Raw genomic sequence first — 288,358 nt, 5'->3', positions numbered from 1 at the left:
CTGGAAAGGATTTTTCCCCTATTTCAAGAAGCCTAAGAAAAGAGTTCTAACAATTCAATGTGTCCCTTTTAGCACAAAATCGATACCAAATAGATACAGTTAATATTATCTATCTTTTCCCTCTCCCTTTGCCTGATATCTGATAGAAATTTAATTTTCTGAAACAAACCAGTCATAAGCAAAATAAGAGAAGGTTGGCAAACAGACAAATGACAATAACAGCACAACAGCATCAACAACAAAAGCTAATGCTATCACCATATGAAGGAGAAAGTTAAAGCTACTTCCCTTAGAAAATATACAGACTAAAGAAAGAAGAGAGGACCTGAAAACTACATGTTTACAAGAGATCATCTGATGGTTGTGTGTACATTTATACACATAGCTACTGTATGTTAAAATAATTTTACAGTAGAAGAAGAAAGTAAGTCAAGAGTAAGAACGAGGGATAAAGTAACTCAATTTTAGAAAGCTTTATAAGAAAAAAGTTGATTTTAAAAAGGCATAAAGTACAAAACAAATACAATTTTGAGGGGAGGGAACAAAGAAACTGTACCAGACTATACTTAGTTTTACCATGGTTACCTTGGATTTAGCATACTTAATATCATACCTTTGATTCTCTAAATTCTCATCCTAATGCACAACTGACCATACCACTACATGTCTCAATCCCAGAAACAGCACCATCATCAAGATATCATCCAACCTGGAGAACACACTTATATTCAGACTCTGCTTGTATAAGTAGCAGAATCACATCACCTTCTATATGTCTTCTGCCGTGTGATTACCAATGTTATTGCCTTAGGCCCTCTTCATCTTCCTCTTGTAACTATGTTTCTCACCTAGTTTCCCCATATTTCATTTTGACTTTCATATTGCAATTAGAATGTATTTACAAATAAAATCTAATCAAATCAGTCTTCTAAAATCATTTGATTATACACCATCACATATAAGATAGTTGATAAGATAGTTTAAAATCACAGTTTATAATTCAACGATCTTTATGAATTAGCTTCTACCAATTTCTCTCTATATAACCATATACATAATTATTTATATACAATAATTGGCAGTATTATTTCCTGCTAAACCTTCATTCATTCCCTAAGCTCTTGTTACACTGAGCCACTTTCACTTCCCTTTCTTGTACCTCATTGGCTTTCATATATTGTTGAATTTACTGAAAATTCTTCAAATTACTTATGCACCTTCTTTCTCCATCTACTTCTTTATGTAGCTAGGCAGCTCATAGTCATCCTCAACACCTAGTTCAAGCATAATCTCCGGGAAGTCTTTCTTTACTGGCTTTGCCCTCCTCTGTCTTCCTATGTTCTCATACTACCTTTGAGCTATCTTATGCCACTTACTTTGAAAGTCTAAGTCAGACACTATTTACATTCATTTAAAAAAAAAACTGTTTTAGCTGTATAGTTTAATAAGTTGAGTTATTCTGCATTCTGGCTCAGCTCAGTTCAGTTCAGTCACTCAGTCATGTCCAACTCTTTGCAACTGCATGGACTGCAGCACTCCAGACCTCCCTATCCATCACCAACTCTCGGAGTTTATCCAAACTCATGTCCATTGAGTCAGTGATGCCAACTAATCATCTCATCCTCCATCGTCCCCTTCTCCCACCTTCAATCTTTCCCAGCATCAGGATCTTTTCATATGAGTCAGTTCTTCGCATCAGGTGGTCAAAGTATTGGAGTTTCAGCTCCAACATCAGTTCTTCCAATGAATATTCAGGACTAATTTCCTTTAGCATGGACTGGTTGGATCTCCTTGCAGTTCAAGGGACTCTAAAGAGTCTTCTCCAACACCATAGCTTTCTGCCATAACGGTGGTGAAATCTGCATATCTGAGGTTATTGATGTTTCTCCTGACAATCTTGATTCTAGCTTATGCTTCATCCAGGCCAGCGTTTCTCATGATGTACTCTGCATAGAAGTTAAATAAGCAGGGTGCCAATATACAGCCTTGACGTACTCCTTTCTTGATTTGGAACCAATCTGTTGTTCCATGTCCAGTTCTAAATGTTGCTTCTTGACATGCATACAGATTTCCCAGGAGGCAAGTAAGGTGGTCTGGCATTCCCGTCTCTTGAAGAATTTTACACAATTTGCTGTGATCCACACAGGCAAAGGTTTTGGCATAGTCAATAAAGCAGAGAAGTAGGGCTTCCCTGATAGCTCAGTTGGTAAAGAATCCACCTGTAATGCAGGAGACCCTGGTTTGATTCCTGGGTTGGGAAGATCTGCTGGAGAAGGGATAGGCTAACCACTCCAGTATTCTTGGGCTTCCCTTGTGGCTCAGCTAGTAAAGAATCCGCCTGCAATGTGGGAGACCTGGGTTTCATCCATAGGTTGGGAAGATCCCCTGGAGAAGGGAAAGGCTACTCACTCCAGTATTCTGGCCTGGAGAATTCCCTGAACTGTATAGTCCATGGGGTCACAAAGAGTTGGACACGACTGAATGACTTTCACTTTCACTTCACTAAAGCAGAAGTAGATGTTTTTCTGGAACTCTTTCGCTTTTTCTATGATCCAACAGATGTTGGCAATTTGATCTTTGATTCCTCTGAAGTGAAGTGAAGTAAAGTCGCTCAGTTGTGTCCGACTCTTTGCAACCCCATGGACAGTAGCCTACCAGGCTCCACCGTCCATGGGATTTTCCAGGCAAGAATACTGGAGTGGGTTGCCATTTCCTTCTCCAGGGGATCTTCCCTCCTCTACCTTTTCTAAATCTAGCTTGAACATCTGGAAGTTCATGGTTCATGTACTGTTGAAGTCTGGCTTGAAGAATTTTGAGCATTACTCTGCTAGTGTGTGAGATGAGAGCAACTGTGCAGTAGTTTGAGCATTCTTTGGCATTGCCCTTCTTTGGGATTGGAATGAAAACTGACCTTTTCCAGTCCTGTGGCCACTGCTGAGTTTTCCAAATTTGCTGGCATATTGACTGCAACACTTTCACAGCATCATCTTTTCAATATTTTAAATAGCTCAACTGGAATTCCATCACCTCCACTAGCTTTGTTCGCGGTAATGCTTCCTAAGGCCCACTTGACTTTGCATTCCAGGATGTCTGGCTCTGGGTGAGTGATCACACCATCATGGTTATCTGGGTCATGAAGATCTTTTTTGCACAGTTCTTCTGTGTATTCTTGCCACTTCTTAATAGCTTCTGCTTCTGTTAGGTCTATACTGCTTCTGTCCTTTATTGTGCCCATCTTTGCATGAAATGTTCCCGTGGTATCACTAATTTTCTTGAAGAGACCTCTAGTCTTTCCCATTCTATTGTTTTCCTCCATTTCTTTGCATTGATCACTTAGGAAGGCTTTTTTGTCTCTCTGTGCTATTCTTTGGAACTCTGCATTCAGATGCTTATATCTTTCCGTTTCTCCTTGCCTTTAGCTTCTCTTCTTTTCTCAGCTATTTGTAAGGCTTCCTCAGACAACCCATTTTGCCTTTTTGCTTTTAATTTCTGGCTAGTATATCTAAATTTCAGCCCTTCAAGTGAATGTATGGATATATCACTGTGGTTTTAGTTTACATTTCCCCAATGAATAATGACGCTGACAACCTTCTATGTTCCTACTTTTCAACTGCCCATCATCTCTGTTGAAGTGTCTGTTTAAAACATTTATTGTTTTGTTAAATTGTTTTGGTTTACTTTGTATTACTGAACTGTAAAATTATACAATATGAATACACATATATATATAATCTTGCAGCTCCATTATACATACATTTATGTGTATGTATTTTCATACATATATACACGTGTAGTATGTATGTGCATGTTTATATATGCATGTACAATATTCTGAATATTAGTATTTTTAATGCAACTTGTACTCCAGACTGTGGGTAGACTTCTCATTTTTAAAAACTGCCTTCTGAAAACAAGAAGTTTTAAATTTTGACCGAATTCAATTTTAACAAATGTTTTCATCATTCATACTTTTTGCTTCCTTTCTAAGAAATCTTTGTGTAACTCAGGTTTACAAATTTTATTCCCTATGTTTCCATCTAGAAATTTTGTAGTTTTATTTCTATGATACATTTAAGGTTCAACTTTATACACTGTGATATAAACTTCATTTTTATTTTAAATTATTAATTGTCCCATTTGTTGAAACACTATTCTTTCCCCCATCGAATTACCCTGAATCTTTGCTGAAAGTCATTAGGCCATATATCTGTGAGTGGCACGCGAGCATACTTCTGTTCCAGTTATATATTTGCATATTCTTCAACAAACAGCTTGCTCTTTTTAGTACTCTAGCATTACAGTAAATCTTGAAATGAGGTAGTGTCTTCCTACTTTTTCATTTTTAAAATTGTTTTGATCATTCTGTGTTCCTTGAATTTCCATATATATTTAATAGTTTCAGCTTGTCCATTTGCAGAAAATATAAACTTCTGAAATTTTGGCTGGGTTAAATTTCAACCTATAGATCAATTTAGAATGAAAATAATTTCTCTCAGCATATTTTGTAGGCTTCAGTGTACAAATATTGAACCTAGCTTTTTTCAAAAACAATATGCTTATATGTTATTGTTAATGATATATAATTTCAAGTGTACATTGTTTAAATATGGGAAAATAATTAAGTTCTGTATATTACTTTGAACCTGAGACTGATAATATTCTTTTATCAGATCTAATTGTTTTTACAAATATTGAGATTCCCCACACACAGAATAATGCCATCTGAAATGAAAACTATTTCTAATATATATAAATTTTATTTATTTACTTATTTGCAACTCATATAATATTTTCTATTTTAATATAAAGGATTGTATCCAACTCACCAGGCCAGGCTGATTTCTTAGTCACCATTGGACGACAAAGATCCATCTAGTCAGTTATGGTTTTTCCACTACTCATGTATGGATGTGAAAGTTGGACTATAAAGAAAGCTGAGTCCTAAAGAATTAATACTTTTGAAGTGGTGCTGGAGACGACTCTTAAGAGTCCCCTGGACTGCAAAGAGATCCAGCCAGTCAATTCCAAAGGCAATGGGTCCTAAATATTCATTGGAAGGCCTGATGCTGAAGCTGAAACTCTAATCCTTTGGCCACCTGATGTGAAGAACTAACTCGTTTGAAAAGACCCTGATGCTGGGAAAGATTGCAGGTGGGAGGAGAAGGGGACAACAGAGGATTAGATGGTTGGATGGTATTACCAACTCAACAGGCATGCATTTGAGTAAGCTCTGGGAGTTGGGGATAGACAGGGAGGCCTGGCGTCCTGCAGTCCATGAGGTCGCAAAAAGTCAGACACGACTGAGCGACTGAACTGAACTGATTACACAGAATAACTGAACATTCCTTCCTGAACAGTTCAGGCCAAGAGCACTACTGAATGATTCTGCCCTTCCCCAAGGTTAGATTTGGATTTAATAATTTGCTATTTCTGATAAATATATTCCAGTGGAACAAAGTCAGGGGTCCTCACCCTTAATAAATCCCTCTACCAGGCAGGTTCCATGCCGAGATGGCCAGCCTGTCGACAGCTGGGATTTCAGAAAGGGTAGCATGGACCACTTCAGTCCCTAAAGGTAAAATTCACCTGACCATGAGGAAGTACATCTGCTGCCGCATGGGATCCAGCTGCCCCTCAGCTCTTCTTGAGCCACTCTGACACCTCATGGTTCAGTTCCGCTCCAACTTCATGCAGATGAATGGCCATCTCGAAGAGATGAATGAATGGTTCTTGAGCTCTCTCGGCCCCGAACACATGAGCATAAGCGGCTGCTCCGCCTTGGCAGTCTCCTCTGCTCACTCAGGGCCAGGCTCACATGGGCAGTTCAGTCGCTGCGTCTCGAGGCATGCTGGGAAATGAAGTCTGTGTCACGTGACCATAGTCTGAGTGGCACATGACGTGCGGAGGGTTCCTGGGAATTACACCCTGACTCGTGAGGTCTTCAAACGCTCAGAACCAGAGGAATTCAGAGAAAAAGGTATTTCCTGGTGTTCGGATTATTTGATGCATCAATCTCCTGGATTGTTTAGTCCAACTTTTTAATTTCACATACAGCCCATTTATTGGATATATAATCACTGTGGGCCAGATCTAGTACTTGAGGTTGAGGAATAAAGATATTGCCTGTCCTGAGGTTTACAGACACTGGAGAACATAGACAGGCGTGCAGACAGTTACAATACTCTATGGGACTAAGCACTAGATGCTAAGCAAGGAAGTTCCTGGATTTAGGGGATGGGGAAAGTTTCCTCTAGGAGATATAAGGGAACAGATGGGAAGAAATCTGGAGAAACCCCTTTCCAGTCTGGCTTAGCCAGCCTGAAGCAGCAGCACGAGCAAGATCTGAGAGGAGAGAGAACTTTGAAGGAGTCATTGCTTCCAATGTGTTGGGTAGCATTTTCGTATGATTGAACCCCAAAGAGCAGAGATGATGGTCATGATGGGAAGCCAGTCACTGGACAGAAGTGAGGAAGAAGAGGCAGATGCCAAGGTCACATTGGGCCTCAGACATTGTGTTAAGCGGTTTTGTCTTTATCTTAGGAAGAGTGGGAAGCTGGTGATGATTTTAAGAAGGGATATCACAGGCAGTCCATTCTAAAGGAGATCAGTCATGGTGTTCTTTGGAAGGAATGATGGCTAAAGCTGAAACTCCAGTGCTTTGGCCACCTCATGTGAAGAGTTGACTCATTGGAAAAGACTCTGATGCTGGGAGGGACTGGGGGCAAGAGGAGAAGGGGGCGACAGAGGATGAGATGGCTGGATGGCATCACCGACTCGATGGACATGAGTTTGAGTGAACTCCGGGAGTTGGTGATGGACAGAGAGGCCTGGCGTGCTGCAATTCATGGAGTCGCAGAGTCGAACACGACTGAGTGACTGAATTGAACTGATCACAGGATTAGATTTTTCCAAGATGATACACACCTTTTTAACATATCTAGATTTTATTTAGGAGATGGCAGTGGCAACCCACTCCAGTGTTCTTGCCTGGAGAATCCCTGGGACGGGGGAGCCTGGTGGGCTGCCGTCTATGGGGTCGCTGAGGGTTGGACACGACTGAAGTGACTTAGCAGCAGCAGCAGATTTTATTTTATATATTCTTAAATATTTTGTAGACTTCTTCATATATTCTTTACTATTTCTCACAACTCATTTTTAAGTGGAGTAATACCCTCTACTCTTCACTAGACTCACCATTTTTACATTTATATGTATGTATATACCTATATATTATTTTATGTAACTACGTATTAGTAGACTTTATTTTTTAAAGTGGTTTTGGGTACACCCAAAAATTGAACAGAAAGTCTCCAGATGGCCTTTAATTTCCCACACCTACATGCTGTTATTCACATCTTGCATTAGTGTGATACCTTTGTTACAATTGATATGCATTGTGTTTCCTACAGTTTTAATGAATATCATGTTATGTATCCACCATTAGAATACAGAATAGTTCTGCTCTCCTAAAAACCCCTGTGTTCCACCTATTTATCCTCCTTTCCCTCCAAACCCTTGACACTTAATTTTCCCTATTGGCTCTCACTTTCCATACAGTGTTGAATAGAGCTGATGAGTGGACCTATTTTATTTCTGATCTTAGAGCTAAAGCATTCACCATTAATCATGAAATTATATATGATTTTGATGCTTGCCCTGAACAGATTTAGAAATTTCTGTCTGGTTCTAGTTTTATGGGAATTTTTTTTGTTATGAATGGATATTGGAGTTCATTAAATGCTTTCAATGTGTATTAAGATGATGTTTATTGATATGATCATATTTTTTCTCCTCTATTATTTTAATGTGATCAGTTACACTGATGCATTTTTAAATTAGCAAACTGCTCTTTTAGTTCTGCTAAGACTACAGCAGTCCTAATTTATTATTCTTTTTTATATTGCAGTGTTTTATTTGCTAAGTCTTTTGTTAAGCCTGTTTTTGTGTAAATTAGTGGTGGATATCAGTATTTAGGGTTTTTTTTCCCTTGAAATATCTTTGTTTGGTTTGGGCACCATAATTCTTGCCCCATAAAATGAGTTTGGATATGTTCCTTCCCTGTTGTTTTTCTAAAAGATTTAATGAAGGATTGCTATTTTTTCTTCCTTAAATATCTGATCGATTTGACCAATGATGCTTTCTAAAACCAGACTGCTCTTTGTAGAAAGGTTTTAAATTGCAAATATATTAAAGTGATATAGGGTTATTAAGATTTATTATATCCTCTAGCATCAAGTTTTAAATGTGTGCTTTCAAGGAATTTTTGTAATTCACATAAGATGTCAAATTTATTTGCATATATTTATTTGATGTTATTAAGTTATGTAGCACTTGTGCTGATGACTCTTCTTTAATTCCTATTATTTGGTAATTTTGTCTTCTCTCTTTTTTATTTACTTTAATCAGTACAACCTGAGTGTTTTCTTTTTAATTTTGTAGATCATTTTAGAAAAACTGCTTTCAGTTTGAATGATTTTTCTCTGTATTCATTTCTTATTTTAATGATCTTTCTCTTTCTTATTTATTTTTTTTTCTGTTTACCTTAGTCTTACTGTTTGTTTTCCTAACTTTTTCAGAGGTAGACATCTCAACCATTGATTTTAGACTTTTTCTTCTATTTGATATAAACATTTAAACATATAAATATCTGTGTAAGAACTGTATTTATTATGAATGCAAATGTTGGTTCTTTTTTTTATTTTCATTTAGTTTGTAATATTTTATAATTTTTCTTATGCTATCCTCCTTGACATGTGGGTTATTGAGAAGTGTATTATTTAATGCTTGTAGTGATTATCTCACACATAGGATCTGTTTTTTGTTTTTCCATACTGGAAAGTCAATCTAGCTCAAGGTATTTCATCATGCAGAAGACGTTTTTAAATGACTTTCCAATGTTTGGAGTATTTGCCATAATTCTTTTGTGTACTATCCCTACCCTTTAGAAAGGAGCCAGAACATCAGTTTCTCAGCCTTTCTTACATCTAGAACAAAAACCTAGGTTTACTAGTCAGAGGCACCAGTGTATGACCTTGATTCAGAAGAAAGCTATCTGAAGAAGCAGATGCATGAAGAAATTGGTTTTTTCTAGTGATTTTGGTGACATAAAGCATTAACATAAAGCGTTCGAGGTGGAGTGGCTAGGGTTTTGATGTTTACGTTTCAGTTTCAGCAGTGTGGTTTTAGTGTTGTTTTAGATGGATGACCTCCGAATCTTATACTTTGCTCTTCCCTGCTCCCTGAGATTTTGAAAGATTGTTTTTAGGTAAATTGCTTTTCCATTTGAATTAATTAAGGTGGCTTCTGTTACTTTGAAAAGGAATTATGATGGACAAAGAGGTGATTATTTTTCTAAATAATTTGCAAGTAAATCAGCTTTTAATCAGAAATATGTAACACTTTTCCTGCACTTCAGGACAGATAAGAACAGTACTTGTACACAGAGCAATTTTTGAGTAAATATAAATGAATTGATGTACATTCATGTTAGTAAAATATATAGTTGTTCTTGAGATTGTCTTTGAGTATGATAAATTGTCCTACTAAGAAATCACAATTTGTATTACATAAAATATTTTTGCTACAAGGTATTTTATCCTCCAGACCCCTCATATTTTATCTTTATTATGTTATATTACAAATATTTATGAAAATAGGCTGGAATGATATGAAAGTCTGTAGACTGTCTCTGACAATCCATTTCAAATTGCTACCTTAAAAATTTCTGGACACGACTGAGCGACTTGACTTTCGCTTTTCACTTTCATGCTTTGGAGAAGGAAATGGCAACCCACTCCAGTGTTCTTGCCTGGAGAATCCCAGGGACGGGGGAGCCTGGTGGGCTGCTATCTGTGGGGTCGCACAGAGTCGGACACGACTGAAGCGACTTAGCAGCAGCAGCAGCGGTGCCTAATTTGCCTATTACTAGTATTACTATAGGAAAGAAAGAACAAAAAACTTTCCCTGACTAATGATTCCAAAGTGTGTTCACCCTTTACATCAACTCCGTGATGATGCGTGTGAACTTGTCAGTGAGTCGAATAATTTCCAGTTACAGATTCTTTAACTTTAATTTTCAGAATGGATATATTGAGGATTGGTTGACTTGACTATCTGAATCTGAAATTTCAGCACACTTATTCCATAGAACTGCTTTTCTGGAGGGACTGCTAGTTGTGTAGGGCACTGCTGGGTGTACAGCAGTAGGCACATGAGTGAAAACTGACTTGCACTGTATCTTCTGTTTGCTCCCTTACTTCTGTTTTACAACCCACTTGATATTGTTCTGTGCCCTAAAAGTGTGATCCTCAAGAGCTCTGCAGTTTGGAATACTTTGGTTGGTAAATGGGAGACACCAGGAGAAGATCAGTGCATGAAGGGAAGAGAGGTGGAGACAATTATCTACCAACTTCCTCCTTCTTGGTGTGTGGTTGACGGAGGATGAGTTTGGCTGTTGAAGGCTGCAACTTCTGTCTGGTGGTTCCACAACTAGATTTTTCTCTGTGAAAACGGCTCCCTGTTTTTGTCCCTTCAGATGTAAAAGCAGTATTATTTTACACTCCGGTTAACTCCAGGGTGCTTACCAAGGTATCCTTGTTATTTTTCTTTAACTCTGCCCCCAAATTTTGTAAATGGTCTTGTCTTTGAATTTATTTAATCACCACTTTTGAGTAGAAGATCTGTTTTTATGCTGATACAGTAATTAGACCAGGAATGATCCCAGGAATCAGGGCTTCCAAATGAGAATCTGGGAGTGGGTTTCTCATTTACTTAATAGCTACATGGATATCTTACTTCTGAGGAAAAAAATAAGAAAATGGTAATCCATGCTTTTCAGTGAAAGCATAGTTGCTCAAATTATTATTCGTCATGGAATTGAAAGATGGAATATAGTCAGTATCAACTCCATCAGCATACAACCAGTGCAATCATAATAAATCATATTATTTAATGCTAGGTAGTCACTGTGTTGACATTCTTAATAAATTTTGTCAGTGTTTGTAAATGAAGTTCCATGGATAAAACAGCACATGTCAAAGACTTGGAGTCTCGGCTCACACCCAGTCCCGCCTCCTTCTGCCTCTCTCTACCGTCATGTGACAGGTCTTGGCCACAAGCTCCTCCACCTCTGCCCAGTGACTGCTGTCCCAAGAGGGACCCCAGGTGCTGGCACAGGAAGGGCTGAGGTTTGTGTACCACTGTGTCATGAAACAGGACCCTGGATATGAGAGTCTGCATATGTACCACAACTTTCCCCATGCCTGAGCAAATGTAATACTTAATAACAAATAAAAATTCCATGACAGCTGAGAGAGAGAGATGTGGAAAACACAAAAAATTTTTTCTGGCTTTTTCATCAGAGCCCTGCATTTTTATCTTATTCTGCTCCCTACCAATTCTTGGGCTTCCCAGATGGCACTAGTGGTAAAGAATCCACCCACCAATGGAAGATATATAAGAGACGTGTGTTTGATCCCTGGGTCGGGAAGATCCCCTGGAGAAGGGATGACAACCCACTCCAGTATTCTTACCTGGAAAATCTCATGGACAGAGGAGCCTGGCAGCCTATAGTCCATAGCGTCACAGAGTCAGACACAACTGAAGCAATTTAGCATGCACAGCCCATGAATACATGGGATAGTGGGGAAGATAGATTTTTTTTTAATTTTTATTTTTACTTTATTTTACTTTACAATACTGTATTGGTTTTGGCATACATTGACATGAATCCTCCACGGGTGTACATGAGCTCCCAAGCATGAACCCCCCTCCCACCTCCCACCCCACATCATCCCTCCAGATCATCCCCGTGCACCAGCCCCAAGCATCCTGCATCCCGCATCGAACATAGACTGGCAATTCGTTTCTTACATGATAGTATACATGTTTCAATGCCATTCTCCCAAATCATCCCACCCTCTCCCTCTCCCTCAGAGTCCAAAAGTCCGCTCTACACATCTGTGTCTCTTTTGCTGTCTTGCATACAGGGTCATCCTTACCATCTTTCTAAATTCCATATATATGTGTTAATATACTGTATTGGTGTTTTTCTTTCTGGCTTACTTCACTCTGTATAATCGGCTCCAGTTTCATCCATCTCATTAGAACTGATTCAAATGTATTCTTTTTAACGGCTGAGTAATACTCCATTGTGTATATGTACCACAGCTTTCTTATCCATTCATCTGCTGATGGACATCTAGGTTGTTTCCATGTCCTGGCTATTATAAACAGTGCTGCGATGAACATTGGGGTACATGTATCTCTTTCTATTCTGGTTTCCTCGGTGTGTATGCCCAGCAGTGGGATTGCTGGGTCATAAGGCAGTTCTATTTGCAATTTTTTAAGGAATCTCCACACTGTTCTCCATAGTGGCTGTACTAGTTTGCATTCCCACAAGACAGCCTTCTGAATGGGAGAAGATAGATTTTAAAACAGAATAATAATTAGTTTGCCAATAAATGCAAATATTTCCTTTGGGAGGGAAAGACAAGAGAGGAATGTATGTGCAACATTCCAGCTGTTTGGAAGTCTGCTGGAAGGACTGTTTTCTGTGTCACAGTGTAGAGTATGGGAAAATATGGATGTATAAAATAGGTCCATTGCCTTTAAGGCAATGCCATTTATCTTCTCAACTACAACAGCACCTTTTAACTCATACACTTACATCCATATTGTTGTCAAGATATAGTTCCAAATCTTAGACACTGGTCTGCAAAGTCATAGTTGCTTGGCACCTGTCCACCATCCCAACACCATCAAATTGCCTAAGACACTGAACATGTTCATGAAAATAATGAGATTTCTATCTGCATCTTATCTGAGCTGGAATTTTTCTTCTTTATGTCTTTCAGTGTTGTATAAAATTCTCCATCAAAGTCATTTATTTTTAATCAATCGAAACAAAGTAAGAGAAGGAAAAAAATGCATATGCCAAAAGGAATGAGGTGAATTTTAGACATCATTTTCTATTCTTAACTTGTATTCTGAAATTTGGGGACTTAGCACTTTAATGCTTTAGTCTTTTCTTTTTACTTATTTTTAAATGAATATATTTTAAGTGTCACATGTTAGTAGAAATTGTTGTGATTCTAAAATAAATACTCCCTTTCTGGTGAATGGTTTTGAAGTTAAGAGCAGGGAAGTTTACCCAAACTGTTACTTAAAGTGTATATTAACCACATAAACCAAGGTTTCCACATTTAAACAGTTAAGAGATTCTTGGAAAATGTTTATCTTCCTTTATAGAAGCACCCCTTGTGTATGTATTGTAGAAAAAGTTGTGTGTGTGTGGATATAGAAAGAGACTTTCAGAGTTTATTCTACATTTAGTCAAATTAAACATGCTTTTTGAAGACTGAACCACATAAGCATGGTCTCGCCCCAAAGAGAAAACATGGTAATAAAAACATAAAACTTACCCATCTGACTGTTCAATCTTTATAGATTCTAGGAATGTAAAAGCATCTCTTTAATGCAAAAGTTATTAACAACATATTTACTTAGTATGGCATTTTTACAGTGTTCAAAGGCAAATTATAGATGAGTAAGGCTGAAAATAACTTGAAAGATGAACTGGTCCAACCTAGACTATGTCCAACAACACAGGAAATGACTCTACAGGTGGACATCACCAGATGGTCAATACCATCATCAGATTAATTATATTCCTTGCAGCTGAAGATGGAGCAGCTCTATACAGTCAGCAAATACAAGACCAGGAGCTGACTATGGCTCAGATCATGAACTCCTTATTGCAACATTCAGACTTAAATTGAAGAAAGTAGGGAAAACCACTAGACCATTCAGGTATGATCTAAATCAACTCCCTTACATTATACAGTGGAAGTGAGAAATAGATTCATGGGATTAGATCTGATAGACAGAGTGCCTGATGAACTATGGACAGAGGTTCATGACATTGTACAGGAGGCAGTAAACAAAAACATCCCCACCCAAGAAAAACAAATGCAAAAAGGCAAAATGGATGTCTGAGGAGGCCTTACAAACAGCTGAGAAAAGAGAAGCAAAAGGCAAAAGAGAAAAGGAAAGATAAACGCATTTGAATGCAGAGTTCCAAGGAACAGGACGGAGAGATAAAGCCTTCCTGAGTGATCACTGCAAAAAAATAGAGGAAAACAATAAAATGGGAAAGACTAGAGATCTCTTCAAGAAAATTAATGATACCAAGGAAACAGTGTATGCAAAAATGAGCAAAATAAAGAACAGAAACAGTATAGACCTAACAGAACCAGAAGATATTAAGAAGAGGTGGCAAGAATACATAGAAGAACTATACAAAAAAGATCTTCATAACTCAAATAACAGTGATGGTGTGCTCTCTCACCTAAAGCCAGACATTCTGGAATGTGAAGTCAAGTGGGCCTTAGGAAGCATCACTGTGAACAAAGCTAGTGGAGGTGATGGAATTCCAGTTGAGCTATTTCAGATCCTAAAAGATGATGCTGTTAAAGTGTAGCATTCAATATGCCAGCAAATTTGGCAAACTCACCGTGACCATAGGACTGGAAAATGTCAGTTTTCATTCCAATCCCAAAGAGGCAATGCCAAAGACTATTCAAACTACTGCACAATTGCACTCATCTCACATGCTACCAAAGTAATGCTCAAAGTTACACAAGCAAGGCTTCAACAGTACATGAACCAAGAACTTTGAGATATTCAATCTGGATTTAGAAAAGGCAGAGGAACCAGAGATCAAATTGCCAACATCCACTGGATCATAGAAAAAGCAAGAGAGTCCCAGAAAGACAGCCAGACTGCCCCAAAGCCTTTGACTGTGTGGATCACAACAAACTGTGAAAAATTCTGCAAGAGATGGGAATACCAGACCACCTTATCTGCTTCCTAAGAAATCTGTATGCAGGTCAAGAAGCAATAGTTAGAACAGGACATGGGAAAATGTACTGGTTCCAAATCAGGAAAGGAGTCTTTCAAGGCTGTATATTGTCACCTTGCTTATTTAATTTATATGCAGAGTACATCATGCGAAATGCCAGGCTGGATGAAACTCAAGCTGGAATCAAGATTGCCGGGAGAAATATCAGTAACCTCAGAAATGCAGACGACACCACCATTATGGCAGAAAGCAAAGAAGAACTAAAGAGCTTCTTGATGAAAGTGAAAGAGGAGAGTGAAAATGTTGGCTTAAAGCTCAACATTCAAAAAATGAAGACCATAGCATCTGGTCCCATCACTTCATGGCAAATAGATGGGGAAACATCTATTTTCTTGAGCTCCAAAATCACTACAGATGGTGACTGCAGCCAGAAGTTAAAAGGCGTTTGCTCCTTGGAAGAAAGCTATGACCAACCTGAACAGCATATTAAAAGCAGAGACATTACTTTGCCAACAAAGGTCCATCTATGTTTTTGCCAGTAGTCATGTATGGATGTGAGAGTTGGACTATAAAGAAAGCTGAACACCAAAGAACTGATGCTTTTGAACTGTGGTGTTGGAGAAGACTCCTGAGAATCCCTTGAACTGCAAGGAAATCCAGCCAGTCAATCCTTAAGGAAATCAGTCCTGAATATTCATTGGAAAGCCTGATGCTGAAGCTCCAATACTTTGGCCACCTGATGCAAAAAACTGATTCATTGGAAAAGACCCTGATGCTAGGAAAGACTGAGGAGGAGAAGGGGTCAACATGGTTGGATGGCATCACCAACTCGATGGACATGACTTTGAGCAAGCTCCAAGAATTGGTGATGGACAGGGAAGCCTAGTGTACTGCTGTCCGTGGGGTTGCAAAGATTTGGACACAACTGAGCAACTGAACTGAACTGAACCTAGACAATTCTGGAAAAATATCACAACTTTGATGGCCAAACACAATATATTTTCTTTTAATTTCCAGTCATTGGACATAGTTACATATTCATTCATTTATTTGCTTAATTATTCCCTGCTTTCTATAGGCTAAATATTGTTAAGAATCTATATCAATAAGGAAAGCAGACACACTCTCTGTACTTGTGAAGTGTACATTCTATGATGAGTCAATCCATTAAAGATAAGTATAATAATAAGTAAATTCCTTGGTATATTACAAGGTAATAGATGGGAAAAAGAAAAAGTAGAAGAGTAAGGATAATAGGTGCCAATATTAATTTTTAATATTTTCTTATTTTCACATTCAGAAATGTATATATATATTGTTTAACTGTTTACTTGATAAGGAGTTGCTTTAGTAGATAGAAAAATGTATTGTAACTTTTAAAGATCTTTCATTTATAGTTTAGAGATTATTCTTAACTGGTTTTATAAGAAGAGGTTGGCTTGGCTAAATGATCTCAGATTTTCTTACAAGTCTTAAATTTCAGTTCATATAAACCATAAGGTGGTAACCCCTCATTTATGCTGCTTTATGATTTGGGAACAAGATTTGTGAGACTTTGTGTCACAATAAATATGCAATTTGTGCAAATGGTTCTGTGATCTGAGTTCAGTACTGAGTTCTCCTTGTCTGTGTTGTTACCAAGCATTTTCCATTGTTTGTTGCTCTGCACATGTAGAGCAACACTCTCTGCCTAGAGTGCTTTCCTTAGGTTACCCTAGTCTGGCTCCTTTTCACAAGATTTCAAATCTAATGCAAATTTTTCAAAAAAGGCCTTTCAACACACTGTTTAAATCATCTACTCCACTCCAGCAGTTTCCATCGTATTAACTATTTTATTTTCTTTATGACACTAAAGTTAAATAATAATTTTTTATGATTTATTGCCCTCCTTTTCCACAATTTGATCTCCCTGAGAGCCCATCTCCTGTCTTTCTCTTTTCAGAGCTATAACCACAATCCCAGCAATGGGACAGTGGATACTAAGTGAAATATTTGTTGAATGAATTATGACCTTCCCTACTTGTCCACAGTTAAATCCAGAATGTATAAAGAACATTTCTCTTTAGTATTTTTACTGTAGTTAAATTATTAGTCCTACAGTAAATGTAGTTAAACAAGTTTAACTCTTGGTTCATATATAATACATTTTAGAAAGTCTAGTTTATTCTGGTAGTTAAAATAGTGGACTCTGGAGCTCAAATTTTAAATCTGATCTTGACAAATTTATCCAGTCTTTCTATGATCTTCAGTTCAGTCGCTCAGTCATGTCAGAGTCTTTGCAACCCCATGGACTACAGCATGCCAGGCTTCCCTGTCCATCACCAACTCCTGGAGTTTGCTCACACTCCCATCTATCAAGTCGGTGATGCCATCCAACCATCTCATCCTCTGTCTTCCCCCTCTTCTTCCACCTTCAATCTTTCCCAGCATAAGGGTCTTTTCCAATGAATCAGTTTTTTGCATCAGGTGGCCAAAGTATTGGAGCTTCAGCATCAGGCTTTCCAATGAATATTCAGGACTGATTTCCTTTAGGATGGACTGGTTGGATCTCCTTGCAGTCCAAGGGACTCTCAAGAGTCTTCTCCAACACCACAGTTCAAAAGCATCAATTCTTCAGTGCTCAGCTTTCTTTATAGTCCAACTCTCACATCCATACATGACTACTGGAAAAATCATAGCTTTGACTAGATGGACCTTTGTTGGCAAAGTAATGTCTCTGCTTTTTAATATGCTGTGCATGTTGATCATAGTTTTTCTTCCAAGAAGCAAGCGTCTTTAATTTCATGGCTGCAGTCACCACCTGCAGTGATTTTGGAGCCCCCAAAAATAAAGTCTTTCACTGATTCCATTGTTTCCTCATCTATTTGTCATGAAGTGATGGGACAGGATACCATGATCTTAGGCCCATTAAATTTATCTTTCTATGCCTCAGTATCCTTGTCTATAAAATCAGGATAATAATAGTCATGAGAGAGTGACTTTGTAAGGACACAATTCTTAGAATAATATACATAATATAAAATATGCATTCGATAATTATTATTGTTTTTTTTAATGTGTTTGTTTCGGTTCAGTTCAGTCGCTCAGTTTTGTCTGACTCTTTGCGACCCCATGAACCACAGTATACCAGGCCTCCCTATCCATCACCAACTCCCGCAGTCCATCCAAACCCATGTCCATTGAGTCAGTGATGCCATCCAACCATCTCATCCTCTGTCATCCCCTTCTCCTGCCTGCAATCTTTCCCAACATCAGGGTCTTTTCAAATGAGTCAGCTCTTCGCATCAGGTGGCCAAAGTATTGGAGTTTCAGCTTCAACATCAGTCCTTCCAATGAACACCCAGGACTGATCTCCTTTAGGATGTACTGGTTGGATCTCCTTGCAGTCCAAGGGACTCTCAAGAGTCTTCTCCAACACCACAGTTCAAAAGCATCAATTGTTCAGTACTCAGCTTTCTTTATAGTCCAACTAGGTGACTATATTGTCCAGCATTCCGGCTTTGCTTGTGCATATGAATAAAAGAGCACAAGAATTTAGCAGATACTGTGAGTCTGTGGCCAGAAACATAGGTGATAGCATTTTCAGCCAAGCCAGTTCTTCCCTTGATGGGTATCCATTTTCAGAAATCCATATAGATCGTTGAATTGCAGAAGGCAATGTGTACAAAGATGGGCCATCTCAAAGTTGATGAGTATGTAACTTCTGAAATCTGTATTTGTTGCAGATTGTCCGTGGCCTATGTCCTGCCTTGTCTTCTGATATTCCTCAGTCCTGTAATGTGTATGTGGGAATATTTCTTCATTGAAATGATTCCTCAGAGATTCATTGCCAAGCATGAGACTAAGATACATTCTGTAAATATACTTTCTCAGCTTTATTCTAGAGTTAACAAAAATGTTTTGGCTACCTGAGTAAATAGTTTGAGTCAAATCTGAGCACCCTTGAAGTATGATAATAACATCATAATTCTCCTGGCTTAGGCATTCTCTAAAGCTTATGTTAAATTGGTACTGCTTTGTGAAAGAGATATTCTTCATCACTTCTCAGTGCCTGTGAAAGATTCTTCTGGCTTCGGATGTCTCCATCAAATCTTCTCATAAAACTGGAGGTCAGACTCAATGGCATCATCCAAAGAGGGAAGCCAGAAATAAACTGCCTCAAAAGACCAATATTTTTCTTTAGAACTGAGAAAACAGAATATTTCATGAGGGAGGAAATGGCCTTGGGAATTGTTATTTAAGATTTTAAAATTGCAACAATATGTGTAGAAAGAATCACTTCCCATATCCTGTGTTAAATTTTCTAGTCTCTAAATTTAGTGTGATGATCATTTCATGATGCATGTAAGTCAAATCATTATGCTGTATACCTTAAACTTAATAAAAACTGGAAAAAAAAAGAGTAAATGGACTTCAGTTAATATTAAGGTATCAGTATTGGCTTACTAATTGTGAAAAATGTACCACAGTAATATAAGATCGTAACATTAGAGGAAACTGGGTGAAGGAAATATTGGAATTTGTATTATCTTTGCAACTTTTTCATAAATATAAAGCTATTCTAAAAAGTTTGTTTAGATATAAATAAATTTTTAAAAATAAAACATGTCTCTGAAATCTACAAATTGACAAGAGCTCTAGTTTCAACAGTGAGACAGTTTGTGTAGTGCAGGACTCAGAAAGAAAATAGCCCCACCCCTTATGCCTGTATTCTGATACTGGTGATTTATTCTGGAATCTTAATCATTGCTATGGACTTTTTTTGTCTAATTCTCTTCCCAAAAATAAACCTCACCAACCTAAACCATGTTTTCATTAATTACAGGTTACCTCTCTAGGTGATTTATCCATTTGTTATTAGACACATTTCTTACCTTGAAATAAACTGCTATATTTGTAGATTAGATATTTCATAAGGCTCTTGAATCCAGAATGTATAAAGAACTCTTAAAACTTAATGCTACAAAGATAATCCAGTTAAAAATGGACAAAGAATCTAAATAGATATTTCTCCAAGAAGATATACAGATAGTTCATAAGCAAATGAAAAAATGGTCAACATCATTGCTCGTTAGAAACATATGCATCAACACCATGAGATAACACTTGTACCACTAGGATGATTGAATTTCAAGTTTTTCAGATCTCAGTATTGCCACCTAAATAACATCTGAATTCATTCAGGTGACCTTTAACATCCTGTGTCATGTGTGCACAATTTAACTTCTCATTCCTGTGTTGTATATCCCCAGTCGTGGGTTTATCACCCTGTACTCCCCTGAAATACTTGCTATTTTTCCTGCCAGCCCTGCTACTTGTAGTGCTGCAACACCTCCATTTTTAACAAGCCCCCAGGCAGTGGTATTGTAGATCATCTATGAAGAACTGTCACCTAGCTGTCTTCTTACCTGTGAAATAGCTGTGAAAATGCTACCAAGTCCAAACTCATACTGCTTGCACACAACAGGCCAATAAATCGAGAGACAAATCTTTGTTGGGACAGAGAATCGTGACATTATTAAGAAAGCCCTCAGGCCTAGAAGATGGTGGACTACTATCCCAGAGAATCATCCTACGTGAGTTAGAATTCCAGCTTCTTTATATTTAAAGAGAATGCTTGGTTGTAAAGTTCTTGGTGTCAGAATCCTTTGTTCCTGCAGAAGTCCATGTAGGTCAGGTCATGATGTTACTGTAACCTCCAAGACAGATGTTATTCTCTGTTCTGCAACTTTTTTTTTTTTTGTATGAATGGGCAAGTAGTAAACCTTTAGGGTCACAGCCTTTAAAATGGGCTGTTCTGTATATTTCAGACTATAGGCCACATTCTTAACTTCTGACAAAAGCAATAACTTACAAAGGTTAAAGTAAAAGAAGCAGATCTGATCGAGATTTGTTCTTCCCTGTTATAAAGCTCCAGATTCCCAGGTGGCACACTGGTAAAGAATCTGCCTACCCGTGCAGGAGATGCAAAAGATGCGGGTTGGATCCCTGGGTCAAGAAGATTCTCTGGAGTAGAATATGGCAACCGACTCCAATATTCTTGCCTGGAAAATTCCATGGACAGAGGAGAACTGATGGGCTATAGTCCATGGGGTCGCAGGGTCAGACACCACTGAGCAACTAACACTTTCACTTTTTTCACATACATATGTTCTTTTTTTTAATTTATTTTTTTAATTTTACTTTACAATACTGTATTGGTTTTGCCATACATTGACATGAATCCGCCACGTGTGTACATGAGTTCCCAATCCTGAACCCCACCTCTACCTCTCTCCCCATATCATCTCTCTGGGTCATCCCAGTGCACCAGCCCCAAGCATCCTGTATCCTGTATCAAACCTAGACTGGCAGTACGTTTCTTACATGATAGTATACATGTTTCAGTGCTATTCTCCCAAATCATCCCACCCTCTTCCTCTCCCACAGAGTCCAAAAGTCTGTTCTATACGTCTGTGTTTTGGGGTTTTTTTTTTCCAACTGAGCATACATACTCACAAACATTACAGAAACTCTTACTTGGAAAAATAGAATGCTTGTCTCTCCAGATGCTTCCAACCTGTAAGTTATTCTTTTGTTTCCTGTCTCAATGTTTCATTCTGCTTAAAAAGAGAAGAAAAGGCACTTTTTTCTTCATACAATATCTACTCAAATTGTACTCAAATACCTTGCAAGTGTAGCATCCTTTATGCTTATCTGTTTGATTTATAAAGAACAAGGGAATTGCAGTAGTACTACCACTAATAAGAATTCTATATGGTAGCAGTGGAGCTGAAGTTGGAGTTAGTGGTTAAAACAACAGCTTACCTGTCTTTTGTTCTTGAAAATACAATATAGGGTGACTTCTTGGGATATATAACTTTACTCAAATAAACCATACCACACTTTGTTTGACAGTAAACTACAAAGAAGTTTAATGAGCATATAATGTCACATATTACTGATTCTGAAATCAGACTCTCATTGGGATTGAGAGATTGTTTGCTGTTACTTTGCTTTTTTGGAGTTTTAAAAACAGAAATCCTGGGTATCATTCTGCAGAGTTCTACACAGTATAGTTTCTACAGAGTACAGTTGATTGCAGTTTACTAATCTAGGCACTTAATAAATAACAGACATAAAACACCTCCTCGGGTTATCTATCAGCCAGTTTTGGGAAACTGTCTACAATATGGATCTCAGATCACTAGCTTCAAAATATCCCTGAAGTGTTTTCCTAAAGCTCTGTATCCTGTACTTGCTATATCAGAATCTCAAATGTGAAACCTAGGAATCTGTACAATAAACAGATTCTACTGTAGATTCATATGTATGTATAGGAGAACAAAATGTCTCTTTGACACGTAGATTATTTTGAGCTGAAAACAATTAAAATCCAAAGACTCACAAAGAAGTGTTGATCTCTCCTGTTAGCTACCCAAAGAATTTAGATGGAGGGCCTCTTACAGGAAAGGAATGATCACCATGGATAGCTAGAGTTTGAACTAGGTGTGGTTGACTAAGACCTAAGAAAGTGAAAGTGAAAGTCTCTACGTCTGACTCTTTGCGACCCCATGGACTATATAGTCCATGGGATTGTCACTGTTATTCAGCCCGTTCTCTGAACGGTTAGGAAATATGTTTGTTTGTTTGCTTTAATTATGAGTTCATAGTGACACTTGGAATTCTGATTCTAAACCACAGTCTTCTCCCTTTCCGATTTCATACTTGTATTTCCCCTTTTTCCCATAAGGAAATCTGGTGCTCGAAAACTTTTAATACATTTGTACCATTTGCTTAATGTTACAATATACAGTAGTTCAAGAGTCACTTTACAAGTACTATTACTACCAAAAAAAAAAAAAAACCCTGCTATTAAAATTCAAAATTTCTCTTAGTTTCCCTTAAAATATGTCTCATTGATCCATATATAGTCAGTACTACATTCAAAAGTTACCTAACTTGTTTTTCTTCTTTCCTCTGTATGCATGCCAGCATTTGTTAGCTCTTGTCTTTTTTTTGATGGTCATTCTAACATGCATGTGGTAATAATATCTCATTGTGGTTTTATTTATTTATTTATTTATTTACTTTACTTTACAATACTGTATTGGTTTTGCCATACATTGACATGAATCCACCACGGGTGTACATGAGTTCCCAAATTTTGTATTTCTCTAATGACTAGTGATGTTGAGCATTTTCTCATGTACCTCTTGGTTATTAGTGTATCTTCTTTGAAAAAATGTTTATTCAGGTCTTTTGCCCATTTTTTTAAAAATCAGGTAATTTGAGGGTTCGATATTGACTTGTAAGAGTTCTCCATGTATTTCCAGTAGTACACAGTGTTGGGGCTCCGGGAGAACTGCCCACAAATATAACACAATAGCATATTGATTACTTGGAATTTAAGTTACTTTAAAAATGGCCAGTGCAAGAGGAATACTGTAAACCTCCTTTCTGGCTCCATGAAAGCAGGAAATAAATCTCTCAGGTGAAAGATGCACTCCCTGCATCTGGAAGTGAAAGGATACCCTGATTGCCAGAGACAGGGAATTCAGGTTAGAGGCCTATTTGTGCAAATCTTGTCACTTCTTTAACTTACTGCCCCAAATCCAAACTCTGTTCAGATTCTTTACTAAGTGAGCCCCCCAAACCTAAGTTTTTATGTCCTGTCAATTCCTCACAACTTATTGCTTGTCTAAAATAAAACTATAAAAGCTGCCTGCTTTGGCCATTTTTTTGGTCCTATTTCTATGAGACCTGCATGCACATAAATAAAATTTATTTCTTTTTCTCCTGATAATCTGTCTTGTGTCAATTTTATTATGAGTGCAGCTGCAAGAACTCAAGAAGGGTAGAAGGAGGAATTTTATCCTCCCTGGCAATGGTTTGTAAATACTTTTTTCCTCCTGTTCTGTGGATTGTCTTTTCACTTTGTTGAGAGTTTCTTTCTCTGTGCAGAAGCTTTTTTAGTTTGATGTAGCCTCACTTTAAAAAAAATTTATTGCTTGTGCTTTAGGTGTGATTTCCAAAATAATTATTACCAAGACCCATGTAAGGAGATTTTTAATATTTTCTTGTAGGGGTTTCATGGTTTCAGGTCTTAGGTCTAAGTCTTTAATCCATTTTGAGTTAATTTTTGTGAGTGATATAAATTAGGAGTCAAGTTCTATTCTTTTACATGTGAATATCCAATTTTCCCAGCACCATTTATTGAAGAGACTATCTTTTCTCCATTGTGTATTCTCGGCTCCCTCAATGATTCTTGTTTCCTTTCTCACACAAAAGTTAGCATACCATATAAACTATTTTGCAATTTGCTTTTTCTATTCAATAGTATATATTAGAAATCACCCCAAATCAGTTACAGAGATTATCTTCATTCATTATGGTATCTGCATACAGAAACTGTAATTGTTAATGGATGTATCATAATTTATTTATTCAATTAGCATCCTATGTTTGGTAGGCTCTTATTCCCAATATTTTGTTATTAAAAATAATGCTGCAGTGAGAAAATCGATGCCTATATTTTTCAAATTCCTAACAATGAAACTTCAGAGTCAATTCTTAGAAGGATTGCTCTGTGTGTGTGTGTGTGTGTGTGTGTGTGTGTGTGTGTGTGTGCTCCGTTGCTCAGTCATTGTCTCTTTGCCACCCCATGGACTGTAGCCCGCCAAGTTCCGCTGTCCGTGGAATTTTCCAGGCAAGGACGAGTGAGTTGCCATTTCCCTTCTCCAGGGGATCTTCCTAACCTAGGAACTGTACTTGTGTCTCCTGCATTGGCAGGTAGATTCTTTACCTCTGAGCCACTAGGGAAGTCCATTGGCATTACGATGATTATGTAAGAAGCTGGACATCTTTTTATAAGGTTTAGAGCCATTTTGCATATCTGTTTTATGGACTGTCAGTTATAATATTACTCGTTTTTAAAATCATGTTTCTGATAATTTTTCTTTAAGTGGTATTAGTTCATTTTGTAGTAGGGAGATAATCTTGTCATCACTGGTAGTTTTTGGAAATGTTTCCTGTTTTCATTTATCTTTTTACTTTACAATGTCTTTTCACTTTATAAATGTATTTTAATATAGTTGAATTTATTATGCACTTCTTTTACTGATTTTGAATTTTCAAGCCATAATTGGAAAAGTTTGTTTTTCTCATCCTCAGATTATGATTAATGTATGTTTTTTTCTATTATATATATGAATTCTTTTGACTTTTTGTTTTGTTGTTTTTTGATCTCCAATCCCTTTTGACTTTATTCTTGTCTATTGTGCAAACTGTAAGTTCAGTTTTGTTTTGTTTTGTTTTCCAAATTTGTATCTAGTTGCCCACAACAAGTTATTAATATAAGTCATTTTTCCTCAGTGATTTGAGATGTTTTTATACCCTGGATTTTCTTCTGTACTTAAATATATTTCTGAACTTTCTCTTTTGTCATACTGATTTATCTATCCATGTGTCAGTAACAAGAGGAGGTAGTATTTATCCATTAGTGACTATTAGTCTTGCAAGTACTTCTGTTTATTTTTATCGCTCAATTATTGAGATAGAGGCTGTTGGAAATTCTAGGAAATAACATTTATAAAAACAGTTTTTTCAGCTGAAATTAGTCTCAATCTTTTTAAATTACCATTTCTGTCTGTACTATGTCAATTTTGAAGTTAGGAAAGACTTTTTGAAAGTCAGTTGTTTAATTTAGTTAACCTGAGTAACATGTAAGAAGGTGTGTTTATTAATGTAAGCTTAAACTTACAGGCTAGTCTCTTTGAAGCTACTTTTATTTTCTTCTCCAGTGAGAATGCTATTATTTGTGTCTCCAGTGTCATTGACTTTGATTTATTCTTTGATACATGTAACTCAAATGAATAATGAAAAATTTAGAGAATCTGCATAAGAATTGTGTCAAATGGTGTTTCAAGAGTGAAAGAAACACAGTTTCATTCAAATGGTCTTTTCACGTGCGTCTTTATTACTCATCAGACACAAACGTTCTGTCAGAATAGATTGTTTCTGTTAAGTTTGCATTAATTTACATTGCTCTAATAATTTTAAGAAAGTAGAACATCTAACATACTATGTTATTATTTCTTATTGTCTTTAAATTTCTGTTATGGTATTCAAAATAGCAGTAATATTACTTTAGGGAAAATATGATTCTGAAAACAGTTTACATTTGCTGAGTTCTCTGACATATGCTGTCATAGCAACTGTTTATCTGGCTTTTCCACACTGCACAGTGGTATGCTGACTGCAGTGATTGGTCTTGATATTTTTTATAACAATGTCTGTATGGTTTCTTTCAAAATAGAATTTTCTGAAGACAATGAAAAGGTTAATTACCAGTCATTTAATTCATACTATTAAAATGAGAATTACATATTCTCCTAGGCTGTTGACTTAAAACAAAGGTTGTCAAAGCATGACCAATAAACCAAATCTGCCCATCTGCCTTGTTTTCTAAATAAAGTTTTATTGAAACACAGCCATGCCATTTGTTTACTTACTCTCTGCACTGTGGTGGCAGAGGTGAATAGGTATGACAGAGGTCATATGACCCTCAAAACCTGAAATATTTACTATCAGGCCCTTCAGAAATAGTATTTGCTGATCCCTGATTTAGAAGATACCACATAAAGCAAATTGTAAAAAATACAAAGCAATATTTTATCATTTATCTATGCCACATATTATAGAGTGAATATTTGTGCCCTCCCAAAATCTATATGTTGAAATCCTACATCCCGAGGGTGATGATATTAGGACATGATTATTGTTTTTTAGTTGCTAAATCATGTCCAACTTTTGCGACCTCATGGACTATAGCCTGCCAGGCTCCTCTGTTCATGGGATTTCCCTGGCAAGAACACTGGAGTGGGTTGCCATTTCCATCTACAGGGGATCTTCCTGACTCAGGTATTAAACCCAAATCTCCTGCTTTGGGAAGGGGTTCCTTACCACTGAGCCACCAGGGAAGCTTTAGTCTCCTTATAAAAGAGATCTGCAGAGCACCCTGCACTTTGTGCCATGAGAAGATACAAAAAGTGATCAGTTTGCACATGGGGAGAGGGCTCTCTCACCTTTGCTGGTTTCTCTCGGGCTCACAATGGATTGAAGTTTGTTGGATAATAGCTTGAGCTAATAAGTCCAAAGTAGTCTCACATCTGCTAACAGACAGGTCCTGACTTTCATCCAGGAGACCTCAGTTCTCTGTATAATAGTATGGCTCCTTCCCCATACCTGGCTCAGTGTTCCAAGGGAACACTGCCTTTATAGGCAGAAACCACATGAAAGAGTGCACTGAGTATCTGTCAGTTCTGTTAGGCAGAAGTCAAACTTCATTCATCATTATAGTACTAGTAAGCATGGTTTTGTAGAACAGAACAACAAATAGGTAAACTTATGAACAACAAAGCAGAACTGAGAGAGAATAAGCTTAACCATGACCACTGTGATCTTTGAGGGCAAATCTCTGGAATGAGTTCATAACATTCCCTGCTATGTCCTGAGCTGCATGGAGAAGATCTGTGCCAAGAACTGCTTATTTGTTTGTTCTGTCTTGTTAGGTGTTGATTACCATTGACCATGATAGTGGATTAGACCAAATATGAAGAAAGGTGAAAATATAAGCCTCGTATAAGTGTGTATGCAATGTTAACATACAGTGTTAAGACAGTTCTTCTACAGGCTGCAAATTCATGAAGGAATTTCCAACTCCAGAACTATATTTACTCCGTGGAGTTCAGCTGTCTGTAAACAAATTTTAACATGCCAGACCCTAGACCTTCATAAGACTGCAATGTTTCCTTTCAGGCCAGTGACTTATGAGTGCCTGTAGTGTTTACTTGAAAGGTCTTATTAAGTTAGATTGTGCACTAAAGTAGCAATCATGTTGCTCTACTTCAGTCAATTTGAGTCAGAGAACATAAATATTTTTAAAGTAAAATATATTGCCGTACTCTGTTTATGACTGGGACACCTTGGATACATAAAAGATAAATGAACATAAGAAGGATAGAAAACAAGTCTAGAGAAATAAACTATATGTATAGACCAGATAGCCTTCATTTTAGAAAATGGCGAAGTTCAAACAAATGGCATTAACTTTTATGTCTGAAACCTTCAAATTTATAATTATTTTTAGTGTGAGAGTCAGTATTTCTCATATGGAGAGATTTTTAATAATCTTTATAAACATTAATTTAGTTGCCTTTATAAACAATGAAATTTGAGGTTAACACTGGAGGCTGGCAATACTGAGAATTCTTTTCTCAATGATGCATGTTCATGTTATGCTCATTTAAATGATTCTCCCTATACTTTCCAAATATCCACTTAACAGTGGGAAGATTTTAGCACAGAAAGATTGTTTACAAGGGAGTCATACGTAATCACTGAGCAAAACTAAGATTTAACAAAAGTCCCTCATAAACTTCATACTTCCTATGTCACATTTGAAACTCACGTTTAAAATGACACAAAGGTGAGAAAGTATTATTTATTTTTTTAATCATGATATTATTTTTGCTTAATAAGGACATATTTAGTACTAAGCATTCATAGTATAGAAACTCCATAATTCCTTTACTTACTTTGTCCTCACAATAGCAATTATAGGTAGTTCTTAATATTCCATTGTTCAGACAAATAAGCAAGTTAAACAAAGTGATGAACTTACCCAGGGTAAGTGATAGAGCCAGAATTCAAATCCAGACCTGCCCTACCACAAAACCCATGCTGTGTACACCCCACTGTGCAATCTCTGTAATCATGTGTACTATCATTGTAATCATGTTTACTAAGCATTGTATGTTATCCTAAATGAGGTGTTGATCTGATAGTTAGATGTTTTCACCTCTTTCTAAATATCATAGAATGACTAAGTGGCTAGTCAGAGGCCTGCTGGGCCATTTGTGGTCCCACTAGAAAAAGCGGACTTCTTCAAGCTGCTGAAACCTTTTGTCATTCCAGTTCCGTGGGTATTCTTTTATCTGGCATTGTTCCCTGATCAACTTTATATTATTGTAGAATGTAGCCCCACTAAAAGAGAAATGAGCTTTAAGTACAGATAAGCTTAGATCCCAGAACCAGCCTTTCCTAGTACTGTTATTTAGGCAGACTGTTCTCTGAGCTTTGGAGTCTTCATTTGCAAAATAAAGATAATAATTGCATCTAACTCAACTTACTGAGTTCTGGTGAGAAATAAAGGAGCATTATGTGTGGAATTTTGTCACCAAAAGTGATTACTCATAGCCATTTTATTGCTTTACCCTAGACATGTTAGATACTTAATTTACAATTTCTATTCTTTGTTAAATAACACTACTTTTTGTTCCCCTTGAGTCTTAACAGAATGGTTTGTACATGCCAGGCACTAAGCTGGTATCTGGATAGAGCAGTGGACAAGGGAGGAGGAAAAGAAAGGTGTAACAGGTAACTAGATATAGGAGAGGTTAAAAATATCTGAGGTTTCCCGTCTCAGTAACTGGGGGAAAAAATGAAACTCTTTAAAAGGAAAAGGGAAATTAGAAAAAGTAATGAAATCAGAAATGGCAACCTGCTCCAGTATTCTTGCCTGGAAAATTCCATGGACAGGGGAGCCTCACGGTCTACTGTCCATGGGATCACAAAGAGTTGGACATGACTGAGAGACTGAGCATGTGCGCACACACGCATACACACACACATATATACACACACTCTAAGGCAGAGGAGTAGTGTTACTCATGTTTAGGCTGAGAGCATGATTCTGGATGGGAATTGTCCTCACTGCATTTGGAGCATTAAGAATATAAATTGAACAAGATATTTTACCTAAAACTTCAATTTTAGAATTTGTTAGATTGAGTGACAATTAAAATCCAGAGGTCACTCTATAAAAAAAAAAAAATTGAAAGGTCAGGCACAGACCATGGGGCATGCTCTTGTTTACAAGAATAAGAACAAGAAGGAGAAGTGGTGAGGTGATGTGTTAATTAACTAGATAGGAGGAGTCTTCTCACAATGTATATGTGTTTTATTTGTATTTTATTTGTCAATTTTACCTCTCTGGATAGGCATAGACCTCTGAGGCATGCTCTTATTTACAGGTAGGAATCACAGGAATTTCTGCATACATTTGAGAGATATAAAACATGAGAGTAAGAAAGAATTTGCAAGAGCAGAGTCTAAGAGAAGCCAGTCAGATGCTGCAGTATGCTTCTTACTTGCTATATAACTTAGATCTCTGAACTCATTTATGCTTCTACAAAATGGGAATAGTATCACATCCTTTGAATGTGTGTGTTAAGAACTAAAACAGGTAAAGAAATGGGCAGGCAGGTGTTGTAGGTAGAATAAGAGTACTGGTGCTGGAGGGTGCAATTCTGTCTCTATCCCTCAATGACGCTCAACTCTAAAAAGTTGACAACCTCAACTACTCAGTGTCTGTTCTTTTTTTCTTTCAGTTTTATTGACATACAATTGACAAATAAAAATGTAAGGCATTTAAACTGTGTTAATACATTGTGGTGATTTGCTATATTGAATACATACTTTGTCAACAAAGGTCCATCTAGTCAAGGCTGTGGTTTTTCCAGTAGTCACATATGGATGTGAGAGTTGGACTGTAAAGAAAGCTGAGCGCCAAAGAATTGATGCTTTTGAACTGTGGTGTTGGAGAAGACTCTTGAGAGTCCCTTGGACTGCAAGGGGATCCAACCAGTCCATCCTAAAGGAGATCAGTCCTGGGTGTTCATTGGAAGGACTGATGTTGAAGCTGAAACTCCAATACTTTGGCCACCTGATGCAAAGAGCTGACTCATTTGAAAAGCCTCTGATGCTGGGAAAGATTGAGGACAGGAGGAGAAGGGGACGACAGAGGATGAGATGGTTGGATGGCATCACCGACTCAATGAGCATGAGTTTGGGTAGACTCCAGGAGTTGGTGATGGACAGGAAGGCCCAGCGTGCTGTGGTTCATGGGGTTGCAAAGAGTCAGACACGACTGAGCGACTGAAATGAACTGAACTGAACAATATGGGAAGACTCCTCCCATCTAGTTATTTAACTCATCTATCAGCTCACCACTTCTTCTCCTTGTTCTTATTCTTATTTGTCTTATTATTTTGGTGATAACATTTAAGTTCTAGTTTATTAGCATATTTCATTCATGCAATATAATACTATCAAATATAATACCATTTTATACATTATAGACTCAGATCTTACTTATCTTATGATTTCTACCCTGAGAATTTGTACTGTTTCACCAGCCTCTATTTCCCGTACCACCTGGGCCCTGAAAAACACTTTTCTACCCTCTATTTCTGTGACTTTGACTTTTTTTTTTATCTTTTTTTTTTACTTTTTTGAAGATTCTACATGTAAGTGATTTAATGAAGCATTTTTCTTTCTCTAACTAATTTCATTTAGCATAATGCTCTCAAAGTCTATCTATGTTGTCACAAATGGCAGGATTTTCTTCTTTCTCATGGCTGATTAGTGTTTCATGATATGTATTTTGAACAACATGGAGGTTAGGAACACTGACCTTCCACATATCAAAAATCTGCATATAACTTACACTCAGCCCTGTGTGTCTGTGGTTCCTCTGGATCCAAGGCTCCACATTCATGGTTTAAACCAACCTATGATCCATAGTACTGCAGCATTTATTATTGAAAGCAATCTGTGTATAAGTGGACCCTCAAAGTTGAAATGTTATTCAAGGGTCAGCTGCGTATTTATATGTTTATCATCCCCTCCTCTTTAGCCATTCATTCATTGATGGACACAGTCTGTTTCCATATCTTGCCTATCATGGATAATGGCCACATTGAACATGGGAGTATAACTATCTCTTTTATACCCTTTTAAAATTTCTTTTAAATATGCATATACCCAGAAATAGGGTTGCTGGATCATATGGTAGTTCTATTTTGAATATTTTTCACTTTTTGAATAACCTCTATAGTGTTTTGTATCATTGCTCCACCAGTTTATATTCTCATGAAAAGTGCACAGAGTATTCCCTCTTCTCCACATCTTTGCCAACACTTACCTCTCTATATAATTTTTTTCTTTTTGGTGACACCATTCTAACAGATGTAAAGTGACATTCCATTGTGGTTTTGATTTGCATATCCTGATAATTAGTAATGGTGTAGACCTTTCCATGTACCCATTAGCCATTTGCATGTCTTCTTGGAAAGATGTCTATTCAGTTCCTAATTTTTTAACCAGATTTTTTTTTCCTTTTTGCCAGTGAGTCCTGTGAGTTCTTCAAATATTTTGGACATTAATCTCTTATATTTATGATTTGCAAATATTTTCCTCATTCTTTAGGTTGCCTTTTCGTTCTTAGGTTGCTGTGATGAAGCTTTTTAGTTTAATGTAATCTCACTTACTTATTTGTGCTTGTTTGCCTTTGCTTTGGTGTCAGATCCGAAACAGCATCACTAAGACTGATGTAAAGACGCTTATTGTCTTTGTTTTCTTTTAGGAATTTTATGATCTTAAGTCTAATGTTCAAACCTAATCCATTTTGAATTGATTTTTTTTTTTTGTATGGAGTAAGACTGGGATACACTTGCATTCTGTTGCATGTGGCTGACCACTTTTCCCAACACCATTTATTTAAGGTAATATCCTTTACCAAAGTATAGTCTTGACTTTTTTTGTCATAAATTAGTCGACTATGTATGCATGGGTTTATTGCTGGGCTATCTGATTTTATAATTCTGATCATTTTGAAATTTTCCATGCATTTTTGAGTGATTCTTCTTCCAGATAATTTGTGTCATTATTATTATTGAAAATTATAATCATGATTCTCATATGGATATAAAATACACATGCATTAAGGTTTCATTTAATTCACTAAATTGTTTCATTGATCTATGTGTCTGTTTTTATGCCAGTATTATACTGTTTGGGGCTTCCCTGATAGCTCAGTTTTTAAAGCAATGCAGGAGACCCTGGTTTGATTACTGGGTCAGGAAGATCCACTGGAGAAGGGATAGGCTACCCACTCCAGTATTCTTGGGCTTCCCTTATGCCTCAGCTGATAAAGAATCTGCCTGCAATGCAGGACACCTGGATTCCATCCCTGGGTTTGGAAGATCCCCTGTAGAAGGGAAAGTCTATCCAATCCAGTATTCTGGCTTGGAGAATTCCATGGACTGTACAGTGGGGTCACAAAGAGTCAGACATAACTGAGCGACTTTCACTTTCACTATTATACTGTTTTGATTACTGTAGCTTTGTAGTTTGAAATAAGTAGTGTGATTTGTTCAGTTTTGCTTTTTTTTCTGATTGGTTTGGCCATTTTCTTTTCTGGTTCTGTGCAACTTTTAAGATTGCTTTTACTATGGAAAATGTCAAATAATTTGGATATGTTTTAATTTTGCAATGAACCTATGGATTGCTTTGAGAAGTGTGAACATTTTTAATGTTAAATCTCCTAATCCATGAGTATAGAATTTTTTTCATTTCTGTATGCCTTCTACAAATTCTTTTATTAATGTCTTATAGTTTTTTTCATGTACAGACATTTCATCTCTTTGGTTAAATTTATTGCTAGATATGTTATCGTTTTGCAATTATAAATGGATTTTTTTAATTGTTCCTTTCCGATTCTGTTTAGTGTATAGAAAAACAACTGATTTATATTTTACATCCTAAAAATTTACTAATAATTTTTAATTCTAATATTTTTTGGTGGAGTGTTTAAAGTTTTCTTTAAATAATATAATATCATCTGCAAACAGTGACAGCATTACTTTTCCCTTCCCTATCTGGACATCTTTTAGTTCATTTTCTTACCAAATTTGTCACCCTAGAACTTTCAATATTATGTTAAATAAAGTGAGTGAGAGTGGGAATACTTGCTTTGCTTGTGATCTTAAAGGTAAAGCTTTTAGATTGTCACCATTGAATATGATGTTAGCTGTAGGATTATCATATATAACATTTATCATTCTAAGTTTCATGCCCACTATATCCAGATTTTTGAGAGTTTTTAGTCATAAATTGTTGAATTTTCTCATATGCTTTTTCTATATCTATTGAGATGATCTTATGATTTATGTCCTCTATTTTGTTAATGTGATATATGTCATATTGATTGATTTGTGAGTGTTGAACCAGCATAACATGCCAGAGATAAATCCCACTTGGTCATGGTATATGACCCTCTTAATGTACTGTTGATTTGCTATTATTTTGTTGAAGATATTTGCATCTATGTTCATCATGAATATCGGCCTATAATTATCTTTTTTAGTAAGTGCTTGTCCAGTTTTGGCATCAGGATAATGCTGGCTTAATAAAATAAGTTTGGAAATGTTCCCTCCTCTTATATTTTTTAGAAGAGTTTGAGAATGGCTAGTATTAATTCTTTAAATACTTGGTAGAATTCACTGGTGAAGACATATGATACTGGATTTTTGTTTTTCTAGAAGCTTCTGGTTACTTTCCAGTTTTTTTTTTACTAATAATTGGTTTCTGCAGATTTTCAATTTCATCATGATTAAGTTTTGATATTTATGTTTCTAAGAATGTATGTGTTTCTTCTAGGTTTCTCAATTAGTTACTGTACCGTTGGCTATAGTAGATCTGTGCCTGGAAATGGAAATGCTGGAAAACAACTGGACAGCTTTTCTTAATATAATATTTTTCATTAATTCATTAATATATTTAAAGTTATGACTTGAGCAGTATATGATTGTAATAACTAAATGTTTTGTTTTATTAACACTTTTGAATTGTTTTTCTATCTTCAGTTCAGTTCAGTTCAGTCAGTCAGTCGTGTCTGACTCTTTGCGACCCCATGAATCACAGCACACCAGGCCTCCCTGTCCATCCCCAACTCCTGGAGTTTACTCAGACTCATGTCCATTTAATCAGTGATGCCATCCAGACATCTCATCCTCTGTCATCCCTTTTTCCTCTTGTCCCCAATCCCTCCCAGCATCAGGGTCTTTTCCAGTGAGTCAACTCTTCGCATGAGTTGGCTAAAGTATTGGAGTTTCAGCTTTAGCATCAGTCCTTCCAATGAACACCCAGGACTGATCTCCTTTAGGATGGACTGGTTAGATCTCCTTGCAGTCCAAGGGACTCTCAAGAGTCTTCTCCAACACCACAGTTCAAAAGCATCAATTCTTCGGCGCTCAGCTTTCTTCACAGTCCAACTCACACATCCATACATGACCACCAGGAAAACCCTAGCCTTGACTAGACGGACGTCTTTGCTTTTGAATATGCTATCTAGTTGGTCATAACTTTCCTTCTAAGGAGTAAACGTGTTTTAATTTAATGGCTGCAATCACCATCTGCAGTGATTTTGGAGCCCCCCCAAAATAAAGTCTGACACTATTTCCACTGTTTCCCCATCTATTTCCCTTGAAGTGATGGGACCAGATGCCATGATCTTCGTTTTCTGAATGTTGAGCTTTAAGCCAACTTTTTCACTCTCCTCTTTCACTTTCATCAAGAGGCTTTTTAGTTCCTCTTCACTTTCTGCCATAAAGATGGTGTCATCTGCATATCTGAGGTTATTGATATTTCTCCCAGCAATCTTGATTCCAGCTTGTGCTTCCTCCAGCCCAGTGTTTCTCATGATGTACTCTGCATAGAAGTTAAATAAGCAGGGTGACAATGTACAGCCTTGACATACTCCTTTTCCTATTTGGAACCAGTCTGTTGTTCCATGTCCAGTTCTAACTGTTGCTTCCTGACCTGCATACAGGTCCTTCCAATTTATATTCAGGGTTGATTTCCTTTAGAATGGACTGGTTTGACAAGTTTCAGTTCAGTTCAGTTCAGTTCAGTACTCAGTCATGTCCGACTCTTTGTGACCCCATGAATTGCAGCACGCCAGGCCTCCCTATTTTAACAACTGTCTTTTTTTTTTTTATTAAAAGTAATGATTCTCTTCATGAAAGCTCATTGAATTTAATATTTTTGCTCCTAATACACTCATAATGAAGAAATACTCAACAGCAAGTTTGAAAGAGCTGCTGCTGCTGCTGCCAAGTCACTTCAGTCGTGTCCGACCCCAGAGACGGCAGCCACCAGGCTCCCCTGTCCCTGGGATTCTCCAGGCAAGAATACTGGAGTGGCTTGCCATTTCCTTCTCCAATGCATGCATACATGCTAAGTCGCTTCAGTCGTGTCCAACTTTGTCGCTTCAGTCGTGTCCGACTCTGTGCAACTGATGGTGAAGCTAAAACTCCAATATTTTGGCCACTTGATGCAAAGAACTGAGACTTGAATGGCCACCATGGATTTTGGTACCTGAGGTCTTCCTGGAACCAATCCCCCATGGATACTGAGGGAGGATTGTGTATGACAAAGGACTATTATCCAAATGTACCAATACATCTTTTATACCAGAAGTTTACAGGTGATGTTTTTGTTGTTCAGTTGCTACGTCATGTCTGACTCTTTGCGACCCCATGATCTGCAGCACGACAGCTTCCCTGTCCTTCACTATCTCCTGGAGTTTGCTCAGATTCATGTATTGGATCTCCAGTGGGACAAACCACTAATTTAAGTGAAAACTGAGAAATCTGAAAGCTGGAAAACAAATCCATCTGTCCTTTCTTTAAGTGAAATGTGATGAACTGCTTAAAGCTTTTCACAAGGCAAGAATAACCTAGAAATATCAGAAAGGAGCTCTATTTTCTCTCTACTCTCAGCTCTTGTTTATTTGTCCCCACTGAACTGGGAAGTGTTTATTACTGAGGTAAATTTAAATTGTTCACTAAGACTAAATGTTGAGGTACTAGGAAATCCAATTCAGTATTCTCCAAAATGCCTAAAGCTATACTTATGGTCATCTCCAGAGAGGCATTTTTTAATATTAATTGAAACATGCACCAGAATCATGCTTTCAGGAAAAAAAATTCACAGGCTCCCCTGTCCCTGGGATTCTCCAGGCAAGAATACTGGAGTGGGTTGCCATTTCCATTTCCAGGGGATCTTCCTGACCCAGGGACTGAACATGGGTCTCCTGCATTTTCATTGCAGGAAGATTCTTTACTGTCTGAGCCACCAAGGAAGCCCTTTCATTAAGATTTCTTTATTCATCCAGCAATATATATCAAAGGCAGACATGGTACTGTGGACTCAGGTTACACATCAGACAGGACAGTCAATATCTTTACCCTCATCAGATTTGTAATCTAATAGGTTACACATAAATAAGTAAAATATGGTATATTAATCAGTATTAAGTGCAAAGAACACTAATATATAACAGGGAAGGAAGATATTTCGTGAGGGAGTAGGGATTGTAAATTTAAAGTTGTTGCTCTACAAGGTTTCAAGAAAAATGTGTGGAAGGAAGTGAAGGACAAAGTCATGTTATTGTCTGTATCAAAGCATTTCCAGGCAGAGGGAAAAGCAAGCATGAACATCCTGAGGCAAGGGAATGCCTAGTGAAGGAACTTCCATTTGGGTAGATACGGTAAGCCAAAGGGGAAAATCATGAATAGTACCAAGAAAATAATGTTGGCAAAGATAAAATAGGAATTTTTGTTTTTACTCTGAGATGAGAAGCCTTAGGAGGTTCTGAACATAGAAGTAATGTCATCTTATTTATTCTAACTACCTTACTCTGGTGTGTTGGGAATAGACTTGGGAGCAGGAATGGGTGTTGGAAGACAAATTAAGAGACTTATACAGTCAACACAGTGAGAACTGATTTACTTGGAAGAGGATGGGATACCATGTTCAGATTTTTTCCCATTAATTAGATTGTTTGTTTTCTTCTTGCTGAGCTTTAAGAGTTCTTGGTACATTTGGATAATAGTCCTTTATCATATACAATCCTCCCTCAGTATCCATGGGGGATTGGTTCCAGGAAGACCTCAGGTACCAAAATCCATGGTGGCCATTCAAGTCTCAAGTAGAATGGCATCAGTTCAGTTAAGTTCAGTCACTCAGTCATGTCCGACTCTTTGCGACCCCATGGACTGCATCACGCCAGGCTTCCTTGTACATCACCAACTCCCAGGGCTTACTCAAACTCATGTCCACTGAGTCAGTGATGCCATCCAACCATCTCAACCTCTGTCATCCCCCTCTTCTCCCACCTTCAATCCCTCCCAGCATCAAGGTCTTTGCAAATGAGTCAGTTCTTTACAACAGGTAGCCAAAGATTTGGAGTTTCAGCTTTAGCATCATTCCTTCCAATGAATATTCAGGACTGATTTCCTTAAGAATGGACTAGTTGGATCTCCTTGCAGTCCAAGGGACTCTCAAGAGTCTTCTCCAACACCACAGTTCAAAAGCATCAATTCTTCGGCGCTCAGCTTTCTTCACAGTCCAACTCACACATCCATACATGACCACCAGGAAAACCCTAGCCTTGACTAGACGGACGTCTTTGCTTTTGAATATGCTATCTAGTTGGTCATAACTTTCCTTCTAAGGAGTAAACGTGTTTTAATTTAATGGCTGCAATCACCATCTGCAGTGATTTTGGAGCCCCCCCAAAATAAAGTCTGACACTATTTCCACTGTTTCCCCATCTATTTCCCTTGAAGTGATGGGACCAGATGCCATGATCTTCGTTTTCTGAATGTTGAGCTTTAAGCCAACTTTTTCACTCTCCTCTTTCACTTTCATCAAGAGGCTTTTTAGTTCCTCTTCACTTTCTGCCATAAAGATGGTGTCATCTGCATATCTGAGGTTATTGATATTTCTCCCAGCAATCTTGATTCCAGCTTGTGCTTCCTCCAGCCCAGTGTTTCTCATGATGTACTCTGCATAGAAGTTAAATAAGCAGGGTGACAATGTACAGCCTTGACATACTCCTTTTCCTATTTGGAACCAGTCTGTTGTTCCATGTCCAGTTCTAACTGTTGCTTCCTGACCTGCATACAGGTCCTTCCAATTTATATTCAGGGTTGATTTCCTTTAGAATGGACTGGTTTGACAAGTTTCAGTTCAGTTCAGTTCAGTTCAGTACTCAGTCATGTCCGACTCTTTGTGACCCCATGAATTGCAGCACGCCAGGCCTCCCTATTTTAACAACTGTCTTTTTTTTTTTTATTAAAAGTAATGATTCTCTTCATGAAAGCTCATTGAATTTAATATTTTTGCTCCTAATACACTCATAATGAAGAAATACTCAACAGCAAGTTTGAAAGAGCTGCTGCTGCTGCTGCCAAGTCACTTCAGTCGTGTCCGACCCCAGAGACGGCAGCCACCAGGCTCCCCTGTCCCTGGGATTCTCCAGGCAAGAATACTGGAGTGGCTTGCCATTTCCTTCTCCAATGCATGCATACATGCTAAGTCGCTTCAGTCGTGTCCAACTTTGTCGCTTCAGTCGTGTCCGACTCTGTGCAACTGATGGTGAAGCTAAAACTCCAATATTTTGGCCACTTGATGCAAAGAACTGAGACTTGAATGGCCACCATGGATTTTGGTACCTGAGGTCTTCCTGGAACCAATCCCCCATGGATACTGAGGGAGGATTGTGTATGACAAAGGACTATTATCCAAATGTACCAATACATCTTTTATACCAGAAGTTTACAGGTGATGTTTTTGTTGTTCAGTTGCTACGTCATGTCTGACTCTTTGCGACCCCATGATCTGCAGCACGACAGCTTCCCTGTCCTTCACTATCTCCTGGAGTTTGCTCAGATTCATGTATTGGATCTCCAGTGGGACAAACCACTAATTTAAGTGAAAACTGAGAAATCTGAAAGCTGGAAAACAAATCCATCTGTCCTTTCTTTAAGTGAAATGTGATGAACTGCTTAAAGCTTTTCACAAGGCAAGAATAACCTAGAAATATCAGAAAGGAGCTCTATTTTCTCTCTACTCTCAGCTCTTGTTTATTTGTCCCCACTGAACTGGGAAGTGTTTATTACTGAGGTAAATTTAAATTGTTCACTAAGACTAAATGTTGAGGTACTAGGAAATCCAATTCAGTATTCTCCAAAATGCCTAAAGCTATACTTATGGTCATCTCCAGAGAGGCATTTTTTAATATTAATTGAAACATGCACCAGAATCATGCTTTCAGGAAAAAAAATTCACAGGCTCCCCTGTCCCTGGGATTCTCCAGGCAAGAATACTGGAGTGGGTTGCCATTTCCATTTCCAGGGGATCTTCCTGACCCAGGGACTGAACATGGGTCTCCTGCATTTTCATTGCAGGAAGATTCTTTACTGTCTGAGCCACCAAGGAAGCCCTTTCATTAAGATTTCTTTATTCATCCAGCAATATATATCAAAGGCAGACATGGTACTGTGGACTCAGGTTACACATCAGACAGGACAGTCAATATCTTTACCCTCATCAGATTTGTAATCTAATAGGTTACACATAAATAAGTAAAATATGGTATATTAATCAGTATTAAGTGCAAAGAACACTAATATATAACAGGGAAGGAAGATATTTCGTGAGGGAGTAGGGATTGTAAATTTAAAGTTGTTGCTCTACAAGGTTTCAAGAAAAATGTGTGGAAGGAAGTGAAGGACAAAGTCATGTTATTGTCTGTATCAAAGCATTTCCAGGCAGAGGGAAAAGCAAGCATGAACATCCTGAGGCAAGGGAATGCCTAGTGAAGGAACTTCCATTTGGGTAGATACGGTAAGCCAAAGGGGAAAATCATGAATAGTACCAAGAAAATAATGTTGGCAAAGATAAAATAGGAATTTTTGTTTTTACTCTGAGATGAGAAGCCTTAGGAGGTTCTGAACATAGAAGTAATGTCATCTTATTTATTCTAACTACCTTACTCTGGTGTGTTGGGAATAGACTTGGGAGCAGGAATGGGTGTTGGAAGACAAATTAAGAGACTTATACAGTCAACACAGTGAGAACTGATTTACTTGGAAGAGGATGGGATACCATGTTCAGATTTTTTCCCATTAATTAGATTGTTTGTTTTCTTCTTGCTGAGCTTTAAGAGTTCTTGGTACATTTGGATAATAGTCCTTTATCATATACAATCCTCCCTCAGTATCCATGGGGGATTGGTTCCAGGAAGACCTCAGGTACCAAAATCCATGGTGGCCATTCAAGTCTCAAGTAGAATGGCATCAGTTCAGTTAAGTTCAGTCACTCAGTCATGTCCGACTCTTTGCGACCCCATGGACTGCATCACGCCAGGCTTCCTTGTACATCACCAACTCCCAGGGCTTACTCAAACTCATGTCCACTGAGTCAGTGATGCCATCCAACCATCTCAACCTCTGTCATCCCCCTCTTCTCCCACCTTCAATCCCTCCCAGCATCAAGGTCTTTGCAAATGAGTCAGTTCTTTACAACAGGTAGCCAAAGATTTGGAGTTTCAGCTTTAGCATCATTCCTTCCAATGAATATTCAGGACTGATTTCCTTAAGAATGGACTAGTTGGATCTCCTTGCAGTCCAAGGGACTCTCAAGAGTCTTCTCCAACACCACAGTTCAAAAGCATCAATTCTTCGGCGCTCAGCTTTCTTCACAGTCCAACTCACACATCCATACATGACCACCAGGAAAACCCTAGCCTTGACTAGACGGACGTCTTTGCTTTTGAATATGCTATCTAGTTGGTCATAACTTTCCTTCTAAGGAGTAAACGTGTTTTAATTTAATGGCTGCAATCACCATCTGCAGTGATTTTGGAGCCCCCCCAAAATAAAGTCTGACACTATTTCCACTGTTTCCCCATCTATTTCCCTTGAAGTGATGGGACCAGATGCCATGATCTTCGTTTTCTGAATGTTGAGCTTTAAGCCAACTTTTTCACTCTCCTCTTTCACTTTCATCAAGAGGCTTTTTAGTTCCTCTTCACTTTCTGCCATAAAGATGGTGTCATCTGCATATCTGAGGTTATTGATATTTCTCCCAGCAATCTTGATTCCAGCTTGTGCTTCCTCCAGCCCAGTGTTTCTCATGATGTACTCTGCATAGAAGTTAAATAAGCAGGGTGACAATGTACAGCCTTGACATACTCCTTTTCCTATTTGGAACCAGTCTGTTGTTCCATGTCCAGTTCTAACTGTTGCTTCCTGACCTGCATACAGGTCCTTCCAATTTATATTCAGGGTTGATTTCCTTTAGAATGGACTGGTTTGACAAGTTTCAGTTCAGTTCAGTTCAGTTCAGTACTCAGTCATGTCCGACTCTTTGTGACCCCATGAATTGCAGCACGCCAGGCCTCCCTATTTTAACAACTGTCTTTTTTTTTTTTATTAAAAGTAATGATTCTCTTCATGAAAGCTCATTGAATTTAATATTTTTGCTCCTAATACACTCATAATGAAGAAATACTCAACAGCAAGTTTGAAAGAGCTGCTGCTGCTGCTGCCAAGTCACTTCAGTCGTGTCCGACCCCAGAGACGGCAGCCACCAGGCTCCCCTGTCCCTGGGATTCTCCAGGCAAGAATACTGGAGTGGCTTGCCATTTCCTTCTCCAATGCATGCATACATGCTAAGTCGCTTCAGTCGTGTCCAACTTTGTCGCTTCAGTCGTGTCCGACTCTGTGCAACTGATGGTGAAGCTAAAACTCCAATATTTTGGCCACTTGATGCAAAGAACTGAGACTTGAATGGCCACCATGGATTTTGGTACCTGAGGTCTTCCTGGAACCAATCCCCCATGGATACTGAGGGAGGATTGTGTATGACAAAGGACTATTATCCAAATGTACCAATACATCTTTTATACCAGAAGTTTACAGGTGATGTTTTTGTTGTTCAGTTGCTACGTCATGTCTGACTCTTTGCGACCCCATGATCTGCAGCACGACAGCTTCCCTGTCCTTCACTATCTCCTGGAGTTTGCTCAGATTCATGTATTGGATCTCCAGTGGGACAAACCACTAATTTAAGTGAAAACTGAGAAATCTGAAAGCTGGAAAACAAATCCATCTGTCCTTTCTTTAAGTGAAATGTGATGAACTGCTTAAAGCTTTTCACAAGGCAAGAATAACCTAGAAATATCAGAAAGGAGCTCTATTTTCTCTCTACTCTCAGCTCTTGTTTATTTGTCCCCACTGAACTGGGAAGTGTTTATTACTGAGGTAAATTTAAATTGTTCACTAAGACTAAATGTTGAGGTACTAGGAAATCCAATTCAGTATTCTCCAAAATGCCTAAAGCTATACTTATGGTCATCTCCAGAGAGGCATTTTTTAATATTAATTGAAACATGCACCAGAATCATGCTTTCAGGAAAAAAAATTCACAGGCTCCCCTGTCCCTGGGATTCTCCAGGCAAGAATACTGGAGTGGGTTGCCATTTCCATTTCCAGGGGATCTTCCTGACCCAGGGACTGAACATGGGTCTCCTGCATTTTCATTGCAGGAAGATTCTTTACTGTCTGAGCCACCAAGGAAGCCCTTTCATTAAGATTTCTTTATTCATCCAGCAATATATATCAAAGGCAGACATGGTACTGTGGACTCAGGTTACACATCAGACAGGACAGTCAATATCTTTACCCTCATCAGATTTGTAATCTAATAGGTTACACATAAATAAGTAAAATATGGTATATTAATCAGTATTAAGTGCAAAGAACACTAATATATAACAGGGAAGGAAGATATTTCGTGAGGGAGTAGGGATTGTAAATTTAAAGTTGTTGCTCTACAAGGTTTCAAGAAAAATGTGTGGAAGGAAGTGAAGGACAAAGTCATGTTATTGTCTGTATCAAAGCATTTCCAGGCAGAGGGAAAAGCAAGCATGAACATCCTGAGGCAAGGGAATGCCTAGTGAAGGAACTTCCATTTGGGTAGATACGGTAAGCCAAAGGGGAAAATCATGAATAGTACCAAGAAAATAATGTTGGCAAAGATAAAATAGGAATTTTTGTTTTTACTCTGAGATGAGAAGCCTTAGGAGGTTCTGAACATAGAAGTAATGTCATCTTATTTATTCTAACTACCTTACTCTGGTGTGTTGGGAATAGACTTGGGAGCAGGAATGGGTGTTGGAAGACAAATTAAGAGACTTATACAGTCAACACAGTGAGAACTGATTTACTTGGAAGAGGATGGGATACCATGTTCAGATTTTTTCCCATTAATTAGATTGTTTGTTTTCTTCTTGCTGAGCTTTAAGAGTTCTTGGTACATTTGGATAATAGTCCTTTATCATATACAATCCTCCCTCAGTATCCATGGGGGATTGGTTCCAGGAAGACCTCAGGTACCAAAATCCATGGTGGCCATTCAAGTCTCAAGTAGAATGGCATCAGTTCAGTTAAGTTCAGTCACTCAGTCATGTCCGACTCTTTGCGACCCCATGGACTGCATCACGCCAGGCTTCCTTGTACATCACCAACTCCCAGGGCTTACTCAAACTCATGTCCACTGAGTCAGTGATGCCATCCAACCATCTCAACCTCTGTCATCCCCCTCTTCTCCCACCTTCAATCCCTCCCAGCATCAAGGTCTTTGCAAATGAGTCAGTTCTTTACAACAGGTAGCCAAAGATTTGGAGTTTCAGCTTTAGCATCATTCCTTCCAATGAATATTCAGGACTGATTTCCTTAAGAATGGACTAGTTGGATCTCCTTGCAGTCCAAGGGACTCTCAAGAGTCTTCTCCAACACCACAGTTCAAAAGCATCAATTCTTTGGCACTCAGCTTTCTTTACAGTCCAAATCTCACATCCATACATGACTACTGGAAAAACCATAGCCTTGACTAGATGGACCTTTGTTGGCAAAGTAATGTCTTTACTTTTTCACATATCATCTAGGTTGGTGATAACTTTTTTTCCAAGAAGCAAGCGTCTTTTAATTTCATGGCTGCAGTCACCATCTGCAGTGATTTTGGAGCCCCCCAAAATAAAGTCTGTCACTGTTTCCACTGTTTCCCCATATATTTGCCATGAAGTGATGGGACCGGATGCCACGATCTTAGTTTTCTGAATGTTGAGCTTTAAGCCAACTTTTTCACTCTCCTCTTTCACTTTCATCAAGAGGCTCTTTAGTTCGTCTTCATTTTCTGCCATAAGGGTGGTGTCATCTGCATGTCTGAGGTTATTGATATTTCTCCCGGCAATCTTGGTTCTAGCTTGTGCTGCATCCAGTCCAGTGTTTCTCGTGATGTACTCTGGATATAACTTAAATAAGCAGAGTGACAATATACAGCCTTGATGTACTCCTTTTCATATTTGGAACCAGAGTGTTGTTCCACGTCCAGTTCTAACTGTTGCTTCCTGACCCACATACAGATTTCTCAGGAAGCAGGTCAGGTGGTCTGGTATTCTCATCTCTTGAAGAATTTTGCACAGTTGATTGTGATCCACACAGTCAAAGGCTTTGGCATAGTCAATAAAGCAGAAGTTGATGTTTTTCTGGAACTCTCTTGCTTTTTTGATGATCCAACAGATGTTGGCAATTTGATCTCTGGTTTCTCTGCCTTTTCTAAATCCAACTTGACCACCTGGAAGTTCACAGTTCACGTATTGCTGAAGCCTGGCTTGGAGACTTTTGAGCATTACTTTGCTAGCATGTGAGATGAATGCAATTGTGCGGTAGTTTGAGCATTCTTTGGCTTTGTCTTTCTTTGGGATTGGAATGAAAACTGACCTTTCCAGTCCTGTGGCCGCTGCTGAGTTTTCCAAATTTGCTGGCATATGGAGGCAGCACTTTCACAGCATCATCTTTTAGGACTTTGACTAGCTCAACTGGAATTCCATCACCTCCACTAGCTTTTTCGGCAATGATGTTTCCTAAGGCTCACTTGACTTCACATTCCAGGATGTTGGCTCTAGGTGAGTGATCACACTATAATGATCATCTGGGTTGTGAAGATCTTTTTTGTACAGTTCTTCTGTGTATTGTTGCCACCTCTGCTTAATATCTTCTGCTTCTGTCAGGTCCACAGCATTTCTGTCCTTTATTGTACCCATCTTTGCATAAAAATTTCCCTTGGTATCTCTAATTTTCTTGAAGAGAGCTCTCTTCTTTCCCACCCTATTGTTTTCCTCTATTTCTTTACATTGATCATTGAGGAAAGGGAGTATATCATGCAAAATGCAAGGCTGGATAAAGTTCAAGCTGGAATCAAGATTGCTGGAAGAAATATCAATAACCTCAGAAAATGTAGATGACACCATCCTAATGGCAGAAAGCAAAAAGGAAGTAAATAGCTTCTTGATGAAAGTGAAAGAGGAGAGTGAAAAGATGGCTTAAAACTCAACATTCAGAAAACGAAGATCATGGCATCTAGTCCCATCACTTCATGGCAAATAGATGGAGAAAAAAATGGAAACGTGTGACAGACTTTATTTTCTTGGTTTCCAGAAAAAAAAAAGCAAAGATATTACTTTGCCAACAAAGATCCGTCTAGTCAAAGCTATGGTTTTTCCAGTAGTCATGTATGGATGTGAGAGTTGCATATAAAGAAAGCTGAGCACCAAAGAATTGATGCTTTTGAACTGTGATGTTGGAGAAGACTATTGAGAGTCCCTTGGACAGCATGGAGATCAAACCAGTCAATCCTAAAGGAAGTCTACTCTGAATATTTATTGGAAGGACTGAAGCTGAAGCTCCAACATTTTGGCCACCTGACATGAAGAGCTGACTCATTGGAAAGACCCTGATGCTTTGAAAGATTGAAGGCAGGAGGAGAAGGGAATGCCCAAGGAGGAGAAGGTTGGATGGTATCACCTACTCAGTGGACATGATTTTTTAACAAGCTCCAGGAGATGGTGAAGGACAGGAAAGCCTGGCATGCTGTAGTCCATGGGATACAAAAAGTCTGACATGACTGAGCGACTGAACAACAACAGTTCTTTGATGCTCTGTTACTTTTTTCTTCAATCCTTTTTCCCTCTGTTCTTATATTTGGGAATATCTATGGGTATTTCTTCAAATTTACTAATTCTTTCTTCTCCCAGGTTGAATCTTTCATTTAGCATCACAAGTGAGATTTTCATTTACTATGTTATGCTTCAACTTCAATATTTTCCTTGTTTTTTTTTAAATAATGAAAACCTATATTTGTTGATTCACTATTGTTATGCTTTAATTCTTTGAACATATATATAATACCTTATTTGAAGCCTTTTAAATTAATTTTTATTGAAGTATAGTTGCTTTACCATGTTGCGTTATTTTCTACTGTACAGCATAATGAATCAACCATACATATTCATATGACCCCTTCTTTTGGACTTCCTTCCCATTCAGATCAACACAGTGCCTTAAGTAGAGTTCCCTGTATTGTATAATATATTCTCGATAGTTATCTATTTTATACATAATATCAGTAGTGTATATGTGTCAATCCCAGTTTCCCAACTTCTCCCACCACCCCCTTCCCCCTTGGTATCCATATATTTGTTCTCTTTGTCTTTGTCTCTCTTTCTGCTTTGCAGATAATTTCATCCGTATCATTTTTCTGGATTCCACATATATTCATTAATATACAATATTTGTTTTTCAGTTTCTGACCTTCTTCACTCTGTATGACACCCTAGGTCCATCCACTTCTCTACAGATGACCCATTTCCATTACTTTTTGTGGAAGAGTAATGTTCCATTATGTATGTGTATGTACCATGCCTTCCATACCTGTTCCTTTGTTGATGGACATTTAGATTGCTTCCATGTCCTGGAAGCAGCACTATCTAGAATATTTAGAATAGTGCTGCTATGAATTTCGGGCTACATATCTTTTTGAATTATGCTTTTTTGGTGGTTTATGCCCTGTAGTGTGGTTGCCGGGTCACATGGTAGTTCTAGTTTTAGTTTTTTAAGGAACCTCAATACTGTTTTCCATAGTGACTGTATCAGTTTAAACTCGTACCAACAGTGCATGGGAGTTCCCTTTTCTCCACACCCTCTTCAGCATTTACTGTTTGTAGATTTTTTATGATGATCATTCTGACCAGTATGAGGTGATGCCTCATTGTAGTTTTGATTTGCATTTCTCTAATAATTAGTGATATTGAGCATGCTTTAATATGCTTGTTGGCCATCTGTATGTCTTCTTTGAAGAAATGCTTATTTAGGTCTTTCACCTACTTTTTGATTGGGTTGTTTATTTTCTTGATATTGAGCTGCTTGAGCTATTTTTTTTATTTAAATTTATTTTAACTGGAGGCTAATTACTTTACAATATTGTATATTTTGGACATTGATCTTTTGTCAGTCCCTTTGTTTAAATTATTTTCTCCCATTCTGAGGGTTATCTTTCATCTTGTTTACGGTTTCCTTTGATGTACAAATGCACTTAATTAGGTCCTATTTTTTTTTTTTAATATTTCCGTAACTCTAGAAGGTGGGTCAAAAAAATACCTTGCTGTTATTTATGTCAAAGCATTTTCTGCCTGTGTTTTCCTCTAACAGTTTAAATGTCTGGAGTTATATTCAGGTCCTTAATTCATTTTGAGTTTATTGTTGTGAATGGTGTTAGAGAATGTTGTCATTTCATTATTCCACATGTGCGTGCATGCGTACCCAGTCATCTCTGACTCTTTGTGACCCTTTAGACTGTAGCCTGCCTACAGTCCATGGGATTTCCCAGGCAAGAATACTGGAGTGGGTTGCCATTTCCTTCTCTAGGGTGTCTTCCTGAACCAGAGATTGAACCTGCGTCTCCTGTGTCTCTTGCATTGCAGGAGGATTCTTTACTCACTGAACCATTGGGGAAGCCCTACTTTTTTACATGTAACTGTCCAGTTTTCCCAGCACCACTTATTGAAGAGTCTATCTTTTCTCCATAGCATATTCCTGTCTCCTTTGTCATGCATTAGTTGACCATAGGTGTGTAAGTTTATCTCTGGACATCTTATCCATTCTAAATGTAATAGTTTGCATCTGCCAATGCCAGATATCTTGAGGGATGCCATAGGGTTTTGCAGTCTGCCAAGGATATTACATAGCCCTCTTTCCTGTACCGTTATTCCTTTACCATTATTTTGGCACAGCTGATGCTAATATGGGAGGGAAAACTACCACATTTTACTTTGTATGTGCATCTAGCAACTCTTTCAGAGGCCCTTGACTCAGTGCTGTTTCCCATGGTATTTTGTGTGAAATAGTTTTATCTATGTAGCAGCTTTGGACTCCCTAAATTCCCTAGGCTGCTGTCCACATCTTGTCCTTGTGTACAACATTGAGAGGTTTTTCTAGGAGAGAGCCATGTCTGGGTGAGAGCAGTGTGAGAAGTCAGAATAAACTGTAACAACTTTTAGAATAAGGCTTTTCTTCAAGAAGCTGGCCTCTTTTTCCATCTTGAATAAGGAGCTAAAAAATTAAGATCTTCTGATGGCCTGAATCCTTAGATCAAAGAGAAGGATCTCCAAATCTGAGACTGTTAATTTTGGATGAGTGTGTTGGCCTGAGATGATAGTCTGTCAGTTGTGAGAGTACCCTGTTTTTACAGTGTGTGGCCAAACTCTCTGCAAATGGAAATGTTTGCAGACTGTTGGGCATGTTAGTTCTGTCCTGCTGTCTTTGTGGTTTTTGTCCTCCCACTATGGTCCAGGTCCCTAACCAGCACTGTGTCTTGTCATGTCAGCCCCATTGGCTGTCTTGTCGTACTCTGAGGTACCACTGCCTCTGCTGGATGAGTTTTATTTCCTTCAAAAAAAGGAGATAAAAATATTAGAATTGGAGTAGGCCTTTCTTTCTTCCTTTTCTTTTCCCTTTCCTTTCTAATTTTAAATTTCAAAATAATTTCAAACTTAAGAAAACCTAACAAAAAATATATTATGACATATGTTTATTCTTCCAGAATCATTTGAGATTAAGTTGAAGAGGAGGTGTCCTTTTATCACTATGTACTTCAATGTGTTTTCATTCTTCTTTTCACTTTTACTTTAAATATTAAGAGAAATGGATGGGTCCCAAATGTTTGTATATTATAAGGTATTGATTTAAGCAGTTATGGAGGCTGAGAAGTCCGATGATCTGCATCTACAAGGTGGAGACCCATGAATCCCAGTGGTGTAGTTTGAAGGCTAGACAGGCAAGGAGCTGGATTCTAGTTGAAGTCTGATGCTTGAGAACCAGGAGCAATGAGACCAGGAGAAGATCAATGTCCCAGGTGAACAGTCAAACAGCGAGCAGTCTTCCTCTACCTTTTTGTTCTTTTTAGGTTCTCAGTTAATTGAATGATGCCCACCCACACCAAGGAGAACCATCTGCTTTATCCAGTCCATCAGTTCAAATGCTGATCTCTTCTCGAAACACCCTCACAGATCTACACAGAAATAACATTTAACCAGATACTGAGCTTCCCAACTTGACTGAGACCCAGTCAAGTTGACCCAATAATGTTAACCATCACACTCTCTATCCCCACCTCCAGGTGAGGAGCTAACTGTGGGAGAGCTAAATGAGCTGCTATCTCCTATAATCTATTTGATTTTGGCTTTTAGATCAAGGGGTCAAGATTGATAAAGAACCGATGACTCTTAATGTTGGTTTATGAGAGGAAAGAAACAATTAAAAATGAACAGTAAAATCACAGAAGATTCTCCATTTTGTTCCTGAGAGGACAAGCACAGATTTCTTATGTGTAAGATAGAAGGAATGTTAGATCATGGTTTGGCCCACTGGTAGGCAGGCTTGATATTGACCCAAAGATTGTGTTTCCTCAGTTTGAGTGTGTGGTGGTAAATGGTTAGTCTGATGACTGCCTAACTCCTAACTGATATATGATGAAATGGTGTAAGAGGCTAGAAGCCACAGTTTTGCCATGTCATGCAGGCTTTGGATCACAACCCTTGTCAAGCTAGCCATTCTGTGGTTTTCCAGCCTCTTCTTTTGCGAAGCAATATCCTCCCTTGTTGGCAGTCATATTAATACAAGAATCAGAGCCCCTCTCATTCCTGTATGTTGACTACAAATAGAATAAGCAACAGGGGACTTCCAAACCTGCTATTGATGTCTTCCAATAAATCCTATGCTAAAGGTCTGGTCATCTGGCTTTGTTTGCTCCATATTATTCAGTTGTCTCAATGTGCTGACATTATTTATTAATTCTTCTCAACAAGCATTTGGGGTTTTTTTGCTGTTTGAGGCTGTGACAAGGAATGGTGCTAAGAATTGTGTTGTATATTTAGTGCCCCAAAGCACATGTTTACCTAGGAGACATTCTAGTTGTGAATTATTGGGCAGTAGGGCAAATATATCTTCAGATTTCTAAAATAATTCCTAAGAGTTTTCCAAAGAAGTTGTACCAGTTTAATCTGCCACCCATCTGGAAGTTCATATCCATTGCTCAACCTTTCTCAAATTGCTTAAACCTTGCTAACATTCAGTACTGTCAGACTATTTCATCATAACCGATCTGGTGTGTGTGTTGTATTTTATTGTGCTTTTTCTCTTTTGTGAAGTGAGTTCTCAATCTTTTCTTCACTTTATCTATTAAATATTTTTGTTGGAATTCATTGTATTCTAGATGGTTTTTTCTTATTTTGTCTTGTAAAATCTCTTTTGTGGCTTGTCTCTTTTAAGTGTTTTGAGATAATTGTAGCTTTTTATATCATGTAAGATATTTAAGAATACAAAGGGATACACCACATACTCTTTACATAGTTTCCTCAAGAGGTAACAACTTACAAAACTAGAGTAACAATATCATAGCCAGAACATTGACATTGATACAGTGACGATGCAGGACAATTCCGTAACTACAAGGATTTCTCATATTGCCCTTTGATAGTCATAACCACTTCTCTCGTGTCTCATCCCTCTTTATTTTACTTTCCTTCTTCCTGCTGCTCTTGGGTCTATTTTGCTCTTCTTTTGCTAGATTCTTGGGGGCTATATTATTGTTTTGAGACTTCCTCTTTACTAATTATATATTTACCACCATAAATCACATATGGCACTGTATATATGATATATACATATATCATATATTTAGTGCCTCTCATCACAGCCTTAGGTATGTCCCATCAATTGTATGCATTGTATTTTCACTTTCATTGAGTTCAGTGTATTTTTATGATTTTCCTTGAGACTTGCTCTTTGACCTATAGATTATTTTGAAGTGTGTGGTTTAGTTTCCAAACATTTGAATATTTTCATGTTATCTTTCTGTTATGATTACTATTTTGATTCCAGTGTATCATAGAACACATTGTGTGTGATTTAACTCCTTTTAAATTGCCAAGGTCTGTTTTAGGACTCAGAATATGGTCATACTTGCTTATGTTCTGGTAAGGATTTGAAATGAATGTATATACTGATGTTGTTGGGTGGAATGTTCTATAAATATCAATTAGACCTATTTGTTGCTGTTGTTGAACTCCTATAAATATTTGCTGATTGTCAATCTAATTGTCCTATCAATTTTTGAGAGTTTAGTGTTGAAGACTTAAACTATTGTGGACCCATCTATTTCACCTTTTAGTTCTATCAAATTTTCATTCACATATTTTGCAATTCTGTTGTCTGTTGCACACAAATTTAGAATAGCTATGTCTTCTTTGTGGACTGGCCCTTTATCATTATATAATGTCCTTCTGTGTTTCTAGTAATTATCTTTGGTCTGAAATATAATTTATCTGGTATGAATGTAGCCTCTTCTGCATTCCTTTGATTCATGCATAACCTTTCTATCCACTTACTTTCATCCTGACCATATTGTTATTTTTGAAGTGTGTTTCTTTTAGACAGCATATATTTGGCTATTCCATACTTTATACCAGGGAGGTCATACAAAATCAGGTGAAGTGTCCTGATTTTTATTTATATTTATCTACTGGCCTTTTCCACAAATGATTTAATAAAACCTCCAACAAGAACTTTTTCAATGAAATAGTAATAAATAACAGAAAATTAGGCCCAAGGAAAAGATGACACAGATATGTTGATCACAAGAGTTAAAATATCGTTATACTTTAGCTTTTAAACTTTGGAACTGAACTTCCTGGGAGTCAATATTGCTATAGTTGAGCTTAAATTTTGGAAACTGAACTTCCTGGAAGTCAAAGTAACAACGTACTTCATGTATTTCTCATTGTCAGAAAAGAGAGAGGGCATTTCAGTTACCAGTGATTCTAGACCAGCACTGTCCAATAAACTTTCAATACTAATTTTCTCTACTTTCATTGTCAAGTACAATAACTGCTAGAGACACATGGCTGTTAAGCACTGAAGTGATTAGTGAATGTGATTAGTAGCAGAGAAACTTGACTTTTATTTTTGTTAAATTTTTATCAATTAAAATTTAGTTAGCCATGGGTGCCTCACAGCTACTTAACTGAAGAATTCAGGTCTAGGGGAAAAAAAAGTTGCATAATGTAACTGAAGTCAAATGGACTGGGTTAATTTATATGGGTCACTTGAGTGGTATCCAACTCTTTGTGACCCCCATGGACTGTATCCTGCCAGGCTCCACTGTCTATGGGATTCTCCAGGCAAGAATACTGGAGTGGGTTGCCATGCCCTCCTCCAGGAGATCTTCCTGACCCAGGGATTGAACCCATGTCTCTTATGTCTCCTACATTGGCAGGCGGGTTCTTTACCACTAGTGCCACCTGGGAAGCTACAATTTATGAGTCAGAGGTATATGTGACTGTGGAAAAGCTACTTAACCTTTCTGAGTCTCAGTTTCTAGACCTGTGACATAAATACAATGATAACATTTAACTCTAAGACTCTGAGGAAATAAATAACATGTGCATTGTATTTAACACAAACCCTGACACACAGCAAATGCAGTCCTGTTTTGTCATGCTTGGAATTACTTGGTTTATCAAATTTTATGCCACAAAACCTTTTACTCACACTAATATGGAAGTTTTATAGAAGAATTAATAACTAGGGATCAGAGTTATGCTTCAGCACCTTAGCCAATAACTGGTTTCTGTCCACAGAATCAAAGGCCAAACAACACTGATAACCTAAAACCACTTCAGGCTGCTTGCAGATATTCTGCTCAAAAGCATGGGATTCTTCTTTTCTTGTCAAGTTGTTAAGAGTTTCAGCCCCAATATTACCATTGAGTAGCTCTTTCAACGGAGAAGACAATGGCACCCCACTCCAGTACTCTTGCCTGGAAAATCCCATGGACGGAGAAGCCTGGTGGGCTGCAGTCCATGGGGTCGCTAGGAGCCAGACACGATTGAGCGACTTCACTTTTACTTTTCACTTTCACGCATTGGAGAAGGAAATGGCAACCCACTCCAGTGTTCTTGCCTGGAGAATCCCAGGGACAGGGGAGCCTGGTGGGCTGCTGTCTATGGGGTCGCACAGAGTCAGACACGACTGAAGTGACTTGCAGCAGCAGCAGCAGCTCTTTCAAACTTGCTGTTGAGTATTTCTTCATTATGAGTGTATTAAGAGCAAAAATATTAATTTCAATGAGCTTTCATGAAGACAATCATTACTTTTAATAAAAAAAAGGACAGTTGTTAAAATAGGAATACCATATGTATTTAGTGAAGATAATGTCCAGACTTTGGGCTTGATACACTGTTGTACATTGACTAGAGTCTGGCATCAAACCCCAGCATACTGCCAAGAAAGAAAAATCAGAGGCTGTCACTCAGCTGGTGAGGTGACGTGTTTCTATAGGTCTTGAATTTATCCCTTTTTGTGTCAGTTTTATTATTTTGCAGATTTAGGTAACTGGTACTTAAAACAGCTCCTGACTCAGCCTTCAGTCTAAGAAGTAATCAACAGAATTGCTCTAACAGTAATTAGAATGATACAAATAAAGTTTGGGATTGCTATTGCCTAGACTGTATGCTGCAGATTAGAGATTTGAGTGTTTGTTTTAATATTACTTGCTTCTTACATTTTTTCTGAGAAGTCTCTCCTGCACACAAAGACTTAAGTGACAGTAGGCCAGCCTACATGTTTAAGTAGCAAATGACTCTGTGTGTGTGTGTGTTTGCAAAGAATATGAAACAGGCTTTATGGACTATAACAAACTGCAAACTCTCTTACATTGTTTTCAGTAGAATTCTCCCCAAGATGATAGTGTAACAATGATCACTAGAAAGAAAAGTTTATCTTGGGTCAGCTTGCTCCTTATGGAAACTATTTGACTAAGAGTTCCTACTCTACAGGAGGATGGAGTTGTGAAAAAATGGCTGATATTCTTTGTTAGCAGGTTTGAAAGTGTCCTTAAAAAAAAACTCAGTTCTTCTAGCACAATCTTATATGAGTTCATCATACTTTTTGTCTAAAATCATATGTGGCTTACTAGACTTTGAACAATATTCATTACAAAACAGCCATTTAATTAGATGAATAACAAGTCTGAAACTTAGTCAGTTTTTTTGGGACAATAAAGCTGGGAGAAAATATTTCCCAGATATCAGTGGGAATTTGTGGTCTCTTATGCTATATCATGTCCCTGAGTCAAATTCTTTAACTATATTTTGCAGTCAGATTTGAAGCCTTACACAGAGATTGAGTACTTATGTTCTTTGAAATAAAAATGTGATAATTAGACTTATTTGATAAACTCTTTGGTACCCTTTTTATATTCTGCTTTGCATGCTTTAATTTTGTCTTGCTTCTGCTTTAAAACCAAGAATGATAGTATCAGACCTATGTCTGCCCTAACATGGGACCAGCCTCCAGAACTTGTTTCATTCTCTCTTGATAAGAGAAGAGGAAAAGGTGTCTAAAGAAGAAGTCAGAATGAAGTTTTAGAAAATCTTGATATCAGAAAAGATTTCTTAATCCCTTGATTGCTACCTAATCTCAGTGGATACAATGATTTCAAGGGACATATAGGACAAGAGGAGGAAATATTTAACTGAGTATGGTTCTGAGGAATAGGTGGTGATGATCAAAGATGATCAGCTTCCTGTGAGTCTTACACCAACAAGAGGTATTAACCAGGTGAAAGTTGGAAGTGGGAAGTGGGTCAGCCTGGCAGTAGGGACAGCATGAATAAAGATACATAATGGTCTAGGGGAACAGTACAAGGGGTTTACTTTTACTGGAGTTACCCAACTTTTGCTGATTTGGGATGAAGGAGAGTAGAGGGAAGATGAAGCGGGGAGGAAAGGCAGGATCCAATTTAAGGAGCTAAAAATTTAACATTAGGGATGAATTTCCGGAGAAGGCAATGGCAACCCACTCCAGTACTCTTGCCTGGAAAATCCCATGGATGGAGGAGCCTGGTGGGCTGCAGTCCATGGGGTCACGAAGAATTGGACACTTACTAAGCGATTTCACTTTCACTTTTCACTTTCATGCATTGGAGAAGGAAATGGCAACCCACTCCAGTGTTCTTGCCTGGAGAATCCCAGGGATGGGGGAGCCTGGTGGGCTGCTGTCTATGGTGTCGCACAGAGTCGGACTCGACTGAAGTGACTTAGCAGCAGCCACAGCAGCAGGGATGAATTTTAACCATGGTCAGGTATGCATTTTTTTAAAATATCACTAGACAACTCTTGAAAGGTACATTTTGGGAACGGTATACTGGAATTAGTGAGATCTTAACACTTAGCATAGTAGTACTAAGAAGTTGTTACCAGGGTGATGATTATGAGCCTGTTTTAGTTCAGTGGCTAAGTCATGTCCAGCTCTTTGCAACCCCATAAACTGCAGTATGCCAGGCTTCCATGTTCTTCACTATCTCCTGAAGTTTACTCAAACTCATGTCCACTGAGTCAGAGATGCCACCCAACCACCTCATCCTCTGTCGCCCTCTTCTCCTGTTGTCCTCAATCTTTCCCAGCATCAGGGGTCTTTTCCAATGAGTCCACGTTTTGCATAAGGTGGCCAAAGTTTTGGAGCTTCAGCTTCAGTCCTTCCAATGAATATTCAGGACTCATATCCTTTAGGACTGACTGTTTGATCTCCTTGCTGTCCAAGGGACTCTCAAGAATTTTCTCCAACACCACAGTTCAAAGCATCAATTCTTCAGCACTCAGCCTTCTTTATGGTCCAGCTCTCACATCCATATGTGACTACTGGAAGAGCCATAACTTTGACTAGACAGACGTTTGTCAGCAAAATGATGTCTCTGCTTTTTAATATGCTAAGTTTGTCATATCTTTTCTTCCAAAGAGCAACTGTCTTTTAATTTCATGGCTGCAGTCACTGTCTGTAGTGATTTTTGGAGCCCAAGAAAATAATGGGCATTGAAATCAATAAGAGAATGTCTAGGAGAAATGAGTAGGAAGTATAATAATCAGAATTTGATAGGTAACCGTGGGAATGGAGTTGGAAAGGAAAAAGGAGGAATTACAAATGAAGTATTGGTTTCAAATCTTGTCATTTAGGGATTTGAAGACAGAGGCAATGGATTGTATTTAATGGGAAAGATCCTTCAGGTTAGGGTTTATGGAGTCTGTGGTGTCTACAGCAGGACATTCAGATGAATATGACCAGTAAAGAGTTGGATGTGAGTCTAAAAGTCAGAAATAAGGTGAGAGCTAGAGAAATGCTTGGAGGAATCAAAGATTAAACAAAAGTGTACATTTTTGAAGCAGGTTGCTAAGTTCCTTCAGTCCTATCCCACTCTGTGCAACCCCATAGACGGCAGCCCACCAGGCTCTGCTGTCTCTGGGATTCTCCAAGCAAGAACACTGGAGTGGGTTGCCATTTCCTTCTCCAGTGCATGAAAGTGAAAAGTGAAAGTGAAGTCGCTCAGTCGTGTCCAACCCTCAGCGACCTCATGGACTGCAGCCCACCAGGCTCCGTCCATGGGATTTTCCGGGCAAGAGTACTGGGGTGGGGTGCCATTGCCTTCTCCGTTGAAGCAGGTTAGTTAAGAGAAAAAAGAGTAAAACAGAAAGAATTAAAAACAAACTGGGGTACTAAGTTAGTTAATGCCTGAACTAAATGACTGACAAGAACTGAGTTTATGTGTAAGTTATTTTTAGGAAGAGCAAGACAAAACAGTCCATACCTTAAAAGACATTTAAAGCGTGGTGCTCTGAGCTAAGGTCAAGGGTTAGCCTTGTATTTCCTCTCAGTATCCAAGGCCACGCCCCTGGCCACGCCCACCCGTACCTGCAGTCTTGGGAGCTTCATTCTGCCTGGCCGCCATCTTGAGAGACGTTGGCCTCCAGCCTGTATTCCTGATTTAGGTTTCGAATTGCAGTCACCGTAAGTACAACTCTGTGCTTACCCCTTAAGCATCTCTAGAAAGATGAAGCTACATTAATACTCTCAATTTGGTAGGCACATATCAGGCATTCTACCTTGTCAGCTCACTATGTCTAGGGAAGCTGGCGCTGCCATCATCCTTACCTGCACAAGGGACGGCGCTAAGAACAGCCTTAAGCCAGCCCCCAAGCGGGGCGGGAAGGGCGGGGTGGAGTGGGACGGGGGTGGGGCTGGGGGGACTTGGCAGCCCCTGGGCAGGGCCAGGGGTTCAGCTTATCTGGAAGTCCTGCAGGTGTGAATGGCATTTTTGTTTGTTTCCCTTCTCAAGAGTCACTGCTCATCTTTGCCTTGTCAGATGTCTGAAAGTTGTTTCATGCATTTTGTCCAGTTTTCTTGTTTTTTTTTTTTTTAATGTCTGTAGAGTGAATCTTGTTTCACTTTCTCAGTCCTAATGGACACAGCCTGGATTTTGCTCGGACAACTGGGTGAACGGGAGTGTCCTTTACTAACATGGAACTGACCTCAAGAGAAATAGATTTTGAAGGGAAAGTCAAGGGTTCAGTTTTGGACATACTAAATTTTGAGATACCTGTGAAAAATCCAGGTTGAGTTTGCAGTAGAGTTTTGGATGTATGGGTTTGGAAATAAGAGATCTGGAAGAGAAATCATATTTCTTAGTGTTTCTCTAAATAGTACTGAATTTTCATGTGAATTTGGTCACCCTTGCTGATAGATGCAAGGTAAAGAATTGGTGGACATGTGGAAAATTATGATGGTAATGATTCTGGTTAGAATGTTTCCTTTCATTCAGTATTCAAGCAGTTTACCTTCCTCTCAGTCACAGAACTTTTGTTCAGAACGTCTTTCTTTGGCCAATATTTAAAATATTCATATTGCAATTCATATTGCAGTTTTAATATCAACCAATTAAAACTTTTTCTCACATAATTGTAATTTTCCTTTGACCCATAGTTTTTTTTTATGAGTATAGTGTGTAATTCAAATGTCAGATTTTCTAGTTATCTTTTTATGATTGATTTCTGGTTTGATCATACTGTAGCCAGAGAATATACCCTTAATATTTTGTTACTGAGCCACAATTGTTTTTTCAAGGGACTTTATAAAGTCCACTTTAGTTCTTTAACACTGTCTAGTCAGTCATATTTGAGTTTATGTATTTTCTGAACAGGACATTCCACTTAAAGCCATGGTAGTATAGTCATTATTACTGTGTCCGGTTATAAGGAGAACAGATTCTTAGTGAACTCATGCAAGTAGCTATATTTCCATGAAAATAAAACTACTGAGTTTCCAAATTCTGAAGGGATTGGGTAGAGAAGGTCTCAATTTTATTTACAGTTATAACTTACCAGGTTACTATATGTTATAATTAGCTTAAGGGGAAAGCTTTACCCATATGGAAAACACAGATTAAAAGCCAGTAATATTTCAGATAAAAACTATAAAACTTATAACTATATTCATCAATTCACTCTATCCAGTGTACCCAATCTTTGATCTTGCATTTTGTTAACAGTTTGAAGGAACCATCAGGGTTACATCAGTGTTTCCATTAGATTCTGTAGTTATTCAGTTGAGCAGTGTGATCTGAATGTTTACAGAAACCTATACTAGTCAAAACTCCTTTCTATGAATCTTAAAATGAAAGTCTTTTTGCTTATGCATTAGAATGAATCAATAACTCTCTTTGAATAGCAAAAAAAAAGCTTAAAAAGCTTAGTTAAAGATCTGATGGGAATGCAGTTGACAAACTTGACATACAATGTGACATACAGTGTTTAAAGATAATAGCTAGAATTATGACTGGTACTATGACATATCCAAGTTTTAGAAATTTCACATGATTTCTAGGAAATTTATATTAATGACATTTATCCATACTGTACAACTTAAGATTTATCACCACTCATTTTATAATGCTTCCCATGCAGTCTGAAATATCAAATAATCCTAATTAGTTTAATATTTCTCTCTGTGATGCTTCAGCGGCCCTCTGAAGCATCCCAAAGTTAGCTCGAGATCCAAAACACTTCAATTAGAATTTGCCCCTTGGAATTTTGTTGGAAACTTTTTGTCAAAAAGATTTTAAAATACCTGGTCAAATAGGTAAAAGGTGACTGTAAAGCACCACTTATTCACTTAACCAAAGTGCCATTAAAAGATTTCAAAGGCAAATAAAGTTATGACAGATCACTTAAAGGAGGTGAGGAATGTAAAAACTGTAATCAACAGTAGCTCAGTATTCCAAGAAAACTTGGTTCTCTTATCAGAGAGCACCCAAACTTCAGTCTTTCATCAGCCTACTTTTAATAACAAAGTCCTTAATTAGATCATTTAACTAATTAAAATCCAATCTAATCCTATTTCTGACCTCTTACAAAACTTTTCTCAGGGTTCCTTTCCCATAAACAACCTGCCACGATTTTCTGTGTGCATATTGTTCAGTCACTAAGTCATGTCCAACTCTTTTGTGACCCCATGGGCTATATGCTGCCAGACTCCTCTGTCCAGGAGGTTTTCCAGGCAAGAACACTGGAGTGGGTTACCATTTCCTGCTCCAGTGTATCCATATTAGGTTAACCTTTATTTTCTCTCCCATTTTAAAATAACCAGGATTAGGAAAAAATTGCTTTGTTTTCCCTTAACAAAATGCATTTCCATTTTTTCTTACTTTCTTGCACTGAAAACACATATCTTTCCTGTATGCTAAAATGTTCCCCTTATTATTTCTAGTAGCTTGAATTATGTGTATTTTATTATTTTTCCTTAGTTTTTTTTAAAGGCTGAGTAATATTCCATTAGAATCTGCCTGCCAATACAAAAGATAAGTGTTTAATCCCTGAGTTTGGAAGATCCCCTGGAAAGGAAATGGCAACCCTCTCCAGTATTCTTGCTTGGAAAATTCGAGAAAAGAGAAGCCTGGCAGGCTACAGTCCATGGGGTTACAAAAGAGTCAGACACAACCTAGTGACTAAACAACAAATATTCTATTGTGTGTGTGCGTCTTATATATCATATCGTCTTTTTCCACTCATTTGGTGATGGACATTTAGCTAGCTTACATGTCCTGGCTATTGTAAATAGTGCTGCAGTGAACATTGGGGATCATATATCTTCTCAAATTACAGTTTTTTCCAGATACATGCCCAGAAGTGGGATTGCTGCATCATATAATAATTTTATTTGTAGTTTTTTAAGGAACCTCAATGCTGTTCTCCATTGTGGCTGTACTAATTTACATTTCCACTAACAGTGTGGGAGGGTTTCCTTTTCTCCACACCCACCACAACACTGATTGTAGATTTTTTTTTTTATTATGGCCATTCTGACCAGTATGAAACAGTATGAAAAGGCAAAAAGATAGGACACTGAAAGATGAACTCCCCAGGTCGGTAGGTGCCCAATATGCTACTGGAGATCAGTGGAGAAATAACTTCTGGAAGAATGAAGAGATGGAGCAAAGCAAAACAACATCCAGTTGTGGATGTGGCTAGTGATGGAAGTAAAGTCTGATGCTGTAAAGAGCAATATTGCATAGGAACCTGGAATGTTAAGTCCTTGAATCAAGGCAAATTGAAAGTGGTCAAACAGGAGATGGCAAGAGTGAACACCGATATTTTAGGAATCAGCGAACTAAAATGGACTGGAATGGATGAATTTAACTCAGATGACCATTATATCTACTACTGTGGGCAAGAATCCATTAGAAGAAATGGAGTAGCCATCATAATCAACAGAAGAGTCTGAAATGCAGTACTTGGCTACATCTCAAAATGACAGAAAGATCTCTGTTCGTTTCCAAGGCATACCATTCAGCATCACAGTAATCCAAATCTATGCCCTGACCAGTAATGCTGAAGAAGCTAAAGTTGACTGGTTCTATGAAGACCTACAAGACCTTTGACTGTGTGGATCACAACAAACTGCGGAAAATTCTTAAAGAGATGGGAATACCAGACCACCTGACTTGCCTCCTGAGAAATCTGTATGCAGGTCAGGAAGCAACAGTTAGAACTGGACATGGAACAAATATGATTCTGTATCAGGAAAGGAGTACGTCAAGGCTATATATTGTCACCCTGCTTATTTAACTTATATGCAAAGTACATCATGAAAAATGCTGGACTGGATGAAGCACAAGCTAGAATCAAGATTGCTGAGAGAAGTGTCAGTAACCTCAGATATGCAGATGACACCACCCTTAGGGCAGAAAGTGAAGAAGAACTAAAGAGCCTCTTGATGAAAGTAAAAGAGGAGAGTGAAAAAGTTGGCTTAAAGCTCAACATTCAGAAAATTAAGATCATGACATCTGGTCCCATCATTTGATGGCAAATAGATGGGGAAACAGTGGCTGACTTTACTTAAGGGGGCTCCAAAATCACTGCAGATGGTGACTGCAGCCTTGAAATTAAAAGACCCTTACCCCTTGGAAGAAAAGCTTTGACCAACCTAGATGGCATATTAAAAAACAGAGACATTACTTTGCCAACAAAGGTCACAGCTATGGTATTTCCAGTGGTCATGTATGGATGTGAGAGTTGGACTGTGAAGAAAGCTGAGCGCCGAAGAATTGATGCTTTTGAACTGTGGTGTTGGAGAAGACTCTTGAGAGTCCCTTGGACTGCAAGGAGATCCAACCAGTCCATCCTAAAGGAAGTCAGTGCTGAGTATTCATTGGAAGGACTGATGCTGAAGCCGAAGCTCCAATACTTTGGCCACCTGATGTGAAGAACTGACTCATTGGAAAAGACCCTGATGCTGGGAAAGATTGAAGGCAGGAGGAGAAGGAGACAACAGAGGATGAGATCGTTGGATGGGATCACCGACTCAATGGACACGAGCTTGAGTAAACTCCAGGAATTGGTGATGGACAGGGAGGCCTGGCGTGCTGCAGTCCAATGGGTTGGACACAATTTAGTGACTAAAACTTAACAACCAACTAAGATTTAGAAATATCATTTCACGTTTTGTTTTATTTTCACCTGAATATAAAGTAGTTCCAAATTCTCAGCCTCCAAATAGCCAATGTGTTTTTTTTTAATTTTTATTTTTACTTTATTTTGCTTTACAATACTGTATTGGTTTTGCCATACATTGACATGAATAGCCACAGGTGTACATGAGTTCCCAATCCTGAACCACCCTCCCACCTCCCACCCCATATCATCTCTCTGGATCATCCCCGTGCACCAGCCCCAAGCATCCTGTATCCTGTATCAAACATAGACTGGCGATTCGTTTCTTACCTGATAGTATACATGTTTCAAAGCCATTCTCCCAAATCATCCCACCCTCGCCCTCTCCCATAGAGTCTAAAAGTCTGTTCTATACATCTGTGTCTCTTTTGCTGTCTCGCATAGAGGGTTATCATTACCATCTTTCTAAATTCCATATATATGTGTTAGTATACTGTATTGGTGTTTTTCTTTCTGTCTTACTTCACTCTGTATAATAGGCTCCAGTCTCATCCACCTCATTAGAACTGATTCAAATGTATTCTTTTTAATGGCTGAGTAATACTCCATTGTGTATATGTACCACAGCTTTCTTATCCATTCATCTGCTGATGGACATCTAGGTTGTCTCCATGTCCTGGCTATTATAAACAGTGCTGCGATGAACATTGGGGTACACATGTCTCTTTCAGTTCTGGCTTCCTCAGTGTGTATGCCCAGCAGTGGGATTGCTGGGTCATAAGGCAGTTCTATTTGCAATTTTTTAAGGAATCTCCACACTGTTCTCCATAGTGGCTGTACTAGTTTGCATTCCCACCAACAGTGTAAGAGGGTTCCCTTTTCTCCACACCCTCTCCAGCATTTATTGCTTGTAGACTTTTGGATCACTGCCATTCTGACTGGTGTGAAATGGTACTGAGTGGTTTTGATTTGCATTTCTCTGATAATGAGTGATGTTGAGCATCTTTTCATGTGTTTGTTAGCCATCCGTATGTCTTCTTTGGAGAAATGTCTGTTTAGTTCTTTGGCCCATTTTTTGATTGGGTCATTTATTTTTCTGGACTTGAGCTGCAGGAGTTGCTTATATATTTTTGAGATTAGTTGTCAGTTGCTTCATTTGCTATTATTTTCTCTCATTCCTAAGGCTGTCTTTTTACCTTGCTTATAGTTTCCTTTGTTGTGCAGAAGCTTTTAATTTTAATTAGATCCCATTTGTTTATTTTTGCTTTTATTTCCAGTATTCTGGAAGGTGGATCATAGAGGATCCTGCTGTGATTTATGTCGGAGAGTGTTTTGCCTATGTTCTCCTCTAGGAGTTTTATAGTTTCTGGTCTTACCTTTAGATCTTTAATCCATTTTGAATTTATTTTTGTGTATGGTGTTAGAAAGTGATCTAGTTTCATTCTTTTACAAGTGGTTGACCAGTTTTCCCAGCACCACTTGTTAAATCTGCTAATGCTTTTTGCCTCAAAATTCTTTGATCTGCTGATAATATCGTGAAGTAGATTATGTCACATGGCCCCAATTCTCATTTTTCCTTTAATTACATTCTTTGTGTTCATAGCTGTTGCCATGCAACTTTACAGTGGGCTCCTACCATAAGTTGACACATTCTGCTTTGACTTTGACATGAAGACATCCCTTGGAGCAGAGGGCTGAAATGAGTTTGTACCTTGGTCTTGCTCTCTTAGATAATTTCCATCACCATGAGAGCATACTCAGGCCAACCTGGTTGAGTGTCACATGGAGCAGAATTATCTGGTCATATTAACTGAGGCCAGTCTAGGTGAGAAGAATGAATAATTGATTAGCTCAGATGTGTGAGCAATAAATTATAATTATATATGATTAAAGTTTTTCCCTTTGGTTGGATATGGCATTGTCCTAGTAATGAAAAACTGATACATACAAAATTTTGTGTTTTCCTATTCTTTTACTTACTATTTCAACAAACCAAGCTCTTCTAAAGCATATGTGGTTGAGTATTGTTCTTTTGGACTTCCCTGGTGGCTCAGACGGTAAAGCGTCTGCCTATAATGCAGGAGACCCAGGTTCAATCCCTGGGTCGGGAAGATCCAATCTCTGGGTCGGGAAGATCCCCTGGAGAAGGAAATGGCAACCCACTCCAGTGTTCTTGCCTGGAGAAATCCATGGATGGAGGAGCCTGGTGGGCTACAGTCCATGGGACTGCAAAGAGTCGGACACGACTGAGCAACTTCTCTTTCTTTCTCTTTCATTGTTCTTTTAATCTAGTTAGACAGCTGTTTTTATTTGGAGCATTTAGTTCATTTACATTAAAAGGAATCAGTGATATATTTATATTTATATTTATATTTGGTATTTACTGTTTGCTTTTTTCTCCTGTTCCGTGTTTATTTTCCCTCTTTTGATGTTAATATCTTTTTATTTCTATTTAGCTCCTTTGGCTTATTATATACTCCTTATTGAGGTTAATAGTATACACATTTAACTTATCCTAGTTTACCTTCAACTAATATTATACTACTTCACAGGTAGTGGAGAACTATGCAACAAATTGTACTCTTTCATTTCTCTACTTCTGGCCTTTGAATTATCATTGTCATACATTTTATTTTACTTCTGTGATGGTGATGAGCTGCAGTATTCGTGGTTATATTTTTCCTTCAAATATTCAGTTATCTTCTAAAGTGATTTTATAAATAACATTCTTTCATACCTACACAAGGTATACTACAAGGCTGTTTATTGTCACCCTGTTTATTTAACTTATACATAGAGTACATCATGTGAAATGCTAGGCTGGATGAGTTACAAGCTGGAATCAAGATTTCCAGGAGAAATAGCAACAACCTCAGATATGCAGATGATACCACTCTAATGGCAGAAAGTGAAGAGAAACTAAAGAACCTCTTGATGAGTGTGAAGGAACAGAGTGAAAAAGCCAGCTTAAAACTCCGTATTAAAAAAACTAAGACTATAGCATCTTGTCCCATCACTTCATGGCAAATAGAAGGGGAAAATGTGGAAGCAGTGACAGATCTCTTTTTCTTGGGCTCTGAAATCACTGTGGATGGTGACTGCAGGCATGAAATTAAAAAACGATTGTTTCTTGGCAGGAAAACTATGGCAAACCTAGACAGTGTGTTAAAAAGCAAAGACATCGCTTTGCTGACAAAGGTCCTTATAGTCAAGGCTATGATCTTTCCAGTAGTCATGTACAGATGTGAGAGCTGGACAGTAAAGAAGGCAGAGCACTGAAGAATTGATGCTTTCAAACAGTGGTGCTGGAGAAGACTCTTAGAGTCCTTGGAAAGCAAGGAGATCAAAGCAGTCAATCTTAAAAGAAATCAATCCTGAATACTCTTTGGAAGTACTGATGCTGAAGCTCTAATACATTGGCCACGTGATGTGAACTGCTGATTTATTGGAAAAGATCCTGATGCTGGGGAAGATTGAAGGCAGAGGAAGAGCGGTGACAGAGGATGAGATACCTGGATGGCATCACCGATGCAATGGACATGAACTTGGGCAAACTCCAGGAGATGGTGAGAGACAGGGAAGCCTTGTGTGCTGCAGTCCATGGGGTCACAAAGCGTCAGACACGACTTGGCGAATGAACAACAACACATATATTTAATATTTCCAACGTGCCTCATTCCTTTGTTTAGGTGTACATTCCCCCCTGGTACTTTTTTCCTTCTTATTGGCAGACCTTCTTTAGCATTTCTTATAGTAGATGTCACCTGTTGATTAATTCTCCAGTTTTTAATATCTGAAAATATCTTTATTTCGCTGTCTTTTTGTAACTCTTTTGTAAAACTAATGCTGAATTCTAGGGTTACATAGTTGTTTCTTTCTTTCTTCAGTTCTTTGAAGAGGTTGCTCCACTATTTTTTTGGCTTTTCATTATTTTTTCACCAGAAGTCGTTCAATGAAGATCCAAAAGTCATTCTTATCTTTATTCCTTTACGTGTAATTTGTCATTCTTCTCTGGCTAATTTTGTGATTTTCTGTTTATCATATTTTTAACCATCTTGATTATGATGTGTTTCATAGTTTTAAGTCTGTGCCTTTTCCTTGGGATTTGTAATGCATTTGCCTATGGATTTATAGTTTTCATCAAATTTGGAAATCTTTCAACCACTACGTCTTCATATATTGCTTTTGTCTCTAACTTTCTCCCTTCTCACTTTCAGTAACCCCAGTCACATTTATCTTAGAATGCTTCTAGTTGTTCTGCAGCTCATAGTTTCTCTATTCTTTTTTCTCAAGTTTTCTAATTTTTTTTCTACAGTGTCTAATCTCCTTTTAATCTTAGCAGTATATTTGTCATCTCAGACATTATGTTTCATCTCTAGAAGTTCACTTTACATATTTTAAAAATATCTTCCATGTCTTCCCTTAAAATATTTGCTTTCCTCTATTGTCATGAACAAGTGGAATATAGTTGTAATGAAGCTTTAATGTCCTTGCCTGCTAAACCTGTCATCTTGAGACTTTATGGAGTAGTTGTTGACTGATTTATTTCCTATTTATGGATTGTATCTGCCTGGTAATTTTTGATTCGGGCTTCCCTGGTGGCTTAGTGGTAAATAATCTGCCTGATGGTGCAGGAGACATGGGTTCAATCCCTGGGTCAAGAAGATCCCCTGGAGAAGGAAATGGCAACCCACTCCAGTATTCTTGCTTGGGAAATCCTGCGACAGCAAAGCCTGGCAGGCTATAGTCCATGGGGTTGCAAAGAGAGAACCATGACATAGCGACTAAACTGTAACAACAACAACAACAATTATTGATTGGATGCTAGGCATTGTGGATTTTGCTTTGTTGCCTACTTTTCATATTTAATAATACGTATTCTTGATCTTTGTTCCATAACCCAGTAAAGTAACTTGAAAATATTAGGTTGGGGCAAAGTAATTGAGGTTTTACATTGTTTGAACTTTGTCATTTGATAATGGAATACATTCTTAAATAACTTTAGTTATCTAAAACATTTTAGTGCACCTTTCTTGCTTTATGTTTTTTGCAAACGACTTATTACTTGCTATTTATTTTATGTTTATTTTAGACTATAGAAATAATGTAGACAAAAACCAGTTTTGAGCAATTTTTTTATTCGAGTTCAAAATGGGTTGTAAAGCAATGGAGACAACTCATAATATCAACAACACATTTGGCCCAGGAACTGCTAATGAATGTACTGTGCAGTGGTGGTTCAAGAAGTTTTGCAAAGGAGATGAGAGCCTTGAAGATGAGGAGTATATTGGCTGGCTATTGAAAGTTGACAGTGACCAATTGAGAGCAATCACCAAAGCTGATCCTCTTAGAACTACACAAGAAATTGCTGAAGAGGTCAGTATTGACATTCTATAGTCATTTGACATTTGAAACAAATTGGAAAGGTGAAAAAGCTCAGTAAGTGGGTGCCTCATGTGCTGACTGAAAATTTTAAAAAATCACGTTTTGACATGTCATCTTTCTCTTATTCTATACAACAACAGTGAATCACTTCTCAGATTGTGACATGTGATGAAAAGTGGGTTTTATGCAACAACCAGCTCAGTGGTTGGACCCAGAAACTCCAAAGCACTTCCCAAAGCCAAATTGCACCCCAAAAAAGATCATGGTCATTGTTTGGTGGTCTGCTGTCTGTCTGATCCACTACAGCTTTCTGAATCCCTGCAAAGCCATTAAATCTGAGAAATATGCTCAGCAAATCGATGAGATACACCAAAAACTGAAGTGCCTGCAGTCAGCAATGCTCAACAGAATGGGCGCAATTCTTCTCCGCCACAACACCCAGCCACATGTCACACAACCAACACTTCAAAAGTGGAATGAATTAGGCTACAAAGTTTTGCCTCTTCCACCATATTCACCTGACCTTTTGTCAATTGACTACCACTTCTTCAAGCATCTTGACTACTTTTTGCAGGGAAAACACTTCCACAACCAGCAGGGTGCAGAAAATGCTTTCCTATCATTCATCAAATCCTGAAGCATGGATTTTTTACACTAAAGTAATAGACAAACTTATTGGCAAAATTGTGTTGATTGTAATGGTCCCTATTTTGATTAGTAAAGGTGAGCCTAGTTATAATGATTTAAAACTCACGGTCTGAAACTGCAATTACTTTTGTACCAACCTAATATTTCTATTCTTTTGAGGCTCACCTTTAAGTTTGTTTGGCCAGATCATAGCAGCCTTTAATGTCGGCCTAACTTTTTTTTTTTTTTTGCACTGCTGAGGAAATACCCTTCTAAGTTTGCTACTTAGTGCCACATGCAACAGTTTTGCTGCTTTGGTGGAAACTATTCCCAGCCTTTTATGAGCTTTGGGGATTGACTCACCACTTTATTTTGTGTGGTTCTCTCCCTACTCTTCTAAAAAGTTCTTCTAAAGCAAGTATTGATTAGTATTCAGGTGGAGACATGGTAGAGACACAGGGGAGCACTAATCTCCCTAAACTGCCATTTCATTCTGCTCAGTCTGGGATACTGCCAGGCTCTACTGTATTTTCACACCCAGTGCTTTACCCTGAAAAAGTACATCCAGGTTTTAAATGAGAGACTCATAACATTCACCTCCTTTGTTTTCCTTCAGTCGAGGATTGCTACACTTCACTGCTTATTGTATGCTGTCTGAAACCTGTTATTTCACATCTTGCAGTTTTTTAAATCATTTAATCTGGGTGATACTGTAGGCCTTGTTACTCCATTAAGGTCAGACATGAAAATTTCAGACTTTGTGTTCTTTTTTTTTCGGCTGAACTGGGTCTTCGTTGCTGCAAATGGGTTTCTCTAGTTGCAGCGAGCAGGGACTTCTCATTGCTGTGACTTTTCTTGTTGTGGAGCATAGACTCTAGGGCATGTAGGCTCAATTGTTGTGGTATACAGGCTTAGTTGCTCTGCAGCATGTGGAATTTTCTGGGACCAGGGATTGAGCCTGTGCCCCCTGCATTGGCAGTCAGATTCTTTTTCTTAATATATATATTAAGAAATATATATAAATAGGATGTCAGGAAACACCTGGAATAACAGTCAAATTTGGCTTTGGAGTACAGAATGAAGCAGGGCAAAGGCTAATAGAGTTCTGCCAAGAGAACGCACTGGTCATAGCAAACACGCTCTTCCAAAAACACAAGAGAAGACTCTATACATGGACATCACCAGATGGTCAACACGGAAATCAGATTGATTATATTCTTTGCAGCCAAAGATGGAGAAGCTCTATACAATCGGCAAAAACAGGACCAGGAGCTGACTGTGGCTCAGATCATGAACTCCTTATTGCCAGATTCAGACTGAAATTGAAGAAAGTGGACAAAACCACTAGACCATTCAGTTCAGTTCAGTTTAGTTCAGTCGTTCAGTCGTGTCCGACTCTGCCACCTCATGAATCGCAGCACGCCAGGCCTCCCTGTCCATCCCCAACTCCTGGAGTCTACCCAAACCCATGTTCATCGAGTCCGTGATGCCATCCAACCATCTCATCCTCTGTCGACCACTTCTTCTCCTGCCCCCAATCATTCCCAGCATCAGGGTCTTTTCCAATGAGTCAATTCTTCGCATGAGGTGGCCAAAGCATTGGAGTTTCAGCTTTAACATCAGACCTTCCAGTGAACACCCAGGACTGATCTCCTTTAGGATGGACTGGTTGGATCTCCTTGCAGTCCAAGGGACTCTCAAGAGTCTTCTCCAACACCACAGTTCAAAAGCATCAATTCTTTGGCGCTCAGCTTTCTTCACCGTCCAACTCTCACATCCATACATGACTACTGGAAAACCCATAGCCTTAACTAGCTGGACCTTCGTTGGCAAAGTAGTGTCTCTGCTTTTCAATATGATGTCTAAGTTAGTCAAAACTGTCCTTCCAAGGAGTAAGCGTCTTTTAATTTCATGGATGCAGTCACATTCTGCAGTGATTTTGGAGCCCCCAAAAATAAAGTCTGACACTGTTTTCACTGTTTCCCCATCTATTTCCCATGAAGTGATGGGACCACATGCCATGATCTTCGTTTTCTGAATGTTGAGCTTTAAGCCAACTTTTTCACTCTCCACTCTCACTTTCATCAAAAGACTTTTTAGTTCCTCTTCACTTTCTACCGTAAGGGTGGTGTCGTCTATATATCTGAGGTTATTGATATTTCTCCCAGCAATCTTGATTCCAGTTTGTGCTTCTTCCCGCCCAGCATTTTGCATGATGTACTCTGCCTGTAAGTTAAATAAGCAGGGTGACAATATACAGCCTTGACGTACTCCTTCTCCTATTTGGAACCAGTCTGTTGTTCCATGTCCAGTTCTAACTGTTGCTTCCTGACCTGCATACAGGTTTCTCAAGAGGCAGGTCAGGTGGTCTGGAATTCCCATCTCTTTCAGAATTGTCCACAGTTTATTGTGATCCACACAGTCAAAGGCTTTGGCATAGTCAATAAAGCAGAAATAGATTATTTTCTGGAACTCTCTTACTTTTTCGATGATCCAGTGGATGTTGGCAATTCAGGTATGACCCAAATCAAATTCCTATGACTATACAGTGGAAATGAGAAATAGGTTTAAGGGAATAGATCTGATAGGGTCCCTGATTATGGACGGAGGTTCGTGACATTGTACAGGAGACAGGGATCAAGATCATCCCCATGGAAAAGAAATGCAAAAAAGCAAAATGGCTGTCTGGGGAGGCCTTACAAATAGCTGTGAAAAGAAGGGAAGTGAAAAGTAAAGGAGAAAAGGAAAAATTTACCCACTTGAATGCACAGTTCCAAAGAATAGCAAGGAGGCATAAGAAAGCCTTCCTCAGCAATCAATGCAAAGAAATAGAGGAAAACAATAGAATGGGAAAGACTAGAGCTCTCTTCAAGAAAATTAGAGATACCAAGGGAATATTTCATGCAAAGATGGGCTCAATAAAGGACAGAAATGGTAGGGGTCTAATAGAAGCAGAAGATATTAAGAAGAGGTGGCAAGAATACACGGAAGAACTGTACAAAAAAGATCTTCATGACCCAAATGATCATGATGGTGTTATCACTCACCTAGAGCCAGACATACTGGAATGTGAAGTCAAGTGGACCTTAGAAAGCATCACTATGAACAAAGCTAGTGGAGGTGATGGCATTCCAGCTGAGCTATTTCAAATCCGGAGAGATGATGCTGTGAAAGTGCTGCACTCAATATGCCAGCAAATGTGGAAAATTCAGCAGTGGCCATGGGACTGGAAAAGGTCAGTTTTCATTCCAATCCCAAAGAAAGGCAAAGCCAAAGAATGCTCAAACTATCACACAATTGTACTCATCTCACACACTAGTAAAGTACTGCTTAAAATTCTCCAAGCCAGACTTCAGCAACACGTGAACCGTGAACTCCCTGATGTTCAAGCTCGTTTTAGAAAAGGCAGAGGAACCAGAGATCAAATTGCCAACATCCACTAGATCATCAAAAAAGCAAGAGAGTTCCAGAAAATCATCTATTTCTGCTTTATTGACTGTGCCAAAGCCTTTGACTGTGTGGATCACAATAAACTGGAAAATTCTGCAAGAAATGGGAATACCAGACCACCTGACCTGCCTCTTGAGAAATCTGTATGCGGGTCAGGAAGCAACAGTTAGAACTGGACATGGAACAACAGACTGGTTCCAAATAGGAAAAGGAGTATGTCAAGGCTGTATAGTGTCACCCTGCTTATTTAACTTCCATGCAGTGTAACATCATGAGAAATGTTGGACTGGAGAAAGCACAAGCTGGAATCAAGATTGCCGGGAGAAATATCAATAACCTCAGATATGCGGATGACACCACCCTTATGGCAGAAAGTGAAGAGGAACTAAAAAGCCTCTTGATGAAAGTGAAAGTGGAGAGTGAAAAAGTTGGCTTAAAGCTCAACATTCAGAAAACGAAGATCATGGCATCTGGTCCCATCACTTCATGGGAAATAGATGGGGAAACAGTGAAAACAGTGTCAGACTTTATTTTGGGGGGCTCCAAAATCACTGCAGAATGTGACTGCATCCATGAAATTAAAAGACGTTTACTCCTTGGAAGGAAAGTTATGAGCAACCTAGATAGCATATTGAAAAGCAGAGACATTACTTTGCCAACAAAGGTCCATCTAGTCAAGGCTATGGTTTTTCCAGTAGTCATGTATGGATGTGAGAGTTGGACTGTGAAGAAGGCTGGGTGCCGAAGAATTGATGCGTTTGAACTGTGGTTTTGGAGAAGACTCTTGAGAGTCCCTTGGACTGCAAGGAGATCCAACCAGTCCATTCTGAAGGAGATCAGCCCTGGGATTTCTTTGGAAGGAATGATGCTGAAGCTGAAACTCCAGTACTTTGGCCACCTCATGCGAAGAGTTGACTCACTGGAAAAGACTCTGATGCTGGGAGGGATTGGGGGCAAGAGGAGAAGGGGACGACAGAGGATGAGATGGCTGGATGATATCACTGACTCAGTGGATGTGAGTCTGAGTGAACTCCGGCAGTTGGTGATGGACAGGGAAGCCTGGCATGCTGCGATTCATGGGTGTTGCAGAGAGTCAGACGTGACTGAGCAACTGTACTGAACTGCAGGGCAAGGGGTGCTGTTGACTGTGGAGAGACAGATTGAGGGAATGTGAGGGAGGAGGTCCTGGTGGGAAATGCCAGTGGAGGAAATCCAGGCAGCCATGGTAGCAAGGTGATACTGCTGAGTCATGCGTAGGGGGTTGGAACCATCATCATAGCCTCTGCCTCCCCACACGCCAGCATCTGCAGCTGAAGAACAGAGAGGCTGGCCCATCAAAGGCCTGAGGCGCTGAATTGCAGAGTAGGACCCCACCCAGGGTTCCCCTTTAAGTGCCTGAGGCACCAAGCTACAGAGTAGGACCCCAGCCAAGGGGGCCCCTCTATGTGCCTGTCTTGCTGAACATCAGAGAAGGGCCCCAGGCAAGGGAGCTCTCAAGTGCCTGAATGGGAGGAGCTATGGAGAAAGACTGGCCAAAGAGGCCTTCTGATCACCAGCTACAAGAGGCTCAGAAAAAGACTCTGATAGGGCTATTACGCCTGTAGTGGAGGCAAGCCGTGTCCGCGCACACTAGTCACCACCAGAGTACCCGCAGGCCAAGCAGCTGTGCCACCTTCATGCTCAACTCTCACTGGGGCAGAGCTGCCCCAGGCAAAAACAGTCTTAGATCTATGCGGGCAGGGTTGCTTTTGTCATGTCCAACTCTGTGACCCTGTAGACCATGGCCTGCCAGGCTTCTCTGTCAAGGAGGGGTTTCTCTAGGCAAGCATACTGGAGCATATTGGCCAATACTGGTTACCATTCCTTCTAGAGCACTATATTTCCTGCTGCCCTAGCCGCCACCTCCCCTGAGTACCTGGTGCTGCCAAAACCCCTGCAACCCAAGCAGCGGCACCACTTCCACACCTGGCCCTCACAGGGGCAAACCCAAGCCTTCCAGGGCAGCCTCAGGAGCAAACCCCAGCTGATGACCCACATGCAGAGGTGGAAATAAAACCACAATTGAAACCCAGGGACAGTGTGGCTAAGGAAGAAGACCCAAACTTTCCCACCAGGTGTACAAGCTGCAGATTAAATCCACACGATCAACTAGGCAGACTCTGTGTCTATGGGATATATAAAAGGTCATTGAGAGCTCCCACAAAAGAAAATGCGCTAGTTCTGATAGCTGTGGACATTGGAGGCAAGAACACACAGGAGTAGGACCAGATTAGAATCTGAGTTGCCCCCACAGCAGGTCCAAAGATCAGCACAGTATTAGAGGGCATCCTAGGGAGATGAGGTGGACTGTGACTCCCAACTAGGGAAAGGACTCTGACAGCAGTGACTCAAGAAAAACATTTATTATTACTATGGTTTGACATGTCCTGTAGATTCTTTTGGATATTTTTCTTTTTTTCCTTTTTCTCCCGCCTCTGTTGTTGTTTTCAATTTCACTGGCACTATGAAATCCACCTAAGTAAGCTTTTGAGCTTTTTTTTTTCTTTCTTTCTTTCTCAGTCACATTCTTTATTGTTATTATAAACCTCTGCCTCTATTGGGCTTTTGCAGTTCTGTGGAATTTTCCTTTTGTTTTGTTTTCTCTTTTTTAGTTTTAATTTTTTAAACCTAACATTATTTTTTCTACATTTATTCCTTTGTATGCTTTTCCTGCTGTTCTTTTCCCCTTGCAGTTAATCTTTAACATATATAGATCTTCTTGATCTACCTCTATTTAACTTTTCATATCTATTCTTTCTTTCTTTTCTTTCTCTCCTTTCCTCTCAATATATTTGTTAGTTTTATTTTCATTGCCTTATTCCCCAATTGGCACCTTGCCTTAGTTTTGTTTTGCAAGTTGTGGTTAAGTTAGTTTTGTTTTTGGCAGATATAATTTTTGGTTTCCTTTTTTAGCTGGGTCAATCTACTGTACTTTATTTTTGTTGGACTGTTTTGATTTTGCTTATGGGTGTATATGTATATGTGTATATTCAGCCACACTTTTTATTGTTCTTATAAACTTCTGCCTCTCCATTGGGCTTTTGCAGTTCTGTGGAGTTTTTTTCTTTCTATCCTTTTTTTTTCTCTTTCTTCTTTCGCTTTTTTTTCTTTTTTTATAATTTTAATTTTCAGTTTTTGAAAACCTATTATATTTTTCCTACATTTATTCCTTTGTTTGCCTTTCTTACTGTTCTTTTCCCCTTGCAGTTAATATTTAATGTATATAAATCTTCAACTACCTCTGTTTAACTTTACATATCTATTCTTTCTTTCTTTCCTTTCCTCGCAACATATTTGTTAGTTTTGTTTTCATTGTTTTATTCCCAACTTCGCACCTTCCTTTAGTTTTGTTTTCCAGTTTGTGCTTTAGTTAGTTTTGTTCTTAACTGGTAAATATAATTTTTTATCTCCTTTGTTTGCTGGGGCAATCTACTGTACTTTATTTTTGTTGGACTGTTTTGACTTTGCTCATGGGTGTATATGTATCTGTGTATATTCTATTTTTTTAATTATTATTTGCCTGATTTTGTAACTGCCATTTGTCTAGGGTTCATCCTTGGTCTCATTTGGTTATTTGTTTTAATCTCACTCAATGCCATAAAAAATCACTTGTCAAATCTTCATTCCTGACCAGAGATCAAGCCCTGAGTCTTTGGAGTGGGAGCACTGACTCCAAGACCCTAGACTACCAGAGAACTAACGCTAAGAAGAATCAAATAGTGAGAACTCACACAAAGGAAACCACTTGAGTACAAGACCCAGCATCACCCAACCACCAGTCGCATCCTTTGCAGGACACCACATCTAAACAACAAACAAAACAAAAATACAAACCCAGTCATCAGCAGGCAGGAGTACCACCTCACTCAGCCTTGCCCATCAGAGGAAAAATAAATAAACAAAAGCTCAGCACAAATCTCACCCTATACAAAGCTTGTAGAAACCACTGGACCAACCTTAGGAGGGCAGAAACCAAAAGGAAGAAAAAATTTAACCGATCTTCAAAGAAAGAAACTTTCCTTGAAGCCTGGGAAAAGGAGACCTCAAACACAATAAGTTAAAAAATAATAATAATGAAAAGTCAGAGAAATACTTCACAAATAAGAAACAAACTAGAAACACAAATCCAAACAAATGAAGAGGAAATAGGCAAGCTACCTGAAAAAGAATTCAGAATAATGATAGTAAAGAAGATCAAAAACCTTGAAAAAAATGGAGAAAATGCAAAATCAGTCAAGAAAGACCTAGAAGAATTAAAGAATAAACATACAGAGACAAAAAACACAATTACTAAAATAAATACTCTAGAAGGAATAAATAGCAGAATATCTGAAGCAGAAGAACAAATCAATGTGCTGGAAGATGAAATGGTGGAAATAATTTCTGCAGAGAAGAATAAAGTAAAAAGAATGAAAAGAACTGAGGATAATCTCAGAGACCTCTGGGATGATATCAAACACACCAATGTTTGAACTATAGGGGTCCAGAGGAAGAGAAAAAGAAAAGGTATGAGAAAATTTTTAAAGAGATTATAGTTGAACACTTCCCCAACATGGAAAAGGAAATAGTCAATCAAGTCCAAGAGACACAAAGAGTCTCATACAGGATAAACCCAAGGAGAAAAATGCCAAGACACATACTGATCAAACTGACAAAAGAAAGTGAAAGTGAAGTCGCTCAGTCGTGTCTGATTCTTTGCTACCCCGCGGACTGTAGCCTACCAGGCTCCTCCATCCATGGGATTTTCTAGGCAAGAATACTGGAGTGGGTTGCCTTTTCCTTCTCCAGGAAATCTTCCCAACCCAAGGATTGAACCTGGGTCTCCTGCATTGTAGGCAGTTGCTTTACTTTCTGAGCCACCAGGGAAGCCAGTTAAACTGACAAAGATTAAACACAAAGAAAGAATATTAAAAGCAGCAAGGGAGAAGCAACAAGTAACATACAAGGAAAACCCCATATGCTTAACAGCTGATCTTTCAGCAGAAACTTTGCAGGCCAGAAGGGAGTGGGAGGATATATTTAAAGTACTGAAAGGCAAAATCTACAACCAAGATTACAGTACCTAGGAGGCTCATTCAAAATTGATGGAGAAATAAAAAGCTTTTCAGACAAGCAAAACTTAAGAAAATTCAATACCACCAAACCACCTTTACAACAAATGTTAAAGAGACTTATATAATCAAGAAATACAAGGAAGGAAACAGATCTACAAAATCAACCCCAAATAATTAAGAAAATAGCAATAGGAATATATATATCAATAATTACTTTAAATGTAAATGGATTAAATGCTCCAACCAAAAGACACAGACTGGCTGAATGGATACAAAAACAAGACCCATATATATGCTGTCTAAAAGAAATCCACTTCAGACCTAAAGACACATGTAGACTGATTGTGAGAGCATGGAAAATTCAGGTCAGTTCAGTTCAGTTCAGTCGCTCAGTCGTGTCCAACTCTTTGTGACCCCATGAACTGCAGCATGCCAGGCCTCCCTGTCCATCACCAGTTAATTCCACACAAATGGGAAGCAAAAGAAAGCTGGAGTAGCAATCCTCATATCAGACAAAATAGACCTTAAAGAAGATTACAAAAGATAAGGAAGGACACTACATAATGATCAAGGGGTCAATCCAAGAGGAATATATAATAATTGTAAATACCTGTGCACACAACATAGGAGCACCTCAATACATAAGACAAATACTAACAGATATAAAAGGAGAAATTGACAGTAACACAATAGTAGAAGACTTTAACACCCCACTCACACCAATGGACAGATGATCAAAACAAAAAATTAAGGAAACATAAGTCTTAAATGATACATTAGATGAGGTGGATCTCAATGATATCTTCAGGATATTCCATCCAAATGCAGAAGAATACACCTTGTTCTCAAGAGCACATGGTACATTCTCCAGGATAAACCACATTTTGGGTCACAAGTCAAACCTCAGTAAATTTAAGAAAATTAAAATCATATCAAGCATCTTCTCCAACCACTATGCTATGAGACTAGATATCAATCACAAGAAAAAAATTGTTAAGAAACACAAAAACATGGAGATTAAACAACACATTTCTAAATAACCAGTGGGTTACTGAAGAAATCAAAAAATTTCTAGAAACAAATGACAGTGAAAACACAACTCAAAACCTATGGGATGCAGCAAAAGCAGTTCTAAGAGGTGCCAGGGTCCAGCCCCGGTGGATCCAGGGTGATTCGAAGGGGAGATGGAAGAAGATAAGATTAGGAAGAAATAGTGTAGTAGGAAAATTTAGTAGAGAAAAGAGGCTGAATAACTTGGTTTACGTGGAGAACTAATAAAATCTCAGGACAAGAGATTTGCACCATCTACGTTAGGCCACCGGCGTCCATTTGAATATTGGAGAGTGCCCCGCCTTGGGCTCTCTCTCTCACGGAACTTAAAAGCCAGGGCAAGTAAGTAGACATGGCGAGCCTCCATGCCCCAGATGGGAATTCAGCCTGAAATTAGAGTAAAGAGAAGACATGGGGTAAAACCAATCCTTCCAATGATTGGCCCCCCTTCTATTGTCTGGAAAGGCCTTATATACCTTTTGATTTTACATAGAGACCAATGGATAATACAAAATTATGCAGCGTCAGCAGCCCTGACTCTTATCGAGACCAGGCTTTCTCTCTGCATACTTAGTTGTATACACAAGTCTTAGGTGATTTACATCATCTTCCGGCCAAAAGGGCCAAATAACATTTTACGGCCCTTTTCTGATAAGGGTTTGTCAACCAGAAGACTTATTTGTGTTGTTCTTCTCAAAGTCTGGTGCCACTCTCAGAAAGCACTAAAGTTACATTCTTACACAGCAAGGATACAACAATTTGTGACAAGGAAAAAGGAGTACAGTGATTTATAACAAAAGAAAAGTAATTAACTCAAAAGTCTAGTATTGCTAACATCAAAACTACTATATTCCTATTCTGCATCCCGATTACATGGATTAATATCCTCCCAGGTGCCTAAAATGGATATGGAGGCCTGGCAGCAAACAGTAACTCAACAAACTCTTCACCAAACTAATTCTTAGCTCCAAAAGGCTCTGTATCTTTAAGATGTTTTAAGCTTCGTGCCTCTCACGGTTAGAGGCTGTAAACAATCCACAAGCTGTAAAAAGTCCGGGGGAACCTGTTAGGCAAGTTAGGGAGTTATCAGAGGGGGTTTGAACTGAAACATACCTTTCAAATGCAGAAGACTAAAGCCCTAAATTAACTTTTTCCAGAGAGTGTCAGAAGAGTGGAAAAGCACAGTACAATAAAATCAGGCCAACTCTGTTTTTTGGGGTACATGCTCAGGAAATTCCAGGGGGAACCCCTGAGGCCTGACTCACCTTGCCCATCACGCCTCTCTGCATGACCTTGTCATGGGTGGGATCTCCTGTGCTGGCTCCTGGCAAAGAGGGACATTTATAGCAATATAGAGTCCCTTGGACTGCAAGGAGATCCAACCAGTCCATTCTGAAGGAGATCAACCCTGGGATTTCTTTGGAAGGAATGATGCTGAGGCTGAAGCTCCAGTACTTTGGCCACCTCATGCGAAGAGTTGACTCATTGGGAAAGACTCTGATGCTGGGAGGGATTGGTAGCAGGAGAAGAAGGGGACGACAGAGGATGAGATGGCTGGATGATATCACAGACTCGATGGACGTGAGTCTGGGTGAACTCCGGGAGATGGTGATGGACAGGGAGGCCTGGCATGCTGCGATTCATGGGGTTGCAAAGAGTCGGACACGACTGAGCAACTGAACTGAACTGAACCCTACCTCGAAAAACAAGAAAAGCATTGAATAGACAACCTAACTTTACAACTAAAACAACTGGAAAAAGAAGAAGAAGAAGAAACCCCAAAATTAATAGAAGGAAAGAAATCATAAAGATCCAAGGAGAAATAAGTGAAAAAGAAATGAAAAAAACAATAGTAAAGATTAATAAAACTAAAAGCTGGCTCTTTGAGAAGATAAAAAAAATTGACAAACCTTTAACCAGACTCATCAAGAAAAAAGGAGAATAATCAAATCAACAAAATTAGGAATGAAAAAGGAGAGATTACAACAGACAATGCAGAAATAAAAAGGATTATAAGAGACTATTATGAACAACTATATGGCAACAAAATGGATAACCTGGAAGAAATGGACAGATTCTTAGAAAAGTTCCATCTTCCAAGACTGAGCCAGGAAGAAATAGAAATTATGAAAACCCAGTTACAAGAACTGAAATTGAAGCTGTGATCAAAAGTCTCCCAAAAAACAAAAGCCCAGGACCAGATGGCTTCACAGGAGAATTCTGTCAAACATTTAGAGAAGAGCTAACTAATGCCTATCCTTCTAAAACTCTTTGAAAAAACTTCAGAGGAAGGAACACTTCTGAACTCATTCTACAAGGCCACTGTCACCCTGATACCAAAACCAGACAGAGACAACACAAAAAAAGAAAACTGCAGACCAATATCACTGATGAACATAGATGCAAAAATCCTCAACAAAATTTTAGCAAACAGAATTCAGCAACACATCAAAAAGTTAATACACCATGATCAAGTCGGGTTTATTCCAGGGATGCCAGGATTCTTCAGTATATGCAAATCAATCAAGGTGATCACCATATTAACAAATTGAAAGATAAAAACCACATGATCATTTCAATAGATGCAGAAAAGGCCTTTAACAAAATTCAGCACCCATTTATGATTAAAACTCTTCCAAAAAATGGGCATGGAAAGAACCTACTTCAACATAGTAAAAGCCTCAACATATTATAAGCCTACAGCAAACATTATTCTCAATGGTGAAAAACTGAAAGCATTCCCCTGAAGATCAGGAACAAGACAAGGGTGTCCACTTTCACCCCTATTATTCAACATAGTTCTGGAAGTCCTAGCTACAGCAACCAGAGAAGAAAAATAAATACAAGGAATCCGGATCAAAAAAAAAAGAAAAAAAGTTCTCACTGTTTGCAGATGACATGATACTGTACATAGAAAACCCTGAAGATAGTATCAGAAAATTACTAGAGCTAATCAGTGAATTTAGCAAAGTTTCAGGATACAAAATCAGTACACAGAAATCACTCGCATTTCTATATACTAACAATGAAAATTCAGAAAGAGAAATTAAGGAATCAATCCCATTCATCATTGTACCAAAAAGAATTAAATATCTAGGAATAAACTTACCTAAGGAGACAAAAGTACTGTACACAGAAAATTATAAGACACTGGTGAAAGAAATCAAAGACAGCATAAACAGATGGAGAGATATTCCATGTTCCTGGGTAGGAACAATCAATATTGTGAAAATGACTATGCTACCAAATGCAATCTACAGATTCAGTGTGATCCCTATCAAACTACCAATGGCATTTTTCACAGAACTAGAACAAAAAATTTCACACTTCATATGGAAACACAAAAGACCCTGAATAGCCAAAGTAGTCTTGAGAAAGAAGAGTAGACCTGGAGGAATCAAGCTTCCTGACTTCAGATTATACTTCAAAGCTACAGTCATCAAGACAGTATGGTACTGGCACAAAAACAGAAACTAGACCAGTGGAACAGGATAGAAAGCCCAGAAATAAACCCATGCACCTATGGATATCTTATTTTTGACAAAAGAGGCAAGAATATACAATGGGGCAAAGACAGCCTCTTCAATAAATGGTGTGGGAAAACTGGACAGCTACATGTAAAAGAATGAAATTAGAACACTTCCTAACACCATACACAAAGAGAAACTCAAAATGGATTAAAGACCTAAATGTAAGACCAGAAACTATAAAACTCTTAGAAGAAAACATAGGCAGAACACTCGATGACGTAAACCAAAGCAATATCCTCAATGACCCACCTCCTAGAGTAGCGGAAATAAAAACAAAAGTAAACAAGTGGGACCTGATTAAGCCAAAAGCTTTTGCACAGCAAAGGAAACTGTAAGCAAGGTGAAAAGACGACTCTCAGAATGGGAGAATATAATACCAAATGAAACAACTGACAAAGAATTAATTCTCAAAATATACAAGCAGCTCATACAACTCAATACCAGAGAAACAAACAACCCAATCAAAAAGTGGGGAAAAGCCCTAAACAGACATTTCTCCAAAGAAGACACAGATGGCTAACAAATACATGAAAAGATGCTCAACAACGCTCATTACTAGAGAAATGCAATTCAAAACTACAATGAGATATCACCTCACACCGGTCAGAATGGCCATCATCATAAATTCTTCAAACAATAAATGCTGGAGAAGGTGTGGAGAAAACTGAACACTTGTACTGTTGGTGGGAATGTATATTGATTCAGCCACCATGGAAGATGATATGTAGATTCCTTTAAAAATCTATGATTAAAACCGCTATATGACCCAGCAAGCCCACTCCTAGGCATATACCCTGAGGAAACAAAAATGGAAAAAGACACATGTATCCCATTGTTCATTGCAGCACTATTTACAATAGCTAGAACATGGAAGCAACCTGGATGTCTATCGACAGATGAATGGATAAAGAAGTTGTGGTACATATACATGCTGGAATATTACTCAGCCATAAAAAGGAATGCATTTGAGTCAGTTCTAATGAGGTGGATGAACCTAGAACCTATTATACAGAGTGAATGTGTGGAGTAAATCAGAAGAGAAAAAAATATTGTATTCTAACACATAATATATGGAATGTAGAAAAATGGCACTGATTAATTTATTTACAGGGCAGCAATGGAGAAACAGAGAATAGACTTAAGGACATGGGGAGATGGGGAGGAGAGGCTAAGAGGGTGAGATGTATGGAAAGAGTAACATGAAAAGTTACATTACCATAGTAATGTAACAGGATAGATAGTGAACGGGAATTTGCTGTATGGCTCAGGAAACTCAAACACGGTTTTTTGTCAACCTAGAAGGGTAGGATGGGGAGGGAGATGGGAGAGAGGTTCAGAAGGGAGGGGACATATGTATACCTATGGCTGATTCATACTGAGGTTTGACAGAAAACAACGAACTTTTGTAAAGCAATTATCCTTCAATAAAAAAATAAATTTTAAAAAAACTTTTAAAAAGTCATAAATTCTTTGGCTAGAAAAAAATTCGTAGGTTTCCTAAAATACATAAGACATATTTAAATGTATGTATACAAAAGCTTTTCCACTATGCTTGATAAAGGCTTGAGAAAGAACATAAAAAAAGACAAGATGGAGAAATTGGAAAACAAATTAAATGAAATGGAAGCACTGGATATGAAATAGAAAAAAAGTGAAACAAACTAGATAAAAGTAAAATGTCATCATGCAGTCCAGTTGTTTTTAAACATGGCTGTTCATTAGAAACATATCTGGAGCTTTGAAGGAAAACAAAAAGCAGTCATGGGCATTTTTGTTTTTCAAAAATTAAGATAATTCTGATATGCATCTTGGTTTTAAAAAGTGATTGCAGGTTTTTCTATTAAATCCTAGTTTTAGAGATATAGAGTTCTATTATTTTTCTGTTGATGAATCATGATACAGTGGTATTAAGTTACTAAAAGTTACATAATCACAATAGTACAAGATGTTTATCATTTTCCACAATCAGTAGCCAGATGAAAAATAAAAGATAATTACAGTTGCAGTCCATAATGGGAGCATGATTAACTTAACAGTATAAAATAATTATATACAGTTTAGGGGTCAAGCAGAGTGAGGTAGTAAGTGGAAGTGCATACATGCACATGTTTTCATCCATCCAACTAGTCTATATCTTTTGGTTCTGACTTTAATCCATTTACATTTAAGGTGATTATTGATAAGTGGCAACCCACTCCAGTATTCTTGCCTGGAAAATCCCATGGACAGAGGAGACTGGGGGTCTACAGTCCATGGGGTCACAAAGAGTTGGACATGATTGAGCAACTTCACTTTCACTTTCATGATCCTACTACCATTTTATTAATTGTTTGGGGTTTATTTTCTGTAGGTCTTTTTCTTCTCTTGTGTTTCCTGCCTAGAGAAGTTCCTTTAGCATTTGCTGTAAAGCCAGTTTGGTGGTGCTGAATTCGCTTAGCTTTTGCTTGTCTGGAAAGCTTTTGATTTCTCCATCAAATCTGAATGAGAGTCTTACTGGGTAGAATATTCTTGGTAGTAGGTTCTTCCCTTTCATCACTTTAAATATATCATGTCATTCCCTTCTGGCTTGTAGAGTTTCTGTTGAGAAATCAGCTTATAGTCTGATGGGAGTTCCCTTGTATGTTACTTGTTATTTTCCCCTTGTTGCTTTTAATATTTTATCTCTGTCTTTAATTTTTGTCAGATTACTATGTGTCTTGATATATTGCTACTTCGGTTTATCCTGCCTAGGATTCTCTGTGCTTCCTGAACTTGGTTGACTATTTGCTTTCCCATGTTAGGGAAGTTTTTAGCTATTACCTCTTCAGATATTTTCTCAGGTCCTTTCTGTTTCTCTTCTCCTTCTGGGATCCCTATAATATGAATGTTTGTGCATTTAATGTTATCCCATGGGTCTCTTAGGCTGTCTTCATTTCTTTTCATTGTTTTTTCTATATTCTGCTCTGTGGCAATGATTTCCACCATTCTGTCATCCAGGTCATTTATCCATTTTTCCACCTCAGTTATTCTACTATTGATTCCTATTCTAGCGTATTATTCATCTCTGTTTGTTTGTTCTTTAATTCTTGTAGGTCTTTGGTAAACACATTTCTTGCATCTTCTCCATTATTTTTCCAAAATCCTGGATTATCTTCACTATCATAATTCTGGATTCTTTTTCTGGAAGCTTGCCTATTTCCACTTAATTTAGGGATTTTATCTTGCCCCTTCATCTGGGACATAACTTTCTGCTTTTTCATCATGATTCACTTTCTGTAATATGGTTTTTGTTTTAGCTGCTACAGGACTGTCCTTCTTGTTTCTTCTATCTACTCTCTGATGGAAGAGACTAAGTCACTTGTGTAAGACTGAGGGGAGGGACTGGCAATGGGAAAAACTGGGTCTTGCTCTGGTGGGCAGAGCCTTGCTCAGAAAAGCCTTAATCCAATTACCTGTTGATGGCTGGAGATACACTCCCTCCCTGGTAGTTGTTTGTCCTGAGGAGACCCAGCCCTAGGGTCTATGGGCTCTATGGTAGGGTTAATAGTGAACTCCAAGAGGGTTTACACTGAGGGGGACCTTCCCATCCTGCTGCTCTAGTGGCCCCATCCCTCTGGTGAGCACTTGCCAACCCATGCCCCCACAGGATGCTCTCCAACACTATTAGGTAGTTTTGGTTCAGTCTCCTGTGGAAGATTGTGTTGTGCAGTCCATGATTGGAGTCTCTGCTTCCCACAGTCCTGTGGTAGTCCTATAATTAAATCCCACTGACTTCAAGGCCAGATTCCCTAGGTATTCCCAGTCCCTTTGTTGGATTCCCAGGCTAGGAAGCCTGACATGGGGTTTGGAACCTTCACAACAATGAAGCTCTTTGGTATTATTGTTCTCCAGTTTATGGGTCACCCACCTGGTGGATATAGGATTTTATTTTATCATGATTGCACCCCTCCTACCACTTCACTGCAGCTTCTTCTTTGTCTTTGGACATGGGGTATCTTTTTTTTTTTTTTTTCTGGTGGGTTCCAGCGTCCTCCTGTCGATGGTTGTTCAACAGCTAGTTGCAATTTTGGAGCTCTCACAAGAGATGATTGCACATCTTTCTACTCAGCCATCTTGAATTGGAAGTCCAGACTTCGTGTTCTTAACTACAACATTAGATTGTCTTTCACACACACACACACACACACACACAAAAAGGCACAAAAGAAAATTTCCAGGGGCAACGACTATTGTCTTGGATCAAGTCTTTAAGAATTTTTGTTGTTTGATTGAATTTTTTCTTTTACTCCCCTAATTCCACACATTCTCTAGAAGTTCCTTTGTCTGAGAACTTTATTCTATCACAGAGGTACGAGGAAATGCAGGAGTGACAGCTAGATGTCTTTCAATAACTATTTTCCCTTTTTTACTAGTAAGAAAACCCCTGTTAGTGAAATGTCTCATACAGTTTCCTTAAATGTCCTTAAAATAAGGGGGAGTACCCTTCTTTGTTCCTTCTTCCTTCCTGATAGTTGGAATTTGAAATGATAGATATAGCTTGAACATCCATTTTGTACCCTGAGAAGGAGCCATGTGCTATAATGGAAGAACAAACTGGAAGATGTCTGGGTTCAAATGACATTGGGAAGTAGCATGCCAATAATTTGTTTATACCTTTTTGGGGGCAAATTTTTGTTGGCAAAAGCAAAAATAAACGTCTAATTTAAGCAACTGCTTTTATGAATATTCCATCATTTTTGATTGAGGCTAACTCTTAAAAATGCCATATGTGAGGGGTGAGAATGAAAAGGGGAAGGCATTTGTATGTCTAACTCATTAGTCAAGGATTGTATTTTTTCATATACTTAACCCATGCTTCTAAATTCTTAAGCTACTTCATGAGCATACCACAGTTTTAAAAACACATTCATATCTATTATCTAATTTTATATTTTCAGCATCTATTAGTTAGCTAGGGCAGAGAATATGGTACCATTTTAGAGGTAAGAAAATTAAACATTGAATAGTGTAACATTTGCAGTAAATACTAAGCTAATTCATGGGAAAGAGAGGGTGAAGCTCTGCTCTTCTACACCAAATCCAGTGCATCTCCCTAGATTATAAACTTTTGAAAGATCTATCCATTGTTGGGGCTTCCCTGATAGCTCAGTTGGTAAAGAATCTGGCTGCAATGCAGGAGATCCTGGTTCTATTCCTGGGTCAGAAAGATGCCCTGGAGAAGGGATAGGCTACCCACTCCAGTATTCTTGGGCTCCCCTTGTGGCTCAGCGGGTAAAGAATCTGCCTGCAATGTGGGAGACTTTTCTATAGAATTGTGGGGTAGGAGACATTTGAGGGAGCTTCTGGATCCTAACTATTTTACTTCTCATTCCAGCAAAAGGGTGAACCATGGATGACATTAACAGGACTGAGGCTGGGAATGAGGAGACAGCAAGAAGGGAAAATGATTCATGGGTTAAACGCCACTTCAACTATGAATGCTATATGACTTTCCTTAATGGCTGCTACAGCTGCAAGTGGGAAGCCCAACAGAGGGAAAAACCCAGACGTCCACTCTGCTGCTGTTCTTTGGTACAGAGCGATGGGAAGGAGATGGGCCATATTTTTTTAGATATGGGGAACATGGGCCTTGAAAGAAGTGCTATAATTGTGTCTGTGTGTGTGTCTGCCTATGCAGACAGTCATGCATCATGTGTAATGGGTCAAAAATAACTATAAGGTGAAAGGTGATCAGAATCATAGCTAAAGAAAAGAAGATGGCAAAAGAAGTGGTATCAGAGGAGGAGGTAAAGCGCTTAGTATAAAGTGTATTTTAGGTAGAGCAGAGGATATGGATGGAGAAGTGACGGGAAATGAAGCTGGAGACAGAGGCAGGACAGATGTTGTGTGGTTTAAAGAATTTTATTTCTGCCATGTAGGGAGTTAAGAGTCCCTAAAGATTTTAAGATACCAAGGAGAACAGTAGGGTGGTCAGTGAAAAATGAACTTCCATTGTTGAATTTACACATATTAGGTGATAAATGTTAAGTGATCAAGTTGGAGAATATTTTAACCAGATTGTATAGTAACTTTATGTCAAACTAAACTGTTTGAACTTTATCCTGGAAACAGTGTGGAGGCTTGGAAATGAGGCTTTTCAAATGAGTGGCAACAGTGAAAATCAAAATAAGGAAATGGATTTATTCATTATTTGTTGAATGTGTGCCATAGTGAATAAGACCACTAAGGCCTCTGGCTCTCCTGCATATCACAGTCTAGTGGGATGAGTTAGGTCATTAACAGTAATGAAGAAAGGCGGTTTCAGCTAGAGATAAGAGCTTTGAAGACAATGCATAGGAAAATGTGTTAGGTAGATGGAAACATGGTTAGAGAAGACTGCTTTGAAACAATGTCACGTGAGCAGTCTCTTAAGTGAAGACTTTGGGACCACCCATGTATGTCTAGGGGCAAAAATACTTCAGGCAGAGGAACCAGGAAATGCAAAACTCTTGAACTGGGAAGAGATTTGGTCATGGTTTAGAAACAAACAAACAAAAAAAAAACAAAAAAACAGCATGACTGGAGTTCAGAAATGGCAGAGTGGGATGAGGTCAGGAGTGGGCAAGGCTTAATCATGTAGGACCTTTGGGCAGGCAGTTTGGATGATTATTCTGATATAGTAGGAAGTTCTGGGAGAGTTGTAAGCAGGGGAGTGACTTTATCTGGTACATGTTTTTAAAAGGTCACACATGTTTTATGTAGAGAGTGCTTATAAACCTAAGTCAAAACCTGCTCTCTTCATCTTCCTACACTCTGGACGCAGTGCCTTAATGCCTGTAGGGTCTCTCACCTTTTTGGGGTATTCTTTCTATGTTTCCCATTTTATTTCTTATCCTTAGTCTTCACAATAGCCACATAATTTATATAAGGCATAGATTCTGTACATTTTTAATAGTTTGGATGCAGTATCCCAAGGAGGCAAAATTTCTCTCTCATGTGGTACAATAATGTTCCCAGGGTTTGACAACTCTGGCTTGGCTGAATTTGATATGGTTTCAGTTCATGGGGTTGTCTTCAAGAATCAGTTTGTTCACCTTCTCCATGAAAACACTCTCCATCTTGACTTTGGGCTCACATATCTGGATAATGCCACTGCCACCACTTAGCTATGTGACCTTGAGTCAATTACCTTACCTCTCTGAGTTTTAGATCTTTCTTCTTGAAAATGAGGTTAACAATACCTAACTTAAACGACTATATTGAGTAATAAAATAAATGAAAATCATTTGTGAAGTCCCTAGCATTGTATTCATATAAAATGGATACTGAAAAAAAAAAAGGAGGTGGTTTATTCCCTAAATTCCTCCCTTCCCAAAAATGTGGGTAGATAAATGACTATGTGAATTTGTGAATGAACATGTTACTCAACTAATGAACAAACATTTGATACTTGAAGAGGTTGATAAATTCAACAGATGGTTGTTGAGACACTGTGATAGACACTGGCAATATATAGAAGGGTAACAGAAGTTCCTTTTCCTCAAAAAAGAAACAGATGACATCAGATACAAATCTATACAAAAATGATTCCAGTTCAGGGTAATGTTATAAATAGGCTTTTACAAAATTCCATAAGGGTAAGAGAATACAGTGTTCTCTCCAGCCTGGGGAGTGTAATGCTGCAGTGGAACTATGTAGACCTCTGGGGAGTATAAGCAGATGTTGCTGAGATACGATGGATAAACGGAGCCAAATGAGACTTCCTTCTTTCTATTCCCAGAGAGAGCGAATATTTTACCCATGGCTGATTATGTCATTTTTCTTGTCTGTAACTTTGCTGTTTACGTGGGTGGAGACTTCAAATGAATACAATGGCTTTGACTGGTGAGTTTCACCTTTTTAAATTTTTCATTGAGTAAGGGTTCTTTGGTCTGATAGCCACATGGATGCTACTTCACGCTGAAAAGATCTGGTGACATAAGAGGGAGAGTGGAAAAAAATTGGGTGTTCTACAGCTAGTGGATGGGAGGCACAACTCTGGGGAGGGGTATGGTTGCTCAGCACCCTCAGCTACTATACTTCCCTTCCACCTATGCTCCCTCTCACACTTAGACCAAATCTGCTCAGTGAGAAGCTTTCTCTGTGCTTCCCATGCCCGCAGTCCTTCTATTCAGAGGACTCCCTGATACCTTGTTCCTCAGCTTCTCTGTCTGGGTTACTGATACCTACACTGGTTGCATGATCTCTGTCCATGAACCCTGATGTCTCTACCTCACCTCCAGCCTCTGTTTCTTCCTTCTCTCCTTACTGGGCTTTCTAAGACTCTGGAGACAGAAACAATGTCCCATCTCATCACCTTTTCTAGCCAGATTCCTACTCTGAACTATTCCTAGCTCTTCCAGTTTCTCTGGCCTGACTGATATAGCGTACCAATACTTGGTATTTGAGGGCAAAAGGGGTATCTTTTAGTATGAGGCTTTAAAAATGTAATACAGTTTACTTTTTCCATTATAGAAGTAAAATATGTTGTTTTAAATATTAAGAAATGCAGAAAAGTAGAAAATATTATCTTATTCTACAGTGGCAATCACTTGGGGTACTTCTGTCTTTTTTCCTATGCTTATTTTTATATTATTATGCTTGTACCATATATGTAATTTTTCTTTTTTCCCCCATTTAAAATAGCTATACACATTTTGACTAATTATTAAAACTCAATGAAAATCACTTTAAATGGTTTTAGAGGCTTTCATGACATGAAGGTACTGTAGTGCACTTGCGTGCTCAGTTGCTTCAGTTGTGTCCAACTCTAGGCGACCCCATGGACTGTGGCCCACCAGGCTCCTCTGTCCATGGGATTGTCCAGGCAGGAATACTGAAGTCCCCTGGAGAAATCCATGTCTCTTGCATCTCCTGCATTGCAGGCAGATTCTTTACCCATTGAGCCAACTGGTAAGGTGGTAGTGCACTTACTTATTTTTTATTGTTAAGCATTATTAGTTTTTATAGAACATGAGTGTAGAGAAATCTTTGTGTTCTGACTTAGAGTCTTACAGAAGATTCCCACAAGTGGCATTATTCAGTCAAGAAGAATAAAACACTAGTAAAATTCATTATTCCTGTTACTGAAATATTTCTCACAAGGTAGTAGTTTCCACTCACAATAAAGGTTTTGGCTTTCTATTTTAACCTTCCATTGAGAACACTGACTATTCTAATTTTGAATCATTTTTATTAATTTTGTAGACGAAATTTATTTTTATTTAATTTGTTTACCAGGTATTGAAACTGGTTTCTTTAGTAATTTATTTTCTTTTTGGTTTTCTTCCTTTATCTTGTGGGATTTAGTTTTCTCATTTATATGCATTCTTTATTTATGGATCATTTCTAAAGTTCTCCACAATACTGGAAATAAGAAATATTTCACTTCTTTATAAAATTTTACCTAGTTTTAGAGAACTTTATATTGAGATGTAATTGAAATACAATATTACATTTCTTTTAGGTATATATTATAGCATCAGTTCAGTTCAGTCGCTCAGTCATGTCCAGCTCTTTGCAACCCCGTGAATCGCAGCACGCCAGGCCTCCCTGTCCATCACCATCTCCCGGAGTTCACTCAGACTCACATCCATCGAGTCAGTGATGCCATCCAGCCATCTCATCCTCGGTCGTCCCCTTCTTCTCCTGCCCCCAATCCCTCCCAGCATCAGAGTCTTTTCCAATGAGTCAACTCTTCGCATGAGGTGGCCAAAGTACTGGAGTTTCAGCTTTAGCATCACTCCTTCCAAAGAAATCCCAGGGCTGATCTCCTTCAGAATGGACTGGTTGGATCTCCTTGCAGTCCAAGGGACTCTCAAGAGTCTTCTCCAACACCACAGTTCAAAAGCATCAATTCTTTGGCGCTCAGCCTTCTTCACAGTCCTACTCTTACATCCATACATGACTACTGGAAAAACCATAGCCTTGACTAGATGGACCTTAGTCGGCAAAGTAATGTCTCTGCTTTTCAATATACTATCTAGGTTGGTCATAACTTTTCTTCCAAGGAGTAAGCGTCTTTTAATTTCATGGCTACAATCACCATCTGCAGTGATTTTGAAGCCCCAAAAAATAAAGTCTGACACTGTTTCCACTGTTTCCCCATCTATTTCCCATGAAGTGATGGGACCAGATGCCATGATCTTCATTTTCTGAATGTTGCGCTTTAAGCCAACTTTGTCACTCTCCTCTTTTAGTTTCATCAAGAGGCTTTTTAGTTCCTCTTCACTTTCTGCCATAAGGGTGGTGTCATCTGCATATCTGAGGTTATTGATATTTCCCCCGGCAATCTTGATTCCAGCTTGTGTTTCTTCCAGCCCAGCGTTTCTCATGATGTACTCTGCATATAAGTTAAATAAGCATGGTGACAATATACAGCCTTGACGTACTCCTTTTCCTATTTGGAACCAGTCTGTTGTTCCATGTCCAGTTCTAACTGTTGCATCCTGGACTGCATACAGCATAATGATTTGCTATTTCTATATATTGTGGAATGATCACTGCAGTAAGTCTGGTTAAAATTCTACATCACACATAGTTTCAATTTTTGTGTGTGATGAGAATTTTTAAGAAATATTCTCTTAGCAACTTTCAAATATACAATGCTGTATTATTAACTATAGTCACCATGCTATATGCATTTTATCCCCAGGACATGTTTATTCTATAACTAGAAGTTTATACCTTTTTATCCATTTTCACCCATTTGTCCACCTCTCACTCCTCTCCTCTGGTAATCACCAATCTGTTCTCTGTGTCTGTGAGTTTGGTTGGTTGGTTTTTATTTTTCACGTATAAATGAAGTCATGTGGTATTTATCTCTTTCTCTGTCTGACTGATTTTACTTAGCATAATGCTGTCAGGGTCCATCCATGTTGTCATAAATGGCATTTTTTATATAGTTGAATGATACTCCCTTGTATGTATATACCACATTTTTATTAAGTCATCAGTGGATACTAAGGTTGTTTTCTTGTCTTGGCTATTGTAAATAGTAGACTTTTTGATAAAGGCCATTCTGATTGGCATGAGGTGATACCTCATTGTAATTTTAACTTTCATTTCTCTAATAAATAACAGTGTTGAACATCTCTTCATGTGCTTGTTGGCAATCTTTGTGTTTTCTTTGGAGAAATATCTATTTAGGTCTTCTGCCCAATTTTTTATATTGCATTGCTTGTTTGCAGTTGAGATGCATGAGTTGTTTGTATATTTTGGAGATTAATCCCTTGTCAGTCACATAATTTACAAATATTATCTCCCTTTCCGTGTGTTGTCTTTTCATTTTGTTAATAGTGTCCTTTGTTATGCAGATGCTTTTGAGTTTAAGTAGGTCCCATTTGTTTATTTTTTCCCGTTACTCTAGGAGATGTATCAAAAAAGTATTGCTGCAATTTATGTGAAAGAGTGTTCTTCCTATGTTTTCCTCTAAGAATTTTATAATATCTATTCTTATGTTTGGAGCTTCCCTGGTGGCTCAGATGGTAAAGTGTCTGCCTGCAGTGCGAGAGACCTGGGTTTGATCCCTGGGTTGAGAAGATCCCCTGGAGAAGGAAATGGCAAACTGCTCCAGTACTCTTGCCTGGAAAATTCCATGGACGGAGGAGCCTGGTGGGCTACAGTTCAAGGGGTCACAAAGAGTTGGACACAACTGAGCAACTTCACTTTCACTTTCACTATTCTTACATTTAAAGTTTTAACCCATTGTTATTTTATTTTTGTTTATGATGTTAAAGAATGTTCTAATTTAAACCTTTTAAAAGTAGCTGTCCAGTTTTCCCAGAACCATTTATCGAGGAGACTATATTTTCTCCTTTGTGTATTCTTGCCTACTTCATACATCAGTTGATCATAGGTGTTTTGAGTTTTGGGTTTCCCAGGTGATACTCATGGTAAGATCAAGTGGTGGCTCAGACAGAAAGTGTCTGTCTACAATGTGGGAGACCTGGATTCGATCCCTGGGCCAGGAAGTTCCCTGGAGAAGGAAACGGCAACCCACTCCAGTACTCTGGCCTAGAAAATCCTATGGACAGAGGAGCCTGGTGTCCATGGGGTCGCAAAGAGTTGGACACGACTGAGCGACTTCACTTTTTTTCACTCATGGTAAAGAACCTGCCCATCAATGCAGGAGACCTAAGAGATGTAGGTTCAGTCCCTGGATTGGGAAGATCCTGTGGAGGAGGACACAGCAACACAATCCAGTATTCTTGCCTGGAGGATCGCATGGACAGAGGAACCTGGCTGGCTACAGTCTATAGGGTCACAAAAAGAGTCAGACATGACTTAGCACATGTGAGTTTACTTCTGTTTTTTCCATCCTGTTTTATTGATCTATATTTCTGTCTATGTGACAGTACCATACTTTGTGCCAGTACTATTTTGAGTACTGTAACTTTGTAATATAGTGTGAAGTCAAGGAGCCTGATTCCTTCAGCTCCATTTTTCTTTCCAGTGTTTGGTTTGGTTACTCAGGGTCTTTTGTGTTTCCATACATGTTTTAATTTTTTTGTTGTTCTAGTTCTGTGAAAAGTGGCATTCATGTTTTCATATGGACTGTATTGAGTCTATTGATTGCCTTAATGGTATAACTCATTTTGACAATATTGATTCTGCCAATCCAAGAACATGGTACATCTTTCCATCTTCAGTTTCTTTCATCAGTGACTTATGGTTTTCAGAGTTCAGGTCTTTTGCTTCCTTAGGTAGATTTATACCTACATATTTTATTCCTTTTGATGTGATGGTAAATGGATTTGTTTCTTTCTCTGATTTTTTGTTGTTAATATATAGGAATGTAATAGAGTTAATTTTGTATCCTGCAACTGTACCAAATTCATTAATGAGCTCTAGTAGCTTTGTGGTAGCATCTTTAGGGTATTCTACTTATAATATCTTCTCATATGCAGTGACAGTTTTACTTCTTCTTTTTCAGGTTGAATTCATTTTATTTCTTTATCTTCTCTGAATGCCATGGCTAAGACTTTCAAAATTATGTTGACTAAAACTGGTGAGAGTGGACATCCTTGTCTTGCTCCTGATCTTAGAGGAAATGCTTTCACCTTTTCATTGTTGAATATGATGTTAACCGTGGGTTTGTCATATATAGCCTTTATTATATTGAGATATATTCCACCTATGCCCACTTCCTGGAGAGTTTTTATTGTGTATGGCTACTGAATTTTTTTCAAAAGCTTTTCTGCATCTATTGAGATGATCTTATGGTTTTTACTCTTTAACTTGTTGATGTGGTGTATCACACTGATTGATTTGTACATATTAAAGAATCCTTGTATCCCTGGGATAAATGCTACTTGATAATGATGTATGATCCTTTGAATTTGCTGTTGGTTTCAGTTTGCTAGAATATTGTTGAGGATTTTTGCATCTATATTCATCACAGTTATTGACCTATAGTTTTCTTTTCCATGATATCTTTGTCTGGTTTTTGTACCAGGGTGCTGGTAGCCTCATAGAATAAGTTTGGGAGTATTCCTGCTTCTCCAGTTTCTTTGGAATAGTTTCATGAGGATAGATGTTAACTCTTCTCTAAACCTTTGATGGAATTTGCCCAGGAAGCCATTTGGTCCTAGACTTTTTTTCTTGAAAGACCTTTGATCACACTGTCCATGTCAGTACGTATGACTGGTCTGTTCATATTTTCTATCTCTTCCTGTTTCAGGCTTGGAAGGTCGTACCTTTCTAAGAGTTTGTCCATTTCTTCCAAGTTGTCTATTTGAGGGGATGTATAATTGCTTATAGTAGTCTCTTATGATCCTGTGTATTTCTGTGATCTCTGTTGTAACCTCATATTTTTCATTTCTAATGTGAATGATTTGAGTCCTCTCCCATTTTTCTTGATGAGTCTAGCCAAATGTTTTTAATTTTGTTTATCTTTTCAAGGAAACAGCTTCTAGTTTCATTGATCTTTGCTATTGTTTTTTGTTTGTTTGTTTGTTTCTATTTCATTTATATCTATTGTGCTCTTTATGGTTTCTTTCCTTTTACTAATTTCAGGTTTTCTTGCTCTTTAGTTATTTTTTTACAACGTTAGGTTGTTTATTTGTGATTTTTCTTGTTTCCTGAGGTAAGATTGTATTGATATACACTTTCCTGGTAGAATAGCTTTTGCTGCATCTCATAGGTTCCGGGTCATTATGTTTCATTGTCGTCTGTCTCTAGGTTTTCTTTTTATTACTTCTTTAATTTTTCAGTGCTCCATTGATTGTTTAGTAGTATACTATTTAGCCTCTAAGTGTTTTTGTTTTTTATACTTTTTTCATGTAGTTTACTTTTCATCTCATAGAGTTGTGCTTGGAAAGGATGCTTTATATGATTTCAGTTTTCCTAAGTTTACTTCAGCGATCAATGCAAAGAAATAGAGGAAAAGAACAGAATGGGAAAGACTAGAGATCTCTTCAAGAAAATTAGAGATAACAAGGGAACATTTCATGCAAAGATGGGCTCGATAAAGGACAGAAATGTAATGGACCTAACAGAAGCAGAAGATATTAAGAAGAGGTGGCAAGAATACACGGAAGAACTGTACAAAAAAGATCTTCATGGGCAAGGTAATGACAATGGTGTGATCACTCATCCAGAGCCAGACATCCTGGAATGTGAAGTCAAGTGGGCCTTAGAAAGCATCACTATGAACAAAGCTACTGGAGGTGATGGAATTCCAGTTGAGCTATTTCAAATCCTGAAAGATGATGCTGTGAAAGTGCTGCACTCAATATGCCAGCAAATTTGGAAAACTCAGCAGTGGCTACAGGACTGGAAAAGGTCAGTTTTCATTCCAATCCCAAAGAAAGGCAATGCCAAAGAATGCTCAAACTACCACACAGTTGCACTCATCTCACACACTAGTAAAGTAATGCTCAAAATTCTCCAAGCCAGGCTTCAGCAATACATGAACCGTGAACTTCCTGATGTTCAAGCTGGTTTTAGAAAAGGCAGAGGAACCAGAGATCAAATTGCCAGCATCCACTGGATCATGGGAAAAGCAAGAGAGTTCCAGAAAAACATCTATTTCTGCTTTATTGACTATGCCAAAGCCTTTGACTGTGTGGATCACAATAAACTATGGAAAATTCTGAAAGAGATGGGAATACCAGATCACCTGACCTGCCTCTTGAGAAACTTGTATGCAGGTCAGGAAGCAACAGTTAGAACTGGACATGGAACAACAGACTGGTTCCAAATAGGAAAAGGAGTATGTCAAGGCTGTATATTGTCACCCTGCTTATTTAACTTATATGCAGAGTACATCATGAGAAACGCTGGGCTGGAGGAAGCACAAGCTGGAATCAAGATTGCCAGGAGAAATATCAATAACCTCAGATATGCAGATGACACCACCCTTATTGCAGAAAGTGAAGAGGAACTAAAAAGCCTCTTGATGAAAGTGAAAGTGGAGAGTGAAAAAGTTGGCTTAAAGCTCAACATTCAGAAAACGAAGATCATGGCAGCTGGTCCCATCACTTCATGGGAAATAGATGGGGAAACAGTGGAAACAGTATCAGACTTTATTTTTGGGGGCTCCAAAATCACTGCAGATGGTGACTGCAGCCATGAAATTAAAAGACGCTTACTCCTTGGAAGGAAAGTTATGACCAACCTAGATAACGTATTGAAAAGCAGAGACATTACTTTGCCAACAAAGGTCCATCTAGTCAAGGGTATGGTTTTTCCTGTGGTCATGTATGGATGTGAGAGTTGGACTGTGAAGAAGGCTGAGTGCTGAAGAATTGATGCTTTTGAACTGTGGTGTTGGAGAAGACTCTTGAGAGTCCCTTGGACTGCAAGGGGATCCAACCAGTCCATTCTGAAGGAGATCAGCCCTGGGATTTCTTTGGAAGGAATGATGCTGAAGCTGAAACTCCAGTACTTTGGCCACCTCCTGAGAAGAGTTGACTCATTGGAAAAGACTCTGATGCTGGGAGGGATTGAGGGCAGGAGGAGAAGGGGACGACCGAGGATGAGATGGCTGGATGGCATCACTGACTCAATGGATGTGAGCCTGAGTGAACTCCGGGAGTTGGTGATGGACAGGGAGGCCTGGTGTGCTGTGATTCATGGGGTCACAAAGAGTCAGACACGACTGAGCTACTGAACTGAACTGAAGTTTACCAACTCTTGTTTTGTGGCCCAGCATGTGGTCAGTCATGGAGAATGTTCCATGTGTATTTGAGAAGAATTTGTGTTCTGCTGCTTCTGGATGGAAAGCTTTATAAATACCAGCTTCTCAGGTGGCACAGTGGTAAAGAATCTGCCTGCCAAAGCAAGAGACATAGGTTCAATCCCTGGGTGGCAAGATCCCCTGGAGTAGGAAATGGCAACTCACTCCAGTATTCTTGCCTGGAAAATTCCATGGACAGAGGAGCCTAGGGGATTACAGTCCATGAGCTCACAAAGACTTAAATACAACAACACACACTTTATAAATATCAACTAAGTGTATCTGGTCTAATATGTTACATAAGGCTTGTGTTTGCTTATTGATCTTCTGTCTGGATGATCTGTCCATTGATAAAACTGGGGTGTTAACATCCTCCACAATTATTGTGCTACTATCGATCTGTCTATTTGTGGCCCTTAATATTTGTCTTATATATTGGGGTGCTCCTATGTTGGGTGTATATATAATTACAATTGTTATAAAAGCTGCGTCTTGGATTGATCCCTTGATCACTATGTAGTGTTCTTCTTTGTCCATTGTAACAGTCTTTATGTTAAAGTCTATTTTGCCTAATGTGAGTATCGCTACTCCAACTTTCTTTTGATTTCCATTTGCATGGAATATTTTTTCTATCCCCTCACTTTCAGTCTGAATGTGTTCCTAGCTATGAAGTGGGTTTCTCGTAGACAGCATGTATATGGGTCTTTTATGTATCCATTCAGCTAGTGTATGTCTTTTGATTGGAGCATTTAATACATTTACATTTAAGTTAATTACTGATATGTATGATTCTACTGCCATTTTCTTAATTGTTTTGGATTTGTTTTTCTAGGTCTTAATTTTCTTTCCTTCCTCTTTTGTTCTATTTTCTTATGGTTGATGACTAAGTTTATAGTGCTGTGTTTGGATTCCTTGTGTGTGTGTGTGTGTGTGTGTGTACACATGCACACATCTAATTAGTTTTGGGTTGTGCTGTTTCCTTGAGGTTTTGATACAGTAGTCTGTATATGTATAAGGTTGTATTAAGTTGCTGGTCTTTTTCTTGCCTAGAGAAATTCTGTTAACATTTGCTAGTCTAGTGGTGCTGAATTCTCTTAGCTTTTGCTTGACTGTAAAACTTTCGATTTCTCTGTCGATTCTGAATGAGAGCTTTGCTGTGTAGAGTATTCTTGTTTGTAGGTTCTTCCCTTTCATCACTTTGAATTTATTGTGCCACTCCCTTCTGGCCTGCAGAGTTTCTGCTGAGCAATCAACTGATAACATTCTGGGGATTCTGTTGCATGTAATTGGTCACTTTTGCCTCATTGCTTTTGATATTTTTTCTTTGTCTTTAATTTTTGTGAATTTGACTACTATGTGTCTTGTCATGCTCATCCTTGTGTTTATATCCTGCCTGAGTTTCTGCATTTCCTGAACTTTAGTGACTATTTCCTTTCCCATGTTAGGGAAGTTTTCAACTATTATCTCTTCAAATAATTTTTCAAGTCCTTTCTGTCTCTTCCTTCTAGGACCCCTATCATGTGAATGTTGGTGAATTTAATGTTGTCTCAGAGGTTTCTTAGACTGTCTTCATTTCTTTTCATTCTTTTTCTTCTGTTCTGCAACAGTGATTTCCACCACTGTGTCTTCCAGACCAAGTATCCATTCTTTTGCCTCACTTATTTTGCTACTGATCCTTTCTAGTGTATTTTTCATTTCAGCCATTGTTCATCTATGTGTGTATGTTCTTTAGTTCTTCTTGGTCTTTATTAAACAGTTCTTACATCTTTTCAATCCTTGCCTCCATTCTTTTTCTGAATCCTGGATCATCTTCACTGTCAGTATTCTTAACTCTTTTTCTGAAAGCTTGCCTCTCTCCACTTCACTTAGTTGTTTTTCTGGAGTTTTATCTTATTCTTCATCTGGGACATAATCCTCTGCTGTTTCAATTTTTTCTTGTTGTTTTGTGATTGTGGTTTCTATTCCAAAGGCTGCAGAATTGTAGTTCTTCTTGTTCCTGCTGTCTGCCCCTCTGGTGGGTGATGCTATCTAAGAGGCTTGTGCAATTATAACTTTGTTTAAGAAATCAATTTATTAGCAGTTTTATCTCATAAACTACTTTAGACACACAAAAAAAACCAGAGATGTTAGAGTCCAGAGCTCTTACACAGACTATAGACATTAATATGGTGGCTTGCTGTTATGTAAGAAAACATATATTTATATGGATAAAAAAATTTGCTGAAATGAAAAGTATTAGCTATGTGAAAGCAGTGAATTTACAGATGACTTTTCCTCTTTTGACATTCCAGAATTTCTATATTTTTTTTTTACTGAGTACAAAGCTTTTGAGTATTCTAAATAGTATTCTAATTCTAATAGTACTCTAAATAGCTTTTAAAAGCCATACAATTCACGCAGAACCCCATTAGAGTACATAATTGTCTATAGAACAGACTTAAAACTTCTCAAATAAATATCCCCAAAGGGTATCTATTCCCAAATTGCTTTTCTTCTTAGCCCCTGTTTTCTTATGTCTCATCTAGTCCAGTCTTATCCCTTATCCTTGACACAGATGCTACTAATTTATGTATTTTAGGAATTGAAACATATTTTTGCAGGGTTGTTTTCCTAGGTTCAAGAATTTGGTTCTTTTGGTCCCTTGTCTTGCTGAGTGTCCTTGGGATCCTGGCTGCCTACACAACAATGCTGGTGGTGAGTAATGTTTCCCATTTCTCCCACCCCCTTCTCGAGTAGCCTCATGAGGTGCTCTTGTCTGTGGTATGGTTCCCAATTGGTGTGGGAGCCCTCAGATCACTCTTAGCAGAGTTTGGGTTTATATCAGCCCCTTGAGTGTCAGGGAGGAAGGATAGATTGTGGGGGAAAAGGCTTGTGCTTTTAGAAGGTATGTCTTTCTACTTTGACCCTTTGAAAAGGAGGCAGGACATACTTTTTCTCTTCCTCTGTTTCGTGGCTTATTTTCTGGTTCACTCAGTATTGTCATCTTAGATGCTAACACCTTCACATGGCAGTACTTTTACACATTTAACTATTCGTTTCATAGCGCATCTCCTGAGAATCAATCTTTCTGGGCCTTACAAATTATCTAGCGTGTTACATCTGCTATACTGTGCAGTGCTAGTCCCCTAGTCCAGGTGCAAAGTACATTTATTTTAGCAAGTGTCTTTACACAGTAGAGACCCTGCCTGTTTCCTGACATAGTAGTATATGTAGTCTGAGAAATTCCCACCAGACATAGTAGTGTCATGTAGTATGAGAAACTGAGGCCAACCAGTAGCGGAATCTGTAGAAGTGGAACATTTATGGGAGACTAATGTTTAGGTTACTGGAGTTTTTCGGTACCCACTTACACGTAGGACATGTATATCTTTCTCTGATTTCATAATTTCTTGTCCCCACTGATTTCTTTTCTGATACTAAAAAAACCCAACTCCCAAATCAGTTGACATTTGCATTAACTTTTCTTTCAGCAAAATATATTGACTATTGTATGAGCCATAAGTACTGAGGTTACAGAGATCAAAGACGTGCAGTTTCTGTATTTATTCAGGGCACTCCAAAGACAGAGGTATGAGAAATAAAGTTACAATAGTCCTTAATTCAATGAGTTTAGAATCTAGTAGGGAAGTAAGTCCTAGACAAAAATAACCAACGCAGACAGAGCATTATAATTGTCATTAGAAGGCCTAAATAAAGTTCAGCATGGGTTCTGAGAAGGAAGAGGTAACTTTCAGTCAAGAGGATTAAGTGAAACTTCTTGGAGGAGGTGGCAGAAAGGATGGTGGCCTTGAAAGGATGTTGGATTTAGACACGTGTTTATGGGAGTGCAGAAGAAAGTCCAGACCATGGCAACATCATGACAAAGTCAGTAAGACAGAGATATATGGAGTTTGAGTAGATAAGAGGGAAGAATCAGTACTGTTAGCATGTAGGGGATAGTGAAGAAAAATGGGGAATATGGTTAAAACAATAGACTTGTGATAGATTTTGTAAGGCCTAAAGAGTAGGCTAAGATACTTGATATAAATCAGATTCTATAGGATTATCATTTTGAAAGGCATTGTGTGAAGGGTGTCTGTAGACAGAAATTAGTTAGAAATTTTCTATTTAATGAGAAAAATGCAGATGAATGATGTATTTGGGACAAGAATCTGGCCACCGACTTATACTACTCTCATACATGATCAAAATAAAACTAAGATGGACTTCCATTGTCCGATAAGCCATGTGTTTTTTAATAGGCTTCTCCTCTACCCTCCCTGTTTTTGGATACACTGGCAACAAGGGAGGAGACCTAGATTCTGTTTCTGCTTAAAGTTATTTTGTAACCTTGACCAAGTCACATAACTCTTCTAAGCCTCAATTTCTTGGTTCAAATGAGAATTATCATAATATTTACTGATATTCTATAGGGCTTCAGTTCAGTTCAGTCGCTCAGTCGTGTCCGACTCTTTGCGACCCCATGAATCACAGCACACCAGGCCTCCCTGTCCATCACCAACTCCCGGAGTTCACTCAACTCACATCCATCGAGTCGGTGATGCCATCAAGCCATCTCATCCTCGGTCGTCCCCTTCTCCTTCTGCCCTCAATCCCTCCCAGCATCAGAGTCTTTTCCAATGAGTCAACTCTTCGCATGAGGTGGCCAAAGTACTGGAGTTTCAGCTTCAGCATCATTCCTTCCAAAGAAATCCCAGGGCTGATCTCCTTCAGAATGGACTGGTTGGATCTCCTTGCAGTCCAAGGAACTCTCAAGAGTCCTCCAACACTACAGTTCAAATGCATCAATTCTTCAGTGCTCAGCTTTCTTCACAGTCCAACTCTCACATTCATACCTGACCACTGGAAAAAACATAGCCTGACTAGACAGACCTTTGTTGGCAAAGTAATGTCTCTGCTTTTCAATATGCTATCTAGGTTGCTCATAACTTTCCTTCCAAGGAGTAAGCGTCTTTTAATTTCATGGCTGCAATCCCCATCTGCAGTGATTTTGGAACCCCCCCAAAATAAAGTCTGACACTGTTTCCACTGTTTCCCCATCTATTTGATATGAAGTAATGGGACCAGATGCCATGATCTTCATTTTCTGAATGTTGAGCTTTAAGCCAACTTTTTTACTCTCCTCTTTCATTTTCATCAAGAGGCTTTTTAGTTCCTCTTCACTTTCTGCCATAACGGTGGTGTCATCTGCATATCTGAGGTTATTGATATTTCTCCTGGCAATCTTGATTCCAGCTTGTGCTTCCTCCAGCCCAGCATTTCTCATGATGTGCTCTGCATATAAGTTAAATAAGCAGGGTGACAATAGACAGCCTTGACATACTCCTTTTCCTATTTGAAACCAGTCTGTTGTTCCATGTCCAGTTCTAACTGTTGCTTCCTGACCTGCATACAGGTTTCTCAAGAGGCAGGTCAGGTGGTCTGGTATCCCCATCTCTTTCAGAATTTTCCAGTTTATTGTGATCCACACAGTCAAAGGCTTTGGCATAGTCAATAAAGCAGAAATAGATGTTTTTTTGGAACTCTCTTGCTTTTTCCATGATCCAGAAGATGTTGGCAATTTGATCTCTGGTTCCTCTGCCTTTTCTAAAACCAGCTTGAACATCAGGAAGTTCACGGTTCACATATTGCTGAAGCCTGGCTTGGAGAATTTTGAGCATTACTTTACTAGCATGTCAGATGAGTGCAATTGGGCAGTAGTTTGAGCATTCTTTGGCATTGCCTTTCTTTGGGATTGGAATGAAAATTGACCTTTTCCAGTCCTGTAGCCACTGCTGAGTTTTCCAAATTTGCTGGCATGTTGAGTGCAGCACTTTCACAGCATCATCTTTCCGGATTTGAAATAGCTCAACTGGAATTCCATCACCTCCACTAGCTTTGATCGTGTGATGCTTTCTAAGGTCCACTTGACTTCACATTCCAGGATGTCTGGCTCTAGGTGAGTGATCACACCATCGTGATTATCTGGGTTGGGAAGATCTTTTTTGTACAGTTCTTCCGTTCTTGCCACCTCTCTTAACATCTTCTGCTTCTGTTAGGTCCAGACCATTTCTGTCCTTTATCGAGCCCATCTTTGCATGAAATGTTCCCTTGGTATCTCTAATTTTCTTGAAGAGATCTCTAGTCTTTCCCATTCTGTTCTTTTCCTCTTATTTCTTTGCATTGATTGCTGAGGAAGGCTTTCTTATCTCTTCTTGCTATTCTTTGAAAGTCTGCTTTCAGATGCTTATAGCTTTCCTTTTCTCCTTTGCTTTTCACTTCTCTTCTTTTCACAGCTATTTGTAAGGCCTCCCCAGGCAGCCATTTTGCTTTTTTGCATTTCTTTTCCTTGGGGATGGTCTTGATCCCTGTCTCCTGTACAATGTCACGAACCTCTGTCCATAGTTCTTCAGGCACTCTATCTATCAGATCTAGTCCCTTAAATCTATTTCTCACTTCCACTGTATAATCATAAGGGATTTGATTTAGGTCATACCTGAATGGTCTAGTGGTTTTCCCTACTTTCTTCAATTTAAGTCTGAATTTGGCAATAATGAGTTCATGATCTGAGCCACAGTCAGCTCCCGGTCTTGTTTTTGCTGACTGTATAGAGCTTCTCCATCTTTGGCTGCAAAGAATATAATCAGTCTGATTTCGGTGTTGACCATCTTGTGAAACTGTTTATAGGGTTTGGTAATGTACAAATAAATGGCCTGGTGACTCAGTCAGTAAAGAATCAGCCTGCAATGCAGAAGACCCAAATTTGATCCGTGGGTTAGAAACATCCCCTAGAGAATGAAATGGCAACCCACTTCAGTATTCTTGCTTAGAACATCCCATGGATAGAGGAGACTGGTGGCTATAGTCCATGGGGTCATAAGAGTTGTGCACAACTTAACAACTAAACCACCACCAAAGTACAAATAGAATCATATCCATAGAATTATTTTGATAAAAAGGTGATTGCCTTATGCATTCAAACTCTCCTTAATAACCTAGGAATCTGAAGACTCCAGTTTTCAGTCTGTGACTTGGTGATTACATAGATTCAAACCTAATTAAGGTTTATTGACTAATACCAATGTTAACAGCAGTGGTTAACAGTTGTAACAATGGCACTGGTTCCTCAAAGAAGAGCTTTTAAAAAAAAAAAAAACTATTTATTTGGCTGTCTTTCGGTCTTGGTTGCATAGTTCAAGGTCTTTCATTGATGTGTATGGACTCTCTAGTTGTGGCGTATTGGTTAAGTTGCTTCTCTGCATGTGGTATCTTAGTTCCCCAGAAAGAGATCAAACCCTTGCATCACAAGGTAGATTCTTAACCACTGAACCACCAATAAAATCCCAAAAAAGAGCTTTTAAATGACCTTTGGAAGGGCTGGCCCATGACCTCTGTTCTCTCACTAGTGTCTCTACCTAATACCAGGAATAAGCTCCATCACACAGAAAGGAAAATTGGTAGAAACTCGGGAAGGATATCAGTGTACTGATTGTTACAAAATCCAAGAGAAGATAATAAATTCTCTCTGGATTGCTGGTGAAAGTTACAGCTAGGAAGTAACACATGAACTGTGTTTGATGGGTCCATGGCATGGGGAGGGAGAGCTTTTTAGGCAGAGGAACAGCATGGCAAACTCTTAGATGATGAACAGGGCAGGTGTAGCAAAGAGTGAATGAAATGCCAGACTGTGAAAGGAATTTTGAGTTCAGTTCTGGGTAGCATCTTGGTTTTTTCTCTTTCATTGTTTTTTTTTTTTTTTTTTTTCAGGTATTTGGATTTTTGTTGTGTTGGGAAAAAAATGAACTATACCTGCACTGGTATCATAAGGTAGGACATCTGAATCTTCATAGGAGATCTGAAACAAGGACTGGCACTAAGTGTTAAATACAGAGCCTCCCTTTCTTTGTCTCCCTTAGAAACAAGAGACCTGCTTACACTGTCTCAACTGAAATCATTCAGTTTCTAACATGTGGAACTGGCTTACTGACCAAGCTGAACCCAAACTTTATTTTTTCTCACTACTCCATGTTAAACTCATTCTGTGATTCTGTTCTTCCCATTCCCATAAAATCCTGTGCAAACTCCATTGTTTTCCCAGTCCTTTATAGTCACAGAACTTTCTTATTTCAGTCATTAAGAATTTTAGTTTACTGTAGTAGACCGAGCTTTCCGGATGGCTCAGCGGTAAAGAATTCTGCAATGCAGGAGACACAGGAGACGCAGGTTCAACTTCTAGGTCAAGAAGATCCCCTGGAGGAGGGCATGGCAGCCCACTCCAGTATTCTTGCCTGAAGAATACTGGTGGACTGCAGTCCATCGGGTCACAAAGAGTCAGACCTTGTTGTAACCTAAATGGAAAGGAAATCCAAAAAAGTGGGGATATTTGTATACATACAGCTGATTCCCTTTGGTGTACAATAGAAACTAACACAACCTTGTAAAGCAACTATATTCTAATAAAATTTTTAAAAATAAACAATGTATGGCAAAACCAATACAGTATTGTAAAGTAAAATAAAGTAAAAATAAAAATTTAAAAAAAACTAATTATATTCTACTTTTAGTGTACATATTTAAAAGCAATGTACTTCTTATTTATTTTACCATTTTATTGAGATATAATCAACATGTATTTCTCTAATATAATGTTCATATTTCAGTCATAAGGAAACAAAAATAATATACAAGCAAAAATTTAATTAAAAAAATAAATAAATAAAAATTTACTGTCAGTAACAAAGGATCCATATCTGGTCTGAGGAAGCAGGTATCACTGACCCAACATCTGAAGACATGCAGCTCATTTCTAACATGCAGCTCATTTCCTTCCTCATTTTGTTCTGCCATGGGCTTGAGCATCTCTAGCACAGCCCCTTGCTATTTATAGGCTTTCAGGTATGGCTTTGATACCATTCCTTGTATTTCCTAAAATCCAGGAACATGTCAAACTCTGAGTGGTCCCCTTAAATTTCCTTTTACTCAAAAGGGAAGGATGAACTGAAAATGCAAATTTAAGAGTTAGAATGAATGGAAATTGAAATCGCAAGATCATACAGGGAAACAGGAAATTGAAGAGTGAACATATAGGCCTTACTGAGATCCTATGGGTTTTGGAGTTGGGACACCATGAGCAGTTAGTCACTACCAAGAGAATTTATGGGTTAAACCATTCTAATTACTATTCCAGGCTTGTGTGTATTACAGAAACCATGCTTACGTTGTCTCTGTCAGTGAGTGCTGCTACTTGGCATCTGCCTAGCAGAATCTCATCATTGCCTTTGAACTCAGGAAGCCAGTTTCAATGGCAGCACTTCTCACCTTTATCCAGGCATAAAGGATGGCCACTACAGTGCTTTTCAAGGATGCTGACACTTTCCTTACCAATGTGTTTCTCAGTGTCCTCTGAGACCTCCCATAGAGCATGATATAGAGTGGCTTAGCTCATCATAGGTGATATTAACAGCATTCCAGTAACCTTTTCTCAATAAGTCATTAGATTCTTTCTTCCATATTACACTAAGAAATTGCTGGTGTCCCAATTTTATAAAGTATGGGCTACTATTGAGCTGAAACTCCAGTGCTTTGGCCACCTGATGCGAAGAGCTGACTCACTTGAAAAGACCCTGATGCTGGGTAAGATTGAGAGCAGGAGGAGAAGGGGGCGAAAGAGGATGAGATGGTTGGATGGCATCACTGACTCAACGGACATGAGTTTGGGCAAACTCTGGAAGTTGGTGATGGACAGGGAGGCCTGGTGTGCCGCAGTTCATGGGGTTGCAAAGAGTCGGACATGACTGAGTGACTGAACTGAACTGAACTATTGAGCCAAGGTTTCAGATACACAAACAGAACCACTCTGAGATGCATAATACCTGAATGCTGATACACTGAATTTAGAATCTCTGGTAAGTGCACATGTATCAATAAATTCAGCCTGGTTTAATATCACTTTATTTTCTCCTTGTCTAGCATCCTTAATATTACATTGTTTTTTCCTTGGCAAGCATCCTCAGAATCAATTCTGACACATATTCTATAGGATTTTTGTTAATAAATTTAACAAAGCCATTATCTCTTCAGGTATTCTGTGATCTAATTCCAGTTACGAATGCATAGCCAATGAGAAGTGGTGGAGCTGGTTATTAGAGGAGTTGGAATACCCTTGGAAGATGACTGATTTGTGTGGACCTTTAAACCCTTGGCCTTTAAGTCTCCCTGGCAAGGGAGTTTCTTTAGGGCTTGGAATTTCAGTGTGAAAAGAGTAAACCTGGAAGGAAAGGGTTAGCAATCAGGCCTATAGTGTATCCCCTTCTACTTAAGTGTGCTCAGAGAACAATGAATGACCTCAATTAAAACTCTTTATTTAAAAAAATCTATATATAACTAATAACCCAACCTCCTAATAAACATACTAAAGATATTTATTAGCCAAAAGATAATGGAGAGTCCTTATCTATGGAAATTTCTAGGAGGATCTAAATCGGTATATCTAGGTTGCTACAATAAGTAAACTTACCTGGAATTTATAGATTTGTAAGGTGGGAAGCATGGCTGGCTGAAGTTGTGCAGTTAACAAAATATATTTTTAAAAAAATGATGCACCATAACCCAAAAGTCCTTCTGTGGAGAAATGTTTCCACATACTTTGCTTAAAACACACCTCACAGGTTGAGTCCCAGACCAGAATATATCGTAATGTAGGAAAGACCTTTTTATGAATAGCTACTTTTGACAGACCTCCAAGGGAAACTGTTTTATCTGTACCTTATAATTGCCTTAAATCATTAGTAAAGCTTGGTGTGGAATAAAATCACAGAATTGCATGAGATTCAGGTGAGTCTCATTCATCTATTAAAGTTTGTATTGTGATGCATTTGGTTTGCTAATAAGTTATGTAAGATTTTAATATCTACATAGACCTATGTATAGAAGCATTTGGAATGTCATTTTTGTTTCCTATAATGTCCTTGTTGAGTGTGAATATCAGTGTTTTTGTTGGCTTCAAAAAACAAGTTCGAGAAAATTCCCTCTTTATTCTTTGGAAGAGTTTTTTAAAGTTGAAATATTTCTTCCTTAAATGTTTGAAAAATTAACCCTGAGGGCAGCAAGGCCTGGAGTTTCTTTTATGAGGTTTAATTACAGATTCAGTTACTTTCATAGATAAAGAATTATGGAGGAGTGGAAACCAAGTACTGTCTAGAGGGCTACATCCATATAGAAAACTATCTATGTGAAGGGAGGCAGTTAAAGTTATGTATTCTTGGTCTCGATGTTCATTTCCTATGACCAAATATAGTTTTGTGGCCGGCAGGGTTTTTTCATCTGTTAACCAAATATTTATAGAAAGTTTATTATGTGTCAGACATTCTAAAGACAATAAATATATAATCATGAACATTATCCCTGATTTCATGAAGCTTATAGTCTATTTGGGGAAAGCATACATTGAACAAAATACTGTTTACCTGAGATTGTATTGAGTCATATTTTTAAAAAGAGAATATTTGTAATGGCTACTGTTGAAACTAAATGAGACATGCTAAGCAATGTTGAGGGCCAAGCTGACATGGAGATAATAAATCAGTAAAGGAATCAGACCACATAGCTGTGTAGGTTTGTTTGTTTTCCAACCATGGTGCACAAAAAAGACTTCACAGCAAAGAAGGTGGATTATTAGATCCATGGATTATTAAAGAATGGTTAGATTAAAAAAGATGAGGAAATGAGGTCCCTGAAACTGTGAGTACATACATGGCAATCCACTCCAGTATTCTTGGCTGGAGAATCCCATGGACAGAGGAGACTGGCAGGCTACAGTTCATAGGGTTGCAAAGAGTCGGATATGACTGAAGTGACTTATCACACACTCATGCACATTTCCCAAGGACAGTTCTAATCCAAGATTAGTGTCTAAAAGTCAAAGTGAAAGTTGCTCAGTTGTGTCCAACTCTTTGTGACCCCATGGACTAATTCCATGGACTCCATGGAATTCTCCAGGCCAAAATACTGGAATGGGTAGCCTTTTCCCTTCTCCAGAGGATCTTCAAACCCACGGATAGAACCAAGGTGTCCTGCATTAAGGGCCGATTCTTTACCAGCTGAGCCACAAGGGAAGCCCAAGAAAAATGGGTAGTCTATCCCTTCTCCAGTGGATCTTCCCAACCCAGGAATCAAACTGGGGTCTCCTTCACTGCGGGCAGATTATTTAACAACTGAGCTATCAGGGAAGGCCCAAAGAAGTCAAGATATTCTTTTTATTTCCCTAGATCATGGTTCTGATAGTGATTCTGTTTTGCTCATTTTTGATGTGGATTTTATTAACTTTTTGGAGAGAGAGATGGCTCACCATTGGGCTGTCACTGCAGGTAAGCACCATCCTTAGTAGTAGCCCTGTCTGTCCAGATGTGTTCAGCCTGACTTTTGGCTTTCTCTCAGGTCTTTGCTCCCTACATACACCTGAGCAGCATATCTGCAATGGTTTTGCTTTCCTGGCCTGTGGCCTTCTACTTGATCCATTTGGAAGGAGAAGGTATGTCCTAAGGGTGGAACTTTCCCTGATTCTTCCAGCTCTGACTTTAGCTAATGTACTTCACTCAGCCAAACAAGGTTGGTAGATAGCCAGCACTGTAGCTTTTTGAAATTCATTTAGCTTGTTACTCAGGCATGCTTCTGGTCAAACTCACAACCCTACATGGCCTGTCATAGCATTTCTCTGATCAGACAGGCCCTCTTCTAAAAAGGGATTCTCCTTCTAGAAAAATAAGAATTTTCTCTCTATTGTTACACATTGACTGTCTGGGAATAGGTTGAAGTAGTTGTGGGGAGGGTAGAGGGAATTTTAATTTTATTTGACCAGTGATGGTACAAGTCAGAGTTCTTTTAGTTTATATTCAAATATTACTATTTTCAACTCTAGAACCAAGTACAGATATCCCCTGGACACATCTTAGTACTTCAAAACAGTCCCCAGTGAAATATCATGGAAACAAACAAGAGTCAAGAGCTGTATATGAAACTATTTTGAGAATGGAGTTCTCTCTCAGCACACTTACTGAGAAACCAGGAGGACCTTCTTCTATGTCTTTTTTTTCACTGCTGGTTAAATAGGGAGTGCTTGCTTCCTGACTTGTGCAAGGATGCAGGAAAGAGAAAAACTCGATTGGTAGTGTTGTCATTGAGTGTACACGTGTGTATGTGCATGTGACCAGTGGGTTTTAGGAAATGTTTCTGGGGGCAAGGACTTACAGGGCACAAAAATGACTCTTTTGTTTTTCATTTCCTGAATTTTAGCTAGAATGAGAAGAAACCAGAATACTAGTGAAAGAAGAAGAAACAAGTGGTGTAATATGCTCACAAAGTTGAGAGGTTAGAGCTGGCAGATCTAGATTTGAAAGCAACATAGGTGGTAATTTTAAAATGTACAAATGGGTAAAATCCTCCAAGATCTAAAATAGTATGTGTTGGGGAGTGGCCAGTGATAACAGGTATTATGGTCAGGCTGTGTATGTGTGTCTGTGTATGCGTTTGTGTGTGTATTTAAGAGATGAATGAGGAGAAAGAGAGAAGTGTCTACTATTTACTGAGAACCTGTGATGAGTCAACACTGTCATATTTATTACATGAGACAGATGTTAGTAGCAAAATAATTCCATTTTTCAGAATGAGAAAAGTAAAGATCCGAAGAGGTTAAACAACATGTCTAAGTCATAAAATTAGAAAAGAGTAGTCTCGCTTTGAACTTGGATTTCTTTTAGCTAGTATCCCTTCTACTATCCCTCACTGCCTTCAGTACAGGGGCATTTTAGGCTGATCCTTAAGGGCTTGAGGACTTACTCAGAACCAACCAAACTACTCCTCCTTCTGAGAAGTTATTCCTTACATTCCCTCTCCTTCTACCTCCTGTACAACTCAGTCCCTTGTAAATTTGCAATTGCAATAATTTTGACTTAATAACACTTTTTATTTGAATAGTTCTTTACTTTCAAGTCACTGAAAGAATATGGGGATATGACAGAAATTGAGAGTAAATCAATGAGTCCACAGATTCAATGAACCCATACACTCGGTATTTACAGACTGTTGTTTTGGGGATAGTTATTTGCTTGGGATGGTTCTGCATTCCTCTTTTCTTTTTTGTCACTTTCTCCTTCCAACTTTTTCAGTTCTGCAAGTGGTTGTTGGACTGCCCTTCCTTCTTATCCTTTTATGTCTCTATGTGGTGCCATTTGGGACTTACTCTCCCTGTGTTCAGGAGAAGGATAAATTAGCACCCAAGCCGGATTTCTTTGGTCATAGAGGTGCACCCATGGTAGGTCTGAGCATGACGGATGTGAGTAAGTACAGATGTGCATGAGTGCGGATGAGACAATGGCACATCAGATCCAGGAGCCCCTGGAGAAGTAAAGAGTTGGCTTGAGATGACAGGAATAAGGAGTTAAGTGTAGAAGTTGGACTTGAACCCAGGTCACCTAATTCTCAGTCTTTTTTCTCTTTATTGTGCCCAGTGACATTGCCTCAGATGAGCCAAATCCCCAAGTCAGGTTCAATAGAGTAGAATGTAGACAGATTCCTTAAAGAAAGAGCCAAGGGAACCAAACTCTGCTTCCTAAAGTCTTTTCATTACTGGGACCCTCCCTACCCTACAAGGGATGTTGGCAGTAAAGACTGTGAGATTAAAGGCCTGATGTCCTTTTCTTACACAGCTGGGACCTGAGAATACCATAATGTCCTTTGAGAAAGCTGTTGAACAAGGGGCCCATGGACTGGAGAGTGACGTGCAAATAAGGTAGGAAAGAAGGGGCCAGGGTGAGAGGAGAAAAGACCAATGCCATGGACGACTCCAGCCTGGCCCAGGCTGTAGAGAGGGCAAGCCCGTGGGAGTTTCTCCCATGTCCACATGGGACATCGCACATGACACACATACATGAACCACTTCTCCTTTACAAATCACATATCTGCAACCCGTACATTCTCAATCACAGGCTCATACACCACTCTGTGTAGTCTCCACACATAGCTCAAATTTGTACCCCCTACAAACATGCTTATAACTCGTTCCCATGCCCTACCTTAGCAATCTATTTAATTAACATTCCCTGAGTACCTACTATGTTCCTACTATATCCTCCTTTTGAGTGCTGGGGAGAAGCAGATGAGTGAAATATAGTCCTGCCTAAGAGCTGTTCCCAGCCAGTGAAGGAGATAGGGCATGTTTACAAATAAATACAGTACAGGACCATGTGTGGTGAGGGCCGTCCAGAAAAGAATAAGGCAATGCAGTGGAACCTCAGTGGAGGAGGGTGAGTCCCCCTCCTACTCTGTGGAAAATGATCTTTGTGCTCAGAACTCTGTTTGTGTGGCACCTTGAAGGAAAAATAGTATTTTCCCAAGCAGAGATGGGGAATCTGGGTAGAGGCAATAGCTTAGCCAAAGGCATCCCAATGAGAAATAACAAGTTTGTGGATCAGTACATGATAAAGCCAGGATTAGGACTAGATTTCTTGACCCAAACTAGGGTTCTTGACATTATCTGACAGTGGTGTTACTCAGCTGTTTCATGCAGGATATTTTAAGCAGAATTGAAACGATGTTCTTTCAGAGCTTCTGGGTTCATTGTGCAAGTGCCTAGAGGTCATGGCCTAATGTGGTCATGATGTTGAGCCAATGAGCTCCTGGCACGTTTTCTTTCTCTCTTATCTTACTTATGACTTCACCTTCAGTGTAAATGACCCTTCCAACCCTTCAGTTTCTCTGTGTCTTGATGTCTTCATTTCCCATTACCACCTCCTCCCCATACCTCCACCATACACATTGATGGTCATAATCTAGGTTTTATCACTAATAAATACTGCTTATCAGCCATAGTCTAGCCAGAACAGGAATAACACAGCAGTAACTACAACAGGAAAATGTAATATCAAGAATTACTAAGTAGTAAAATGGGGAAAGACTCTGATGCTGGGAGGGATTGGGGGCAGGAGGAGAAGGGGACGACAGAGGATGAGATGGCTGGATGGCATCACTGACTCGATGGACGTGAGTCTGAGTGAACTCTGGGAGTTGTTGATGGACAGGGAGGCCTGGCGTGCTGCGATTCATGGGGTTGCAAAGAGTCGGACACGACTGAGCAACTGAACTGAACTGCTCTATTGTATCATTTAAAGTTTATGTTTCCTTGTTAATTTTCTGTTTAGTTGATCTATCCATAGGTGTGAGTGGGGTATTAAAGTCTCCCACTACCATCTTAACCATTTTTAAATGTATGCTTTAGTTGTAACATATATTATTTACCTGGAATTCAGCTGCAGGAGCTGCTTATATATTTTTGAGATTAATTCTTTGTCAGTTGCTTCATTTGAAATTTAGAAAGATGGTAATGATGACCTTTTATGCAAGACAGCAAAAGAGACACAGATGTAAAGAACAGCCTTTTGAACTCTGTGGGAGGAGGCTAGGGTGGGATGATTTGAGAGAATAACATTGAAATATATATATTATCATATGTGAAACAGATCGCCAGTCCAAGTTCGATGCATGGGACAAGGTGCTCAGGGCTGGTCCAGTAAGATGACCCTGAGGGGTGGGATGGAGAGGGAGGTGAGTGGGGGGTTCAGGATGGAGAACACATGTACACCCATGGCTGATTCATGTCAGTGTATGGCAAAAACCACTACAATATTGTAAACTAATTACCCTCCAATTAAAATAAATTAATTTTTTAAAAATTTTTAACTTAAATAAAAATAAATAAAACATATATTATTTATAATATTGCCTAACTTCAACTGTTTATCTCCAAAACTGTTTTTATCTTGTAAAACTGAAAGTCTGTACCCATTAAATAATACTTCCCAATGCCTCCTCCTCAGCCCCAGACCCTGGCAATCCCATTCTGCTTTCTTCGTTTATGATTTAGTAGACTACTTCATGTAAGTGGAATCATACAGTACTTTTCATATGTTACTGGCTTATATCACTTAGCTTAACATCTAGAAAGTTCATTCCCATTGTAGCATGTTGCAGGATTTCCATCCTAAAAAGGATGAATGACATTCCTCTGTATATATATACTACATTTGGCTTCTCCATTCATCAGTTGATGGACACTCGTTGCTTCCAATTTTAGCTATAGTGAATAATGTAGTCATGAACATGGGTACATACATACCTCATTGAGATACTGCTTTCAGTCTTTTGAGTGTATACCTAGAAGTGAGATGGATGGTAATTCTATTGTTCATTTTTTGAGGAATTGCCATTACTCTTTTCCAAAGTGGCTGTACCATCTTGAGTTCCCACCAACAGTATACAAGGGTTCCAGTTTCTCCACGTTCTCACCAATAACAAACCTTGTTGGTTTCTGCTTTTTGAATAGGAGCTATCTTAATCTTTGTGAGATGGCATCTCATTATAATTTTGATTTGCATTTCCCCAGTGATTGGTAATGTTGGGCTTCTTTTCATGTAATTATTAGCCAGTCAAGTCTTCTTTAGACAGATTTGTAGTCAAGTCCTCTGCCCATTTTTGAATCAGGTTATTTTTTTGTTGCTGAGATTTAGGAGTTCTCTTTATATTCTGGACATTAATCCCTTATCACAAATATGATTTGCAAATATTTTCTTGTAGTTTATGGGTTGCCTTTTTAGGTTGTCAGTAGTATATTTTGATGTATAAATTTTTGATTTTCATGAAACCAGTTTGTCTGATTTTTTGTTTGTTTTTGCCTCTACTTTTGTCATCATAGAAAAAAAAGTCATTGCCAAATCCAATGTCATGATTTTCCCCTATATTTTCATCTAAGTTTTCGTATATGGTATTAATTTAAGTAAAGGCCTAGTTTCATTCTTTTCATGTGAATGTCCAGTTTTCCCAGAACAATTTGTGGAAAAGATGTCTTTTCCCTGTTGAATGGCCTTAGCACTCTTGTCAAAAATCATTTGACCATATATGTGAGGCTTTGTTTCCAGCCTCTTTATTAGTTTGTCTGTTTTTATGCCAATACCACACTATTTTGATTACTGTTGCTTCACAGTAAGTTTTAAAACCAGGACGTGTGAGTCCTCTACTTTTGTTCTTTTAAGATTCTTCTGACTGCTTGGGATTCCTTGTGATTCCTTATGAATTTTAGGTTGAATTTTTCTATTTCTTAATAGAAATGTTATTGAGATTTTGTCAGTAGATTGCACTGAATCTGTAAGATTGCTTTGGATAGTATTGACATCATACCAATGTGAAGTCTTCCAGTCTATAAACATGGGATTATTTCCATTTATGTGTGTCTTCTAACCTTCATTTCAGTAATGTTTTCTAGACTTCACTATATACATCTTTCACCTCCTTGTTTAATTCTTATGTACTTTATTCTTTTACTAAATGGATGCTAATGCAGTTGCTTTTCTAATTTCTTTCTCTGATTGTTCAAATCTTAGTATGTAGAAATGCAACTGACTTTTGTGTGTTGACTTAGATTCCTGCTGCTTCACTGAATTCATTCACTGGTTTTCTTTTAAGTATGTGTAATCTTAGAATTTTCTGTACATAAGATCATATCATCTAAAAACAGAAGTGATTTTATTTATTCCTTTTCAGTCTGTATGCATTTTATTTCCCTATGTTACCTAGTTGCTATGGCTAGAGTTTCCAGGACTGTTATGAACAGGGGTCCTCAAAGCAGACATCCTTGCCTATTCCTAATCTTAGAGGAAAAGTTTTCAGTCTTTTACCACTGAGTACAGTGTTCACTCTGGATTTTTCATATATGTCTTTATATTGGGGTAGTTTCCTTTTTTTTTTCTTTTTAAAAATATTTATTTACTTGGCTGTATCTGAAAGAGATGGGAATACTATACCACCTGACCTGCCTCTTGAGAAACCTGTATGCAGGTCAGGAAGCAACAGTTCGAACTGGGCATGGAACAACAGACTGGTTCCAAATAGGAAAAGGAGTACGTCAGGCTATATATTATCACCCTGCTTGTTTAACTTATATGCAGAGCACATCATGAGAAACACTGGGCTAGAGGAAGCACAAGCTGGAATCAAGATTGCCGGGAGAAATATCAATAACCTCAGATATGAGATGACACCACCCTTATGGCAGAAAGTGAAGAAGAACTAAAGAGCCTGTTGATGAAAGTGAAATAGGAGAGTGGAAAAAGTTGGCTTAAAGCTCAACATTCAGAAAACTAAGATCATGACATCCGGTCCCATCACTTCATGGCAAATAGATAGGGAAACAGTGGAAACAGTGGCTGATTTTTTATTTTTCTGGGCTCCAAAATTACTGCGAATGGTGATTGCAGCCATGAAATTAAAAGACGCTTGCTCCTTGGAAGGAAAGTTATGACCAACCTAGATAGCGTATTAAAAAGCAGAGACATTATTTTGCCAACAAAGGTCCATCTAGTCAAGGCTATGGTTTTTCAGTATTCACGTATGGATGTGAGAGTTGGACTATAAAGAAAGCTGAGTGTCGAAGAATTGATGCCTTTGAACTGTGGTGTTGGGGAAGACTCCTGAGAGTTCCTTGGACTGCAAGGAGATCCAGCCAGTCCATCCTAAAGGAGATCAGTCCTGGGTGTTCATTGGTAGGACTGATGCCAAAGCTGAAACTCCAATACTTTGGCCACCTGATGCGAAGAGCTGACTCATTTGAAAAGACCCTGATGCTGGGAAAGATTGAGGGCAGGAGGAGAAGGGGACGACAGAGGATGAGATGGTTGGATGACATCACCGACTCGATGGACCTGAGTTTGAGTGAACTCCGGGAGTTGGTGATGGACAAGGAGGCCTGGAGTGCTGCAGTTCATGGGGTCACAAAGAGTCTGACACGACTGAGCGAGTGAACTGAACCAGGTCTTAGTTGTGGCATGCAGTATCTTTAATCTTCATTGCAGCATGCAATATCCCCAGTTACCACATCCCAGATACTTTGTTGCAGCATGTGAACTCCCATTCACAGCATGCAGGATCTAGCTCCTGAACCCAGGATCAAAATCCAGCCCCATGCATTGAGAACACAGAGTCCCAGCCACTGGACCACCAGTGAAGTCCCAGGAGTGGTTTCCTTCTATTTCTAGTCTGTTTAGTGTTTTTTATCATTAAATGGTGTAGAATTTTGTCATATGCTTTTTCTGCATCAATTGGGATGGTCATTTTTCCCCTTTATTCTATCAATGTAGTATATGATGTTGATGGATTTTGATATGTTGAAATATTCTTGCGTGTCAGAATAAATTCCACTTGGTCGTGGTCTATATTCCTGTTATTATACTGCTAAATTCTATTTGCTTGTTTTGTTGAGGAGTTTTGCATCACTGTTCCTAAGGGATATTGATCTATAATTTCCTTTTTTGAAGTGCTTGTCTAGCTTTGGTGTCTGGGTTACCTTATTAGACTTTTCACTTTTCTGCAGTCTTTTTTTATTCTCTTCCTCAGACTCAATAACTCATATTGTCCTATTTTCAAGGTCACTGATTCTTTCTTCTGCCTGATTTAGTTTGCCTTTGAATCCTTCTAATCAATTTTTTTATTCACTTCTTCATTTTAGCTCCAAAATTTCTTTCTGCTTTCTTTTTAGGTTTTTTGAATCTCTTTATTAATATGTCCATTTTATTCATATATAGCTTTTTAAACTTTATCTACAACTTCCTTTAGTTCTTTGAGTATCTTTAATATTTAATGTTTAGTATATCTTATATCAGCTCTTTTTCAGGGACAGTTTCTGTTGATTTACTTTTTGCCTTTTAATGGGCTGTACTTTCCTATTTTTTGTGTCTTGTGATTTTGGAAGAATTGAAAACCTGACAGATTGTATTATAATAGTTCTTAATGTGGGTATGTGTATGTGTACTCTTATATTTATCCTTCTTTGAATACATTAATATTCTTGGATGTATTGGTGCATAATTTTTATAAAGTTTTGGAGATTTTTTAAAAACTTTCATTTCCTCAGACTTTTTTTTTCCTGTTCTTCCTCTCCTCTTAGGATTCCAATCACACATATATAATTTGGATAAATTATATTCCTACATCTGCAAATTCAGTGATCATCTATAATACCTAATCTGATAATAATTTCACCCAATGAAATTTTCATGTCATTTATTATTCAGTAGCAAAATTCAGTTATTGAATTTTTACTTCCATGAAACTTTTTCATTTCAGCTCTGGAATTTCCCCTTATTTTTTGTTTCCTACAAGTATGTCTTCATTATGTTCATATTTTCCTTTACATCTGTTTTATACATCACTTATATATATGTTTTGTATCATTTAACATCCTTATTTATTAATTTTACCATCTCTTTCCTTTCCAAGTTTCCCATTATTGGGTAATTTCTCCGGGTTATAGGTACATTTTTCTCCTTCTTTACCTATCAGATAAATTTTGTTTATGTGCTGGACTTTGTGATTTTACCATGCTAGTAAATTTTCTTCTCCTTGAAAGAATTTTAGACTTTTGTTAGCATGCAGTTAAGTTGATTGAAGATTCTTTGGAGGCTTGCTTTTTTTTAATATAAGTGTATTTATTTTAATTGGAGGCTAATTACTTTACAATATTGTAGTGGTTTTGCCATGCATTGACATGCTTTTAAGTCCTTTAGTGGAAGTTCCAAAGTCATTCTAGTTTTAAATTATCCCCGTTTCAGAAGTGCAGCCCTCTGTAGTCTCTAGAGAATGCCTGAGTTATTACTGAGATCTGTGCACTCTCACTGGATGGAACTTGACTCATTCACACACCCAGTGGAAGCTGTCCAAACTGTCTTAGAATTTTCTGATAATTTTTCTCAAAGTTGATCTTAGCAGGTTTCAAAGAATTTTACTCCACAAGGGTATCCTTTGATATTTATTCATATATTGAAGGAAAATCTTTACATATTTCCCTAACAGTCTTCTTTTTAGCATAGCTCAATCTCCTGTGGAACTCTAATCCACAAAGTCTAGCTGTCTTGACCTCTCCTTCATCTAGTTTTTTTCTCATTTCAGCATAATTTCCGGGTCGCTTTTAGGTTTTTCTTAGTACCACAGTCCAGTATTCACTTGCAAGAAGAAAGCCTGGAGAATGGTAGAAGCTGTTTATTTGTTTACCTTTTCTCCAAAACCATCATGTTGTGCTCATTGTTGTCCATTGATTGAAAAAGTTATTTCCTTATTTTATCCAGTTTTCTAATTGTTTATGGGAAGGATGCTAAGTTTCAACCCTATTACTCTCTGATACCCATTACAAAGTTCTCTTCTTAGGTATTTTAATGAGAAAAGAAGAAAGTCTCATATAAACAGAGATTCTTTAAGGAAAACTTCAGAAAACAAAATTAGGACCTTTTCTAATGATACGACCTGATGTGAAGTGTCTAGGACAAGAAGTACTCACTCATGGCAGGTGCCTGGCTGGAAAATGGGTCAGAGAAACAGAGGGAGATTGTCTGGGTGCCTACTTTCTATGATTCTGAAGACCACAGAGCATTGCCCCATCCTCACCCCATTCACTTTACTCTCAAGTCACTACTCTACCTTTCTCTCCATTCTACAAAGTTCATGGATAGAGAAGTTATTCTTTCATCATAAACATTATTATTATACACCAGAAAAGGCTGATCCCTACGGCATTAAAATATTGACATCAACTATGAATTACTGGTACCTTGGACTGCAAGGAGATCCAACCAGTCCACTCTAAAGGAGATCAGTCCTGGGTGTTCATTGGAAGGACTGATGCTAAAGCTGAAACTCCAATACTTTGGCCACCTCATGTGAAGAGTTGACTCATTGGAAAAGACCCTCATGCTGGGAGGGATTGGGGGCAGGAGGAGAAGGGGACGACAGAGGATGAGATGGCTGGATGGCATCACCGACTCTATGGACATGAGTTTGAGTGAACTCAAGGAGTTGGTGATGGACAGGGAGGCCTGACGTGCTGTGATTCATGGGGTCGCAAAGAGTCAGACACAACTGAGCGACTGAACTGGACTGAACTGAACTGAACTGAACTGAACTGAACTGAACTTGCTGAGACTGGTAGGAGTAAGACTTGTCACCCTGATGGACTTTCTGACTCTGTCTGCCAAAAGGACTGAATTCAATCTACTGACCCTTTCTCTTATTTTTCCCTTTGCATGCAGCCTGGATGAGGTGCCTTTCCTCATGCATGATTATGACCTGAGAAGAACAACCAATATCTTGGAAGTCATGCCAAATGCCTCTGACGAACAGAGTAGCTTTTTTTATTGGGATTTCCTGTCAACTCTGAATGCAGGCAAATGGTTTGCAGATTCATGGGTAAGACACATTCCCCAGGTCAAAAAATCTGTATTTACTCCCTCTTGTATAGTCATATGCTGCTCCTGGAGATAAGTACACTATGTGCAGTGTAATTTTGATGCAAGTGTGAATGAATCTACTTGAGAGAGTTGGAAAACATTTCATGCAAAGGTATCATTTGAACTAAAATAAGATCATTATTAAGAGGAACCATGGGCATTGATGGATTGATGGTGGTTTGTTTCAGAGATTATAGTATACTGGAGCAAGAGGAGATATATGTGTGTGTGTGTGTGTGTGTGTGTGTGTGTGTGTGTGTGTGTGTGTGTGTATGAATGTGTAAGAAAGAAAGGAAGGAGAGGTAGGGAGGAGATGGGAGAAACAGATGGAGAGAATAATCAGGAAAATATGTTATGAGGAGACTAGCATTGCTTAAATAACAAGTTAGAGAGTTTAGAATTATCCTGAATATTTTAAACAGGTAAAACAAAAGGTCAAATTTGCATGTGATAAAAGTCAAGCCTGCCTTCTCAAGAAAGTTAAAACAAAACTTACATTTTCCATGTTATCATATGTCCAGAGGGAATGTACATGAATTCGGTTTTATCAATCAGATGTACTCATTTTGAGTCTTTGATTTTGACAACAAATATCTGAGCAGGGCATACAGCAAGCATTCATATTGCTAGCACCTGTGGCAGCAGAGCTAAGATAGTTGGGGGCAGCTGTAGTAATAGCTCCCTTATCAGTTAATGTGTAATTAGGAAAACAGTTTTCAAATACTTTTAATTATGTACTAGTTGGAATGGAATTTTATTTATCTCTAATGTTAATCTAGAAGATCCATTTAATCTTTTTCATGTTAAAAGAGTGAGAAGTAAAGAGCTATGTGAGGGTAAATTTATGCACTTCAAATGTATTCTGTTAACTAGTGTTAACACAAGGAATAGCTAAAGACTGATTTGTAATGACAGTATCACCTCAGAATACTTATTATCATATGAGTACATAGCCTATAAGCACTATTTCCATATATGAAAGTAGTGGGACCAATCTGATAGTCCAAGTGTCTATATGTAGGCTCTGTACATGTCTCATCATACATGAATAAATAGACACATAGAAACTAGAGATGCTTTATTAAAATGCATATATTGGCTTAGTCATAGGTGATGTTTTGTCTAATGTGTGTTCCAGATGAATAAGCTGTTATTGTATCTGTTGTGTAACATATGGCTGGTAAAAGTCTCCATGGTAAGTGGTGTGATTAGATATGTTATTGTAATAAATTTTGGTGGTTTCTTTTAGGATTAACTGTTTTTTCCTAGCATATTTAGATTATATGCTTGAAGTGCTTTGTTTTGCTGTTGCTTTAGCTACTGAGGAGTATCCTGAAACCTCAGGTTCAAATATGGTTATCTAAGCAGCTTTATTTTCAGGTTTGTTTATGTTTTTTTACTTGTATGCTATATATTTTAAAGATTTGAATGTTTGGACAATTTTCCGAAGAAAAATTGGTTTTCTTTGTGAAAGTTACTCTGGGTTTCTCTTCATTTGGATAGGTATAATTATGGATTGAAATGGTGGTGAGTTGATGATTATTTGTTAGTACATTTGTTTTTCTTGAGATTACATGTGGAAATTAAGTAATCTGATCAGTAATGAAATAAAAATAGATACAAAAATTCTGGGAGTTGTCTCTGGAAGCTTAGCTGAGTTCCTGTTTCTCCAGTAAAACCCCTTTGTGTGGAACATCTTTATATCCTCTTGTTTGTGAAAGTATAAATCTCAAAATTACAGAGATATAATTCTCATGCATATAGACAGTAAACAGAGTACAAGTTTTATTCAGCATATTCATGTGGGAACAAGCAGGATGACAAACCCCACTCAAAAGAAAAGTGAGAAACCAACATGCAAATACTCAGTGCAACGAAGAAATACTAAAATTGCATTGCTTAGTTGGATACAAATCTAGTGTATTGTTTTGGTTAATATACTCTGTGACAATAAAGTTTACTTTTAGAGTTCTCTTCTCTAGCAAAACTCATTTGCATCTTTACCACACAAAAATCTTTTCCTCTTTTATCAGTTTTCTAGAAGTGAACATCTAACTTTACATAGTCTGTCCCTAATTAATAATAAATAATTCAAAGAAAGATACATTCCCTTAAGAGATGACACTTAGGTGTGCCTGGTAAGAAAAAAATGTGCTACCATAATACTGGAGGGTTCAACAAGCCTTATTTCTGAGTTTTGAATAATTTAGTTCCCCTCTTGTGATCATAAATAAACTCTATAGACTATTTAGAGGCTGTTCTCATTGCGATTTGTGTTATTTGTCTTTATTGATTTACATCAGTGCAGTTAAAAGAGTTGGTTACTACACATAAGGTTCCTTGTTGTATAATCAGCAAATCTAGAGTCAGATTGTGTTGTACAACTCCTAAGGCTATTAAATGAGGTTCTGTCTAGAGAGTACATAAGGAATCTAGAATTTCACTTTTAATAGTCCCTGTCATTCCAGGGCTCTTCTGCTCACTACTACTTTAAAAGTTAGAAGTTCACTTGAACCAGGGTTCACATCTATAGCTACAAATATGTGCCAATTTCTCTTTCCTTTTCCTGCTAGTCATTGATCTTTCTTACCTGTAATGCTGAAACAATGTACATCTTGACTCAATGTACAAGAGTCATGCCTGACTCTTTGCAACCCAATGGACTATACAGTTCATGGAATTCTCCAGGCCAGAATACTGAAGTGGGTAGCCTTTCCCTCCTCCAGGGGATCTTCCCAACCCAGGGGTCAAACCCAGGTCTCCTGCATTGCAGGCAGATTCTTTACCAGCTAAGCCACTAGGGAAGCCCCCGTGTACAACAGGGAACACCAGATAGTTTGCCTAGGAAGGCTCATAGGCATTGGTTACAAATACTGATCAGATGTGCCCTTAGTGAGGACTGATGGTTTGCCATATTCGATTGAGTGACATTTATTCTCAGATATGATCCTTCAGATATGACCTTTACAACACAATCAGTTTTTCCAGGTATATCCCAGTGTAACGGGGCACATATTTTTATTCAGTTTATGAAAATAACTGCATTGCTCTGAAACATAGTGACTCAGTAAAGAGAATTTGTACCTAAATTCAGAGGAGTGGTGAGAACAAGTTATTAAATATTGGGTTGGCCAAACAGCTCCTTAAGCTATTAAGTAAAAATGAAGGACATTTTTTCATTTTCATCAAGAAGTTTTTTAAACAACGTATTCACCATTTTGTTCCACTACCTTCTGCCATTTTTCTGGCAACTTCATAATTCTCTCTTCAAAACGTTTTATCTTTGTGAGCAAAGAACTATTCCAGGTGCCTTGTACAATCTTTCAGGAAACTTAAATGTTTTCCACTAAGAGAATTTTGTAAAGACCAAAATCAATGGAAATCCAAAGATGCAATGTCTAATGAATATAGCAGTTGAATCAGAACTTCCCAACCAAACCATAACAGTTTTTGCCTGATCATCAAAGAAACATGCAGGCTTGCATTACCCTGATGGATGATTATTTTCTGCTGACTAATTCTGGATACTTTTCATTGAATGCTGCTTTCAGTTGGTCTGAGAGCAGTACTTGTTGGAATTTGTCATTTGGTCTTCCAGAATGAGCTCATAATAGAGGACTCCCAATCCCACCATATTCACATTTTCAGCTTCTGTGGATGAGGACCAGGTGTGGTTGGTGGTGGTTCATTTTGCTTGCCCCACAATCACTTCTGTTCCACATTATTGTACAATATCCACTTTTCATCACCAATCACAATTTGTTTTAAAAATGAAACATTTTCATTATGTTTAAGTAGAGAATCGCATGCAGAAATACTTTCAAGGTCTTTTTCACTTAACTTATGTGGAACCCAAACATCAAAGCAATAAACATAACCAAGCTGGTACAAATGATCTTTAACACCTGACTTGGTTATTTTGAGTATGTCGACTATCTCCCTTGTGGTATAACTTTGATTGTTCTCAATTAATGTCTCGATTTGGTCACTATCAACTTCAACTGGCCTCCAGTCTGTTTAGAAATTTCCAGCCCTGAACTCCACAAACTACTTTTGACGTGTTCTATCAGTCACAGCACCTTCTCCATACACTGCACAAATCTTTTTTTGTATTTCAGTTGTGTTTCGCCTTTCTTGAAATAATAAAGCATAATATGCTGAAAATTTTGCTATTTTATTCCATCTTCCATATTAAAATGGCTACACAATTGCTGTATGATTCAGGGAGCTCAGATTCAGTGCTCTGTAACAACCTAGAGGGATGGAATGGGGTGGGAGTGGAAGGGAAGTTCAAGAGGGAAGGGACCTATGACTGACTCATTTGCTCTACAGTAGAAATCAACATAATAAAAAGTGTCATTATGAAACATTAAAGATGAAGTAAAATAGCTACATAAAAATTCACCAATTTTGATAACTTTTTAAAAAGTTTTTAAATAGTCTAGCAATTTTTCTCATTTGAAAAGACCCTGATGCTGGAAAAGATTGAAGGTGGGAGGAGAAAGGGACGACAGAGGATGAGATGGTTGGATGGTGTCACCAGCTCAATGGACATGAGTCTGAGTAAGCTCTGGGAGTTGGTAATGGACAGGGAATCCTGGCATGCTGCAGTCCATGGGATCACAAAGAGTCAGACACAACTGAGTGACTGAACTGAACTGAATGACAGCTGTCACAATAGAATCTAACAAAATTGTTTCAAATGAAGTTAGACAGCTAAGTGCTTCTAGAACCATCTTATGGAAAAAAATGAATGAACCTTTTGGCCAACTCAGTATTTATGATGTTATGTATTGTTGATGTTTAAACCCTTTTATCATTACATCGTGACTTTCTTTGTTCCTTGTTACCATTTGCTCTAAAGTTTATTTTGTTGGGCATAAGTATAACTACATTTGCTTTCTTTTGATTATAATTTGCATGGAGTATTATCTTCAGTCCCTTCATTTTGAGTCTGTGTGTATCTTTAGAACTGAAACAAGTATCCTGAAGACACCATACAGTTCAGTCTTATTTTTTAATCCATCCCGCCACTCTGTGCCTTTTGATTGGTGAGTTCAATCCATTTACATTTCAGATGATTGTTGATATTTAAGAATTTACTACTGCAAATTTATCTTTTGTTTTCTGGTTGTTTCATATCTCCATTGTTTCTTTTTTCTTGTGTTTCTGTCTTTGTAAATCAGTGATTTTCTGTGGTTGCTTGCTGAGTTTTCCTCTTTATGTTTACTATCTGTGTTCTAGATTTTTGTTTTCTGAGTATCATGGGGTTTGCATAGGACATCTTTCTCATAGATTAAATAGTCTTTTTCCTGTTGATAGCAATTTTTCTTAATTTGCTGTCCTCCCTTTTTTTATTTTCTGTAGAAATTATCTCTTTTTATTCTAGAGTTTGTTGCCACATTGTAGTAGCTATAGTTATTTACGAAGCTCCTTCCTTTAACCTTTATATGATAGTTTAATGTTTAACACTCTGTTCTAAACTAGAGTTACAGTTTTCTACATTACTGAGAGCTATGTATACTTTTATCTTTTCCTTGGAAAAGCTCCTGTCAGTATTTCTTGTGAGGCAGATCTAGTGCTGAGGAACTCCTTAATCTTTGTCTGGGAGAGCCTGAATTTCTCCTATCTAAAGAATAACTTTGTTGGATAGAGTATTCTGGACAAGCAGCTTTTATCTTTCAGTACTTTCAATATGTCATTCCACTCTTTTCTGGCCTGTAGAGTTTTGCTGGTAATCTAATGGGGATTCCTTTGGGCAATACTTTTCCCTAGTTTCTTTTTTTTTATCATGGACCCTGACACCTTCCTTATAATGTGTCTTGGAGAAGGTCATTTTGCATTGAGATAAGGTGATCTCTTAGCTTTATGGATTTGTATGTCCAGGTTTAGGAAGTTTCCGGCTATTACTTCTTTACATAACTGCTCGGCCACCTTTCCCCTTCTCTTATTCTGGTATACCCATTACCTGTATTTTGGCTTTCTTAATGAGTCTGATACTGTGCATAGTGTTTCTTAACTATTTTAGAAATCTTAGCTCTCTCTCCTCTTCCATCTGAAGCATTGGTAGATTCCTTTCTTCCAGCTCATTTATTCTCTCTTCCATTTCTGTATTTCAAATGCTGTCTCATGCATTCTTCATCATATCTGTTGAGTTCTTAAGCTCCAGAATTTGGATTTGGGTTTTTTTTAGAATTGAAAGCTTCCAAAAAGCTAAAACAAAAAAACAAAACAAAAAAAAAAAAAAAACCCACACCTCTAAATAACCCATAGAAAAAAGGGGAGAAATCTCAGAGAAAATTGCATATGTTTTACATTGAATCAAAAAAAAATACAACATATTAAAATGGGCAGAGCTTCCCTGGTGATCCTGTGGCCAATGCAGGGGACAAAGGTTTGATCCCTGGTCCAAGGAGATCCCACATGCCACAGAGCAACTAAGCACAGGTACCACAACTACTGAGCCCAGCCTCCTAGAGCATATACTCAACAATGAGAAGCCACCACAGTGAGAAGCTTGCACACTGCAAAGAAGGGTAGCCCCCAGTTGCTGTAGCTAGAGAAAGCCCACACACAGTAATGAAGACTCAGCACAACCAAAAATGCATAAAAGTTTTTAAAAATTGGTAGAATGCAACTATGGCAGTGAGTAGAGAAAAACTCCTGGGATTATCTGCTTATGTTAGGAAAGAAGGGTCTCAAATCAAAAATGTAAGCTTCCTCTTTAATAAGCTAGAAAAAGAGCAAATTTAACTTGAAGTAAACAGAAGAGAAAAAAAATAAAAAGCACAAATCAGTGAAATGGAAACAGAGAAATAGAAAACATCAATGAAACAAAAGTTTATTCTTTAGAGATCAACAAAATTGATAAACGTCTAGTCAATTGACCAAGACAAAAAGAAAATACACAAGTTTCAAACATTAGGAATGAAAGAATGTTCATCAGTTCAGACCCTCCAGTCATTAACAAAGGTAATAAAGTGAATAGTGGAGCTGGCTCATATTGGCTTATAAGAACTAAATAGATCTCAGAGCTTTCAGAACCAGTTGTTAATTCAGTTGTAAAATTAGGCATGGTTGTAGTACTTAAGTCCATGTGCATAAATCTGCCAATTTAGATGAAATGGAACAATTCTTTGTATCATGAAAATTCAATTAACAATCAAATTTTAAAAAAGAAGTTGAGCCAAACTGAAGATTATAACCAGGAGACAGACTCTCAAAAGCTCTGAGAACTGTTCTAGTAGTTGATGTTCAAGGCACAGTCATATAGGTTTTCAAGACAAAAGATCATACATCACAATGACATGCTGACCTCTCTCGTCTAGGCCGACAACATGCCATCCAGACTAAGGACGACCCATAAACTTAGGGGCCACATGAGCCACAACCACATGGACAAACACCGAAAACACCTAGGAGGCCGAGATAATGCAGGTAGCATGCATGACCACAGGATCAACTTCGACATCTATCACCCACGATACTCTGGGAAAGTTGGTATGAGGCATTACCACTAAAAGAGGAACCAGAGTTTCTGCCCAAATATCGACCTTGATAAATTGTGGACATTGGTCAGTGAGCAGACCCAAGTAAATGCTGCCAAGAACAAGACAGGTGCTGTTCTTATTACTGATGTGGTGCAATCTAGGAGCTTTCCCTTCCCCAGAACTTTGTAGTAAATAGATTGTAGTAAATAAAGTTCTGGGGAAGGGAAAGCTCCCAAAGCAGCCTGTCATCATGAAAGCCAGATTCTTCAGCAGAAGAGCTGAGAAGATTAAGCATGTAGATGGGGCTTGTGTCCTGGTGGCTTAAAGTCACATGCTGGGAAATTAATTAAATGTTAACAAGTGCTTTTCAAAAAAGAAAAAATGGCATGCTGACATTTTACATAGCATTCACCAAAGATAAACAGACCAGATAAGCACATATAAAGTGAGCAGAAAGTCACCATGAACCCTTGCAGAGTTGAGAAAGAATGCTAATCTTTTAAGACATCACATTAGTAGCATCAGAAGAAAAGTAAAAATTGATGTTTCCAGTAAAGCAGTCATTCCCATCTTTGAGATCTTGTTGATGTTCAAGGCAGAAGCACATTGCACATTGAAGGGGTGGGGTCAGGAGAAGGAGGGCCAAAGGACAGAGAAAGAGCATTTTATCCTTAAATTTTCTTGTCCTGCCTTGAAATATAAATTTTATCTTTTGAAAAACTCAATAAGAAATACATAAAGAAACTGACATTGTAGTGTAAAAACTTTCAACAGAAAATCCCAGATGCAGGTGTGCTCACTGGTGAATTCTACGATTGCACAAGAAAAAAATTATACTGATTCCACAGTCAGTGGATTCTAGAAAATCCAACAAGAGAGCATAATTCCCAGTGTAATATGATCAGCCCAGTATTTCTCTGATAACAAACAAAAGCATTTTCATAAACCTCAGGACTGATAGCCCTCATGAATATAGATTGAAATAACCTCAACAAAATCCAACAACATGTAAAAAGAGCATATCTTAAAGGAGTTTTATCAGGAGAATGCACTGTTGGTGCTTACAGTTTAAAAATGAATGATTTTTTATCATGTGAACATACACGAAGAAAGTCATATAATCTCAATACACGCAGATCATTTGATATAATTCAGTTCCATTTTTCATTTAAAAAACTCTTTGTAAACTAAAAAATAGAGACTTTCTTAACTTGATAGAGGTAATCTCTGGTATACTTATAGCTGTTATTATACTAATGGTGAAAGACTGAATTAATTCATTTTCCACAAGACCTGGAAAAAGAAAGGATAATTATTAAAAATTCTATACCTAGGCATATTGCATTCAAATTGCAGAAAATCAAAGACAAATAATTCTTTAAAGAAGTCAGCCAGGAGGAAAAATATCCTTACCTATTGAAGAACAAAGATAAGAATTACATCAGACTCCCCATCGGTCTTGAAACCACGCATACAAGAAAAGAGTAGACTATTTATAATTGCAAAAACCATCGAAAGAAGTTCTTCAGAGAGAAGGAAAACAATATAGATGAGAAACTCAAATCTCCGTAGAAAGAGAAAGAGCATCAGAAAAGGAATATGTAACTCCTAAATAAATTTTTTTATTTAGTATAAAACTTCTAATAGAATATACGGTAGAAAATTGTGGTAACCTGGGATTACATAAAGAGTTCTTGGAACGGCAAAAGCATCTTTAAAAGAAAACTGGATAAATTAGACGTCATGAAAATGAAAAGCTTTTGCTCTGTGAAAGACGTTGTTGATATTTCAAAACAAGGAAAAGGGTACGAGTGATATAGAGCATAATATATCTAATTGTATTATCCTTGCTTGTAAGTGCTACAGTCAGGTTTGCATCGTGAAAGAGACAACTTTTGATATTTTGCTGAGGAATAGCACATAATTTGGGATGTAAAAAACTTAATTTATTTTTTCTGAATTTAGGATCCTATGTTTGGAAGGTAACATAAAAATGTTATGGTATATAGTTCATTTAATTTTGGAGAGTTAGGTAACTAAGAACAGAGAATAATTTTAGTTTTGTTGTCAACCATACTGCTAAACACTTTTAAAACAAAAATAGCAGAACATAACAATTATAAGGAAATTGAATTCCTTAAAAAGTAAAAAAACATTTGTTTTTGTTATCTAAAAATAATAAAGGGCCTGCCAAAGTTAGGGCATGAAATAACGAAGCACAAGTTATTTGAGGGAAATATGGGACCTTTGCTAAATGGACAGATGATGGCCCACAATGTTCAGTCCATATTTTAAGGAGAAGACCAAATAGTCAAAGATCCATTTGGCATTTTAACAAAGGTAAAATTGAATTATAGTCATACAATAATGTAACTTTTGTCGGCAGAAATTCAAAAGCCCTTTAACTATCTTTTTAAATGAGTTAAACTGAACTACCTTTGTCCAAATTTTGATCCATTTAATTGCTTCTTACCACACATTATTTGCAGATATTACAAACCAAAGCAAATATATCAACAGTTCTCCTCCCTCAACTCTTATATAATTTATTGTACACACTCACTTGTCTTTAATTACATATTGCTTCACATTCTAAAACAACCAAATACTTTCAGCTCTTTCACTAAACACACTGTTTAGTTGACTTGAATAGCCTTATTCTAGCATGATACGTATGTATAGTGGGAAATAATACACCCAAGGAAAGAATCCTAGCATCAGGGCTGAATTTTAATCCTGCAGTTGTTCACTGTTGAGTTGAGTGATTGGACGTGTCACTTATAGTTTACCTATTAGTTGAATAATTGTACTTGTCATTTTTTAAGCTTTAGTTTTCTCATTTTTAGTATATGCTGTGGTAAAATTAAATAGTGCATTTGGTGTTGGGTTTTGTTTTTTGTTTTTTGTTTTTTGGGTTTTTTTGCAAATTGCATCTTACTGATACCATAGTCCAACTCTAAGAAGAGCCCAAAATAATTTTCAGTGACCACTGTCATGAAACATATTATGTTTTATTTGTCTGTGTATCTTACCTGCCTTACTAAACTGAATATTTTGAAAATAGAATTTGTGTTTTAGGAGCACACAGAGTATGCTTGCTGAATAAATGATTGTCTAGTATCCAGGGCTTAGAAAGCAAATCTTACACTCCTTTCTTCTTATCAGTGTCATTGGAAATGTACAATTAATGACATTGGTAAGTTAAATTTCCTGAAACACTGCGTTCCTAGTAGCATCCACTGCTGCAAAACCGGGGCAGTGCAAGTCCTTTTGATTACATTTAATAAACCCCTCCCTTATCAAGCCACAGTTCAGTTCAGTGCAGTCGCTCAGTCATGTCCGACTCTTTGCAGCCCCATGGACCACAGCACGCCAGGCCTCCCTGTCCATTACCAATTCCCAGATTCAAGCCACAGTTGGTCTTTAATCCAGTACAACATGAAGTGTTGGCAGTGATGCTGGTTGGACAAAAATAAATCCAGGGCTTCACTATTTTCCATAACTACTCAGGCTAAGGAATTTAAACAGTTATGGTATACACCTAAGGCTTGGGTTGTGTCTTTTATCACATCAGCCAAAGTGAAAGACACATTTTTTAAATCACTTCAATTAGTCAGTTCCTGGTAGTGGGATCCATATCCTTAGAGGGCTGTTTCCTAGGAAATATGCTATTCTTCATATGCTTTATATGCAGATGTTGTTTACTGAGAGTTTAGAGAGTCCTGCAGTTGGAGAGATCTAACTGGCCCACAGAACATCTAACCCTGCCATGGGTTACCATCAAAAAGCCTGATTTCTACATAGTTAAAGAACACAGGAGTTATACGAGAAAAATACTGTCACTATAAAAATAATCGTTATTAATAAAATTTGAAGTTGTCTACACTAGTAACATCTTGGAGGAACTTAGAGTGATGATTGTGTAGAAAAGCTTGAAAGTGAAAGTGAAGTCGCTCAGTCGTGTCTGATTCTTTGCAACCCCATGGACTGTAGCCTATCAGGCTCCTCCGTCCATGGGATTTTCCAGGCAAGAGTGCTGGAGTGGATTGCCATTTCCTTCTCCAAGGTATCTTCCCTACCCAGGAATTGAACCCAGGTCTTCCGCATTGCAGGCAGACGCTTTACCGTCTGAGCCACCAGGGTAGAAAAGCTTAGAGTTAGGCAAATTATTATTTTTAGTAAGAGAAACATGGTCGGCTAAATCAAAAGTATATAACCTTAGGACTTCCCTGGTATTCCAGTGGTTAAGAATTCACCTGCCACTAAAGGAGGAAAGGGCTTGATCCCTGGCTTGGGAAGACTCCTCATGCTGCAGGGCAACTAAACCCATGTGCCACAACTACTGAATCCACATGCTGTAACTGCTGAAGCCAACCTGCCCTAAAGCCCATGCTCTACAAATGAGGCCATCACAATGAGAAGCTTGTGCACTGCAACTGAATAGCTCACATGCAGCCTAAATAAATAAATTCTTAACCTTAAATCAATAAAAAGAAAATATGGCCAGAAAGATATGAAATGAAAGCATTCAAAGGAGAGCCTAGCATTTAACAAGAAAATCTTTTCCCATTGCTCTTTGAGGAAAGCTGTTCTACTTCATGCAGCTGTTTGTTCATGCCAGGGATCTATGGTCAACTCTTGACTTCCTGTGGTTCTCTAGGCAACCTGAGTTTATAATCTTTAATGAGTGTGATTTTCCAATTGTTGTCAGATGGGGGTTGTAATTTTAGTTGGGAAATGTATATCCAAGGATCAAGTCCTTCTACTTTAATAGCTCTGTTGAAGTTAAGAGTATTCGGTACAGTCCTCTCCGGTGATGTTCAATGGCAGTCTCTCTGTGAGCTGTTCTCTGTACACTGGACTTCACTGCTTCGATGGTTGGCAAGGAAAAGCAACCTGTTCTGTTAATGATTCAACTGAGATATATTGCTTTACCCCTTATAATATTTACCTAAAAGAGTTTTGGTAAATTTTAGCTGAAAAGTTTTGAAGCTAGAGTAGAGATATTTCCAAAATGTAGGCCTGCAAGTGGCCAAATAACAGAAGATAATCTAGGGTTCCATGAGACGGTGAAATACAGGGGAGACCGGCATGCTGCAGCCCGTGGGGTCACAAAGAGTTGGACACAACTTACCAACTGAACATCAGTAACACCAAATCTAGGATTACCTGGTGGGAAAGAACACAAAGCCTAAGAGAAAAAAGAGTGGTCCTTAAAGGTATGGGTTGTCAAAAGTATCTGACAGTTTGGCTGATTTCAGTTTTTAGATATCATGTATTCTTCCCACTTTTCTAGAGTATCTGTATGTTTAAGGACAGGAAATTTTTTTAGTATGGAGCTAAGCTTTACCTAATTTAAAATAAAACTTCCAATAAAATGTTTTCGCCTATCACTGGATAGCTCAGTTGGAATGGCTTAGGTACAGAACACAAATATGTAACAGTTTTTTAAGCTATTTTAAGTTGCAGTGAAATTATCTGGGACACTCCCAAAATAAACACACAATTACTAGTACAAATTCATAATGCACAGAGGGAAGAAATTGTACAGAATCTATTTGGACATCCTCAAAGGATCCTTTGGGCAAGGTGCCTTTCATATCCGACTTTATTTATAGTTTTTTCTAGGATTGTGTTGGTTATAGATGAGGGAAGAACTGCTCATATCTTCTGATGTCTTGGAAAGTTACCCCATCAATATTCATTTAATACTGTAGTCAGTTTGGACTTAGCTGGTGTCCCAGTGGTAAGAATTCTCCTACCAATTCTGGGGACGTGGTTCAACCCCTGGTCTGGGAAGATTCTGTGGCAATTAAGCCCATGCACCACAACTGCTGAAGCCCAGGTGCCCCAGAACCCATGCTCCACAACAGTGGAAGCCACTGCAGTGAGAAGTCTGTGCTCTGCAACCAGAGAGTAGCCCAACTTGCTCCAGCTAGAGAAGGTTCATGCACAAAGACCCAGCACAGTCAATATAGATGTAGATATATAGACTGTTTAGTCAGTTTAGTCAGTTTATCCCTACTGTAGTGAATTGTATCATGGAAGATTTGAAGAAACACCTGTTTGAGTTTAATTGGTACTACCAGGTTGCCATCATAAGTCTCAAAACCTAAGCAGTCCTAGTGTTTCTTTTCGGAATTGGGAGTCAAATGCTATACATCAATGTGATGGAATTTGTGATCTCCGTAGACTGATCTGTCTTCTGTGAAAGAGGCCCTTGTCAAGGACTTTAGTCAGAGCATTCTTGTAGTTTGATGATCTGCGGAAACCTTTCCTCTAATGTCTCATCTTACTGGCTATGTGCCCAGTCACTCAGTCATGTCCGACTGTTTGTGACCCCATGGGCTGGATGGAGCCTGTTAGGCTCCTCTGTCCATGGAATTCCCCAGACAAGAATGCTGGAGTGAGTGGCCATTTCCTCCTCCAGGGGTTCTTCCCAACCCAGGGACTGAACCTGTGTCTCCTGCCCTGTCAGTTGGATTCTTTACCAATTGAGCCACCTGGGAAGCCTCTTACAGGCTATGAGTAGATGATTAGTGTTGCCAAGTGTTCCATTTTTCTCCCCTGAGGCAAAGATAAAAAGCCTTACTCCTAGATCAAGGAATAGGCATTAATAAACAATGAGTCATTGATGTCTGTTAACTTGTTAATAGATTAGACCAAATTTAGATTTGACCTCTTGTTTTGTATACTTTTAAAGAGAAAGATTTATGGTTATCTGGAAGATCAACAAGGTGAGCAAGTTCAGCAAAGATGAACATTGAATAAATATTTTGAGATCACTGAAGGTCTTTTTGGTTTCTGTTTTTTGAGAATGGTTCTAGGATGTCTGATTAAGTCAGATCACATGGACACACTTCATAAATGCTTCCTTCTTTAATCTTAAAGAACCAGTTAATCCCAGAAATCATCTTTAGTGATTTAGTGGTTGACCCTTGATAATTTTGAAAAATTTGCAATCTCCCATTGCATTTTGTCTCTCCTCAGCCAATGTATCATGAGGTAGATCAGGAGCTGGCAAACTACAGTCTATGGTCCAGTTCAGTTCACTAGCTGTTCTGTATGGCTTGCAAAGTAAGAATGGTTTTTGTATTTCTAAGTCATTGGAAACAATCAAAAGAGTAATATTTCAAGATGTGTAAAACTCATGTAAAACTCATTTTGTTTTAGTTCAATCTATAAAGTTTTATTGGAACATAGCTATGCTTATTCACTTATGAACAGTTTACAGCTGTCTTGCACTGTAATGGTTCAATAGTTGAGACAGAGCTGTGACTCACACAAAGTAAAAATAATATTTGTATCTGCTCCTTCACACATAAGTTTGCTGAACTCTGGATAATGAACTATTATTTTATAGAGTTAAGTTTACCCTTAGAAGTTTTATGAATAAAATCATAGATTCAATCTTAAGAATTTCAAGATGGGTTACTGCATAGCCTTAAGATCTTGGTTTAAGACTTAAGGAGAATGAAGTGAAGTGAAGTTGCTCAGTCGTGTCCGACTCTTTGCGACCCCATGGACAGTAGCCTACCAGGCTCCACCGTCCATGGGATTTTCCAGGCAAGAATACTGGAGTGGGCTGCCATTTCCTCCTCCAGGGGATCTTCCCAACCCAGGGGTCAAACCCGGGTCTCTTACATTGCAGACAGATGCTTTACCATCTGAGCCACCAAGGAAGCATCTTCAGAAAAGCTGAAACATAACTTCCCAGGCAAATTGTTGATTTTGCCCTGGTCAGGGCAGGCAGTGTTGATGATCTTCATCAGATAAGCCACAACGAAAGTAAATATAGAACCAAAAAGAATACATTTGGGTTACGCAAACTAGAAAATGAGGTATAATTCTTTGGTTAAGAACTCACAGACAGTGAATGAATTTATATCCTCCACTGTCTCAGTTTTGGAGTTTAAAAAACATCATAAAATAGATACATTGCTTGGACTAATACAAGATATAGTTAAACCTTGTTTTATCAAGTCTGTTATAGCTGAGTTAGATCTTCCTTAAATTCAGTATTAGGATTTTAGGCAAAAGTTTCAATCAAGTCATTGTGAACTCTTACGGATTTTACTCTGATTATTCTAGATCTTTTCTCCTCAGGAATTCTGCTACCATGACCATTTATTTATTTATTTATTGAATCAACATATTAGTGTCTATAGCTACAATTTGATAACGTGCAGTTGAAATTGGAAAAGGAGTACGTCAAGGCTGTATATTGTCACCCTACTTACTTAACTTACATGCAGAGTACATCATGAGAAATTCAGGGCTGGAGGAAGCACAGGCTGGAAGGAATCAAGATTGCTGGGAGAAATATCAATAACCTCAGATATGCAGATGACACCACCCTTATGGTAGAAAGTGAAGAAGAACTAAAGAGCCTCTTGATGAAAGTGAAAGAGGAGAGTGAAAAAGTTGGCTTAAAGCTCAACATTCAGAAAACGAAGATCATGGCATCTGGTCCCATCATTTCATGGCAAACATATGGGGAAACAGTGAAAACAGTGACAGACTTTATTTTGGGGGGGCTCCAAAATCACTGCAGATGGTGACTGCAGCCATAAAATTAAAAGACACTTGCTCCTTGGAAGGAAAGTTATGACCAACCTAGGCAGCATATTCAAAAGCAGAGACATTACTTTGCCAACAAAGGTCCATCTAGTGAAAGCTATGGTTTTTCCAGTGGTCATGTCTGGCTGTGAGAATTGGACTATAACGAAAGCTGGGCACTAAAGAATTCATGCTTTTAAACTGTGATGTTGGAGAAGACTCTTGAGAGTCTCTTGGACTGCAAGGAGATCCAACCAGTCCATCCTAAAGGAAATCAGTCCTGAATATTCATTGGAAGGACTGATACTGAAGCTGAAACTCCAAAACTTTGACCACCTGATGCAAAGAACTAACTCGCTTGAAAAGACCCTGATGCTGGGAAAGATTGAAGGTGGGAGGAAAAGGGGACACCAGAGGATGAGATGGTTGGATGGTATCACCAACTCAATGGACATGCATTTGAGTAAACTCTAGGAGTTCGTGATGGACAGGGAAGCCTGGTGTGCTGCAGTCCATGGGGTTGCAAAGAGTCGAACATGAATGAGCAACTGAACTGAACTGACTGAGAGTAGGAACAATCCAGGATTTGTGAATTTTGAAGTTTATGTAATTTTTTTAAAAATAAAAATAAATAAATGGGCTTCCCTGATAGTTCAGTTGGTAAGAGTGCGCCTGCAATGCAGGAGACCCCGGTTTGATTCCTGGGTTGGGAAGATCCCCTGGAAAAGAGATAGGCTACCCACTCCAGTATTCTTGTGCTTCCCTTGTGGCTCAGCTAGTAAAGAATCTGTCTGCAGTGCAGGAGACCTGGGTTTGATCCCTGGCTGGAGAAGTGAGACTACCTACTCAAGTAATCTGGCCTGGAGAATTCCATGGGCTGTATAGTCCATGCGATCTCAAAGAATGACTGAAGTGACTGAACTGTAGAATTTTCTTCAGCTCCTGATACTAATTTGTCTGTGGTGGCTTTATTCTAACTGTTCTTTTTCAAAAAAGATTCCTAACATAAAATTTTTAGGAAAGTGCTATAGAGAAGAACCTAGATAGCATATTCAAAAGCAGAGACATTGCTTTGCTGACTAAGGTCCGTCTAGTCAAGGCTATGGTTTTTCCTGTGGTCATGCATGGATGTGAGAGTTGGACTGTGAAGAAGGCTGAGCGCCGAAGAATTGATGCTTTTGAACTGTGGTGTTGGAGAAGACTCTTGAGAGTCCCTTGGACTGCAAGGAGATCCAACCAATCCATTCTGAAGGAGATCAGCCCTGGGATTTCTTTGGAAGGAATGATGCTAAGGCTGAAACTCCAGTACTTTGGCCACCTCATGTGAAGAGTGGACTCATTGGAAAAGACTCTGATGCTGGGAGGGATTGGGGGCAGGAGGAGAAGGGGACAACAGAGGATGAGATGGCTGGATGGCATCACTGACTCGATGGACGTGTGTCTGAGTGAACTCCGGGAGTTGGTGATGGACAGGGAGGCCTGGCGTGCTGCAATTCATGGGGTTGCAAAGAGTCGGACACGACTGAATGACTGAACTGAACTGATAGAGAAGAAACGAGTGTTATATGACAATAGTCTCAAAATAACAGTTATAGGTTGGTAAATGGAAACGGACTTAATATTGTTAGAAATTCTCTCTGCATGAATAGTTTAGTACTCTGAGCAACCTGGTTTACTTCCTTAGTGGGATTAATAGTAAAAGTAGTGGCACCTGTTATAATAAGAAAATGATATTGTTCATTTAAGTTTACAGCTGGTTTTCAGAATTATCTATTGAGTGATAGTCTTTCCCTCTAAGTGGCATCACTGAGAAGATTTTACATAATTGTCCTTTTTTAAAACTGAAGATTTATTGACTTAAAATATTATATTAGTTTCAACATGGTGATTTGATATTTTTATACATTACATAATGATCACTACAATAAGTCTGCTTACATCTGTCACCATACAAAGTTATTATGATATTATTGACTATATTTCCTTTGCTGTACATTATGTTTCTCTGACTTATATATTTTATAACTGGAAGTTTGTGCCTGGTTGTTGTTTAGTTGCCCAGTCATATCCGATTCTTTGTGACCCCCCTGGACTACAGCATGCCAGGCCTCCCTGTCCCTCACCATCTCCTGAAGTTTGCCCAAGTTCATATCCATTGCATCAGTGATGTCATCCAACCATCATCCTCTGACGCCCTCTTCTCCTGCCCTCAATCTTTCCCAGCATCAGGGACTTTTGTACCTCTTAATCTTACCTGTTTTATCCATTACTTCTTCCCTTTAGCATTCACTACTTCATTCTTTGTATCTATGATGTTCCATTTTGTTATATTTGTTTGTTTTGTTTTACTTTTTTAAAATTTATTTTTTTACTGAAGGATAATTGCTTTACAGAATTTCACTGTTTTCTGCCAAACCTCAAAATGAATCAGCCATACATACATATACATACATATATCCCCTCCCTTTTGAACCTCCCTCCCACCTCCCTCCTCATCCCACACCTCTAGGTTGATACAGAGCCCCTGGTTGAGTTTCCTGATCCATACAGCAAATTCCCGTTCACTATCTATTTTACATATGGTAATGTAAGTTTCCATGTTACTCTTTCCATACATCTCACCCTCTCCTCCCCTCTCGCCATGTCCATAAGTCTACTCTCTGTCTAATTCTTCAATGCTGCCCTGTAAATAAATTTGTCAGTACCATTTTTCTACATTCCATATATATGTATTAAAATACAATATTTATCTTTCTCTTTCTGACTTACTTCACTCTGTATAGTAGGTTCTAGGTTTATCCACCTCATTAGAACTGACTCAAATGCATTCCTTTTGCGGCTGAGTAATATTCCACTGTGTATATGTACCACAACTTCTTTACCCATTCATCTGTCGATAGAAATCTAGGTTGCTTCCATGTTCTAGCTATGGTAAATAGTGCTGGAATGAACAATGGGATACATTTGTCTTTTTCCATTTTGGTTTCCTTGGGGTATATACCTAGGGGTGGGATTGCTGGGTCATATGGTGGTTTTATTCCTAATTTTTTAAGGAATCTTCATACCATCTTCCATAGTGGCTGTATCAACCTACATTCCCACTGGCAGTGCAAGAGTGTTCCCTTTTCTCCACACCTTCTCCAGCATTTATTGTTTATAAATTGATTGGCCATTCTAACCAGTGTGAGATGATATCTCATTGTAATGTTGATTTACATTTCTCTAATAATGAGCAATGTTGAGAATTTTTTCATGTGATTATTAGCCATCTGTATGTCTTCTTTATGTAATGTCTGTTTAGGTCTTTTTCCCATTTTTTCATCGGGTTGTTTTTCTGGCATTGAATTGTATGAACTTCTTGTATATTTTGGAAATTAAGGATTTTTCATTGTTAGTATATAGAAATGCAAGTGATTTCTGTGTATTGATTTTGTATCCTGGAACTTTGCCAAATTCAATGATTAGCTCTAGTAATTTTCTGATACTATCTTTAGGGTCTTCTATGTACAGTATCATGTCATCTGCGAACAGTGAGTGCTTTTCTTCTTCTTTTTGATCTGGGTTCCTTGTCTTTATTTTTCTTCTCTGATTGCTGTAGCTAGGACTTCCAGAACTATGTTGAATAATAGGGGTGAAAGTGGACACCCTTGTCTTGTTCCTGATCTTCGGGGGAATGCTTTCAGTTTTTCACCATTGAGAATAATGTTTGCTATAGGCTTATATGGAATTCCAGTTGAGCTATTTCAAATCCTGAAAGATGATACTGTGCAAGTGCTGCACTCAATATACCAGCAAATTTGGAAAACTCAGCAGTGGCCACAGGACTGGAAAAGGTCAGTTTTCATTCCAGTCCCAAAGAAGGGCAATGCCAAAGAATGCTCAAACTACCACACAGTTGCACTCATCTCACACACTAGTAAAGTAATGTTCAAAATTCTCCAAGCCAGGCTTCAGCAATACATGAACCATGAACTTCCTGATGTTCAATCTGGTTTTAGAAAAGGCAGAGGAACCAGAGATCAAATTGCCAACATCTGCTGAATCATGGAAAAGCAAGAGATTTCCAGAAAAACATCTATTTCTGCTTTATTGACTATGCCAAAGCCTTTGACTATGTGGATCACAATCAACTGTGGAAAATTCTGAAAGAGATGGGAATACCAGACCACCTGACCTGCCTCTTGAGAAACCTATATGAATGTCAGGAAGCAACAGTTAGAACTGGACATGGAACAACAGATTGGTTCCAGATAGGAAAAGGAGTACATCAAGGCTGTACATTGTCACTCTGCTTATTTAACTTATATGCAGAGTACATTATGAGAAACGCTGGACTGGAAGAAGCACAAGCTGAAATCAAGATTGCCGGGAGAAATATCGATAACCTGGGATATGCAGATGACACCACCCTTATGGCAGAAAGTGAAGACGACCTAAAGAGCCTCTTGATGAAAGTGAAAGAGGAGAGTGAAAAGGTTGGCTTAAAGCTCAACATTCAGAAAACGAAGATCATGGCATCTGTTCCCATCACTTCATGGGAAATAGATGGGGAAACAGTGGAAACAATGTCAGACTTTATTTTGGGGGGCTCCAAAATCACTGCAGAATGTGATTGCAGCCATGAAATTAAAAGACGCTTACTCCTTGGAAGGAAAGTTATGACCAACCTAGACAGCATATTGAAAAGCAGAGACATTACTTTGCCAACAAAGTTCCATCTAGCCAAGGCTATGGTTTTTCCAGTGGTCATGTATGGATGTGAGAGTTGGACTGTGAAGAAAGCTGAGCACCGAAGAATTGATGCTTTTGAACTGTGGTGTTGGAGAAGACTCTTGAGAGTCCCTTGGACTCTAAGGAGATCCAGCCAATCCATCTTAAAGGAGATCAGTCCTGGGTGTTCATTGGAAGGACCGATGCTGAGGCTGAAACTCCAATACTTTGGCCAACTTATGCGAAGAGTTGACTCACTGGAAAAGACCCTGATGCTGGGAGGGATTGTGGGCAGGAGGAGAAGGGGACAACAGAGGATGAGATGACTGGATGACATCACCAACTCGATGCACATGAGTTTCGGTGAACTCCGGGAGTTGGTGATGGACAGGGAGGCCTGGCGTGCTGCGATTCATGTGGTCTCAAAGAGTCGAACATGAATGAGCAACTGAGCTGAACTGAACTGAACTATAATATGTTGAGGCCTTTACTATGTAGAGGTAGGTTCCTTCTATGCCAATTTTTTGAAGAGTTTTAATCATAAATGGGCTGAATTTTGTTGCAGTGTTTTGGTTTTTAGATTCCACACATAAATGAAACTTGTGGAACAGCTTGAAAAGGACAGGTGTTAATTCTTCTGTAAAAGTTTGGTATAATTCACCTGTGAAACTGGCTGGGATTTTGTTGTAGGGAGTTTTTTGCTTATCAGTTTCATTACTAATAATTGTCCTGTTCATGCTTTCTGTTTCTTCCATATTCATTCTTGACAGAGTGTACATTGGTAAGATCTCCAACAATTCTAAGCTGTCCATTTTGTTGCCATATTTGTCTGCAGTATTCTGATCTTTTGTACCTCTGTGGTGTCAGTTGTAACTTCTCTTTCATTTCTAATTTTGTTTGGGCCCTCCATCAGTTTTCTTGATGAGTCTGGCAAAAGTTTTATGAATTTCGTTTTTCTTTTCAAAGAACCTCTCCTTGTTGTGTTAAGTTGCTCAGTCATGTCTGACTCTTTGTGATCCCATGGACTGCAGCCCACTAGGCTCTTTTGTCCATAGAATTTCCCAGGCAAGAATACTGGAGTTGGCTGCCATTCCTTTCTCCAGGGGATCTTCCTGACCCAGCGATTGAACCTGGGTCTCCTGCATTGCAGGCAGATTCTTTACCATCTGAGCCACAATTATCTATCCTATAGTTTTTATCTGTGTTTTATTTATTTTTGCTCTAATCTCCATAATATCTTTCCTTTTACTAGCATTAGCTTTTGTGTCTTTTTTTTTTTTTCTTTAGGTTCATGATTTCAGATTTTCTTTTTTTCTGAGATAGGCTTGTATCACTATAAACATCCCTCTTAGAACTGCTTTTTCTGTATCCAGTAAATTTTGGATCTTTGTGTTTCATTTACATTTGTCACCAGGTTTTTTTTTTTCAGGTTTGTTTTTAAAAAAAAAGTTTATTTTTAAATTTTAGTTACAGTTTCATTTTTGTTTTCTTAACAATTCTTCTGTTTAATCCCTCAAGATTAAAAACAATTATTAATATTCTAAAGAATTAAACAGCAAAGGAATGTCAGAGAAGGCATAACTGCCCCATTCCCTGGGGTTAAAGCTACTTCAGTTTAGCACCTACCTTCAAAACAAAATGAAATTTTATATTTTCTAAATGAAATAATATACAACCACTGCCTTTATCTGAGTTTATTTATAACTTTCAAACACAACACTTCATTTTAAGCTTGGTAAAAAACTTTTAACAGGAATGATGGCCAACCTTAGTATGTATGTGTACCTTACAGGAAGTGTTCTTTTTTAATGATTATAACACAGTAGTAATGCCATTAATGAAGTCCTCAATTTAGAACTGAAACATTCTTCCATCAAGGGAGAGAAGGAAAAAATTCAGTCCAGTGAGTCTGTCTCAAGATCTTCATTTCTTATTTGCTCCACTTGTATTCTTTTTTCAGTAACCAGATTAATGCTTGGAGCCTAAAATGAGATGTATTTTTAATTACTGAAGATTACATGTTGTTTTGATGATCAATTTCCATTTGTTCCTCTTGCTTGCATTTTCTGTCTGTTGCTTCTTTCTCATGTTGGTTGGCCTTTGAGCATATTCCTTCCATGAGCAGTCTGAAACTTTCTTTCATCTCTTTCCTCTTCAGAATCAGAGGTTGATATAACCCCTGTTTTAGCTAAATTTTTTCTTTTAAATTCAACTTCCTATTTTCCCTTTTTTATTTGGCTCTTTTCTTCCTTCTGACCCTTTTCGTCCTTTTTAAGCTGCTTTTTAGGTTCTTTTTCCTCTTGCCCCCTTTTCTTACTTTTGTCTTCTTCAGTCACCCTGTCACTTTCTGAAGGACAGGGCTGTTTCACCATTTTGAGTCTGTCTCTTGGTTTTGAAATCTTGACTTCTGTAGCTACAGGTCGTCCTCTTTTAGGACTCACTTTTAGATCAACAGACGCTGTTGCTGTAGTCACTACTCCTTCCTGCTCGGTTTCTGCTTGTTTTTCTGCTTTTCTCTTTCTCCCTCTTCTGGTAGCTTTGGGTGTGGTTATGTCAGTTGCTTTAGTCACATCATCGCTGGCTTTCTCTTCATGGTCAGTATTTTCCTTTGAAACAATAGTTTCTTTTTCTTGAACTGCAACATTAGATGACACATTCTTTTTGTTTAGCTGATGCTTGTTGACTTGAAAGTTTCACTTGCGAATTGTTGTTTATCTCTCATAAGCCTTCACTAAAGGCTTTTTGTTTATTTGGTTTGCCGTACTTTTCCTTATTTTCTGAGTAAGGAAATATGTCTTTGGGGCCTAAAAAAGCAGTCCTGCGAGTTCCAAAAAAGAAAATGGGTAGTTAGTTTTTTCTGGGTGGTTTTACAGCTCTACCAGGAACCTCATCTATGAGCTGGCCAATGAGGATAACCATTCATCTTGACAAAGATGAGGTCCCCAGGTTTGAAGTCACAAGTCATGTTTCAAGGGTGAGGCCAGGGGTCCAAAGTCCAGAGGGGAAGTACAGCAGTGTGGACAAGAGGATGTGAGAGGTGGATGGGAGCCTAGGCCCCCATGGCAGCAAGAGGGAGAAGATGCATCTTCGTGTCCCAATGCACCCACCAGGAACTGAAGGCACTGAGGCTGTGGAGGCAGGCTAGCAACCTCTGCCCAAGTCCATGCAAGCCGTCTGTTCCACCAGCTGCCACAGAGGTGTCTCAACAGCTCTGAATAGCAAATGCCACTGCTGCCACCGTCACTCTCAGTGAAGGTGAAGTTGCTCAGTCATGTCTGACTCTTTACTACCCCATGCCATGTTCTGTAGCCCATCAAGCTCCTTGGTCCATGAGATTTTCCAGGCATGAATACTGGAGTGGGTTGCCATTTCCTTTTCCAGGGGATCTTCCTGACCCAGGGATCAAACCCTGGTCTCCCACATTGTAGGCAGATGTTTGACTGCCTGAGCTACCAGGTAAGCCCTGAGTACCGTCACTCTAGGTATTTTTTAAATTTCGTGTTTGTGACCTGTGGGTTACTCATTGGTTGTTCAGTTGCATGTTGTTTAGCCTCCATGTGTTTGTAGTTTTTGTAATTTTTTTTTTGTAGTTGCATTCTAATTTCATGCTTTTGTGGTTTATAAAGGTACTTGATATGATTTCATCCTCACTTTATTAAGACTTGATTTGTGGCCTGGCATATAATCTATCCAAGAGAATGTTCCATGTGCCCTTCAAAAGAATCATAGTCTGCTGTTTCTGAATCATAGTCTTCTAAATATGTTTAGTAAGTCTGTTTGTTCAGGTGTGTCATTTAAGTAGGATGTTTCCATATTAATTTTCTGTTAGGGTGATCTGTGAATCAAAGTAAGTAAGGTCCTAAAATACCCCCACCATTATTGTGTTACCCTCAGTTTCTTTATGTTCATTAATATTGCTTTATATGTTTAGTTGCTCCTACAGTGAATACACATACATTTACAATGTTAGTTAGTTCAGTCTCTCAGTCATCTCTGACTCTTTGCGACCCCATGGACCGCAGCACACCCGGCTTCACTGTCCATCACTAACTCCCGGAGCTTGCTCAAATTCATGTCCATCGAGTCGGTGATGCCATCCAGCCATCTCATCCTCTGCTGTCCTCTTCTCCTGCCTTCAATCTATTCTAGCATCAGGGTCTTTTCCAATGAGTCAGTTCTTTGCATCAGGTGGCTGAAGTATTGGCGTTTCAGCCTCAGCATCAGTCCTTCCAATGAATATTCAGGACTGATTTCTTTTAGGATTGATTGGCTGGATCTCCTTGCAGTCCAAGGCACTCTCAAGAGTCTTCTCCAGCACCACAGTTCAAAAGCATCAATTCTTCAGTGCTCAGCTTTCTTTAGAGTCCAACTCTCACATCTGCACATGACTACTAGAAAAACCATAGCCTTGACTAGATGGACCTTTGTTGGCAAAGTAACATCTCTGCTTTATAATATACTGTCTAGGTTGGTCATAGCTTTTCTTCCAAGAAGCAAGCGTCTTCTAATTTCATGGCTGCAGTCACCATCTGCAGTGATTTTAGGGCCCAAGAAAATAAAGCCTGTCACTGTTTTCATTGTTTCTCCATTTCTCCATTTACAATGTTATAGCTTCTTATTGAATTCATCCCTTTACCTTTATGTAATGTCCCTCTTTGTTTCTTGTTAAAGTCTTTGTTTCAAAGTCAATTTTGTTAGGTAGTATTGCTACCCCAGCTTTTTCTTTGCATGAAATAGCTTTTTTCATTCTCTGACTCTCAATCTGTATGTGTCTGTAGGTCTGAAGTGATTCTCTTGCTAGGTAACTTATATATACCTGTATGCATGCTTAGTCACTCAGTCGTGTTCAACTCTTTGCAACCATGTGGACTGTAGCCCAGTAGGCCCCTCTGTCCATGGGATTCTCTAGGCAAGAATACTTGAGTGGGTAGCCATTTCCTTCTCCAGGGGATCTTCCTGACCCAGGGATTGAACCCAGGTCTTCTGCATTGCAGATGGAATCTTTCCTGGCTAAGCCACCAGGGAAGCCCTAGCTTGTACATGGGTCTGGTTTTCTTGTCCACTGTTCTACTCTATGACTTTTTAATGTATTTAGATTTAAATAAATTACTGATAGTTATATACTTATTGCTATGCATACAAGTTGTTGTAGTTATTTTTTTTTCTTCTTTTTATCTCTTCTCTGGTAATTTGATGACTACCTTAGTGTTATGTTTGAACTCATTTCTCTTTTTTGTGTATGTGTTAGAAATTTTTGGTTTGTGTTAGCATGGAGTCTGTGCATGTGTGAGAAATTTTTGGTTTGTGTTAGCATGGAGTCTGTGCATATGTGTGTGATTATTTTAAGTTATCGATCTCTTAAGTTCAAGTATATTATAGCAACCTTACATTGTTACCCCCTGCCTACTCCGCATGTTTAATGTGCTAACATATTTTACATATTTTTATTTTATGTTTCAATTAACCATTTATTGTAGATATGGATGATTTTGCAACTTTTTTCTTGTAACTTTACTACTAAGTTTGTAAAGGTCAGATCTACTACCTTTAGTTAATGTTTGCCTTTACCAGTGAGATTTTTCCTTTTGTCATTTTCATATTTCTAGGTGTGATCTTTCTTTTCCACTTAGAAAGGTCCCTTTAATTTTTCTTGTTTAGCTTTTGTCTATCTGGAAAATTCTTTATCTCACCTTCAAATCTAAGTAATAAACTTACTGGGTAGACTCTTTTTGGCTATAGATTTTGTCCTCCATCACTTTGACTATATCATGCCACTTCCTTCTGGCCTGCAAATTTCTCCTGAAATGCTAGTTGATAGTCTTATGAGAGTTCCATTGTACATAATTGGTTGCCTTTCCTTTGCTGATTTTAAGATTCTTTCTTTATCTTTATTTTTTACCATTTTAATTTTAATATGTCTTGGTGTGGATCTCTTTGGATTTGTCTTATTTGAGAATCTGTCCTTTTTGGATCTGCATATTTGTTTCCTTTCCCAGGTTAGGGAAATTTTTAGCTATCATGTCTTCAAATAAGTTTTCTGCCAATTTTAAAAGACTTGAACAGACAGTTCTTATGAATAACTGTCTTCAGAAGAAGACATACAGATGGCTAATAAACACATGAAAAAGTACTCTACATTGCCCTTAATTAGAGAAATGCAAATCAAAGCTACAATGATGTATCGTCTCACACTAGTCAGGATGGCAATGATTAACAAGTCTACAAACAATAAATGCTGGAAAGGGTGTGGAGAAAAGGGAACCCTCATACACTCTTGGTGGGAATGCAAACTGATACAACCACTGTGAAGAAGAATATGGAGAATCCTTAAAAAAACTAAGAATAAAGCCATTGTACTACTCAACAGTCCCACTACTGGTACTGGGCATATACCCTGAGAAAACCATAATTGAAAAAGACACATGTACCCCACCATTCATTGCAGGTCTATTTACAATAGCTAGGACATGGAAGAAACTTAGATGTCCATCAGCAGATGAATGGATAAGAAAACTGTGATACATACACACAATGGAATATTACTCAGCTATTAAAAAGAACACATTTGAGACAGTTCTAATGAGGTGGGTGAACCTTGAGCCTATTATACAGAGTAAAGTAAGTCAGAAAGAGAAAAACAAATATTGTATATTAACACATATATATGGAATCTAGAAAAATAGTACTGATAATCCTGTGTGCAGGATAGCAGAGGAGACACAGATATAAAGAACAGACTTTTGGACTCAGTGAGACGAGGAGAGAGTGGGATGATTTGAGATGATAGCACTGAAACATATATACTACCATATTCAGTTCAGTTCAGGTCAGTTCAGTCACTCAGTCATGTCGGACTCTTTGCGACCCCATGAATTGCAGCACGCCAGGCCTCCCTGTCCATCACCAACTCCTGGAGTTCACTCAGACTCACATCCATCAAGTCAGTGATGCCATCCAACCATCTCATCGTCTGTCTTCCCCTTCTCCTCCTGCCCCCAATCCCTCCCACCGGCAAAGTCTTTTCCAATGAGTCAACTCTTCGCATGAGGTGGCCAAAGTACTGGAGATTCAGCTTTAGCATCATTCCTTCCAGAGAAATCCCAGGGCTGATCTCCTTCAGAATGGACTGGTTGGATCTCCTTGCAGTCCAAGGGACTCCCAAGAGTCTTCTCCAACACCACAGTTCAAAATTAGATAGTACCAATTAGATACCCAGTGGGAGTTTGATGTATGATGCAGGAAACTCAAAGCCACTGCTCTGTGACAGCCAGGAGGGATGGATTCAGTATGTATGCCTGAGGAAGATTTATGTTGATGTATGCCAGTTCAGTTAAGTTCACTTCAGTCGCCCAGTTGTTTCTGACTCTGAGACCCCATGAACCGCAGCATGCCAGGCCTCCCTCCTTATCACCAACTCCCGGAGTCCACCCAAACCCATGTCCATTGAGTCAGTGATGCCATCCAACCGTCTTATCCTCTGTCATCCCCTTCTCCTCCTGCCCTAATCTTTCCCAGCATCAGGGTCTTTTCAAATGAGTCAGCTCTTCGCATCAGGTAGCCAAAGTATTGGAGTTTCAGCTTCAACATCAGTCCTACCAATGAACACCCAGGACTGATCTCCTTTAGGGTGGACTGGTTGGATCTCCTTGCAGTCCAAGGGACTCTCAAGAGTCTTCTCCAACACCACAGTTCAAAAGCATCAATTCTGACCTTTTCCAGTCCTGTGGCCACTGCTGAGTTTTCCAAATTTGCTGGTATATTGAGTGCAGCACTTTCACAGCATCGTCTTTCAAAATTTGAAATAGCTCAACTGGAATTCCATCACCTCCACTAGCTTTGTTTGTAGTGGTGCTTCCTAAGGCCCACTAGGATGTCTGGCTCTAGGTGAGTGATCACACCATGTGATTATCTGGATCATGAAGATCTTTTTTGTACAGTTCTTCTGTGTATTCTTGCTACCTCTTCTTAATATCTTCTGCTTCTGTTAGGTCCCTACCATTTCTGTCCTTTATTGTGCCCATCTTTGCATGAATGTTCCCTGGTATGTCTAATCTTCTTGAAGAGATCTCTAGTCTTTCCCATTCTATTGTTTTCCTCTATTCCTTTGCACTGATCGCAGAGGAAGGCTTTCTTTTTTTTTTAATCACTGCACTGTTTTATTTTTTTTTTTTTTACTTTACAATATTGTATTGGTTCTGCCACACATCAACATGAATCTGCCTCAGGCATACACGTGTTCCCCACCCTGAACACCCCTCCCTCCCACCTCCCTCCCCATACCATCTCTCCAGGTCATCCCAGTGCACCAGCCCCAATCGAACCTGGACTGGTGATTCATTTCTTATATGATATTATACGTGTTTCAGTGCCATTCCCCCAAATCATCCCACCCTCTCCCTCTCCCACAGAGTCCAAAAGACTGTTCTATACATCTGTGTCTCTTTTGCTGTCTCACATACAGAGTTATCATTGCCATCTTTCTAAATTCCATATATATGCATTAATACACTTGACTTCAGGCTCTACTACAAAGCCACAGTCATCAAGACAGAATGGTACTGGCACAAAGACAGAAATATAGATCAACGGAACAAATTAGAAAGCCCAGAGATAAATCCACGTACCTATGGACACCTTATCTTTGACAAAGGAGGCAAGAATATACAGTGGAGAAAAGACTATCTCTTTAACAAGTGGTGCTGGGAAAACTGGTCAACCACTTGTAAAAGAATGAAACTAGAACACTTTCTAACACCATACACAAAAATAAACTCAAAATGGATTAAAGATCTAAACATAAGACCAGAAACTATACAACTCCTAGAGGAGAACATAGGCAAAACACTCTCCAACATAAATCACAGCAGGATCCTCTGTGATACACCTTCCAGAATACTGGAAATAAAAGCAAAAATAAACAAATGGGACCTAATTAAAGTTAAAAACTTCTGCACAACAAAGGAAACTATAAGCAAGGTGAAAAGACAGCCTTCAGAATGGGAGAAAATAATAGCAAATGAAGCAGCTGACAAACAACTAATCTCAAAAATATACAAGCAACTCCTGCAGCTCAATTCCAGAAAAATGAACGACCCAATCAAAAACTGGGCCAAAGAACTAAACAGACATTTCTCCAAAGAAGACATACAGGTGGCTAACAAACACATGAAAAGATGCTCAACATCACTCACTATCAGAGAAATGCAAATCAAAACCACAATGAGGTACCATTTCATGCCAGTCAGAATGGCTGCTATCCAAAAGTCTACAAGCAATAAATGCTGGAGAGGGTGTGGAGAAAAGGGAACCCTCTTACACTGTTGGTGGGAATGCAAACTAGTACAGCCACTATGGAGAACAGTGTGGAGATTCCTTAAAAAACTGGAAATAGAACTGCCTTATGACCCAGCAATCCCACTGCTGGGCATACACACCTAGGAAACCAGAACTGAAAGAGACACGTGTATCCCAATGTTCATCGCAGCACTGTTTATAATAGCCAGGACATGGAAACAACCTAGATGTCCATCAGCAGATGAACGGATAAGAAAGCTGTGGTACATATACACAATGGAGTATTACTCAACCATTAAAAAGTATACATTTGAATCAGTTCCAATGAGGTAGATGAAACTGGAGCCTATTATACAGAGGAAGGCTTTCTTATCTCTCCTTGCTATTCTTTGGAATTCTGCATTCAGATGGGTATATCTTTCCTTTCCTCCTTTGCTTTTTGCTTCCCTTCTTTTCACAGCTATTTGTAAGGCCTCCTCAGACAGCCATTTTGCTTTTTTGTATTTCTTTTTCTTGGGAATGGTCTTGATTCCTGTCTCCTGTACAATGTCACGAACCTCCATCCATAGTTCTTCAGACACTCTGTCTATCAGATCCAACCCCTTGAAGCTATTTGTCAGTTTCACTGTATAATCATAAGGGATTTTATTCAGGTCATGCCTGAATGGTCTAGTGGTTTTTCCCTACTTTCTTCAATTTTAATTTCAATTTCTGAGCCGCTGTCAGCTCCCGGTCTTATTTTTTCAGTAGAAGCAGTAGAGTGAGGGAACTATTGTGAATTATGTAATATTCTGTGTACCAGACATGCTCCTAAACCCAGAAAATATCTTATCATATATAATAATCAAAGAAACCATGAGAAATACACAGATCATTCCTCCCCTTTCCCATTTCATACTTTGGACAATAAAGATTTTGAGAATCTAAGTGGTTTTATCAAGGTTATAAAACAATAAGCATATGAAGCCAGAATTTTAATATGACTTCAGATGTATACAAGTAGGTATAGAGAACAGAATTAAAGGGGCATAAAAATTAAACATCTTGGGTGTTAACCACTTACTGAAATGGCAAACCACTTCAGTATTCTTGCCTTGAGAACCCCATGAACAATACAAAAAGGCAAAAAGATAAGATACTGAAAGATGAACTCCCCAGGTCAGTAGATGCCCAATATGCTCCTGGAGGAGAGTGGAGAGGTAACTCCAGAAAGAATGAAGAGATGGAGCCAAGCGAAAACAACACCCAGTTGTGGATGTGACTGGTGATGGAAGTAAAGTCCAATGCTGTAAAGAACAATATTGCATAGGAACCTGGGATGTTAGGTCCGTGAATCAAGGCAAATTGGAAGTGGTCAAACAGGAGATGGCAAGGGTGAACATCGACATTTTAAGAATCAATGAACTAAAATGGGCCAGAATGGGTGAATTTAACTCAGATGACCATTATATGTACTACTGTGGGCAAGAATCCCTTAGAAGAGATGGAGTAGCCTTCATAGTCAACTGGTGTCCGAAATACAGTACTTGGGTGCAATCTCAAAAATGACAGAATGATTTCTATTCATTTCCAAGGCACACCATTCAATATCACAGTAATCCAAGTCTGTGCCCCAACCAGTAATGCTGAAGAAGATGAAGTTGAATGCTTCTATGAAGACCTACAAAACCTTCTAGAACTAACACCCAAAAAAGATGTTCTTTTCATCATAGGGGACTGGAAAGCAAAAATAGGAAGTCAAGAGATACTTGAAGTAACAGGCAAATTTGGCCTTTGAGTACAAGATGAAGCAGGACAAAGGCTAACAGAGTTTTGCCAAGAGAACACACTGGTCATAGCAAACACCCTCTTCCAACAACACAAGGGATGACTGTACATATGGACATCACCAGATGGTTAATACCAAACTCAGATTGATTATATTCTTTGCAGCCAAAGATGGAGAAGCTCTATACAGTCAGAAAAAACAAGACCGGGAGCTGACTGTGGCTCAGATCGTGAACTTTTTATTGCCAAATTCAGACTGAAATTGAAGAAAGTAGGGAAAAACCACTAGACCATTCAGGTATGACCTGAATAAAATCCCTTATGATTATACAGTGAAACTGACAAATAGATTCAAGGGATTGGATCTGATAGACAGAATGCCTCAAGAACTATGGATGGAGGTTCGTGACATTGTATAGGAGGCAGGGATCAAGACCATCCCCCAGAAAAAGAAATTCAAAAAGGCAAAATAGCTGTCTGAAGAAGGCTTACAAATGGCTGAGAAAAGAAGAGAAGCTAAAGGCAAAGCAGAAAAGAAAAGATATACCCATTTGAATGCAGAGTTCCAAAGAATAGCAAGGAGAGATGAGAAAGCCTTCCTGAGTGATCAATGCAAAGAAATAGAGGAAAACAATAGAATGGGAAAGATTAGAGATCTCGTCAAGAAAATTAGAGATACTAAGGGAACATTTCATGCAAAGATGGGCACAATAAAGGACAGAAATGGTAGGGACCTAACAGAAGCAGAAAATATTAAGAAGAGGTGGCAAGAATACACGGAAGAACTGTACAAAAAAGATCTTCACGACCTAGATAATCACAATTGTGTGATGACTCACACTCACCTATAGCCAGATATCCTAGAATGTGAAGTCAAGTGGGCTTTAGGAAGCATCACTACAAACAAAGCTAGTAGTGGTGATGGAATTCCTGCTGAGATATTTCAAATCCTAAAAGGCAATGTTGTGAAAGTGCTGCACTCAATATACCAGCAAATTTGGAAAACTCAGCAGTGGCCACAGGACTGGAAAAGGTCAGTTTTCATTCCAATCCCAAAGAAAGGCAATGCCAAAGAATGCTCAAACTACCACACAATTGCACTCATCTCAAAAGGCTAGCAAAGTAATGCTCAAAATTCTCCAAGCCAGGCTTCAACAGTACATGAGCCATGAACTTCCACATGTTCAAGCTGGATTTAGAAAAGTCAGAGGAACCAGAGATCAACTTGCCAACATCCATGGATCATCAAGAAAGCAAGAGAGTTCCAGAAAAGCATCTACTTCTGCTTTATTGATTATGCCAAAGCTTTTGACTGTGTGGCTCACAACAAACTGTGGAAAATTCTTCAAGAGATGGGAATACCAGACCACCTTACCTGCTTCCTGAGAAATCTGTATGCAGGTCAGGAAACAACAGTTAGTACCAGACATGGGGAAACGGACTCGTTCCAGATCAGGAAAGGAGTATGTCAAGGTTGTGTATTGTCACCCTGTTTATATAACGTATATGCAGAGTACATCATGCGAAATGCCAGACTGGATGAAGCCCAAGCTGAAATCAAGATTTCCAGGAGAAATATAAACAACCTCAGATACACAGATGACACCACCCTTCGCAGAAAGCAAAGAGGAACTAAAGAGCCTCTTGTTGAAAGTGAAAGAGGAGAGTGAAAAAGTTGACTTAAGACTCAACATTCAACAAAATAAGATCATGGCATCCAGCCCCATCACTTCATGGCAAATAGATGGGGAACCAATGGAAACAGTGAGAGACTTTATTTTGGGAGGCTCCAAAATCACTCCAGATGGTGACTGCAGCCATGAAATTAAAAGACGTTTGCTCCTTGGAAGAAAAGTTATGACCAACCCAGACAGCATATTAAAAAGCAGAGACACTACTTTGCCAACAAAGGTCCATCTAGTCAAGGCTATGGCTTTTCCAGTAGTCATGCATGGATGTGAGTATTGGACTATAAAGAAAGCTGAGCACTGAAGAATTGATGCTTTTGAACTGTGGTGTTGGAGAAAACTCTTGAGTCCCTTGGGCTGCAAGGAGTTCCAACCAGTCCATCCTAAAGGAGATCAGTCCTGAATATTCATTGGAAGGACTGATGCTGAAGCTAAAACTCCAAAACTTAGGCTACCTGATGAGAAGAACTGACTCATTGAAAAAGACCCTGATGCTGACCAAGATTGAAGGCAGGAGAGGAAGGGGATGACAGAGTATGAGATGGTTGAATGACATCACTGACTCAATGGGTATGAATTTGAGCAAGCTCCACAAGTTGGTGATGAACAGGGAAGCCTGGTGTGCTGCAGTCCATGGGGTCTCAAAGAGTTGGACATGACTGAGAGACTGAACTGAACTGAAAAATGAACCATTGGAGTTTAATGCCACCAGTCTCTTTTGTTCAGAATTACTTAAGGAAGTCTTCATGAAGGAGGTAGCATTTGAACTAAGCTTTGCAAATAGAAGAAAGGATTTTAACAGGTTAGTATGGCAAGAGAGATCCCTTGAAGGAGGAAATGGCAACCCACTCCAATATTTTTGCCAGGAAAATCCAAAGGACAGAAGAGCCTGGAGGACTGTGTTACAGTCCATGGAGTTGCAACGAGTCAGACACGACTAAACACATTGAGTCCAATTCAGCTTGAAACTGAAGTCCTTTTTTTCACACTACACATAACTAGAACAGTGAGAGAAAATGTGGGAAACCAGTGAAACTAAAACTAAATTATATTACCTTGAGTTTAAAAAAAGGTTGAAAAGGAAGCTCAGGAGGAAAATAGGAAGGTCCTTCAGTTCAAATACAACAAATTCTGTTACAGAATAAATCATTGAAATACCATCACTACCTATGGAGATTACATTTCATTTCTCTTCTTGGCTACTCTTATCTCTGGACCAGTATTTCAGAAGACTTGGTGGGTTGAATAGTAGTGGACCAACATGAAGGTAGGGCTTGGTGTGCGACTAAAAGCATGAGAATTGGAAAATACTTTTGATAGGAGCTAATGTTTTCTCTGATATACTTATTTTTAGATCAAACCATTTTTCGGTATGAAACCTCTATCAGAGGCTGATAGGGAAAGAGCAAGAAATCAGAAGATTCCAAAACTAAGTGAATTATTGGAAATTGCACGGAAGGCCAAAAAAAAGGTGATATTTGATCTTTACACTCCTCCACATTTACATCCTTCCAGATCATCGTATATCCGCCTTGTAGTAAGCGTGATCCTTGACTCTAAGATTGAGCAGCATCTGGTACGTCTTTATGGTATTTATGGTAGAGGTTGGGAAGTGGGTAGCGTAGCATTTGAACCTGAACTACCTTGTAATCTTCCCTGGAATGGTTCTACTCCCTGTAGAAAATGGAGTTGGCTGCTTATATAGCTACTGGGTTGGCCAAAAATTCCTTCAGTTTTTAAGTAAAAATAAAAGACACATTTTATTTTTACCAAGAGGTTTATTGAACAACGTATCCACTGTTTTGTTTCACTAGAAAAGAGGTAAAGTTGCGTGCTCAGTCGTGTCCGATTGGACTATGACCTGCTGGGTTCTTCTCTCCATGGAATTTTCCAGGCAAGAGTACTAGAGTGGGTTGCCATTTCCTACTCCAAGGGATCTTCCCAACCAAGAGATCGAACCCATGTCTCTTGCATCTCCTGCATTGGCAGGCGGTTTCTTTACCACTGCGCCACCTGGGAGGCCTTATCTTTTGCCACTTTTCAAGCAACTTCATAATTTAATCTTCCAAAAATTTCTTATCTTTTGGGGCAGAACTGTTCCAGGTACCATTTACAGCTTTCCAGGGAAATGAAATTTTTTCCATTAAGCTGCTTCTGCTGCTAAGTCACTTCAGTCGTGTCGTACTCTGTGTGACCCCATAGATGGCAGCCCACCAGGCTCCCCTGTCCCTGGGATTCTCCAGGCAAGAACGCTGGAGCGGGTTGCCATTTCCTTCTCCAATGCATGAAAGTGGAAAGTGAAAGTGAAGTCACTCAGTCTTGTCCAACCCTCAGCGACCCCATGGACTGCAGCCTTCCAGGCTCCTCTGTCCATGGGATTTTCCAGGCAAGAATACTGGAGTAGGGTGCCATTGCCTTCTCCATTAAGAGAATTTTGTAAATACCAAAATAAATGGAAATCCAAAGATGCAATGTCTGGTGAATACAGCAGATGAATCAGAACTTCCCAGCTAAGCTGTAACAGTTTTTGCCTGGTCATCAAAGAAACATGCGATTTTGCATTATTCTGATGAAAGATTATTCATTTTCTTTTGACTAATTCTGGTTGCTTGTTGTTGAGTGCTGCTTTCAGTTGGTCTAATTGGGAGCAGTACTTGCAGAATTAATCATTTGGTTTTCTGGAAGGAGCTCATAATAGAGAACCCCCCTGCCCCCTCCCAATCCCACCATACACATCATCACCTTCTTTGGATGAAGACTGGCCTTTGGTGTGCTTAGTGTTAATTCATTTTGCTTGCCCCATGGCATCTTCAATTCCACATTATTGTACAGTATCCGGTTTTCATCACGTGTCACAACATGTTTTAAAAACAGAACATTTTCATTATGTTTCAGTAGAGAATCGCTTGCAAAAATACCTTCAAGAAGGTTTTTTTTTCCTTAATTTATGTGGAACCCAAACATCAAAGCAATTAACATAACCACAGTGGTGCAAATGATTTTCAACACTTGATTTGGATATTTTGAGTATGTTGGCTATTCCCATGTGGTATAACATTGATTGTTCTCAGTTAATACCTCAGTTTGATCACTGTCAGCTTCACCTGGTCTTTATGACCATGGAGCATCATCCAGCGAGAAATCTCCAGCATGAAACTTCACAAACCACTTTTGATATGTTCCATCATTAACAGCACCTTCTCCATACACTGCACAAATCTTTTTTTGCATTTCAGTTGTGTTTTTACTTTTCTTGAAAAACTAAAGCATAATATGTCAAAAATGTGACTTTTTTCTTTCTTCTTCAATATTGAAATGGCTACACTAAAATTCTCCAATTTTGATGTTTTTTTAATGCACACTAATATTTCAGCTGTCACATTACAATCTAATAAAATTGTCTCAAATGAAGTTAAAGACAAGTAAGTGCTGCTCAAGCCATCTTACAGGAAAAAAAAGAAATGAACAAAATTTTTGGTCAACCCAATACATGTGACAGTCTATGAATGAGCCAGTTAAATTTGTATCAGTAGGGAAAACATTGAGGCTGTTTGCTATTCCAAACCAAATGTCACCACTGTGTTGAAAGGGAATGTGTGTAATAGCTATATGATGTGACTTGCACCATCATCAACATACATCTCTTAGAAAAAGGGCCTTAGAGAAAGGGAACGCTAAGAGTTTCAATACCAGCTTTCATTTATGATATAGAAAGTTCTTATTTCAGCAGAAAATCTATTCATCATGTTTTCCAGAAAGCTCTGTATTTTGGCAGTCAGTCATTCCACATATCTTTAATTCTCAGAATATGGAAGAATGCCATGAATGAAACAAATATCTGTCATTTTGCAAATAGAACTCTTTCCACAGATGAGTCATAATAGCGTTTCCTATTGACAGGAAATTACTCTTCTCAAAGATGATTTGTATCATCAGCCAGAGGAGATGGTTATGATTCCGACCCCTCCTCCACACCTACCACCTACTCATCCACTTTAGCTAGTGTAGTGACAATGAACCCTTGGCCCCACGATGTTAACTGGGAAAACTCAGCTCCAGAACAACGCTGGTGAAAGCCCCATTACAAGAGTTCACTAGACAATATTAGGCCAGGTTGACTCTTTCATCAAGGGCTAGAATCTCTGGCTCCCTATAAACTGTTACTCATGCTGGAATGAGACTTCTCCCATTTTACATGAGGCTGTTTGTACCTAGACAGCTGATTATCCACTGAAAGACTTACTGTTTCTCCTTGCAGATTATTTGGCTACCAGGTTCTGAGAGGGATTACGTCAGGAGCAAAGCTCCTGGTTTTCAGCACATTGGCCGGTTATTCACCATCGAAAGACTTACAAAAGAAAAGATCACTAGAATAAATGTTGACTACAAGAACTTGTTCTACGATGGGTTGAAGTAAGTGTTTAACCACACCTCTCTTGGTGTGTGTTGCCTTTCTTGCACAAAATCTGCATCCCACCCAAGCTACTGGGATTTCTCCTCCCATCTCAAGAATTTCTGTTGTGACTATGTGAAATTCCCTATTTTCCTCTTCTTACCCTTCCCTCCCTATCTGCCAAAAAACGTTTAAGAGTAGACTCTGTTCCTGGAACATAGTTTTCAGCCCCTCCTCCTGTCCTCCAATCTCTCATCATTTAACCCACTTTTGTGTATTCTTGGTATTTTTCTTTTTAAATTATGTAAGTATTTGAAACGTCAGAACTCAAAAAGTTGTTGATGTCCTCTGCCACTACCAGATAGATTCCAGTACCTTATAAATGGCTTTGTGATCCAATATCAAGATCTCTTATAGTGTAAACGAAAATTATTAAACATCAAATTTATAAATATTGTAATTAGAAATACATTTTCAGAATTAAAAGTACCTGGGAATAAAATAACTCTTTCAAATTTATTAATCACTGCTTACATTCATCCCTATACCCTTTCTGTTAAAAGTAATTTTTTTCAAATAATTCTAAATGCTTCAGAAACAAAGTTTCCTTGGAGATATAGATGTAGCTTTATTTATGACTATAGATGTAGATATAATTATAGATATATATCCAAAATCTCCCTGGGCTAGTAAAACTTCCCCTAGTTACTTTTCTGTATTTCAGGCCTTGAACTACTCTGTTGTATTCACCTGGATACCAATAAAAGGTATTGCCAATTTATTACACTCCACTTGAATTAATATTATTCCACATTATAGAGTACAGAATATTATAGTCCTTCAGTTCAGTTCAGTTCAGTCACTCAGTTGTGTCCGACTCTTTGCGACCCCATGAATCACAGCACGCCAGGCCTCCCTGTCCATCACCAACTCCCGGAGTTCACTCAGACTCACGTCCATCAAGTCGATGATGCCATCCAGCCATCTCATCCTCTGTTGTCCCCTTCTCCTCCTGCCCTCAATCCCTCCCAGCATCAGAGTCTTTTCCAGTGAGTCAGCTCTTCGCATGAGGTGGCCAAAGTACTGGAGTTTCAGCTTTAGCATCATTCCTTCCAAAGAAATCCCAGGGTTGATCTCCTTCAGAATGGATTGGTTGGATCTCCTTGCAGTCCAAGGGACTCTCAAGAGTCTTCTCCAACACCACAGTTCAAAAGCATCAATTCTTCGGCACTCAGCCTTCTTCACAGTCCAACTCTCACATCCATACATAGCCTTGACTAGATGGACCTTAGTCGGCAATGTCTCTGCTTTTGAATATGCTATCTAGGTTGGTCATAATTTTTCTTCCAAAGAGTAAGCATCTTTTAATTTCATGGCTACTGTGGGCAGGAATCCCTCAGAAAAAATGGAGTAGCCATCATGGTCAACAAAAAGAGTCCAAAATGCAGTACTTGGATGCAATCTCAAAAATGACAGAAGGATCTCTGTTCATTTCCAAGGCAAACCATTCAATATCACAGTAATCCAAGTCTGTGCCCCAACCAGTAATGCTGAAGAAGCTGAAGTTGAATGGTTCTATGAAGACCTACAAGACCTTTTAGAACTAACACCCAAAAAAGATGTCCTTTTCATTACAGGGGACTGGAATGCAAAAGTAAGAAGTCAAGAAACACCTGGAGTAACAAGCAAATTTGGCCTTGGAATGCAGAATGAAGCAGGGAAAAGACTAATAGAGTTTTGCCAAAAAAATGCACTGGTCATAGCAAATACCCTCTTCCAACAACACAAGAGAAGACTCTACACATGGACATCACCAGATGGTCAACACCAAAATCAGATTGATTATATTCTTTGGATCTAAAGATGGAGAAGCTCTATACAGTCAACAAAAACAAGACCAGAAGCTGACTATGGCTCAGATCATGAACTCCTTATTATTAAGTCCTTAGGAAAACATAATTCCATTTACTACCTTCTGCCATTTGTGCTATTGTTCTTATAAATGATATTTAATAATACTTTATTTTTAACCCCCAGAATATATTTTATTATATTTTTTAAAATAGTCTAGTTTCAGATTAAACTTTTTATTTTGAGATGGTTGCATGTTAACATGTAAGGAATAATAGAAAATAGTCCTGTACTTTTACCCAGTTTACTCCAGTGGTAAAACTTGCAAAATTTTGGTATGATATCAAAACCAAGATATTGAAATTAATGCAATCCATCAATCTTATTCAGATTTCCCCAACTTATATTCATTTTTGTGTTTTTTTGTATTGATATATACAGATCTATGTGCAGTTTTATCATATGCGTGTTTGTGGATCCAGCATCACAACCAAGATATAGGCTTGTTTAATCACCAGTATTCCTTTTGTTGCCCTTTGATTACCACATTCCCCTTCCTTGGATATCCAACTCACCTCAAACCCTAACTTCCTCAATGAATAATTTCTGCACTTCTGTAATTTTGTCATTTTAAGAAAAATATATAGAAGAATCATAGAGTGTGCAACCTGTTGTGACTGGCTTTTTTCCACTCAGTGTAATTCCTTTTGAGATTCATAAAGACTGTTTCATGTGTCAGCAGCTGGTTCTTTTTCATTGCTAAATAGTATTCCATTGTATGAATGCACTAAACTAATTATTCACCAACTGAAGGATATCTGATTGTTTCATCAATTTATGAGCTATTTTTAATAAATGTGAATGTTTGTGTATAGGTTTTCATGTGAACACAACTTTTAAACTAAGAGTTAATAGCTTATTAAGACTTTCCTCTCTGTGTTTTTTATTTTTGGCTGTGCTGGGTCTTTGTTGCTGCACAGGCTTTTCTCTAGTTGCAGTGAGTGGGGGCTGCTCTGTAGTTGCAGTGTGCAGGCTTCTCGTTGAGGTGGCTTCTCTTATTGCAGAGCATGGACTCTAGGGCTGTGGACTTCAGTAGTTGTGGCACATGGGCTCAGTAGTTGCAACTCCCAGACTCTAGAGCACAAGCTCAGTAGTTGTGGCACACAAGCTTAGTTGCTCCATGGCACGTGGGATCTTCCCAAACCAGGCATCAAAGCCATGTTTTGGGTTTGCCAGGTAGATTCTTTACCTCTGAGCCACCAGGGAAGCCCTTCCCTCTCTTTAAAAACTTTTAATTACGTTAAAATACACTTAAAATTTACTTTTGTGATAATTTTTAAATACACAACTTTGTGACTTTAATATGCATTCATTACATTTTTCAGCAGTCACCACCATCCACCTACTTAACACTTTTCATCTTGTAAACTCAAATCCTGTTCTCATTAAACAATGAGCTCCCATCATACTCTGCCTCCAGACTCTGGAAACCACCATTTTACTTTATATCTTTATGATTTTGATTCATATAAGTGAAATGATGTAGTATTTGTCTTTTTTTGACTGGTTTATTTCTTTTTAGATGAAGTCCTCAAGGTTCATCCATGTTGAATTCATCCACTGAAGAATATATTCCTTTTTAACTGAATAATAATTCATTGTATGTATATGCCACTATTTGCTTAGCCTTTTGTCAATAGATGGACACTTGGGTTGCTTTCACATTTCAGTTGTTGTGAATAAAGCTGCTATGAAAATGGGGGTACAAGTATCTCTTCAAGACCTGCTTTCATTTCTTTGGGGTATATACTAGGAAGTGGAATTGCTGAATTATATGGTAATTCTAATTTTAATTTTTTGAGACACCACCATACTATTTTTCACAACTCTAAAAACAGAAGGACACAAATGCTCCAGTTTCTTCACATTAACACATCCTATTGATTCCTGGTTTTCTAATGTCACCATAATGGGTTTGTATTAGTTCTTCTTGAAATGTTTGATGGAATTCACCAGTGAAGTCATTGGATCCAGGGCTTTTCTTTGTTGGAAGAGTTTTAGTTAATAATTCAATCTCCTTATTGATTGTAGATCTATTCACATTTTCTAATTCTTCGTGATACAGTTGTGGTAGGTTTCTTGCTTCTAGGAATTTTTCCATTTCACTTAGGCTACCAAATTTATTGGGATACAATTGCTCATATTGCTCATATCCTTTATAATCCTTTTAATTCTATAAATCTTGTAATAGTATCCTCAATTTCATTTCTGACTTCAGTAATTTGGGTCTATTAGTTCAGTTCAGTTCAGTTCAGTCACTCAGTCGTGTCCGACTCTTTGCAACCCCATGAATCACAGCACGCCAAGCCTCCCTGTCCATCACCAACTCCCGGAGTTCACTCAAACTCACTTCCATCGAGTCGGTGATGCTATCCAGCCATCTCATCCTCTGTCGTCCCCTTCTCCTCCTGCCCTCAATCCCTCCCAGCATCAGGGTCTTTTCCAATGTGTCAACTCTTCACATGAGGTGGCCGAAGTATTGGACTTTCAGCTTCAGCATAAGTCCTTCCAAAGAACACCCAGGACTGGTCTCCTTTGGGATGGACTGGTTGGATCTCCTTGCTGTCCAAGGGACTCTCAAGAGTCTTCTCCAACACCACAGTTCAAAAGCATCAGTTTTTCAGTGCTCAGCTTTCTTCACAGTCCAACTCTCCTATCCATACATGACCACTGGAAAAACCATAGCCTTGACTAGACAGACCTTTGTTGGCAAAGTAATAGCTCTGCTTTTCAATATGTTATCTAGGTTGGTCATAACTTTCCTTCCAAGGAGTAAGCGTTTTTTAACTTCATGGCTGCAGACACCATCTGCAGTGATTTTGGAGCCCAGAAAAATAAAGTCTGACACTGTTTCCACTGTTTCCCCATCTATCTGCCATGAAGTGATAGAACCAGATGTCATGATTATAGTTTTCTGAATGTTGAGCTTTAAGCCAATTTTTTCACTCTCCTCTTTCAGTTTCATCAAGAGGCTTTTTAGTTCCTCTTCATTTTCTGCCATTAGGGTAGAAATATTGATATTTCTCCTGGCAATCTTGATTCCAGCTTGTGCTTCCTCCAGCCCAGCGTTTCTCATGATGTACTCTGCATATAAGTTAAATAAGCAGGGTGACAATATACAGCCTTGACATACTCCTTTTCCTATTTGGAACCAGTCTGTTGTTCCATATCCAGTTCTAACTAGTGGAGGTGATGGAATTCCAGTTGAGCTATTTCAAATCCTGGAAGGTGCTGTGAAAGTGCTGCACTCAATATGCCAGCAAATTTGGAAAACTCAGCAGTGGCCACAGGACTGGAAAAGGTCAGTTTTCATTCCAATCCCAAAGAAAGGCAATGCAAAAGAATGCTCAAACTGCTGCCCAATTGCACTCATCTCACACACTAGTAAAGTAATACTCAAAATTATGCAAGCCAGGCTTCAGCAGTACATGAACCATGAAATTCCAGATGTTCAAGCTGGTTTTAGAAAAGGCAGAGGAACCAGAGATCAAACTGCCAGCATCCGCTGGATCATCGAAAAAGCAAGAGAGTTCTAGAAAAACATCTATTTCTGCTTTATTGACTATGCCAAAGCCTTTGACTGTGTGGATCACAATAAACTGGAAAATTCTGAAAGAGATGGGAATACCAGACCACCTGACCTCCCTCTTGAGAAACCTATATGCAGGTCAGGAAGCAACAGTTAGAACTAGACATGGAAAAACAGACTGGTTAGTATCTCTAGCTAAAAATTTACTAATTTTGTTGATATTTTCAGAGAACTAACTTTTGGTTTCTTTGTTGGTTTTCTGTTCTGTTTTGTGTTTGTGCTAATCTTTATTATTTTCTTCCTTTTACTATGTTGGATCACTTTGTTCTTCTTTTTCTAGTTTCCTAAGTTGTAAAGATATGTTGTTGATATGAAATCTTTCTTGGTTTTGAAATTTTTCTTCCACTTTTATTCAAATATACGTATAGCACTATAAGTTTAAGGTGCACAGCATAATGCTTTATTTACAAATATCATTAAATGATTATCACAAGAAGTTCAGTGAACATCCATCATCTCATATAGATGCATAACTGGAGAAATAGAAGTTTTTTACTCAATAACTTTCACATATAACATAGAGCAGCATTAATTATATTTATCATATTGCACCTTATATCCCTAGTACTCTAATGTTTCTTTTTTTAATTTTTTTAATTGAAATATGATTGGTTTACAATGTTGTGTTAGTTTCAGGTGTACAACAAATTAATTCATATATATATTTAATTTTTCCAATTCTTTTCCATTATAGTTTGTTCAGTTCAGTCCAGTCGCTCAGTCGTGTCCGATTCTTTGTGACCCCATGAATCGCAGCACACCAGGCCTCCCTGTCCATCACCAACTCTCAGAGTTCACTCAAACTCATGTCCATCGAGTTGGTGATGCCATCCAGCCATCTCATCCTCTGTCATCCCCTTTTCCTCCTGCCCCCAGCCCCTCCCAGCATCAGGGTCTTTTCCAATGAGTCAACTCTTCTCATGAGGTGGCCAAAGTACTAGAGTTTCAAGTTATTAAATGTAGTTTCCTGTGCTATACATAAGTTCTTTGTTTATTTTGTATTTGATATTGTTTATATTTTAATTTATACCTTAATTTATCCTTTGATTTAACTCTTAATTTATCCCTTCCTATATTTCCCCTTAGGGGACTATAAGTTTGTTTTTTTTATGTCTGAGAATCTATTTCTGTTTTGTAAAAAAAAATATTTGTATCATTTTCTCAGATCCCATATAAGTGATATCATGATATTTGTCTTTTGCCGTCTGGCTTACTTCACTTAATAGGTTCATCCCTGTGCTGCAAATGGCATTATTTCATTCTTTTTATAGCTGAGTAATATTCCATTGTGTGTGTGCACGCATGCACACATGCACACCATATCTTCTTTATCCATTCATCTGTTGGTGGACATATAGGTTGCCTCCATGTGTTGGCTATTGTTAATAGTGCTGTTCTGACCATTGGGGTACATGCATCTTTTCAATTAGACTTTTCTTTGTGTATATACCCAAATGGGATTGCTGGAGCATATAGTAACTACTTTTGTTTTTCAAGGAATCTCAATACTGTTCTCCCTAGCGGTTATACCAATTTACATTCCCACTGAGAGGGCAGAAGGGTTCCCTTTTCTCCATATCTTCTCCAGCATTTATTATTTGTACATTTTTTTTAATGATGGTCATTCTGACTGGTATGAAATGATGCTTCATTGTATTTTCCATTTGCATACTCTAATAATTAGTGGTGTTGAGCATCTTTTCATGTGCTTTTTGGCCACCTGTATGTCTTCTTTGGAGAAATGTCTATTTAGATCTGCTACCTATTTTTTCATTGAATTGCTTGTTTTTTTGCTATTGAGCTGCATGGGTTGTTTGTATATTTTGGAGTTTAACCCCTTGTCAGTCACTTCATTTGCAAATATTTTCACCCATTCTGTGGGCTGTCCTTTCATTTTGTTTATGGTTTCCTTTGCTGTGCAAAAGCTTTTAAGTTTTAATTAGGTCCCACTTGTTTCTATTTTCATTACTCCAGGAGATGGATCAAAAAAGATCTTATTGTGATTTATATCACAGTGTTCTACCTATGTATTCCTTTAAGACTTTTATAATAGCTGGTCTTACATTTAGGTCTTTAATCCGTTTTGAGTTTATTTTTGTGTATGGTGTTAGAGACTGTTCTAATTTCATTCTTTTGCATATAGCTGTCTAGTTTTTCCAGCACCGCTTTTTGAAGAGACTACCTTTTCTCCCTTGTATAGTCTTGCCTCCTTTGTTGTAAGCTAATTGACCATAAGTGTATGGGTTTATTTTTGTTCTTTCCATCCCAGTTCCATTTATCTACATTTCTATTTTTGTGCCAGCACTATACTGTTTTGTTTGCGTAGCTTTTAAGTATAGCTTGAAGTCAGAGACTATGATTCCTCGAGCCCCTTTCTTCTTTCTCAAGGTTGTTTTAGTTATTTGGGGTCTTTTGTGTTTCCATACACATTATTGACCAGGGAATTTTTACCGAAGCCAAAACCTATGGCTGGCAACTTGTTATGTAAACAAATATTGATACATCTCCAGTCAATAACATTTGGGTAACAAAAAACTTATTAATACATCTCTGGTCAATAATTTGTTCACAATATTTCTTCTATTCCAAGAACACAGTTTACCTTTCCATCTATTTTTCATCATCTTTCATTTCTTTTATCAAAATCTTACAGTTTTCAGAGTACAGGTCTTTTGCCTCCTTAGGTAGGTTGATTCCTAGGTATTTTATTGTTTTTGATGTAATGGCAAATGGGGTTGTTTCCTTAATTTCTCTTTCTGATATTTTATTGTTATAGTATAGAAGTCCAATAGGTTTATACACATTAATTTTGCATTTTGCAACTTCACTGAATTCACTGATAAGAGAGATAGGTACTTGTTAGTAATAACAACTTGATTCATATGAATTTTCTCCTCAGTCATCTTAAATCATGCTTAGGAGGAATCTACCTATATGTTATGCAACAGCAAGGCATGCTGAGCAAGAGATGCCATTCTCGCCTTCTTGAATTTTTATTTTCTAAAGCAGATGCTCTAAATGCTTGAGAAGTCATGAACAAATAGGCAGAACTAGATGTTTGAACTTGAGCCTAAATATTATTTTCAAAGCAGAATTTTAAGACAGCCTATGGAGGCCACCCAGGAGAAGACAACACCCCACTCCAGTACTCTTGCCTGGAAAATCCCATGGACAGAGGAGCCTGGTAGGCTTTAGTCCGTGGGGTCACTATAAAGAGTGAAAGTGAAGTCGCTCAGTCAGACATGACTGAGCGACTTCACTTTCACTCTTTACTTTCATGCATTGGAGAAGGAAATGGCAATCCACTCCAGTGTTCTTGCTTGGAGAATCCCAGGGACGGGCGAGCCTGGTGGGCTGCCGTCTATGGGGTCGCACAGAGTCGGACACAACTAAAGCGACTTAGCAGCAGCAGCAGTAGTTTTCTGGTAGTGTCTTTAGGATTTTCTATTTTATCATGTCATCTACAGAGACAGTTTTACTTCTTTTCCTATTTGAATTCATTTTATTTCTTTTCTTCTGTGGTTTCTGTGGCTAGGACTTCCAAAACTATGTTGAATTAAAAGTGATAAGAGTGGGCCTTCTTGTCTTGTTCCTGATCTGATCTTAGATGAAGTGCTTTCAGCTTTTTAACTCTGAGTATGATCTTAGCTGTGAGTTTGTCATATATATATGGCCTTTATTATGCTGAATGTTCCCTGTTTGCCCACTTTCTGTAGAGTTTTTAATCATAAATGGATATTGAAATTCATCAAAAGCTTTTTCTACATCTATTGAAATGATCATATGGGTTTTATTCTTCAGTTTGTTAATGTGGTGTTTCACATTGATCAATCTGATAATACTGAAAACTCCTTGCAGTCTTGGGATAGATCCCACTTGATCATGGTATATGAGCTTTTAAATATATTGTTGGATTTGGTTTGCTCATATTTTGTTGAGGATTTTTGCCTCTATGTTCTTCTGTGACATTGATGATATTATTTGGAACGAACACTTCTGAATTCATTGTGTGAGGCCACTGTCATTCTGATACCAAGAGCAGAGATATCACAAAAATGAAAATTACAGGCCCACATTATTGATGAACATAGATGCAATAATCCTCTAATTTTTTTAAATGTAAGAATTTATAGCTATGCATTTCCCCCTTAGCATCACCTTTGCTGCATCCCATGAGTTTTTGTGTTTTCATTTTCATTCATCTCCATATATTTTTTTCATTTCCCTTGTGATTTCTTTCTTTATCCTTTAGTTACCAGAAAGTGTAATAATACTATCTTTTATACTTGCCCTTATATTTACTTTTATTGAGGTTTTTTGTCTCCCTTAGACTTAAGTCCCACAAATATGTGAATTTTCCAATTTTCCTTTTGTTAGACTTCTGACTTCATTGTGTTCGATTGGATATAATTTGTGACATAATATATCTAAAGTGAGAGTTGTCACACATGCACTTGAGAAGAATGTGTATGTTCTTATTGGATTGAGTGTTCTGTCTCAGATATAGTTTCTTGTGTTAAGTCCTCTGTTTCCCTGCTTATCTTCTGTCTAATTGTTCCATTTATCATTGAGAATGAGATATTAAAATCTCCAGTTGTTATTATACAGCTTCAATTTTGTCAGTGTTTACTTTGTAAATTTTACTGGTCTATCATTAGGCACATAAATGTTTATAATTAATATATCTTCTTGCTATGTTGAAACTTGTATTAATATATAATATCCTCCTTTGTCACATGTAAACTTTTTTTGCACAGTCCCTGTTTTATCTGATATTAATATAGCCACCCATGCTCTTTTTAGTTACTATTTGCATGAAATAACTTTTCTGTCCTTTCGCTTACAATCTGTCCGTGCATTTGGATCTTAAATGAGTCTCTTGTGGACAGCATAAACATGGGTCATATGTTTTTATGCATTCTGACAATCTCTGATTGGAGAGTTTAATCTATTTACATTTTTTAAATTACTGAAAAGGACAAAGATTATTGTTGTTACTGCTGTCATTTTTGTAAATATTGTTTCTATCATCTGTTATTTTAATTTGTTATTTCTATATACCTTATTGGAGAAGGCAATGGCAACCCACTCCAGTACTTTTGCCTGGAAAATTCCATGGACGGAGGAGCCTGGTAGGCTACAGTCCATGGGGTGGCGAAGAGTCGACACGACTGAGCAATTTCACTTTCACTTTTCACTTTCATGCATTAGAGAAGGAAATGGCAACCCACTCCAGTGTTCTTGCCTGGAGAATCCCAGGAATGGGGGAGCCTGGTGGGTCGCACAGAGTCGGACACGACTGAAGCGACTTAGCAGCAGCAACAGCATATACCTTATAATTTTTCCCTTATTTTCTTCCTTACTGTTTTCTTTTGTGTTTAGTTGTTTTTCATAGTGAAATGCTTAAATCCTTTTCTTGTTTCCTTTTTTATTTTTTTATACCTAATTTTTGTGTGTTACCATGGGAATGACACTTACCATCCTAAAGTTATGACACTGTGGTTGAATTTATACAAGCTTAAATTCAGTAACATGCAATAACTCTTCTTTATAACTCCAGTCCTTCCATTTTCACTTTTTGATGTCAGAAAATTTCATTTTTATATACTGTATGCCTCAAAAATAAACTAATAATTCCTCTAAATGCAAGTTTCTCAAACTATGTAAAAGACAACATGTGAAGTTGATAAAGTTATACAATTATTAGCTTTTAGACTAATAATTCTGGTTTTTTCCTATAGATCTTTTGCTAAATTATGTATAAAATAAAGACTATAGTTACACACCATTGTTACAATAATACTATCTTTTATAGTTGCCCTTATGTTTACTTTTATTGATATCTTTTTGTCTCCCTTAGACTTTAAACTACTGTCCCTTTACTTTATTTCACCTTGGAGGACGCTCTTGAGTTTTTCCTGCAGGGCTGATCTAGTGCCCATGAACTCCTTCACCTTTTGTTTACCTGGGAATATCTTAATTTCCTCCTGTGCCTGTGAATCTCCTACGAGACAAATGCTTCAAGATTCTTTATTTGCCTTTGGCTTTTGGAACTTTGGTTATATAGTGTGTCACAGGGTGGATCTAAGCTGCTCTAGGAACTTGGGCACAGCTGCCTGTCATGGAGATGGGAGTCTGGAAATGGTAACTGCTACTGTTAGAGTTGCTGAAACTGACTAATGTTAACTATATGAAACTGACTAATGTTAACTATAGCTTACCATCTAAAATTTCCCTGAAAGTTGTAAGACTACAATAGATGCCATAGTACCAAAATATTAATAGTTACATTAGATTTTTCCAATGTTATTGTCCAGGATGGGATCAGGTTCCTGGTGCTTCTATTTCTGCCATCTTCCCAGAATTGCCTGCTGTGAATATGTTGTTACTTCTATGAGACTAATGGCTAAAACTGCAATTGCTGGAGTATGGTAGTTTTCAAAGTTTTCTAAGAAAGTTTGTAAGTTTTATTTAGTTTTATAAGAAACTTCCAAACATTTTCAGAGGGCCTGTACTGTTTTACATCCCACCAGCAATGTATGATGACCCAGGGCTCTACATCCTTGCAGTTTATGGCATTGTCATTTTTTACTGTAGCCATTCTGATACGTGTGTAGTGATATCACACTGTGGTTTTAATTTTCATTCTCTGACAGGTAATGATACTGAAGATCTTATTATGCTCTTAGTTGCCTTGGCAAATAGATGGGAAAACAATGGAAACAGTGACAGACTATTTTCTTGGGTTCCAAAGTCACTGCAGATGGTGACAGCAGTCATGAAATTAAAAGACACTTGCTCCTTGGAAGAAAAGCTATGACCAACCTAGAGAGCATATTAAAAAGCAGAGACATTACTTTGCCAACTTGGCCCATATAGTGAAAGCTATGGTTTATCCTCTTCAGTAAAATGTCTTTTCTTATTATTTCTAACTGAATGGCTTGATTTTTATTGTTGAATTTTTAGAGTTACTTCTATCAGTCAGTTCAGTTCAGTGGTGCAGTCATGTCCAACTCTTTGCGCCCCAAGGACTGCAGCACTCCATGCTGTCCATCACCAACTCCTGGAGCTAGCTCAAACTCGGGGGACACGAGTTATTGATGCTGTCCAACCATCACATCCTTGTTGTCCCCTTCTCCTCCTGCCTTCAATCTTTCCCACCATCAGGGTCTTTTCTAATGAGTCAGTTCTTCCCCTCAGGTAGCCCAAGTATTGGAGCTCCAGCTTCAGCATCAGCCCTTCCAATGAATATTCAGTACTGATTTCCTTCAGGATTGACTGGTTTGACCTCTTTGCAGTCCAAAGGACTCTCAAGAGTCTTCTGCAGCACCACAACTCAAAAGCATCAATTCTTCTACACTCAGCTTTCTCTATGGTCCAACTCTAACATCCATACATAAGCTATGAAGCTATGTAAAAACCTGGAAAAGCCATAGCTTTCACTATATGGGCCAAGTTGGCAAAGTAATGTCTCTGCTTTTTAATATGCTGTCTAGGTTGGTCATAGCTTTTCTTCCAAGGAACGAGCGTCTTTTAATTTCATGACTGCTGTCACCACCTGCAGTGTCTTTGGAACCCAAGAAAATAGTTTGTCACTGTTTCCACTGTTTTCCCATCTATTTGCCATGAAGTGATGGGACAGGATGCCATGATCTTTGTTTTTTGAATGTTGAGTTTTAAGCCAGCTTTTTCACTCTTCTCTTTCACTTTCATCAAAAGGTTCTTAAGTTCCACTTATCTTTCTGCCATAAAGATGGTGTCATCTGTATATCTGATGTTACTGATATTTCTCCCAGCAATTTTGATTCCAGCCTGTGCTTCACACAGCCCAGCATTTTGCATGATGCACTCTGCATATATGTTAAATAAGCAGGGTGACAATATACAGCCTTGATGTACTCCTTTCCCAACTCAGAACCAGTGCATTGTTCCATGTCCAGTTCTTGCTGTTGCTTCTTGACCTGCATACAGATTTCTCAGGAGGCAGGTCAGGTGGTCTGATATTCCCATCTCTTGAAGAATTTTCCACAGTTTGTTGTGATCCACGCAGTCAAAAGCTTTGGTGTAGTTAATAAAGCAGAAATAGATGGTTTTCTGGAACTCCGTTGCTTTTTCTGTGGTCCAATGGATGTTGGTAATTTGATCTCTGGTTCCTCTGCCTTTTCTAAATCCAGCTTGAACATCTGTAAGTTCTCAGTTCATATACTGTTGAAGCCTTGCTTGAAGAATTTTGAGCCTTACTTTGCTAGCATGTGAAATGAGTGCAATTGTGCAGTAGTTTGAAAGTCTAGATGAATAGATGAATAAGTCCTCTTCCCAATATGCCAGTATTGGCCCAGTGGGGAGTAAGTTTCTAATGCCTTAAGTTTGAGTAGAAGGATGTACACTCATCTTCTGCAAAAACTCCAAAATTGCAACTAACCACTGAACAACCATCGACAGGAGAATGTTGGATCCCACCAAAAAAAGATACCCCATATCAAAAGGCAAATAAGAAACCCCAACAAGATGGTTGGACGGGCAAAATCATGTTTAGAATCAAACCCCATACCCACCAGAGATGCTCAGAGGGCTCAAGCAAAACCTTGTGTGTATCAGGACCCAGGGACCCCACAAGAGACTGAGCCAGACCTGCCTTTGAGTGTTAGTGTCTCCTGCAAAGGCATGGGTCAGCAGTGGCCTGCCACAGGGACAGAGGCTCTGGCTGCAGCAGACCTGGGAGATGTGGCATGTGGCATAAGTCCTCTTGGAGGATGTCGCCATAGCCCCACTTCAGAGCCACCAAGCAGGTGACCCATAAACTGGAGAACAATTATACCAAAGACGTTCTCGTACTGTTGCAAAAGTTCTAGAGCTCACAACAGATTTCCCAACCTGGGGATCCAACAAAGGTACTGAGAATTCCCAGGGAATATGACTTTGAAGGCCAGTGGGATTTGATTGAAGAACTCCCACAGGACTGGGGAAACAGACTCTTGGAGGACACAAACAAAACCTTGTGCGCACCAGGACCCAGGAGAAAGGAACAGTGACCCCACAAAAAACTGAGCCAGACCTGCCTGTGAGTGTCCAGGAGTCTCCAGCAGAGGCGTGGGTTGACCGTGGCCTGCCACGGGCTCAGGGTCACTAAATACAATAGTCCTGGGAGCCATGCATGCTGGCATAAGCCCTTTTGAAAGAGGTTGCCATTACCCCTACCATAGTTTGACCTCAGGCCAAACTACTGAGAGAAAACACAGCCCCACCCATCAGTAGAAAATTGGATTAAGGATTTACTGAGCATGGCCCAACCCATCAAAGCAAGACCCAGATTCCCCTCAGCCAGTCCCTTCCATCAGGAAGCTTCCACAAACCTCTTATCTTTATCCATCAGAGGGCAGACAGGATGCAAACCACCGTGAAAACCTCCACAGTTACAGCAAACTAACCAAACTGAACACATGGATCACATCCTTGTCTAACTCCATGAAACTATGAGCCATGCCATCCGTATAGGGCCACCCAAGATGGACAGGTCATGGTGGAGAGTTCTGACAAAACGTGGATAGATATAGTCCTTTGTTGGATGTTCTGTTTGTAAATACTTTGTCCCAGTCTATTTCTGGTCTGTAGCATCTCCTTAAGATTCTTCCACAGAACAAAAGTTCTAAATTTTTTGTTAGGTCTAACATCAGTTTTTTCAGTTATGTATCATGCTTTTACTGTCAAGTCTGAGAGTTCTCTGTCTAGCCCATAGGTCTCAATTTTTCCTGAAAGTTTTGTAGTTTTACATTATGTATTTGTCTGTGATCCATCTAGTCAATTTTTATATGAAGTATGCGATGTAAGTTGAGGTTTTCTGGGGTTTTTGCCTATGTATGCCTGTCCTATTGCTCTAGTACCATTTGTTGAAAAACTCTTATCCCACTGAATTGCTTTTACACCTTTGTCAAAAATCATTTTGACATATTCTTATGGGTCTATTTCTGGGTTTAAAATTGTGTCCCACGGTTCCATATGTCTGTTCCTTCCCTAATACCACACTATCTTGATTACTGTAGCTATATAGTAAGACTTAATATTAAGTAGAGTGATTCTCTCTTTCAGTTCAGTTCAGTCGCTCAGTCGTGTCCAACTCTTTGAGACCCCATGAATCGCAGCACGCCAGGCCTCCCTGTCCATCACCAACTCCCGGAGTTCACTCAAACTCACGTCCATCGTGTCAGCGATGCCATCCAGCCATCTCATCCTCTGTCGTCCCCTTCTCCTCCTGCCCTCAATCTTTCCCAGCATCAGGGGCTTTTCAAATGAGTCAGCTCTTCACGTGAGGTCGCCAAAATACTGGAGTTTCAGCTTTAGCATCAGTCCTACCAATGAACACCCACGACTGATCTCCTTTAGAATGGACTGGTTGGATCTCCTTGCCTCTTTAGACAGTGCACAAATACCTACTGGCATTTAGTGCACAGGGAAATGTGAGTTCCATTTCCCCTACTAAGTGCTTTAAAAAATTCTTTATATTTGAAGTGTAAATATTTACCAGATCAACATTCATTTCTTTATTTCTTTAGTTAACTACTTATGAAGCAGGTACTGGATATGCAGAGACGAGTAACACAAAGTCTTTGCTTTTAATTTGCTACAGTCAGGTGAAGAAGACTGATAGGAAAGCAGATAAAGAGAGTAAAGGGTGGTAAGCGCTCTGATGGAAGTAAGTACATTTGCTACATGATAGTGTACTGCAGCTGGCACATAGCAGCTTACGGGAGAAAAATTGGAGGAATATTTACACCATGAATTGAAGTCGACAAATTCTGACAGGGCTTTCCTTTTTCCTCCCTGTCTCCCTCCCTTCCCCTCTTATTTGTCTCAGGGCATGTAGTTTACTAAAATACTACTATTACTGTTGACATAGAAAACAAGCTTATGGTTACCAAAGGGAAAGGGAGAGGGATAAATTAGGAGTTTGGGATTAAAATAAACACACTACTATAAATAAAATAGATAACCAACAAGGACCTAGAGTGTAGCACAGGAAACTAGTCAACATCTTAAAATAATCTACAATGAAGAAGTTTCTAAAAAAGAATAGATGCAGATTTAGATAGAGGTATATATGTAAAATTGAATCGCTTTGCTATAAACCTGAAACTGACACAACATTGTAAATCAACTACATTTCAATAAAAAATTTTTAAAAATTTTAAATTTTAAATTTTAAATTTTTAAATTTTTAAATTTTAAAAAAAGAATAAAATACTACTGTTGGTACAGGAGTAAAGGTGTTAAGTCTACAGCTTTATCCTCATTGCAACATGAGCTAATTCAGCGTGTCATATCATAAGTTGTCACATGACCAGGTGTTTCCGGTGATTTAAGCAACAACCTTTCATGACACGGTGGCTGTTCCCCTTTTAGATGTGAGAGTGAGATTAAGTCGAAATCTCCTGTGGGTTCTTTTTCTTCCCAGAGAATATAAAGCAGCTAACATCACCATCAACATATACCTCGTCAATGAACCTTGGCTCTTCTCACTGGCCTGGTGTTCCAGTATTCACTCAGTGACAACAGACAACATTCAGGTCCTGAAGGAGATCAATCACCCTTACTACTTCATGGTGAGCTGGTTGTCCAGATTGTTCTTCCAAGTCTGGTGCAATAGGAGCCTCTGTCCCCCTGCCCACCCCTACCTAGCACACTGTGTAGTCTCTAGATGAGCTACTTAAGAGCAGAGACTTATGTGGCATTGAAGATGTGGCATTCCCCCTTCCCTCACCCAGCACCTTCTGTGATTTTTCAGGGAGAAATTATTATTAATGGTATAATAATCACTGTTTATTGAATCCTCACCATGTGCCTTTCATGCATAATGTAATGCAGTGCTCTGGAGTTGAACTCAACCCACTAGGAGTATCACCATGGGGAATCTGAAACTTGAAATTAAGATCCTTGACATCATCACATGAATGCAATATTCAGAATGAGGTCAGATTCCAGAGTTTTGTTACTGCAGCCCCACCTGCCTGAAGTTACAGCAACGATGACAGTGACATGAGGTGTGGAAGAGAAACCAAGTGGAAACTGTGTATCCTGAGCAAAAATGCTTTTGAAAAGGAGAGTGTATATCCAGCTACTGCTTATGGTTAGAGGCATGGGGGCCTGAACATCTGGGTTACATTTCCAGATAAATCCCATCACTTATTATCTATGAAGGGATCCCCAGCTAACCAGTTAACTGATACAGAGCTAATTTTTCTTATCAGTGTAGAGGTAGACTGGGATGACTGAGTCAGACACAATAGCCTACAGCAGAAAACTGCTCTGTGACCTCAGTCTTTTCTTGTCCCTGAACAAGATCTCACTCAGATTCCATAGTTTCTCTATAGTTCACTCTTAGATAATTTTTAAAGTTCTTTTTAATCACCAGAAAGCTTCAATTCAACATCAAGTGTCTTGTCCAGAGTAATAACCCAAACTCTAAACTGCCTTGAATATCAAAGTTTTAGTCAGAGAAATCTAAGTGAGAAGCTTACATATTTTGGGTTGCTTTCTCCATACCCCCAGCCTCACTGGTCCTTGTTTCTGACTTGACCGGGGTCGGGAGGAGGTATGAGGTGATCAGGGCCATGGGCACAGTCTCATAGAGCCAGCACTGCATTGAGGCCCTATGGTGGGATTGTCGAACTGCTTACTCCTTCCTTGGAGCCTTGGGCAGCATTCTTCAGACTACCCTCAAGGAAACCTTGGATGACAGGTCCCTTGGCATAGGTGAAGCCTCTCTACTTGTCTGTCTCGGTAATAGCCTCCGTCATGTATATATTATACATTTTTCTAGCATTTTTGCTTTTAAAAATTGGTTAAACTTGTTCAGTATATAAAATTCAATCATTCTAAAATACATAAATTGGAAATCAATATACCCCTCCATAAGCCTATCCCTCTCAACCAAATAATGTCTGAAAGTTGTCCCTTTGGGTATATTAAATAAAACTTTATTTAGTAAAACTTTTCAATTTAATATTTGAATTGATAATAAACTCATGTGATTCAAAATTCAGAGAGTGTAAAGGATGTTAAGTCAAAAGCTTGTTTCTATACCTGGCCTGGGCTTTTTTAAAGGACTCAAGGTCAGTTTGTTCAGGAAGGTAAGGTCAGTATCCCTGGGCCTGCCTAAGCAACCCACACTCTGGGTTAGAATATGCTGACTCAGATCTTGGCCCAACCCCTTACTGTGTGAACTTGGAAATGTTAGTTAACTTGTCTAGGCTTCAGTTTGTTATTTGTAAACTGGGGATTAAAAGTACTACAGTAGAAGCAATTTTTATCCAATATAATCCTGTCTGCTTAGCAGTCTGTTAACTCAAAAATTTTAGGTGAGAAATTGTGAAATAAATGATATGTGGTCTGTTAACATTTTACTATGTTGGAAAAACATATCTAATACTTAGTGGCTTAAAACTGACAAATGTTTGTCACGTCCATTATGACGGTTGAGTGCTTTCTCTGGTCCCAGCCACTTTGACTGGGCTAGGTGATCTGGGATGGCCTCACCCATATGTCTAGGATTCTACTGGGGTGACTGAGGTCTCTTCATTTAGTCACTCATCCTCAGTGAAGCCAACTTGCTCATGTTCACCTGGTGGCATTGGGTTCTCAGCAACAAGAGAGGTCAAGCCCCAGTGCATATGCCTTTTCAAAGATCCCCCAAGTGTGATGTTTGCTAATGTTCCACTGGCCAAAGATGATCACATGGTCAAGTCCAGATTTAAGGAGGGGGCAGAGGAGAGACACACTTTACTTCTTGATGGAGAGGAGCAACAAAGTCATATTCCATACAGGCCTGCATTTGGTGAGAAATATTGTGGTCGTTTTTATAAACAACCAACCACATACATAACTCATACATTTAAAAATATTTATTCACCTTTCGACAAAGACTCAAGGTCTTTCCTTTGAGGGAATTTCAGCTGATTGAATTATGTATTCCCTTGCTTAAATATACTCCAAAATGAACCAAGTATAATTTCTAAGTTTTGTTTCCTTTGGTTGTTATTCAGACACTAAGTCATATCCAATTCTTAAAGTCATTGGGAGAATGAGGAATCCACCCAGATTTTTATAATAATCCCACAACCCCTAGTCTCTTACTGTTTCACTCATACCTAATTCATTTGCTGGTTTTTTTGGTTGTTTTGTTGTTGTTGTTGTTGTTGTTGTTGTTGTTGTTGAGTGGGGGTGCGTTTGCTGTGCTGGGTCTTCATTGCTTTGCAAGGGCTTTCTCTAGTTGCAGCAAGCAAGGGCCACACTTCATTGCAGTGAGAAAGAAGGCTTTTCACTTCAGTGGCTTTTCTTGTTGTGGAGCACAGCATCTAGGGCACACAGGCTCAGTATCTGCAGTTCTCGGGCCCTGGAGGGTGTGGGCTTCAGGAGCTGTGGCGTGCAGGCTCAGTAATTATGGCCTGTGGGCCCTAAAGCATGCGCCCAGTAGCTGTGGTGCATGGTCTTTAGTTGTCCTTCAGTATGTGAAATCTTCCCAGAGCAAGGATTGAATGCTTGTCCCCTGCACTGGCATGTGTGTGTGCTCAGTTCCCCAGTCATGCGACCCTGTGAACTGTAGCCGGCCAGGCTCCTCTGTCCATGGGATTCTCCAGACAAGATTACTGGAGTGGGTTGCCATTTCCTCCTCCAGAAGGTCTTCTCAACCCAGGGATTGAACCCACATCTTCTGCATCTCCTGCATTGGCAGCCAAATTCTTACTCACTGCACCACCAGGGAAATCCTGCAGTTTATTTTTTAATAACCTTTCCTTTCATCATCAAGTATTTCTAAGCATTGACTTAGTTTCCTTTAAAAATGCCATCTTTTTTTACTCAACTTTTACAGATCTGAGTAATGTTTAATTCTATTGCACAATCATAACAAGTACAGTTGTTGTAAAGCCATATGGACAGCAAGAACAACTGATTCTTAGTGACCGTACAGCACACCCGGTGGGCATCCTAGAACAGGCCAAGGCATTGCTCAGGTTCCCATAGGGCATTGCTGCTGCTGCTAAGTTGCCTCAGTCGTGTCCGACTCTGTGTGACCCTATGGACAGCAGCCCACCAGGCTCCTGTGTCCACAGGATTCTCTAGGAAAGAATACTGGAGTGGGTTGCCATTTTCTTCTCCACCATAGGGCATTAGGAGCCTTAGATTAGAGGAATTTGGTTAAAAGCTTCTACTGTACCTGCCTACTAGATCTATTCGAAGGATTGCTGTGCAAATACCCTTAACATGCTTATAACACTTCCTTAGCTCCTATAAATCCTCATTAATGTTAGTTGTGCTCATTATCACAGTCATTTGTGTTATTGTTGTTAATATTATCATTACTAATCAGCCCAAGAAAAGACCTTGTGATTGGGTGGAAAATGGAATAAGAAAAAAAAAAAATCATGTCAGAGCCAGTACCATCAAGCAGTATTGGAGGTGAAATAATGAAGGTAGAAAAGGAGGATCAAACCAGGGAATGTAGACGCTCATGTAAGTGAAGCTAGAAGATGGAGCTTTGTGAAATGGGTGATTTATGCAAGGAGACTCAAGAAGTAGGCATGTTAGTCTTGGTTAAGAATTGTACTTTCAACATGCTTCTTTGAAGTACAGTGATTTAGGAGAATGATTCCTAAATTCTGGTTCACAGACTGATTACTTGTTTCTGGAGAGCAGAAATTCTAATTCCTGAGTCTCTAATGAGGCCAGGAACCTGTATTACTAAAATCTGATGCTTAGGTAGATTTAGATGGCATGAACACAGAGAGCACTGGTCCTGGGTCCAGAACAGACTTGCTATGTGACATCTCTGGGACTCCCTCAGACTTCAGTCAAGGGTCCAGGGAGACGAAGTGTGTGGAGTGTTTGAGCCCTTGTAGAGCCCTTGGCACATGTAAGAGGGGATTGTTAGGATAGCAGCGGGTACCCTCTGTGTTTGACACCAACTCGGGCAATCATGGTTCCTCCCCCTGCTCTGCCCCTGCTCCATCCCTGGTTCAAGCAAGGGACTTGACCCACATAAGCTGCAATGCCTTCCAGCTGCAAACTCCTATAACTGTGTTTTCTGTTTTGCAGACACCAGATTTCTATATGTTCATGTGGATTTTCTTGGATATTATTTCTGCAGTTTTCATTGTTGCCATATTTTATTCTATTTGGTAAGAATTTATTTGTAACTTTAAATGTTTTTTTTCCAAAAATATAAATGGTTTTACAAAAATTTAAGAAAAACAGTTGCTTTCTTCCTGTAACCCCGCGTGGCAAATCCTCAGGGAGACAGGGTTTTATCATCCTAACCTCCCATTTCTTCTCATGCTGCCTGCAGGCCCTCACACCCCTTCTTCCTCCTCAACACAAGATCATATTCTAAGAATTAGGATTCTCACTAAAGCTTAATCAAAGCCTGTTAATACAGATCCCGTGTGGATCACCTGGGAGAGGAGAGGGGTTGAAGATTGTTCAGAACAAGTGCCTCCACCTTCCCCTCCTTCCACAAGATGGGACATAGCAAGGTGCTGTGTAAAGGGCAAGCTCACACTCCAGGAAGCCTGGGTTTTAGTCCTGGCTTTTTCTTTAGTTGCTGGGTGACTGTGGGAAAATCACTGCCCCTTTCAAAACCATAGTCTTTTTATCTGTCAAAAAAAATGACATTTGAGAATTCTTGAGGGAAAATGCTACAAGATTACAAGGTTCAGGGTTGGGGAGGGGACATCTGGTAGAAGAATTTTAGCTAGAAGGGACCATGGTTCCTTAGATCTCATCATGCCCATCATTTCATTTGAGTTATCTTTTAAGGGAGGATGCTACAAACCCTCTGCCTAAAGTAGCATTTGACTGGGTAATGTTCTTTTCTGTCCACTGCCTGTTATTATTGTCGCTTTGAAAGAGGTCTGTGAGGCTCATGAACACTCTGCTTCCTTCTAGGTTGCGAGAAAGCCAAAGTGAAAAAATCCTCCAAGGTATCACCAGTTACACAGGTAAAGTCAGAGGCCTAGCACCCTCCCATCTCTTCATCCCTACCCATTGCCTCCAGGAGGCAGGGGCTGCCTTTAATGTTCCTGACAAGAATTGAAGGAGTCTAAAAATCAGGGGGTGGGAACCAGTGAGAAGCTGGGAAAAATAGGCTGGGCACAGATATTAAGGTGCCCTTAATATCCAGATTCATTGTGGACTTTCTTCTCTTAAGCAGTGAGACTCCTTGGAAGATTTTTAATGTGGTTGTTTATTTGCTCTCTTGTTCATGTATTCCTTCATCACAATTATTATTGAGCACCCACTTTGTGTCAGGCACTCTGAGAAAGACTGGAAGCTCTCTGTGGAGGGCAGCTCAAAAGAACAGAGCTCTGGCCCACAGAGAACCAGTGAGGAAGCAGGCAAAGGTATAGCAGTTGACATCTTTGGTTCAGGCATCTAGGACCAGGACAGGGAAACTGCCACGCTCATCGGGGCTGAATGTGCTTTTTGTGGCTCCAGTTGTGATTACGTTGGAAGTTGGAGAAAATTGCTGAGATCCTGGAATTCTGGACTAGAGTCTAGGCTCTGCATATAAACAATCAGGAAATGACAAATGAGTTTCAAACAAGGGAGCAATATGCTTAAACTTCTGGGTAAAAGGATAGAATAGCATAATAACGTATTATTCAGCAAAATAACTCAGGACTGAGTGAGACAGGTCCAGTAAGGGAAGGGAAGCTAGAGTTTATTATTTAGGAGATTGTGGAGATAGTCACATAGTGAGTTACTGGTTTGGTCAGAGAGAAAACCAGTTAGGAGGCAGTTCATAATACAGTTTCCTCCCATAGCTCTTGAAGCCTTAAGTAAAGTTGGTACAGTCACAAAATCATGAATTAATTTAACTTCTTATGGACAGTGGTAAAGATCTTGAGATGCTGTGTACCAGCTGTCAGTGTTCAACACATACATTACTTAGAGTTGTAGGAATGGGTCCATAGAGACCATGAAGAAATAAATTCAGAACTTTGAAGAGCAGTGGTCTTTCCTACTATAAAGTTGAATGTTTTAACCAAAATGACTCAAATTTCTTAAGATATAGAGTGATCTCCAGTGACTCTGTTTTATGGATTTTAAAAAGATCACTCTATTAAGATGACTGAAAGCTGTGTTCCAGTTGCCTTGTGATTTTTAGTAGTTTACTAGTAAACTAGGGCTTCCAAAATGAAGTACCAAGGACTGGGTGTCTTAAACAACAGAAGTTGATTTTTCTCACAGTTCTGAATTATGGTTTACCTTAGTGTATGTGAGTGTATTTATCTGCTTAAGGTTCGCTAAATTTCTTAGATCAGTAAGAAAATAAATGTTCTGTCTGTATTTTTTCAAATAATTTTCTCCCACTACTCTCTTTCTGGGATTCCTGTTATCCAGACCATTTATTTTTATTTTTAACCTATTAATTTTTTTAATTTTTTTCTTTTGACTGCACTGGGTCATTCCTGTAGCACATGTGATCTTTAGTTATGCCTTGCAAATTCTTAGTTGTGGCATGTCAGATCTAGTTCCCTGCCCAGGGAGTGAACCTGGACCCCCTGCATTGGGAGTGGGGAGTCTTAGCCACTGGACCACCAGGGAAGTCCTTTATCCTATTTAATTTTTATGCTTCTTTTTGAATATATTCTATTACTATATGGTTAGTTTTTAATTGCTGTGTAACAAATTAACAGAAATCTAGCAGCTCAAAACAACACAAATCTATCATCTTACAGTTTATGTGGGCCAGGAGTCCAGGCATTGTTTTGTTGGGTCCTCTGCATAAGGTCTCAATAGGATAACATCAAGATGTTGGCCTGGACTATAATCTCATCTGAGACACAGAGTCCTCTTCCAAGTTCACTGGTCATTGGCAGAATTGAGTTCTTTACAAGTATAAAGCCATCCATGTTTTCTAAATCATTCTTGAAAGAGTTTTGCTCTAAGAGCCTAGAGACTACCTTCAGTTCCCAGTTATAAGGCTTTCTCACAACATAGCATCTTACTTCTTCAAAGCCAGCAGGAGAATATCTCTTGTAACAGATGGATTGAGGAGAAAAAGAACAAAGGAAACAAAACAATACACAAAACAAATAGAAAACAAGTTGAAACATGTCATAAATTCAACCATTTTATTAATTACATAAATATAAATGAACCAAATTCTCAAAACCAGGAGTACGGAATGTCAGACTGGACAGAAGCAAGGAGGACCCAAACATATGCTCTCTACAAAAGAAATACTTAAAATATAAAAACACAAATAAAGTAAAACCAAAAGGATGGAAAATAATATGCCATGTAAAAATAAGCTTAAGAAATAATATCTGAAAACTTCAAAACATGGAACATTACTAGAAATAAAGATTTCATAATGATAAACAGTTGCTATATCAGGAAGACACTGTAGATTATATACTTAAGAGCCAGGCATCAAAACACATTAAAAAAGAAACTGAAAGAAGTCACACTCAGAGATTTTAAGATTCTTTTCCCATCACCTGAAACAACAACACACAAAAAATAAAATCAGAAAGGATATCTGAATACTTTCAGAGAACTTGACAGAAAATATTATAATTTTTCTATATTCTATCAGTTTTCTAATTGACAGAAAATATTATATTCAACTGCAGAATACCAACATTTTCTAATGTACATGGCATATTTGCCAAAATAGACCACACAGCAAGCCATAAAACAAATCTAGAAGAGACTGCCGATTTACCTCATACCTGGACACAGAATTAAGCAAAATGAGGGGACAGAGAAATACGTTCCAAACAAAAGAACAAGACCAAACCTCAGAAAAGGAACTAAAAGAAATAGGGATAAGCAATCTACCTGCTAAAGAGTTAAAATTAATGGTCATAAATGTGATCACTGATCTTGGGGGGAAAGATGGAAGAACAGTACACACTTCATCAGAAAGATAAAAAGTATAAGAAAGTACCAAACAGTAGTTATAACTGAACTGAAAAATACATTAGAAGGGTTAAACAGCAGAATGGATGAGGTAGAAGAATGCATCTGTGAGCTGGAAGACAAAAAAAATGTAACTCACCCAGACAGAGCAGCAAAATGAAAAAAGAATTTTAAAAAGGGAAGATACGTGATGAGACATTGGAGACTGCATGAAGTGTAATAGTATTTACATTATAGGGCTTCTAGAAGGAGTAGAGAGAGAGAAAGAGCCAGAAAAATTAAAAGAAGAAAAAGCGGATGAACACTTTCCTAATATGGGAAAGAAAGCAGATATCCAGATCCAAGAAGCCCAGAAAGTTCCAAATAAGATGAACGCAAAAAGACACACACCAAGACACATTACAGTTAAAATGGTAAGGGGAGGGGAGGGAGGGGAGACATAATTATGACTGATTTGTGTGGTTGTATGGTAGAAACCAATACAACATTGTAAAGCAGTTATTCTCCAATTAATTTTTTTAAAAAAGGAAATAATCCAAACATTCAACCATAGTACAGTATGAGCATTCTCTTAGTTGATGAAATACAATGTACCCATTAAAAAATATTAAACTTCCACATTCATACTCATTATGAGTCTAAGGGTCAGGGTACAGAAACGTGTTTGTGTATGTATGTATGTGTGTGTATATATGATTTTACTAAATAGTCTTTTTTTTAAAAGGTAAAGATAAAGAGAAATCCTAAAAGGAGTGAGCAAAAATCAGCTTGTTACACACAAGGGAAATCCCAAAAATCTATCAGCAAATATTTTAAGCAGAAAATATACAGGACAGAAAGGACAGGCATGATATATTCAAAGTCCTGAAAAGAAGTCCAACCAAGAATTATCTACCCAGCAAGAGTTGAAGGGGAGAGATCAAGAGTTTCCCAGATAAACAAAAGTTAGGCAAGTTTCATCACCACTATGCCAGTTTTGTAAGAAATGTTAAAGGGAGTTCTTTAAGCTGAAAAGAAATAGCACTAATTGATAAGAGAGCATGCAAAAGTAAAAATCTCACTGGAAAATGTACATATATAATAAAGGTAATATATGGATCACTTATATGAAGATTAAAAAACAAAAGTAGTAAAAATTACTGAAATTACAGTAATTAGTTATGGGTGCCAAAAATAAAAATATGTTAACTGTGTCATCAGTAAATTTCAAAAGATCAAAGTCACACACTATTCTGTGACCACAAAAGAAATTAAATTACAAACAAATATCTAGATAATCCTAAATACTGAAAATTAATGTATTTCAACATTTCATTAATCAAGGAGTTAGTCACAAGGGAAATTGGAAAATATTTTTAAAGGATAATGCATATACAACAGCAAAATTTTGGGGGTACAGTTTAAAGTCTAACTTAGAGGGAAATTTGCAACTTTAAATGTTAGAAGGTAGATTGTTAAGGTAGACACTTAATCAATATTGAAACAATCTTTAAAAGTAAATTTTTCTCCAAGTGAAAGGAAGGACATAATAAAAATAGGAGCAATGAAATAGAAAAGATAAAACAATAGAGAAATTTTTTAATTTATTTTTAATCGGAGGATAATTGCTTTACAATATTGTGTTGGTTTCTGCCATACATCAACATGAATCAGCCATAGGTATACATATGTCCTCTCCCTCTTGAAACTCCCTCCCACCCCATCGCACCCCATCCCACTCCTCTAGGTTGTCACAGTTTGAGCTCCCTGTATCACACAGAAAATTCCTACCAGCAGTCTGTTTAATACATATGTTTACGTGCTACTCTCCATTTGCCACACCACCCCCTTCCACCACTGTGTCCACAAGTCTGCTTTCTATGTCTGAGTCTCCAAAACAATAGAGAAATGTTTTAAAAGTGAAAAGCTAGTTCTTAGGAAAGAAATAAAATTTGATTGATTCTTAGTAAAATGAATGAGGGAGAAAATTTGATTGCCTGTATGGGTGAATGATTAATGAAAGAGGGACTATCTCCAAATCCTAAAAATATAAAAGAAAATTATAGACATTTTAAGCCATTAAATTTGACAATTTAAATGAAGTAAACAAATTCCTTGAAATGTACAACTTACCAGAACTGAGAGAAGTAAAAATAAAAATTTGTAATAACCCACTGTCTATAAGAATCAAATCTGTGTATCAAAAACATAGCCCAAAGAAAAGTCCAGACCCAACAAGTTTCACTGGTTAATCAAATGTTTAAAAATAATACCAATTTTATACCAACTCAGAAAAAGAAGGCAAAGGAACATTTCCTAACTGATTCTTTGAGGCCAGCAATAATCTTACATAAAAGATACCTAACGAAGATAGTATAAGAACTAAATTTATAGATCAGTGTCTTTCATGAACTTAGACATAAAAATCCTGGACAAAACATTAACAGATTGAATCCATCAGTATAAAAGAGGGTAAAACATCTGGAGCAAGTGAGAATTATACCAGCAGTACAAGATGAATATGTCATTTGAAAATTAATCAAATTAATCTACTATATTAACAAAAACATAACTGACAAAATTTAACAACTATTTATGATCAAAGCTCTGAGTAAGCTAGGGCTAGAATGAAACTTCCTCAATCTAATGAGAGATATTTATTCAAAACCCTCCAGCCAATATCATTTTTAACAATGAAACAGTATTTTCCCTCTAAGATCAGAAATAAGGCAAGGATATCTGCCATTTCTGTTTGGCATTGTACTAGAGATCCTAGCCAGTTTAGTAAGATAAACAGCAGGCATAAGGGAAGAAATAAAACTCCTGATATGATTATTTACATTAAAAAATTCTATATTGCCCTAAACCTACTAGAACCAGAAACTTAAGCAATACCTCAGGACACAAGGTCAGTGTACAAAAAAATCAACTGTATGTTGATATATTATCAGTTAAAAGTTGTAAACTTTAAAAATTAAAATAGCATCATTTAAAACTGCATAAAAACATAAATAGAAATTTTAGGAAGATACTGTAAGCCCTTGCAAAGAAGATAGATGATTGGTCACTGAAAACTACAAAAGTTTAGTGAGAAAAAGAAGACCCAGATAAATGGAGAAATATAACACATTCATGCATTTGAAAATCTAATATCAAAAAAGAAAGCCTAATATCATAGATATTGGATGTCATGAAATTGAATTATAAATTCAAATGCAATAAAAATCCTTTTTGCCTGTGAGGTTGACAAAAAAATGAAACTCATGCGTGCACCTGTTTCTCAAGACTGAAATTACACTCAGGGCAAAAGTAACTGAATTCTGGGCTTGCTTTTTAGGATTTTCACTCTCTCCTAGATTTCAGTTCCACTGTTCCTCATTATATAGTAAATCCTTAGATTAATTTAAGATGTGTCCTTGGTTTTGTACATTATCCAGTTTTTAATTTGTCTTTCATAAGAATCTGTTTCCTAGCTGCATTACTATAAAAAGTCTCCATTGTCTATTTTTTCTATCATTCAGTTAGAAAAAAAAGCTGTATTTTGAGCAATTACTGTGTGACAGATACTCCTGAGCACTGTATATGGGGTGACAAGCAAGACAGAGTCTCTGTCCTTAAAAAGCTCCCATCTTAATGGAGAATGTTTTCATTTTTCTATTCAAACTGCTTTGGAAGGAGTGGTTATGAAATGCACAAACTTTAAGCACATATTGATCTCTGCCTTCTGACAGCTCCCATAGAGTTAGAACCTCAGACAATAGACAAACTCCAGCACCTTGATGAATGGAGGACCATAGCAAAGTCTTCCCAAAGCCTGGGTAGGGAGAGAAATAGGCGGAAAGAATCTGAAATGGTAAGAGAGGGGCTGACATTTTAAAGATGACTAGGATTTAGCCATGTGACCAGCAAAGGTTGGAGAAATGACTTTGGAGGAAACTGTGTTGTTTTCTATCCCACAGAAACTCCAAGTGTAAGAAGTCTCCACGAAGAAGTTTTGAGAGTTGAAGAAACTCGCTAGATTTAACCAAAGGCAAAAGGGAACATCCAGGCTCTAAATCCATTATACCAGAGGCTCTCAAGGAAACCACTAAACCAACCATGCATCCCAAGGATGATGTTAGACAACCTGTGGCCACATAGCTGGTCTCTGAACCCATCCAAGCACCCACTTCAGAGGCCAGCAGAGAGGCCACCCTCCAAACTGCAAACTGCATTGCCTACCATGAAGGCAAATGAACTAACAATTCCCTCCATGGAAGACCCTCCTCCTAAAACATAACCTGAACACCACCACCACCCCCCCATTGACTCCTCCCAATAATCCTCTTTTGTGATGGTTTCTACCACATCCAGAATGCTCTTCTCCTTTGGGCTGTCTTCAAAGAAGAATTCGCCACAACTTGCCTCCTCCTCCTTCTTCTTCCTCTCTGGGCCCAGGGCGAACTGACGGTAGAGAGAGGTCAAGAAAGAAGTGCAGAAGAGCCAGGGAGGCTCTCAGGAAAACCATTTCTGGTGTCGCCTTCCATCTCCAAGTGATGAGCAAAGGGAAAATCATGTGATCCTGGAGGTGGAGCTGGTTGCTCTCCAGGTGAGACAGGATTTGTCTCATCCCAACCCTTCATAATATTCCCCGCTAAAGGAGTGGCTGTGGTGAACATCAGCATGTAAATAAAGGCAACTTCTCAGGAACTCAGAAGGTAATTGATACACTCTTTATACCCCTCCGTGGCCACTCAGACTGACAAAGACTAGGGGATGAGTGCCAAAATGACGCCATCCAGAGAAGGAGGAGTAGTGTGGGACACGAGCCAGGGGCAAAAATCTCATCCCACACACATATCCTGTCATACAGTGTCCCTGGGGTGCTTCCTCATAGCTGGTCACTGGCTGATTCCCCATTGGGGTGATGGGCATAACCCAGTGGCCTTTGGCTATCAAGGGAAACTAGAACTGAAACCCCAGTGTTAGAAACAGCAAGTCGCATTCCACCAGTGTGACCATCACCTATTCATGCTCCTTCTGCGGGCCTCATGCTCCCATGTATACGGTGATGGGCAGAGGCAGACACCACAGTACCTTCCCTGTGGCTCTGGTTTATCCTGGGCTGACGGTGGAATCTTGTAAACATCGGTGGGGGAGGGCTGCCTTGGACGGCCGCACTGTCATCTCAGAAAGCAGGGCTGTCTGGTTTGGGGCCTCCATTTCAACAACAGCCCCTCCACCTCCCACACAGGCATCTGGAGAGAAGAGTAACAGCGCTTCCTGTGGAGTGGTTTGCCACCTACACGCAGGCGACCCCAGACCCTTCAGTGTTTGAGGGCAAACGAGCTGGGCTGGCCACGGCCAGGCTGGATATCAGGGGTCTAGAGGACAGATCACTAACATGCTAGTGGCAAGAGGATTCTCCCCCATCACTTCTCCAGGCTCTTATCCCAGCCACAGCCCAAAGGGATGCCCCACCCCCACATCACACCTTCCCCATCTGAAGCCCTCACCCCCGAGACCTGCCCAGGTCACGTCCAAACTTGATTGTTCCATCCTAGTCACAAAGTAATATTTTACAGACACCCACTGGACATAAGGATTAGCCCAAGGCAGCATGGTTTCTGGGGTTCTTGGAGGTTTCTTGATGGACCAAGGAGACATTTCTGGCAGGATACAAGGGCCACTCTGGATCCATTGGCCCTAGGTAAGGCCCAGAAGCTGGTCCCCACTCTGGATCTCCAGCCAACCACAATTAGGTCTCCACCTCCCAGGCTGACATCCGGCATTTCCCCTCAACCTACCCCAGGCCCAGCCTGTCCCTTGAAGCCCCTTTTAGCACACTATGGGCTCAGGCACCCCAACCCCCAAACCCAGACAGCTTGATCCTGCACACACAGACCACAGAGAGAGTTATATAAGCCACTACCCCACAGGGCCCTGTTCCTGGCCCCACACACTGCCCCCTCCCACTTCCCCCAGCAAAGACACTACCAGACCAGAAGATAACACAGGCCTTATGCCTGAGATCATCAGGGGAGATTTACAGCAGCTCAGCACTCACACTGTAATATTTAGAAGCAGTCTGTCTCCCTCATCCCAGCTGAGGCTCCTGGACTTAGGGGTATTAAGCCAGTTCCTTGGGTTTCAGAATAATCTGTTTGGTTGTTCCCAGCATAGAGAACTAGGTCATCCTCTTGGTTACATTTCTGGGCTGTGACCTCAAAGAGGTCACATGGTAAGGCTAGTATGAGTTAAGAATGACATCCGAGGAGCACAGGCTTTTACAACTGGGATTGTCACAGCAAGCCAGGACTAGAACCAACCAGGTGCTTCAGGCTGGATGGAGGGGGTTCTGTACCCCGGCAAGGTCACCTTACTGGAAGAAGGGTCAGAGGCCACATTGGTGCAGTCAGTGGTGGCCAGCTGGTTCAGCCTCCCTGCCTGGATAGCCAAGGTCTTCCCCTGGATGCAGAAGTAGCTGATGGTCCTGAGCCAACTGCTTCCTTGAGAGTAGGCACAGGGCCAGAGCAACCTTCCCACTGTTCACTTGCCACTCCTGGAGCCCCGCTGTTTGCTCATGGCCGTAAGCATCTGGCTAATATAAGAAGTCAGGAGGTCATCCATCTTGTAGCCCTGGAAAGAGCAGCAAGAAGATAAAACAGAGCACCGAGGAGGACACAGCCACCCACTCTTACCCAGAACACAGCTCCCAGGAAGCTGCAGGGGACAGAAACCTGGACAAAGGCAAATCTGCCCCACTCTGGGCTCAGCCACACAGCTGAATTCATCCAGCCAGATAGCTAGGGTTCTAAGTTATTGTGATCCCACATTAAGGTGCTAGTTTGTGGGTTGCTCAAATCCCTACTAAGAATAAACAATGGATAAGAGGTTGGAATGTCATACTTCATTGTTTGGATGTGTGAAGAATGCTATTAGGACTAGGATTGAAAAGATTAGGGCTAGTACCTCTAGTTAATTGGGGATTGATGAGTTGTTCATAGGATATGCAAGTAGAAAACACCACTCTGGTTAAATGTGTGGTGGTGTATTGAGAGGATTTACCAAGGTATAATTGTTGGGATCTCCTAATAAATCAGGTGAAAATAGGACTAATACTATTGGAAAATAGGACTAATACTAATTCTAGAACTAGTGAAAAAAGATACCTAGGATGTCTTTAATTGTATAGTAGGAATGAAATGGGATTTTACCTATATCAGATGATTTCTGTGGGATTATTAGCTCCTGTTTCGTGAAACATTAGTAGATGGACAGCAGCTACTGCTGCAATGATAAATGGAAGAATCAAGTGGAAAGAATTGTGCAAGAGTTGCTTTATCTACTGAAAAACTGCCTCAGATCCATTGAGCAAGGTTTATACTGACATATGAGATTGCTGAGAGAAGATTGGCTATAACTGTTGCCCCCCCAAAATGATATTTGTCCTCAGGGTAGTATAAAACCTATAAATGTTGTGGTTATAACTGTAAATAACAGGATAACGCCAATGTTTTCATGTTTCTAGAAGACTGTAGAATCCATTATACAGACTGCATCCTATAGGGATAAACAGGCAGATAAAGAATATAGAAGCTCTGTTTGCATGTATGTATTGAACAATTCATCTGTACTTTACATCTCAGCAGATATGTGTAACTAATGAGAAGGCGGTTATCATCTAATACATAGTGCATTGCTAGAAACAAACCTGTTAAGATTTGTAAAACTAAACAAATACCTTTTAGGAACCAAAATTTCATTATGATGAAATGTTTGATGGAGCTGGAAGATCAGTGAATGCATTGTTAATAATTGGTATTAATGGGCATGACTTTTCAGTGTTGGTCATTAGTGCTCTTGTAGTTGAATAATAATGATTTTTCATGTCAATGGCCATGTTTAGATTCCATGTAAGAATAATGATACCATACATTGTATTTTAAGTACTATTTTTGTAATTAGTTTTGTGGGATTTTTTCTTCAAAACCTTCATGGTGGGTTTGAGTTGATTGTGGGTGGTAATGTTGGAATTGTGTTAATTTTCACGGATTTTTGGGGGGATTAATAGTGTTTGGATGTATTTGTGGTTCTTGTTCAGTCACCAAGTCATGTCTGACTGTTTGTAACCCCATGGACTGCAGCATGCCAGGCCTCCCTGTCCCTTACCATCTCCTGGAGGTTGCCCAAATTCATGTCCATTGAATAAGTGATGCCATCCAACCATCTCATCATCTGTTTCCCTCTTCTCCTCCTGCCCTCAGTCTTTCCCAGAATCAGGGTCTTTTCCAGTCTCTCAGCTGCTTGAATACTTTTTATACGGACTTTTTCCAGCAAAGTGATGTCTTTGCTTTTTAATACACTGTCTAGGTTTGTCATGGCTTTGGATTTATTTAGGGGAGATGTTAGTGGTGTTTGGGCGTCCCTGGTGGCTCAGACAGTAAAGAATCCACCTGTAATGCAGGAGACCTAGGTTCAGTCCCTGGATTGGGAAGATCTCCTAGAGGGAAGGGCATGGGAACCAACTCCGGTATTCTTGCCTGGAGAATCCCCATGGACAGAAGAACTTGGCAGGCTACAGTCGATGGGGCTGCAAAGAGTCAGACATGACAGAGCAACTAAGCACAGCATTAGTGGTGTTTGGTTGTACAACAGCTATGGCTTCTGAACAGTATCCTGAAGTTTGGATCTCCAATAAGACTGTATTAGGAGCATTTTTTTCAGATTTAATAACAGAGTTTTCAGTGGTATTTTATGTTTTAAAAGTTGAGAAAGTGTCGGTTGTGTTTTAAGCTTAATGGTTTGGGAGATTGGGTAATTCATGATGCAGGTGATTCTGGGTTTTTTTAGTGAAGAGGCTATGGGGACTGCAACACTATATAGCTGTGGTACTTGATTAGTGATTATTACTGGCTGATCATTGCATATTGGTGTTGTGGTTATTACAGAGACTACTCGTGGTAATCAAATAGAATTGTGTTTAGGAAGAGGGTGATGAGGAATGAGGAAATATACCCTGATTAGATCTTTTTGGTCTGATACTAATGTAGAGATTTTTATCTGAATAAGGGAAGTAGTTTTTGGTAGAATATTTTCTAATCAACAGGCTGATTTCTGGTTTGTTGACAGATTTAAGTAGGGTGATAAACAGTGTATAATAATACTTTCCCTCTTAGGGAAAATACCCTAAGAGATTGGAAAGTCTGAATATATTTGAAGAGTAAATTTTAAATTCTGTGTGTTATTATTAATTTCAAGCACTAAGGTAAAACCTAGAATGGTTATGGCGAGGGAAGTTGGTTTTAAGTAATAAGGTAAGGTTATTTGAGGGATTGTTGAGGGGGTATTGTTGAAAATAAAACCAGCTCCTAATTAATAGACGTTTGATGGAACTGACTAGGAGAGGATTATTTCCATTAATTCAAGTTAGGGTGGAAAAGCGAGGTTGTCCTAGTAGAGCAAAGATGATAAGACGAGTGCTGTAGACAGCTGTGAGGGATGTGGCAATTAGACTTAGCAGGATCAGGCGCTGGTATTGACATGTTAGCAGTTTGGATTATCAGATCTTTAAATTCAGCAAGGAAAGGCATTCCTGTTAGCGCTAGGCCAGTGGTAAAGGCAGTTGTGGTAAAGAGTATTGCTTTAAACAGGCCTCCTATTTTTATGGATATTTTATGGGAGCATATCAATAATATGACTTTAAAGAAAGCATATGTGCAGATATGGAGAAATGCTAGGGAGGGTTGATTAATGCCAGTTGTTACTATTATAGGCCTAGTTGGCTTGAAGTGGAAAAAGCAGCAATATTTTTTTAACATTCTGGGTGAGAGTGCATATTGCCATAAACAGTTACTGTTTGAATAAATTTATTATCTTCTGTTAAAGGATAAAAGTGGATGAGTAAGAAAATACCTGCTACCACTACTGTGCTTGAGTGGAGCAGGGCTGAGACAAGGGTAGGGCCTCCTGATGCTGAGGGGCTACAGTCCTGGGTGGAGGCCAAGTTGGGCGGATTTTCCAGCTGCAGCTAGTATCAGTCCTAGTAGGGGCAGATTCGAGTGATTTAGTTGGAGTGTAAAGACTTGTTGAAGATCTCATGCATTTGAGTTACCAGAAATCACGCTATTGCTATGACAAATCTGGTAGCTCCAATACGGTTAGATAGAATTGCGTGTAGAGCAACTGTACGTGCAATCTGTTCATCTGTATCATCACCCAATAAGCAGGAAAGATCATTCCAACCCCCTCACATCCAAGGAAAAGCTGTAAAGGTTATTAGCAGTAACAAGAATTAGTATTGTGATAAAAGGAGTAAATATTTGAGGAATCCACTGACATTAGGATCTGAGTATAGGTATCATATTGAGAATTCTATGATGGATCGTGTAACAAACAATGCTACTGGTATGAATATTATTGAAAAATAGTCTATTTAGAAGCTGAGTGATAATTTGAGAGTTTGGATAGTGATTCAGTATCAGTTTGAGATAGTCATTCATTCAGGCCAAGAGATTATTATTATTGGGATTATACTACTAATAAAACCATATGAGATAATGGATACTATCACTCTTATTGGTTGATATTTGTTATAATTTGTATTAATATAAATAATGTAACTCATGTGAAAGGAAAATTTATTACTTTTATTTGTAGTTGCACCAATTTTTTGGTTCCTAAAGACCAGTGGATAACTACTATCCTTTAAAAGTTTGAAAAAGTCATGTTACATGGTATTTTTACCATAAATGCATGCTAGTCATGTGAAGACATTAGATCAAGAATCAGATATTGCTGACAGCAGTTCTTACATCCTTTCTTGGTAAATAAGGCTAAATCTCCTGTCTCTAGATTCACAACCTAGTATTTTTTAACACTACACTTACAGTACAAGGGGCCTAAATCCCCTACTTGGGGATTTAGTGAGAAGTAGAGAGGTAAAGTATGAAGTGTTAATGAGGGCATTTTCTTCTGTAAAAGATTGTAAGATGTTACTAATGTAATGTGTGTATTTGCCTTGTTATATTATGATTAGTAAGTATATGGAGTATAAGGCAGGAATTACTATATTAATTCCTATTAGAGTAATTGTAATAGCTGAGCATGAGAAGGATGCTCTTACTACAAATAGCCCTCCAATCAGACTAATGGCTGGGGTGGAGGTAAATTTGTCAGACTTGCTAACCATCATCAGGTAGCTATTATTGGGAGGAATGTTTGTAGGCCTCAGGCTAAGGTTATTGTTTGGCTGTGAATTCATTCATAACGTGAATTTGTTAAGCAGAATCATATGGATGATGTGAAGCCATGGGCAATTATTAGAGTGGTAGCTCCTGTATAACTTCAAGGTGTTTGGATAAGAATAGCTACAATAACAAGTGCCAGGTGGCTGATGGAAGAATATGCGATGAATGATTTTGATCTGTTTGATATAAGCAAATTGAACTGGTTATAATTATAGGGATAATATGAGAAAAGGGTATACTGTAAAATCTGTTAGTGGATTTAGTGTTGTTACAATTCATAATATGCCATAACCGCCAAGTTTTAGTGATATGGCTGCAAGTACTACGGAACCTGCAATGGGGGCTTCTACACGTGCTTTGGGTAATCAAAGATGAAGGCCCTAGAGTGGTATTTGTACCATAAATGCATGCTAGTCATGTGAAGACATTAGATCAAGAATCAGATATTGCTTGAGTTCAGTACTGAAGCGTTAAGAAATTTAGGGAGCCTGTAACATTTTGGATATAGTGAGCGAGCTCCTACTAAGTGTATAGAATAAAACATACAGGCCTGCATTAGGGTGTTCTGTTTGATTCCCTCATCAGATGATGATAAGTGTTAGGACTATTGTTGCCTCAAATAGAATGTAGAGTACAATTAATTCTACAGCAGTAAATGTTATGATTATGGTCACTGCCACAGGTAGGGATTTCTGAAGGCTGTGCCAGCTGAGCTCAGTCCAGGAGGCCTCATTGCTAACAGCTCTGCTGTTGACCTCAGTGGCCAAAGGTTCGATCTCTAAATATTAAAGGCACTGGGACATAGTTACTGAGTGGATGGTCTGTTTCTCATCTCTAGATTAATAAACCCATTCCCCAGACCTAATCTGACCTGACCTTAACCCCAACCTGACCCTTGATCCTGACTGCAGACCAGACGGCACACTCCTATTTGTTGCAGGGACTGGGAGGATGGAGGGAAGGCAGGCCTGGGGAGCACCCAGCTCTCACCAGTGACGTCTCACAGAGGAGCTTGCTCCCCCGCACCAGGTTCCCAATGGTGATGTGGAAGTAGGTGTTGCCGCTGCTCCAGTTGGAGATCTTGGTGAAGGGGTGAGTGGTCAGGATGTCCTGGGGGAGCAGAGAGAATCTGAGGCTGCACAGCTGGACCATCTGACCTCACTCCCCTCAGCTCCTGCCCACAGACACCACCCACACAAAGGACCTCAGGCCCTCAGACAAGGCAAGGAGCAAGGGGGTGGAGGCCAGCTGTGCCGTGGAGCTGCTGTGGGAGGCAGGCCTTGGCTGGGACCAGCTAGTGGGACAACCAGGGAAGCCCAGGAGGTTATCACATGAGTGGGGCTGGAACTGGAGATTTTAAGAGGATGAGGAAACTGAAACTATAGTCCCAGATGAGATGATCCAGTGGAGTTGAAGGAGGGAGACAGGAAGACACAGCTTTGAGGAACACAGTGTATGTGCTGGGTGGAGAAGCAGCCCAGGGAAGTGCCTGAGAGGGAGACCCAGGGAGAGGCGAGAAAGACCAGGTGAGTGGCCCGTGGGTCCAAGCGGAAGATGCTAGTCATTGCCCCCTTCGCACTCTCCTGTGTCAGTGGTAGGACCTGCTCAGCCCACACATCTGAGCATCAGTTACCCCAGCACAGCCTGCCACCTGACCAACTGTGGGCAGAGAGCATTCTGGAGGGGGGAAGGGGTTGGTAGTGTCTGATGATGCTGGAAGACCAAGCACTAAAGAGTTGAATGGATTTCATAGTGAGGACTTCATTAGTAACTCAGAGAGCACTTTTGATGGAGAGATGAGAGGTAAGGAAGTAGACACAGCAAACATGGACAGCCTCTCAAGACATGTGGCCAGGAGGGTAGATGAAGTGAGGATATTGGTAGCTGACAGAGTGTCTTGAAGTTTGGTTCTGGTGTCCTTTGTTAGAAGTACAGACAGAAAAGCCCCCCTTACCTGCTCTTCCCTGTCACTGCTCACCTTGGTTCTGGGATCAATGAGGCTGACCCCATACTTGTTGATGGCAATTAAGAGGATCTCAGGAAAGTTCGGCTCTGTAGTTTGCTAGTTAAAAAAAAAAAAAAAATCAGATGGGGAACCCAGAGCAGGAAATGTTTTGTACATCTGGGGATAAATAAAGCTGCCCCCAGCTGGGCTTAAGTCTGCCTCTCCCGCCACAACCTCAAGTTTCTGCCTCTTTTGGGTCCTCAGCACTACCCTGAATCCTTTCCTGGGTCCCCAGCAACTGGCAAGAGTTTCATCCCTTCTGTCCTCTTCTCTGGGAGTCCCTGAGGTCTCTCTCCCAGCTCTAAAGTCTCTCATCTTTAAAAGACCTCCTTGAACCCTATACTTGGATCCAGATGCACTTGCCTACCTCTCTTTCTTGCACAGCTAAGCTGTGTCAAAGGGCCCCCATCCCAGGTGTGTAGTGAGGCCACACTCCTCTCCATTCTGACCTGTCCCCTCACGCCTCATGCCCATCCCCTCGCTCCAGTCTCTTCTCCATTCTCCTGCCTCTGGTCTCATCAACCCTGTTCCAAACCCTCCAGGGCTGAGCACCACCTGCAGGAGGAAACCTACCTGCCTCTCACCACAGTCTGCTCGCCTCACACCTCATGCCCATCCACACTCACCCACTTGCACTTCCTGCCCGTGCCTGAGCTCTCACACTTGGGGGTCTTTGCTCAGGCCAGACTGTCTGCCAAGAACTCTGCCCCCAGGGTCTCCCTGGAAAACTCAGGTGTTGCCTCTCCCAGGAAGCCTTCTCAGCCTTCACAGTGTGGTTGGGCCTCCCAGGCCTGCCACCTCCATGCGGGCTCCCCACTGCCATACAGCACAGGTCATCTGCTATTACTCTGACCTTTGTCCACATCTGCCTGCCCCGCCAGCCGAGGTGCTGGCTCCTCAGTGTCCTAGACTGAGCCCAGGGCCCGGTACTTAGCTGAGACACCTAGCCGGGACAAAGCTGAGGGTCATTTCCTCCTTTCAGTGCCAGGCAGGTGGCAGAGACCACTGTAGTCTCCCCAGGTCATGGGGAGGAGTCCTGGTAACATGTGGCTCCCCTCCCCCTCTCTGAGAATCACCCACCCACAGCATACCTTCACCTCAAAGAAGGCTGAGCCAAAGGTGGGCCACTTGAAGATGAGCTTCAGGAAGGCCAGCTTGGCCTCCTCCTTGGACTTCCCCGCGTGCTTGTTGAAATAGGCAACGATGGACTGCAGAGGGAGGGTGGGTCAGAGGCCTCTCCCCTGCCAGTCTTGTCCCCCTCTACACTGTCAGCAGCTCTCAGGGGCCATGGAAGGCCAGGCAGTCTCCCACTAATACCAGTTAATAGACTCCTGACAGTGCTTCCCTCCCCAAAGGAAGCAGGCCAAACAGTATCAAGGAAAACCGGGTCACCTTAGTAACCAGGACCAGACAAATTGTTGCGAAGTGACCAGCTGAATTTACAGGGGTCACAAGAGATACTTCCCTGGGCTACTGTCCAGCACCTGCTCCCTTGACCCTGGGGTGTCCAGAGACCCATTCGGAAGCGGGGGGGCCTGTTCCCACTGTCTCCCTCTGTGCTCACCCGCTTCCAGTCGTCAGGCGAGACCTGCCGGATGAGGTCCTGGGGCACCAGCTCCCGGAGCAGCTTGGGGATACTGGGGAAGTAGGACTTGTCCTCCTCAAACTTGACCCTATAGATGAGCGCCCCCAGCTGCAGCACCTCTTCCCGCGTGCACTTGTGGTAGCCTCGGAGGTACTTGGGCAACTCCTGCCAGAGACAGAGAAGGTCACAGGCGTGGACGCACCTGGAGGAAGCAGGCTTCTCCCCTTAAACACCCCCACCATGAGGCTGGGTCCACCTGCTCCCCAAGGCAGGGAGGCACAGGACAGGGAAACAGCCTTATGCTGCACAGATGCAGCGCTTTACAGTTTTAAATCAGAGCCGGGGTGAATATCATCTCATTTACCCTCATAACAGTCCAGTGAGGCAAGCAGCTCCATTTCAAAGATGAAGACACTCAGAGGGACCAGCTGGGGCGCCTGATACTGTTCCATAACTCCAGCACCCCCCACCAGGCCAGCCCTTTCTTGGGAAAAAGCCTCTCTGACTGGCCGCCTCCCACTGTGTTCCCTTGAGACCCACAGGCTTCCTCAGCAGCACCAGCCCCTTCCCCACCTTTCAGACCCAGAACCACAGTTGCTGAAGATGAGCTGACCGAAAGCAAAGATGAAGCCTCTAATGCTGCCCACGGGCTCCTGAAAACTTAACAACCGTCTTATCCACTCTCTGAGGAGTAGGGAACCGAGGATGCCCTGAAGACACACTGCAGAGCAGGAGCTACCCACCCACCTTGAGGTCTACTCAGCAGGCCTCTGCTCCCACAGTCAGCACTCAAGGCGGCAGCACAAGACAGCCCAGAGCTCCCGGGCAGCTCACCTGGTAATAGTGGAAGATGGAGTCGGCCATGGGGTCCTTCCCCGGCACGGTGGTGGTCCACAGCTTCTTCATGAAGAACACTTGGTAGGTCAGCGAGGGCACGACTCCTGCGGCAGAGGGCAGGCGGTCACCCAGAAGATGCCAGCACAGAGGGCTGTCCCGCCCAGCACCAGCCCTAGAGGGAGCCCCAGCCTGGGGCCCCACCCACATGGGCTTCAGGTGTGGCACTCAGCCAGCACCTGCCAGCCCCTGACCTCAGACAATCCCAGGACTGAGCCTCACGTTACCATCCCTGACAGGCCGGGCTTTCTTTATCCAGTCCGTCAGGTGTCGTACAAAGTCGAAGAAGAAGTCATTCTCAGGGACGCTGATAACCTAGGGACACGGTCGTTCTAGTCCACTCATTTTAATTTGAACAATACTGAGTCCTCTGATTTTCCCACCCAAGGCCTCCCCGACAACCCCTTCTCCAGAAAGATTCCTGCTTGCAGCCAGGGTGGGTGTCTGTGGATCAGCCCCATCTTGCCCCAGTTTTGCCTGCTGAGTGTCTGGCCAGTGACAGTGACTCCACTCATTCAGCAAAGAGTCACTGACCACTGCCCTAGGACCCTGGGGAAAGAAGGTTGAGATGGGGGCCCGTCCCTGCTTTGGACGTTCTCTGGCATCCATTTCCTGAGCCACCCACAGACTCTAAGTCCCTCCTGCCCAGGTCCGGGACCTCACTCAATCACTTCGGGTCACAGTGTCTGATACAGGGTCAGACTAGTGAGGGGTCAGACTAGTGAGGAGACAGACATGAATTCACACAGAACTTTGGGTGAGCAACAAGAAGAAGCGCCTGACCTGTGCAAGGGTCAGGGAAGCCCCCAAGGGAAGGGCTTTAAAGCTGGACCTTTGTCCCCCCATATTTATGTCCATGGGAGTCAATGAGGGGTGGAGGCAGGGCCCTGTGCTTCAGAGCCACACCTACCTGGATCTGAGTCCCTGCTGTGTGATCTGGGATAAGTTACTTAACCTTTCTGAGCCCAGGGACTTGTGATCTATTAGTGGGGATAGTCACCCTCTATCTTCAAGGGCTTTTTCAGAGGTGAACTGACAGCCTGGAAGCTGAGGGACCAGTCAAATCAAATCTAGAAAGTACATGTGTCGGGGGGCAGGGTGAGGAGCCTAGTCTGTCCAGAACACAGAGTGCCATGTGGCTCCCAAGAGAGCTGTAGCCAGGCTGTGCAATGGCTCAGAGGAGAGAGATATAGGGACAGCGGCTGCATGGAAGGGGCCACTGCAGGGATGTAAGGAGGCAGAATCAGAGGCCGTGTGCAAGAGTGCCTCTTCCTCTCTCGCCCCGTCCTTCCTTCTGTCTCTCTCCCTACCCGCACTGTTCCATAAGCTCCCAGAGGCCCAGCAAATTTCCCAGTAGACAGCCCAACAGCAGGTAGATTAGCAACCAATGACCACCCATGACCCACCTTATCTGCAATTTTGACAAAGAGGCTGAATCCCTCGGAGGACTTGAGGAGCAGCCGGCCAGCGATGTTCTGGCAGAAGTCCTTGGCCTTGGTGCTAGACTCCACCTCGAAGGCCTGGTGCGGAAAGGCAGTTGCTTGGCCCTGACAGGGCCTCTTGCACCCCTAATGGCTGGGCCTCAGATAGAGCCCCTTCCCATTCAAGACACCCTCCTTCTGAGGTGGCTTCCCCAGAGCGCAGCACAATGCTTAGGTATACGAACTACTATGTATAAAATAAACAAGCTACAAGGATATACTGTACAACACAGGGAATATAGCCAATATTTTATAATAACTACAAATGGAATACAACCTTGAAAAACTGATTCATGGGCTCCCCTGGTAGCTCAATGGTAAAGAATCTGCCTGCCAATGCAGAAGGCACGGGTTCAAACCCTGATCCGGGAAGATCCCACATGCCTCAGAGCAACAAAGCCTGTGAGCCACAGCTAGCTCTAGAGCCCAGGAACCACAACTGCTGAAGGCTGTGTCCCGAGAGCTGCGCAGCAACCAAGACCGAGCACAGCCAAAAAAATAAAATCATCTTTAAAATGGTGAATCACTGTGTTGTACAGCTGACACTCATAATATTATACATGAACTGTACTTCCATTAAAAATAAATTTTAAAAACAAGTAAAAGCACCTTCTGTCTGGATCTTCCCAGATGGTGCCCTTCCCAACCCCCTTCCAAGGCTTGGTCTCCAGGGTCCTGAGTATGGCTGTACAAGCATGAGTGTCAGCGGAGGCCAAGGAAGCTCAGAAGAGGCGGGGCCGGCGGGGGGCCGGCGGGGGGGCCGGCAGGGGGGCAGGCGGGGGGCAGGCGGTGGAAGAAGAGAGACTGAAGGAGGGAGAAAACAAACTCCAGAAAGGCAAGCATCACGAGAGGGGAAGCCGCCCAGACAGGCTGAGAGGGATAGGCGAGTCCAGGGAGGTTTAGAAGGAGGAGGGCGGTTTGGGGGTCGCGGAGGATGTTCCATGTAACCTTCCACCAGAGACAGGAGAGGATTTTAGCAAGATTTTCTGTCCTTGTGTCTAGAATCCTATAATAGTATTTCTGAATCTCTAGTCTCTAGACAAGTTTTTAAGCTGCTTTTCAAACCAAAAGTTTCGATGTTGGCCTTGTTTATCTGAATGAGATGCTGTGCTGGGATGGGGAAGGGGGTATAGATCAGAAGTCAGCCTGACCAAATGGGTGTGACAAGAAGACAAATAAGACCTCTGCCCAGGGGACCAAGGTAGAGGGGACTCACAAGTCAAGTGAAAAGAAGGGAAGGGGTCTGCAGGAGAGTGGACTTAGGATAACAGGGGAGGTCTGGGGCTGTGGAGCAGGCAGGCCTGTGCCCAGGAACAGAATGGGCGCCGGGGAGGTGACATCAACACAGCTCAACTCGGAGGGAGAAAGACAGAGCTCACCTCGGAGGGAGAAAGCACGTTTCTGCAAGACAGAGACTCCTCACAGAAAGGGAGGGATGACCTTGTCAAGGAAGTTGATCCAGTTAGTGGGAGGCTAGACCAGGAACCCAAGGGCTCCTGACCCAAGGAGTCTATGGCCCCAACTCCACTGAAGGCCACGAGAATGGGGACAAAGATAGGGGTGGTAGGGGAGAGGCATCAGGGCTGCTCCATGTCCCCAAGGGAGCCAGGTCCTTCAGGGGCCCCCACAGATGACGAAGCCAGAGCCCCTTACCTCGTCAGTGTCGTCAGGAAAGTAGACCTTGTGGAAAATCTGGGTGGTTTTGTGCTGGATGGCTTCCACCTCCACCAGGTGCGGGGGGTACTTCCGGGACCCATTTCTGAAAACCAGGTGGGGGGGAGGGGCCAAGTCAGGAGGCAGCCGTGGGAAGCAGAGAACGGAGGGAACTTCGGAGTCAGGCAAACCCCAGTCCTAATCCCTGTCCACCACTTCCTACCAGGCGACAGTCACAAACTCAAGCCTTTTGTTCCTCATCTGTAAAACGAGATGATAATGGTGCCCACCAATAGGGATGCAGAGGGGACCGAACGAAGCAAAGGGTGCAAGCGAGCTTCGCAGAGTATGCAGTGCAACCCAGGTGTCTGCCTCCCCAACAGACTTGACAGAAAATAGCTTTCTGAGCAACCAGACTCTCAAGCTGTCCAGAATGGTACTGGGCACTGCAACCTCTGTCTACGGGGCACTGTGGGACCCCAAAGATGAGTCCCAACCACTGATGGTGAGGTCATGACCTCAGCATCCCCAAGGGACTCGTCTCCCTAGCCCATGTGGCCAGAAGCGCATCCCAGTGCCCACACTGCCCGCTGCCCCCTGTCCCTTGCAGACAGCCGTACCTCAGGGCTTTCTGGAGTCGCTGCAGGCAGTCGATGGCGAGCGGGCAGTGCTTGCGGGACTGCAGGAAACGCTGCACGTGGGGCAGGAGGATGTTGCTGGGTGGGAAGAGCCCTGTGCACAACCAGAGCAGCTCCCAGCCCCGCTCCTCACTGTACCTGTGGGAAGAGGCTTGGTGTCCAGCAGGGCTCCTCACCAGGGCAGCACATGCCTGCCCTCACCCCCACCCCTCTCTGAGACCAACATGGACCCACCCACTCGACAAATCCAAATAGTGCTACTCAAAGTGGGGTCGACCAACCTACCCCAGGCCACACACTTCCTTGTCACTCGGAGGTAAAGTGCTTGTACCAAAATGAAAATCAGTATGTAACCAAGCACTCTGGTTCAGTTAATTTTTTGTTTTTGTTTTTGTTTTTAAGCAAGACTTTCCTATGAAGGAAGCAGTATGTGGTTTATTCTAGCAGGAGCTTTTTAACTCATCTGTTACTCGAAGCAGGAGACAGAGGTTCGATCCCTGGGTCAGGAAGATCCCCTGAAGGAGGAAAATGGCAACCCACTCCAGTATTCTTGCCTGGAGAATTCCATGGACAGAGGAGCCTGGCGGGCTATGGTTCAGGGGGTTGCAAAGTCAGACACAACTCAGCAGCTGAGCACAATGAGCATGATTACTTGAGTAGCACTGAGTTAGACCAGCCCCAGAGCTCCCTCAGGCACTCCTCTGAGCTCCTTGGGCTTGGAAACAGGGAAGCTTGGAGGGCTTCCAGAAGGAGGTGGCATCTGATCCAGGCGTTGAAGGATGAGGCAAATTCTAATATGCAGAGGATATGAAAGGTTTTCTTGGCTGTGGGCATGTACAAAAGTTTAGCTGTGTGAAAAGATCTGACATGTGGTCCAGTGGTGGATTTGTGTAAGAGATGGAGAGAGTGACAAGGCTGGGGAGGGAGTTGGAGGCCTAGGAATAAGGGGAGAGGGTGGGGCTTGCCTCTGGCTCTGAGATGAGCATGTGCGTGACTCCCCCTCCTGCCACGGTCTGGGCCATCAGGGAGGAGGTGACACCCTCCGGGGTCCAACACCCCCAGCCCATGAGAATTTATAGCCGGAGCTTCTAACAGACAGCCTGCTCAGCCTGAGTGAGGGATGGGACAACTGCTCAGGAGAGGCACCCGCAGGCAGACAGCGGCACCTGGGCTGGAGACAGTTGTCCAGAGGAGGGCGTCCAGGCAGTGGGCACCGGGAAATGAGGAGCAGCTGGGGCTGTTCAACTTGTGGGAGGATAGACTCCGAGGGCACAGCCACCACCTTTGGTTCTTGACCCTCCTCCATGGATCTTGAGGGAGAGCCCCGAGGACACCTTCCTGCTCCAAGTGAAGGACGATGGCTCCCAGGCAGAGCTGCTGCTGCCTCGGCAGGGAGTGAGCTCCCTGTCTTACCTTCAGCTGTTAGCCCCAGGGGTGGGGGCCTGCCCCTCACCCTCCCACCACCCCAGCTAACCTGATGCGGTTGTCAGTCAGCTGCTTCAGGATCTGCACATACACCTCGTCCTTGAGGGGCTCAGCCTTCAGGGCTCCCTCGAAGATCTGGTCGGTGAGCTCATTGACAGAGCGCATCCTCTTGGATGGGTAGTCTCCCATGTACTTGAGCACAGGTGGGGAGCCGTCAAGGAAGGCCGTGGCCAATCAGGGAGCACTGGCCCGGGAGGCAGGCGGCCACTCTCTCCAACAGGGTCTGCCCCTCCCTGACCCTGTGGCCCTGGCCTCAGGCTGCTCACCCAGGAGATGGGCATAGTGTGCCAACACTGCTCTGCATGCCCGCTGCCCACCCTCTTTCCCCAGCTCCTCTGGCCACCCTGCTCCAGGCCCCAGCCTCACAACAAGAATCCTTAGAGCAACCAGAACCAACTTTCCAAATCCCAGATCCAACTGTACCACTCCCCTTGGCCGCAGGATACAATCCGAGCTTCTTAACAGGCCTGGGGAACCTTTCATCCATCAGCCCAGGCCTTTGAATTCCCTTCTTGAACTCTGCGCTCTAGCTGTGCTGAGTTCAGGGCCTTTATGCATGCTTCTCCCTCTGTCAGGAACCTTCTTCACCCATCTCCCCTTGGACGGGCCCGGGCGGGTCTCCAGCCTAGATGTCATTTCCTCCAGGAAGCCCTCCCGGCTCTCCAAGGCCAGGTCAGGCCACTGTGCTGTCGGGCCCCATCACAGCACTGACCCTGACCAGCATGTCTCCCCTCTCAATTACGGGCACCATGAGGCCAGAGTCTGCTCACCCCTGTGTCTCCATGCCTGGCCCAGCACACGGCACAGTTTAAATCTGTCAACCAAATGACAGGATGTGAGGAGACAGTGGACGGGGCACCCCCCGGCACCCTGGTAAGGGAGTCACCCCAGGCCCCAACAGGGCTCCTCAGAAGGAAGAAGGTGACAAAAACTCTAGAGGCCCAGCCTGGTCCCACCTTCCTCTGGGGGACCCCTCCCCGTGGCCCCTGCCTGCCCTCCATGTCAGCCCCCACCCCCTGTGGGTGCGGATATCAATGAAGGCCATGCAGGCTTCCTGTGAGAGCTCCTCGCTGCCCAGGATCTTCTTGAGCAGGGCCTGCTTGAGCGGCTCCCGCGTGTGGCTCCACAGCCGGTCCTTGCCGCGGGCCTTGGACACCATGACGCGGCTCAATGTGTGCTTGGGTGGGGGCCTGAGGAGCACAGACAGTCGGCACTGACGGCCAGGTTATAACTCCAGCCCCATCCCGCCCCGTGCAGGAGGCTGAGCGTAGGGAACCGGCCCTGCGCTTCCCTGCTGTCCCCTGTGACCTGGGATGACTCACCAGCTCTGCCCCAGCCTTACCTTCTCAGCTGACAAATGGAGACACTAAGGCTGACCCCGGCCAGCCCTGCCTACCTCCCCAGCCTGCTCACCCTGGCTTCTCTCTGCTCCCTCTGCTCAGGCCATGGCATGCCTTGCCCATGGCACTCCTCCACCCGGCAGCCCAGACACCACTTCCCCCAGGAAGCCTCCTCTCCATCTCCACCCCTACCCAGCATCTCCATCACAACACCAGGCACTCAAGACAATAGCTGCCTGGTTTCATGCCTGCCTCCCCACCAGGACCGTGAGTCCATGAGGCAAGAACAGGCTCGCATCCTGAGTGCCCAGGACTCCACCTAGGGCGGCACAGTCACAGGATCTTAAAGGAAGGAAGGATAAGATGACATGACATGAGAAGGGTCACCTCGATAAACTGAAACTGCCCTCTGGCTCCCTCTGACCCGGGCCCTTCTCACAGATGGGGGCTCCACAAAGTGACCCCACTACGCAGGCCAGAGTATAGCAGAAGCCTGTAGTTCCTCGCCTGTCTCCCTTTCCCCATCACCTGAAGTAGTCGTAGGAAAACTCCTCCAGCGTGTAGGGCTTGGCGCGCACCTCGGGCTCTGCCGTTCGCAGCTGCAGGAGTCGGATAACGTCCTGCCTCTGGTCGGGGGTCATGGTGACCAGGGCCTAGAGACCAAGAGACAGGAGCTGAAGTCAGCTCTCCAGCTAGGGGCCCTGGATCAACATGGTAAAGCCCAGAGCCTTCTTGACTGGGGCTGGGGTAGGCTGCCTTCATGGGGGTGGGCCCTGGGCCTGTCTGACCCAGGAGCTCCTTTCCTTCTGGGGAACCTATGACATTACCACTGCCTCCATCATGCTGGGCTTAAGAACCTTCCCTCAGTGCCCTGTCTGAATGAGGTGGAGTCATCAGAAAGCCTAGAGAAGGCAGGGGACACCATGTGAGAAGTAGCTCAGGAACCGCCTGGAAAGCTGGGTTCCAAGTCTTCAGTGTTGGCTGGGCGGATGGGAGGGGGGATTCCAGAGGAGCCAGGGCCTGCCTTCCCAGGTCTGACCTCACTGCCTTTTTAGACAGTGCAAGCCCCATCCCCATCCTCCCATCCCCTAGGCCACTCTCCTCTGATCCCCCAGCCAGGGCTGGTCCTCATCTGAAGCAGTTTCTAGGCTCTTCTCCACCTGGTACCAGTTTAATAGTTGCCCCAACTCTTAAGTTTGTGGTCCCATGAGACCCCTGAATCATCTTCACAGAAGCTGCACAGCATGAATCTACAGTAATCCCCCACTCTTATTTTACGATGTGGGAATAAGACAAGGAGGGACCAGAGGAGCCTCCCATCCGTCTACCACCCCCCAGCCAGGCCACATACCACAATCTCCCTCGGTGGCATAGTGACAGTAGGCATGACATAAACGCAGTCAGTGGGGAAGTCCCCACGCTGCTTGGTCCTCTCGTTGATGCCGCTGGCCCAGCCCGAGTTCATCACCTGTTCGCCCGTGTCGTGGTCCAGGATGAGGAGGTCCCCCTTGGCGAAGCTGAGGAAGCCAGACTCCTCGCCGGCTGGAAGGCAGAGGTGGGCGGGGCCGCACGGGTATCAGGGGAGGGGCAGAGAGGTCAGAGGTGGGTTGGAACACCTTTATTTGGGTTGATGATCTATAAGCCGCTCCTCCCACTGGAACAACACCCCGCACAGACACAGTCATTGGTCAAAAGCCTTCTGTGGTTCCTCACTGTCCTGAAAGAAATTCCTCGACAGGCTCACAAGGCCTATTGCTAGCAACTGTCTTCCTGACTTCCTCTGGCTCCGCCTTCTTGCCCCTTCCACCTTCCCTCCCCATTTCAGCCAAACCGATCTATCTGCAGTTCCCAGCCTCCAACCTGGGCTCTCCAGCCTCTGCTCTGTGACCCTCTCTGCCCCAAACATTCTGCTCACACAAACGTCCTTCCTGAACCCCAGGCTGCATGGGGGCCACCCCCCACCCACGTTCCCATAGCCTCTGAGCTTCCTGGGTCACTGCTCTGTTACAGGGACTGTCACGGTCTACGCCCACCCCCTCCCCGCGATGGCAGGGCTGGGGTTCTTCTCTTTCTCGAGCTCTGCCCAGGACCTCAAAGGGATACACGGTTTATAGTTGCTAATGCTGTCATCACTTGAAAATGGTATTTGGGGAACGCTGAGGAGGAACCCCTGATCTCATGTGGAGAAGGTGGCAGGTGATAAGTATTTAGGATCAGGGGGAGGAAGGTTTCCCACAGGGCACAGATCAAAGACACAGAGGTGAGCTGTTGGTCCATTTGGCACAGCAGGTGTCTGGGGAAGGCAGAGTAACAGGCACTCGAGATCTTGAGCATCAGGCCAAGGCCAGGGCATGCGATCTACCTAACACCCTGACCTGGGAACCAGCAGCTGGTGCCAGGAGCCACTCACCAGGGTTGGGGTTGTCCTGCAGGGCCACTACATACTTAGACCTCTTGCGGAGCCCCTCCAGGAAGGTGACCACCAGGTCACGGATGTCCTCAGCATTGCTGGAGGTGAAGGTGTACTCATCCCCCTTGATGGTGGCCAGCGTGAAGCTGGGAGCCGCCAGCTTCGCTCCCCTGCAGGACCAACATGGAGAACAGGGCCCCGTCGGGGTCAGTCCGGCACAGCCCAGGTCAGAGCAGCCCAGTGAGAGCAAGACACGGCACTCCCTAAAGGAGACCAAGACCAGCCCAGTCAGGAGTGGCCTGGCCAGAGAGAGGCTGGCCCGGCCAGGGTGACAAAGGGCCCCGGGAGCCACAGCTCAGCCTGAGTCAGCCACGGCTGGGCCAGAGTCATGCATGGTCTGGGGAGGCCTGCCTGGGGAGCTCACTTCCCTTTTGTTGTCTAATTCCTACTCACCCTTTAGGGCTCAGCCTAGATACCATTTCCTCCAGGAAGCCCTCCCACAGACCTCAGCACACTGGTCCCTACTTGAAAAATGGCTTATTTGATGTCCATCTCCCCTCTCAACTGCAGCTACAAGAGAACAAGGATTATCTTGGCACCACTGCATCCCAGGTGCTCAGTCAGAGCTGGACATGACCCAACTCTGGCCCACATTGGACACAGCTCGGAGACACTCCTACAAGCCCCGGATGGTGGTGAGGCACTGCATGGACAAGCCCATTGCAGGACCCACTCCCAACGCTGCTCCCATATGTACCGTGCTTCTCTGTTTACAAAGACTCCCATCAACTGTGGCATTTATTCCTCACCACTGTTACTCTGTTATTGCAGGAAAGTTAAGACCTCCATTTGAGAGATGAGGACATGGAGGTGAGGCCTACTCAGGCCCCCAGATGTCAGGCCAGCTCTTTTTGCACATGCTCGACCGTCCCTGACTGTTCTAACCACCCAAGTCCATCTCAGCACAACCAGGAATGTGCCATAAAGACCCACCCCCCACCCTATTGGGAGGAAGGTGCCGGGGGTCTGCAGGGCACAGCACATGCTCTCAACCACGTGCGAGCAGAACAGGCCACTGCCTGTCTCTGCATCTTGGTGATGTCCTCTGTGAGGCGGGGGCTTCCCTCCAAGGCCCCCATGACCTGCAGGAAAGACCTCGGGGCCCTCTCCTCCCCGCTCTGTCTGACTGTGTCTCCATCTGCCCGCTTCACTTCAGAAAGTGTTGAATCAGGACCCCGCGTTTGAGTCCCACCCCTGCCACTGGCCTTTGTGCAGCTCCGGACAAGTCCCCGCCCTGCACTAAAGTGGGGTGTGAGGGGCTAAACTGACCTACTGCTGGACACAGCCATGATCTCGGGGAAGGACAGCTCCAGAAGCACCTGCTCCTGCTCATCCACGAAGTAGACACCTGTCCAGTTGACCGCCACAATGACGTCGTTCTTGGGGAGGTTGGGGCCTGGGGCAGAGACAGGGGCACTGAGAGGGTGCCAGCCCAGTCCCAGGCCCAGCCCTTCCCAATCCTCATAACCACCATGGAAATGGCCAGCGTGGGGTATACTGATGTCCATTTTACAGATGGGGAAACTGAGACTTAGAGAACACAACTTCCCCACAAGCCAAAACCCCAGGTGCGGTGGGAAGAGAGTGCTGGATTAAGGAACTGGGTTTGCACACTGTCCCTACCGTGGGTCTGTGTGACTTGGGACAAGGCCCTGAGAGCAGTGTGGTAGGATATGGAGGGGGGAGGGTCACACTAACTGAGCCCCAAGGGTTCCCTCCAATCTGATATTTGTGGTTCTGCAAAGCCAGCGCCAGCACAGGGCCTGGTATGGAGCAGGTGCCTGATGCTGATGCCCAAGGATGACTAAGCAAATGGCCCGTGTGGGTTTGTGAAGGCTGCATCCACTCTCAACTTCATGGGGTCGGCCACCCTATTCTGTACACAGTAGGTGTTTTAATGATCACAATACTCAGTTGTTCCACCCAGTGTGTGCCTGAGCACCTACTAAGTGCCACAGAGCCCTACTGGACTGCAGAGAGGGAGGACCCACTCAGCACACCGACCTGGGGACCAAGTGGCCACACGAGCAGAAGGCTGGCTGACCGGGGAGTCTGGCCCCGGCCACTCCCCTCCCCTGGCTATGAGCTGGAGCCCTCGAGGGAGGGACGGGAGGCAGGAGGGCTGGGGTTACCTGAGAACTTGTAGGCTTCATAAAACCTGGAGAAGAGCAAGGGCCACTTGAAGCGGGCATAGTTGACCACATCCTCTTTGACCTTCTGAGCATCAGTTCTCCTCTGGGCATAAATCCCCTGGAGGTGCACAGACAAGGACAGGGGAGAAAAGACATGGCACAAGCTCTGTCCCTGTCCCCAAAGCCAGAAGTGGGCCCTGGACCACTATGTCCTTGTATGCACCACGGCCTCACCTCACCCCACCAGCCCATAGCAACCCCATCACTCTGTCTTCCTCCGATTCCACCAAGAGCAGTGAGCCCTTGAGACACAAGGACAGCGGGCAGGAGAGGTGTTTGGGGAACAAGAACATGAGTGGCTAAGGGTGGGGGAGCAGTGCCAGACATGACCAAGAAGAGGGAGTGGGAAACGGGTGGGCAGGAGCCAGGTCATACGGAACTGTGGGTGAGGCCACCCAACACTGTGAGGCTGGGCATTTAGTGGAAACTGACAGGTGAACCTGAGAGTTAGGAAGACAGCAGCGTGGAGAATGGTTGGAGCCTGAAGGGGGCAAGCAGCTGGGGGACAATCCAACACTTCCACAAGAAATGAATGCACCAATGTTTTATTGTCTGAAAATTTCCTGCTGCATTTTAACAAGAACTTGGTGGGACTGAAGTAGGACTGAAGTGATCAGAATGAACTTACGGTTTTTATCACCTATAAATACAAGCACGGATAAAGACACATGTGTGTCAACACTTAAGCGGTTGCATTTCCATGCACTAAGAGGGCCCAGAAGTGGTGCCATCCCAGGAGCTGTGACAGGACTTCCCAGGTGGTCCAGCGGTTAAGAATACACCTTGCAATGCAGGGGATTTAGGTTCGATCCCTGGTCAGGAAACTAAGATCCCACATGCCGCTGAGCAACTAACCCTACAAGCCACGACTGCTGAGCCTGTGTGCTTTGGAGCCCATGCACCACAACCAGAGTCCATGCGCTGCAAGGCAAGACCCACATGACGTAACCAAGATCCCGCACACTGCAACTAAGACCTGATGCAACCAAATAAGAAAAAAGAAAAGAAAAACCAGGAGTTGTGAGTGTTCAGGAACAAGGGGCTCAGTGCCTCAAATCTGAGCTAATCTCCAATAGCTCAGAAAAAATAATGGGTATGTGTGCTGGGAAAGTCACAGCAGAAGTGGGACAGTGTTAACAACTGGTGAATCTGGGTGACATGTATACTGTACACAGCAGGTCTAATTTTTTTTAACCTGCAACTTTCTCATAAGCTTGAAATTATCTCAAAATAAAATATGTTTACCCCTCTGACCCTAATAATCACACTAATTCACATCTATCCACCATACGAGGGGTCTGGCCCAGGGCTCTGGGCCACGCAGGCCAGGGCACTACCATCCAGCAGAGACCCGGTGAGCTCAGTCATGGGCTCTGGGAGGGCAGAGAGCACACCTGTTTTGCCCACAGCTGAGTCTCCAGGGTCTGCTGTGGTGCCCAACATATGACAAGCACCCCAAACGAAAGGAATTCATGAACAGTGGCACCCAACCCAGAACAGGCCACGTGTCACATGCACCTTGGTGGTGGACACCGAGGACCTGGGGAAGGCAGAAGAGCCGAGGTGGGGATGGAGGCTGGAGCTGCTGGGGTCTTCAGCAGCTGACCAAGAGTGAGGGGTGAGGGAGAGGAGGTTGCCGATGTCAGAGAGAGAGGCCGGGGCGGGGTGGGGAGGAGAACATGCATCTCTTCTGGGAGCACTGAGGACAGGAAGGTCCTTGGGGGTGAGCCAAGCCTAGAAGCAGAGGGGGTGCCAGGAGCATTCAGGTACAGGTGATACAGGTGGAGACCTGTGGGCAGCTCACCAGGGAAGGCAGAGCTCAGGGAGAGATACATGGAGCTCCTGGGTTAGGAAAGAGGCCGCATGGGGAAGGGGATGAGACACACTGATCTTGGAGCCCTTGACAGCTTGTGTGCAAAGATGATTCTGGTCTTATACAACCAGGGCCTGGAGATTGGGGGGTGGCCTATGGGTCCCCTCCAACAGCCAGAGTCCCCCCACCCCAACAGGCCCCCCCTCCCCTACTTGGGGTGGGTCTGTTAGTTTAGAACAGAGCTACTCAGGGCTGGTTATGGGCCTGGGGCCTCAAATAAGAGGCAGAGGAAGGCCTGTACCTCAAATTCCCCAGGCAGGAAGTTGGGCCAGAGCTCTTCCGGGGAGAAAGGAGGTACACCTCCTAGAAGCTTCTCTAATGTGCAACCACCCTCCTGACCCGCAGGGCCAGTAAGAGCACAGGACTGGATTTCATCCATCTGTGTCCCTGGTGTCCAGCCCAGAGTAGAGGGCACAAAACACCAGTGAACCGATGTGCACAGTGGAGAAAGGCCACTGGGAGCCAGGAAGTCAAGGTGCCGTCTTGTCCCCCCAGTCCCATGGACAGACAGATGTCGGGTAAGAGCTGTGACCCCTTTGATTTCTCAGGTCCCTACCCCTCATCCAGGTCACCATAAAGCCTTCCCTTCGAAACCCCAGCCCTCTGACCTTCTTGTGGGCCGCGATGGCCAGCTGGGCCCACTTCTCCAGCGTCCTCAGGGGCGTGATCTCGCGGTCAGGGATGTAGGTGGGCACGAGGTTCAGCAGGCGCTCCAGGATCATCTTGGAGCCATAGTCCACGAAGTACTGCTGGGAGGCCAGTTCAGCCAGGTCATCCTCCTAGGGAGTCGGAGAGCTCATCAAAACAAGCTCTGGGAAGCTGTTCCAGGCCACCAAGCCTCCTATACTTTCAGACCCAGCCTTGGGGACTCTGTGCTCTGCCTGACTCACCAGGAGATCCCGTCTGCTTGCTGGAACCATGAGCAGCCCAAGCGCAGGGTCCCCCTTGCCTGCTCCTGGATCCCCCTCTCAGCACCAGCACAGAGCTGGACTATGCCCAGGGGCACATGAGCTGACCCAGAGGGACCAGCCAGCCCATCGGTACTGGGTCAGCCACTACATTCTCAGCCTGGTGAGAAGGGCCTGCCCTGGAGAATAGGAGGCCTGGGTATGAGACTGTCAGAAGTAGGTGGATGTATCACCGTGACTACCTCCATCACCACCACGACAGTACCTGGGGATAGTCAAGGTACTGAGCAACCACTGGACTATACAGCAGAGGCTGCGGAGTGCCAGGTGGGCACTAAGCATTTGCCCCTTTTCTGCCTAAGCCTGGTGCATGGCAGCCCCAGAGATGCCTGCCTGGGGCTCCCTTGGGCTCTGGAAGCAGGAGCGATAGAGAAAGACTCTTGGGCACCTTGAAGACAGTAGTTTTCCAACCAGCTTAAAGTATTTCAAAATTTTAGCAACTGATATGGCTATACTAATAAATTCTACTTGAATATCAGTTCACCATGGAGAAGGAAATGGCAACCCACTCCAGTACCTTTGCCTGGAAAATCCCGTGGATGGAGGAGCCGGTAGGCTACAGTCCATGAGGTCGCAAAGAGTCGGACACAACTGAGCGACTTCACTCACTCACTTATCAGTTCACCAACACCAAAACCACCATTATTATCCCCACCACCAGCCTTACCATGACCTACACCATCACTACCTCCACCATTGCTGCCTCTGCCGCCAACACTTCCCTTCATTTCCATCCTCATTCTTCCATCTAATCACCCAGCAGAACCATAAATGTCACAAAACCATCAAAAACAAAGCACCCACATCGATCCTGTCCTCAGAGATAAAAGGATACATGTTTGCAAACTCTGGTCTAAATGAGTGGATCTCTTACTCCTTTAGAGAAGTTTCTAAAGTAATTCAGAACAATGCAGCAGGATGCACAGAATAAGACAGTAGACCGAAAGGGCCAGAGCTCACTTCTCTCATGAAAATACCAAAACCACTGCTAACTGCTGGAGAGTCATCAGCAAAAAAGGACTGGAACCTGCCAGAAAAGATACTCTACTTCCAAAGACAAAGAAGCCACAGTGAGACAGTAGGAAGGGTGCATTCCCCATAAAATCCAATCCCATATATCCTGGGTGGGCAACCACAAACTGGAAAATAATTACATTGCAGAAGCTTTTCCACAGGAGAGAGAGCTCTGAGTCTCATGTCAGGCTCCCCAGTGTGGGGGTCTGACCAAGGGAGGAGGAGCCCCCAGAGCATTAGGCTTTGAAGGCCACCTGGGCTTAATTGCAGGAATTTTACAGGACTGGGAGAAACAGAGACTCCCGTCTCAGAGGGTGCAAACAAGGTTTCACATGCACGTGGACCCAGGGCAAAGCAGCAGCTCCATAGGAGCCTGCAGGTCTTGGAGGGTCTCCTCGGGAGGTAGCGAGGACAACCATGGCTCACTGTGAGGACAAGTACACTTGTAGGGGAGGGACTGGGTATTCTTTGGCATAGAGTTGTCCTGGAGGCCACCATTTTGACATCAAGATGTGGCCCCACTCAACAGCCGAAGGAGCCAATGCTGCGATGCACCAGGCCAAACAACCAAAAGGACAGGAACACAGCCCCATTCCATCAGCAGACAGCAGCTTAAAGTCTTCCTGAGCCCACAGCCATCTCTTAAATATACCCCTAGACACAGCCTTGCCCACCAGAGGGACAAGATCCAGCTCTAGCCACCAGTGAGCAGGCACCAGTCCTTCACACCAGGAGGCCTGCACAAGCCTCTTAGACTAGCCCTGTCCACCAGAGGGCAGACACCAAAAGCAAGAGGAACTATAATCCTGGAGCCTGTGGGACTGCAAACACAGAAAGACAAATTGAACAGCAGAAGACTATGTTCCAGATGAAGGAACAGGATAAAACACAGAAGAGCAACTAAGTGAAGGGGGGACAGACAACCTACCTGAAAAAGAATTCAGAGTAATGATGATAAAGATGATCGAAGATCTCAGAAAAAGAATGAAGGCACAGACGGAGAAGATGAAATAAATGTTTAACAAAGGGCTAGAAAATTTAAAGAAAATTAGAGATGAACAATAACTGAAATGAAAAATACACTAGGAGGAAAGATAGAATGAAGCGGAAGAAAGGATAAGTGAGCCAGGAGACATAAAGGTGAAAATCACTGCCATAGAACAGAAAGAATAAAGGAAAAAAATGAAATGAGGACAGTTTAAGAGACCTCTAAAAAAACATTAAACACACTAACATTCACATTATACAGGTCACAGAAGAAAAGGGAAAGAAAGGGCTGAGAATATATTTGGAGAGATAACAGATGGAAACTTCCCAAATACAGGAAAGGAAACAGCCACCCAAGTCCAGGAAGCAAAACTCCCATACAGGATAAATTCAAGGGAGAACATGCTGATACATATTAATATACTGACAAAAACTGAAGACAAAAAGAAAATATTAAAAGCAACAAGGGAAAAGCAGCTTAGGAATACCCATAATGTTATTAGCTGATTTTTCAGCAGAAACTCTGCAGGCCAGAAAGGAGAGGCAAAATATATTTAAAGTGATGAAATGGAAAAACCTACAAACAAGAATACCCAACAAGGCTCTCATTCAGATTCGATGGAGAAATCAAAAGCTTTACAGACAAGTAGAAGCTAGGAGAATTCAGCACCACCAGACTAACTTTGCAACAAATGCTAAAGAAACTTCTCTAGACAGAAAAGTCTACAACTAGAAACAAGAAAATAATGGCTGGGAAAGCTCACTGGTAAAAGGAAACATACAGTAAACGTAGGAAATCATTTACACACAAAGATGGTATCAAGCCCAGCAATTGTGAGAAGAGGGTGCAAATGCAGGATATTAGAAATGCATTTGAAATGAAGCGACCAGCAACTTCAAACAATCTTGGATACCTGTAGACTGCTATATTGAAACTTCATGGCAACCACAAACCAAAAATCTACAAGAGATACACACACAAAAAAAGAAAAAGGAATCCAAACACAACACTAAATATAGTCATCAAATCACAAGAGGAGAGAACAAAAAAGGAAGAGAAGAAGCAAGAATTACAAAAACAATCCCAAAACAGTTAACAAAATGGCAGTAACAACATGCGTAAGTGAGTGCTGAGTCACTTCAGTTGTGCCCAACTCTTTGCGACACTATGGGCTGTAGCCTGCCAAGCTCCTCTGCCCATGGGATTCTTCAGGCAAGAATACTGGAATGGGTTGCCATGCTCTCCTCCAGGGGATCTTCCCAACCCAGAGACTGAGCCAGTGTCTCTTACATCTCCTGCACTGGCAGACATGTTCTTTACCACTATCGCCACCTGGGAAGCATGCTGCTGCTGCTAAGTCGCTTCAGTCGTGTCCGACTCTATGTGTCCCCATAGACGGCAGCCCACCAGGCTCCCCCGTCCCTGGGATTCTCCAGGCAAGAACACTGGAGTAGGTTGCCATTTCCTTCTCCAATACATGAAAGTAAAAAGTGAAAGGGAAGTCGCTCAGTTGTGTCCGACTCTTAGTGACCCCATGGACTGCAGCCTACCAGGCTCCTCCATCCATGGGATTTTCCAGGCAAGAGTACTGGAGTGGGGTGCCTTTGCCTTCTCCCAATAAGAGCATACATATTGGTAATTACCTTAAATGAAAATGAATTAAATGCTACAACCAAAAGACATACACTACCTGAATGGATACAAAACCAAGACCCATGTATATTCTGTCTACGAGAAACCCACTTCAGATGTAGGGACATACACAGACTGAAAGTGAGGGGATGAAAACAAACATTCCATGCAAATAGACATCAAAAGAAAGCTGGAGTAGTAACACTCCTATTAGACAAAATAGGCTTTAAAATAAAGACTGTTATAAAAGACAAAGGAGGACACTACATAATGACCAAGGAGTCAATCCAAGAAGAAACTACTATAAATATATATGCACCCAACATAGGGGCACCTCAGTATATAGGGCAAATGCTAACAGCCATGAAAGAATGTATTGACAGTAACACACTAATAGTGGAGGACCCCAACACCCCGTTTACGTCAATGGACAGATCATCCAGACAGCAAATCAATAAAGAAACACAGGTCTTAAATGACACATTAGACCAGGTGTTCAATTCAGTTCAATCGCTCAGTCGTGTCCGACTCTTTGTGACCCCATGAATCACAGCACGCCAGGCCTCCCTGTCCATCACCATCTCCCAGAGTTCACTCAGACTCGTGTCCATCGAGTCAGCGATGCCATCCAGCCATCTCATCCTCTGTCGTCCCCTTCTCCTCCTGCCCCCAATCCCTCCCAGCATCAGAGTCTTTTCCAATGAGTCAACTCTTCACATGAGGTGGCCAAAGTACTGGAGCTTCAGCCTTAGCATCATTCCTTCCAAAGAAATCCCAGGGTTGATCTCCTTCAGAATGGACTGGTTGGATCTCCTTGCAGTCCAAGGGACTCTCAAGAGTCTTCTCCAACACCACAGTTCAAAAGCATCAATTCTTCGGCACTCAACCTTCTTCACAGTCCAACTCTCACATCCATACATGACCACAGGAAAAACCATAGCCTTGACTAGATGGACCTTAGTCAGCAAAGCAATGTCTCTGCTTTTGAATATGCTATCTAGGTTGGTCATCACTTTTCTTCCAAAGAGTAAGCATGTTTTAATTTCATGGCTGCAGTCACCATCTGCAGTGATTTTGGAGCCCAAAAAATAAAGTCTGACACTGTTTCTACTGTTTCCCCATCTATTTCCCATGAAGTGATGGGACCGGATGCCATGATCTTCGTTTTCTGAATGTTGAGCTTTAAGCCAAGTTTTTCACTCTCCTCTTTCACTTTCATCAAGAGGCTTTTTAGCTCCTCTTCTTTAACGGATATTTATAAAGCATTTCACCCAAAAGCAGCAAATGCACATTGTTTTCAAGTGTACACAGAACATTCTCCAGAGTAGATCACATGCTGGGCCATAAAGCTAGCCTTAATAAATAAAAAGTGAAATCACATCAAGCATCTTTTCTGACCATAAAGCTATGAAATTAGAAATCAGCAACAAGGAAAAAAAAATGTAAAAAAAAAAACACAGACACATGGAGGATAAACAATAGGCTACTAAATAATCAATGGAGAAATCAAAGAGGAAATCAAAAAATTCCTAGAGACAAATGAAAACAAAACATGATAATCCAAAACCTGTGGAATGCAGCAAAACTGTTCAAGAGGGAAGTTCATACAATACAATCTTACATCACATCGGAAGAAAAATCTCAAATAAACAATCTAACATTACACCAAAAGCAACTAGAGAAAGAAGAACAAACAGAGCCCAAAGTTAGTGGAAGGAAGAAAATCATAAAGATCAGAGTAGAAATAAATGAAATAGAGACAAAGAAAATAATCCCAAAGATCAATGAAACTAAAAGCTGCTTCTTCAAAAAGATAAGACTGATAAACCTTTAGCCAGACTCATCAAGAAAAACAGGGAGAGGGGGCAAATCAATAAAATTGGAAATGAAAAAAGGAGAAATTACAATACCACTGAAATACAAAGGATTTTGAGACTACTACAAGCAACTATATGCCAATAAAACGGACAGTCTAGAGGAAATGGACAAATTCTTAGAGATGTACAATCTTCCAGAACTGAATCTAGAAGATATAGAAAATACGAACAGACCAATCACAAGTACTGACGTTGAAAATGTGATTCAAAAACTTCAAACAAACAAAAAAATCCAGGACCAGATGCCTTCACAGACTAATTCTATCAAACATTTAGAGAAGGATTGACATCTATATTTCTGAAACTGTTTCAAAAAATTGCAGAGGAAACAACACTCCCAAACTCATTCTATGAGGCCACCATCACCCTGATACCAAAACCAGACAAAGATATCACCAAGAAGAAGAAAATCACTGATGAACACAGACACAAAAACCCTCAACAAAATACAAGCAAACCAAATTGAACACTACAGTAAAAGGCTCATGAACCATGATCAAGTGAGATTTATCCCAGGGATGCAAAAATTCTTCAATATTGGCAAATCAATATGATCAACCTAATACATGCAGAAAACTGAAGAATAAAAACAATATGGTCAACCTCATACAAGCAGGAAAAGCTTTTGACAGAATTCAACAGCCATATGTGATCAAAACTCTCCAGAAAGTGGGCATAGAGAGAAACTAACTCAACATAACAAAGACCATATATGACAAAACCACATCTAACATCCTTCACCATGGTGAAAAACTGAAAGTATTTCCTTTAAGACCAAAAACAAGAGAAGGATGTCCACTCTTGCCCCTTTTATTCAATGTAGTTTTGGAAGTTGCAGCCATGTCAATCAGAGAAGAAACAGAAATAAAAGGAATCCAAACTGAAAAAGAAGTAAAATAGTCACTGTCTGCATATGGTATGATACTACACAGTAAGTCCCCTACATACAAACCTTCAGGTTGTGAACTTTCAAAGGTGTACACGTGTTTGCATGTCCAGGCACATAAGTCAGTTCATGCATCTGGCATACATTGTCACGTGTGTGCACCCTCTCCGAGTGGCTGTGCGTCTGTGTACTTTACTGCACAGTACTGTATAGTGTACAGTAGCACATTATCTTTATTTCAAGCTAGATTTGCAAGAGGATGACTTTGTTGAACTCCTTGCTATGCAACACAAGGAGTTTACTAATGAAGACCTGATGGAACTGGAGGCCCAGACAAAGGACAGAGACAAGAGGAAGAAGTAACCAAACAGATTCACGACACAGGGAATGGCAAGATCTTCTGGTTTTGAGGAGGCACTATCAGTCTTGAGGCACAGAACCTAAGCACAGAACAGTGCACGAAGCTTGCAGCTGCTGTTTAGAATGCCATCCAGGGCCACTGTGTCATGATGATGAGAAAAAAAGAGCTTCTACCCAGACATCACTGGATCATTTTTTCAAGAGGGTAGATAGAATTGAATCCAGCAAGGAGCCAGAACCTGTGCCGTCAGTGTCAGACGTGAGTGAGATTGCAGCTTGCCCTCCATCTCCTAGTGCTGGTGATCCTTCAGCTCTAACATCTCCCACCTCCTCTCCCTCCTTCAGGCAATAACCTTCTTGCCTGTTTACTCAATGCCAGCCTCTCTATGCCAGCTGTTGTACTGTACTTTGAAGGTACTACATGCAAGATGAGAAATGTTTTATTTTGTTGTCTATTATGTGTTATTTGTGTGAAAAGTACTATAAGACTATAGAGTACACTACTATATAGCTGATTGTGTTAGTTGGATACCTGTCAGACATAAACAAATTAGACTCATGAATACACTCTCAGAACAAAACTCGTTCAAATGTAGGGGACCTACTGTACATGGAAAATCCTAAAGATGCTACCAGAAAACTACTAGAGCTCATGAATGAACTTGGTAAAGTTTCAGGCTACAAAATTAATATGAAGAAATATCTTGCATTTCTATACACTAACAACAAAAATCAGAAAGAGAAATTAAGGAAACAATCCCATTTACCATCACATCGAAAACAATAAAATACCTAGAAATAGATCTATGTAAGGAGGCAAAAACCCTGTACTCTGAAAACTGTAAGATGTTGATGAAAGAAACTGAAGGTGACAAAAACAGATGGAAAGATATACCATGTTCTTAGATTAGAAGAATCAATATTGTCAAAGTGTCTATACTGTCCAAGGCAATCTATGGATTCAGTGCAATCCCTCTCAAATCACCAATGGCATTTTTCACAGAACTAAAATAAAAACCTTTAAAATCTGTATAGAGACACAAAAGAACCCGAATAGCCAAAGCAATCTTGAGAAAAAAGAAAAATGGAGCTGGAGGAATCAGGCTCTCTGACTTCAGACTATTTACTACACAGCTACAGTCAAAACAGTATGGCACTGGCACACAAGTAGAAATATAGATCAATGGAACATGATAGAAAGTCCAGAAATAGACCCAGGCACCTCTGATCAACTAATGTATGACAAAGGAGGCAAAACTACACAATGGAGAAAAGACAGTCTCTTCAATAAATGGTGCTGGGAAAGCTGGACAGCTCCATGTAAAAGAATGAAATTAGAACACTCTCTAACACCATACACAAATATAAGCTCAAAATGGATTAAAGACCTAGATGTAAGACTGGATACTATAAAACTCTTGGAGGAAAAGGTAGGCAGAACATTCCGTGACATAAATTGCAGCAATATTTTTTCCAATCCATCTCCTAGAGTAGTGAAAATAAAAACAAAAAGAAACACGTAGGAAACTCAAATGCTTTTGCACAGCAAAGGAAATCACCCACAAAACAAAAAGATAACAGAATGGGAGAAAATATTTGCAAACAATGCAACCAATACGGAATTAATCTCTAATATGTACAAACAACTCACGCAACTCAGTAGCAAACGAACAACCTAATCAAAAAATGGGCAGACGATCTAAATAGACATTTCTCCAAAGACATGCAGATGGTCAAAAAGCACATGAAAGATGGTCAGTATCACTAATTATATCAGAGAAACACAAATCAAAACTACAGTGAAGTAGTACCTCACACCCAATCAGAAAGGCCATATTCAAAAAGTCTACAAATAATAAATGCTGGCAAGGATATGGAGAAAAGGGAACCCTCCTACCCTGCTGATGGGAATGTAAATTTGGCATGGCTATTGAACAACTACGCACAGCACACTATGGAAACAGTATGACAGGTCTTTTAAAAACTAAAAATAGAACTACCATGTGATCTAACAATCTCACTCCTGGGCATATATCCAGAGAAACCCATACTTTGAAAAGATATATGTGCCCCAGTGTTCACTGCAGCACTGTTTATAATAGCCAAGACATGGAAGCAACCTAAATGTCCATTGACAGAGAAATGGATAAAGAATATGTCGTGAAAATGTTAGTCGCTCAGTCATGTCTGACTCTCTACAACCCCAAGGACTGTAGCCAGCCAGGCTCCTCTGTCCATGGAATTCTTCAGGCAAGAATACTGGAGTGGGTAGCCATTCCTTTTTCCAGGGGATCTTTCCAACCCAGGGGTTGAACTCAGGTCTCCCACACTGCAGGCAGATTCTTTACCATCTGAGCCACCAGAGAGGCCCAAGAATATGTCATGCATATATATATATACACAAAAGAATATTGTTGTTTAGTTGCTAAGTTGTGTCCGACTCTTGCAACCCCATGGACTATAGCCCACCAGGATCCTCTGTCCATGGGATTTCCCAGGCAAGAATACTGCAGTGGATTGCCATTTCTTTCTTCAGGGGATCTTCCCAAACCAGGGACTGAACACACGTCTCCTGCGTGGCAGGTGGATTCTTTACCAGTGAGCCATCTGGAAAGTCCCACAATAGAATATTACTCAACCATTAAAAAGAATGAAATAACGCCATTTGCAGCAACATGGATGGACCCAGAGATTATCATACTAAGTAAAGTAAGTCAATGAAAGACAAATATCATATCTCTTATATGTGGAATCTAAGAAAAATTATACAAACGAACTTATTTACAAAACAGAAACAGACCCACTGACTTCCAAAACAAATTTAGGGTTACCAAAGAGGAAAAGAGTGTGGGATAAATTTGGAGGTTGGTATTAACATATATACACTACTACGTGTATTAATAAAATAGATAATCAATAAGGATCTACTATATAGCACAGGGATTTCTATCAATACTCTCTAATAAGCTATATGGGAAAAGAATCCAGAGAAGAATGAATATATGTTCACATATAACTAAATCACTTTGCTGTAAACCTGAATCTAACACAACATTGTAAATCAAATATACTCCAATATAAATAAATAAGTAAATAAAATGATTTGTTCTTTTAAAAAAAGAACAATACAGCAAGTTGTGAAGCATGTACTCTGCACCATGCAGTCACTAGAGCAGGGCAGGAACACCTCCCACAGGCAGGATTCAGGCTATTCTTCAAAGCCCTCACTCCGTTGTGCCATGCTCAGTCACTTCAGTCATGTCTGACCCTGTGGACTGTAGCCTGCCAGGCTTCCCTGCCCGTCACTATCTCCCGGAGTTTGCTCAGACTCATGTCCATTGAATCAGTGATGCCATCCAACCATCTCATCCTCTGTCGCCCCCTTCTCCTCCTGCCTTCCATCTTTCCCAGCCTACGGGGTTGGTGTTAAATCTAAGAGGAGCCTAGACGACACCCTGCCTCCACGTGGCTAACCTTCCCATTCGCTGATGATGAGCCAGGGATAGCAACGCTCAGCCAAACTCAGCAAACAGGCAACTAAGAAGCAAGCAAGCTCAGCCAGAAAATTAGCTCTCACTCACCTTCTCACACCTGTACTCCCCAAACTTGACCCCTCGCACCACCTGCTGGTAGATGAGGTTAGTGGCCACATTGTCTTCTGAGGGGTTGTGCCAGGGCGTGAAGACCTCCTTGCGGAAGAAGAGCCTCCACGGGGCGTTGCGCTCCTGGGCACCCTGCTCCTTGGCGTACTGTTCACACTGGGAGATAGCGTCCATGACGTGGTCGCTGCCACTGCCCAGGGAGGACACCTGCAGGCAGAGGGTTAGAGGTCACCCAGCGGAAGGGTGAGCAGGCAGGGAAGGACTGCAAGGAGCCATCAACTGCACCAGCTGTTCTGGTTCAGATGGAAAACCAAGGCTCAGGGCAAGGAGGGGTCTGCCCAGGTCACCCAGGAGGCAGACCAGCAGAGGGGAACCCCTGGATCCCACCACGGGCGCTGAGCTGGCATAGCAACCAAGGGATTCCTATTTCCTAATGGAAGCTTTTTGTGAAACTCTGATGGGCACATGGTCACTGAAGACACAGAAGGTGTCTGTTGGTGAGAGAAATGGCATCAGAAAACATGTTGCCATCACTGGACCTGCTAGGATGGGGGGTGGGGGCATCTCTGCGGCCTGTGGTGATCCTGGGTGTGCGGGCAAAAGTTACCCACATCCAGACCCAGCTCAGCTTCTCTGGTAGCTCAGTGGTAAAGAATCCATCTGCCAGTGCAGGAGACACAAGAGATGCAGGTTCGATCCCTGGGTCAGGAAGATCCCCTGGAGAAGGAAATGGCAGATTCCCCAGAAAAGGAAATGCAGCCCACTCTAGTATTCTTGTCTTGGCAAATCCCATGGACAGAGAAGCCTGGTGGGTCACAGTCCACGGGGTCGCAGAGTCAGTCACGACTTAGCGACGAACCAACAACAAGGCCGGGCTCAGCAGAGAAGGCTCCAGGCCCATATGTGCCCCGAGAGGCATACAGTCTAGGTCTAGGTGGTCCAAAACAAGTGCAAAGAAACTACCGTTCCTGATAAGGACTCATAAGTCTATTTGCAAACAGGAAAACTGGATCTCAGAGCCAGCGGCTCTCTCTCCACCATGCTCTTTCTCTGTCATCAGCAGAGGGTTGGATCCACCTGGGCACCTATGCGTGCAGCGAGCCCTGGGCTTCAATCTCCGTTGTGTGGTTGGGTTTCTCTGTAGGTGCTTAGGATCCCTCCATGACCCTAAGGAGCTGAGGCAGGGCCAGGGTTCCCACTGGTTTACGGAGGAGGTAACTCAGGCCCTGGAAGTAACCGTGCAAGGGCGCCCGAGCCGGTAGGTGGCGGCACTGGGGTGGGAGCTGGTGGGAGGCCCTGGCGGTGCCAGGAGGAGGGGCTTCCGGGCTGGCCTCACCTTATCAAACAGGGCGATGTAGAGGGAGAACCCGAAGCGGTCCTTGAGCGAGATCTTGTCGGCCAGCGCATTGCAGAGCTCCTTGGCCGTGGTCGCCGAGTCCGTCAGCAGCGTCTTGGTGGTCCCGTCCATGAACGTCACAGGCAACATGATGGGCTTCTTGGACTTGGTGGCCTGAAAGTGACCAGGAGAGTTTGTGGGAATCCTTTCACTTCAGAACATCTCACTCCCTCTGGGCTCCCAGCTCCCTCTGGAGATGGAGCCCTCAGACCTAAACATCCCACAGCACATTGCCTGTCCCTGGTCACAGGTGAAGCCATTGAGACACAGAGGAACACCTGCCAAGTCATGTCGACTATAAAGCCAGCAGATGGAGTCATTGCCCACTGGGGGCTTTCCTGTTCCAGGGGCTTGAGACTCCAGAACTTGAGGGTGCGTGCTTGAAAGACCACAGAATCCCAAAGCAGGGAATGTTTCCAGGGCACTGGAGTGTATGGTGACACAAGCGCACACACACACAAGCACACACGCCCGGGGGCCGCACCTGCAGCTCCAGCCAGCTGGGCGGCTGTGTTCGTGTCCCGTTGACAAAGGTCCTCCTGAGTCGCTCCTCACAGTACGGGGCATAGCCAGGGGGTCCCCCATGGATGAAGTTCCGCAGGTACTACGGACAGAGGACCAGCTCAGGGGACCCCACTCCAGCCTCCCTCAGCCTCCCCACCTGTGAGACAGGCTGATAGGCTGGGACCTGGGACCCTTTGCCAGAGTGCTTGCACCTAGACAAATATTTCCTTGAGCAACAAAATACAAAGAAACCAAAAGGGACTGAAAATAACTGCACAGGTGCAGTGGGAGCAATTATGAACAATAAGATACCAAAAAAGCCAGAAACCAACTGCCATTTCTGAGCTGCTGGGAGCAGAAGCAGGGACTTTTCCATGAGCCCTGCACACAGCACCACCACCAACGGGGTGGGCAGACAACCCCTGATCTGACCCACCAATCCGTCCCCACCCTCACCTCATTTAAGGAGCCAGGGAGCAAGCAGCGGCACCCGTTTCTTGTTCTTGCTCCCTTGTACTGCAGCACCAGCCTCAGTAAAGCCTTGCCTGAATTTCACGTCTGGCCTCTTATCAACTTCTATTGATTAAAAGGTTCATGGACCCAGGTCAGTAACACCTGGACCATCAGAGCAACTTTCCCAGGTCTCCTGCCTCTGGTTCCTCCACCCACAACCTGCTTCTAGGGACACCTCCATCCATGCCCCTCCTCAGCTTCTCAGGGCTCCCCACTGCCCTCTAGATCAAGTCCATGTGCCTCACACTGACAAAAAGGCTGCAACAATCCAGGCCTTTCTAGTCTTAGCCATGCCTCTGGCCTCACCCCACACACCACCCCTGCCCTGCACCCAGCTTAACTGCTCCTCTTCCTCCAGGGTCCACCTCCCTGACCCCTCCACTCCTCATAGTGCTGACCAGCTGTGCTGATCCAGCTGTCAGCTGCTCTGCCTCTGTGTCCCCAGCACCCAGAGCCTGGCACCCAGGGTCACAAAAGCACCTCAGATGAACTGAAGTGCTTCAGACCAGCATGTGGAAGGTCCCAGAGATACTGCTGTCAAACTCAGCATCTGCATAAATCAAGTGGGGCCAGGGGAGTCAGAAGTGAAGTGGTGGGTGCCTAGGAGGAGGGCCAGGAAGATGGGCCCCGCAGAGGCCGGGAGGTCTGGGAGGAGATGACCTGGGCAGGACCTCACTGCCAAGCCCCTCTGCCCTCTGAGGTGCTTCTCCGTGCTCTGCTCCTTGACACCAGAGACCGAGCCCAGTTCTCCTTCCCATCCCTGGAGGCCAAAAGCCTCCCCTACCTTAACGAACTTCTCAGAGGGGGCGAAGCAGCCCACGCAGAGAGACACGAGGATCCAGCCCCGGGCATAGCTGCTCTTGGAGGGGTTGTGAGTGAGCTGCTTGCTGATCTGGCAGTAGATCTCATCCCTAAGCAGAGTGGGACACAAGGAAGGGAGACAGACTGTCTCAGAGGGGAAGCCCACCCTCCATCCCAGCAGCAGATGAGATGCCTACTCCCCCACTTGAAAGGGATGACCCAGGAGGAGGGAGGTCAGTGGGACCAGGTGGGGAAGGCTGAGCCCAGAGCTCTGGGGAGGGTCTGGCTTTGGAGGAGACAGACTCATCGGACATGAAGCACGTTCATACCTGACTCCAATCCAGAGTCCAGGGCCCCCGATCCACAGGGTGGTGCACACCCTGCTCTGGGCACGGGGCCATGGTCAGTAATGACCACTCTGATGGGAAGCACAGGCTCCATCCCCCCCTCACCCCTCACCAAGCTGCATGGCCTGGGCAGGTGAGTTCACCTCTGAGCCCCACCCACAGTCTCAGCAGCAGGTACAACTTCCACTAATGGAAACTGGCAGAGCAGGAAATGGGAAAAACATCTGGGGAGTTTCTCCGGGGGAGGAAATGAGTAGGGACTTTGATGTTCTCTTGATACGTTTCCTTATGTTTGAATATTTAAGTGGCCATGTATTACTTTTGATCCCTGGGTCAGGAAGATCCCCTGAAGGAGGAAATGGCAACCCACTCCAGTATTCTTGCCTGGAAAATTCCATGGGCAGAGGAGCCTCGCAGACTGGCAGTCCATGGGGTCGCAAAGAGTTGGACATGACTGAGCAAGTGAGCATGCACGCATTACTTTTGTAATCAGATAAAACAATGAAGGTAGTTTTTTGTTTTGTGTTAATTTCATTTTAAAGGGAAGTGATAGCACCCTCCTTATAAGATTGTTGTGAAGTAAAATGAGCCAAGGCTTATACAGCGCCTGGCACGATGCCCAGCATAGTAAACCCCCAAAGATGCTAGCCTAGCTAAGCCTTAAGATGCTGCCTATCCATTCAGGGCCAAAGGCTGGCCCCACCGTGGTGCAGTAACCACCAGGGGGCACTCACCGCTGTTCTTCTCTCTTAGAAGGGCAGGTTTCTACTTCAGTGGCTCCCCAATTTTGAGAGCTCACAGACCAATACAACTTCAAAATAAATTCTGGAAGTTGCTAACTTACTAAGTTGAATAGCTTATAATTTAATTGTCATCAACTTAAAATGACGAATAAGGACATTTAAAACACACCAAATACACAGCACCTGCCCACTATCTATATCACAATCATTCTATAAAACAAAGGTAATTTTAATATCCAAAAAGTAGGAAGGGCAAAATCTCAGAACAAAGAACCATGTTTTAAATAAATCAAACTTAGAAACATCCTTATTTTCCCCATCTTGTCACAGACCAGTAGCTGGAAGCCCTGACCCTCTTCACTTTCTGAGCAGGGATATGGAGGTCGAGAGAAGGGAGGGATTAGTCGTGGACCCTCAGGGAGTCTGCACCTAGGCTTCTGACTCAGTCCAGGGCTCCTGGCACTGTGTTATTTAGAAGCACCACTTAAGGTCTGATGATGAGATTAATTAGGAGGTAAATTCTTGACCCTTAAACATACCTTGAGCAATTACCTTTTCTCCCCAGGGGCTGACAGCCCCAAGTGCCACATCTGGTGAGCAAGGTAGTAACTGGCCTCAAGGAGCAATGAAAGAGAGGCCAGTGACCCCTGGGCAAACCTCTTCCCTTCTCTGGACCTCCTGTCTCCTATTGGTAAAATGATACTTGACCTCCCCACCCACCCCATCCTGCTATTCTCCCAGCCAACACACATGAGTTCGTGGTCAGCTCTCCTAACCAGACATCTGTGCAGATGGAGTTCTCAGAAAAACCGTGTTTTCAAGCAACTGAGGCAGCTGAGTTGATTCCTTAATTGCTCCTGAAAAGTCACAGACCATCCCAGCTCCTCCGCAACACCCCAGGGACCCAAGCAAAGGCCTCTCCTTGGCCTGGGTGGGGAAGGGGGGGCATGTGCTGGATGCCTTCTGACCACAGTAACCCTGAGCACAGGCCTGGGTGGGGTACACTGAAGGTGCTGGCAGGGATGGGTTACACATCAGATAATGCTAATAGCCAACAGCTACCATCTACTGAGTGCCCACTATGGAGGTCGTAGGTCACACTTTCCATAGTTTTATCTGCCCACAAGCCTACAAGGTAGGTACTATTATCATTCTATCTTAACAGAGGAGGAAACTGAAGCTTGCAAAGATAAAATCACTCTACCAAGACTACACAACCAGCTACCAGCAGAGCTAAACCCAGGCCTGCTTGGCTTAATCAGTTGCTAAGTTGGACTGCAAGGAGATCCAACCAGTCCATCCTAAAGGAGATTACTCCTGGCTGTTCACTGAAGGGACTGATGTTGAAGCTGAAGCTCCAATACTTTGGCCACCTGATGCAGAGAGCTGACTCATTTGAAAAGACTGTGATGCTGGGAAAGATTGAGGGCAGGAGGAGAAGGGGACAACAGAGGATGAGATGGTTGGATGGCATCACCGACACAATGGACCTGGGTTTGGGTGGACTCGGGGAGGGAGGTCTGGCGTGCTGTGGTTTATGAGGTCGCAAAGAGTCAGACACGACTCAGTCAGAGCGACTGAACTGAACTGAAAGTGATGGAGCCACGATTCTGCCACCCAAAGCCTTGTGGGGCTGCAAGAGCGGGATGGCTCCCCCTGCCAGCTGCCCCCTCCCTGAGCCCCAGCCCTCAGGCGCTGACCGGAGTGCTGGCCGCAGGATGCCATTGCCAATGATGAAGTGCAGCTTCTCCAGGTTGGAGGTGGGCCGGTCCTCCAGCATGCTGTTGCCCTGCACCGTGGACTCCCCGTCGTGCAGCCTCTTGGTCACCTGGGACACAAGGGAGGGCGGAGGCTCAAGCAGGGCTCTCCTGCTTGCCTGAGTCTGCCCACTCCCCGGAAAAGCAGAACTCTGGGAGTGGCCAGAGAGCTGGCTCCTCAGTATCGTCATACCACTGGCCCCGTGCAGGACAGACGCTGGGTCGACGCCTGGCCCACACAGCCGGGGGGCGCTGGCCTGGTGCCACCCACTTCTGAGGACAAGGCTCCTCTGCAATCTCCCTGACAGTGCTCCCTGCAGGGAGGTCCCCCCAGGCAGGGTAGGGGCTGCTCCTCTGACCCTTGATGGGATCCCTAGCTCTCTAAGATGGGCCGCACACCACTCCGACAGCCAGAGTCTACCCGCCTTCCAAGCACCACCATCACCCATCATTAGTACCCTGCCCCCATGCCAACAGCCTCAGGCCTGGGTTCTTTCGAATGGACTTCTCTTCTCAGGTTCCACACAGCCCACAGTGCCAGCCCCACCCTGTGCCCAGAGACATGGAGCAGGTGAGAGGGTGAATGGTGGGAGCATGCCCTTGCAGACAGGAAGGGCTCCAGAGGGCCTCGTGTCCGCTAAGCACCCACAGTCAGCATCTCAAGCCATCATCCTAGGAACCCACTAGCAGGCGTTTTTCTTCTCTGGGTGCCTTGGCTATCGAGCAGAGCTGGGAATCAAATCTGAGGCTACGAAGCTATCAGACCAGACTGGAGGGTCTGATGGGGAACAAGAGGAAGACAAAGGCAAGGCAGGCTCAAAACGTCCCAGAGGAGCAGCCTGAGCCTGTCTTGGGAAAGGCTTCCTGGAGGAGGTGACCCCAAAGCACAGAAGAGGAAGGCAAATTTTAAGCAGAGGGACCAGTGTGCATAAAAGCAGAGGCTTGGAGGAGCCAGTCCCTCTGTACCATGAATGCCTTCGTGTCTGTCGGCCTTCACAGCCTGGACAGTCCTGGAGCAAGGGGCCAGGACAGTGCTCAGAAAACACAAAACATAAATTAATTAATTCAAACAAACTAATAGTGCTAATGCCCCAAGGATACCCTTAACCCACAGAAATGTTTTCATCAGTTAAAAAGTCCCTGGATCAGAGGCAGTGAGTCCATGCCCTGGCAAGAAAGGTCTTCCCTCCCACCATCTGGGGAGGGCCTCTCCAGCCCTCCCCAGCTCCTATGCCCCCTCTTCCGGGAAGCCCCCCTGACCGGCCCCAGACTGAGCATAGCACCCTCTTCCTTGCATCCCGTCTGCCTGATCACACCTAACACTGTCCTGCCAGCCACCCTGGTCCCCTGAGGACAGGCAGGATCCATTCGTGTCCTTGTGGGTCCCAAGCCCAGTCTAGGCCACCAAGGCTGTGCAGGGTCTGCTCTCACCTCCTCTGTCAGTTTGGACTTCTTTTTCAAGGTCAAGTGCACCAGCTTGTGCCTCACACTGCTCTTCTTTTGCCCATCAGGGAGCTGGGCCTGCAGGACAAACAAGGGTCAAGGTCAAGTGATTGGGCCATCAATAATGACAAGAGCACTTGACAATGTAGCCAGAATTAGCTCAAGCCCACACTAACATTTACAACGTATACCTTACCTTGCCCCTCCAACCCACCATCAGTCAAGTGGCAGATGGGAAAACAGACTCTGAGAAGTACAGTAACCCACAAACCACCCTCTAACAAGTCCAAATGGAAGCTGTCTCTGACTGCAAAGCCTGTTTCAAGATCTGTCCCTGCCACGTGGCCTCAACAGTGGTCAGCACTCTACAGTCTATCAACGCTCACACATTCATTCTCAGGAGTAGACAGAGCAGGGCAAGGGTCGGTGGGGAGGCAGAGGCAATTTTTGTATGTCCTTCTGCTGAAGACCTTAAGGCTGGGGATGGCCTGGGTGGGACAGTAGCCACCAGGCACCCGGGACTCACCTCACCCTCGCCCTGCAGGGCCTGCAGCTCCCTCTTGTAGGTCTTCTTGCCCAGGGTCTCGTAAATCTTGGTCATCACGGGAATCTTCTCGCTGCCGTCACTCATGGCCGTGTGGTACCTGGGCTCTGGGAGGTCCCCCATGAACCGGAGGATGGTGATCCAGACTGCCAGGGCCGCCTGGGAGGCAGAGCCATGCCACTCAGAAAGCCCGAGCACAGGATGTTACCAAAGCCATCAAAATGACCCACAGAGAGGCTAGAGAACCCCAACCCACCCTCAACCAGAGGAGGACCACTGAGCTGAGTGTCTCTTGCTGTTCTCCAGGCCTTGCCCTGTGACCTGCCCCAGGCTGGGCGCTGGGTGAAGTCAGCCCTGGTCCCTGCACACCAGGGTCCTGCCCCTCCACACCCATGCTGCCGGCACAGATGGTCCCAGCCCTCACCAGCTGATCACCCTCGTCGTCGTGGTACAGCAGTGGCTGCTTGAGTGGCCGCCGGGTGTAGGTGTGCGTGGTCGTGCCCTGGAAGTAAGTGGCAGCGAACTTGGCGAATTTATACTCGGAGAGATCTTCCTCGTCCTCGTCAGGCAGGGGCAGCGCTGCGTCCAGGTCCTCTTCCACCATCTCCCTCCGCCCGCGCTCTAGGTCCTGGAGGGAGGAGACCAGTTCCCTGCCATGCGGGCAGACCTGGGGCTGAGCTAGGGGCTCCCCGCCGGTCCCTGAAGGGCCAGCTCTTCCTCCAGGAGCATACGGGTCTGTCCATCCAGTTCATTCCCAAGACAGAGCCCAGCGCATGGTAGGTCCTCAACACACAAACGAATAAAAGTTTGCGAATAGCCTCGGAGGGGGAAAGTGGCTGGCCCAAGGTCACATTGCAGGCTGGTAGCTGGACAGGGCCTGGGACCTGCGGTCCCTGTCCCAGATCAGCACTGCTGCCTTCCGCTCAGAGGGGACCAGGTGGACTTTAACGCAAAGTGGCACAAGGGGAGGGAAGGCCACTACACTAGGGCCTGTCCCAGTTCTTCCCCAGCCTGGTACCTCGAAGCCACTAGGCGCCTGGCCCTCCTGGCCTGGCAGGCCGCCCGAAGTCCCCAGGAAGCCAAACATCTTGTCCACCATGTCCGAGTGATTGACAGGCTCGTGGCGGGCCCTCTCCATCTGCTCCAGGAGTTCCTTCTTCCTCCGAGCCTCCTCCTTCTCCTTCAGCTCCCGCTCTGCATCCTCGCGGGCCAGCTGGGCCAGGCGCTCCTGTGAGGCGGGGGTGATGCAGCGTCAGAGACCAAGTGCCCTGTGGGCCACCCGGGGCCATGCACACTCAGTTCTCACAGCCCAGTGAAGACAGATGCCACACCAAGTCCAGACAGAAATGCCACCAGCCCTCAGGGCTCAGCTGGGACCACCTCCTCCAGGAAGCCCACTCAGGCTTCTCCAGCCAAAAGGGACCACACCGACCCAGAAATCCCAGAGCCACTGGGCAGAGACTCCAGACCAGTGCTGTACAATAGAAATATAATGCAATCCACCCTGGGTCGCAAAGAGTCAGACACAACTTGGTGACTAAATGACAACAATATACAGTGGCTACATTTAAAATAGTTCTTTTAAAAAATAGATCAATTTTAATAATGTACTTCATTTAACCCAATATTTCCAAAGTATTGAAACAGAGCAGGACTCTCGGATCCCTGCCCCACCTCTACCATACCTTTCGCCCGTGGAAAACTTTAGTCAAAGAATAAGTTTAATCAGAGAAATGAGAAATGCTGAAACAAAGGAAAACAGTCTAAGGAGATTAGTAACAACAGTGTCATCTTGAAGCACAGTCAAGGACCTTTAGCTCTTTCTCAAGGGCTATAGATAATATTTTGAGCAGTATCCTGTGAGCTATCTTATAGATACCAGAACACCAAGTGGAGAAGTTAACTACATAATGACCAGACTGTACCCTGGACATGAGCCTCCACAATTCTGAGAACTGACTGCAAAGAAATGGGAACAAGTGCACCCCAGAACTGAAGATTAACTGTACCTAAAACAACCCAGATGATGCTGGTCAGACCACTGATGACCAGTTGAAGATGCCTGTTAGAGATGACTGTGCTGTTTCTGCATGTAACCTCCCCCTAACTCTGTCTATAAATGCTCTCACCCCCTGCTTGTTCAGGGAAGGTGGGGTGGGAGCCAGCCTTTGGACAGATGTCTGCCACCCTCCCCTGCAGGTGCCAGCATCTGAAATAAAGCAAACTTTCCTCTCCACTAATCTGGCCTGCTTATTGGCTTTTGAGCGGCGAGCAGCCAGACCCCCGGACACATACCTTTCGGTAACAGTATTGTCTCTGCATGTAATTAATATTTAAAATATCTCAGCTATTTTATATCCCCTTTTTTTTTTTTTCTCAACCAAGTCTTCAAAATCAAGCATGTATTTGGGAATTCCCTGCCAGTGCAATGGTTAGGACTCAGTGTTTTCACTGTTGAGGGTCCAAGTTCAATCCCTGGTCAGGGATATGACTCTGCAACTTTTTATCCAGAGTTATCTCCCAGCTGAGGGCCTGGACACACAGCCTTCTGACCCAGCCCAGAACAGGCACTTCATAGATCATAGCCTTGTCGTGGCAAAGGGGCTTGTGTAACTCAATGACGCTATGAGCCACCCAAGACAGACAGGTCAAAGCAGAGAGTTCTGACAAAACATGATGGAGGGGGAATGGCAGACCACTCCAGTATACTAGCTGTGAGAACCTCATGAACCGTATAAAAAAGCAAAAAGATATGATACCGAAAGATGAGCCTCCCAGGTCAGAAGGTCCAATATGCTCCTGGGGAAGAATACAGGACAACTGCTAAAAGCTCCAGAAAGAGTGAAGCAGCTGGGCCAACGCAGAGACAATGCTCAGCCCTGGGTGTGTCTGGGGACGAAAGTAAAGTCCAATGCTATGTAAAGAGCAATACTGCACAGGAACCTGGAATGTCAGGTCCATACATTTGTAAACTGGACATGGTCAAGCAAGAGATGGCATGAGTAAACATCAACATCTTAGGAATCAGTGAAGCCGAATGGATGGAAATGGGTGAATTTAATTCAGATGACCATTGTATCTATACAGTGGGCAAGAATCCCATAGAAGAAATGGAGTAGCCTTCATAATTAACAAGAGTCCAAAACGCAGTACTTGGGTGCAACCTTAAAAATGACAGAAATATCTCGGTTTGTTTCCAAGGCAAACCATTTGCCATCACAGTAATCCAAGTCTATACTCCAAACACCAATGCCAAAGAAGCTGAAGTTGATCAGTTCTATGAAGATCTAGAAGATCTCCTAGAACTAACACCAAGAAACGATGTCCTATTCATGATAGGTGATTGGAATGCAAAAGTCGAAGTCAAGAGATACGTGATAACAGGCAAGTCTGGCCTTGGAGTACAAAATGAAGCAGGGCAAAGGCTAACAGAATTCTTTCAGGAGAATGCACTAGGCATAGCAAACACCCTTTTCCAACAATACAGGAGACGACTTTACACATGGATATCACCAAATATCAATGCTGAAATCAGATTGATTATATTCTTTGTAGCTGAAGATGGAGAAACTCTATACAGTCAGCCAAACAATATCTGGAGATGACTGTGGCTCAGATCATCAGCTCCTCATAGCAAAATGAGGACCTTAACTTTCTTTCTTAAACTAAAGAAAGTGGGGAATACCACTAGGCCAGTTAGGTATGACTTAAATCAAATCCCCTATGAATATACAGTGGAGGTGATGAATAGATTCAAGGGATTAGATCTAGTAAATAAATTGCTTAAAGAACTATGGACAGAGGTCTGTAATACTGTACAGGAGGCAAAAAACAAAATCATTCCAAAGAAAAAGAGATGCAAGAAGGCAAAGTGGTTGTCTAAGGAGGCTTACAAATAGCTGAGGAAAGAAGAGAAAAAAAAAGCAAGGGAGAAAGGGAAAGGTACACCCAGCTAAATGCAGAGCTCCAGAGACCAGCAAGGAGAGACAAGAAGGCCTTCTGCAACGAACAATGCAAAGCAACAGAGGCAACAACAGAAAGGGTAAGACTAAAGATATATCCAAGAGAATTGGAAATGGCCAAGGAAAATTTCATCCAAGATTGGCATAATAAAGGACAGAAATGGTAGAGACCCAATAGAAACAGAAGAGATCAAGAAGAGATGGAAAGAATACACAGAACTGTACAGAAAAGATCTTAACAACCCAGATAACCACGATGGTATTGTCTCTCACTCAGAGCCAGATATTCTGGAGTGTGAAGTCAGGTGGGCCTGGAGTGTGAAGTCAGGTGGGCCTTAGGAAGCACTGCTGCCAATAAAGCTAGTGGAAGTGATGGAATTCCAGCAGAGCTATTTAAAATCCTAAAAGATGATTCTGTTAAAAGTGCTGCACTTAATATGCCAGTAAATTTGGAAAACTCAGCAGTGGCCACAGGACTAGAAAAGGTCAATCCTCGTCCAAGTTCCCAAGAAGGGCACTGCTAAATAATGTTCAAACCCGCAGACAGTTTCACTCATCTCCCATGCTGGTAAGCTTATGTTCAAAATCCTCCAAGCTAGGCTTCAGCATTATGTGAACCGAGAATGTCCAGATGTTCAAGCTGGATTTAGAAAAGGCAGAGGAACCAGAGATCAAATTGCCAACATTTGCTGGATCATAGAGAAAGCAAGGGAATTCCAGATCATTGACTACACTAAAGCCACTGACTGTGTGGATCATAACAAACTGTGGAAAACTCTTGAAGAGATGGGAATACCAGACCATCTTACCTGTCTCCTGAAAAACCTGTATACAGGTCAAGAAGCAAGAGTTAGAACCCTGTATAGAATAACTGACTGGTTCAGGATTGAGAAAGGAGTATGGCAAAGCTGTTTATTGTCACCCTGTTTATTTATACGCAGAGCACATGACACAAAATGCAAAGCTAGATGAGTTACAAGCTGGAATCAAGACTGCCAGGAGAAATGTCAACAACCTCAGACATATGGATGATACCACTCTAATGGCAGAAAGTGAAGAGGAACTAAAGAGCCTCTTGATGAGGGTGAAGGAAGAGAGTTTAAAAAGTCAGCTTAAAACTCAATATTAAAAAAAACTAACTGCATGATATCCAGTCCGATTACTTCATGGCAAATAGAAAGGGAAAAGGTGGAGACAGTGACAGATTTCCTTTTCTTGGGCTGTAAAATCACTGCAGATGGTGACTGCAGCTACGAAATTAGAAGACGATTGCTTCTTGGCAAGAAAGCTATGACAAACCTAGACAGTGTGTTAAAAAGCAAAGACATCACTTTTCCAACTAAGGTCCATAGAGTCAAGGCTATAGTCTTTTCAGTAGTCATGTACAGATGTGAGAGCTGGACAATAAAGAAGGCAGAGTGCCAACAAATTGATGTGGTGCTGGAGAAGGCTCTTCCTTGGACCGCAAGTTGGTCAAACCAGTTAATCCTAAAGGAAATCAACCCTGAATATTCATGGGAAGGACTGATGCTAAAGCTGAAGTCCCAATACTTTGGCTACCTGATAGGAACAGCTGATTCACTGGAAAAGACCCTGAGGATGGTAAAGACTGAAGGCAGGAGAAGAAGGCAACAGAGAATGAGATGGTTGGATGGCATCATCAATTCAATGGACATGAACTTGGCCAATTGCGAGAGAAGCCTGGCATGCTGCAGTCCATGGGATCGTGAAGAGTCAGACATGACTTGGAGACTGAACAACAAAATCTCCCAGCTGAGGGCACGGACCCACAACGTTCTAACCTGGCACAGAACAGGCACCCAGCGCGCAGATGAAGGAAGGTCACGTGGACAGAGGATGAGCAGATGGTTTGGCTGAAAGCCACTGAACCAGTGAAAGGAAGTGCAAGGAGCTGACTCACCCCCAGCTCACCTGATGCTTGCGTTCGGCCTCCTCCTTGGCCTTCTTGGCACTCATCTCCTTCCGGAGCTTCTCCTCCTCCGCCAGCCGCATTTTCTCAGCCTCCAGCCGCCGCAGGTACTGGGGGAGGTGGGCAGCAGGATGGGCACCGTACCATGTGTGTGGCTGTGACAGTGCTCCCTGCCAGCTTGACGCCACCCCACCCGCTTTGAGTTCCAGGACTGGGGATGACTTTGCCAAATAATTTGGCAGAGGGAAACTGAGGCATGCGAGAAACCCTCCAGGTCCCACAGCGGGTTGAGCACCTTTGATCCCAAAGCCAAAGCAGGTTCACCTTGGCCTCCCAAAGACTCACAAGAGGGACTGGGCCCCTGCCCTACCCCAGGCTGGGAGGAGGGAAATGAGGGTCCAGTCTTGTGCATCCTTCAGAGGGAGAGCCCTTCATCACCCCCCACCCCCGCCATCTCCCCCAACAGGCTCAGGCCACATGCAGGATGATTTGTCTGCCTGAGGTGGAGCGGCACCCCTCAGAGGACCTAGAGCCAGGGGTTCTCGTGGACTGGGCCCCTCACCTCGGCCCTGAGGCGCCGGTGCAGCCTGCGGGCGATCATGCCCCGGGCGTAGGCCTGCACGGTGATCACAGCCCAGAGGCGGTGGCGGAAAGCCTTGCGTACCAGGTAGGCCCGGCAGCGGGCCTGGAACCCGATGATGCGCCGGCGGGCCAGGCAGTACTGCTGGTGCAGCTTCCGGGAGCGGTGCAGGGCCTGCAGCCGCAGGAAGCCCAGCCGCATCTGCAAGGACAGCCACCAGCTCAGAACCACGGCCCTGATGCCAGACCAGCCCTGTCCATGGAGGTCACTGCCCTGGCTCCACTCGCCAACCCACGAGCCCTGAAGGCACAGCTGGTTCCACTCAGACCAGAGTTCCCCAGGGAGTGGGCTTGGCTTCCCCCGAGGTGGGTCTCCCCACCAGGGACACCATCCTCAGACCAGGAGCTGGTCTCCTTCCTGCCTGCCTCTCCAGCCCCAAGTCCAGGCTGCAGCCCATTCCCAACACACCCATTCCTGGCCCTCTGTAAGGTGTTCAATAACCTGAGCCTCACAACCCACCAGGACACTCCAGAAGAAAAGCAGAAACATTGCTGACTAGCAGGGGAGAATCACAAGAAGCAGATTTGGACTTTGGGCTGGAGGAATGGTAGTGGCTGGCGGGGGCGGGGGCGGGAGGCCAGCCAGGCCCCGCAAACAGGTAAGTCCTGTTGCTATGACAACGGAACCAGGTTCAAAGGCCTTGAGGGTCACCAAGCAGCTCCCTCAGGAGGCTCACCAGCCCATAGTTCCTCCTGCAGTTGTGGCCCCGCCAGTGCCTCTGGATCAGTGTGGCGGCATTCTTCAGCTTCAGGAAGTTGGACCTGAAACAGCAGCATGATGCAGAAGGATGTCTATAGGGGTCTGGGTGGGGTTTGGAATCAGGAAAGCAGGGCTGAGCCCCAGCTCTGTGTCTCCTTGGCTCCACGACCTTAGGCAAAGGCATATACCCTTTGTGCCTCAGTTTCCTCATCTGTAAAATGGACAGAATAATACCTGTCCTGCCTGCTTCAGACTTGTCACATAAACTCAATAAGGTAGGCATTCAGAAGGTTATTCATGAATAAATGTAGGACTTTCCTGGTGGCTCAGATGGTCAAGAATCTGCCTGCCACATAGGAGACCCGGGTTCAATCCCTGGATCAGGAAGACCCCCGGGAAAAGGAAATGGCAACCCACTCCAGCATTCGTGCCTAGAAAATCCCAAGGACAGAGGAGTCTGGTGGGCTACAGTCCATGGGGTCGCAAAGAGCTGGACACGACTTAGTGACTAAACAACAAATAGTAAATAAGATAAGGATTAAACACTTGGAACGCTATGAAAGTGAAAGTGAAGTTGCTCAGTCGTGTCCGACTCTTTGTGACCCCCTGGACTGTAGCCTACAAGGCTCCTCCATCCATGGGATTTTCCAGGCAAGAATACTGGAGTAGGTTGCCATTTCCTTCTCCAGGAGATCTTCCCAACCCAGGGATTGAACCCAGGTCTCCCTCATTGTAGGCAGACGCTTGACCATCTGAGCCACCAGGGAAGTCCTGCAACACTGTAAACATCATTTATTACTAATTGTCTAACTCCCTCATTTTACATGTGAGGAAACTGAGACTCAGTGTGGTTGAGGCTAGAGCCCTGGTCTTCTGACGGAGCACCATGCTGTTCCCCTGCGCACACTAGGCCACTGCTACAGGCTGACAGTCATCCTTGACCTCATGGAGGACAAGAGGTCACATATCAAACAGCAGGTGTCTCCTGAACATAGAAATAAGAGGAGGAGTGAAGGATGGCTACCTCAATGTGGGTGAGTCCGTGAGCCAATGCCTGGATGCTCAAACAAATGAGGGCACAGCCATGGGAAAGGACGGACAAACAGGTGAATGGGTGGACCAAGGATGGCTGGACAGATGGGCGGATGGGAAGAGAAGGGGAGTGGCCAGATGAACTGAAAAAGGGGCAGGAAGTGTGGTTTTTGTGGAGCCTGAATCACACTCCGGAGTCAGCCCCACCCAACTGGGAGGTGATACAACTGTACACATGCCCCTCACACGGAATACAGGACAGACTGTGTAATTTACATGTATTTTACATGGAATATGGGACACACTGTGCAATTTACAAACCTCACAGCATCCACATCTGTGTCTCACAAGCCCATGTGCATAGGCGTGTATTACTGGGCATGTGGAATATAGATGGGTCCGTGTGTCTTAGTGTTCTCCCATGTTCACGTGATCCTGTGTGTATGCTTTGCACATGTGTGCATGTTTCTGTGTATGCACATGGGTGTTTATCCCCAGTGTCCACATGGGAGGAACCGCAGTGAGCCAAGCACATGTGCACAGGTGCATGCATGCACACACACGTTGGCAGAGGCAGAGCCCATCCAGACACAAACCTGTCTTTGAAGCCCCGGATGACTTTCTGGAGGAGGATGACTCTGTCGGTGATGGCCTTGTCCCGCTCCACCTCCAGCAGCATGTCATGGTGGTCCTGGAGGGCAGAGCCTCCTGAGCAGAGCCCCCCGCCAACCCCTCCAGTCCCAGAGCAGAGGCTGCCCCAGGTGGGCCCCTCTTCCTTCACCTAGGGCTCAGCTGGGACCTAATGGCTTCCAGCTCTGCTCTGGCACCATGGGGCAGCCTCCCTCAACCCCAAGTACAGACAGGTACTGTCATGGCTGGTTCCCAGAGGCCTGGATGGGACACATGGAGCAGGAGGGGCCCAACACGCACACACACTGACTCCATCCCAATGGCCATCTCTACCCTGAGACCTGGCTATTCTAGGTGTTTCTGTCATATCAGCCACTGACCTGGGCCAGGCCACCATCATTTCTCTCCTGGATCTTAGAAACAGTCTCCTGGCCTCTATCACACCCTCTCTGATGCCCCCTCAAGAAGGGATCTTACAGTAATACCCCATGCTTCCCAGAGTCAACTCAGGTCTTCTTCCTGAAACCTGGGCTCTCCACCATCAGGCCTTGCCCTCTTCTCCAACCCTCTCCTTCTCATCCCCAAGCCCCCAACCCTCACTCCGGTTGGACAAAACGTCATGGTTCATTCAATACATGAATCAAATATCTCCAGCTGCCCACCCTGTGCTTGGTGCTGGGTGGGGCTGCAGTAAACTAGGCAAACCTGGGCCCTGCCCCAGGGAGGCGGAGTCTGGAAGGGGATTCAGACACAGAATATCAGATAATCCATCAGATAATCACACCTTTGACTGTGTGGATCACAATAAACTGTGGAAAATTCTGAGAGAGATAGGAATAGCAGACCACCTAAGCTGCCTCTTGAGAAATCTGTATGCAGGTCAGGAAGCAACAGTTAGAACTGGACATGGAACAACAGACTGGTTCCAAATAGGGAAAGGAGTACATCAAGGCTGTATATTGTCACCATGCTTATTTAACTTATATGCAGAGTACATCATGAGAAACGCTGGACTGGAAGAAACACAAGCTGGAATCAAGATTGCCAGGAGAAATATCAATAACCTCAGATATGCAGATGACACCACCCTTATGGCAGAAAGTGAAGAGGAGCTAAAAAGCCTCTTGATGAAAGTGAAAGAGGAGAGGGAAAAAGTTGGCTTAAAGCTCAACATTCAGAAAATGAAGATCATGGCATCCGGTCCCATTACTTCATGGAAAATAGATGGGGAAACAGTGGAAACAGTGTCAGACTTTATTTTGGGGGGCTCCAAAATCACTGCAGATGGTGACTGCAGCCATGAAATTAAAAGACACTTGCTCCTTGGAAGAGAAGTTATGACCAACCTAGATAGTATATTCAAAAGCAGAGACATTACTTTGCCGACTAAGGTCCATCTAGTCAAGGCTATGGTTTTTCCTGTGGTCATGTATGGATGTGAGAGTTGGACTGTGAAGAAGGCTGAGCGCCGAAGAATTGATGCTTTTGAACTGTGGTGTTGGAGAAGACTCTTGAGAGTCCCTTGGACTGCAAGGAGATCCAACCAATCCATTCTGAAGGAGATCAACCCTGGGATTTATTTGGAAGGAATGATGCTGAAGCTGAAACTTCAGTATTTTGGCCACCTCATGAGAAGAGTTGACTCATTGGAAAAGACTCTGATGCTGGGAGGGATTGGGGGCAGGAGGAGAAGGGGACGACAGAGGATGAGATGGCTGGATGGCATCACTGACTCGATGGACGTGAGTCTGAGGGAACTCCGGGAGATGGTGATGGACAGGGAGGCCTGGTGTGCTGTGGTTCATAGGGTCACAAAGAGTCAGACACAACTGAGCGACTGAACTGAAACTGAAACTGAAACTGAATCACACCTACCAAGGTATCCAGGTCACATCACTTGGGGACAGGGCCTGGCACGGATGGGGGCTCAGCCAAGGCTTTCTGAATGAGTAAGTGAATGAATAAGAAGTAGATTTGGGGTCTGGAAACCACTGCCTACTTCTGAAGAGCCCAGAGAGGTGAGGATGTGGAGGACGTGGACGATGACAGTCCTCAGACATCGCTGGCACTAAATGTCATCATGCTATAAGCTTTCCCTCCCTTAATCACGTGAGCTGAGCATCAGGACTACAGGCTGGAAGCCCTGATCTCTGCTCCAGGGCAGTGCCTGACCTGGGGCACCTTGCTTCTACATGCTGCACCTCTGAAACGGGCATAATAATTCTACCTCATGGGCTGCTATGATGACTAAATGAGATGATGGACAAGAAGCGCCCACTTCCACTGGGGCCTAGCACACAGAGCAATGCTTTCCAGACAGCACTTGTGAGATGCAGAGGCAGGAAACGAGGGTTCAGGGAGATGAAGACACTGGCCCAGGCCCCTCAGCCACAGAGGCATCAGACTAGACCTCAGGACTCTCTCCAGCTGAGAGCTGGCTCCCCCTTCCCTCTCCCCGGCTGTCCTGGGCTGCCTGGGCCCCACCCTGTGCCAGAGGAAGGAGCTCTGACCCATCACCCGGGACAGCCGGAAATCTAGAACAGCAGAAATGGAAATGGGGAAGCCAGGGTTCACCCTGTCCCTGCGGTAGCTGTCCCACCTCCGCCATCTCCAGCAAGCTCTCCCGGCCCAGCTTCCTGCTCCCAGCCCTGCCCCCTCCCAGCTGCCAGCCCCCAGAGTCCTGCCCAGGCTGTGATGGGAGCCAGAGAGCCCTAGGTGCCAGTTCAGGGGGCACGGGGACAGGTCCAGGGACACTAGAGAGCAAGGTGGGTGGCACACAGCCAACCACAGCCCAGCATGAACCATGCCTGGCAGGAAACCAGAGGAAAGGACCAAAGATACACTCAAGAGTACCCCACCACAAGCACATCCAACTGTACAGATGGGAAAATGAGACCCAAGAAAAGGCCAGTGAGCTGCCCAAATTCCCAGGGCAGACCACCACAGGGTCCAGACTAAATCCAGGCCTCCCTGGTAAGGCCACCCCTGGCCTTTGGTTCCTCATGACCCCACCCGCAGGCTAGGGGTCAGAGAGGCCCTCAAATACCAACTGCCCCTCCACCACCCAGGAGGCCAGACCCCACACCTGCTCAGGGCTGGAGGAGCACAGAGGCCCAGCCCTGACCCCATTCTGGGCTGCAACTCCTCTATAGGGACCCCAAGACCTATTCCCCCCTGCCCCGCACCCCATGGAGTTCACAGCTCCCCCAAGGCAGACAGAGTCTGAGGCCATGCTCACCTTCAGAAAAATCTTGGTTTTGCCCATCTGCCAGTCATCATGGGTGCCTAGCACAGCTTCAGCCATGCGCTGACATGTCCCCCGAAGGTCGTCCTGGGTGGGGGCAGGCAGGGGGAGGGGTGCACAAGAGCTTGGGTGGTCCCACCAGTGGGACAGGCCACCTGGTATCCCTCCGAAGGCTGGGGGACAGAGATCTTGCTCCAGCTCTGCCCCTGACTCTGTGTGGCTCCAGCCGGTCCCGCCTTCTCTGACCCTCACTCTTCTCCTTAGCTCCGTCTGATGACTGTAAAACCCTCGCCTACAGCCAAGGCCCGCTCAGCACACGCGTGAAGTCCACGCCAGGCGAGCATGGCAATGGAAGCTCTCAGATGCCCTCCACTGCCTGACCCCAGTTTTCTCAGCCACACCTGAGGTGGCCAAGCTGATGGTGTGCCCAGCACAGTGTTCCAGTAAGAAAACTGGGACTTTTGCCGAGCCCAGGGCTGGTACCCTCCCTCCCACCACCTCTGCCCCCAGCCTGCGTACCTGCTTGTAGGCCGGCTTCACGCCAGGCAGCAGCACTCGGTACCGCTCCACAAACTCCACGAAGCTGTAGCGGATGGGGTAGCCGGCTCGGCGGATGCGGATGGTCTCCATCATGCCCGAGTACCGCAGCTGGCGCACACACAGGTGCCGGTCGAACAGCTGTCGGGCAAGGAGCCAAGGGCGTCAGTGCTGAAGGCTCCCGCTGGGAGACCAGCCCTACTCTGTGTTTTCCCGGCCCCAGACAGAGGCCCTGAGAGGCCAAGGTCACACAGAGCATGAGGAGCAAAGGCGGGACCAGACCCGGATCTGCAGTCCAAACCCATTGAGCAGCACAGAATGAGACCCTCACTCGGGATGAGCTGAGTGCATTGAAAGCAGAGGAGAGACAGCTTAACTGGGACATGTTGGGGGGCTTCATGGAAGAGAAGATTAGCTTTGTTCTAACTGCTGACAAAGGTCCACGTAGTTGAAGCTATGGTTTTTCCAATAGTCATGTACAGGTGTGAGAGTTGAACCATAAAGAAGGTTGAGCACCAAAGAATTGATGCTTTTGAACTGTGGTGCTGGATAAAACTCTTGAGAGTCCCTTGGACAACAAGGGGATCAAACCAGTCCATCCTAAAGGAAATCAACCCTGAATATTCACTGGAAGGACTGGTGCTGAAGCTGAAGCTCCAATACTTTGGCCACCTGATGCAAACAGCCAACTCATTGGAAAAGACCCTGACGTTGGGAAAGACTGAAGGCAGGAGGAGAAGGGGACAACAGAGGACAGGATGGTTGGATGACATCACTGACTCAATGGACATGAATCTGAGCAAGCTCCAGGAGATGGTGAAAGGCAGGGAAGCCTGGCGTGCTACAGTCCAGGGTCACAAAGAGTCAACACAGCTGAGCACCTGAACAACAAGCGTGACAGGAGAGAGTGCTGAAGCAGCAAGCACGTGCAGAGGCACAAAGTCATTTTTGTGACGGCCGCTGGGTTGGTGGAGAGGCTGGGAAAGGCCTCTCCGGTCACATGGGGGGATGTGACTGGGTCAGTTTGTGTTCGAGACCCATGTCTCTCCCTGCAGTGGGGAGGGGAATGGGAGTGAGGGGTTGGGAGGCTGGAGACTCAGGGAGGAGGTCTTGAAGCCAGGTCCAGGACAGAGACGCTGAGGTCTGGGCCCAAAGAAGTTTCAGGAGGAATCTGAGAGCAGGAGAGATGGTGCCCAACTGTAGGGCCCTGGCCTCAATCCCCTGGACCTCCTACCTTAGAGAGCAGCTCGCTGGAGCCCTCTGATTCTCACACCCCTGAAGACCGGATCCTGAGCCTTGGAGGGACTGGCCAGCCCACTCTGGGGAATGTTTCCAGGCAGGGGACAGGGCCAGCAGGCGGAAAGCTGACTTCCGCCACCTGTTTCCTCTCCATACAGGCACTTTCCCTGGCCCAGCGCTGGCCTCCCACCTTCCGTCCCTCGCAGACCCCAACTTCCCCTGGGCCTCCCCTCCTATCTCTGGGAAGTGTCTAGTGGTAAACAACACCTCCCAGAGTTGTGGAAGGAGAGCGCTCCTAGTAAGGGGCAGTCCAGGCTCCTGGCTCTGAACCTGTAGTCCCCAACCTCCTCGAGCTTCCCGTCCCACATCTCAAATGCGTGCTTAGTCACTCAGTCGTGTCCAACTCTTTGCAACCCCATGGACTGACTGTAGCCCACCAGGCTCCTCGGTCCATAGGGATTCTCCAGGCAAGCATACTGGAGTAGGTTGCTATGCCCTCCTTTAGGGGATCTTCCCAACCCAGATCAAACCCAGGTCTCCCACATTGCAGGTGGATTCTTTACTGTATGAACCACCAAGGAAGCCCACCAAATCTCAAATACTGGGCCATAAAGGTCCCTCCCTCACTGGCTGTTGAGAAAGTTGAATGACACTGTGGAGAGACAATCTAATCAGTTCTGTTCTGGGCACACAGAAAGGGCTCAACAGACGTTATTCAGAAAAGTCAGAAATGAAAATATTCCCAACTAGTCAGAGAAATTCAGGAAGGCTTCCAGGAGCAGGTAATCATTGGCAGAAGCAAAGGAGAGGGGACTTTCAAAGTTGGGACCACAGCAAGAACCATTTACTGAGTCCCTTCCTAGGCGCCAGGCAGTTTGTATGCATCATTGAACAGAATACTCCCAGGAGGTGGGTACAAGCAATCCTATTTCCATCTGAGAGGTATCTGAGGTATGAGAGAAAGAAGTGACTCCTCTACAGTCACCCTGCGGGAAGGTGGTGGAGTCAGGATTTGAATCAGCGTTTCACCTCATGCGAAGAGTTGACTCATTGAAAAAGACTCTGATGCTGGGAGGGATTGGGGGCAGGAGGAGAAGGGGACAACAGAGGATGAGATGGCCGGATGGCATCACTGACTCGATGGACGTGGGTCTGAGTGAACTCTGGGAGTTGGTGATGGACAGGGAGGCCTGGCGTGCTGCGATTCATGGGGTCGCAAAGAGTCGGACATGACTGAGCGACTGAACTGAACTGAACTGAACAGAGTCCAGGCTCTTTTCAGGGAACTGGGCTGTCTCCGGTAAAGAGGAAGTTTGTTCTGTAAGCCCCTCAGGGGCCCTGCCATTCGCATCAGGGGACAAAGTCTCCCGCAGCCCAGTCCACCCTGCTCCCTTGGCCTGGCCCCTCCCACCTCCCATCCCAGCTGTCTACCCCCACCCCCCATCCCTGCCAGGGCTGCTCACCATGGGCTTCTTGAACTCATTGGGCTTGATGCAGCGCACGAAGAAGGGCTGGCAGGCACCCAGTGTCCGCATCAGCAGCTCCAGCGACCGCTTAAACTGGCTGCTGAGTGTGGGCGAGCGCTTCCTGGTCTCGGCGCCCTGGGGGGACGGACCACAGCGATGGGAGGGGTTGACCCTCGCCCCTCCAGCCCTCCAGAAGGGAAGCAGGAGAGGAGGTCAGCAGTCAGGGCCTGAGACAGAGCCTCCCAAGGAAGCAGGCTGGCTGGACACGTAGGTTTTCCTATGACCACCTGGTCTGGGCTGGAACTTAGACCCCCCAAATACACCCCCATCTGGGAAGTCTCCCTGATTCTGAGTCCAGGAGCACTGAACAGAGAGTGAGGAGCCCTGGGGTCCCACTCTGGGCACTGAATGACTCCGGGCAAGACACATGCAGCCCCTCTCTAGTCTCTCTCCTCCCTTTGCCGTATAAACGAGTGGCCAGATCTCTGGACAATGGGGTCACCTCTAGAGGCAGGCTAGACAGACCTAACTTCAAGCTCGAGCTCACCACCTCTGAGCCCTGTGATTCTAGGCAGGTCACGAAGCAGCACTGGGCCTCAGTTTCCGAGATGGGGTAGTGCCATGTATCGAGCTGGTGCCAGGTCACAGCCTGCCCACAGCACTGCGCACCTGCTCAGGCCTTGGTCTGTGTAGACACTGCTGCTCCAGGAGAATGATATCTTACACAGAAAACCAGCTCCTGGACTGATCTTCAGCATGAGGGGGAAGCAGTTGTACTTGGGGATATCCTGATTCTCCACCATTAGGAAGCCCATGAGTCAACAGCCACCCAGCAAGGCGGGGGCGCTGCCCACACCCTCTGTCCTGCCTGTTGGATTAACAGGTCAGCAGCAGGCGGGCGGGGCAGACACACATAAGCCTCCTAAGAAGGCGCACAGCTGGCCTTTGGCCGCCGTCCAGCACCGAGGCCAAAGGGCCCCGTGCTCCACCAGCCGCTATCTGCAGGAACTAGCCCGTGACCCCCCGCACTTCCTGCCCTGTAGGGGTCCCCCTCTCAGAACACTGTGAGATGAGGTGGGGTCCTAGGGGAGAACCTGAGCAACAAGCAGGCAGCAGACAAACAGCAGAACACTCAGACCCAGAAACTGGACGTGGAGACCAGATTCGATTCCAAAGCACCTTGACGTTACTGTTTTCCTGGCAATTTCTTTGGATGAGAATTTTTTAATAAGTGAATTTGATTGTGATTTTAAGGTTTTCTCCTTTAAATGAGTTATTGTATCTGATATCCTGTAGCACCAAACACTGGGGATGCAGATATCAATGGGTGAGGTGTGTTGGGTGAGGTGTGTTGGGTGAGGGAGAGGAACTTAACCCATGCTAGAGTGAGATCAGATGCCCCGGGACTGAAATGAAACTTGTCAAGAAGTAGCAAATCCTTGTTATTCTGAAATTTGCTGTGTTTTCCACTATAGTGTTATCTAGAATTAGGATTCTCCCAAGAGAAGCTGGAGACTATTTTGCACAGGGGTTGGGTGAATGTCAAGTCTGCGACTCCACATCTGCCCTAGCACCTAACCCAGCAGCAGCACCAGGTGACCCCCACAAGTCAGGGGGAAGCTGTCCAAGTGGGGCTGTACCCAGCCTACATTAGAGGCCTTGCCATAAGCACATGTGTGTGCACACACGGAGCGCAAACACAACAGATACATAGCACACACAGTACATATATATAGACACATACACACAAATGTACACACATATACACACAGAGACAGGACACACACATACATACCACAGATAAACACCGCACACACCACACCTACACAGGCACACACGACACATATACACAACACACAAAGCATGAGCACAGGTACAACACGCACAAACAACACACACACACACACACAGGGCACATCCTTCTCTGTTTGTGATCAGCACACTGGAACCACTCCTCTCTGTCTTTCCCGCTGAGCTATGAGCCCCCGAGAGGACAGGCGGGTTTGCCTTGCTTACTACCGTGCCCCAGGGCCTGACACAACAACAGTCAGCAACAATTTGCTGAACTGAAGTGGTGCTGAACTGGTTGCTCACATTCAAGGGCTCCTAGAAACTGTCCAGCTGCTCAGGCCACAGGTCTAGGGGCCATCCCCAACCCCTCCTTTCTCATATCCAATATGCAGCAAACCTGATTGACTTTACCTCCAAAATGGGTCCAGAATCTGACGCCCTTAACCACTTCCTCCACCGTCAGCCTGATCCAGGCTGCCTGAATGGCTCTCCTGCTGTTGCAATAACCTCCAAACTAGTCTCCCTGTTTCTGCCCCCAACACTGACCTCTACCCCACTATCAACACAGCAGCCTGAATGAGGCTGTTCAAACACCAATCCAGTCATGTCTCCCCTCTCCCAACTGACTCAAAACCCTCAATGGCTCCCCAGTTCACTCAGCATGAATACCAAGGTCCTTTGTAAGAACCAGCACTGTCCCACAGGATCAGGTCCCAGTTATCTCCAGCCCCTCCACCACCTCACTCCCTCCCTTCCAGCCACTCCTGACTCTGTGCTCTTCCTATGATGCACCAGACAGGTTGGGGGCTTATAAAGCACTTTGGGGCTTTGCAGTTGCTGTTCCCTCCCTGCACTGCTTTTCCTCCAGAATGCACGTGGTTGGCTTCCTCACCTCCTCACCAACCTCTCCGTAAGGCCTTTCCTGATCCCTCTTCACAACTGCAAAATCCCACCACTGGCTCGCCTCCCTCCATTTTTCCCGTCTCATATATCACCATCTGACTTATGATAATTCACTTATTTGCTTATTAACTACATCTCCCTTCTGCTAGAGGGTAAGTCCCATGACGACAGAGGATTTCAGTTTTGTTCACTACTGTGTCCCCAGGACACAGGACAATATCTGGCATATGATGGGCACTCAACAGGTATTTCTGATGGAAGGAAGGAGTAGGTGGGGGCTATGAGCCCACTTTCGTGGCCACCTGGTTTCTGATTTGGTTTTATTTCATTGAGGGGAAAGGTCATCTTTTCCAACATTTGTTGTTTTCTGGGATAATGTGCAGATATTTAGGGATGGGGTAAAGGCAGAAATGAGAAATCCAAAGGTCTGTGTTAAGTGATTCCATGGAGGGGATGTGAGAGGCAGGTACCTGAATGTAATGTGATTGGAGCTGGGAGGTCAGTGGCAGGAGATGCCTCCTGCATGAAGAGTGAATAAGTTTCCTGTGGACTCAGCTCAGTGGGGACATGTGCCTTGATTGGGGGTTAGGGCTCCATACCCTGGAAGAAACACCATGCTTTTGGCTTACTGCTCCCCTCCAGCAGTAATGATTGGGGTGGGGCTTCCCAGGGCACCCCAAGATCCAGACACAAGAGTCAAAAGGCAGAATCCAGGCACTGGGGACCTGCACAGGACATAGGTTTTATCACTGAAAGGATGTGGACCTCCACCCTAAGGAGAGCACAGCAATCAGTATACCGTCATCCAATAAAATTTGACTCAGCATCCACACTTCACCAAGCCAATCTCCTTGTGCTTTTAACAGAGCTATCATTTTTCCAACAGAAACAAAGCATTTTCTTAAGACACACTCTCACAGACAGCATGCTACAGTGAAAAGGAGCAGGAACTCGAAAGCCTCACTTTAGCCTTCACTTGTCCATGACCTTGGCCAAGTCCTGGCCGCTCCCCGAGATAGAAAAGTGAAAGTGTCAGTCGCTCAGTTGTGTCCAGCTCTTTGTGATCCCATAGACAGTAGCCTGCCAGGATCCTCTGTCCATGGGGTTTCCCAGGCAAGAATACTAGAGTGGGTTGCCATTTTCTCCTCCAGGGGATCTTCCTGAACCAGGGATCAAACCCACATCTCACACATTGGCAGATGGATTCTTTACCATCTGAGCCACCAAACCTGGATCAAATCCCTGTGTGTCACCAGCTGTGTGACCTCAAACAAGTACCCTGGCCTCTCTGTAAAGTGGGGACAATAGTAATCACTCATGAGGGAGTCACAGGGAATGAATGAGATGAGAAATATGTGTGTGTAGCTCACAGGCTGGCCCAGAAGAGCAAAAGTGATTGTTATCAAATTGATCCCTGCCATGTTCTAATCCTGTGCTCCAAAAACTCCCTTGGGGGTGGGCATTTCTGGATGCTGCCCACCCCCAACACCCCCTGCCCCCGTCCCAGTCTTATGCTGGAACCTCTCCATGGTTCCTCTGCAAGTAGGTTCCCAGAGTCCAGGGAAAGGAGACTCAGAACAGGAAACTTCACAGGGAGATCCCCACAGCCTCCAGGGGCTTGGAAAGAGAGGTAGGAGGACAAGTGGGTTCAGTGGCCTTTGAAGACTGCCCAGGAATGCATGAGCTTGGCAGGGCAGCTGGGTCTACAAGAGGAAAGACTGAGAGAACCCAGAGTCATTCCTATCTCACTAACTCTGCGACCTGCAGTGTGTGGGCTTCGGGGTGGGGACTACCGGTGCTGAGCTTCAGGCACCTGCACCCTCAGGTGCAGTGGCCCTATGCTCCTCCCATCAGCCAGCTGGGCACAGTGTTGGCCTGGAGCCAACCCATGGCAGAGAACCTCTGTCCAGACATGACATGCCACAGGCCCTGCTCTGCAGCTGTGGCTTTGTGAATTGTGCCAGGACTCTGCCAGGCACAAGGCAGGAGGGGGATGCCAGACACGCAGGAAGGGGGATTCAGCATTAAGACTGAAAGTGAAAGGATGTCAGAGCTAAGCAGAGAGGAAATCAAAGGTAGAGAAGAGGTCAGAGCTATGCTGCTGCTAAGGTTACCCCGCATCTCTGGAGCCCAGAGCACCTTGGGAGTTACATAGCCTGGAGCTGGTTGTCAGGACACACCAAGAATGCTGTCCAGGACCTTCGGAGGACCAGGGTAGGGGGTGGTGTCCAGTCCCGTCTCCCTCAGATGCTGTAACTTGGAGTGAACCACACACCACCTCTGAGCTTCAGTCCCCATCTGCAAAATGCAGAAACTACCACCTGCCCCTCCTGCTTCACAAGGTTAATCAGAGGCTCTGACTGAGTCTCGGATGTAGAACCCCTTTGCAGGGCCTGATGGGAAGAGCAGGCCTTGATACCTCCAGAGACTCAAGGGAGCAGAGAACTTGGTAGACAAGGTTTTGGGTCCCAGCCTGGGCCCCAGTTCACTGGGCAAGTCTCATCTCTTTCTCTAGGACTCAGTTTCCTCCTTTAAGAAACTGAGATGCCTGCAGTCCACACAACTCAGTAAACAAAGGTCAAACCACTCCACAAATCATTCCACAAAAACACACACTCCACAAAAATAAATGAAAACCAAACAACAACAACAATGGCCCTTTCCCCAAGCCTCAGTGCCGTGGGGGCCAAGGACACAGCCCAGTCCCAAGGGCCACTGAGGCCTCTCACGCCATCCTCCATCCCCGACTGGGGTCTTTTACCTTCACAGAAGCTGCTGAGTGGCGGAGAGTGCCCGATGAATAACCACAGAGAAACTACAACAGGAACCACAGCGCACAGTGGCGGCGAGATGGGGTGGGGGGCAAGGAGAAGGTGGTGGGTCAGAAAACAAGAGGGCAAAACCCACCAGGGAGAGGGGACGAACCTTGGGGCAGCAGGGCTTCTGGGGGGTGGGGCAACACAGGCAGCTGGACAGGCACGGAGGGGGCCACGGCTCTGCCCTCCGGCGAGTCCCTCCTGCTCTCTCCAGGCCATGGGACAGGAGGAAATTACAGAACAAAAGGGCATACAATCCAGCAGGCAGTCCAGCAGACTACCATTCCAGGGACAAAGAAAACACCAAGGGTGGGAAATTCTCTATCCCCCATGTGGGATCCAGGGCTGGTGAAAATAGGCTTTTGTGCCCGTTTCTCTCAACACCCCCACACCCATCCACATCCTCAAGGGTAGACGTTCCCCCTTCACCCACACTCCGTTAGTGGCTAGAGGGTCGGAGAGGGGACCCCAAAACTGAGTCCTGATCAGGCTCTGCTCTGCCACATCTCATGTGATCCTTCTCTGGGCCTTGCACCCCACCTGCACCCCCTAATTTAGTACAAGAGGACCAGATAGGAGGATCTTGGAGGCCCCCCAGCCTGGAACCACAGCAAAGCACTGCCCCCACTGTGTGGCCAGAGGAGCTCAGCTGAAGCCGCTAGACAAGGGGATGCCTAGACACAGGCCCGGCTTCTGGGGGCCCTGCCTGCCCAATGAAAGCCACACCCCCATGTTACCATGGCGACGTCAGCCTGGAAGATCTGCTTGATGAACTTGTTCCTGGAGGAGTGCACCAGCTGGATGATGTCTCCATGCAGGGTGTCCCGGTTCTTCTCCAGGAAGCCTGGGCAGTACCACAGAGCGGTCACACACTGTAACTCCAGTGGCCTCCCCCCAACAAGACTCACCCCCTTCCCAAAACCACCATGCCTTGTCCACAAAGACCCTCAAAATCCCTCTAGTTCAACCACATCCACTTTACAGTGGGGGACTCTGGGGCCAAGAGAGGACAGCTGCTTGCCCAAGGTCACAGAGAAAGCAAGGGGCAGAGCCAGAGCTAGAACTCAGTCTCCCCAGCCACACGCTGCCCCCCTCTTCCAGGCCTGGGCAATGAGAAGGGAGGATGTCTCAGTCCCCGGGAGGGAGTGGGGCTACCTTTTCCACTGAACCACCCCAATGTCTGAAATGCTAGCTTTAATCTTTTGAACAAACACGAGATAGGCTGGGGCACTGGGGCGTGGGATCCTTTACTGGAGTGCTTGCACCTGGACAAAGCTCTCCCTGAGCAACAGAAACAAAGAAGCTACTAGACTAAAAAATAACCGCAGCGCATGTGCAGCTTGGGCAGTTATGAACAGTAAGATACAAAAAGGCTACAAACCAACTACCATTTCTGCTTCTGCTGGGAGCAAAAGCAGGACATTGCCTTGGGGCCCTGCACACAGCACCAAGAGTGTGAGCAGGCCACGCCAGCCACCCCTCCAGCCCGACCCATCTCACCAATCCACCCCCACCCTCACCTCAAGGAACCAGTCTCCCCGACTCAGGGAGCCAGCAAGGGCATGTGTTTCTTGTTTGAGCTCCCTCACTCCCTCATGCTGCAGCACAAACCTCAGTAAAGCCTTGCCTGAACTTCTTGCCTGGCTTCTTATCAATTTCTATGGATTAGAGTCCAAGGACCCAGATTGGTAACAAAGGTGTCAAAAACTTTCCTTAAGTGGGTCCCCTAGGAGAGAATGCAAGTTCGTCTGGTACCAGCTAATAGTAAAGGAATGAAAGTAAACGTACCTTGATTTTGGATATTGCCCTCACAGCTGTAATGCTCACAACTTCCCCTGTATATGTGGGACAGGTGGAGATTATCTTCCCCAACCCAGACAAGGAAAAAATCAATGTGCAGAGAAGCTAAGCAAACTGTCTAACACCCACAGCAAACTGGGGGCGGAGTTAAGAGCTGAGTCCAGGAGCCCAGGCACCAGTCCAGGGAGGCTCCCTGCACCACAGAGACTCCAAAGAGGGCTGCCATTCCCAGGCCTGAGGATTTAGGAGCTGGTTAATGGGGTCCTTGATAGGGTGGGGCAGAAGATGGGGTGCCTGAGGAGGAGGAACCCTGCAGAGAAGCAGCATCCTTTCCCCCAGACTCAGACTGCCCTGGCTGGTGGACAGCACAGAGACCCAGTGTGGGGCTGCCCACCTGACATCTGGGGACGGGTGAGCGGCACCCAGTACCGGAAGTGGGGCTCTGAAGCTAGGATGGAATTGTAGGGCCCTAATTAAAGCATAAAGAAGGCTGAGCACCAAAGAATTGATGCTTTTGAATTATGGGGCTGGAGAAGACTCTTTAGAGTCCTCTGGACTGCAAGGAGATCAAATCAGTCAATTCTAGGGAAAATCAACCCTGAATATTCATTGAAAGGACTAATGCTGAAGCTCCAATACTTTGGCCACCTGATGCGAAGAGCAGACTCATTGGAAAAGACCTTGATGCTGGGAAAGACTGAAAGCAGGAGAAGGTGGTGGCAGAGGATGAGATGGTTAGATAGCATCCCTGACTCAATAGACATGAATCCAAGCAAACTCCAGGAGATAGTAGAGGACAGGGGAGGCTGGCGTGCTGCAGTCCATGGGGTCGCAAAGAGTTGGACGTGACTTAGTGACTGAACAACAGCAAATTAAAGCTCTATGACAGACTCACTATGGGGTCCTAGAGAGTCCAGTTCTGGCCCTTCTGTTCCTTATCTTTTGAATGAACATGATGTATCCATGAACTCTTGCTCCTTTTTGGATCACCTAAACCACTCATGTTTTAAATAAAATGCCTAACTAAAACAGTGTTCTATGAACAGAAAATGCCGACAGAATTGTTAAAAGTAGCTCAGAAATGATTAGTGACCTTAGGCAAGTCATTTCCCTCTCGGGGCCTCAGTTTCCAAATCCATAAAAGCAGATGAGTCTTCTGTTCCCTCCAGATCTAATAATAGTCTATAATTTTATAAGTGAGTGGAGTTCACTCAATTCTCATTTTCATATCCCCAGCAACAGTATGAAGTTTGAAGCCTGGCCAATGACTGTTAGTTGACCTGAACTGAAAACGCCCTCTCTTACTCTAAACAGCAGATCCATTTGCTTACCCAACAGGCCTTCAAACTTAACGTTGGCTTCCTACTGTCTAACAGGAGGGTCAGATCTCACACCTGCTATTTTAAGGAAGGCTGATGCCCCTCTGATCCCATACCTACCGCATGGCTCACTCTCTGCCTTCTGGACCAATTCAACAAGGAAGTGTGAAACCGGTGGCTCTTTGCTTGTTGAGAATTTCACTGACTTTGGCTGTGGGAGGGACCCTTCAGGACTGCAGGCAGTAGGACAGACACATCCCACAGCTGATCCCCACTCAAGGTCAGCTCTTTGCACCAGGGTGGGAGGGGTGGAGTTGGCAAGGGCAGTCTGCAGGCTTTTGACAGACCATGTAAGAATTCCAAAGGGAAAAACTTAACTATGTTCTGACCTTCTTCCTCACTTTTAGCTTTAAAAGGAGCCCAATTATATCTCCCAGGTGAAAAGAAGATGCAAGTCCTTCAAAGACCAAACTCGGTCTTGTTGCTCAAAGACTGTTGGTGGCTAACTGTGCTGGTTCTAGATCTGGCTTTGCACCCAGCAGGCTGTGGGAATCTACAAACAGTTAACTGCTCCTTCTGAGCCTCGCTTTCCCCTTATGTGCAAAGGAGTGTTGAGCCCATACAAAGAACTGAAACCAGGGCTAAAGAAGATACTGTACACCCATGATCACTTGGACTGCAAGGAGATCAACCCTGAATATTCACTGGAAGGACTGACGTTGAAGCTGAATCACCAATACTTTGGCCACCTGATGCAAAGAGTCAACTCACTGGAAAAAACTCTGATGCAGGGGAAGATTGAAGGCAAAAGGAGAAGAGGGCAGCAGAGGATGAGATGGTTGGATGGCATCACTGACTCAATGGATATGAATCTGAGCAAACTCTGGGAGATAGTGGAGGACGGTGAAGACTGGCGTGCTGCAGTCCACAGGGTCGCAAAGAGTTGGACACACTTTGGCGACTGAACAGCAACGCCATGTTCACAACAGCACTATCCATAGCAGCCAAAAGGCGGAAACAATCCAACTGTCCATCAACAGATGAATGGATAAATAAACGGTGCTGTGTATGTGTGTGTATATGTATATGTATATGCAACAGAATATTATTGTCATAAAAAGGGCCAAATTCTGACACATGCTACAACATGGATGAACCTTGAGGGTATTACGCTAAGTGAAATAAGCCAGACACAAAAGGATGAATACTGTATGTTTCGCTTATATGAGGTACTTGAATAGTTAGATACGTAGAGGCAGAGAGTAGAGTAGAGGTTATCAGGGACTGGGGGTGAGGGGAGGATGCAGAGTTACTGTTTCGTGCATACAGAGCCCCTGTTTGGGGTGATGGATAGACTCTGGAGAGTGGTGACAACTGCACAATATCGTGAGTGTAGTAAATGCTACTGAATTGCAAACCTAAAAATTGTTAAAATGGTTAATTTTATATTACATATATTTTAACAAAATTTTATAAACTCTGAAAAAAAACAGCACTGAACCCAACGTTTTCTAACATCCCTTCCCTCTTCGTATTTCAGCACTCTGGTGTCTGTCCTGGGCTGGAGAAGGGGAAGGAAGGGAGGGAACACAGGCAAAGAGAGACAGCCAGCCCCGGGGGGCCCTCCTATACCTTGACTCTCATAGTAAACGATGCCTGCAAAGTGGTTGATCCCAAACTGGGTCTCGTGATTGTTCTTGGGGGGAATGTAGTTCGAGTTGAGCTTGTGCTGGGAGTTGAGCTTATGCAACATGGTGGTGTCCGTGCCCTGTGGGAACCGAGGAGCACCCATCAAGCTCTCCCTCTCCTCCCCACCCCACTCTCCACCAGGCCCTATTGCCTCTCCTGCCCTCTGTCTTTTCACCCCCCTTCTGTCTTTCCCAAGAGCCTCCCTCCCTTTATTTATATCCCAACACAGAAGCTCTCTGGGCCTCCGTTTCCCCATCTGTGAAGTGGGTAAATTGGAATTACAAAACCTTGAAAGTACATCCCAGTATAGGAAATCTTTTTCCCAAGATTAAAATCATGCAAGTAGCCCCTCCCCGACTCCAAGACATATTCTGTGCCTGGAGCACCTATTCTGTGCCAGTGGCATACTTGGATCTTCATCGTATGGAGGGAAGGAGTCTCGTCTGCCCTGCCCTGCCCTGCCCCAGGCCCACCTTGGGGAACTTGCTCTCCTCATCGATGAGGGAGATGATGTTCATGGGTTTGTTGGCGATCATGTCCAGGGCGTCCTGGTTGTCTGTGAACTCGATGTGCAGCCAGTCAATGCTCTCCAGGTCATACTCCTCCTGCTCCAGCTTGAACACATGCCGCACGAAGAACTGCTGCAGGTGCTCATTGGCAAAGTTGATGCAGAGCTGCTCAAAGCTGCAGGAATGGGGCAGGGGACAGGGGGGCAGCAGGGGAGGGGGAGGGGTGTTCAGGCCCTGCCTTGGCACTCAGGGGTGACCCCAGCCTCATGTTCAGTGTGCCCGTGGGATTTTCAGTCTCCAACCTCCTCCATGACAGAAGAGGGCATGAAGGCCCAGCAAGGGCACAGGACTCACCCAAGGTCACTGAGTGAGTCAGAGGAGAGTTAAGGATGGATTACCAGGCCCTGGGAAAGGGCTGGCCAATGGGCACCACACCCCTGGTAGAGCACCCAGAAGAGGAAGAGCCAAGGCACTGGGGAGGTGGGCCTCAAAGATTCAAAGCATCAGCAGATATGGGAAGGGGGCTCATGAGATCTGGCAAGCAAGGCCTTGAGGGTGACATCTCTGAGCCACCAACTCAGCATTCTCCCTGGTGACTAACACTTCGTGTGTTCTGGGTAGAGAGAGGGCTTTGAGACACCTCAACATTATAGGAATTGAAGTGACTCACCAGGGGTAACATAGCTAAAAAGTGGGGCAAGGCCAGCTGCCTCTAGCCCCAGCATTCTCCTGGGCCTGCTCCATCCATCTGCACTTCACATGGCCCCCCAAGAGGGGTGGGACATCAAGCATGGCCAAGACCCCCATCTCAAACATTGCTCAGTCTCAGCCTCACTTGCTTTGAGGCATCTTGCAGCTTGGAAATGGACCAATGGGCAATGGGGAATAGAGTGTCACAATGGGTAAAAGCCTTTGCCCCACCACCACACTGGCCTCAGCTGGCCCAGGGACTGGAGGGGATGGGGAGGAAGGGGAAGGGCCCCCAAGATTCTGTGTCTGGAGTCACATTTTTCAACAGCCTGGAAGAGTGTGCTTGGGACTAGCTAAATGTAGTTTAAAGGGAGAGATGTGATCTGTAAGTCCACACTTTTAGAAGAAAATTCCCATAAGACACAGCCCCATGTGGTACCTGTTCACTGCAAAGTTCTCGAACCCAAAAATGTCCAGGAGACCGATGGACCGGCGAGAGTTCTTCACTTCCTGGGAAGGGGGCTTATAAATGGCTGCATTGATCTTGTCCACAATCCACACGAAGAGCCGCCCGTAGATGCCCTGAAGGGAGATGCGGCTGCATAAGCCACAGCTTCCCAGGGAGACTGGCCGGACACCTTCCCTGGGCCTCGGAGGCCTCACTCTAGCCCCTTCCTGCTGCAGGAAACCTCCACGTCTTTATTCCAGCTGTTCCCTCTGCCTGGAGCACCCTCTCCTGTCTGAATAACGTCTGCTTGTTTTTCAAAGCTCTATGGAGATATCAGCTCCACCAAGAAACCTCCCCTTCCCTTCCTTGGAAGTTTCAGCTCCCACCCCTCCAACCATGTCTCCTCTACAACTCTGTCTCCAGGGTCCCAGAGCCCAGCACAGGGCCTGGCACAGGGCAAGGGCTCAATGGATGACAAAATGGCAGGACTGGGGGGCCTCCCCACCTGGCCCATTCCCTCTGTGGGGTCTTCTTTAGAAGGAGAGACCAGAGAGGGTATCCACAGGGCTGGGAATAGCACAGCAGACTGAATAGCCAGCAAATATGATTCAGCATGAAGCAGGCCAGGGTTGGAAGGCCTCAGGTCACCAGAGCTGTTCGGGCCCTTGAAGAACACAAGTCCCAGCCCCTTGTGGGATGGACGAATCAGGCTCAGGGGGAAGGCACACTCTTGTCCAGGCCCCAGAGAGCCAGTGGCTAGAGCTGGACCCAAGGGCAGAGCGGGGTCAAGGCTGACATCCCTCCAGCTCTGTGGGTTCCTCGGCTCCTGCCCATCAACAACCCAGCCTCTCATGGGACAAGGAGAGCAGGCGGCCACTCCACCTTGACGAAGGCGTCTCGCACGTCCAGCGCCTGCTCCTTGCTGAGCGGAGTGGACACTGTCTCCCCGCGAGTGATGAGGGTACGGCTAGTCAGGCAGTTCATCAGGTCTGGGGGGTTCACCTGGTGGGGCAACATCCAGGCGCTCACGCAGCCCCCTGCCAGCCCGCCCCTCCCTCGGCCACACCTAGAACCCCTCCCGCTTTCCAGTCAGGCCTGGCCCAGCCTGCTCCCTCCACTTGGAAAGCCCTCCACAGCCCACAGCCCAATCCTCCCCAGTCATCAAAACCACCCAAATGCCTCTCTCCTCCAGCCCCTTCCCACCCCCAGGATGTCACCTGTCCCTCCAGGGCTGGCTCCACTGGCTCAGATTCTGACTTTATTCATCCCAGTTTTCCAACTCAAGGCAGAGGCTAGTATATATTTACTAAAAGACTGACTGACCCGCTCAGGGCCCCCAGACCCCCACCCTCTCCAGGGGCAGCTCTGCTAGGTCTCCACTCCTCCTCTGGGGCCCGGTGCCAGCACAGATCCTGCCCACAGCTGGTTGGTTCTCAGTGCTGAACTCCCAGGATTCTCCAAGCAGAGGGCCCCAGCTCCCTGAGCCAGAAGTCAACACCGTCCCTCTGAGAGAAAGAACAGCAGGCTCTCACTGACCTCCAGCAAGGATGCGGCCGTGGCCAGGGATGGCGAGAAGAGGACCTCGCAGGCATCCAGGTTTTCAAACGTGCGGTCTGTCAGCAGCACGAGGCACAGCGTCAGGCAAGGGAGGTGGGCTGGGGGACAGCCTAGGGCAACGGGGTAGCTCTGCCCATGCTCAGGGGGACTGCCCTGTCTATGGAGGGCACCAGCACCATGATTAAATGCTTTTCTGGGCTAATAGCTGTCTGACGAGTGTTGTCTCCATGAGCCATGGGCACCATGAGGGCAAGAAGCAGGAATGCCCAGCATCTGGCCCCTTGCCTGACATCCAAGTAAGCAGACCCTGGCAATCATGCCCCATGCCACCTCCCATGACCCCTACTCCAGACGCCCAGAGTAAGCAGGGACTCCTGACACAGGCCTGGTGAACTTGCCTTGCTCTGGGCCTGACACCATCTGCCCTTCCCCAGACGTGCCCTACTCTGTCAGGCCTAGGACCTTTGCACAGCTCTTGTTTCTGCTCAGTGCACCCATTCTCCATGTCTCTGTCTTTCAAGACTCATTAGACTGTGAGCGCCTTAGATCTGGGATCATTCATTCATTCACTGAGCAAACTTTCCTAGGGCTCTTGCTTGGTCCAGGAACCATGCTGGACACCAGAGCAAGAGCAGAGTGGGCCTGGCACCACCTCCCAGCCTGGCACACTGTCAGTGCCCTGGGAGTGCTGGACGAGAGAACGCATTTCCTTCGCTAGTCTTCCCTCCTCACTAGAGATGGCCGCTGGGTCCCTCACCCTCATACTGCAGGTTGCCCAGGTGCAGGATGGCAGCTAGAAGCTTCGAGATCTCCCAGTTCTCTGTGTCAGTGAACATGAGCACCTTCATGGCCGAGCGGATGTTGGCATATTCCTGGCTGTCCTCGCGGCCCTCACAGGTTACACAGTTACCCTGGTGGGAGGAAGTTGGAAAGTGGGGAGCAGGAGGGTGTCACAGAGACCATAGGTTACCCCAGAGAGGCAGTGCCTGGACTGGGCCAGCCTGGGTTTCCGGGCACTGACCTCACCTAGGACTCCTCCAGAAAATCTAGAAAGCTCCTAGCTGGGCTTCTCAAGAACACATTCCTGCATCAGGGGAGCCTGGACGCCCCTTCTTCCCAAGAGTAAGAGGAGCCAGATCACTGATGCCAGGCCTGCCATGCCACCCTGCCCTGCAGTCACAGCACCAAGATTTTACCATGCCCCTTACCCCCTGTGGACACACACTCTCAGGGACTTGAACCCCTCACCAGGTGCAGCCTGGGGTGGAAGGTGGGGTGGTGACTGTCAACAGGCAGGGTGTCAAAGGGTCTGCCCCACTGTGTGTGCCTATGAGACGTGTGTGTGTGTGTCCAAGTGTGCCAGCCAGCTAAAGGAAGTGTCCAGGAAGGCCTGTCACACCTGCAACACACACACACACAACTTTGTTGTCCCATATCTCTCATGTGCTATAGCCCATATTTGTGTCCACGCGGCTGGCCAAGCTTGGGTCTAAACAACCAGGCATGGGCTCCTCCCAGGGCAAAGGAAGCCAGTGCCCCCCAGGCCAGCCTGCAATGTGCATGGCCCCTCACTGGCACTGAGTGGCAGCAAAGGCCTCTGGCCCCCTTATCCTTGGTGGCCAGACCCCAGCAAGAGGCTGGCACCAGGGCCCAGCAACCAGTTAGCACCCAAGGCTGAAGCCACAGCAGCCTGTGCTCCACAATCCTGGGGGAGCCCTGGCAGAGGTCACAGTCTCCACGACCTCAAAGACTAAAGTACCACAACACATGTGTGCAGGCAGGGCCTAGTGTGCATACACGTGGGCACATGCGTGTCTATGAGTCCCTGGGTCCGGGACACCTACACATTTAGGAATGTGTGTGTCTGTGGCAGGCTTCCCAGGTGACGCTAGTGGTAAAGGACCTGCTGCCAAGGTAAGAGGTATAAGAGACGCAGGTTCGATCCCTGGGCCAGGAAGATCCCCTAGAGGAGGGCATGCCAACCCACTTCAGTATTCTTGCTTGGAGAATCCCATGAACAGAGGAGCCTGGAGGGCTACAGTCCATGGGGTCACAACGAGTCAGACACAACTGAAGCGTTATTACTAGTATCTGCAGCGAGAATTCATCTAGATGGGTGGGGGAGCAAGTGTGTGCCCACATGGGGAACATGCTTTACGGTGGGCTGGTGCCTGTCAGAGGATGAAAGAAAGCCCACAGCAAAGTTCCCACCCACCAGGCCTGGAGCTGGGGAGGGGCTGGGACAGGTGTCCCCCTCCCCGGGTGCCCACCTGGGCCTCACCATGGCCAAGTAGTTATAGTCTGTGGCCTGGCCCAGGCCCAGCTTCTTCTTCTGCTCCTCATTCATGCCCTCCAGCATGCAGTAGAACACGTGGTAATTCCTTTCATCCGGGGCCTGAAAACGTGGGCACAAGGTGTTGGGGGACGGGAGGGCAGGACAGGGCCATTGGGCAGCAGACAATCAGACTATAAACAGTTCACTGTTTTAACAAGTGTCTCATGAAAAAGGCCCCATGGGTGGGTTTCCTGATGGGATCCCAGGCCCTGAGGCAAGCAAGCAGGAACACAGGGACAAGCAAGACTATGCAAAGTGCACCCCATACTCCGCACCCCGAGTCAGGGGTTCCTGTGCAGGGGCTCAGGCCCACCTGGCGACAGACTCGTGACTTCTCCAGCAGGTACTGCTCGATCCTGGCGCCCTCGATGGCGCCCCGCTTGTTGAAGTGGATGTCAATGTACTTCCCGAAGCGGCTTGAGTTGTCGTTGCGGATGGTCTTAGCATTCCCAAACGCTGCAAGGGTAGGAGAGAATCACGGGTCATGGGTCACAGTCATGGTCAACTCCCCCCACTGCCCCACAGCCACCCTGCTCCTCCCTGAGTGCCCCAGTCTTACCTTCCAAGATGGGAGTTGCTTCCAGCACCTGCTGCTCAATCCACGAGTGCTGCCCACTGATGGCCGCCAGGAACTGCAGGATCAGCTTCGTGCTCTCTGTCTTCCCCGCCCCCGACTCCCCACTGCAGAGGAGACACAGGCAGAGGCGGGACCTGTTACAGCTGCTGTCCCACTCCAGTCAGCTCCTCATCAGTAAAACAGGCTGAAACTAAGGACCTTTCAGGGCTTCCCTGGTAGTTCAGATGGTAAAAAATCTGCCTACATTGCGGGAGACCTGGGTTCAATCCCTGGGTTGGGAAGATCCCCAGGAGGAGGGCATGGTGACCCACTCCAGTATTCTTGCCTGGAGAATTCTATGGACAGAGGAGCCTGGTGGGCTACAGTCCATGGAGTCTCAAAGAGTCAGACATGACTAAGTGACAAACACTTTATTTTCAAGGACTTTTCAAACCTGGGGAAGGTAAAAGGAGCTCAGTTAACTTTCCTTCCCCTCCAGTTATACTGCCACACAGAATGGCATTAACTTTGTCAATGCTCTGTCAATTAAGTAAGCATGTCAATGCTTTGTCCTTTTATCCTCTGCCCAAGAGAGAATGGGAGCCTGAGATTGCAACTGACCATACCTTAACAGGAGCCAGCAGTAAGGTTGGCATCGAAAGCTAACATGAGCTCTGGTGACATTAATAGAGATATAAGGCCTGGGAAAGAGGAGGTGATTCTCTATATTATGAGGCATTAGCAGGAGCATAGAGCAGGAGTTCTAGGGGCTAAGCCTGGCGCTCCATGCTGGTGCTGGGTGCCCACCTGATAATGCAGCACTGGTCACGGCTGTTGCGCTTCATATTGAAGTAGCAATTGTCAGCAATGGCAAAGATGTGGGGGGGCATCTCTCCAATCTTCTTGTTGGTATACTGGCGGATGTGTTCTGGCGAGTAGATAGAGAGCAGCTGGTAGGGGTTCACAGCCACCAGGATGGAGCCCGTGTAGGTCTGTGGGCAACAAGGAACAGAGAGCTCATCCCTTCCTATGTAGGGGGGCTCTGATTCTAAGCTCTCAGGCTCTGCCCTACTCTGTCCCTCTGGAAGTCAGAGCACTGGCTTTGGTGCTGGAATCCTACCTCCCTATAAGGTGGGCAGTGGGGGGTGTGTAGGCAGCGGGCTTCAGGTTAGCATTGGGCCGGCTCAGAGTAGGTGCTTAGAAACATTTAATGAAAGGAGGAAGCAGGGGGCGGGGGAGGGAAGGAGGGTCTCGAAGCCTCGATTTCCTTATCTTTATCTGTAAAATGGGTATAATATAACTGTCTATGAAGATTAAAGAAGATAGTGGACTTTAAAATTCATAGCACCCTGCAGGTAATCCTCAAAGGCTGACTCCCACCTTTGCCTCCAAACCCTGCACCTCAACCTATGGGAGTAAAATTCACAAACTGGACCTTTCCAGAGCGGAGGAGATGGGTAGGTGAGAAGGGAGTGGAACGAAGCCATCAAGAGCTAAAGGGGCTGGGTGGGCCCCCGTCTCTGCAGCACTGCCCCTGCAGTCTGGGTGCAGCCACCCTGGGTGGTGTGGGCACAGGGGCCAGACACACCTCAGAGACCCTTCCGGGGGGTTTCCCTCCTTGAGCTCCTTGGTTAGTGCACCTGGGTGCAAAATTTCCTGCTGTGAACCCAGACCCTGCCACACAGGGGACAACAAGGCCTGGTCCTCCTGCCTCCAGGCCACAGTGAGGCTCTCGAGGGTTACTTCTCCTTCTCCGCCCCCCACCGCTCCCCACTCCAGCTGTAGAAGGTCACACCCAGCCTATCATTGGTGATGGATCTATTGACATCTGAGCCCAGATGGGCTGAAGAAAGCCGTGAGTATGCAGGGGAGGGATCAGCCCCATCCATCCCCTCCCACCTGGGGCCACGGGCATCACACCAGAGCCGCAGCCACATCCTGGCAGCCTCAGGCCCTAGGTGGCCATGCAGGGAAAGCGCTGCTGCCAGCACCGCATACCAGGCCAGTGCCCACCACAGGGCCAGCTGTGCCATGCAAAGCGGCCCTGGCCTGAGCACCCCAGACCCAGGCTTCCTACCAGACACCGCCCTTCTGAGCCCCAGAGGACCCTCCTCTCCCCATCCTGGCTCTTCCTCTGAGTAGCCCATGCCAGAAGCAGCTGAGCCTCACCAGGCCGACCGCCTGACCATGTGCCAGAGCCTGAGCAGCAGAGACAGGGCGGGATGGGGAAGGAGGCTGGAGGGGAGCTGCCAGGCCAACCCCGCCGGAGAGCGGGAACCTGCTCTGTGCTACTCACCCGCCCTCCACAGTTGGTCTGAGGTCGGAAAGTAGGGACAAAAGAGAACTCGTCAGTGGGAATGGGGTGATAAGGATCTGCTCCACCAGCAACACCCAACACAGCCCAGGTGAGTCCACTGGGCTAACTCCGCAGAGCAGGACCTGTCAACCTCTAGCCCCAGGGGGCCTCGGCCACTGTCCTCCACAGCTCAGCCCAGCCGAGCAGTGGGAATCAGCTAGATTATGGTCCCCAGGTGGGAGAGAGAGCCACAGAAACATCCCTGTGAATTTAAGAAGATGGTAACAATAACCCTATATATGAGACAGCGAAAGAGACACAGATGTATAGGGCAGTCTTTTGGACTCTATGGGAGAGGGCAAGGGTGGGATGATTTGGGAGAATGGTGTTGAAACATGTATAATATCATATATGAAACGAACTGCCAGTCCAGGTTCGGTGCATGAGACAGGGCGCTCAGGGCTGGTGCACTGGGATGACCCAGAGATGGGATGGGGAGGGAGGTGGGCGGGGGGGTTCAGGATGGGGAACACATGTACACCCGTGGTGGATTCATGTCAATGTACAGCAAAACCACTACAATACTGTAAAGTAATTAGCCTCCAATTAAAATAAATAAATTTATATTTTTAAAAATCTAACTTAAAAAAAAAAATCCCTGTGGCAAAGCTCTACTGCTCTAAGTCTGTCTGTTCATCTGTAAAAAGGGTATGGTTAACACCCACCTCGCAAAGCTGCTGTAAAGACCAAAGGGCACAACCTTTGGACAGGTGCCTGGTGCAGAGTTGGCGGTCCACAAGCACCTTCCTTTGAGTATTTCCTTAACAGCAGGTATGGCTCTCAACCACTTGGCCCTTGATTGCCATGTGATCTGAGGCCTGTGTGCCTTCCCTGAGGCACAAGGGAAGGCTGACAACCACACCCGACTGCCAGGGAGGGAGAGCCTGGGGCCAAGGGAACTCATCCCAGGCTCACAAGATGGAGAGGGTGCAGGCGGGCAGAGGGCTCTCAGTGGGAATCAAGCACAGAGGCGTGAAAGGGCAGGACATTTGGGAAGATTGCTAGGGAAAGGTCACCCTGACAGCTGGGGAGGATAAACAACAGTTACAGAGGCTGGAGGCAGACACGCTATTTCAAACCCAATGAACCAGTCAACGGGGGAATCAGAGCCAGATCGAGGTGGCCCTGAGGAGAGGCTCGGTGACCAAGCACAGAGGGGCAGTGCCAGAGAGGGCAAGGGTGCACTGAGACACACGAGGAGCCTTCCCGGGGCTGGGCCTGGACCCTTTCTCCCCATTACCCTTCCGTGGCCCTCTCCTCTGCCCACAGCCCAGAGGGCCCTCCCGAGCACTAGGCCCCTCAGTCCTCTACCTCCCGGACATCCCCACTTGATGTCCGCCAGCCTGCCCAGACCACAGCCCACTCTCCCCTCCAACCCTGCTGCTGCTCTGCCTCCCAGCTCGGCCAACAGTGCCACCACTGCCCTTCACCACCATCCTTCACCAGGGCGGGATGCTGGGGGAGTCTCCCCTCCTTCCTAACAACCCACTTCTCTCCGTGGACATGGCCATGTTCCTGGCCAGGCACCTCCCCTCTGGACTCCCAGCTTCCACCATGCCCCCTACAATCTGTCCACCACTGGGAATCTGGGTCAGGAGGCCCCTGTGAGTCATAGTTATGATGTTCCTCTGAGCCTGCAAGAAGGGGCGGGACTTGCCAAGGTCACACAGCAGATAAGTGGGGAATGGGATAATGGAGGGACCCTGGCGCCAGAGCCCCAGCTCTCACCTCCCCACCTGGACTCAACCAAAGCCCAAGGATTCACCTGCAAGACTGTGGGGCTGGTGGTAGGGGAGGCAGAAGAAGTGAGGGGCTTGGCCGCTGCTGACAACGAGACTCAGGCCTCTCTCTGCACCTCAGCACGTGTCCACCCCCTTAGGCTCTGGGCACTGCTCTCTGAGCCCCTCTGGCCCTGTCTCTCCAAGGGTTCATGGTAAACAGAGGGTTAATATCCACTCCCCAACACTGGCATTTTGTTAAGTCTCCAGTGATAAAGCCCACCCTGTAGGACCATGGGCTGGGGTAGGGAAGAGATAAGGATTATTCCTGAGTCAAGGACAGAGCACACAGGTCCCTGGGGGCCCCAAGTTCCAGGTGGGGATCAAGGAGCCTCCCTTGGGTCAGAGACACACCCCAGGAGATATGGTAGGAATCCACCTCCTCCTCTGGGAAACCCCTGGGCCTGCTATCCCTGGGGCCTTCCGCTTAGCAGGCCATGGAGACCAAGGTACACATACTATACCAGTGTCAGAGAGCTACCCATCCCATTGCACCAAACGGGTGACAGAGACCAGAAATGGGGAGGGATTCTCCAAAGGCCACCTGCCAAAACCTGGATCCAGGTCTCCCAGCTCCCAGACTGGAGCTCCAGTCCCTGCTCAGCATCAGCCCTGCAACCTGTTCCCTGAAAGACCCGGCAATGACCCCTAGCCTCTGGGACCACCCAATGAGAGGTTGCTGCTTGCTCTTTAGTCACTAAGTCATGTCTGACTCATTGAGACCCCATGGACTGTAGCCTACCAGGCTCCTCTGTCCATGGGATTTCCCATGCAAAAACACTGGAGTGGGTTGCCATTTCCTTCTCTAGGGGATCTTTCCAACCCAGGAATCAAACTTATATCTCCTACATTGGCATGTGGGTTCTTTACCACTGAGCCACCAGGGTAGCCCACATAAGGGGTACTATGAGGATTAAATCAGTTAATTCATGTTAAATACTTATAACAGTGCCTAGCATAAATTGACGAAGAAGGCAATGGCACCCCACTCCAGTACTCTTGCCTGGAAAATCCCATGGATGGAGGAGCCTGGTAGGCTGCGGTCCATGGGGTCGCTAAGAGTTGGACACGACTGAGCAACTTTGCTTTCACTTTTCACTTTCATGCATTGGAGAAGGAAATGGCAACCCATTCCAATGTTCTTGCCTGGAGAATCCCAGGGACGGGGGAGCCTGGTGGGCTGACGTCTTTGGGGTTGCACAGAGTTGGACACGACTGAAGTGACTTAGCAGCAGCAGCAGCATAAGTTGAAGACTCAATAAATGTTATTCATGGTAGTATTCTTCTAGAGATTAAAAATGCTGCCCTATCTGTGTGCTAAGTTGCTTCAGTCGTGTCTGACTCTGCAACCCGGTAGACTGTAGTCCACCAAGCTCCACTGTCCATGCGATTTTCCAGGCCAGAACACTGGAGTGGGTTTGCCATTTCTTCCTCCAGAGGATCTTCCCAACCCAGATATTGAACCCACATCTCTTAGGTCTCCTGCATTGGCAGGCGGGTTCTTTACCACTACCACCACCTGGGCGCTAAAATTACACTAAAACAAAAAGATTCATTTCTGCCATATTTCTCAGACATACACAGTAGAGATTATGAGAAAACTGCTCTAAACCTCACTCATCATATAGTATCAATGCTATAAGCAACCAACATCTCAATCTCACAAAAAAGTTTACTAACCCAATACTAAGTACTTGTCTGACTCAACAGAAGCACACCGAGTCTTTTTGGTATATCTGATATATTCTGAGTATTTGATATAGTGATCAAATGCAGAATCATGAACAACATGCATATAACCCCTTCTTCAGAAGTTACTGATACTTGGTGGAACCAATGCTACCATAGTCTGAACTCACAATCCTACTGTAAATTACTCTGCAAATTATCTCACACTTGAAATTAACAATACTAACCATTTCCACTGCATCTTGGTCAAAGGGATTCCAGTTCACATTCTCAGGATATCGTGAAAGGACCTTAGACTTGAATGTTTGTCTCAGTGGTGTCTGCTCAAAATTTTCTCCTGCAGTTGAGAGGTTGCTAGGGGTCCTCTGAGGGCTCTGCCTCACTTAGGGTGCCTGGGGCTAACTTACAGCCCTGGGGTGCTGTCCCTCAGGCTCCTGGGGGCAGACCAGCTGGAGCAGGCAAGCCCTAAGCAGACAGTCAGGGACAAAGCATCCTCCAGGCCCAAGGCTATGAGTGGCCGTAGTAATCTGAGGAAATCCCGGGTGCGTAGGGCTGTACCCAGGGTAACCTAAGCCATGAAGTGACCAGGGTTGCCATGGTTAGGGACAGGTACGGTTTCTGGGTGGGACAATAGCCCAGCTGCTTCTTCAAAGCCCTGGTCTAATCCTACTTCATCCACTCAGTCACAGAAGCATAGAGTCAGCAAGTCAAGGAAACCTCCTTGAGCCCTGCAGCTCTGGAGCGCAGGACCCTGCACCAGCAGACACCCTGAATCTTAGGTCCACAGACTATGCAAGCTGGGGGCCTTCCAGGTGCTGTGGCTGGATTTCTGACCGTGAGTCTCTGAATGGGAAAAAGAGCTTAGACACCTCTTCTGGGCTCCATCCTCATGCCCTCCCCACCACTTCCTATCCCTCACCCTAAAATCAGTCAGAATGGTTACTAGCAAAACTTCTAATGAGGCAAATGGCACAGACCTCACGGTTTTCTGGAGAATCCATAAATCTCTGGAATTCTTTTATTTGATCCCATAGTCAACCTAGGTAAGGCCATAACGTCCAGGCTGATTTCTCTCCTGACTGCCTGCTAATCACACACAGAAGAATATTAGTTGCTCAGTCATGTCCAACTCTCTGTGACCCCATGAACTGTAGCCCACCAGGTTCCTCTGTCCATGCAATTCTCCATGCAAGAACACTGGAGTGGGTTGCCATTCCCTTCTCCAAGGGATCTTCCCAACCCAGGGATCCAACCTGGGGCTCCTGCATTGCAGGCATATTCTTTACCATCTGAGCCACCAGGGAAGCCAGCTAATTAGTCTACTCTGAGAACTTAATAAACCAGAGTCACTGATCTGGGGAAACTGAACTTCCTGAACTTTTGGGCACTCCAGTGGTTAAGACTCTGTGCTTCCAATGCAGAGAGTGCAGGTTCAACCCCAGTGGGGGAATTAAGATCTCACATGCTGGATGGCACATCCAAAAAAAAGATTTACTTATGCCAGACTGTCTAAAATTTTTTCCTCTCTTCTCCGTTTTGAATCCTGTTTTTGCCTTTGTTCTTTGAATCAACCAACTGACTCCCTCACATATGAGAAACCAGTTGCTGGCAAAATCACTAAACTGTGTGCACAATAATCAACTACATGCCTCAGAGTTATCCTTAGATGTGGTCTGCAGGGTCCCTGGTGGAGACAGCCCCCACTCAGCTCCTTCCTGTGAAGTTCCCCTCGACAGGAGACTGCGTCAGGACGTGAGCTCTGAGTGGCCTCCCTGGGCAGGCAGGGGGACAGGCTCCTGCTCACCTCCAGACCCAAGCATCACCCTCCACCCAGGCCTGGGCTAGTGGCCACAGAGAGCCCCAGGCCTCTCCTGTGTCCACCTGCTATCCAAGGAGAGGAGGGGGCAGGGAACTGCCAAGAATTGGGGTGTTGACACCAGTAGTCCCGTGGGGTTTCTCTGGCCTGGGCTCAAGTCCTAGCCCCACCCCACTGTCTAGGTGATGCTGCTCATGTCTGGAGGTGTCATCATGTCCTGCCCTCTGGATGAGGGAAGGAGTAAAAGGGGCTTTGTCACTACTAAAGGGCTCCCTGAGAAAGCTGCTGTCTCTGCCTACACAATCGACACACGTCCAGGGCCAGAGCACAGCTTGAGAGCCCAAGGTTGCAGAAGGACCCAGAGTGGGGAGGGGGCCTCCCCAGCTGCTGAAGTGCCACAATGCCAGGGCTTTTGGGGGCCCTGAGAACTCCTTGTTGTGCTTCCTCAGGCTCCCTCAGACTCTCCCGGCCCTGTCTCCCATTCACAGTCCTGACAACTCACTCGCCTGGCACGGTCCTGCCTCGGGTCTTCTGATCATGCAGTGCTCCTTCCTGAATGCCATCTCTCCTGGCATTCAGGAAGGGAACTGGGAGTGAGGCCTCACTTTCACAGACCCTGTGTGACCAGCTCTGCACTTATCACCCCACCTCCCCTGAGCATGACCAGCCTGGGGACCTGCCTCAGCGAGTTCCCTCCAGCTCTTTCTTTGTTGTACATCCACGGCTTCCTTTGCCCCTGAGCGCTCAGGCCAGAGACAGGCAGTGACCCCAGCGCACAGCTCTACAACTCAGCCTTGTGAAGCCTCAGTTTCCCTCTCTGTAAAATGGGACTATGGGGCTAGATCAGCTGTTCTCAGAGAAGGCTGAGATCCCGGAGGATCCCCAGGATCCTTTCAGGAAGTCCATAAAGCCTTGTCTTTTTTGCCAGCGTATCTGTGAGGCCAGATTTTCTTCATACACTTCAGCCAAAACAATATCAAATCAGTGTGGAGGTGTGGCAGAAAATCAGGTTGTCTTCTAATTGAATTGGCAAAAAAACTCACTTGGGTTATATGTAAGATGTTACAGAAGCAAACAAATTTTTTGGCCCACCATAATATTAAGTCAGATACTAAAGATATTTGAATTTGAAAAACTGTAAAGCAGTGCCACTCTTCTCATTATTTTTTTTATACTGACAAATGTATTTTCTTAAAAATGTGCTATGATATTCTGTAATGGATTTTTGTGGTTATTTTTTAATGAATTAATAATATTAAATGTCCTGGTTATAATTTGTAATATAGTAAATATCAGTAGATACAACATACATAAACAAAAGCTCTTTGAGGCCCTCAATAATATATAAGAGCATAAGGGGTTCCTGAGGCCAAAAAGTGTAAGGATCTCTAGACTAATGGTCTCAAGGGGACCATCTTGTCCTGATGGTCTCTAAGCTCACCTCTTGGGATCAACTCAGTCCTGGCTGAGTGAGATGCTCTTTATTTGTCCTCATGAGTTTCAAGGTGAGAAAGTGTGGCATGTGTGTATGACAGGTTCTAGTATCAAGGTTTTGGGGGATTCAGAAGCATGTTTCATCCTCCACCCCCTTCCTGAGGATACAGACTTCCAACCCATCCTCCTCTTGACCTTGGAAGACCCATGGCAGGTCCTGATCCCACCGTAAACCCAGGGAAAGCCACAGATCCCCCATCCTTGGGCAAAGCACCGCGCCTGTTGCCCTCCCCTGCCTGGTCTGGTCTCCCAGCAGTTTCAGCAGTCTCCCTACAGAGGCACAAGAACCTGTGGGAAAAAATTCCCATTCTGCAATCACAGACCACCCAAGAAAGTGTTAGTCGCTCAGTCGTGTCAGATTCTTTGTGACCCCATGGACTGTAGCCTGCCAGGCTCCTCTGTCCATGGGAATCCCCAGGCGAGAACACTGGAGGAGGGTGCCATCCAGGCCAAAAGAGAAGATAAGCCGCAGACAGAGCGGCTGTGGGCAAGGGCTGACTCCCTGATCCCCGCAGGCCAGCTGCGGGGGCGGGGCGGGACGGGGCTACAAGTGGAGGGACCGAAGGTGGGCGGGGCGGCTGGCTGGTGGGGCAAAACTCACGTAGATGAGATGGTCTCGGTATCTAATGAGCAGGTTGCGCAGGATGCCGGCTTCATTGAGGTCCCCCAAGCGGATCATGTCCTCCACGCCGTGGACCGACGTGGGGTGCATGGGCTTGATGTGCGTGGCGTTCTGCGGGGAGATCCAGTGTTCCTGCGGAGATGCACGGTGGCTAACGTCAGCTCGTCCTCCTGGGACACAGGCTGCACTCTGCCAGGGAAGGGTCCCGGGAGGGACGGGAACCCCGGATCTCTGCGACCCCATAAGGGCCTCGTCCTCTCCTACGGCCAAACACTATCGGTTCTAACAGGTTGACTCCCACGAGTAAAAGTGATACCACCCACCGTTAACCTCCATGAAGTGCTCTTCCTCCTCTTAGGGAATTCTCTTTGCAGACTTTAGAGGTGGGTGGGTATGGCTGGGACTTTGACCCTACCTTGTGGCCATCATAAAAGGGATTAGTCTCTCCAGTCAGTTTATAGGATGGAGTGAAAAGTGTAATAACTGGAGTTAGACTTGACTTCAAATCCAAACTCCAGTAAACAGTAGTACAAAAAGTTACTCAGATAGTGCAATACTACTGCACTGCCTGCTGCCACGGGGTGGCAGATGGTTGCACATCTGGGCAATCGCCTCGGCTTGTTCACAGAGCTTGCAAAGCCCTGGCTTCCTGTGACTGTTGGAATCCTCACCTCCCCTCGGAGGCCTCCAGCACCCTCTACTCACAGTCCTCACCTCTCAGAGAAATGGGAATCGCTCCTGTCTCTGTGGTATGGCTACAACCCGAGTCAAACCTCCAAAGACCTCTGGCTCCCTCTCCCTATTCCCAAATGCCAGAACCATAGGAGCCTGAGGACCAGGCAGGAGTCAGGGTTCCCACGGCTGGGTTAGGGCCTCCTCTAGGCCCCCACGCACCCCGGGTCTCCCACTGCAAGGCAGTGGTCACACTGGGTTACCATTGTGTGAACACAGTTCTGGCCCTGACCCCTCAATTTTCCCCAAGCCTGGGTGGTTAGGTTCCATGTTTGCTATAGCCTGGTTCACAGTGCTTCAAAAAGGGGCCAGGCACAAAGACAGGACAGAGAATCCCTGATGAACAGATGGCTGACTTCTGACTACTAGGAACCAATTCTGAATTAAAAGCCAAGTCCTAGTCATGGAGAGACCCCACAAGTCCCCTATTCCAGCTCCCTTACTTCACATGAGAAAACAGGATCAGAAGACCAAGGCCCTCAAAAAGCTCAGGGACAGGCTAGCCACTGCCAATGACTCCAGTTTCCCTGGCATTTCAAGGCACTTCCTGGGCCAGGGGCATTGCATTCCAGGTCAGGCCCTCACACAGCCCTGACGTGAATGGGCTGGATGGTGAGATCAGAGAACACTCCTAGACTTTCCAATCCCGGGTGGAACATTCCTCTCTTCCACCCCATTTCTTGATAAAAGTTGATCCAGTTGGAAAATTCCCTTTCCCTACTTGGTCCTAGGCCCTAGCATGGGCCAGAGGGAAGAGGCTGCCAGGCAGGCTGTCTGCCTTCCCCACTCAACCCCAGCCTCTGTTTCCATAATTCCTCTGCAGGACACTTCAGCCCAGAGTTAAGGGGTAGCTCAGCCTCCTCAAGACCCGTAGCCCTGTGCATGTCAGTTGGCTCCCTGAACCTCTGTGACCTCATCTATGAAATGGGGATGAGAATAACAATCCCCTTTTCTTAGAGATATTGGGAGGGTTAATAGATATGACAATGGTCAACTTTTGTTTCACTCCTGCCAGGTCTAAAAAGCCCTAGTACCTGGTAACTGATCAACCAGTCCTGGGTATTATCACTCTAACGCCTTCTAGTTTTTGTTGCAAAAGAGATGTATATTCTCATTTGTTCCTCTTAACATTGCATCATGGAATTACTGGCCCTGTTTTACAGTGAGGCTGTACACTAGAGAGGTAAAGTGCTCTGCTCAGTTAAATGGCAGAGCTGAGCCTCTCCCCACTCCTTTCCTGCATGGAGAGTCTCCCAGCCGATGTCAGCACCACTCAGGTCAATGTCCACAGACACCTACCACACAGACCAAAGTGTAACCAGGACAGAAACTGAGGCCTGGCCCTGAAGGCATACCAGTGAGAAACAGAAAGGCCTGGGGACACATTTGGGAAAGAGCTGACCTGGCAATGAATTCAGAGAGACAGGGACCATGTGCTCTGCAGAGGAGGGGAAGAAGGGGTATGTCCGGCAATAAGAATGGCCGGGACAAAAGCAGAGTATTAGCACTTCAGTGAAGATGGGAACCATGGCCTCTCATTCATTCAGCACATCTTCATAGAGAAAATTCTCTAGGGAGAGCTTCGCTGTGCTCCAGGGAACCAGATGTGACTCACCTGGCCTCAGGTTGGGGGATTCTGTGGCAGACAGACAGGCAAAGATGATAGCTTGGAGGTGGATCAGGGAGGGAATGGGAGTGGGAAAAGGTGGTGAAAGAAGAGGCCAGAAACCGCACCCCCACCCCCGGGGCCCAGCGCCACTGAAGCAAACGCAGGCCCCATCCTGTTCCCAGCCAGTCAGTCACATTCCTCCCCACTCTGCAGCCCCCATTCTCAGGGCCTCTGTGGGGGCGAGTGGGAGTGGATCTCTGGGATCTGATGACACAGTTACGGGACACCATCTGACATGCAACATGACCCAGGTGAAACTCAAGCCTGCAGGCAGAGTCCCTGGGCCCCACCCCTGGGGTTCCAGGCTGGTTCCTGGACCTATCTGTGCTGCCAGCCAAACCCGGGCCCCCCTTCTGCACCTGCCGCCTCACAGGGGCTTCCTAGAGGGCCCTGGAACTGGAGCCTCTGGGATGACACTGCAGGCACTCTGCTTCTAAAGCCCAGGGGACAAAAGTGTGGTTAACAGAACCAGAGCTCCAAAGCCGCCACTGAGATGTCAGGAGAGGAAACACACACACAGGGCCGGAGGCCCTGGATCCGGCCCCTCACGGCAGCATCCCTAACTAGCTCACTAGTGTGAGTGGTCCTGGGGTCACTCCCTGGACTCCAGTTTCCCATTGAGGTCACAGAGGCTGTCCTCCCTGCCTTTCACACACACAGTGAGGACTTAAAGACAGAACTTGGGTCAAAGGGCTTTGCAGACCCCAAGGCTGGTACCTCTGGAGGCTGCAGGGATAAGTAATAGTGATGCCCCAACTTTTCCATGGCCAGTACTGGGCCTCCAGGCTCCAGAGCCCATCCCAACCCCCAACAGAGCCTTCTTCTCCAAGTCACAGCACCCTTTCACTTCCATCAGACTTGGAGGCTAAGATGGGACTCTCTCTATGTCCCCAGCGCCACCCAAAGCATTGGGTACAACCCAAATTATGATGAACTGAATCTCCCTGGTCCCTCACATCTCTACCAAACCACAGCCTTATACTCCACTCCACATTTACACATGCCCCCGCCACATACACACGTGCCCTGCCCATGAACACACATCCAGAGTTCCCAGGCTTCCCTTCTTCCGGGCCACCCACCCATCTTCTCTAAGACAGGACCCTGACTTTAGACCTTTCCTTCCGTCCCCAAGGCCCCACTCTCACTGCCTCTGAAATTTACACTTCCAGTATCCCTTTCCTTCAGAGTCACAAGAGAAAAAGGGTTCAACTGTTAGACTGATTCCAGGGCAGCACTGGGGTGGACAGTGAATTCATCTGATGCTGTAGCCCCACAGAACCAGGCTGGCTGTTTTCAGAGTACCTCCCCATTTTCTAAGTCAATAACCCTGTGAGATAGTTGTTCTTATCTCCATTTTACAGAAAGGGAAACTGAGGTTCAGAAGGGAAAGAGATTTGGCCAAGGTTGCATAGCTTGGGCATCAAGTGGGCAGGATGGGATTTGAATCCAGTCTCTCTGACCCCAAAGCATCCCTGAACCTGAGGAGCGCCCAGCCTAGTGCCACCTCACTGCCCCCACCATATACACTCGCACGTCCACACAGACACACATCTCTAATACCAGGCAGAATGGACCAAAGGGAGGTTCCTTCTTGTGGGGGCCGTCGGGAAAGCTCCATGGAGGAAGGGAGCTCTGAGAGGCAGAAATGGGGCCCAGGAACTGTCTCCACCCGCCTGAGGCCGGTCCCTGCTAGGTCCCTGCATCAGGTCACCGCCAGCCTGTGCCCCTGTCAAGGCATGGGGGCGGAATGGTAACAGGCTACTCACATTGCCTTCATCGTCCACCACCTGGATCTGCCCAGAATCACAGAGCTTCACCACCGCGCCGATGGGCACATCAAACTCCTGCCCGGATCTCAGGTCCATCCAGACGTAGTCGCCCTGTGGGTGAGAGAGTCCCAGGTGAGTGGAGAGGGGCATCAGGAACGCCTTCCAAGCGGTGCTGTGCCCACCCCCACCACCAGAGGCTCTTGTGTCGACCACAGGAGGGAAGAGAAGCAGCACTTGTGAAGGCTTGGTGCCTGGTCCTCGGCTGGGCACTTACACAGTGTCGTGACTGTCCCCAGTGTACAGATGAATAAGCAGAGGCTCAGAGCAGAGACCACACAGCTGAGCAGCTTCGAACCCAGGCCTGTCCAAAGCCCACCTCTCCGCAAGGCTCTACATCACATACAGGTACTGTAGACTCACTGAGGTTTAGGCAGAAACACCGAAGCACCCAAACCACTTCCCCTCCATCCTAAAGGAGGCGTTCCCCTAGACATTCAAACAGCCTCCATCACCTCCAAGGTCAACACTCACAGTCACAGCTGTGACTTCCCTGCAGTGACACTGCTGGGCCCCATACCACACATGGACATCACTCAGCCACACTGTCTCCTGGCTTGTGGGGACAGCCTGATAGTGTCTCTTGGGGGCGGGCAGAGCATCACATCTGTATCCCTTGCAGCATCCGTCACAGGGCCTGGTTCTCACTACATGCTCAGTGAGCATGCACGGAAACCACATCTACAGCCCAGAGTCAGCGAACGGATTTAAAAGAACCACCTTTCAGTACTGGCATCAAATACGCATGTACTGAGCACCTACTAGGTACAAGGCACCGATGGATCTAAATGCTGGAGACCAAGCAGTGAGCATGGAATCCACATTCTCGTTGGGAGGAGCCAGAAAAAAACTGAGGAAGTACGTTCGGGTTGGAAGGAGGCAGAAAACAAACAACTGAGCACTTGGGTCACTTTTGGGATGGCTGTAGTGTGGTGATGACGGTGATCCCAGTGCTGGAGAATGACCAGGCCAGCCAAGCAGAAATTCAGTGGCTGGGGAAGCCACTCTGTGGAGGAAACCTCTGACCTGAGACCCGAAGGGCGAGAAGCAGACAGGCTAGGAAAGAGCAAGGGTGGAAATCTGGGCAGAGGAAATGACAAGGGCAAAGGCCCTGAGGCAGGAAGGAAGGCCTGATAAGAGAGGTGGGCAAGAACCAGGACTCATAGACTCTTATTCACCTGGAGGTAAAAGTTTGAATTTTATTCTAACCTTAATAAGAGTCTTCTTTTTGGGTGGTTCCCAAATTCCCTAGAGGGTAAAAGAACCTGGACATTCTAATAAAAATATCAAGCGGCAGTTAGAAATCAGCCCATGGGAATGGCCCCGTGGAAATAGCTCTGGGCTATGAGACTGGGTTTGGGGACCTGCTTGGGACCTCAGACAAGTCCCTGACCTCTTTGAACCTCAGTTTCCACTTGCTGCAGTGAGGGGTGGGCTCGTTGAGTACCAAAGCCAACTTTGGTACTGTTTGGTCACTGTTTCAGCTTCCTGTTCCCATCAGAACCAGCTACTTTTCAGCCCCAGCTGACACTATGAACTTCCCTTCGTGGGAGGTCAGCACAGTTAGAAACATGCTAGCTGCAAGCCCAAGCTTTCTCCCAGAAAAACTAAGAGATTTTGGAGAGCCTTAGGGAGGAGAGGAGAACTCGTGTTTGCTGAGTGTCTACTGTTGCCCAGGCTGTATGGTTGCTTCCCATAAACTGCCCTGTTTAAGGCTCACGACTGCTTTAATCCCAAATCCAAGCTGTTTCCTGCCACACTCCTTGCCCTCTCTAAGTGCTGACCCAGGACCACCGGACACACCCCTGCTCAGGCTGTTATGTTCCACCTCCCCACCCTCATCTTTCCACTGAGTGGACATTTATCCAAGAGCAAATAGCAACTCTTCCCAACCCCTCCTCACTGCCCCACCTCTTTGCTCCTCCTCCTCACCCCCTGAAGAGTTAGTTCAGTCATTTGGAGCACATTTGTGGAGAGCCTGCTGTGGGCCAGTTTCACTCCAGACTCTGGGGACAGAGCAATAAAGGGAAAGCAGAGGGTCTAGGAAGGGGAGCCCCAGGTTGATGCTAGATGAGGGGGCACTCGGAGGATGTGGGCAGCGGGCACATAGGGCCCCGTGAGCCATGGACGGAAGTTGGACTTTAAGTAGGACAAGAAGCTATTGGAAGATTTTGAAGCAGGAGAGGTTGGCACGATGCATTTACATTTTTGAAAACTTCATCCTGAGAAGAGAACCCAGGCATTCCTCCAGACTCCAGGGCCGCTGGGCTTGCCCCTTACAGCCTGCACCAGGCTGGGTCATCACTGTGTGTGCCCATTCCTCATTAGCCTGCAGCCCCTTGAGGGCAGGGCTGATCTGAGTCTTTCATCTGTGATTCCCCAGAACCAAACCAGAATGTGAGAGAGTGTGTGTGTGAGCATGGGTGTGAGTGTGTAAGAGGGAGCACATGACAGAGTTCATGTGTGAGAGAGAGAAAAGGAGAAACTACCTGATTCCCGGAGGCTGGCAGTGGTGGGCAGTGGCACCAGTACCAATACCCCTGCACACTCAGTACCCATGCAGCAGGCCAGGTAGTGACTGACACGCTTCCCTGGAATTAACCATCTCATTGAACCTCATGACAATGCTTCGACAGAGGATTCCACCTCTACTTCATCTCCTCAAAGAGGTCAAGACCCATGCCCAAGGTCACACAGGTGTTCTGTGGTAGAACCAGGAATGAAGCCCAAGACTGGCAAACTCCAAATCCAGTCCTGTCTCCCAACACCCCACCCTAGGGCCCCGCCCTGAGCCCAGTTCTGTAAGCAGAACAGGAAGCACTAATAGGGATCCTGCCTAGAGACACTTAAAGGATAGGATAGTGAAGTCGCTCAGTCATGTCCGACTCTTTGCGACCCCATGGACTGTAGCCCACCAGGCTCCTCTGTCCATGGGATTTTCCAGGCAATAGTACTGGAGTGGATTGCCATTTCCTTCTCCAGGGGATCTTCCCGACCCAGGGATTGAACCCGGGTCTGGAAGAGACACTTAGTGGACCCAAAATGCAAACTGGAAGCTCCAGCTAGGGGCACCAAAGCAAACAGAAGTGACTTTAGAACCCTCCTTGCCAAGGACTGTCATCAGGAGGGCAATGACTTGATTTTCTCTTCTCTTGATCTGAACTTGAGGAAAGAAGCAAAAACGGCAGCTAAGAGGCTTCCAAGAAGACTCGGGGGCCTGAGAACCTCTGAGAAGACAGTTCCACTGTCCCATGGAAAGTACCTGGGACATGAGAATGCAGCTGGATTGTAAGGGTCCCCATTTTACAGATGAGGAAACTGAGGCTCAGAGAGAGAAAGTGATTTGGCCACCGCCACTCATCAGATCAGTTACTCATGACACTGCAAACAACTGCAGGGCAGAGCCCGATCCCATAAAAAGGTGGGTCAGGAAATGCTGATGGGTGAAGGAAGGAGGGGAGGAGGGAAGATATAAAAGAACATGACACTTTTTTAAAGGGTGGGAGGAGAGGAAAGGAGCACTGGGCTCAGGTCTAACCCCACTGGATTCTCCCCACAACCGGACTCCAGGCAGCCCATGACTGCATCTGGCCCCATTCCTACAACCCTACCACCCCATTGTCTGGAGAACCCCACTGGGGAGCTTTCCCCAAATCAAAAGTTCCATTTGTGAGACTCTTGCCCCTGTGGCTGTGTAAACTGGAGAAAGTAACAGTGTAAACTGTGTAACAGTGTAAACTGTGTTAACTGGAGAAAGTAACAGCTTCTCTACCATCTGATGAGTGGCTCCCAGCCCCCACACAGTGGCTTCCTAGATGGATTTGCCCAAATGTCCTCAAGGGCACTTCACACCCTAGCCCACATCCACCACAAACACATGGTAAAGAGTTCAGGATTCAGGTCCCAGTTCTGCCATCAATGCTGTGTGACTTTGGCTAAGTCTTTCTGTCTCTCTGGGCCTTAGTGTTCCCCAGCCTTAAAATGGAAGGAGTCAGTGCTTGGAAAGATAAGAGACCCATGCAAAGAGGAGTTGTCCTTGATGTCTACTTGCCTTCCCCCTAGGCATGAACCCAGGATCAGATCAATGCTGACTCCCCCGCAAGGCCTTAGTCTCTTGTGTCTCCTCCCTCCCCTGCGGAAGGGTTTGAGGTTCAGTCGCTGTTTGTGAAATGAAAACAAGTCTGTTTTAGGACATGTCCCCCCTACTCCCCCCACTTAGGAGCTTCCCTGGTGCCTCAGCAGGTAAAGAATTCCCTGGTGCAATGCCGGAGACCGAGAAGAGGGTTTGATCCCTGGGTGGGGAAGATCCCCTGGAGAAGGGCATGGCAACCCACTCCAGTGTTCTTGCCTGAAGAATCCCGTGGACAGGGGAGCCTGGCGGGCTACAGTCCATGGAGTCACACAGTCAGACATGACTGAAGACGCAGAGCATGCAGGCTGCTGCTGCTACTAAGTCGCTTCAGTCGTGTCCGACTCTGTGTGACCCCATAGACGGCAGCCCACCAGGCTCCCCCGTCCCTGGGATTATCCAGGCAAGAGCACTGGAGTGGGTTGCCATTTCCTTCTGCAGTGCATGAAAGTGAAAATTGAAAGTGAAGTCGCTCAGTCCTGTCCGACTCTTCTCAACCCCATGGATTGGAGCCCACCAGGCTCCTCCATCCATGGGATTTCCCAGGCAAGAGTACTGGAGTGGGTTACCATTGCCTTCTCCAGAGCACGCAGGCATCCCCTCCTTTATCCTCAAAATCACTCTGGGACACTGGTGGTCTTAGCCCTGTTTTCACAGGCAGGAAAGATGGTCCAACTGACTTGCCAGCAGGGTGGGTGAGTAAGGAAGTGTTCTGTTGCTAACCTTCAGGGAAGGAGGGGACTCGCAGGCCACGCTTTCCTTCTATCAGCCAGTCCACAAATGTCCACCGAGCTGCCTCAGGGCACCTGGAGGCACTCCCTGCTCTGGACCGGGGCAAAGGCAGGGAATCCCCTTCTGGGCACCTCCCGTTTTCCAGCTGCAGAAGCTCCCGGCTCAGAGGGAAAGCGAGGGGGCCAAGTGCACGCTAGGAGTCTGTGTGCACCCTGGGGTTTTGCGACCCTGCTGCCCGCCTGGCTTCTGAAAGGCGCGTCCTCCCCCCTCCGGCCCGGAGCTCACCGGCAGGACCGCGTATGTCTTCAGCGCCTGGTTCAGGCTGCGCACCAGCGCCCACTTGCCCTTGCCCGACTGCTTGGCCCGCGCCTCTGCAGGGTCGCTGGGGTCTGCGGGGTGGGCGGGGGGCTCCATGGCGCCGAGGGCCTGGTGGCGGCCGGCTACAGTGGCAGCACGTCTCGGGCTCCCTAATTCACCTAATCCCATGCGCGCCGGGGAACCCTAAACCCAGCCATCTGCCGTGGGCCCATGGCAACGGCGGCTTAGGTGACGGCTGCGGGCGGGAAATGGGAGGGGGGCCCCGGGCCGCTTTGCCCCCTCCCACCCTGGCTGGACCCCGACCACCTGACATCACTGGGGATTCCGGGCTGGCCTCACTGGGACCTCAGCCTGTGGCACCCAGGAACCAGGCTGCAGGGCTGGGCATAAAAGAGGCCCCTGGAACCTCACCTTGACTGCAGCTTTGAAGAAAATCAGTGTATTTTCTACAGAAAGAAACGTGGGGATGTTTTGGAATAGAACACAATACAATTAGTGAATTTTTTAAGACTAAAGGTGAGCAGCATCAAAGATCTTTCTGGTCCCATAATTGCCTCTGGGGAGTGAGGGTGGAAAGAAGTATTGAGGTTGGAGGGGGAGGGGCCTCTGCGAGGAAAGCCTGGAAGAGTCTGTCTCTGGTCCTCCCCCACCCTCCCAGGCCACCCAATGGGTGACCTCCAGCTCAAAGAGGAGGCACTGAGGCCTACAGGAGGGCAACCCCTGGTCCCCAGGACAGCTAGACACCTCTAAGGGCTCAGACTCACCCAGCAATGGGCATCAAGTCCAGCTCCTGTGTCCCGGCCACCACACAGGCTCCACTCCATGCTGGACTGCAAGCCACAGTGGCCACCGTCCACTGAGAAGGCGTGGGATGCCCAGGCCCTGCGACTCTCCTACACCTGCCTTCTCCGCTCTCCCTGCTTAGCTTTATCTTCCCCCTCTTTTCTCCTACACACTCTTCAAGGTCTCATTTTTGGCCCTCAGCATTGTCTGGAATTCTGGAAGACCCAACCTTCTGCTTTAGACAAGCAAACGAGGGTGGGGAGCAGGGGGATGGCAAGGAAAGAGATGGCGATGCCTCACACAGAACCTGGAGCTGCCCCTCCGAACCTGACATTCCTTCTACCCCCACCTCCTTTCCAGCCTTGAAGACCCAGCGCTCTGCCATCCAGCACATGGCTGACTGACTGCAGTGATTCCCAGCTACTTCCTGGGCCCCCTCAGGGACCCTGCTCTCAGGGGTCCTTCCCCAACTTAAGCCCAGAACAAGCACACCTAACCTTCCCTGCCCGCCCACTCAGGGGAGTTCATGGAAACAGGAACCAGACCCTAAGACACAAAGGGAGGGCTGGGGAATGGACTTCTATCCTTCCATTGGTCCATTTAACCAACCTTCACAGGCTCAGACTAAGGTTTAGGGGATACCGTCCTCAAAGCTTCCAGCCTGGGGGATGGACAGACCCAGACACAGATAAGGATGGTACCACCAGATAAGGGACAGTTTAACCCTGGAGAGACAGGATAGCGTGGCTACCAAGAGGCTGGACTCTAGAACCAACACCAGTTTAATGCTGGCAAGGCCATTCAAATGCTGTAGGACCTTGGGCAAGGTCCTCACCCTTTCTGCGCCTTTGTTTTCTCATTAGTTCAATGACAGTTTAACAATACCTCAGGAGGTGCTTGCAAGGATTAAACAGGCTGTGTAACTCAGTGCCTGTTAGGGCAAACGCTCTATGAGTATTAGTTATTATTAACTAAGCAAGTCATGTTGTTGTGGTGTTGTGGTTTTTCAGGCAGACACGAAGGGGAAGAGTGTTCCCGAAGAGGGGACAGCAAAGCACAGAGAAGCGAAGGTGAGAAGGAAGAGATGGTAACGCAGGTCTGGCTGATGGAGAGAGGCCCCCGAAAGAGAGCCAGCAGAGGGCTGAGAGGCTGGCCCTCCTGACCTGGCCCCGCTGCTCGACCCTGGAGTACCCAGGCTGCTCCTGAGCTGAAGCTTGCAAGGAGGCCCCTTCCCTGCAAGTTGCATGCACTCCAGGCCTGGGAGGCAGGTCTCACGCCGCTGGGGCCCTCTCTGGTGTCACACCAGCTTCCCTCCCAGAGCCAGGGTTCCTGGCTCCCTGAGCCTTGTCTCTGGCTGCCTGGTCACACAGGACAGGGCCTCCCAGGAGTGCGGAGTGCTCCACCAGGAATGCTCCACCTCCGCCTCCCTCTTCCCACCCCACCCCAGCCACCAAGGCTCCACTTAGCCACGTGCCGCCTGGTCCCCACACTTCCCTACCCTCTTTTCTTTACTCTTTTGCACCTCACACATACCCACAGTGCCGCTTTCACCTCCACCATACCACCGTATGGTCCAGTTCTGACTCCCCTCCCCCCAATTTTAAATATGGGGAGACTTTGGTTCAGAAGGGGTAAAGGGGAACTAACCAAAGATGCATAGCAAGCTAGAACAAAAAAAGAAAAAACCTTTCAGGAAATAATCATGCCAATTGTCATCAGCGAGCGATGTCAGCAAAGAGTAGAGAACTCTGCCAAGAACTCTTCAGAAACACCAAAAACCAGCAAAAATTGTCAGTCAACTTTACTAGAACTCTAGAAAATATGCCCAAGTTGACAGTCACCACTGGAACACTTGAGGAAGACAAAGGCGACTGAAACCCAGCAGGAGAACTTTGTGGTACTTCAACCGACTCATCCTTCTCCCGCCTCCACCTTGAGGATGGCAGCCTGTATCCCTGCTGGGGGTTATTGGGGTCAGAGGGAGCAGAACAGACCTTCACATCAAAGAATTATGGTGGTTTTAAACTGTCTGGGGACTCCCTGAAGGAACAGTGCTAAAAGCTTGTCTTTATTCCCCAAGTAGGAACACCCCTAGGGTGGAGAAGTAGCTACGGAGGGCAGGGGTGCAGCAGGGGTCAAAAACATCGCAAGGCAAATGAGCTATCCACTGCCTTCTAGGGGGGAAAAAAAGCCAATTGGAGCAAACAATAGCTCCAAAAAAAAAGCTCAAAACGCCAGGAAGAAAGACAGAATGAGATGCTTCAGAGAAAAAGGGCTTTGAAAAACATATACTAGGGAGTCTAGAAGACCACGCACACACCCGGGATTGGACAAATGTTCAGAGAAAGCATGAGATGACCATAAGCTCTCACCTCTGATTGACTTCAGGCTCCATGCAGACAGGGAATAAAGGCTAAGGCCAAGTTGTAAATGACCTGACAGGGTGTTAAAGTCACACCCAAACACACACGCACAGCCCAGCTGTAAAGATCAAGATTTTCTAGTTTTGGGTTTTATTGGCTTCTGGTGGTTTAGAGAGAATGTAGTCATCATAAAAATAGTTCAGAAAAGTCATTAAACAAAACAACAGTTCACAAACAAACAGCAACAGCAAACCCTGAAGAGACAGAGAATCTGACTTCCAGAATTATCACATTGTAATAATCAAAATGTCCAGTTTTCAACAACAACAAAAAAATGAGAATTGCAAAGAAATAATAAAATATGGCCCATTCACAGGAAAAAAAAAAAAGAAGTTGATAGAAAATTTCCCTGAGGAAGCCCAGACATTGGACTTAATAGACAAAGACTTTGATCAACAGTTTTAAATATGCACAAAGGACTGAAGGAAACCAGAACATCTCACCAAGTAGAGAATATCAGTAAAGAAATAGGAATTATAAAAAGGGATCAAATAGAATTCTGGAGTTCAAAAGTAACTAATATGAAAAATTCAGTAGAGATGTCATCAGCAGATTTGAAAAGGGAAAAAGAAAAATCAGCAAACCTGAAGATACTCAGAGATTATCCCATCTGAGCAGCAGAAAAATAAAAAAGGATTAAGAAAAATGAGGAGAGACTAAGAAACCTACAAGATACCATCAAGTGGATCAACATATGCACAATGGGAATCCCAGAAGGACAGGAGAGAGAGGCAGAAAGAATATTTGAGGATATAATGACCCCAAAATCCCCAAACTCGATGAAATATATGAAAATCTACACATCTATAAAGGTCAATAAATTCCAGGTAGTATAAACTGAAAAAAATCCTCACTGAGACACACTGTAATCAAACTGTCAAAAGACAAGGACGAAAAGAGCATCTTAAAAACAATTAGAGAGAAATGACTCATCATATACAAAGGATCTTCAATATGATTAGCTGCTAATTTCTCATCAGAAACCGTGGAGACCAGAAGACAGTAGGATGATATACTTAAAGTGCAAAAAGGAAAAAAAAAAAACACACATTTCAAACAACAGTTCTGTGTGTGGCAAAAATATCCTTCAAAAGTGAAAGAGAACTTGAACTTCCTGGTGCTACAGGGGATAAGAACGCACCTGCCAGTGCAGGGGACACTGGTCCAATCCCCGGTCCGGGATGATTCCACATGCTGTGGAACAACTAAGCCCACGAGCCACAGTTCTGAGCCTGCACACCAGAGCCTTAGAGACGCAACTGCGGAGCTCCTGTGCTGCAACTACTGAAGCCCAAGAGCC

At 43.0% G+C, this 288,358-nt stretch overlaps 2 protein-coding genes, 1 non-coding gene and 1 pseudogene across 3 annotated transcripts; 2 read left to right on the top strand and 2 right to left on the bottom strand.

The window, feature by feature from the left end:
* Nucleotides 1-64,807: 64,807 nt before the first annotated feature.
* TRNAY-AUA (transfer RNA tyrosine (anticodon AUA)) lies at nt 64,808-64,879 on the top strand. The gene has a single exon. It is a non-coding gene; the product is annotated as a tRNA-Tyr (tRNA).
* Nucleotides 64,880-87,270: 22,391 nt separating this feature from the next.
* Nucleotides 87,271-180,951, top strand: LOC128059925 (glycerophosphodiester phosphodiesterase domain-containing protein 4-like). Its single transcript, XM_052652174.1, has 14 exons — nt 87,271-87,453; nt 89,642-89,745; nt 100,681-100,774; nt 105,827-105,886; nt 110,326-110,424; nt 110,495-110,588; nt 111,350-111,424; nt 112,222-112,367; nt 112,762-112,844; nt 121,180-121,336; nt 156,240-156,461; nt 159,144-159,298; nt 176,228-176,375; nt 180,865-180,951. The coding sequence occupies exons 1-14, from the start codon at nt 87,271-87,273 to the stop codon at nt 180,949-180,951; spliced, it is 1,707 nt and encodes a 568-aa protein (XP_052508134.1).
* LOC128060551 (PC4 and SFRS1-interacting protein-like) lies at nt 144,141-145,101 on the bottom strand (annotated as a pseudogene).
* Nucleotides 180,952-191,205: 10,254 nt separating the features above from the next.
* On the bottom strand, nt 191,206-278,712 carry MYO7A (myosin VIIA). Its single transcript, XM_052652285.1, has 48 exons — nt 278,614-278,712; nt 274,423-274,575; nt 266,985-267,002; nt 265,496-265,680; nt 264,692-264,813; nt 264,446-264,588; nt 264,079-264,192; nt 262,555-262,708; nt 261,777-261,853; nt 261,123-261,242; nt 260,232-260,374; nt 259,067-259,277; nt 258,537-258,672; nt 254,523-254,629; nt 248,273-248,410; nt 245,553-245,711; nt 245,028-245,120; nt 241,756-241,850; nt 240,105-240,189; nt 239,351-239,569; nt 238,791-238,898; nt 233,915-234,124; nt 233,321-233,524; nt 232,879-233,055; nt 232,341-232,430; nt 230,853-230,980; nt 228,046-228,172; nt 226,729-226,848; nt 226,185-226,358; nt 224,828-225,055; nt 214,130-214,300; nt 211,589-211,706; nt 210,726-210,852; nt 209,397-209,566; nt 208,338-208,528; nt 207,515-207,639; nt 206,679-206,836; nt 205,636-205,789; nt 204,144-204,299; nt 203,524-203,629; nt 201,796-201,909; nt 200,617-200,704; nt 200,330-200,436; nt 199,475-199,660; nt 199,002-199,118; nt 197,884-197,967; nt 196,896-197,015; nt 191,206-191,295 (listed from the first exon to the last, which is right to left on the bottom strand). Exons 1-48 carry the CDS (start codon nt 278,710-278,712, stop codon nt 191,206-191,208), a joined length of 6,519 nt encoding a protein of 2,172 aa, XP_052508245.1.
* Nucleotides 278,713-288,358: the final 9,646 nt, after the last annotated feature.

The sequence above is a fragment of the Budorcas taxicolor genome, chromosome 15 (genome assembly GCF_023091745.1).
Source record: "Budorcas taxicolor isolate Tak-1 chromosome 15, Takin1.1, whole genome shotgun sequence".
NCBI lineage: Eukaryota > Metazoa > Chordata > Mammalia > Artiodactyla > Bovidae > Budorcas > Budorcas taxicolor.
Note: the sequence above shows the minus strand (reverse complement) of the source record. Positions and strands in the feature narration are given on the sequence as shown.

Bases quoted from the DNA above. Each gene is read 5' to 3' on its own strand.
- LOC128059925 (XM_052652174.1), top strand. From the start codon at position 87,271: ATGGATGACATTAACAGGACTGAGGCTGGGAATGAGGAGACAGCAAGA. The intron at 112,368-112,761 runs GTAGGTCTGAGC...TTTCTTACACAG, and splicing joins GTCATAGAGGTGCACCCATG to CTGGGACCTGAGAATACCAT. The intron at 121,337-156,239 runs GTAAGACACATT...ACTTATTTTTAG, and splicing joins AATGGTTTGCAGATTCATGG to ATCAAACCATTTTTCGGTAT.
- MYO7A (XM_052652285.1), bottom strand. From the start codon at position 278,712: ATGGACCTGAGATCCGGGCAGGAGTTTGATGTGCCCATCGGCGCGGTG. The intron at 241,851-245,027 runs GTGAGCATGGCC...TCTGCCCTCCAG, and splicing joins AAACCAAGATTTTTCTGAAG to GACCACCATGACATGCTGCT. The intron at 239,570-240,104 runs GTGAGCCTCCTG...CTGTCCTTGCAG, and splicing joins GCAGGAGGAACTATGGGCTG to ATGCGGCTGGGCTTCCTGCG.